Source organism: Dryobates pubescens, chromosome 18 (genome assembly GCF_014839835.1).
Source record: "Dryobates pubescens isolate bDryPub1 chromosome 18, bDryPub1.pri, whole genome shotgun sequence".
Classification (NCBI taxonomy): Eukaryota; Metazoa; Chordata; class Aves; order Piciformes; family Picidae; genus Dryobates; species Dryobates pubescens.
The window spans coordinates 5,499,047-5,750,462 of record NC_071629.1 but is presented as its reverse complement, the minus strand read 5'-3'; the positions used below and the strand labels follow the sequence as shown (position 1 = coordinate 5,750,462).

Sequence of the window (251,416 nt, the reverse complement as noted above, 5' to 3'; positions counted from 1 at the left end):
TTCCAACCCACCTGCCACGGGCAGGGACACCTCACACTAGATCAGGTTGCTCAGAGCCACATCCAGCCTGGCCCTCCAGGGATGGGGAGTCAGGCTCTTTTTGGTGATGCCCAGTGACAAGACAAGGGGCAATGGTGGAACCTGAGGCATAGAAAGTTCCAGGTAAGCATGAGGAAAGAAAATGTTCCCTGTGAGGGTGACAGAACCCTGGAACAGGCTGCCCAGGGGGCTTGTGCAGTCTCCCTCTCTGGAGATATTCAAGACCCACCTGGATGTGTTCCTGTGTGATCTGGTAGAGGTGATCCTGCTCTGGCAGTGGGGTTGGACTGGATGAGCTTTTGAGGTCCCTTAACAGCCCCTGGCACTCTGTGAAGTCCTGGATTAAGTAAGGAGGCTGAGGGAAACCACAACAGAGTGCTGGAGGGGCTATTCAGGCAATGCCAAACACACCATCCTGGAGAGATACACAGCCAAACCCAACTGCACTGTGCACCTGTCACCAACAGCATCTCTAAGGGACATGACAACATGGGTAACCAAAGTGAGTAGATATCAAGCCAAGCTACACATGCACACGAGACAGACATCAGCACAGAGACATTAACAGACAGCACAAACCAGTCTGCAGCCACAAAACCAAGGTGCTTGGCAGTGCAGGCATCTTCAATTATTGATAGTTGTGGGGCAGCAAAAGGCAGCAGGAGGGAAACCTCATGTCAGTTTAGCTTACCTTTTGAGTCCAACCAGAATCTCTGGTGAAGAAGTTGGTTCCATGCCTTCCCCTTCCTCGGTGGCCCAGTACCTTCTGTTTTCAGGAGCTAACAAACAGCTGAGCAACTCAGAATGCAAAAGCAATCAGGGAGGCAAAATCAGCTTTTGAAAGGGTGTGGGAGCCGTTCTGAGATGCTCAATTTGTTGTGCTTTGTATTCTGAGGAGAATGTAATAAATAAATGATACTGGGAAACCCCTGAAACCTCCCAAGGAACTCAAAAACATCTCACTTTTGGAAGACACAGAGGTACCTACTGCATGACTTTCTCTCACACTTCAGGCATTTTCTGGTTTACACAGTCTCAAGCTGTGCTAGAGGAGATTTAGGCTGGATGTTAGGAAGACAAAGTTCTTCCCAGCAAGAGAGACTGGCCATTGGGATGTGCTGCCCAGGGAGGTGGTGGAGTCACCATCACTGGAGGTGTTTAGGAAGAGCCTGGATGGGGTGCTTGGTGCCATGGTTTAGTTGATTAGATGGTGCTGGGTGATAGGTTGGACTTGATGATCCCAAAGGTCTTTTCCAACCTGGTTAATTCTAAATCTAAATCATCTAAATCTAAATCATCTAAATCTAATTCCAATTCTACCTCCCTTCAGGTAGTTGTAGAGAGCAAGAAGGTCTCCCCTGAGCCTCCTCTTCTCCAGGCTAAGCAACCCCAGCTCCCTCAGCCTCTCCTCATAATTGAAAGAGATCCGAGTTTAGGCTTGTGAAATCAGAATCAGCCATGCTGGCTACACAGAGAAGGTCACAAAATGCAGACTATCCCGAATACAATTGGCTGTGCTGAAAAAGGGCTGGTGGGAACTGTGCTCTGTGGAGATAAAAGTGACAGCCCCATCCTCTATTGTCTCAAAACACCGCCTGTGGCAGGGCAGAGCTGATAGCCCTCTTGCACAGAAGTGTTGTTAGCAGCCTTTGGAAACTTCCCCAGCTCCTTTCCATTTCTGAGTAAAGTATTTTCGGGAATAATGCTTTACCTAAGACCCTTGCATGTAAATTGTGCAGTGTGGAATGAACTCCCCCAAATCCCTCTTAGAAAGCACTACAGAGAGCACAGCAGGGAATGCAAAGTGAAGAAGGGCTTCAGGGAGCATGATGCAGCAGCTGCAAGACAGGCAGCAGCTGCAAGACAGGCAGCAGCTTAAAGCATGTCCACACACCTGCATTCAACTGCTCTTTGCCCTGTGCAAAGTGATGTGGCAATCTCTGAGGAGGAACCCACATGGCATTTGGAGTGGAGAGGCAGCTGGTGGAGACTTATGAGCCTAACTTCCAAACTGGTACTGGAGAAGCAGTTAAGGTGGTGAAGTTCCTACATAGAGAAACAAGGCATGGAGAACCTAAGGGCTTCCAAACCCCCAACACCTGCTCCAGAAAGCTGAGCTAAACGTTGACTGGGACTATCTGTGCTAAAAAGAGAATAAGAAGAGAGACAGAAAAAAGGCACTTTGCCTAGAGCTCTGCATTGATCCTTTTGGATCCAGCTGCTGAAAAAGAGTTTGGTGAAAGGGTTGTGAGCCAGGACAAGATCCCTTGTGATTAGAAGAAATCCTCTTTCTCCCCAAGAGCACACAAATCCCTGTTTTCCCAGGATACAGGGCTCACTCATCTGCATCTCCTCCTAACTGAAGAGGTGAGGCTGAGTTCCCATTCACATCAAGAGCAGGCATTCACTCCTGATGCAGGACCACTCACCTCAGTAGCTGGGCTGTGCCTACCTGTGAAAGCAAAGCCAGAGGAAACAGATCCCACCCAAAGGGCCAGACCTGCCCATCAGTTCCAACACATTAGCTGGGCAAGCAAGCTTGTGAGTAGAGCACAACGAGCCTCTTTTCAACAAGGAATAAAAGCAGAATTAGGGGCCCCAAGCCCATCCTGAGCAGAATCTAAGACCAGTTGCACAGTGCCATCCTGTTCCTTCTTTTGTTTAGATGGATGATGTCAGATAAATAACTGCACCTCCTCTGCTAGCATCAGAAGGCACAAAAATCTTCCATGGACAGATTCCACCCTGCCAAAAGCATTTAGAAAAGCAGTGGGATACTTTCTAAAAGCCAGTACCTGGGGTGAGAGAGAAGAATGGGTAGAGAACTGATACAAGCAGGCAGCTGATGAGCACTCCAACAGAATGAAGCTCCCTTTTCCATTGGCTCCTGCAGAGAGATTGAAACAAGTCCCCTGCATGAGAAATGAGGACTAGAGGGGAGAGAGGAAGTCTTTTCAGAGCAGAGAGCAGCAAAAGGTGAGGGGTGGGTGTCAAAAGAGTGTAAAGGAATAGGGGCCAAGGATGGAGGGGGAAAAGAAGAGGAAATAAAGAAAAGACCACCAAGAAAGAGGAGAAAATGAATAGAAATTGGTGGGTGGGGGAACCCAACCAAACAAAAAGCATGCAGGAGAGGAGGAGAAGGCAGACAGGTGGTTTTCAGGGGCTGTTTTGTTCTTCAAAAGCTGTCAACACATTTACAACGTGCTTTCCCTCCCCCTCCTTTATTTCCTGGGCTGTGCAGACAAAGGAGCAGGAAAGCAATCACATCGGAGCTGCAGAAGATTCACTTCAACGCAGAACAGCAGTGCCCTGAGAGAAAGGAAACTGCTTAGTGATCCGTGTACAACAAACCACGACGGGGATGTTGCAGGCTTAGGCTCTAGAGAGAAGGTTGGGAGGAAACCTGCAGAGAGCAGCCTCTCCCTGCAGAGATCACACTCAGGGACTTGGGAGGCAGCGCAGAGCCTGGAGGAGGGAGTCAAGCTGCACGGGGGGAAATAGAAATGCCCGCAAACACTGCATGTAGAAATGCACACAAGGAGCTTACCACTGAGTTCTTCAAAGGTAAAACCCAAATGATTGGAGGATTTGAGGCAGAGAATAAAACGTTCACAAGTATCTGCTGCAATTTGCACCTAAAGCCAGTGCCTGAGGCACAGGAGCTGAGCCACGGTCGGCTGACTCCGTGGCCCATCCCTCAGCCTGCAGCAGAGCATTCCCTTTGGTGGCACAGCTCTGGCAGGCACCAAAGCTTGCCCTGATGCGTGCTCACTCAATTGAGCTGCAAAATGGGATCCCACCTGAGCCTGCAGGTCTCTAAACACTGCCAAGGTGAAGAGAGCATTTAGAGTCTAGGTAAAGGGGTGGTTTAGCCTGGAGAAGAGGAGGCTCAGGGGAGACCTCATTGCTCTCTACAACTACCTGAAGGGAGGGTGCAGCCAGGTGGGGGTTGGTCTCTTCTCCCAGGCAACCAGCACCAGAACAAGAGGACACAGTCTCAAGCTGAAGCAGGGGAGGATGTTAGGAAGAAGTTCTTCCCAGCAAGAGAGATTGCCCATTGGAATGTGCTGCCCAGGGAGGTGGCAGAGTCACCATCCCTGGAGGTGCTCAAAAAAGGATTGGACGTGGCACTTGGAGCCATGGTTTAGTTAGTCAGGAGGTGTTGGCTGACAGGTTGGGCTTGATGATCTCTGAGGTCTTTGCCAGCCTTTTTAATTCCATGATTCTAAGGTACCTGCAGCTGTGTTTTTGAAGCCCAACTGTTTGCCTCTCTACATTCGTGCAAGACCGCACCGAGCCTGAGCATGGAAATGAGTTGCCAAAATAATGAAAGCCTTGGGAAAAAAAAGAGAAATTTACCTTCTGCTATGCAGACTTTTTACTCCTACAAGACAGGAAACTGAGAAGCAAGAGAAATTAAGCAGCATCCCAAGATAGGCACTTTACCAAACATTCGATGCCACCTCCTGCCAACTCTACCTACTTGGGAGTGACTCAGGCAGGTGTGACAATTAGACACAGATCTCAGGGACCCTGGGCTGCAAACCACGTCACCATATGCTAAGAAGGTTATAAAAGACCTTTGTAGTCAAAGCCAAAGTTTGGTGCAGGCAAACCATCCTCAGATCAAAACCCATCGCTTCTGTTGGAAAACAACCAACCCCACAGCAGAGGCACAGAGGGAAAGGCTTGAGTGCAACATAAATAACCTTTTCTGCAAGCAGTGTGTTTCTTGTGGCCAAGAAGGCCAAGGGCATCCTGGGGGGGGATTGGAAGGGATGTGGTTGAGAGAGGTTCTCCTCCCCCTCTGCTCTGCCCTGGTGAGGCCACATCTCAAACGTCTCCAGTTCGGGGCTCCTCGCTTCAAGATGGACCTCAGGGAACTGCTAGAAAGGGTCCAGCCCAGAGTCACAAAGATGCTTAAAGGAGCTGGGGTTGCTTAGCCTGGAGAAGAGGAGGCTCAGGGGAGACCTTCTTGCTCTCTACAACTACCTGAAGGGAGGTTGTAGCCAGGTGGGGGTTGGTCTCTTCTCCCAGGTAAGCAGCACCAGAACAAGAGGACACAGTCTCAAGCTGTGCAAGGGGAGGTTTAGGCTGGATGTTAGGAAGAAGTTCTTCCCAGCAAGAGAGATTGGCCATTGGGATGTGCTGCCCAGGGAGGTGGTGGAGTCACCATCCCTGGAGGTGCTCAAAAAAGGATTGGCTGGGGTGCTTGGTGCCATGGTTTAGTTGATTAGATGGTGTTGGGTGATAGGTTGGACTAGATCTCAAAGGTGTTCTCTAACCTGGTTAGTTCTATTACTGCTGAGGAGAGGCTGAGGGAGCTGGGGCTCTTCAGCTTGGAGCAGAGGAGCCTGAGGGGTGACCTCATTCATGTTTATTAAGACTTGAAGGGCAGTGTCAGGAGGATGGAGCCAGGCTCTGCTCAGGGATGTGCAAGGACAGGACAAGGGGCAGTGAGTGCAAGCTGGAGCAGAGGAGGCTGCAATTCAATATAAGGGAAAACTTTTTTCCTGTGAGGGTGACAGAGCCCTGGAGCAGGCTGCCCAGGGAGGCTGTGGAGCCTCCTTCACTGGAGGCATTCAAACCCCACCTGGATGCATTCTTGTGTGATCCTGATCTGGCAGGGAGCTTGGACTGGATGATCTCCAGAGGTCCCTTCCAGCTGCTAACATCCTGTGAAAGTACTTTGCTACTTTGTCCTTTCAAGGTACTCATCCTCCAGAGCAAGCTCCTTAGGAATGCCTGCTGTTCTTCACCCAGACTGGATGCATCCTCTAGCTGAAGAGCACATAAAGAGCTCCCTCCTCTACTCTCCCCAGAGTCACAGCATTATAAGTAAAAGCAGTTTGGTGTGCATTATTAATGACAAGGTATCAGAGCATCTAGCACCACAGCCAGGCAGGAGTTTCGCTGTGCTGAGAGGCTGCAGACGAGATGAACCCTCAGCCAGGTCACATCCCTCAGTTTCCCTTATTCTTCTCTCCTCTGTGCTAGGATTTGTACTAAGCCATTTTGTCACAGTAGCCAGGAGGCAACTGCATGGCCCTGAAGGGCTTACAGCTGAGTTGAACTAAAAGACAAAGGGAGTCAAGTGAGGAGATTCTGGGGGGAGCCTTAAAAAACTTAAAGGATACATAAAAAGAAAAAAAGGCAAAGAGAATTTGGTTGTGGCAGCAGTGAAGTGGTATTAGGAGTGCTCAGAAGCACACATATTGACAGTTGTTAGGGCTGCTGCACAAGCCTCAGAGGTTCAATTTGCTGAGTGGCTACAGCTGTACCACCTTCTAAATCCTTGGGTCCTGATTTATTCATGGCATTAGGAATGCAAAATGCAAGCAGAGGGAAGTAGGCCAACAAGAGAATAGAAAACAGGGACACAGAGGAACCAGTTTCTTCATTTCCAGCTGAAAACAGGTTGAAAATTATTAACTCTTTCAGAGCAAGCTCTCTCTTGGAAGGGCAACACAGCCTGGTGCATGAAAACACACAGATGAGCCTCTCCCCACAAAACAAAGTCATGAGTAACAGCAACAAAGCAAGCATGGCTTCAAAAACAACCCCAGCAAGAATTCAGCTTAGCTCTGGCCTGAGGCATTTCCATTTTCAGCTGCAGAATGCTCAGGCCAATGTGTCTGAGAGGGGAGGGGGTAATGGCTTTGGTTCCCTGGGCTGTGGACCAGCTGTTCAGCTGGTGGAACTCAGCACAGATCCATCAGGTACTAGTCCAGCTGTGCCTAGCTGGGATCCTGGGCCTGCACTTTGCACTCCTACCTAACAGCCACTCAGCTCTTTCTAAAGGGAAGGGGCTCCAGTTGTAGAAGCATCTCAACAGGCTACCAGACAAGCTGCAGCATGTGGTTCAGTTGCAGTGAGCACTTCCCTGACCTGCTGGTGGTGGAACAAAACCCCCACAGCAGAAGCGTGTGGAAGCCTCCTGAGAAGCGAGGCCAGACAGGAACTGAAGTCATCAACATTTGCTCCTGGGGAGACAGGACCCAAAGCAGCATTTCCAGAGATCAGCTGCTACTAAAAACTTGGATCTTGAGACAGCCTCCTCTAGGAAGGCAAAAAAAAAAGGTAAATAAAATCCAGAGCCAGGCTCCAGAGCTGCCACGAGTGACAAGTGACTCTCTTGCATCAAACTGGAGACTCATGGAATGGCTTAGGTTAGAAGGGACCTCAATTAACTAGTTCCAAACCCACCCTGCCAGGGGCAGGGACACTTCCCACTAGCCCAGGTTGCTCAAGGCCTCATTCAAACTGGTCTGTAACACCTCCAGGACCAGGAGCATTCATGACATCCCTGGGCAACCTGTTCCAGTATCTTGCTCCCCTCACTGGAGAGTTTCTTTCTATCTAATCTCCAGTCCAAATCTCCCCTCCTCAACCCATCCCCTCTCATCCTATCACTACAAGCCCTTGTAGAAAGCCCCTTCCCAGCTTTCATGTAGCCCCCTTCAGGTACTGGAAGGCTGCTCTAAGATATCCACAGTCTCAAGCTGTGCAAGGGGAGATTGAGGCTGGATGTTAGGAAGAAGTTCTTCCCAGCAAGAGAGATTGGCCATTGGAATATGCTGCCCTGGGAGGTGGTGGAGTCACCATCACTGGAGGTGTTTGGGAAGAGACTGGATGGGGTGCCTGGTGCCATGGTTTAGTTGATTAGATGGTGTTGGATGATAGATTGGACTCGATCTCCAAAGGTCTCTTCCAACCTGGTTAATTCTATTCTATCCCCAGAGCCTTCTTTTCTCCAGGCTGAAAAGCCCCAGCTCTCTGAGCCTGTCCTCATAGGGGAGGTGCTCCAGACCTCTGATCATCTTTGTGCCCTCCTCTGGATCAGCTCCAGCAGCTCCAAGTCCCTCTTATGCTGGGGGGGTGGGCACCAAAACTGGAAGCAGTGCTGCAGGTGGGGTCTCAGCACAACAGAGTAAAGCAGAGGGGCAGAATCCCCTCCCTGATCCTGCTGCTCACACTGCTTTTGATGCAGCCCAGCACGTTTGCTTGAAGCCCAGAAGGTAACCCTTTCCAGCTCATGGTGAGTTTTTCCCATCAACTGACACTGCTCTCAAGCCTCCCCTCACCCACCCTGGATTTGTGCTTGGGATTGCCCCAGCCCAGGACCCTGGTGCAAGCTGGAGCCTAGGAGGTTCCACATGAGCACAAGGAAAAGCTCTTTCCCTGGGAGGCTGACAGCTGGCTTACCTGGCTGTGTTTTATCCTGACTGTATCATTATTGGGCTTGTTCTGCTGCTGTTTTATAAATAAAGAGAAGTTTGTTTGTTGAACTTGGTGCCTGTGTCCCTCCTGCTGACCCCATCAACAGGCAATTCACCACCCTTCTATTCCAGTGGAACCTTTGTGTAGGCAGGTGTTTGGAGAAACAGAAACAATATCCAGCTGTGAAAGACAACTTCCCAAGGCAGAGAGAGAAGCTAAAAGCCATTTCAAGTGCCCAGGAACGCTAAGCAACATCACTGCTGTGTAAGGAGGGTTTTAAGCAGCCATCTTGACCAATAAAGTTGAAACTGGAGGAAATCTGCTGCCTTGTTGCTTTATTGCTGCACCTGCAAGGATCCAGCCTGTGCACTTGGATGACAAAGCTGTACAGGATCTGCTCAAAGACCTTTGCAACACAAGGGGTGAGAAGAGACCTGTGATGCTGCAGCAGCAGTCTGCCACAGCATGCTTCTGTTTTCTCAGCCAAACACCAACCTCATGGGAAAGCTGCTCCCAGGGACCAACCACCATGCAACATCCAGTGGATCCCAAAGGATTCTGCCATGAGCCTCTTAAAGGCATTTCCATACAGCACACAAACTAGAAGTCAGCAAGCAGCACTGACAGTAGCTGGAATAACCCAGCCAGATGAGAAAGGACAATCCTTCAGTCTCTCTGCAAACCTCTCTCTTCCAAAGTCTTTAGTGCAAGATGCACACACACACATAGATACACACAGACTAACCAGATCATCTATGTGAGACAAGCAGCATGGTACTCAACCCAGAGGCAGTCTGATTTGGAGAGGATGAAGAGACCAAACTTATCCTTGTTGGCTTTGGAGTCACTCTCAGGACTGATTCCTTCACTGGATCCATGTAAAGATTCATGATGCAAAACTCATTGTACTCTGAGCCACCTTTTGAGTGGTTCCAACCTCATCTCAGAGCAGTGAAATGAAGTCCACCCCAGCCCTGGAGCCCTAAAGTTCTGTTGCTCCCCATTTCTAACCCAGCATTAAAAGGGAAATGACAAGGGGAAGATAAATTTTTTAACCAGAGTTCCTTCAGAACAGCAGGTTGGAAACTTCTTCCAGAATTATTGATCTATGTGCATGGATAATATACAACACTTACAGAGCTAAAACACACACCCCCCCCTCCAACACACAGAAAGGAACAGCCCCCTCCCCACCCCCATTTACACTGAGCAATAGAAAATGGTGACCTGCTGGCTCCAAGTGCTCAGAGCATCAATAACCCATCAGCTGAGCACCAATTTCCCAGCTGCCTTAGGGGAGCAGTTATAAACAATGGCAGCACAAAGTCTCTTTTGGAAGCTCCATCAGGAAGCTGAAGTTCAGGAGGGTCAGTTTGGTCAGCCTGTTTAAAAGCCAATATATACACAGTGCAAGAGAACTTGGGGGGAGTCACAGTGCTCCAGTCCAGTAGGTACACAGCTCCCCTGAAAAACTCATTCAGTTGTTTCTCATTGCCCACTGGAATGAGCAAGAGCAAGCAGGTCAGGGATCAGCACCGCTTAGAGGTGAAGCAGCGCTGCCCAGTGCAGCCTTGAGAAGGAAAATGTTGTTGTTGGGGTGGTTCTTTTTGGCCCCTCAAAGCAGATACTCCAACAGAAAAGTGAGGATGAAAAGTGTGGGTGATACAAAATGTGAGCTCAGCAGCTTCAGACTAATTAAGCTCGGCAGGGCCAAGAGGGGGGATCAGTGTTAGTGAACCAAGCCAGCCCGAGCAGACCAGGTCTTCACTTCCCTAAAATAGGTATCAGTACAAAAATGCAGATGAGGCTAATTGCTCTGCTTCTGTCCTCTGAGTAAGGAAGAATGTGGCCCAGTTCATTAAACTCTGTCTTCTGATTCATGGTCCTCTGCTTTACCATGGGGGGCGCGGGACACACGATTGATGCTGCTCTCGATGAAGGCCTTCAGGCCCTCTAAGCCTTGTGCATAAAGAAATTCCAGATACCAGTTCCACCTCTTTCCCTATAAAAACAGAGAGGGTCAGATGTGCAGGACATTCTCCCAATCAAACTTTGTCACTTTCTACAGCCAGTCTGAGGAGGTCTTCAAATATCACCTTGCACAGCTTGCCAGTCTGCAGCCTAGGTATTAAATACCCACAGACACACAGGGCCACCTCCTGCTCCCAAATGTTTCACTTGTGTTCCACATTCTTAACTTGGGCATGACAAGCAGCACAGAAGGCCAATGGCATCCTAGGCTGGATGGACAGCAGATGGAGAGGTGATTCTGCCACTTGGCTCTGGTGAGACCTCACCTGGAGAGCTGAGTCCAGCTTTGGAGCCCTCAACACAGGATGGACATGGACCTGATGGAGGGGGTCTAGAGGAGAGCCAGAACAATGATCAGGGGGCTAGAACACCTCTGCTGTGAGGCCAGGCTGAGGGAGCTGGGGTTGTTCAGCCTGGAGAAGGCTCCAGGGAGACCTAATAGCAGCCTGCCAGTACCTGAAGGCAAAGGCCTGCAGTGCTAGGAGGGAAGGCAATGGTTTGTAATTAGAGAAGATTTAGGTTGGATGTTAGGAACAAGTTCTGCACCAGGAGGGTGGTGGAACACTGCAACAGATTGCCTAGGGAGGTGGTTGAGGCCCCATCCCTGGAGCTATTCAAGGTCAGGCACAACAAGGCTCTGAGCAGCCTGCTCTAGTGGAGGATGTCCTTAAACCAAGAAGTCTTACCTTAATTAAACTGAAGTTCAAGGTGGCTTCATCTGGGAAAGCCTTAAGCAGAGGGGAGAAAAAAAAAAAACAGAACAGACTCAAGTCAGATAAAAAAATGTGTCCAGAGCTGATGTGCCTCTGTTTGCTTCTAAATCAGGAACTGCAGCTGTGCAAAGAAACTTTTAATCATGCCTCAGAATGGACTTCCAGCAGGGGACTGTGTCTACAAGTGGTAATGTGGAAATCATCTTGCTCTGTTGCTCTCCAGTAATGCTGCAACAGAGATGCCTTTAACCATTGCCTCTCTACAGTGTAAAAGTTACCCCTTCAAAACATTGTCATTTCCAACAATGAGAAAGAGAGCAAGAGGAGAGAACCTCCTGACACTTAACATTACTGTGGTGCAAACCCCATCCCTGGAGGTTTTTAAGGCCAGGCTGGATGCAGCTCTGGGCAGCCTGATCTAGTGTGAGGTGTCCCTGCACAGGGCAGGAGGGGTTGGAACTGGATGCTCCTTGAGGTCCCTTCCAACCCTGTGCTTGCTGTTTGTGTTCTGAGCACGCTGCAGAGCAGTGCCCTCTGGTGCTCAGCACTCAAGGGTTTAAGAAGAGATGGCACTGCAGCTACAAAGACCTTTTTCCCCTGTTTTAAGACACATCTATCACAGCTGCTAAGCAAATTTGGGGGGGTGGGGGTTTTTTTTGTGTGCTGGCTTGTCTCAGGTGTTTTGTTTGACTGGTTGGGGAGGGAGGTGTTTGGGTTTGGTTTTTTTTACTTACAAAAGCTACAGAGAAGAAAAGATCTAGGCAAAAAGAGATGAAAACTTAATTCTGCTGCACCAGGAGAAGGGTCAAGGAAAAGAAGTTTCTCTGTAACAAAAATAAAGCAGCCTTCTCTGGCAAAAGACAAGACAGGGGTTTCAGAGACAAAGTACCCAGAGTCAGGCTGAGGGAGCTAGGGGTATTCAGCCTGGGGAAGAGAAGGCTTCATAAATGTATGAAGTGCTCCTAATCAGCATTCCTGGCTGAAACTTGAACCTTCATTCCAGAAGCCACACTTGCACATCCCTTCAGCCTGCCAGTGTTCCTCACACCAAAAGGGCCATCTTTATGGCACCCCTTGCCCTGCAAAAGCTGCTATCTCAGAGCAGCATGCAAACCTCAGAGCAGCAACAACTCAGGCAAGCTGCTCCCTCCACTATCCCACAGCTGCACTGAGCACCCAGAAGGGAAGACAGCCCCTAGCAGAACTCATGCAAGGCTGCACCTCACTGCTGCACTTGAAGCAGCTGCTTTTACTTCTTTGGTAAACTATTGTCCAAAACTTCTGCAAGAGCCAGAAAGTTCTGCTCACAGGGTCCACTGGGCACACCTGCACACAATTTAACTCCTCATTGCTTGTTTCTCTGGAGTTTAACATGTTAAGGTCAGTCCACATTTTGTGGGGCAGGGGGAACTGTTGGGAAGCTTTCACTACGTGACTTCTTTCATTGTTCAGCTATTTGAGTGATCATAAGCAGAGATTCCCACCTGAAAGGAACATTGATGCTTTTGGACCATGCAGACAAAGACTATTCCACAAGCAGAGAATCCCATACCAGCTTTTGAAAGCTCAGGTGCCTCTACAAGCCAGCCTACATATTGAGAGGGACACATCTGGTGCTGCCAAAGGCCCCAGTGTTGGCCTGCACCCTTACCTGCTGCAGGAACTGGACAGCATAGCCAATCATGGCTGGGTGGTAGACAATGTTGAAGCTGGTTTTGTAATCCTGCACTGCAGTTGCCTTCAGCAGTTCTTCATCCATACGAAGACCCTGAGGATGGGTATCCTTCTGGAACACATTGGATGTCCACAGACAACCTACCATAGCTATCACATACTGGTTGTACTCTCGGTATGTCTGGCTGCTGATCTTGAACTGCAGGCTTTTCTGAGGGACAAGAAAACAGAATCATTAAAACCATCCTCAAAGCAGCTGGGTGTGCTCCTTCCAGCCCTTCACAGAAGGCCACAAGAACCCCTGTTCCCTCCTTTCAACCCAACTCCTCACTAAGGTCTATTCCAGCACCTATCAGTGCTGGGCCCCATGCTCTTTAATGTCTTTATTGATGATCTAAATGAGGGGATTGAGTCCATCAGCAGTAAGTTTGCAGATGACAGCAAGCTGGGGGCAGAAGTTGATCTGTTAGAGGGTAGGAGAGCTCTGCAGAGGGACCTTGCCAGGCTGGGCAGATGGGCAGAGTCCAAGGGCATGAGATTGAACACATCCAAGTGCCAGGTTCTACACATTGGCCACAACAACCCCAGGCAGTGCTACAGGCTGGGCTCAGAGTGGCTGAGAGCAGACAGGCAGAGAGGGACCTGGGGATAGTAGTTGATAGTAGGCTGAACATGAGCCACAAGTGTGCCCAGGTGGCCAAGAAGGCCAATGGCATCCTGGCCTGTATCAGGAACAGTGTGGCCAGCAGGAGCAGGAAAGTCATTGTGCCCTGTGCTCAGCACTGGTTAGGCCACACCTTGAGTCCTGTGTCCAGTTCTGGGCCCCTCAGTTTAGGAAAGATGTTGAGGTGCTGGAAGGTGTCCAGAGAAGGACAACAAAGCTGGGGAGGGGTTTGGAGCACAGCCCTGTGAGGAGAGGCTGAGGGAGCTGGGGTTGCTTAGCCTGGAGAAGAGGAGGATCAATGGAGACTTTATTGCTCTCCACAACTACCTGAGGGGAGGTTGTAGCCAGGTAGGGGTTGGTCTCTTCTCCCAGGCAACCAGCACCAGGACAAGAGGACACAGTCTCAAGCTGCACCAGGGGAGGTTTAGGCTGGATGTTAGGAAGAAGTTCTTCCCAGAAAGAGAGATTGGCCATTAGGATGTGCTGCCCAGGGAGGTGGAGGAGTCACCATCCCTGGAAGTGTTTAGGAAGAGCCTGGATGGGGTGCTTGGTGCCATGGTTTAGTTGATTAGATGGTGTTGGGTGATAGGTTGGACTTGATGATCCCAAAGGTCTTTTCCAACCTGGTTAATTCTATTCTCTCAGACTTGCCCTCCCCAGTACCTTTTTACTCAGCTCATTTTTCTTTGCAGCCACCAAGTTGGTTCGGTATCTGAAAGTAAACCCAACAAGAGAGAAAGTTAAGGGGGCTGCAATCATTTTTTTTTCCCCCCTACCTACCAGAGCTGAAACAAAAAAACAGCTGGAGGAATTCATTAAGAAAGATTAGCTTCCTCCATGAGAGAGATGAAAATGCATCAGTGAAAAACAGGATGGAAAAGAATTCCAAGGGACTTTGTTAGTTGGCATAGACACATCCTCCTTTCCAGGAAAAGGAGGAGGGGACTCAACATTAACCCCTTGAATGTTTGTGACAACTGATTTGCCAGGCACAGTCACCTTCATGAAGGAAGCATGGACAGGCAGCCTTAAAAATCTCAGCAAAACATGCAGGGCATTTTTGAGGGAGGCTTTCATTCACTAAGCAGAGAAACAGAAGCCACTGGAAGTAATGCAACTTGACAGTTGTTCTACATAGTAAGCATTAGCTCCTCTTATTTCCCAGAGACCATCCTGTCACATTAATTACCCTGCAGACTCCTTAGACAGAAAGCCACATGGAGAGCCCTGTGCCAGCTGTCAGCAGTTGGCTACTCTTCCCCTCAAATGCAACCACTGGAACTAACAAGGCCAAGAACAGCAGCCATGATGGGGGATCCTGCAGAGAGCTGAACGCTGCTGTCTTTTGACCTGCAGGCACCACAAAATTCCCTCCTCCCACAGAGTCTGGAGGTGGCAGAAGTGCTTCCTACCCAGGACTCAGCAAGGAAAAGTCTTGTGGTCAGAGCATATAAAGGAGAACCTCTGCTGTGAGGACAGGCTGAGGGAGCTGGGGGTGTTCAGCCTGGAGAAGAGAAGGCTCCAGGCAGACCTAATAGCAGTCTTCCAGTAGCTGAAGGAGGCTACAAGAAGGCTGCAGAGGGACTGTTTCCAAAGGCCTGCAGTGATAGGACGAGGGGTAATGGTTTGAAATGAGAGAAGAGGAGATGCAAGCTGGATATCAGGAATGAGTTCTTTAACATGAAGGTGGTAGAACAGTGGAACAGGCTGTCCAGGGAGGCAGCTGAGGTCCCATCCTTGAAAATATTCAAGGTCAGGCTTGGCAGGGCTCTGGGCAACCTGACCTAGTGCAGGATATCCTTGGTGACTGCAGGGGAGTTGGACTAGATAAGCTTTGGAAGTCCCTTCCAAGCCAAACCATTTTATGCATCTCTAAGCTGGATAGATAACTACCATTCATTCCAGCTGGCTGACTTGAGTTCTCTCAAAACAATATGGGAACTCCTTCCTTCACATATCAAAGGTATGTAAAATAACACAGGACAGAGGGCAGCATCCTGCTATTTTGGGTGAGAGACTGAAAACAGAGTATGAGCTACAGCTACAGAATCCTGCACCGTGAGGAATGGACACAGCTGGAATGTTCACTCCTGCTCTGCATGGGAAGAGGAAGCAGACTTCAGGTTTTACAAAGTCATTTCCAGAAGGCTGAAAGAGAAGACAAGGAGTCCCTGCAGCCCACAGGGTTTGTAGTACCTGTACATCAGGTAGCAGAGCTGATTCAGGATGACAGGACTCATGCTGAGAAGTGCTGGGTAGAAAATTCCAGCAGGAGGCAATATCAACAAAGGCAGATTGTACCTCAGGTATATGTCACACACCTGCAGGAATGAAGCAAATCCTGGTGGATTATTACTGCTATTAGCAAACCCTGAAGCACCCAAGAGCAAAACAAAGCATGATACTGCATTTCAGTCAGCTCTATCAACTTCACCTAGGAGGGAAGACTGGGGTGAAGCAATTCCATTTGTTTCCTTTGCAGTATGAGGCACATTCGGCAGTTCATATCTCAGTGTCTGCCTATGAGGACAGACTGAGGGAGTTGGGGCTCTTCAGTCCAGAGAAGAGAAGGCTCCAAGAGACCTAATTGTGGCCTTCCAGTATCTGAAGGGAGCTACAAGAAAGCTGGGGAGGGACTTTTGAGGGTTTCAGGGAGTGATAGGACTGGGGGGAATGGAACAAAACTAGAAGTGAGTAGATTCAGATTGGATGTTAGGAAGTTCTTCCCCAGGAGGGTGGTGAGAGACTGGCACAGGTTGCCCAGGGAGGTGGTGGCAGCCTCACCCCTGGAAGTTTTTGCAGCCAGGCTGGATGTGGCTGTGAGCAACCTGCTGTGGTGTGAGGTGTCCCTGCCCATGGCAGGGGGGTTGGAACTGGCTGATCCTTGAGGTCCCTTCCAACCCTAACAATTCTATGGTGGCTGAGTCACCATCATTGGAGGTGTTCAGGAGGAGACTTGATGGGGTGCTTGGTGCCATGGTTTAATTGATTAGGTGGTTTGGATTGGTTGATAGGTTGGACGTGATGATCTTGAAGGTCTCTTCCAACCTGGATTATTCTATTCTATATACCACATGTCCCTGCTGACTGCAGGGGGGTTGGACTAGACCTTTGCAGGTCCCTTCCTACCCCAACCCTTCTATGATTCTAGGACTTAAGAGCATCTGCTCTCAAGCAGTGTGTTTAATTCTGCCTGTGGATGCAACAGCTGCCACCTGTGGGTGGAGCAACAGTTTGGAACATCCTTTAACCCCAGAGTTCTGCAAAATACAAAGAGAAAGGCAGTTGCGTGCTCCAGCTTCAAAATGCACAGAAAACAATCATGCAAAGAGCCTGAGAGTGGTGGGATTTTTGAAAGACAAAGTGAAGGGGATACCTACAGTCTCATAGAAGCTGAGGATGAAGTGCAGCAGGAAGGAGGATTTCCTTTCCAAGCGTAAAGCGGCTGTAGATATCCGCCCAACAAAGTTGATCAGCTCAGCCAACGCGTTCAGCAGCCCAGACAGGGTGGTATCCCTGCAGGAATGTCAGGGTGCAGAGTTAGCTGAGACAGCTCTTTGCAAACAGTAAAAAGGAGAAGTGATGAAATGAAGTGATTAAGAAAAACCTGATGTTTACCCATCTGCCCCATTGAGCATTCAGTGACATTTATTTCCTCGTCCACAGAGCCAGTAAAATATGGTTACCAACATCATTACAAACATCTCAGGTTGGACTTGATCTTTGAGGTCTTTTCCAACCTCATTGGTTCTATGATTCTATTTCTTTACCATGAGGGTGGTGGAACACTGCAGCAGGTTGCCCAGGGAGGTAGTTGAGGCCCCCATCCCCAGAGATATTCAAGGTGAGGCTCAACAGGGCTTTGGGCAACGTGCTCCAGGGGAGGATGTCCCTGCTGACTGCAGGGGGATTGGACTAGATGGAAGTCCTTTCCAACCCAAACCATTCCATGATTCTATGCTGAGGCAGCTGTCACTGTTACAAGAATTTTGACTTCTGGACATTGCTATTTTCAGTGTCAATAGAAACACTTTAAAGGCAAGAGAAAGAACAGGATTGATGAAGTAGCTTACAACGCAGGCAGACACGTAACAGCACTGTTAACTTTCCATTCAGTCTTTATGCTGGGTAACAGGGCTGGAACAGACATTTAAATCCCCTCATGAAGACTGCATTGCATTTCTTTCAGACACTTACAAAGAATGGACTTGAGATTCAGACTCTGAATCTGGACAAAACATGTGGCAATTTAACCAGTTCTGCAGCAGCTCTGTCAGGCTCTCAAGAACACCGCACTGCAAGGGGCAACAAGAGCACAGGGTGGTGGCAATTTACAGAAGTGAATAATACTAAGCAAGAACAAAAAGAAAGAGCCATGAGAATTGATACACACAGAAGATATCAAGAGTTTCTCCAGATGACAGAGTGCCTGTTCAATTGAACTGAAGGCAGGTGTGCAATAGTTTGTCCTGGAGAAGGCGAGTTTCAAACACTGAGTTGAAATGGCAGTACAACCAACCAGCTGGGGTCTGGTGTACCATCAGCTCTTTTTAATCCCACTGCTCCAGTTTAATCCCAGTCTAAAAAGAAAATCTCCTTTAAGGCACTCAAACTGCCCAAGTTTCACAAGCAGGTGTTTGACCCTTCCCCCAAGAGAAGCTCCCTACAGAAATCCCTCAGCTGTTAGACCTGACCGAAGTGCAGACAGCAACATCAACCAGAAGCAAATCTGCCACTGTACCCAAATTACCTTAAAATAGAGTGATGATGTGAAAAAGAGCTGTGCCAGGGGATCATAGAGCTGTGACTTCATTCCTGAAACAAGTGAAAAGCAGCATTGTGATACCTGTGCACAAACTCCATGCCTATCCAGCCCCACCCAAAGGATCTGCAGCACATACCAGAGAAGCTTCTCAGGGGGATCCAACTCACAAGTTTGAGGACTTGTGATTGGCAGCAGACACCATCCCAGAGAGGAAGGCTCTTATACAGGAACTCTTCACAGGAACTGAAACCCTCCTAACAAAGCAGAAAATGAACATTCAAAAACTCCTATGCCTGCAGCTTTTCATTCTCACTTCACCCTGGAGAAAGAAAGAGGCTTGGACCTTCTGCCTGCCATACATGTCACCAGGGTATTTAAATCATCATTCTCAGGTTCTCTTTTCTGCAGAGGACAAGGCCATCTCCAGAATACTGACTGGCTGTAAGAGTATGGATTTTTCTCCCTCCAGACACTGGCACTGCTCAGAGACACTACTGGAAACAGGCAAGCCCCAGAAGTGCTTTAAGGGAAGGCTTTATGAAACCCTTGTGTGCTTCCACAAAGCAGGCACTTACCTGCAAGAAACACTCTGTCTTGTAGATAGTTTCCAGGAAGATCTTGAACTCCTCTTCATTTTGGTGATTATCAGCCACACACCAGGTGCATTCTAAACAGGACAGAACACTGTGTCTGAAGATGGGCCCAGCAAGAACAAGTTCTCTTCCAGCAGTTGTTTTAACACTGTGTGACTGTCACTACAAATCTGAAGAGCAAAGTGCCACTCCTGAAAAGTGGAAAGCCTCAGGCATCCTTTACTTCCCTAACATGCAAATCCTAGATACCTACCTTCCTGAAGAGCCTGGCTCATCCAAAAGTGAAGCCTCAGGTAAACAGATTCATCTTTGACACAATTCATGTAGTGAAGCAATAAAGGGTTTGTTAGCACTGAAGCCATCTGGGAAGGGAACTGCAAGAGAAATGAGAAAGAGTTAAGTATTTACATCAGCAAATTGCCAGATAACCTCATTGCATGAGTTGCCCAATCCTTTTACCATCTCCAAGACTCATCCATCATCCTCAGATAGGGCTAGATGCTCTATCAGAACTAGGTAGCCCACACACTATTCACAGAAACACCCTTTGGTCTCTCAAAACAGGCAGTGAACAGAAACTCACCTCTAGACGGTGGATATTATGTAGAAGCTGGGGAAAAGTCTGCAGCTGCTCCACTGGAAAAGACTGACTTGTACTGTACAAATCAACATGGCTCCCCCTGTTCTCTTCTAAATTGTTTCTGCTTGTAGAGCTTGCAGGTACAATCAGCTGAGCATTCCACTTCTGTAGAAAGCCATAAATGAAGAGCAATGACTCTTGTTTCCAATGCAATCAAGTGCACTTGTTACCAGTGCTCCCATAAAGGCCTTGTTTGCCAAAAAAGGTCTCCAAGCTTTCAATACAATGGGAATGCTACGTTTCTACACAGCTACTCCACCCTTCCCAGGGCTGAAATAAAGCCTGACTCCCATGGTTTGTCAATATTCATCCTACAAACAGCTGCTTGGCACTGTCTGGGGCCTGCAACTTACCCTCTTTCGTGACTGAGGCTGCGCTGTGCCTAAAAGCAGTGGTTGGTGGACTGGAAAGTTTCTTTGCCTTACAGTGTTCATTGCTGCTTTCCAAGGGCCCTCTGAATTCTTGAAGAAATTCTGAAAACATAAATCAGACATCAGTGCAAGAGGCCAAACTCAGAGCAATGGACATTGAGATAGGTTCATTCTGATGTCACCACGGGGATGTTCGGGCAGCGCTCTGTGCTTGGCAGAGCACGAGGCTAGATTGTCATCATAGAATCAGTCAGGGTTGGAAGGGACCACAAGGATCATCCAGTTCCAACCCCCCCTGCCATGGGCAGGGACACCCCACACTAGATCAGGCTGGCCAGAGCCTCATCCAGCCTGGGCTTAAACACCTCCAGGGACAGGGCCCCAACCACCTCCCTGGACAACCCATTCCAGGGCTTCACCACTCTCATGGTGAAGAACTTTCTCCCCACCTCCAGCTTCATTCCATTCCCCCTAGTCCCCCCTGTCACAGCACAGAACTCTCACCACTCAGCAGATTCTTCACCTTTCAACTAGAGTTCAAGATCTGTAGAATCATGGAATGGTTTGGGTTGAAATGGACCTCCAAAGCTCATCTAAGTCCAGCCCCCCTGCAGTCAGCAGGGACATCCTCCACTAGAGCAGGTTGCTCGGAGCCTTGTCCAGCCTGACCTTGAATAGCTCCAGGGATGAGGCCTCAGCTACCTCCCTGGGCAACCTGTTCCAGTGTTCCGCCACCCTCATGGTGCAGAACTTGTTGCTAACATCCAATCTAAATCTGCTCTCCTCTAATTTCAAACCATTGCCTCTCATCCTATCACTGCAGGCCTTTGCCAACAGTCCCTCTGCAGCCTTCTCGTAGCCCCCTTCAGGTACTGGAAGGCTGCTGTTAGGTCTCCCCAGGGCCTCCTCCAGTCTGAACAACCCCACCTCAACAGCAAGAATCCACAGAGGAGGACTAAAGTAATCCACATAAGGACAAAGGCAGAGGTCATTCCATTCCAAATCATCACATTATGCTGAAGAGAGAACAGAACTCAAGGCAAAGAATCCTCATCTAAGCCTCATTTTAATTCACTGCAAACAAGAAATAGAATTCTTCACTGCTAAATTCTGCTATAGCTTAACTGGAAAGTCTGGTACAAGCTGCTAGAATGGGTCCAGTGGCAGGCACAAAGATTATCAGAGGTCTGGAGCACCTCCCCTATGGGGAGAGGCTGAGAAAGTTGAGGCTGTTCAGTCTGGAGACAAAAAGGCTCTGGGGAGACTTCCAGTACCTGAAGATGCTACAAGAAAACTAGGGAGGGACTTTTTACAAGGGTTAACAGTGATAGGGTGAGGGTTAATGTCTTTAAGCTCAAGGAGGGCAGACTGAGACTGGAGATTAGGAAGAAATTCTTGCCAGTGAGGGTGGTGAGACACTGGAACAGGTTGCCCAGGGAGGTTGTGGATGCCCCCTCCCTGGAGGTGTTCAAGGCCAGGCTGGATGAGGCCTTGAGCAACCTGGGCTAGCAGAAGGTGATCCAGCCCATGGCAGGGGGAAATTGGAGCTGGATGATCCTCAAGGTCCCTTCCAACCTAAACCATTCTGTGAATACTCTCATAAGTACTGGTTTCAAACAGATGAAGTCTAAATCCTTACCTTCGTCTTCCCAGGAAGGGTTATGGTCACCAGCTCAGGACAGAAGAGTTTGTAAAGGGATAGTAGAGCCTGTAGATGACACTGCATTCCCTGTCAAATAGCAGCAGCAGAAGAACAAATAGGTGGGGGTATGCTTTCAGATTAGAAGCTGATTCAGGTTTTCCAGAAGCTAAAACCCAGCCAGTGATTACTAAAAGCCTTCTCAAGTTACCTATCAGTAAATAACTTTAGAATAACAACTGGGGAAAAAAAAACCAAACCAGAAAATGTGTCAATGAAATACCATAGGAAGGGGATTGAAGAAGGAACTTTCTGTACTCATAACTGTAACAAAAAGTAAAGTAACAGTTTAAGCTATGAAAACCAAAATCTTCTGCTCTCTAAATGCTCCAAAAACATGAAAGCTACCAGTTTTTCCTGACACAAAACACCCAAAAGATCTTCTGCAATTGTATGTTTCTCAGAAGAGCCTGGATGAGGCACTTGGTGCCATGGTTTAGTTGATCAGATGGTGCTGGGTGATAGGTTGGACTTGATGATCTCAAACGTCTTTTCCAACCTGGTTAATTCTATTCTATTCTTCTATTCACTTTTGAGTCCACTGGAAAAAGATTAATACAGCATTCAAAATGGCAATAGGAACAGAGAAAGAAGCAGCTTTTGGTTCAGAGTTTTTAACCACACCTTGCCACAAAACATAGCACGGGGTCACAAAGCACTGATTAAATGCAGGGAATACACATTCAAGACAGACAAGGCAAAACTACAGTCTGCAATTCCAAGCCTAATCCTGTCCTGGAACACTAGCCACTCTTCCCCACCCTGCACAGGTCCCAGTCTCACCAGCTGCATTCATAACCACCATTCAAACCCTCCAAGGTCTGAAATCGACTCACCATTTTTGCTTGGAGTTCAAGCAGTCTCCTGACCCGAAAAGGCTTGACTGGAAACACAATTAAGAGCACAATGTGTTTAAAAAACCCCACTCTCAGACATCTGAGCAGAAAGGCAAGAGCACTTTCATGACAGACAGCCATGGCAAAGCAAGCAGAGCCACTCTTGCTTGTGGATCAGTTTCTAATTCACCAAGTCCCACAGCTCAAGCTAAACTATCACTCATGTTTCCTTGCCTTGAAAGCAGTATGTTCTACTCCCAGGCAACCTGTGACAGAACATGAGGACACAGTTTCAAGCTGTGCCAGGGGAGGTTTAGCCTGGATGTTAGGAAGAAATTCTTCCCAGCAAGAGAGATGGGCCCAGGAAGGTGGAGGAGTCACCATCACTGGAGGTGTTTAAGAGGAGACTGGATGAGACACTTAGTGCCATGGTTTAATTGATTAGATGGTGTTGGGTGATAGGTTGGACCTGAAGATCCCAAAGGTCTTTTCCAACCTGGTTAACTCTGTATCTGTATATTACCTAGCCAGTGCATTAGCTCCACTAGTAGAAAAGGCAATGCCAGCAAACAGAAGAAGAAACAAAATGGTCTGAATGGAATACAATTGGACTCACCATTTTCTTTCCTGGTCAGCAGATAGAGCAGGTGGCAGACATAAGGGCACTGCAAAGAAAAGGCAGCAATGAAGTACCCTGCCAGTGCAGGCTGCTAACCAGGGTGCACTAAAGCAACAAAGAGGCTTCACAAGCTAATAGTTTCTTCTGCTGTCTCAAGTCATCACTGTATGCCCAGTGGGGCAGAGGAAGCCTTCCTGCCCTTAGGAAGCAGCATGCTTTACACAAGAGACATGTCACTGTCACAGTGAGAAGTGTTATTGACCTGGCTAATACTGTAAACTTTCATTAGAATATTGCTAGAGGAACTGGGAGTTTTTCTGCTTATGCAAATATAGTTACAAGAAAACAAACAATCAGTGGCCTTTTTTCCCCCTTACTTGAACTATTTTCTCCTAGCAAGGCAGCTTTTTTCCACCCCTGCTTCAGGCAGGGCTGAAGGCTGCTTGGCCATCTCATTTAAACTATACCATTACCTAGAAAGGTTGGACCAGGTGATCCCTGAAGCCCCTTCCAACCTGGCTTTCTGTGATTATCTGCACTATGAGCAGTCTTATAGCAACCCCTCTTCTATGAGCTTGGATCCTGGGACATAGTCTACATACTTCAGGAGTCAACAGTGAAATTGAAACTACAGTTTCAAAAGGCAATAATTTATTTGAGCTTCTAACTACAGCTGAGGTGGTAAGGGTCTTAGCTTCACACTGACTCAGGTGCACTTCCCAACTGGCCCATCATGCCTGCAAATGCTCTTCTAAACACCGAGAAATTCAGTTTTATGAAAAGATTACATGTCCATTATGAGGAAAAGCTGAGGGAGCTGGGGCTCTTCAGCTTGGAGCAGAGGAGCCTGAGGGGTGACCTCTTTCATGTTTATTAAGACATGAAGGGCAGTGTTGGGAGGATGGAGCCAGGCTCTGCTCAGGGATGTGCAAGGACAGGACAAGGGGCAGTGGGTGCAAGCTGGAGCAGAGGAGGTTCCATGTCAACATAAGGGAAAGCTTTCTCCATGTGAGGGTGACAGAGCCCTGGAACAGGCTGCCCAGAAAGGTTGTGGAGGCTCCTTCTCTGGAGGCATTCAAACCCTACCTGTGTGACCTACTCCAGGTGATCCTGTTCTGGCAGGGGGGTTGGACTGGATGATCTTTGGAGGTGCCTTCCAACCCCTAACATTCTGGGATTCTGTAACCCCTTTAAAACTTTGCAAGAAATGTAACTCTAAGCTTCTGGAACTCTAAAAAGTCTTAGCTACAAAACATTATGAGCTGAAAGAATAATCACAGTTTCCCATCTAACATTATTGTCAAGCTCATCTTAATACTAACTGAATCCAAACACTTCAATATGCCACCACTTGGATTTCACAGTTGCCACCTAGCCAAGAATCTCCTGGTTGCTTGTTCTCAATTTAAGCTGCATTTCAAGACAATTAAGTAGAACAGCATTTGGAATTCCTCACCTTTAAATAAGTAATGCTCTAAAAGGCTTTTTTTTTTGGGTTTGCCCAAGGTATACAAGCCAGTTTCTCCCCAGGAGGGGAGACTTCACCTGCTAATGCCTGACATCAAAGGCAATCCCAGAGATTGCAGCAGCAGCAGCATTTGGAATTCAGACAGCAGACACTGCCACTCTGGGGGATGCAGAATAACAATTCTTGGAAACATCTTTAAACATCTAGGCCACAGCACTGAAACTAGGATCATCAAACAGTACCCCCTTGATTCTTAAGCTAAGTGATCCAGCCACCTTAGAATGCCAAAATAAAATGAAACAAACAATCCCAGCCACCAGGAAATGGTCTCTGTGGATTGTTAGTGAACATTTCAGTTTATTCAGCTCTTCTTACCATCTTCTCATCTTGCAGTAAGTGAAAGAAGACAGCATACAGGGCATGAAGTTGCTCCTTGGAATCAATGTAGTCAAACATTGTGATCAGCCATCTTATGAAGAGCAGCTGCAGAGGGGGGGAAAAAGACATATTGCAGGAAGTGATGGGCAACAGAAAGGCAGAACAGTCACTGGCCAGTCTGAGACAATCATACATGCCAGTCAAGGACAACCAGAAAGGTACAGATGGACACTACAGGGATAATTCAGCTGTGGAGAGCACCAGCTGCCATATCAGAATGGAAAAAGCTCAGTTTTGAACATGTGCTAACACTCAGATAGGATCTGAGGGCCCCTTGCTACAAGGCAGACATTGAGGTGATAGAATAGACCAGACCAGTGTGTCCAGAGAACAGAAATGAATATAGAATATAGAATTGACCAGGTCAGTAGTCATGAGGTGTTGGGTGACAATGTTGGGGATTGGTTTGAGCAAGAGGGGACATGGGTCCCAGGAACACCTGTGCAAACTAGGCCTTGAAGGATTTCCTGTTATTAATATAGCAATGGAGTAGGAGTTGTGGAAAAGTTCTGATTGCTTGGTATGCTGAAGTCAAGCTGCCCCTGAGAAGGGAGGCAAACAAGATAAGGAGTAGGCAAAGAGCTGGGAAAAAGAGCAATTAGGCTGAGTAGAGAAATTCCACAGAGTAGTGAAAACAATGATGTAACCTTTTAGAGAGAAACCAATAGCATGTGTTAAATTAGAATAGAATTAACCATGTATAAGATAAGACTATAAATAATGAAGTGTGGAACAATAAAGTTGGATGATTATTATCACTCATATTGAGTGCTGTCGTCCCTGTCTCCGTTCTCGTCATGACAGGTTGGACTTGATGATCTCTGAGGTCTTTTCCAACCTGGTTGATTCTATGATGTTGGTAATGAACAGCAATTTACAGACACATTGCTGAGGAAAGCATCCCTAAGGAATTCAGACACGAGAAGCGGGAACTGTGCAAACTTCCACTCACACTTCCAAAGCTGCCACTGCTTTCCCAGCAACAGGTCTGCCAAGCTTTCTCAATGGCAGCAGCTTATTTAAGAACCTTGGGCATGAAAACTGCAGGATTTTTTGGGTTCCTGAAAACCACCTCTCATCATTCCTGTGCAGCAGCAACAGCTGCTGTAAACATGCATTAAGTTACCTGGACGTTGCTTGAACATTTGCTGACACAGAGCAAAGACACAGCTGAAACCACAGCACCTTCTGGCACGACTGAGGCTGGAACCAGGCACTTCAGTAAACGAGCATTCACTGCATCAGCTGGAAAACAAACACTTCAGAAATAAGATGGTGCTTATGTAACAGGTCCCTTGAGGTGGTTCTGCAGTTTAAGTCAACATTCCCTCTAGACAAGGCTTTTCAGAGCTTCACTGCTTGAAGCAACATTGCACGGGAGTCTAGCATGAACTTATCTATACCACACAACAAAAAGATATCTGAAGTATTTCTTTCCAGCTTGAAAAAAAAAAATATGTGAGAGGTCCTGCACCTAAGCCAGGGCAATGCCAGATAACAATCCAGCCTGGGGGATGAGGAAATTGAGAGCAGCCCTGCAGAAAAGGACTTGAGGGGGCTGGTGGATAAGACGCTGGACATGAGCCAACAGGGTGTGCTTGCAGCCCACAAGGACAATGGCAGCCTAGGCTGCATCAAAACCAGTGTGGCCAGCAGATGGAGAGAGGTGGTTCTGCCACTTTGCTCTGCTCTGGTGAGACCTCACCTGCTGCACTGTGTCCAGCTCTGGAGCCCTCAACACAGGAAGGACGTGGACCTGATGGAACAGGTCCATGGGGAAGGCCACAAAAACGATCAGGGGCTGGAACACCTCTGCCAGGACAGGCTGAAGGAGCTGGGGTTGTTCAGCCTGAAGAAAAGAAGGCTCTGGGGAGACCTAACAGCAGCCTTCCAGTACTTGAAAGGGGCTACAAGAAGGCTGCAAAGGGACTGTTTGCAAAGGTCTGCAGTGATAGGATGAGAGGCAATGGTTTGAAATTAGAGGAGAGCAAATTTAGATTGGATGTTAGGAACAAGTTCTGCACCAGGAGGGTGGTGGAACACTGGAACAGGTTGCCCAGGGAGGTAGCTGAGGCCTCATCCCTGGAGCTATTCAAGGTCAGGCTGGACAAGGCTCTGAGCAACTGCTCAGATGCCACTGCTGACTGCAGAGGGGTTGGACTGGATGACCTTAGGAGGTTCCCTTCCAACCCAAACCATTCTGTGATTGTGTGGCTATAGAGTGGTGTTACTGAGACAGACTTTGGTCTCTTGGGAAGAGAACCAAAAGTAACAAAAAAATTCTTGTAATATTAAGCAACCAAATTCCTTCAGCAAAAGCATACAGGACTGTCAGCAACACACCAGCAGGTTACTGTCCTGAAGGTCAGATGGCAATCTTCAAGCAAGGCCACTAAACTACTTGCACAGTGGGGAAAGAATTCTGTGTACTCCTCTTGGCTTAGAGGGTTCGACTGGATGATCTTTGAGGTCTCTTCCCACTAGAAACATTCTGTGAAAGCTTAGGGAGAACTTACTAAAGAAGGGAAGGTCACAGAGGAACACAACCAGGTGGGCCTTGAAAGTCTTCAGAGGTGGAGATTCCCCCACCTCTCTGGGCAGCCTGCTCCAGTTCTCTGCCACCCTCAAAGTAAAGAGGTTACTTCCCATGCTTCGATGGAACTTCCTATATTCAAGTTTATGCCTGCTGCCTCTTATCCTGTCACTGGGGACCACTGAGACGAGTCTGGCCCCATCTTCCCTGACGTATTTGTAAGCAGTCATAACAATACAAGCTTACTAAAACTATGTCAGTTTCTTCAATTGTTTTGATCTTGAGGGAGGAAAAGAGGCCACCACAAACTGCTACAAGAAGGAAAAGATACAGTGGTGGCTAAGGACATGTTTTAAGCCTTTCAGAGAACTGCAGCTACAAAGGAAATAAGCTTTTCAACAAGTACTTGTAACAAGCCATAATAGTCTTCTGGCTCTAATTCCACCCCCCCAGCAAGAACTGAGATTAATTTTAGGATGAAGGCAGAAATTAGACTGAATTATGCCAGAAAAAGTAACTTTACCCTAAAGAATCTAACAACACAGTCACCATAAACTGCTTATCTCAAGCAGGTCTGATTAGAGGGGAAAGAGACATTCACAGAAGACACAAATGGCAGGGTGTAAGCATTTTACCCAGTTTGCCACTGAGGGCCACTTTTAGCAAGACATGAAATCCTTCAGGGGGTAACCCTCTTTGCAGAGCAATGGTTTCCACAGCAGCCAAGCTCTTCTGTAGAGCAGTGTTCTTTCTCAGTGAGACACGGTCTGGAACTAGGGGAAAAGAAAATATGCATTAAAAACAGCTTCTGAACTGAAAGTTAGCTCTTTTAAACTTATCTGCACTGCCCCTATATATTCCTTTCTGTTGGGTTTCTTTACATAGTAACAGATAGAGAAAGTGGGAATTGTGGTGGAGGCTCCCTGGCTGCAGATTGGCTCCAGGGGGGATGCAGCAAGGGGAGAGGGCAGATCCCCAGTACCTGAATGGGCTACAAGAGAGCTGGGGAGGGACTTCTGGCAAGGACTTGGAGTGCCAGCATGTGGGGCAATGGCTTTGAGCTGGGAAAGGGGAGAGACTAGAGATGAGAAAAAAAATCTTTAGACTGAGGGTGGGGAGACACTGGAACATGTTACCCAGGGACCCTGTGGATGATCCCTCCTTGGAGGTGTTCCAGGCCAGGTTGGATGAGGCCTTGAGCAACCTGGGCTGGTGGGACATATCCCTGCCCATGGCAGGGAGTTGGAACTGGATAATCTTTAAGGCCCCTTCCAACCCAACCCACTCTATGAAAACCTTCCAAGGAAATATCACAAAGCTCAGGTATTAAAGAAAGAAAACAGCAGGTAAAATTAGACTTTAAGACTTAACTTCTTATCTTTTCTATCCTAAGCAGCTAACCTTAAAACTGCTATTTACCTTTCTTAAAGTAGCTCAGAGCTTGCTCGAAGGAGCCTTGCTCACTGTCATTTTTTTGACCATCAGGAGACTGATGATTCTGGACACTTTTTTCACCATTAGTTGTCCTTCCTTTTCGCCATGCAGAGAGATCAGTTTGACTCTTACGAACTTGCAGAGGCTGCTTTGGGGTCTGAGAACTCCGTTCTTGCTGCATCTTTTCAGGCTCCCAGCTGAGGCTGGAAAATGTTACCTATCTGTCATGGGGGTTCCAATTCTTCATTCCAAAGAGGGAAGAAAACAGACCAATCTCCAACAGATAACGAACCTCAGAGGCAGTTCCTTGCAAGGAAAGAAAAAATGTATTTTCATGGCAAAGATTTTAGAGAGAGCCTGCATAACCTACAGAGTAATTTGTCATTGTTTCCACTTGGACACTGAGCTGCTGAGCACAGCTCTTGAGTGCAGCCATCCAGCCAATTCCTTACCCAGGCCTCTGGTCCATACTTTGGTTCAGTGACCAAGATGTCATGCAAGACAGTGTCAAACACTTTATACAAAGTCCAGGTAGATGACAGTTCTTCCTTTCTTCACACTTCGGAGCACTACAGCTTTCTGATTCCTTAGCAGCTGCTCTACCTGGTTTTGCTCTTTGTTTTGCAGGAGTTCTACGAGAACGGTTTGGAAGGGAAGACAACAGAACGGGCTGGAACAGCGGTTCCTACAACGAGCGAGCCCTCTGCTGCACAGCTCTTCGCTACTAGACATTTCCACAGGGAAACATGGCACGCACACCCCTTCCCCTCTGCCACAGCCGCTGCACCGCACAGCCGCTGCACCGCACAGCCGCTGCACCGCACAGCCGCTGCACCGCACAGCCGCTGCACCGCACAGCCGCTGCACCGCACAGCCGCTGCACCGCACAGCCGCTGCACCGCACAGCCGCTGCACCGCACAGCCGCTGCACCGCACAGCCGCTGCACCGCACAGCCGCTGCACCGCACAGCCGCTGCACCGCACAGCCGCTGCACCGCACAGCCGCTGCACCGCACAGCCGCTGCACCGCACAGCCGCTGCACCGCACAGCCGCTGCACCGCACAGCCGCTGCACCGCACAGCCGCTGCACCGCACAGCCGCTGCACCGCACAGCGGCTCCCCCCGGGCCGCCCAACGCGGGGAGAGGAGGCCCTCCCGGCCCGGCGCAGCCACACCGCCGCGCTCGGGCACTTAGGCTGCGGAGTCCCAAGAAGGGCAGCAAGGGCCCCGCGCCGCAGGGGGAGAGGCCGCCCCGGGAAGACCCAACACCGCAGACACCCTGCCGGCGCCGCTCCCCAACCGCCCGCAGTTCAAACCTGGGCGCCGCCGCCCCGGGAAGACCCAACACCGCAGACTCCCCGCCACCGCCGGCGCCGCAATTACCTCTGCCGGCGTCGCTCCCCAACCGCCCGCAGTTCAAACCTGGGCGCCGCCGCCCGCGCATGCGCAGCTCGCCGCGGGGCGGGGCCGCGCCTCCGCCCCCACGCGCGCAACGCCTGCCGCGCGTGCGCAGCCGCGGGGCGCGGGCAGCCGGGGCGCGGGCGGCCTCGCGTGCACGCAGAGGTCTCGGCCTGCGTGCGGGGGTGGGGCGGCGGCGGGGCGGGGCTTACCCCAGGGGGCTTGGAGTCGGTGGTAGGCGGTGAGCGGTTTCGACCCTCCGTTACCCCAGGGGCTGGCTGAGGGAGAGCGCAGCTGGGGTCACTTCTCGGACATTCCCCCACACACCCCCCTGCCACCTCAGCAGCGATCTAGCTCTGGAAGAGGCCGGCCGTGGCCATCCCTCAGGGGATGAATGAGGCTGACGGGAATGAAATGAGGGTCTTGGAGATAAAAGAGCAGGGAAATAAAAGATGGGAAGAGTAAATTAGCATCGTGCTCTATAGCAAAGGACTGGAATAGCTCTTGGCGCCTTATCGCCTGTGACAAGCGAAGAGGACTGGCAGCTTCCAAAAATAGCTTGCTAATGCTGAGAGGGGCAATGATGGAGGTCAACCCAATCTAGATACACAGAGAATTCGTCGTTACCGAGCTTCAAGAACAGTCCTGGCTTCCTCTGTGATGAAGAACACAGAGCAGCTACTGTGGATCAGGAATTCATACTTGAAAGTGTGGAAAAGGAGGGAACCGTTTTCAGAGTTCATTTCCAGCCTGAAAGTTTTGCAAGGCTAAAGCTTTGCCATGCAAAATATTTTCCACCCGTTATTTTGGGGATCTCTGGAGTTTTCCTCCCAGAAGACCGAACGCTCGTTTCCAAAGTGAGTGAGGTGCTGAGGGGCAGCTGGCCCAAAAGGTTGCAGCAATTCAGCTGTGGGCTCTTTGGGGGAAGGAATGCACACCCTGGACGACTTCCAGCTGGTGGCATTTTTGTTTGCTTTTGAATTAAAAAGTGATCAATAACTCAAGTTGGGGGCAGGGTAAATGGAGCATTTTGTCAGGGTTCAAAGCAAGTTCTATATCGTTTGGGATGCACTTGAGGTAGCCTGTAAAGATGGGAGATGGTCTTAACAACAGTGGCTGATTTTTGTTTTGGTGATAATTAGTTGGAGATAATTAGTTTGGCGATAATTAGCCTTTTGGGGGGGGGGCTCACAGGAGGATGACTGCAGCATGTATATATTCAGCAGAAAGCCATCTGTTTCAGCAGCAAACTTGACATAAGAAAAAGGATGCACTGCATGTGAACATCCATGATCAATTTTTACAGAGACAACATTGAGACTTTAGTGGAGTTTTCAGAGCTTTTCTCGCTGCCACGTTATCTGTCTCATGAAAATGGCCAAATGTCTCTTAAAAGCCTGTGCAGCAGTGTCCAGATGGCTTCCATCCTGCATTACCTTGCCTTTCTCTGAGTTTCCCCTGACAAGATTTTGCCCGTTTTAGGGTGCAGGTTTTGAGCACAGGAGGGGGAAAAAAAAAACCCCACCACATTTTCAGGTGTGCCTCTCAAAAAAACAAACAAAACCAAACAAACAAACAAAAAATCTGTTTCTGGTGAGACATTTTTCTCCAAATTTCAAAAAGTTTATTTTCATGAATAATTAAGAAAATAAGGAAGAAGTGAAAACAGACAAACATCAAGAGAAACAAACGCACGCAGAGGTAACACATGCTTCCTACGACACTCCCTAGGATTTCATGTACAACACACAGGGATTCAGGCTCTAGTGGCAGGACTTCTCCCCTGCCCCTGCTCACCAAAGCTGTATGTGGGATGAACAGTGAGGTACCTGGACGTGTTAAGACCCTCATTTATCAGCAATAACTGACAACTCTATAAAGTAGGTGTGGGAAAGGGAGATTCTTCTAGGTTCTTTCTCTTACAAGGAAACAGGGAGCAGAATGGTATTTGCCATTGAGTGTTTTTCCCTGGATAACCAGTCCAAAGAAAGGACTGGGCACAGAAGCAGCAAAGGCTATGGGATCCCTCTCAAACACAACAAATAGCACTTCAGTGCTCAGTAGGGTTCTTTCCACCCTCGACTATGGGAAAGGAAATGTGGATTTGTGGATGGGGCTGCACAGGCTGGCACAAGGACACTCTGGTTATGTTCTACCCAGCTGCTGTTGTCAACACCGCCACACCGGACGAGTGCATCCAGGCTAGGTTTCAACCGCCATGGGGCTCAGGGCTGATGTTCAGAGGTGAATCTCCCTCCTGCAGCAGTACCAAGTGAGCATGACTACCTGCCCAACTCTTTGCCCATGCTCTCAGGCTGGTTTTACAGCTCCTGCTGAGGCTAGCACTACTCCAGCCAGGCTGCCCACTGTACCTCCATGCTGTCCTGGTGAAAGCTAGCTTGTGTTTTTCTGAATTACAGGGCAGCAGCAAAAGCAAGACTACAGTGTAGACATACCATGTGTCTCACAGACCCCAAGAGCAACTTTATTTAGACCAAAAAAAAAAAAAAGAAAAGAAAAAAAGGTATAAATAAGTAAATAAACCCCAAATTTTCTGGGTGACTTTGGAGGGAGCTGCCTCGAGGGTCCGTATTTCGCACACGCACTCTACTAGGATACCTTCATCTTGCCTTTCTCAGAAGCTGCTTCGTGGATGAGTGGCTGCTCATCCCCATTCACCGAGAGGATCCTCTTCTCTGGCGGCTGCTCCTCAGGCTGGCGGGCGATCAGCAGGCGGCAGGTGAGCAGAATCCCAAAGACCAGGGCATGGGCGTAGCGCTTCAGCGGATCCCCCACTAGCTGGTGGAAAAAGAGCACAGCCAGCACAAGGAGGAGGAGGAGAAAGTTGGCCACGTCTTTGGGGCGACCGGGCACCAGTGTCATGACAATGCCACAGGCCACTTCTAGGGCACCAATGCTCTTGCGGAGGAGGATGGAGCTGACTCCCATCTTCTTTAGCATGGGGAGGGCCCGCACGTAGCTTTTGTATGCTCGTTTCTGAAAGCAAGCAGTGATAGTGCAGAACACCAGAATGTGAGAAAGTAAAGGCAAAGGTGACTTCCCATGTTGAAATATACTGATGTGCAATCAGACCTAATGATCTCCCAGGCAACCGGCACCAGAACAAGAGGGCACAGTCTCAAGCTGCGCCAGGGGAAGTTTAGGCTCGAGGTGAGGAGAAAGTTCTTCACTGAGAGAGTCGTTAGCTATTGGAATGTGCTGCCCAGGGAGGTGGTGGAGTCACCATCCCTGGAGGTGCTCAAGAGGGGACTGGACGTGGCACTTGGTGCCATGGTTTAGTCATGAGGTCTATGGTGACAGGTTGGACTTGGATGATCTCTGAGGTCTGTTCCAACCTTGGTGATTCTGTGATCACTTTGGTCATCAGATACACCTCTGACACAATATCCAATCTGCCTCCCTAAAGCATCTGTTGGAGGGATAGTGACACTGTCAGTGTGTAGTGTCCTTGCTGGAAAACAGTTCTGGAACCTAGCACCCATATTTAGAGTTAGGACCAGTCCAGGTGCACCTTTCCCTGAAATCTGACGTTACAATTGGTAACATTAGCAATGTAGAACCATGCTGGTACAAACAAGTACCTCTCTCCAAGAGCAGCTCATCCTTTATGATTAATTAACACACCCTGAAAAGTCAAGGCACAGCTAGACAGAAGTCACTTTCTACCTCAAAGCAGCTTACAGTATCCCAGTGTTTATGGGCAGTACTATCTTAGCGTGAGAGTACACACCAAAGCTGAGACTCACCGACTCCACCCTGTGCTTACACACTTCTTTCTTTCCTAGGATGAAACCAAGCTGACATTTGACATCCTTTGCTCCCTGGTTTGTGCTGGATTTAAAAAAACACTGTAAGTTGCAAGCCTCAACCTCCTTACATGGCCTCCACACTCTTTCAGAGAAGAATGGGTGTAAGGACAGAGGTGGTCAAGTTTTTGCATCTGAACATGAGGTACTTGTGGGTTTATTGGTTTTGTTTGTTTGTTTGTTTTCCAATCAAGAATTTAATGTAATATATTTTCATAAAGGTCCTAGTTATTGGAGACACTTGCACTTGAGCATACTGTCCCTGCAGATATTCTTGCTATTGTGTTCTCTGCCCCTCTCCACAGGGAGAGGGAAATTAAAGCGGAGTTTCAGCTCTCACAGGTACTGATCACATTGTAGATTGACTTCCATCCTGCACTACAGGCAAGCAGAACTTCCCCACTCCTCTCTAAATTTTGATCCTTCCTTCTAAGAAGAGCTGACACACCTCACATGTGGTTAAAAATATACAGCATTGTCATTTTTGCTACTAATTTGAAGATCTCATGACACATCAAGTGTATGCACTGTAAGGATGCCTTTTAAATCTTCATTGAAGAAAAACCTCTCCTCAGAGCAAAGGCTTTTTAAACAACTGGGGGGAATACAGCTTTTCAAAGAAATGTGCTATTAGCATGTCCTAAAGTACTCTGGTATTTTAATTATTTTAATAGAGAAACGAGTGTGTCTGGGTTTTGGTGAATGAAAAGCTGCACGTTTGGTGCTGTGGGGAGATAACAGAGGTTCTGTATTTGCTCAGGGCAAGAAGCCATGCTTATTGATTGGCAAGATCAGGTTTTCACTAACTGTCTCCATTACATGACAGGCCACCCTGGTATGCAGCACAGCAAAGAGCATGAAAGCCTAATGAGCCCTGAATGGGATACAATATGGGCTATTAAGAATGATGGGGGCTGTGTAATACCCAAGTAGCTCTGCTTTCTCTGTGTAAAAACAGAGATCGTTCCTTCCTGTAGGCTTGACTCTTGGGAAAGCAGAAAGGGGCAGAGAAGCAAAATATTTTACAGAGCAAGGATTTTGCAATGCTTCTAAAGTCTCAGTGCTTTTTTTCCCCCCCTGTCCCTTATGTAGCAGAATCTTAAGAGCTTTGTTTTCTGGACATTTTCTCTTAGTCTCTTGCTCTTGAGTTACTTAATGATTTTTCTCTGTGAGATTCCTGTGCTGGGCTGTAGACGAGGCACTGTGATTCAGATGTTATTTGAGATCTAAGGAAAAGCAGCTGAGCAGGTGGAGCAAAGGGATAGAGCAGAACGTGCTGGAAACTTCCAGCACTGGGGTTTTTAGGGGCACAAAAATGATACCAATGCTTTTCAGTCACTGCAATAAATGCAACGGGGACGGGAGGTGGGGCAGCGGGAGAACAAACACACACAGACAAGGAAGGAAAACCTGACAGCCGGTCCCTTGCCTGCCTGCACCTCGCAGCTGCCAAACCTCTGCTGCAGGGCTGGCCCCAGGCGGAGAGGAGAACGAACTAGCTCACCATCTGGGAAATGCACATACTTCTTCCATTAGGCAAGGGGAGGAGAGGTTCATTTCCCAGGCTGATGACAATAATAAGGTTACTTTTAACAGTATCTTCTTCTGCCAGCTAAGACTCGCAAAGCATTTAACGGTCATGAATTAATCCCTGCAGAAGCCTGGTGAGGTGGGGACAGCCAGTGTCATTATCCTTGCTTTAAAGCCCAGAATTTTGACTCGGATCATCTGGCTGCTGAGGCAGACATATCTGCTTTCCCTGCCTTCCGGCCGGGGATAGGCATGCTTCCAGGGATCAGCCGTACCTGCCTCCTATACGCCTGGCACTTCTTCAGCCCTTGCGTTTCAGAGACCGTTGTGTTTCAGAGACCCTTGCGTCCCCGAGACCCTTGCGTCCCCATCTTTTGCAGGCATCGGTCTACTCTCCCCCCGCCCCGGCCTCGTCTCCTTGCCTCCCCCTCCCCGTCCGTACCCACAAGAGGTTTCTCCGTGTATAGGCTCAGACGTAACCCAGGTTAGGGCTGCCAGGATATTCTCGGCACTATGTATTATTTGTGTCTCTGTGCCCATCAAATAAGGAGACAGATAAGCTTCTTCCCACTCCCGCCCACCGCTCCGGGCTCCGGAGCGGTGACCCTCCACGCATCCCACCGCAAAGGCTGCTCCTGCGGCAAGGTTGAGGGCAGGGAGCCCCAGCGCCTCTCCCTCCATGCTGGCGCCGCTGCACTCACCATCTCGTTGTAAGCATCTCTGCTCAGCCGCGGGGTCAGCTTGATGGTCCCCATAAAGACGAAGAAGAGCCCCAGGGCCACCGAGAGGGCGATGATGGTGATAGTCCTGGGAGATGCCATGGAGCCCGCCAGGAACCGCTCCTGGGAACTAGTCGTAGCGAGGCCTCGTCGCTCCGGCTGCCAGTCCGGGCGGGAGGTAGCCAGTCACCATTGAAGGAGATGAGGAATAAAGCTGCAGCGGCAGCGAGGATGACAGCGGGAGGGAGCTTCAGCCTCCTCCACTGAGCAACCTCCGGGTCCTAATGCCCGGCAGCCATGCAGCCGGAGCCAGGCAGCTCCAGCACCTCCTGAGCAATGATCGTTCCTACCACTCCTGCCATTAAGTAATCCTCTGTTGCCTTGCACGTTCCATAAATTACCCTCAGAAACCCCGAAACGGAGCCAGTTCTGGGGATGTGGGATGGCATTCAAATGCACAGCACAAATGCTCACTACTGGGAAACGAGGACACGTTAGCAGATGGCACAGGAGTAACCTGCCATGGAGGAAACGTGGCCAGAGATCTCTTGTACAGAGGCAGCTTTTAGTTTCAGATGCTCAAGACACAGTAAACAACACATTGCTTAATATATTTACCCTATAAAAGCAAAGAAAAGGAAAAAAAAAAGATGTCTTGCCCCTCTGGCTCTCCTGAAACCTCAAGCCAAAAAGGGACAGTGAGGCCACTGTGCCACCTTCCCCCACTGCAGATAAAACCTGTCCTGGTATATGCAGTTCTCCACAGACTCCACAGCAGAGAGGTTTCTTGATCCTTTATTACTTCCTGATAGGAAGTCATTCTCTCTCCCCCTCTAATCTGCAACAAATCTCTTCTTGACAAAAGCATAGCCTGGCTATAGAAGAAATCAGTTCAGATCTCACAGTGAGATCTGTGTGAGTGAGAATACAAACCAGAGCTGCTGGAAAACTGCATCCCAACCTATACACTGAAAAGAAGAGCCTGCAACAGTGTGCCAAAAAAATCTTACACTCGTGGGGTATTACAGGAGTGACACTTCCTGTGCCTGTCAGGAACCTCCCCATCACCTCTTTCTGGTGGCAGCAAGCCTCAAGTCTTAAACCCATCTCTTTCAAGCCCCCATGGCTTGAGAATTGGTGGCTATTGTTATCATCCCAAGCTCAGAGATCCTTGGAACTGCAGTTAAAAGTTTGAGAACTACAGGCAGTTCTCCCTGTTTCCTTCAGAGTTTATCAACCTTAATTCACTCAAACCAGATCCTCTCTTTCACAGGAGAGTTGAATTTAACAGCTTGATTGTAGAAATGTGTTCTGCTGCTGGTCTGGCCTAGATGACCAGGATAACCTAAAAGTTAACATCAAACCAAGTAAGTAAAAAATCAAAAGAAGTCCTCAAAAGAACATGCAATTCACACATCACAAGGGAGCTCCACTCACTCAGACCCACCACCAGGCTGTGGCAGCTCCATCTCTTTACAAGCTGGAGAGAGCTTCATCCAACATTAGGGTTCACAACTTGCCACTTGGGGAGCATGGCAGCACGGGTACAAAACACAACAACGTTTTGAGTTGGCTGTGGCAGGGCAACCTGATGAGGAAATCACTTGGTGCTGCTGACATTTTTCTCAGGACACTTCCTACTCAGGTATCAGCAAGCACCAGCAGGGAAGAGGAAGGCAAGGCTTCAAGTGCCACATCCAATCCCCTCTTGACTCCACCACCTCCCTGGGCAGCACATTCCAATGGCTAACAACGCTCTCTGTGAAGAACTTTCTCCTCACCTCCAGCCTAAACTTCCCCTGGCACAGCTTGAGGCTGTGTCCTCTTGTTCTGGTGCTGCTTGCCTGGGAGAAGAGACCAACCCCCACCTGGCTACAACCTCCTTCCACCTGAAGAGGTAGCTGTAGACAGCAAGAAGGTCTGCCCTGAGCCTCCTCTTCTCCAGGCTAAGCAACCCCAGCTCCCTCAGCCTCTCCTCACATGACTGTGCTCAAGGCCTCTCCCCAGCCTCATTGCCCTTCTCTGGACACATTCAAGAGTCTCAATATCCTTCTTAAACTGAGGGGCCCAGAACTGGACACAGCACTCAAGGTGTGGCCTAACCAGTGCAGAGTACAGGGGCAAAAAAATCCATGCCTTTCCTTGCAGAACAGTGCAGATGGGCACCATGAAGCAAGAACAAAAGCAAAATGATTTATTTTTGGACAACTTTAAAACAAAAATAAGTTAAAAGCCTAGCTACATCAACTCCAGCCTTCAGGACAGCAGGAGGTGGCTGCCCAAGCTCTCAGAGCTGGTACCCCTGCCTCGTTGTCAGCGGGTGAACAGCAACACCAGCTCACAATGAGCAGTATGAGGAAACATGTCAAAAGGTAGAGCCAGCCTGGGCACAAATGGCTCTCCTGACAGCTTCTTCCTTGGGTCAGGAGGGCAGCACAGCCTGTGGAAAGCAAAGAAGAGCATCTTTTAGACCAACAGCACAGAGGATGCCCTAAGGAGGTATGGCGACTGACATTCCTCAGAGTCTGCAGCTGGCACTGGCTGAGGTCTGGAACCATCAGTACTGAATCCCAAACCGGCTCTGAAAACTTGATGGCCAACCTGAAGAGTCAGTGACAGGTTTAAAGCCAGCCCAGAGGACAGACACTCACTACCCTTAGGAACCAATCCTCATTCTTCCACTGACTTCACTGGTTACCTGCAGATTTATCACCTGCAACAGGGCCTGCCACAGACTCTCAGCTATGTGATTAACCCTAAGCAGGTGTCCCATCCCCTTGGCTATTTTGTTGGCTAGGAGGAGCCAACCTTCCTGCAGGGAGCCCAGCAGACTCCATACCCACATCCAGATGTGCTGTTTTGTTGGGACAAGGATGCACAGTGCCATTGCAGCATGTTTGCATTATTTTCTATTCCTTACTGATGCACTAAAGCATCTATAGAATGGAATTAACCAGGCTGGAAAAGTCCTTTGAGATGATCCAGTCCAACCTATCACCCAACACCATGTAATCAACTAAACCATGGCACCAAGCACCCCATCCAGTCTCTTCCTAAACACCCCCTGGTGATGGTGACTCCACCACCTCCCTGGGCAGCACATTGCAATGGCCAACCTCTCTTTCTGGGAAGAACTTCTTCCTAACACCCACCCTAAATATCCCCTGGTGCAGCTTGAGACTGTGTCCTCTTGTTCTGGTGCTGGTTGTCTGGGAGAAGAGACCAACCCCCACCTGGCTACGACCTCCCTTCAGGTAGTTGTAGAGAGCAAGAAGGTCTCCCCTGAGCCTCCTCTTGTCCAGGCTAATCAACCCCAGCTCCCTCAGCCTCTCCTCATAGGGCTTGTGCTCCAAACCCCTCCCCAGCTGTGTTGCCCTTGTCTGGACACAATCTGGAACACAAACTCACAAAGAACACCTGAGTGCAGCTTGCAGGGAACCTCATGGTAATGTAGAAGGATAAACCTCTTCTGACCATGCACTGGCTAATCCCGGAGCACATCTGCAGAACTCACCCAGGGAAAACTCGGTCACAGGAAGAATCTCACTAAACTAAGGTCAGATATTTATGTCCTTGACTGGACAAAATAGGGTCTGTCACTAAGGCCAGTGGAAAGGAAGGCAGGAGGGTGCTTACTCAACAAAATTCCTCATGGCTTCACCCTCTGGCTTGCAGGAGATGTAGAGCAGCCTTCGGATGGACGTGCAGTTTCGAACGGCTCGCACAACCCTGTAATCTGTGAACACAGACACTGTGCTTCCCCACTGACCCACCGCCACTCTGAGCTTTCAAGAAGGAATGACTGCAGAGCAGCACAGAACCACACTCAACTGTCAAAAGAGTAGGGGGAAAGAAACCCAAACAAACAGCTTTTTGCTATGTCCTGTCTCAGATGCAGGCTGTTAGGAGGCCAGAGGTACGACTGACACTGCTAACAGCTTAGCTGGTTTGGAAGGGCAGAGTAGAGGGAGAAATCTGTGTCCCTGAGGCATGTGAAACCATCCACACACTTGTGAAACTGCATCTGGGCTTCAGGACCAGTTTGGGACTTCCCAGTAGACACTGGAGAGAGTCCAAGACAGAGGGCTGGGGCACTGCATGCATGAGAAGAGTGTGAGGGCTGGGGATATTCAGCTTGGCAAAGAGAAGGTGGGCAGGGATCCATTTGCTATCTTCAGGGGCCTCATGGGAGATGACAGAGAAGATAGAGCCAGAATCTCAGAAGGGCACAAGAGGAGGATGAGAGGCAACAGATCCACTGCAGCAAGGGGAAATGCTGGTTAAATGTTAGGGAAAACATTTTCAGGAGAGGGTATCCACCCTTGGACACCCTAAAACTTCATCTGAGCTTCATAGCCCTGTGCAACCTTTTACAACTCTGAGGTTGGCCTTGCTTTAGTTGGGAAATTGGACCACAGATCTCCAGAGGCCCCTTCACTCCTCAGCAATTCTGTGAGCCTATGAAATATGGAATAAAAAGAGTGGAGCCATCTGCTTTAGAGAGAAAGCACAACAAAGGCACTGAAAACAGCAGACTCCATGGGATTCTAGCTGCTGTCAGCAACAAGGTAAAAAAACAACTAGAGACTAAGCCAGCTGAGGGTTTGGAGCCAGTGTTAACAGGTCTAACAGAACTTGTTCAAAACTGTTTTCAAGATGCAAATAAATAGCAGATTGTCTCACGGAGCCCAGCCCGAGACGGGTTCACCACAGCAACAAGAGGTCGGCCGTCCTCCCACGATGGCAGCAGTCGTGGTAACACAACCTCTGCCTTGCCACTGTGAAACTCACAGTTGGAAATTCCTGTGAAGCAAAAGGCAGCCACATGAAGTGAGCAGAGTCAAGCCCCCCAGGCGTTAGGTGGGACACGAAGTGCCCCCTCTTGCCGGGTGGAGGTAGCTTGTTAGGACCCTGCCGCTCGCTCCTGATTTTCCAGCAGTTAGTTTGAAACCTTCTGCCACAGAGTCTGAACTCACCATTGAATGCTGCATTCCACCTGGCATCCTCTATTGCCTTCTCCATCACCTCAACACCAATAACCTTGGACACTTGGTGAGCCAAACAGAGACTAATTGTGCCTGGAAATGAGGGAAACAAAAACAACTCCATACGTCCACGCTGAAGAGAACTTTTGGCACACAAAGCACCAGCCCTGGGAGGCAGGCTCACAAAGCCACTGCTCACCAGTTCCACAGCAGATGTCAAGGAAGATGGTGTCCTCACCAGCCTGACTCAGCTCCCTGACTGCCTGGTACAGAACTTCTGCTCCACCTGTGTTTACTTGGAAAAAGGCATCTGGAGAGATGCGAAACTTGAGGCCAAGCACTTCCTCAAAGATGTGTGGTTCTCCATGAAGGAGCTGGAAGGGAGACTGCTCATGGGAGCAGCGTGTCATGGTGCTGGCAGAGCACACAAAAAAGACAGCTGTTAAAAGGCAGCAGAGAGAGTGAGGTTTTATTTCCCATCCCAATGTGTTCATGTGCAGGGAAGGACAGTTCTCTCCCCCACCTCCCCCAGATTTTATTTCACCTGAGTCTTTCAACAGGATCAAAGAATTTGGCTTCTTTGTGAAGGATCTGTAACTTGCACAGCCTAAAATTCATTAGAGGGATCAAAATGACTTTTCAGAAGGCAGCAGTCCTAGGATCTGTTCCCAAGTTTTGCTGCTAATGGGATTTACTGCCTCAGGAAGGTCACTGCAGGGCTTTTTTCTTTAGTTTCCCAGGGTCATAAGTCCCATGAGGTAAAGCCATAATGTATTTAAGTATTTCTGGTCTGGAAAATCAAAAGGTGTGGCCATCTTAAAACCATGTCTGCAAGAAGCATCCAAGCCTCTGTTTTCTCTTCAAGAACTCCCTGAACTGGCAGAATTTGATCAGAGATGGGGGAGAAAAAGAAGGTGGATTTGTTTCTAGTCTTCCCCTGTGTCAAGACAGAATACCTCTCTTGGAAATAAAGTGAAGTCAAGTCACAGACTGCTCCAGGTCCACAGGTGAAGAACTCCTTCAGCAACGCTTTATGAGTAGCCAGTTCCTCCTGTCAAGAGTGAGAAAGCAAAAAGCTGGGTGTTTGGCTGATCTGACTAGACACCCCTCCTCAGCAATACACCCAGCAGCAAGCTCAGGTCAGCCAGATGCTGATGTGCCTCTTGTCAGGGGCCCTGTCCTCCATGTACTCACCTGGCCCAGCTCCTGGGGGTGGAAGGTGACGATAGCCATGGTGTGGCCACGGCTGGTGGTGCGTACCACCAGCTCCCGCCAGTGTCCACCTTCGTGGAAGAGGAGACAGGGATCCAGGGGGGAGCCATGGATGAACTCCTCGTAGCACTGAGCAGAGGGGAAATGGCACAGTGAAGGCAACTGCCCTGGCCTTAGCATAACTCAGTGCACCCCAAACTGGTGGCCTTTCCATCAGTACCATCTTGATGGGGTGCTTGGTGCCATGGTTTAGTTGTTTAGGTGGGTTGGATTGGTTGATGGGTTGGACGTGATGACCTTGAAGGTCTCTTCCAACCTGGTTTATTCTATTCTATTCTATCTCTTTTTTTTCCCCTGCTTGATTTCAATACACTGAGTGAAAGCTCTTCCCAGCTTCAGGGAAGACATTTTACTCATTCCAGTTTGTGGTTCTTACATATTTTAACAGACTGGCAGGAATTCATTGCCCCTTGATTGACTTCACTCTTTGGGGCAGTTTAGAAGCTGCAACATTAACATACAAGTTTAATGTGTGTATATCTATACACATAGACAATGTATACATATATATTTATATATATAATGTGTATATATATACACACATACATAATGTATGTATCTAGATCTATACACACACATTAAATATACATTTATCCATCAAGCAGAGTTAGGCCTGAGACTGTTCAGAACACAAAAAGGGACTTTTTTAGTGTAACTACAATGTTCCCCCAACTAAAGAGTTATGGCAGCTTCTCTGTTCCACAGCCTAGACACAGACATGACTTGATTCATTTTACCTGGGCTACTTGCTTGTGTTTTTGGGGTATGTTCTCCATGTGGTTGGCTTTCACACAGACAATATTTCTAGCTAGAGAGAGACAGACAGGTCATTTAATTGTTTTGTTTCAGGGCATGTAAACCCCTGTAGCAGCTGACATGATAAACTGTGGAGATGCCTTTCTCCTGGATCTGGTCTCCCAGTGCCCCACTAAATCCTGTGATGACCTAGGTTCAGACAGTCTGCAGGACTCAACAGAATTCCCTCTGCTTGTGATCACTGTCAGTAACTTCCATGAAAAGATTTGAGCTCTGGCAGCTTTTTTGATGTCCTCTAGCAACTCCCAAAGGAGCCACTGCACTCTTCTTAAACTAAGGGAGCCAGAGCAGAGAAAGCTGGTTTTCTAACTGGAGAACAATGGTGTAGGCTTACTGTAGCAAAGCAGTTTGAGTTGCCTGGAAGACAGCATCCTCACCTCAGCTTAAATGCTTTAGCATTCTGCTGTCAGAGGTCAAATGCAGCCACAGAATTATTCCTTCAGTGAAAGAAGCAAGCAGTGACCACCCCAGCACCCCTTGCTATGGAGGTGGACAAGCAAAATCTGGTATCAATGGCAGGAATGAGGTCACCACTGAACAGCCTGCAAGGAGCACACATCTCACATCTTAGTCACACAAACCCAAACTGCCTCTTGCATCCCCAATGCTCCAAATGTGCCCGTGCAAAAGCCTGCAGATGTGCACACTCCACCATGCTCCCTGTGCTCAGCACAGGCACCAAAACCAGGGGAACAGGGTAATTAAGAATGGCAAAGCTAAATCCTGGAGGGGCTCCTACTGCAGCTATTGTCCTTTCTGCTGTGTTCAGCAAATTAGAAGCTGCTGTTTCTTAAGAAACTAAGGAACTGAGGTTTTCAAATTGCTGCCCCAGACTTGGTTGTGTTTCTATTGGCCTCTCCTGGGATTCAGGCTCCTATCTTGGATGTAGGTTGTCACAGCAAAGCCTGGCCCCAACCCAGCCCTGTTTTCTACTCAGCTCCTTGTCCTGTACAGACCTCTGCCAGTTCCCACATACAGCCCCACAGTTTTGGGGTTCCCATCCGGTCCTCGGTTCACAGAGAAAGTGGATTTGTTTCGGTAGCCATTGATGACAGGCTGAGGGAGAAAAGAAGGAAAAGTAGAGCCTTGGATTAAAAGAAAAGGAAACAGAGGAAAGCCAAAACCCAGCCTGGCAGCATGGGAAGACACATGTGGATATGCAAGACGCAGAAATGGAGCTTGTGTGCGAGTATCACTTCTTGGAAGAGGTGGCCACCTGTGACAGGTTTATTAGGGAAACCCCAGGCACAAAAAAGGGTTCCTTAATCCTGGGCTTGTTTCACTCTCTGGCAGACACTGCCTGCAAAGCAGACTCTAGCAAGGACTGCCACAAGCACATTCTCTGCAAGCAAGTAATCCTCACAATAAAGCATTCAGAGTTGAGTGGGGTGACTGTTAGTGGCTCAGCGTGAACAGCGTTCCCATGGGATACTCACTGAAGGGACTACAGGCTGGAGAGGACAGCAGAGTCCACCAGGTTTCTGCACATCTATGCCCAGCTCCTCAAGATGAGATGCCAGTGTCTTCAAAATCTTCCTCTGGTTTTCATACTTCACCTACAGAGAAGTCTTAAGCCAGAAACACTCTCACAGACCACATGATGATGGGCAGCTCCTCATCACCCACCTCCAAGGAGGAGGAAATACTGCATGTGGGATATTGCCCAGAGGAGCTCAGCCTTTCTCATCACCCCAGCTGCTTGGAGCAACAGGGAGAGAGAGAGAGAAACCTTGTGTTCATGGTCCCCAAGTGCTGACATGCACCACATGGTCCATTCCAAAGCCCCAGTGAACCAGCTGTCCCACACTGGACAGGAACATCATGTGAGTACCCATCCACTTGTGTTGGTGACCTCACACACCACCAGAGAACATCCCAGTTCTGTCCTCCACAGAGAACATCCCAGTTCTGTCCTCCACAGAGAACATCCCAGTTCTGTCCTCCACAATAACTTAAGATTTACAGCAGCAGTAAATGGAGCCTGGAAGAGTTTACAGCATTGAGCAGCAAAGTTGTTTGGGGCTGTTGCTCAAGGGGAATAGAAGGGAGGACAACAGTTGGGGCACCAGGACAAAGCCAAGGCCAGGTAAGCACACCTTACCTGCAGCTGCTCTTGATAGGGAAGTCTCCACAGTGGAGTCACCGCATTTGCTAACCTGGAAAGCACAACACCGCTCAGAGCTGCTCTCTGCCTGATACAGTGAAACATCCCCACCAGCTGCTTCATGGGCAAGACCCTTCTGGTATGGGCCCTGCACCAGAACTGGCTGTGAACATCCAAACTGCCTTTTTGTGGTACCATCCTGGTGCAGAACACTTGTGGCTGGAAAAGAGAGCTAGGAATCACAACGACCAGCTCTCCAGAGGACAGGCTGAGCCTTGGGTAGACAACTGACCAGCAATGCCTGCGTGTCCTGGGTAACCCAGCTATTCTTTCTGATCCCTCTTTCGAGGACAAGGCCAGGAATAGCAATTTCCCTGCAGAGAGACCCAGAGAGGCACTGACTCCAGGCTGGCAATGCCAGGGGAATGAGCGTTCACGTGTTACCAGGGTCAGAAGGGAAAAACCAAACCAAACAAAACCAATACAAAACCAAGTGCAGGCAGGGGGAAAAAAAGAGACAGGTCATGTTGTAGCTTCAGATGGGCTCTGTTGCTTTCTGAATCAGAGGCTATGGCCATTGGCCATTCCTTGTTGCTCCAAGGACAGCCCAAATCCTGTCTCCCCGGAGTTTACCTGAAAAGAGCAAGATGCTTCTCTCCTCACTCAATGCAACCCATCCTGCATCTTCTACCTCCTTGCATTTCCAGCCATTACTACATCTTTTTTTGCTGATGCTGCCCTAGATGAAATCCACCACAGTGAATGCAGAGTTTGTGTAGCGTGCAAGGAATTACAAGCTGCACGCACTCACTATCCCAACCATACAGCAGCAGTTTCGAGCTAAACCCTGGAACTTGCCACTACTTGCATCTGAGGCAGGGTGAGCAAAACCAAAATACATAAAAAGCTGATTAAAAAAAAAACCAAACAAACAGAGAGAGTAGGGGTGAGGAGGATATGGTCCAAACTACTGCAACTATTCATCAAGCATTGCCTCACTGAGCCCATGGAGAACCTCACCCCATGGCTGGTTAAGCTGCTGTTACTGCTTATTGGGATACCTGAAGCTGCTTCCAAAGCACCCAGCGTCAACTCCTTTCAGGCACGGAACTGCCCATCAAACGGAGTATTACTTTTTCCTCGCTACTGTGGCAACTGCTCTGCTCCTGGTCATTTCCTCTTCTCTTTTGCATTATTTCTATCCCCCGCCGGGGCTCCACGAAAGCCAGCTGGCTCTTCCTAACTGGGGAGAGCCTGCTTTGAGGTGAAACCCTCAACACACTGCTCTAACCGCTTCAGGCGCTTGCGGCTTTGGAAGATCGCTCATTTCCAAAGAGCCATACCTCTCCTCCCAGGAGGAACCTGGCGGGCTGCAGCCCTCCCTGGCTTTTCTCTTCTCCTTCCACTTTATTGCTGTCTTCTCCGTCAGCAGGCTGCGGTCCTGACCTGCCCGGCTGCTAAAGAGAACCCTCCAAGAGCGGAGGTGCCGGCGGGGCAGCCTCACCGCGCAGCACAGAGCCATGGCGAGCAGGAGAGGCGCTGCCACCCCTGCGAGCAGCGCGGCCAGCCCGCTCTCAGTTGCGCTTCGGGACACAGCTTGAGAAAGGCAGCGTACGGCTGGCCAGCTCCAGGAGCTAAACCACTTGGTTTAAAGTCCCCCGCGGCCGGCGTGACCCAGCGGGAACGCTTTCACTGTGCTCAGAGCTGCCGCACAGCGCCCGCAGCGCAGCCAGGGCCCCTGCCCTGAGCCGGCCGGAAAGCGGCAGGTTACCGCTAGCAGAAAGCAGCCTTTCCTCCCTCAGCCGCAGGTGACCGGCCCCCGGCAGCAGCGGCCGCGGCCGCCCTGCCTGCCCCGGGCCCTGCCGCTGCTCCCGGTCACCAGCTCTCGCGTGATGAGGAACTCGCTCCTCCCGCTCGCCGCCCATCGCCGCCTCGGCCTGTCGGGGTTCCGGTGGCTGGATGAGGAGGGCTGGGTTTCCGCCGCCCTGTGCAAGTGTTTACAGCTGAGAACTCGCTCCAGGCTAGGAGACTCCCTGGCAGGGAGCCAGGGCGAGCTCCCGCTTTTGTCCCACACCCGCAGTCTCTGGGTTAGCAGCTGTCCTACAGAAACTGTAATTAGGCTACCACCAGTGGTACCCTGGCAACCATTTGCAGGTCAGTGGTAACTCCTTTTGTCCTCCACAACAGCCACGACACAGTCTCATAGTGGTTGCGCGGACTTGGTTTTGGGAGGAGATAAAAAACCCAACGTTGTAACCTGTGAATTTTTTTGTGGTTTTGTGTTTTGTTTAATCCATCCTCGGGACACTCAGCCTGGTTCTGCCCTGAACTGGCCCACTGGCTTTGGGATTTCGTTTTTTCAAGCACGACAACTTCCAATGTGTACAATGAGTAGTTTACTACGACTCAGAGGAGTAGATGAACACATTCACTCATCAATTATTATTTGCTTGTTACAGAAATCGTTATTAAAAATAAATAAGGAAATAGAGGATATGCCAACAGAGACCATGGCTGAAGTAACCAGTCCAACCCCGGCCCTGCCGCCCCGCGGGAGCACGGCAAGGCTGCTCTGCGCCGACGCTCAGAGTCCCTGTCCGGCGGGGCTCAGCATCTCCTGCAGCACCAGATGCAGCAGATGGTTCTGTTCTGCGCTCAGCAGCGGCCAGAGCTCGGCCTGAAGTGCCTTCAGCGCCTCCGCGTCCTTCTCCTGGCACGCAAGCACCGCCGACTGCAGCAGGAGGAAAAGCTCGGCCGGTAGGTAGCTCGCCGCTGGCGGCAGCCCTCCACCGGTCCCGGGGCCACCGCCGAGCCCAGGCCCCGGGCTGCCCTCGGGCGCCTCCCAGCAGTACTGTTCTAGCGTCCGGGCATGCTCAGGCAGCAGTTTGGCGGGGGGCGGCTGCAGCAGGAGCAGCAGCAGCACCCGAGACACCTCGCAACGCGCCAGCACGTCCAGGCACGCACCACCGGGTACACCGCCAGCACCCAGTCCGGCCCCGGCCAGCGCCTGTGCCCGGGTCAGCGCCGCCAGCGCGCCGGCGTAGTCGCGGCCCAACAGCAAACAGGAGGCGCGTTCAGCCAAGCAGCGCAGGGCCTCCAGGGGAAGCCGCGCCGCCGTCAGCAGCTCGGCCGCCCGCTGCAGAGGCGCGGCAGCTCGGGCGGGCTGTCCCGTGTCGCGCAGCGCCGCCGCCAGCTCTAGGCACAGCCCAGCCGCCAGCGCCGGCTGTCCCCGCTCCAAGTGCAAGCGGGCGGCGAAGGCGCCGCAGCTCTGCGCCGCTGCCACATGTTCGCCGAAGCCGCCGCGCAGCCCCAGGCGTTGCCGCAGGTCCCGCTCCTGCCGCAGGAAGAGCCGCGCCGCCTCGGCCAGGGCGGCCGCCTCGGCGGGCCCGTGGAAGAGGCTCTGGGCGCAGCGCGCTACGGCTAGCTGGCACCAGGCCGCGTACGGCAGGCTCTCCTGGGCGCGCAGCTCCCGCGCCAGCGCCGCGAACTGCTCTGCCGCCTCCGCAACGTTCGGCTTCCGCAAGAACCGCCGCCGTAGCTTAGCTGACACCAGCCGGTACCGCGATAGAAAGTCTCCGTCCCCACCGAGGCCCTGCCCGGCGCCGCCCGCCGCGCCGGAGCCCGAGCCACCCGCCGCCGCCAGCATCGCGCACCGCCCGGAACTGATGCGCCCCGGCGCGCACTACGCCGCCTCGCGTGCCGCCGACAAATCGAGGCCCCGTCCCGGGTCACGCGGGCTACCGGGCGGGGAGCTGACGGGGAAGGGCGGAGCCATGGCGCGGGGTGCGCCGCTGGGTGGGCAGTAGCGGCGCGTCCGTGTCGGGGCCCAGGCTGCCCCCTGCCGGTCCCTCCGCTGGCCCCCGTGCAGCCGTGTGCCGTTCCCTTCCTGCTGGCGCGCTCCAGAGACACCGCTCGGTTCCCTGCAGGAAGGTTGTCCCCTCCGAGCCAACAGAAAGGCAGCCAAGGGGACTGGAGACCTGCTTAGGGCCAATCACACAGCGGAATCTCTGTCTGCAGCAGCCCCGGCTGCGGGTGATAAATCTGTCTGCAGGTAACCAGTGAAGTTAGTGCAAAACCGAGGATCGTTTGCTAAGGGCGTTGAGTGTCTGTCCTCTGGGGCAGCTTGTGAGAAAAGGAGCTTTAAACCTCTCACTGACTCTTCAGCTTGGCCATCACGTTTTCAGAGCTGCTTTGGGACTCAGTACTGATGGTTCCAGACCCCAGCCACTGTCAGCTGCAGAATCTGAGGAATGTCAGAAACAAAATCAAGGGAGGACACAGTTCCGAGTCTCTCCTTCCACGCTTGCCTCACTCTTCCCTGCTGGTGCTTGCTGATACCTAAGTAGGAAGTGGCCTGAGACAATGTCAGCAGCACCAACTGATTTCCTCATCAGGTTGCTCTACCACAGCCCCCTCAAAACTCTGGTGTGTTTCGTACGTGTGCTGCCAGGCTCCTAGTTGTGAACCCCAACGCTGAACGAATCTCCAGCTCTTGAACAGAAGGAACTGCTGCAACGTGGAGGTGCGTCCGAGCGAGCAGCTCCCTGCGCTCCGTGAGCCCGCGGTGAGCGCGGGCGCCGCCAGGGGCAGCCCGGGGCGGGTGGCGCCGGGCGCGGATTGGTCACGCCGTGACGCGGGGCATGTCGGGAAGGGCAGGGCCTGCCGAGGGGCGTCCTTTCCGGTTCTCGCGCGGCGGCGGCGCTACCACGCGGGGCGGCCATGGCGGACGGGGACGGTGCGTAGCGGCGGGAACCCCCGGGATGGCGCCTCGCCCCGCTGGGCGCGGTGTGCAGAGGCGGAAGAGGGTTCGGTGGGAGGCGTCCGCGCGGGACTCGAGACCCCTATGGTGCCACGTGGGGAAGGGTTGGGGGTGAACGTACCCCGGGGCCTGGCCCGCTCCCGGCGCGGTGGGGTCGGCAGAGCCTCGGCGGGACGCTTAGTGTGTCGCTTCCGCAGGTTCCAGTGTAAAGAAGCGGCGGAAGAAGGACAAGCGTGTGCTGCTTGATGAGGATGTAGCGGTGAGTACGGGGCCGCCCGCCCTGGCGGAAGACTTGCCTGGGGTGCCTGGGGGCTTCCTCAGCCCCATCTGCGGCGGCACGGGCCGTGGGGCTTGGAAGGAGGTCTGGGTGTAACGGAGCCCGCCTAGATGGGTTACCCGGACCCTCCCCAGAGGCAGCGTGGCCGCTCCGCGCCTGGAAGCCGCGCCCGCGTGGCGGGCAGCAGAGCCGCGTGGTGGCGGTGGGGGTGGGGGGGTAGCGCAAGGCAGCGCCGGCCGACAAGTTTCTTGTCTCTGATCGGGAGTATTTTAATCTGCTCTTTAGGAGATTCAGCACACCGAAGAATTTTTAATCAAGCCCGAGTCCCGGATCCCCCAGCTGGACACGTCTCAGTGGCCTTTGCTGCTGAAGGTAGAGCAACTTGGTGGCTTCTTCCTGTGCCTGTTTCTTCTTTTGTCTTCTCGATGCAGGGCAGTGGAGGTCCACAGCTCGCTCTTTGTGTCACCATTCTCCTAAGAGCTAGCACGTGTGACACTCAAAGCAAAAGCCAACCCTCTGCATGCAGAAATCATGTTACCAAGTTTGTTCATCAGTCTCGTTTGCATACCTGCTCCATAGATTTACCGTTTTCTATGAAGACTCCACCAGATTTCTTAAGCTTATTCCATTTCTTTCTAACAGCGGCTTGTGGCCTGTTTAGGCTTAAAAATTGTTTGTCCCGAGTTTCTGTGGCAGTGGATCTATCCTGCATTTTAAATGTTGGCATTCTCCTTCTTTGGCATCTCTTTCAGTGCAGGTCTTCTGCTTCTCTTTCTGGAAAATGTGATTTCATTGCTAGGTCACTTTCATTTTGGAGGAGACTCTCTTGCTTAAATGTACAAGTGACTTTGTAACTGGGCAGATGTACTGGGGCAAAGCAATCTTGAAACCAAGGTGAGCTCAACAACATATCTAATTTTTGCCTGGCTCTTGCAGAACTTCAACAAGTTGAACGTGTTGACGGCACACTACACACCTCTTCCTTCTGGTGCTAATCCCCTGAAGAGGGAGATTGCTGACTATGTTAGGTGAGTGTAATAAGGGCCAGAGAGGTTGATATTTACTGCACAGTGAATCTTCAAACTGGATTCCCTTTGTACCTTTCTGCTTGACTCAGGTGCTTTGCTACTAACTAGTAAAGGTCTAAAGAGAACCCCCTGATTATTTCCTGTAAAGTTGTCTTGTTTCTGGGATTGTGGCTGACTTGTGAAGGGCTATGCAAACACTTGAGGAGTTCTGTGGGGTCTTACAGGAAGGTTTTTTTGTCTTCTAGGCTTTGGGACTGTTCATAGTTTGTAGCATTTGGTTTAGTTTAATGATTAGCAGTCTGGGGAGAAGAGAAATCTTTGACCACGGAAGATATCACCTGCACACAGCAGCTTTTGAAGTGTGCTTGCCGAGAGCAGCTGCGAGGCTCATCTCTTAGCAGCACAGAGGCATTTCATTGCAGCCATGGCAAATGCTGTCGAAACTGTTGTGCTCTTGCTCTGTTAGCTCTGAAGCTTAGCCCCTGCTCTCCTGTCATCATGCACTGTAGGTCTGGCTTTATTAACCTCGACAAACCTTCCAATCCGTCTTCCCACGAGGTGGTGGCCTGGATCCGCCGTATCCTCCGAGTAGAGAAGACCGGACACAGTGGCACTCTGGACCCCAAGGTGACTGGGTGCCTCATTGTGTGCATCGAGAGGGCCACACGGCTGGTCAAGTCTCAGCAGAGTGCAGGTATGTTTGCTGCCTGGCACCACTGGTAGTCTGACTTGGGGAGATGGGGACTTGAGGACACAGTGGAGATTCCTAGGACTGCCCTCAGTACCTTGAGCTTAAAGGTTGCTTGCTCTTCTCATTCCAAGGCTGTGAGGGCATCTTTCGTGCTTTCAGAGGATTTTTAGGGTCTTTTCTAATTGCCTTTCAGTGTCAGTTAAAAGGCTTCTGACAGACTGCTTTCATTTCCTGACTGAGCTTACAGCCTCTACCAGTCCAGTGAAATAACACTTGGTGAAGAAATAAACATATTTTAGATCAATTCTGTTGGAAGAATAACCAACTCCATGATAAACTGTATGCACTTCCTAGGAGAGGTGGTTGTGCCAATGTCAGGGCTGTGTGGATGTGTGGCTGTGAGGCAGTGTGGACCTTGAAGTCAACAGTAAATGCAAGTGGCCAGTCCTGACTGCTCTTGTCGTTCTTTCAGGCAAAGAGTATGTGGGAATTGTTCGGCTGCACAATGCAATTGAAAGTGAGGCTCAGCTTGCCAGGGTAAGTCTGGGCACACTGAACCATGCTGGCACTTCCCATGCAGTGTTCAGCACTGGTAGGAGATGAGAGGGTAGGGGCAGACCCACGGTGTGCTCTGTGTGTGAGGTGATGATGAAGTTTATCCATTCTCTGAGTGCAGTGGTGCTGCCCTCCTGCAGCACCCAGATTCCTGTTCTAGGGTCTGGGTGCTGTGCAGCCTCCAGAGACTCCTCCAGTCTCCCAGTGTCCTACTGGGGGCTGCTGTGGTCTGTGGCTGGCTGCCTGCAGGAGTGAAGTGGTGCCATCAGGGTTGGAGACCCTCTTTTGAGGGGCTTCATCCTGACTGAGATGAGGGATGATGTCTGATCACATACTGCCACCTAATGAGAAAGCTCAGCTCTGCTCCCCGGCAGCTGGGCTGGCATTTTGACCACACACATTGCTGGGTGAGATTTGCTTTATTAAACATGACCTCACCAAATTCTGCTGGACCCTGTAGTTTCTTACTATGGAAGTGGTTGTAGTTGCTGGAGACCCCAGGGTGCTCTTGTGCTGGGGCACAGGTGTGAACTGTTACTTCTGCTTCTGCCCTCAGGCCATAGAAACTCTGACAGGCGCCCTGTTTCAGCGACCACCCCTCATTGCTGCTGTCAAAAGACAACTGAGAGTCAGAACTATCTATGAGAGCAAGCTGGTGGAGTATGATCCTGAGAGAAGATTAGGTAAAACAAGGTTTTCCTGCTTTCTTCCTTTTAAGCTGACAATTGATATTTATTTTGTCCCTGCTTTTTGTGACACGGGCTGCTTCCTGGTTTTGGCAGACATCTGAAGACCTGAGGCCTCACCACCACCAAGCAGTTACTGCTTCATGCATGACTTTGGTGTGCTGAGAAGCAGATCCCACCTATTTTTTTTGTACTCCTTCACTGAGGAGCCAAATGATGTCAACTGGATGGCATTAGCACTCAGTGCAAAGATGACCTTCATCTATCACCCTAGGCTGATGGCTCTGTGAAGGGTTGGACGCATAGCTTCTCTTGGAGGGAGCTTCTTTTCTAGATGGGTGTTTAAATACTCTCCTGTTGTGTGTTTCAGGTATCTTCTGGGTGAGCTGTGAAGCTGGCACATACATCAGAACCCTCTGTGTTCACCTGGGTTTACTGCTGGGCGTGGGCGGCCAGATGCAGGAGCTTCGCAGAGTGCGCTCGGGCGTCCTGGGAGAGATGGTAGAGTGCTAGCTTTAACTGTAGCCAGCAGCTCTGAAATTGTCACAGCTGCAGGAGTGCCTTGAAATGTGCTGCTTTTGGCAGTGTGAGGAGGAGGTGCAGGGGTGTGGAGTCTCGTGAATAGCCCCAAAAGTGTGGGAGCCCTTGCTGTGGGTGATGTGTAACCAAAGCGTTGAGTTCAGTTCAGGGTGCTCACCTTGTTCTGGTAATTAAGCTTTGGGACACTGAGTGACTGGGAAGTGCACCATGGTGGCTGAAAGGTTTGTTTTATGCCACCTCTGATTCTCAGCCTACAAACCATGCATATGCCAGAGATTGAGATATGATGTCTGCTTAGCAGTCTGTGACCACATGGTGTCAGGGCACACTGCAGGAAACCTGCTTGGTTGAAGTAAGCCTGGGATATGCAGTCTTGTGTGACCTTGAACACTTGTACAGTCTTAACTCTGGTCATAGCTGGATCCTGCTGCTGGCCCATACTCCAGAACTAATTTCTTCTCCTTGCAAAGCAGGAGTATTGAAGTGCAAGTACTTCCCCATGCCCCTGTGCTTAGATGTAAGCACTGGCTATCAGCTGTTTCTGAATTCCAGGCGTTGGGAGCGTCAAGAATTTATTCCATGTCCCAGGTGGAAAAGCTCTTTGATAGGACAAGGGGCAATGGTTTCAAACTAGAGAAGAGCTGATTTAGATTGGATGTTAGGAATGAGTTCTTTACCACTGAGGGTAGTGGAACACTGGAACAGCTTGCCCAGGGAGGTAATTGAAGTTCCATCCCTGGAGCTATTCAGGGTGAGGCTCAGCAGGGCCGTGGGCAACCTGATGTGGCTGAGGATGCCCCTGCTTACTGCAGAGAGTGTTGGAATAGATAACCTTCAGAGGTCCCTTCCAACCTAAACCATTCTGTGATGCCATGATCTAGGTTTCTGCTCACTAGTCTATGTCTGGAAGTCTCAGGGTTTCTTCACATTCCAAAGTTCAGGGTGGGCAGTCTGCAGCCTAGATCCAGTGCTGTGTGAGAGCAGGAAGGCTGAAGTTCGTGGTGGCACCTGGAGCCGTTGTTGGAGAGCATTCCTGCAGAGCTCTTTCCGGTTGCTTTCTTGATGCTTCCGAGTTGGGCACCTGCGCTTTTTGCTCCCTTTCAGCACTCTGTCTGCTGTTGGGCTTGAGCTGTTTCCACTGTGGGGCTGGTGTTGGAGTTCAGAGGGGCTGTGGTGTCTCTGCAGGACAACATGGTGACGATGCACGACGTGCTGGACGCGCAGTGGCAGTATGACAACAACAAGGACGACAGCTACCTGCGCAGAGTCATCCTGCCCCTGGAGAAGCTGCTGACCTCCCACAAGCGCCTGGTCATGAAGGACAGTGCGGTGAGTGCGCAGGGGCTGCAGCCAGGGGCTGCACACTGGCCCGACTTGCACTGGTAGTGTGGTAAATGGGGGGGCATCAGGATCTGCTTGCTCAGCACTGTCCTGATGCTGAGCTGTGTAGGAGCTCGTGTGGGCCACTGCCAGATCAGCAGCAAGATGCAAAAGCCAAGAACTGAGTGGTGGAGAAGCTGCTCTCCACACCTTAGGAGGATGCTGATGGTTGTAAGAGATCTCCACCCATGTGCTGTTTGCTCTGCTGGATGCTTTGCTTGCTTCTTCCAAAGCCCTCAAGTTTCATATAGTGGACAATAAGAAACAGATACTTAGGGATATTGCTGCTGGGACACCATCCCTGGAGGTGTTCAAGAGGGGATTGGATGTGGCACTTGAAGCCATGGTTTAGTTAGTCAGGAGGTGTTGGGTGACAGGTTGGACTTGATGATCTCTGAGGTCTTTTCCAACCTTATTGATTCTATGATTCTATGACAGTGATGGCAATGGGAAGCTAAAACAGTGCAGGCACCTCTCACCTTGCTTTTATTCTGTAACAGTTTATAAGCTCTCCTGTTCCTTACATTTCCAGGTTAATGCCATTTGCTATGGAGCCAAGATCATGCTGCCTGGTGTCCTGAGGTATGAAGATGGCATTGAGCTTAACCAGGAGATTGTTGTCATCACCACAAAAGGAGAAGCTATCTGCCTAGGTATGGGACTCCTTGTGCCCAGCTAACTGCAGAACTAACTGACTGCATTCCAGTGAATGAACCACAAATGAGTCCCCATGTGCAGAATGTTTGAAGGGTGCTTCCTCATGGGGACTGTAGGCTCACACACCTTGTCATGTTAAGGAGCAGTGGCTGCATGAGTCCTTGGCAAGGTGTGAAGAGCACCTCAGCCTGGTTTCAGCTGTGTGATGCTCAGGTGTGCTCTGTGTGTGAGGTGATGATGAAGTTTATCCATTCTCTGAGTGCAGTGGTGCTGCCCTCCTGCAGCACCCAGATTCCTGTTCTAGGGTCTGGGTGCTGTGCAGCCTCCAGAGACTCCTCCAGTCTCCCAGTGTCCTGCTGGGGGCTGCTGTGGTCTGTGGCTGGCTGCCTGCAGGAGTGAAGTGGTGCCATCAGGGTTGGAGACCCTTCTCTGGGGGGCCTCCATCCTGACTGAGATGAGGGATGATGTCTGATCACATACTGACACATCACACTGAGCAGAGCATTGTAAGAGAGCTTGATCCAACTACCAGCTTCTCTGAAGTGACTCAGAAGGCTGCTTTGTTCTCACCAGGCTCTGTAAAGAAGCTGTGTGGGTGACAGGTGCTGACACACTGTACAGATGGGTTGTCACAGTGCTCAGTGCTGCATGGCCTCATGCTCTGCCAGACCTATTGGTCTGAGAAGCCTTAGAAGTGTAACACAGGCAAGCTTTCTGTTGTTTGCACTGCCTGCACTCTGGTCATCTCAGGCATGTGGCAAGCAAACCATAGTTTACTGGTAGGATTAATCTCCTCTAGTTTGGCTCTTCAGTGTTTTAGGAGCTGATGAAAGAGCAGCAACTGCTCCCTTCTGTGGTGGTGTGGTTCCTTGTGCTGCTTGGAAGTGCTCCAGCAGCCGCTCACAGAGCTCTTCCCTATCTGGTGCTGCTGCTGCTGCTCTGGGGAATGGTTAGTCCTGCTGTGTTCACTGATCCAGCACTGGTCTGGTTTAAGCTGGAGAGTCCTGTGCTAGGCAGGCAGGGTTAATGACTGATGCACTTGCTGCCTTTGAGCAGGACAACTCTGAGGTTAGTCCAGAACTTGCCTCCAGTGAGGTTTTAGGGTGAAATGGCACTGGTGCGGGGAGTTGCTCATTTATGTGCTGACAGAGACAGAACAGGCTGAATGCAGCAGGTTCCTGCATCACTGTTGCAGTTCTGTTACAGTTACTGAACTCTGCTTCTTCCTGCAGCTGTTGCCTTGATGACCACAGCAGTCATTTCCACCTGTGACCATGGCATTGTGGCCAAGATCAAGAGAGTGATCATGGAGAGAGACACCTATCCCCGCAAGTGGGGGCTGGGTCCCAAGGTGAGTGGCTCCTCTGGTCTATACAGCACCAGCTCTCTCCTGGTAAAGAGCCAAATGATGTGAAGTGGATGGCATGAGCACTCTGTGCAAAGATGACCTTTATCTATCACCCTATACTGATGGCTCTAGAGGGGCTGGGCAAGAAGCTGCTTTTCCTTCTGGTGCTGCTGCAACAGTGCCAAAGTGCAGACTGTCTTATGAGACACTAAGTGGTGCCTGGAGGGCAGGAGCAGTGGGAACAGCTGTTGTTGGGTTCTTCTCCCATCTCAAGCATGGGGTGGTCATGGAAATCAGCAGGTCAGCAGTGCTGCCTTCACTGCAGTCAGGCTTGAAGCTCACTGCCAAGTTGCTGTGGCTTCTTCCATTCTTGTGGTTCAGCAGGAATGCAGAAAGCCATGGGGATGCATGCACATCGTTGGTTTGGCTTGTTCCTGGGTTACCTCCTCTTGGGCTGGGTGGCTGAAGCCCCAGGAAGGATTTCTCCTCTGTGGAGCTTCAGTCTGACTTGCACTTTGCTCTCAGGCCAGCCAGAAGAAGATGATGATCCAGAAGGGCCTGTTGGACAAGCATGGAAAGCCCAACGAGAACACACCAGATACCTGGAAGGAGGAGTATGTGGATTATAGGTGGGTACAAGGCATGTGGCTCCCAGGGAGTCCCCTGTGCAGTGAGGGCTGGGCTGAGTGCTGCCATCTGTGCTTGGAGCGTGTTGGGCCTGGCCCAAGGCTGTCAGCTGTTCTGGACTCAGGGGTGTGGTGGCACTCCAGGGACAGTGCTGGAGAGAGAGGCCCTGAGCAGATGGTTATCCCTTTCTAGCCTGTGCTTGTGGTTTTAGAGGGAGTCAATCTGCTAAATTAAAGAGGGGAGGCCTTGCTGCTACCCAGCCAGCTGGCCCTGGTGCAGGCTGCAGGTCTTCCCCACACCAACCTCCCCACCCAGTGCATGGCACTGGTTACAGAGGCCGTGAGAAGGGGACAGAGCTTTGTACTTGTAGAGAGCAGCAAGAGGCAGCAGCTGCCCTGCTCAGCCTGGGGATTTTTCTCTTGCAGGGATGCTTCCAAGAAAGAGGCAGCTGCCATTCCTCGAGCTGTTCCAGAGGTGGAGAGGACTCCAAAAGTGAGTACCAGCAGCACCCTCTGGAGGCAGGGCTGTGGGGGCCCTGGGGAAGAGTGGATACACACTGGGGACCTAGTGTCCCAGTGTGGTGTGGTTGTGTGGCCAAGAGCTAGCTCTAGGGTGACCTGTTTAGGGCCTTACCCTGAGTCTCTGGGACACTGCTTTGGGTGTTCTGTGGCACCATGAGCATAAGGTCTGACCTGTGGTGCACAAGCTGCAGCACCTAAGGAAGTGCTTTGTATGGAGCCACAGTGGAGAACCTCTCTGGAGTCTACAGAGAGTTGCAGAAATGTCCATGCAAGACTTGTATGTAAAAAGTCAGTGATCTGAGGCTCTAAGTCAGGCCTTGAGCATGCATTTGGAAGGGTGCAGCAGTGTTTCACACTCCAGGGCATTTTGGGTAGGGGATGCAGTTCCGGCAGGAGCTAATCCCGGGCGGCGTATGCTGGAGGGGAGCACTGGCAGTCAACAGCTCACCTTCCCACTCAGAGCACTGCTGACTGCAGAGCTTAAATCAGGCACAATAGTTGGCAGTGGGCTTGCAGAAAGTTTTGCCATCCCTTGAGGTGCATGGGCAGATGGGGTGGCTGACACTGTGTGTTCCCCTGACAGAGGAAGCGAGAGCCGGAGAGCGAGAGCGAGGAGGCCGTGAGCCCACCGTCCCCTGCCAGCCCACCACCAGAGGAGCTGAGCAAAAAGGAGAAGAAGAAAAAGAAGAAAGAGAAGAAGGCCAAAGAGGCAGCTGAGAGTGGAGGAGAGCAAATGGAAGTGGTATGTGATTGGGTGCTGCCATGGTATGGTTCCAGGCGTGGCAGAGAATAGAATAGAATTAACCAGCTTGGAAAAGACCTTTGAGATCATGGAGTCCAACCTATCACCCAACACCATCTGATCAACTAAACCATGGCACCAAGCACCCCATCCAGTCTGGAACACCTCCAGTGATGGTGACTCCACCACCTCCCTGGGCAGCACATTCCAATAGCCAATAACTTTTTGTGAAGAACTTCTTCCTAACATCCAGCCTAAACCTCCCCTGGCACAGCTTGAGACTGCTTACAGTCTAGAATACCTGTTGGGGACGTGCCTCAGCACCCTGCTGTGCATGTTCCCAGGGTGCCAGGCTCCCCACAGGCAAAAGCAAGGTGGCTCTGTGGGGACATTTGTGAACTGAGCTGGTTGAAGGTGGTGGGAGGTGGGGCAGGTGAGACTTGTGGGGGTGCATCTGCAGTGGGACAGCCATCTGTGCTTTGGGGCAGTTGGTAGGTACGTGTTCCTGGCAGGCCACCAGCCCTGTAAGTGCCCTGGTAGGAGGATGGTGCCTGGCATGGTGCTGGCATTCACTCAGTGTGCTTGAGTGCCTGTATGGCACGAGGGAGGCTTGTGGCCATGGAGAGCCTGCACTGCATCTGAAATGGGGCTGTTCTTCCTGAGATGAGCAGTGGGAGATTGTTCTTTTTTGACTCCTTGCAACCTTTTCACAGACCTGTGAGACCAGCACCAAGAAAAAGAAGAAGAAGAAGAAACAAAAGGAGGCAGAAGAGAGCTCAGAGTAAGCCACTGGACCTGCCCGCAGCAGATGGCCTCACTGGCCGAGAGGGAGGAGTCCTAGGCCTTGGGAAGAAGAGGACTGGCCGCACAGCAGAGGGGCCAGCAACTTCCAAGTCCCTTTCCTGCTGTGCATAGGAGTGAGCAGGAGTGTTTGGCCACGATACCCCTTGCCCCTCCTCATCCTGTTGTAAGGGTTGCCAGAGGAGCGGGGTGCCCGGCTGCCCCTGCGCTGTGTTGCTCCCTGAAGCCGAACGCTGTGATGCCAGGGGAAGTGCTGTCTTCAGGGAGGCTGCAGCTCCTGGCTCACTCTTGGTGTCTCTATTTTCACCCTGGAGGGAGGAATGAGTTTTTTTTCCCCCCACCCCTTGTGTCCTGCCTCTTTCTTCCTTTTCTTCCAAGATTGGAATTGCTACCTGACAGCTGCAGAATGTGTTGGTGTCTGAGGGCCTGGCTCTGGCATGGATTTTGATGAGGACACAGGAGTTACTTGAAGGCCCCTTCTTGGTTTTTATCTGGCCATATGTTGGCTTGAGGCTCAGCTAGATAAGATGAAATAGTCCCCCCCAGAGACTCCTTTTTTCATAAATGAATTAGAAGATTCAATTCCTCTCACTTCATAGCATGGGAACTGACTTGTTAGTGGCCAGAAGTGGTCAGCAGGCTTTTCTGAAGGGCTGTTGAGGCTGAAGTCCTTCTGAGGAAGAACTTGGCCAGAGGCAGCTCTAAGGGGCTCTGGGTGTGGGGGCTTGAACGGTTTCAGAAAGCCTTGTCCCAGTTTCCTTATCTGAGGTGGACTGCTGAGGGAGGGGGGTCTCTCCTCTGTCACAGGGCTAGTGCTGAGCCAGGGTTTAGCCCCTTTTTCACAGAGGATCCAGGCTGCTTTTTAATTGGCTTCATCCCTGTAGAGGTTGTCTTGGCCTTGTGCTTCTCTTACCCCTCTGACTTTCCTCCTCTTGAGTGCTACAGCTGCATGCAGGCAGTGGGGCCTGCAGCTGGTGACTGTCAAACCTGAGCAGGAAAAAAAACAAGAAGTCCCATTTTTTTATTCTTTTTAACATAAAAATAAAAAGCCTTATTTTTAAATGGGTGATTTTCTTGCTTATCCAGGTCCTGCAAGAGGTTGGTGAGTGAGCAGGCAGCTTAGCACCACGGGTGTGATGCAGCTGGGAAGCTAAAGAGCTGCCCCTTCCCCCCAGCCTTAGTGCTGCTCTGCTAGCTGCCCCTTCCCCCCAGCCTTAGTGCTGCTCTGCTAGCTGCCCCTTCCCCCCAGCCTTAGTGCTGCTCTCCCAGCTGCCCCTTCCCCCCAGCCTTAGTGCTGCTCTCCCAGCTGCCCCTTCCCCCCAGCCTTAGTGCTGCTCTCCCAGCTGCCCCTTCCCCCCAGCCTTAGTGCTGCTCTGCTAGCTGCCCCTTCCCCCCAGCCTTAGTGCTGCTCTGCTAGCTGCCCCTTCCCCCCAGCCTTAGTGCTGCTCTGCTAGCTGCCCCTTTCCCCCAGCCTTAGTGCTGCTCTCCCAGCTGCCCCTTCCCCCCAGCCGTAGTGCTGCTCTGCTAGCTGCCCCTTCCCCCCAGCCTTAGTGCTGCTCTGCTAGCTGCCCCTTCCCCCCAGCCTTAGTGCTGCTCTGCTAGCTGCCCCTTTCCCCCAGCCTTAGTGCTGCTCTCCCAGCTGCCCCTTTCCCCCAGCCTTAGTGCTGCTCTCCCAGCTGCCCCTTCCCCCCAGCCTTAGTGCTGCTCTGCTAGCTGCCCCTTCCCCCCAGCCTTAGTGCTGCTCTGCTAGCTGCCCCTTCCCCCCAGCCTTAGTGCTGCTCTCCCGGCTGCCCCTTCCCCCCAGCCTTAGTGCTGCTCTGCTAGCTGCCCCTTCCCCCCAGCCTTAGTGCTGCTCTGCTAGCTGCCCCTTCCCCCCAGCCTTAGTGCTGCTCTGCTAGCTGCCCCTTTCCCCCAGCCTTAGTGCTGCTCTCCCAGCTGCCCCTTCCCCCCAGCCTTAGTGCTGCTCTGCTAGCTGCCCCTTCCCCCCAGCCTTAGTGCTGCTCTGCTAGCTGCCCCTTCCCCCCAGCCTTAGTGCTGCTCTCCCAGCTGCCCCTTCCCCCCAGCCTTAGTGCTGCTCTGCTAGCTGCCCCTTTCCCCCAGCCTTAGTGTTGCTCTCCTGAGGAAGCTGCTGGTGCAGAGAGGAGGTCATGTTGACTGGAGCATCACTAGAGGGGCCTTGGTTACTGGTCAGAACTTCCCAGGTCCTTAAGGGCCACTCTCCAGTAAAGGCCACTGCAGCATGCCTGGAAGCTGGGCTCTCTCTTTACCCCCTTTGCCATCGTGAGCTGCTGGACAGCAGTGATGGTGGGCTCCAGGGACTGCTTGGTCCTGACCTGCCTACCCTTGGGTGTGTTAGGAGCCAGGGAGGTGGGAAGAGACTTGTTGCTGCCAGCAAGTGCTCATCCCAAGAAGCAACTCCACCTTTTACAGCAGTGTTTCAGCACACGTTTATTGCTGCTTATTGATTCCCTGCAGTGGATCAGAACAGAGGTCCCTATTGCACATCAACTGGTAGTATTTTTTGGCATCCTGAAAAAAAAAATTGCACAAGCCTTGACTTTCCTCTTTGCCTTAGCTGACTGCTGAACACACAAATGAGATTCTTTCACCTACATGATGGCTGTGGTTTGCCCAGGAGCCACGGCGACGCTTCCTGGACATGGTCGTGGCGTGGGGCTTGTGCATCAGGGGGCTCCTGAGCCCCTTGGAGTGGGTGGGCTTGATGTTTGCATACAGTGTGGGAGACACCCTAGACTCTGGAAAACATGCCTGGATGATCTTTATAGAGACACTGTTTCTACTGCATGCAACAGGTAAGTGGTGGCTGGATGGAGCTTGCCCCCTGGAGCGGCCCTGCTGGGGTTTGGCCTGCGGGGTTCCCTCAGCTGCTCCGAGTTTCTCCAGCCAGGCAGTAACAATCTAAGCTGCACGGTGAGAATGTCAACACAACTACAGCTGCACAGGGTGAATGAGAGCACTCCCAACACAGTGCTGCAGGGTGAGACTTGCCTGGGGGTGGCATGCTCCACGCCACCTTTGCCAAATCCAGGCTTGGCTTTTTCCGCTCTTCCCCACCGGGGAGGGGACGCTTGGATGGAGGAGCTCAGGGGTGGTCTGTGTGAAGCTTCCTGAGCACTGGGCTGCTTGAAGCCTCATGGACACCAGCCAGGCTTCTGAGGTGTTTGTGGCAAGGTGTGCTCCTGTGAGGGCAGGGGGCAGCTGCCCAGAAAGGCTCCCTGCTCTGCCACTTCCCTTGGGACTGGTGCAGGGGGCAGCCAGGTGCTACAGCAGGTCTGTGCTTTTCCTTGCCCGGTGAGGTGGGCAGCTGTGCTCTGAGCTAAGGGGGTGCCCTGGGCTCTGCTGTAGCCCCTAAATTACCACTGCATTACACCATGCCATGGGAAGTGGACATCCCCTGGGCAATCCCTGTCCTCTGTTCCCCTGGGAGAGGAGATCCAAAGACCCTGTCTGTGTGTGTGTGTCGACCAAGACCATGTCCATGGAGCAGCAGAGGAAGGGAGCTGTGCTGGGCTGCGTGTGGATCAGGGGAAGCTAAAGAGAAGGTTTCTCCCCGTGGCTGCAGGATGGTTGATGGGAAGCAGCCGGGGTCAGATGCCCTTTCAGTAGACCCAGGAGATGGGCACCCACTGTGGAGAGCTGCAGGCTTGCTCAAAGGCTTCCTGCAGCAGCTGGAGGCTTTCCTCTACCCCATTGTTGACCAGTGAGAGGTCAAAGTAGTGTGCGTAGCGGCTCCGGATGCTCTCCGACTCCTTCTGCAGCTGCTGCAGAGCCTCTGACTGTAAGAAATGGGAGAGAGAGCTGAGGAGACAAATCTCACAGTCCACCCCAAAAAGCAAACTCCCTCCCACTACCCAAAACAACTCAAATGGTTGCCAAGTATCAGAGCACAGAGCATCCCTGCAGCTTGCTGGGAGCTGCTGTGCAGTCCCCAGGGCTCTGCAGGACTTGGGGGCCAGTGCTGGGAGCATCAGGTTGCCTGGCATCAGGTTGCCTGCTAGGGTCAGGCCAGATGTGCTTGCTCTCAGTTTTACCTTTAAAATGCTTTGTGGCAGCTCCCTGGGAGGAGGTTTACCAGGCAGCAGGCTGCTTATGACTATGCCATGCAGTGTAGTCAGCTCAAGTCCTAAGGCTGCTTTTCAAGGTAGGATCCCTGCAGCATAATCCCTCCTCACTCTTAACCAGAACAGCACTGGCTGGCAGAGCTTTACACTCTGTTGGCTTTATCCCTCTATTGGTTTTGGCTAGGATGGAGTGACATTTCTTCACAGCTGCCTCTCCCCTCCTGCTGGTGTCTGCACATCTCCCCAGCTAGCAGGAACATCCCAGGAGCGTGCCCCTGTGGACAGCTCTGCCCTCAATGGCAAAGCCCAGACCAACTTCCACAGACTTCCCTAATGGACCTTGACATGCAGGTGGCTCCCTGCTTCTGTGCTCGTAGGGGGATGAGTTTGGGGTGCTGCACTTGTTGCAGCTCTGCTCTGTCCAGCAACTCTGGGAGAGGGAAGAGCAATAAGCAGTTTGCCTGAGTCATGGTAGCTCTGTTGGGTCCCATTTTGGCTCTGCTGTCTCCCTTCCTGTAAACCTGAGCTGTGGCAGCCTGCTGTGCATAGTGCAGGGCTGGCCCTGTCCCCTCTGGCAGGAGTTCTCTGTCTGGAGGCAGTGGTGAGAGGTGGGGCATGGAGGTGGGGGCAGCAGGTTGCCTAACTGCCCTCTCTGCCCTGGCACTTTCCCCCCTGCCCAGCCTGCTGTATCTGGCTTTGCAACACTGCTGGTTGTCATGCCCCTGAAGGCTGCATAAACCTCCCCCTCCTTGCAAGCTATCTGCAGCTTAAGCTTTACAAAGATTAATAGGCTGGGAGAGACGGCCTTGGCTGGCCATGAGTCCAGGAACTGCAGAGCTCTGTAGGTTTCCAGACTCTTGCAGTCTCCCTGCTCAGCTTGGCCCTCAGGGAAGCCGCTGCACGCTGCAGCGCGGCAAGGCAGGCAGCACCGCTGTGGCATGGCAGCACGTGGCTGGCAGCCTGATGGTGCTTGGCACTGCAGGAGTTAACTCCAGCAGCAGTGCTGCTTTCAGCCTCATCTTGGAGAGATGAGCAACTTAATGAGGCAAAGAATGAAAGGAGCTGCTGTTCCTGTGTCTCATTTCCATAGCTGATGGCAGCTTCTGCTGCAGCTGGAGACAGCCCTGGGTGCTGGGCTGTGCTCCCCCCTGCATGCCAGTGGCTGACGGTGCTGCTGGAGGGGTGTCAGGTTCAGGGAGTCTACAGCTGGGCTGCAGGAGTCACCAAGAAGGCTGGGGAGGGACTTCTCAGGATACCAGGTAGTGATAGGACTAGGGGGAATGGAATGAAGCTGGAGGTGGGGAGATTCAGGCTGGAGGTGAGGAAGTTCTTCACCAGGAGAGTGGTGAAGCCCTGGGATGGGTTGTCCAGGGAGGTGGTTGAGGCCCCATCCATGGAGGTGTTTAAGCCCAGGCTGGATGAGGCTCTGGCCAGCCTGATCTAGTGTGGGGTGTCCCTGCCCATGGCAGGGGGGTTGGAACTGGATGATCCTTGTGATCCCTTCCAACCCTGACTGATTCTATGATACCAATTCCTGTGTCTCAGGTCTGGGCTGAGGAAGTTGCCCTGCTCTTGTGGACCACAAAAATCCAAGCAGACATGAAGAAGCTGATGTGGAGCAAGGAGAGAGCCCTGAGGTGCTGCAGCAGGCTCCCTGCCCTGCTGCCATGAGCAGACAGGCCCAGCCTGAGCATCCTGCTACCCACCTGCTCTGCCTTGTCTGTTGGGGCAATGAAGACTATGAATGGGGAGAGCTCAGCTGTGCGGATGATCTTCAGGGTCTGTGGAGAGAGGAGTGGTTACCAGAGCAGGGCCAGGCCTCAGGGTGGGAGCAAGCACTGCCTGCTGGCTCCCCCCCACCCCATGCTGTCCCTGAGCCAGGCTGTGATGCTGCCCATGGTGCAGTGGTGGCTTCAAGGCTGAGGCCACCCCTAGGCTGAGGCCGTGGGGGGCTCCTGAGTCTGGGGGTGGCTGTGTGCTGTGGGAGCAGCTGGGTGAAGCTGGAGGAGGGGTCCCAGCATGGCTTCCTCTGCAGCTCAGGTGGGAGGATGTAAGGCTGTCCCCAGCCCTGCTCTGAGCTGGCTGCTGCATACAGCTGCCACTTTGCAGAGCAGCAGCCACATGCTTGCTGTTGGAGAGGGGAAAGGGTCTCTGTGCAGGGCCCCTGCTGGCCCTGCCCCTGAATCCCACAGCATCCTGGCCCTGCTGCTGTCACAGGCAGGTGGATGCAGTGATGGGGAACATCCTCACTGCACACCTATCTTGGGAATGCAAATCCTACCCCAGCACTCCCAGGCTTTTTGCTTTGGGAAGGGCAGGTGGGCAGTGCACTGGGGAAAGGCAGGGACGCTCAACCCCCTCTCCTGCCCACCCCCTCCCCTGCTCCCTACCTGGGGCTCAACGTCCAAAATAGCAACTTTGTCCTGCTGGTGGATCTTGTGAACTGTTTCAAACTTGGTTCCAAACATGTTTCCCTGGTAGCTGCCAAACTCCAGGAACTCGTTGGCCAGGATGTCCCGAGTCATCTCCTCGGTGGACACGAAGAAGTAATCCTTCCCATCCACCTCGTTCTTCTTCTGGGGGCGTGTGGTGTCTGGGGAGGGCAGGAGAGGGTGAGTTCTGGCCCCCAGGCCTGGGGAGTGCAGCAGGCAGCCTCTGCTCTGGCTGACCTGGGAGTCCTGCCTTCCCTTGCTGAGCGTGGGGCTAGGGTGTGGGGGACCCCTGTACCTCAAGGCCAGAATCTACTAATCCCCTGTCAACTCCTTCCTGCTTGGGACAAGCCTGAGGAGAGCCCCTGGGATGTGAAATGTGATGCAGGCAGCAGCAGCCCTGCAGGCATCTGTGCAGCCCATGGGACAGCAGGCAGGGAGGCCCTACAGTGCCCTGTGCCTTTGGCACGGGGGGCTTGGTGGTGCTGCAGGAACGTCTCCCTGCCTCCCACTTGCTGTCAGGAGATCCTGGCTCAAGGTGAGGGTGCCCTCCACCCTGGCTGGGCACTTACATGGAGGTGGGTACATGAACTTCTCTGGGTTGCTGCTGAGCAGAGCGTTCTTGATGTGGCTCCGACCCACGCCGCTGGCCCCTGCAGAGAGAGGGACGGACGCAGGAGATGCTGGGGCTCCTCTGCAGCAGTGCTCCTGAGGCCTCTTCTGAGCTTCTCTAGGGTGTCTTTCAGCCTTGGAAAAGGTGCTCTCTGCTCTGGGCACACCTTGAGCCCCAGCTGGAGATGGGACTGGTGCCCACTGGGCAGTGAGCAGAGCAGGAGCTCAGCAGCTGCAGGGTGGGAGTCCTTGCTCTGGTGCAGCTGCACAGGCCAGAGCTGCTTTTCACAACAATCATCCCTAAGGATACTTAGGAGCTGGAAACTCCTGGGTCAGCTCTGGCTCAGCATCACAGTGCACGTGCTGCACAATGCCTGGGTCAGCCTCCTTGGTGACTGCTCTAGGCAGAAGAAATGCTCCCCAGATCTTACCAGGCTTTAAAGGGCAGCACTGCCCCAGCCCCTGTCCAGCCCTGGCTCCCCTCCAGGACCCACCACACCCAGCCCCTGCACTGTAGAGGATGCCTGGAGCAGGACTTACCAATGAGCACCAGAGTCTTCCTCTTGAAGGCAGGCAGCCTCACCACCTCTTCATATGAAACCACATCCAGCTGGTCAAAAACTGAGGTGGAGACACAATGACACAGCAAATGGTCACAGCTGGCTCCTCTGCAGCAGCAGGACTGCTTGTCTGTGAAGCCAGGGCTTGGGAAAAGTGGAGGGAGCCGTTGGGACCGGCCTGGGAGCTCAGCCCTGTTTGGCTGCTCAAGGACAAGAGCAGCAGCCTCAGCAGCAAGCAGCATGTGAAGTGCAGAGGGGGTACTGGGGAGCTGGACCAGCAGCCACTGAAGGAGAGGCTGGGGTACTTAATTCTGCTCAGGGCAGAAGGACCTTGGAGCTGAGTGGGGAGGTGGCAGGAGGCTACAGGGAGCTTTATTTATCTTGCTGATTTATGACCTTGTTTGTTGCTGGTTGGAGCTGCAGGCTGAGCTAGGAGCCAGCATGTCCTCAGGCACCTGCTGGCCCAGGGCATGCCTAGCAGGGGGCATCTGCAGGGAGGGGCTGAGGGGCAGACTCCCTGCCCCACCACAGACAGGGGATGGCAATTGCTGAGCAGCAGCAAGGCCACTGCCTGCCCTGTGTTGAGCAGCCTGTGGGGTCTGAGGCTTTGGAGCTTGGGGCCAGGAGTGCCAGGGACTGTCACAACAGGAGAGCACACAGGAGCTTGGGGTCTGGCCCCTGTGTGAGCCAGCCCCAGTCTCGTGTGCTGCAGCTGCATGGGGCCACAGCTGTGGCCACCTCAGGGGCATGAGGACTTTGGAGAAGGGACTGAGAAAAGCTGAGGCCCCACTGGCAGCACAGCAGGGCTGTTCGGTCTGACCCCCGTGGAAGACAGAGCTGCCCCTGCCCAGAGGCAGAGTGAGGGCCAGCCTGGCGGTTTTGGCTGTGCCTTCAAGAAAGGATAGCTGCAGGGTTCTCTGACTGGGGAGGGACTGGGGAGGGAGCCCACTGCCCTGCTCCCACTCACTCGAGCTGTGCTTGGCCAGGTATTTGTCTTTGCACTTCTTCTTCTTGCCGAAGGGGCTGCAGCTGGGCGATTCGCTCCGGCTGGGCTGCGAGACGCTCGCCACGCGCCTGCGAGACAGGACACCGCCACGCTCCTGCTGCCACCCCGGCCCGGGGGGCAGCAGCATTCCTCCTCCAACATGCAAGCGCCAGAGGAGCAGGGTGGCTGCTGGGACAGCCACAGGCTGTCTCTGCAGCAGGTGAAGGAGAGATTCGCCTCCCTCTCCCCGCAGGGTTTTCCCCCAGCGCGGTCACAGCCGGTCCCCGAGCCCGGATCCAGCCCTGCTGGCCCCACGCAGGGACCTACCACTCCTGCAGCTCTGGGGAAGGAATGAGTCCTGCTGACTCGGAGCAGGAGCCCTCCACCCTGCCCTGCCACCAGTTGCTGTCGTCCTTGTTGATGATCTGGATGACGTCTCCGATCTGGAACTTCAGCCCCGCCTCCTTGCAGGGGATCAGGCTGTCTCTTTTGGGGTCGTAGTCAAACTGTGCTCTCATGAACATCTGCGGGAGGGAGAGCAGGCAGCCTCAGCACGGCCCCGCAAGCTGCCCGAGACGGCTTGTGGCCGGCTCCCAGCCCCGCAAAGCAAGGCTGGCAGCGACTGCTCGGCTGCCCCCAGGCACAGGGGCCCTGCTCCAGGAGGAAGCCGCTGGCCAGCCCCCAGGAGGCTGAGTGGGCAGAAGAGAGGTGCACAAATCCTCAGGGCAAGCTCTTGGGCAGGGAGCTGCAGTGGGGCACGCTCATGGCAGAGGGAGGGAGGAGGATGGTATCCTGGCACTGCTGGGAGCCTGCTGCTGCCCTGCAGGACCCACAGCTGGTGCTTGAACCCTGGCATGTAGCCCCCCCCCCGGGTGCTTGCACAGTGCTGAGGAGCAGAGCCAGCTGGAGGTGAGTCCTACCACCTGGACCAACAGAGAAGTGTTTTGGTTGGAAATGACCTGTAAGATTGAGTCCAACCATTCTCTAAGTCCCCCAAAGTCTGGTGCTAAAGCATGTCCCCTCAACACCAAGTCTCTGCCTCTTTTCAGCACCTCCAGGGATGGGGATTCAGCCATCCCCCTGGGGAACCAGTGTGAGAGACCCCTTTCAGTGAAGAAGTTCCTTCTAATATCCAACTTAAGCCTCCCTTGCTATAACTTGTGACCATTTCCTCTCATTTTATCACTTGCTACTACAGAAGAAGAGGCTGACATGCACCTGGCTACAGCCTCCCTTCAGTTCATTGTAGAGGGCTGTAAGGTCTCTCCTCAGCCTCCTTTTCTCCAGACTACACCACCCCAGGTCCCTCAGCCACTTCCCCCCTGCTCTCCACCCCTGCAGTGGGGTGCACCCTGCTATCCAGTGTCCTGGGGACCCCAGAGAGGGCCATGTCTCAGCTCTCAGCTGCTGTTCCTTGGCATCTCCCCAGCACTGGGCATTCCCCTGCATGGCTGTGGGGAGCCAAGGCTGTGGTGTCCTGTCCATCCCTGCCTGGCTCTGTCCTGGCCTCTTCAGCATCAGCTACACTCTTGCAACATTACAACATCTTTGCTGCAACTGCAAACAGAACTGCTGCTGCTTCCCACTGTGCCACGCTGCTGGGGAAGCCCTGGGGACCAAGGCAGCACCAGAAAGTGGCCTTTCCCTGTCCCTTCTGCTCACTCAGCTCTTTGGGCAGTAGTCTGCACTGTCTGTCCTACTGGGGCAGACCACTCTGGTCCCTCTGCCTGGCCTCAAGCCCTCTTTAATCCAGCAAGCACCTGGGTGCCCCTGAGGCTCTCACTGCTCCCAGGCACCTTTGCAAGCTGAGGACAGAAATGGCTTTGACACACTGAGCTTGTTTGCCAGGAAGGGTGTTCAGGAAGAACAGCCCAGCAGACAGCAACAGGATGGCTGAGATTCACCTCTGCCTGGGAGGAGGGCAGACCGTGTGTGTGCAGCCAGTGCTTCCTCCACTGCTGCTTGCTCAGTGCCTGGAGGAATGCTTTCTTCTCTGAAATGCTGCAGCAGCTGAGACCTGCCTCTGGCCAGTGCACCCAGCAAGATCAGGACTAGGGTGAGAGGAGAGTCAGGACAGGGAATGGAGGGCAGGGAGTGAGAGGCAGGGTTTAGGGAACAAAGCAGGGCTGTGGCTAAGCACAGACCTCATATTGCCCTTGTTCCCCTCCTAGGTTCTTTGTTGCTTTTCCTGTGGGCTCCTGCTGGGAGCTCCCAGTCACAGTGTGAAGTCCTGCAGGCTCTCTCAGAAGTCATGGGTGCTGCTGGGCCCCAAGCTGGCAGCATGCCTGGGACTGGCCAGCAGTTGTGCCACCAGCAAGAGACCTTTCTGGGATGATGCCCACGTCCTGTCCTCAGATGTGTTAATCAGGGCCTGGAACACCATCCTCCCTGAGCAGGACAGACCATGCTGTCCTTGTTCCACATGAAAGCCATTTCCCACAGCATGCCCTCCTTCAGCAGGGCTGCTTGAGGCCCAAGGCCAGCAGGACACAAACACCAATCCCTTTCACTGCCAGAAAAGCAGAACATGGGAGATCAAGCTGTGACATGAGATCTCTCACAATGGAAGACAAGAAGAGTGGAATTTCCTTTCAGGATGAGGGCTGATGCTTGCTTTGGAAACAGTCTCTGGCACAAGGAAGCTGGGCAGCAGCACAAACACACAAGGGACATGCAGCAAGCACTGCCTGGAGCTCTCTACACTCATAGCCAGACACAGGTCACCTTTGGGAAGCTCCTCCTGCACACCAGTTGGGAGTCAGCATCAGACAGTTCCAGGCATCACCCAAGGACTGCAAAGAGCCAGCTCCAAATGCAGGCTGTTTGCCTGCCAACTGCCAGCCCCCATCTCTGAGGCTGAAAGCCCAGATGCTGAGCAGGCTCCAGCATGACAAGCCCTGAAAGTCCAAAGGCTGTGATCTGCACCTGGGAGCGGACCGGAGATGACCTCGAGAACCCCGAGTGCTCAGTGCTGCTTCTCCTTAGGATCCTCCCAAGCAGGAGGATTCCTGAGCATTCCAGTCACAGCAGGGCAGCAGCTGTCACCCCCTGCTACAGCACATCATCCCCACCCTGGCAGTGGCAGCAGGCACAAGGAGCTGCCTTCCTCTCCCTCACCACTTCCTTCCTCTCACTCACCGCCCGCAAGCCTGCTGGTGGCATCCGGAGCCGGTCCCCTTCCTTCCAGCTCATGCACCTGGGCACCAGTGACAGCAGGGAGCAGCCACAGCCCTGGGCTGCACCTGGGCACCAGTGACAGCAGGGAGCAGCCACAGCCCAGGGCTGCACCTGGGCACCAGTGACAGCAGGGAGCAGCCACAGCCCAGGGCTGCACCTGGGCACCAGTGACAGCAGGGAGCAGCCACAGCCCAGGGCTGCACCTGGCCACCAGTGACAGCAGGGAGCAGCCACAGCCCAGGGCTGCACCTGGGCACCAGTGACAGCAGGGAGCAGCCACAGCCCAGGGCTGCACCTGGGCACCAGTGACAGCAGGGAGCAGCCACAGCCCAGGGCTGCACCTGGGCACCAGTGACAGCAGGGAGCAGCCACAGCCCCGGGCTGCACCTGGGCACCAGTGACAGCAGGGAGCAGCCACAGCCCAGGGCTGCACCTGGCCACCAGTGACAGCAGGGAGCAGCCACAGCCCCGGGCTGCACCTGGGCACCAGTGACAGCAGGGAGCAGCCACAGCCCCGGGCTGCACCTGGGCACCAGTGACAGCAGGGAGCAGCCACAGCCCAGGGCTGCACCTGGCCACCAGTGACAGCAGGGAGCAGCCACAGCCCAGGGCTGCACCTGGGCACCAGTGACAGCAAGGAGCAGCCACAGCCCAGGGCTGCACATGGAGCTGCTGCTCTCAGCCCCTAACAGGGACATGGCTCCAAGGGCCACGGCTCTGAAGGTGGCAGGAAGCTCCAGGCTGCTGCTTTCCTGTGCACAGATGTGGAAGCTGCATCCAGAGGGCCCCAGCCTGCTGCTCTGCAGCGAGGCAAGCACAGGGCAGGCTCCCTCAGCCCCCAGCAGCTCAGGCAAAGCAACCAGGCAGCTGTCCCCTTCTCCTTCCCTGCCTCAGCACAGCTCTCTCCCCAGCACTGGAGTCCTGTGGTTTGCTTTGCTCCCACCCAGCCCTCCCCAGCCAGGTCCTGTCCCCTGCAGGCCTGCAGCTGCACTTACCTGGAGAGCAGGGAGGCGACTTTGCTGGTTGGGAATGACTTTTATTGAGACCATCCCCTTGGTTTCTTTCTAGTGAACAAAGGAAGGGGAGAAAGAAATGTTGGAGGAGGTGGAGGCAGGACAGCAGCAACCTGTGCAAAGCTCCTGGGTGCTCCCAGCCATGCTGTGACGCCTGGGGACACCACAGCCTGGCCAGAAACAGCTCTGCTGGAGCTAAGAGCCATGGCTGCACAGCTTTGCAGTGCTTGTCCCATTCTCATGGGAGGACACCAACACCCCAACAAGGGGCTGGTTGCAGGCACTGCTAAGCCTCACCAGAATGAACATCTGTATCATCTCTGGCATGGCTGCCCCAGTGAGGAGCCTGGGAGGAGAGGGTGGCTCTGCCAGGTCCCTGCCATGCTGGCCTCTCACTCCTGCCCTCCTGGTGACAGCAGAGGCACCACACTCCTTTGCCTGCCACAGGCCAGATGCACTTTGGCCCCGTGTGCTTCCTGACACCTACATGGTCCCATGGGTACAACCACACTTGGAGCCCTGGAGAGGCCTCCTGGGCCAACTACCCTCCTAGGTCCCACTGTCTGGAGCAGAGACATGCTGCCACCAGGCAGAAGAGGATTATGGCCCTGCAGCAGGGCCAGGCATCCTACTTCAGCTGCTGGTGGGCATCCTCAGCCCCACCACCAGCTCCCTCTTGCCAGGTCCCACATGTTAGGCATAAATCAGGATGACCTCAGTGTGAACACAAGGCAGGTCTGAGGTCCTGTCCAAAGCTGTCTCTAGCAAGGAGCTGGCAGTGGCCTCAGCAGCAGAGAAATGGCAGCAAGATGACCTGCAGGAGCAGCTCAGCTTTGCAAGAGCTGGAGCTGCACCCCAGCCTTGGCAAGCTGAGGTGGTTTCCAAGCCCCCCACACATCAGCACCTCAGGAACTCGGCCAACAGCCTTCACTCTCGCTCTCAGGAGGTCAGAACCAAGCAGCAAACATGGACCACAAGGCTGCACACAGGGCCCATCCCTTGGCTGTGTTACAGCACCTCAGCACAGCCTCCCTGCCGCATCGCAGCTGCGTGCCGGCTCCGGGCTCCGGGAGGGGGTGAAGCCTCATGCAGCATGCACATCTGCAGGCCAAAGAGGTCCTTCCTGGGAAACACCCCTACCAAACAAAAATACCTACCAGCATCTTCTGCAGCTGGTCAACTGAGTGGTTGCTGACACTCTGCCCATTGATCTCTATGATTTCATCACCCACGTGAAGGGAGCCTGCCAGCGAGGGGAGAAACATCAAAGGCAGGACAGAGCCAAGCACTAAACCCAGACTACAGAGGCCCATTGGCCTCCCTACCCCCTGGGAGTGCCCCCAGGACACTGTGGGTTAACACTTGTGCAGCCACCTGTGTCACAGGGCACTAAATCACAGTACACACTTCACCAGTCTGAAGGTCATCAGGTTTCTTTCCACCATGCATCCTTCAGTGCTTTAGCCTGGTTCAGAGTCATTCACCCCAACTCCAAGCACCTCACCTGAAGCCACATGGCAGCCTCCTCACAGAGCCCTTGGCACAAGCATTCCTGACTTTGTGTGTTTCCAGCTCACACACCCAGCCAGACCACAGCCTCAGACAGACTGCTACAAATCAAGCTCCACTAGCATTGCTGGAATGCCTCCTGGGTCATTTTGGCAGGGGTAAGCTCATGCTTCCCACTTGGATCCAAGGCTGGAAAAGGGGCCTCTTCTTCTAAGCACAGAACATCTCATTTCCATGACCCCCTGGCAAGACTCAAACCCAGAAAGCAGCACCTAATTAATTATTTAGGCACTGTTTGGTCTCCAGGGCCAGTCCACAGCAAGCCTCTCCACCTGTGCACTTCAGGAGTGGGAAGAGCTTCCCACCTAGTCTCTGGGGTACGATCCATCTTGTTACAGTGACCTCATCACGAGCCAGAGACAGATGGAGAGCCCTTCCCCCAGTCCTTCCCTTCTCCCCAAAGCCTCCATGCAGGGAGGCCAGCCAGGTCCTGACATCTTCCTAGTGAAGGAATGGACACAGATATCCATATCCCATCCTGGGGAGCTGCCTCATCCCTGCAGTGGAAGCACCTGCAGATGTGCAGCCCACACACTGCCTCAGCGAGGGCCTGGTTACCTTGTCTGTGAATCATGCCCCCGTGGAAGATCCTGGCTACCATGCAGCTCTGCTTGTCGTTGAGCTTCAGCGTGATTCCCTGCAAGACAGGAAAAGCCATCACTGCCTGCTGGAGGGGAGAGCTCCTGAGCTCCCAGCAAAGTCCTCTCCAGACCCATGCCCGTGGTGGGTGGCCTGCTGCAGCTCCTCTTGGCACAAGCATCGCTACCCTCGGCCGGGGCTCGCCGGGGGCGCCCAGGCGGGAGGCAGCACCTCGTTCCCACGGCCAAAGCCTCCCGTGATCTTCTGCTTCCCCCAGGCCAGGCTGCTGGCCCAGCTCCACCTGCCCCTCCACCCCTGGGTGCTAGCAGGCTTTGGGCTCTCGCCAGCTCTCACCATGGGCTCCTCTGTGACCTTCTCAAACTGGATGAGGCGAACCTTCCGCAGCTCACGGCCGCTGCTGTGGGACGGGCTGCCCGGGGCCGCCGAGCCGTTGGTGTAAATGTCCTCGGTCATGGCATTCTGGGCCTGAGGGACAGCCTGCCAGGGCAAAACAAACACTGGCCTGCAGGGCCTCCACCTGAACAGGGCCTGGGATGCCAGCTCTGCACCGTGGGGCTGAGCTTCTGCACCAGGTCAGAAAGAGCTGGGGCTGCTCAGTCTGGAGAGGAGAAGGCTCCGAGGTGACCTCGTTGCGGCCTTCCAGTATCTGAAGGGGGCTACAAGAAGGCTGGGGAGGGACTGCTCAGGATCTCAGGTAGTGATAGGACTAGGGGGAATGGAATGGAGCTGGAGGTGGGGAGATTCAGGCTGGAGGTGAGGAGGAAGTTCTTCACCAGGAGAGTGGTGAAGCCCTGGAATGGGTTGTCCAGGGAGGTGGTTGAGGCCCCATCCCTGGAGGTGTTTAAGCGCAGGCTGGACGAGGCTCTGGCCAGCCTGATCTAGTGTGGGGTGTCCCTGCCCCTGGCAGGGATCCTTGTGGTCCCTTCCAACCCTGACTGATTCTATGGTTCTATGTTAGGGTGCCTGGGGTGCTGGTGGGGCACGGTGGGAGGCAAGAACCATGGGAGAGGAGAGTGTGAGCAAGGGAAGAAAAGGAGCTTCACCCTTGGAGATGTGGATGTGGAGCTGACCTGCTGTTTTCCAGCCTGGGAGTCACATGAGATAAGAAAGCTTTGGAGAAGCTTCAGGTAGCAGAAGGCCAAATTGTTTACAGCTCACCATCTGCAGCAGCAAGTCCCAAAGCACTACCTGTGTGCTGCAGCTGGCTCGGGGCAGAGCATGCAGCCCAGGACAGCTTCACCCAGGGAACAGAGCTGTGTGGGACTCAGCTGTGAGACCTGGGACCAGGGTCTGCTCTTGCTCAGTCTGAAAGTTCAACCTTTCCTCATCTACATCAGTGGGCAACTGACAGAGTGCAGTTCATGCTGGCCAGCACTGGAAAGACAAGCCAGGCAAAGCAAACCCTCCCAGCTACCCCACTAGATGCCAGGCTGCTGGCTTTGATGCCCAGGTTGCACCTGGCCTGGAGTGGAGTAAAGGCTGCCAAGGGGCCAGATCCAGCCAGGCCATGGGACAGTTTGTGTGGGTGCAACTGGGATGAAGAGCATTAGCTGCTGGGGGGCAGCTGTGGCACTAAACAGCAACAAACTTGGCTTTGGTAGGGATGTGCCAGAGCACTGCCAGGCCCAGACAGAGACCAAAAGCAGGGAGGGAGCCGAAGGCAGCAGAGCCAGCACCAGGCAGGTCAGTGGGAGAGGCACTGGCAGAGGGATGAAGCAGAGTGTGATGGACACAGTGCAGAGCCAGGGTGGGAGGGCTGCAGGGAACTGTGCACCCATGCTGCAGTGGCAGGCAAGATGAGTGGTTTATTTTTAAGCCAACTACTTGCAGAAGAGCCAATCAACCTCCTCCTCAGAGGAAAAAGGCAACTGCGTGGGCCCCAGCTGCCAACAGCTTAAATATGGAGGAGGCTGAATCTCAGCCTAGAGCAGCAACCAGACCAAGGACTCACAGGGTGGAAGGAAGAGCGACCTGCAGCCCCTCAGCCTGGCTTGCCAGTGCCAGCAGGGTACCATGCCACCTCTACCAGGCCATTCTTAGGGCACAGAGACAGAGCCAGCACTGTGGGTGCCTAGAGCTGGCCCTTGGCTCTCTGCCAGTGGTCCTGGCTCTGCTGAGCCAGCAAGTAGGAGAAGAAAGAGGAGGACCAGGAACTTCTTCAGCCCTGCCTGAGGCCAAAGTGCCCACGAGGCAGTCTGAGTCAGCAGAGATCACACTTATCTGGGTGGTGCCTTGGGAAAGTCCTTTCCCCTCAGCTCCAAACCTCAACCAGCCTCCAGGCCCTGACCTTTACTTTTTGCTGAGAGGTGGAGAAAACACCCAGCACTGGATGCTGACGCAGCACCAGTGTCACCCTGGTGACTCCCAGGGAGCAAGCCCTGCTACCAGAGACTCTGCTCTACCTGAGCATGGCCACCAGGCACTTGATGGCAGCTCTGAGCCCAGCAGGGTCCTTCATCAACTCCTCCTGCTCTAGACAGAGCCACTCTAGGATGCTGTGGGCTTTTGCTGACCACGCTGCAGCCAGGGGATAGCGATGGGAAAACGCCTGGCTCCTAAGGAGGACCAGAGCCATGAGCTGGCAGATTCCAGCCCTGGTGCTGGGCATCCAGAAGGCAGAGACAGGAGGCATGGATGACTCTCACACTCCATGCAAGTGAGCAGGCTGGCCAGATCACCTTCCCTGCACTCTCCTGGCAGCCACCACGCTCTCAGCTGCCTCACTCCATCCCAGCCTATGACTTCAAGAGCCTTTCAAGTCGTGCTGGCGGCAGGCCAGACCCTGCTACTTATGCACTGCTCTGCAGGGAACATCGGCAAGGGCTGCCAAGAGCTGGCTCCATGGTCACTAGCCACAGCTGGTTCTGCACAGCCCCAGGCTTGGCCATAGCTGAGGACAGCTTTGGGGCAGGCAAGGGGTGCAAATAGGGCTGCCCAGCATCCAGCAGCCCTGCAGGAGCCTTGCAGCTGGCTGCAAGGTGAGGGTACAAATCCTCACACACAAATCCTGCTCCAGGGGGCGATGCACAGAGAAACCATGAGCACCCCAGCTCCCTGCCTGCCTTTTCCTCCAGACTCCAGAGCTCTGCCCCATATCCCAGGGCAGAGGGGAAGGCACCAGCTTCCCAGGCAGTGTTTGCCAACAAGGAATTTGCTGAGTGTGGAGCAATCCTCAGAGAGGAGCCCAGGGCTTGGCATCCTGCGCCCCGGCAGGGCCACACTCATCTGCCAGGGTTGCTTCTGCTGCTGCTCTGGCCGAGGCAGGCTGCATGCCACTGGGCAAATCAAACATTAACTGGGCAGCTTGTTTGCAGGAGGCTGAGGCAGCACTTGAGGAAAGCAGCACTGTAGTGCTGTTAGGTGGTTTGGATCCTGGCTTCTCCTTGCTGCTCTGCCCAGTATCATGTGGCCTTAGGAGGGCAGAGCACACGGAGAAAGGGCAGAATGCTGCCAGCTTTGTACTGCTAAGCACAGCAGCTCAGATGCAGGAAGGAACCCTGGAGCTGGGATCCCCTGGGACTGGTGTCTGGGCTGGCAGGGAGATGTGCTCTGCTGCCCACAGTGAGCAACATAATTGCAGCTTCCTCCAGGACTCATCACCCATCACATTCTAATCACTGCAGGCGTGCCCAGGGAGGCTGGAGCATGCTGGTGCAGAGATGTCCTGGCTCAGCAGTGCATCCTCCTGCCCTCTAGCACTCCAACCTCACCTCCCCACTGCTCAGCAGATGCGTGGACATGGCCTTAGCACAGCCTAAAACAAACCCACAGCAGTGTGTAAAACAAAAGAACAAACACACACACATACACAAAAAGACCTCCCCCCCAAGCCCCCTAAAACCACACACACACAAAAAACACCCCAAAAAACCCCACTCAAGCAAACAAATAAAAAAGCCCTTCCCCCAAAAAATGGAAAGGAAAAGGAAAATAAAAAGAAAAGGGGGGGGGAAAAAGAGCTTGAGAGCTGCTCAAGCAGCCTGGAGAAGAGCTAAGTAAGCATTTAGAAGTAATTCATCCTGGCAAGACCCCTTCTGGCAGCATGATCCAGGCTTAGACCAAAAAAAGCAACATTTAGAAATCAAATAGGATTACACTGCTGACACTGTGGAAAGGCCTGGCAACACCAACAGGTCGTAGTGGGAAGGGGGAGAGAGGAACAGGAGGCAGGCGAGCTGTGGTGGAGGCCAGGAGGCGCCGCCAGCTCCGCGTGCCCTCACACTGGCTCCAGAGCACGGAGCGCTGGAACGGAGAAGGGTTAGATTTGCCGAGGGAACACAAACCAGTTTTGCTGAGGCATGATCTTCCCACCAGGAAAGGCTGATGCAGCCTTCCAGACGTGTTTGTGAAACTGGTCACCTCCAAGGGGGAGTCAGTAAAACCACAGCACTTACAGGAGAAATCCTGAGGAGCCACCCAGCCTCTCCATCCCCACCTTCCAGAACAAGCCCTGCAGAAACAGCTTTCCCCCTGGAGCTGTTGCAGACTGGAACGTGGCAAAACGCACTGGAGATGAAAAAGTTGGAACCAGCCTTCCCCACTTCAGTTTTGGTCAAGCCCAGCAGTTTTCCTTGGCATTCAACCACGAGTTTTGCCACGGTCATTTCAGGATGTGGCCCCTGAGGACTGTGGCCTCAGTCTGCTCTGCAGCTGGTAATGGTTGGCTGCTGGGAACCACTGCCCACAGGGAAGTGCAGTGTCCCCTACACATCCTAGGGCTCACCTCTCTCCACAGGCACCCTCATTTCTCCACTGGACTCCCAAAGGTCACACTTGCTGCCCATTTTACAGCTGGGGAGCTGAATCACAGCTGATAAAGAGACATGCCCAAGGTCGCTCTGCCAGCCAGGTGCACAGCTGGAAAGACAGCCCACACCTCTCTGGGAAATCTGTGTTTGCCAGTCAGGAGATAAGCAAAAGATATGCAGGTATGTGATGGGGCTCAAGGCAAGGGAGCAAGAGGCTTCCTCCACTTTGGCTTGTTTTTTAGCAATGGCCTCCCCTTGGTGAGGGTTTGCATGCCCTGCTGTCACAGGAGGAAGGCAGGGCGACACTTCCCAGCACATGGATCTGCCAGAGGAAACGAGGAAGAGAAACTTCCCAGCCACCCTGTTTGACTCCAGCCAAGGAGTAGCCAGCTGGGCCCAGCACCCTCCCAAGAGGTGCTGCTAGCTGATGTCCCACTGTGACTGACAGGCCCAGGACACATAACCCCAGCTGGGTGCCTGCCCTACAGAGCTCCTCTTAAAAAGGCCAGGGCAGAACCCATCTCACCAACTCTCTCCTCATCCCTGCTGGAATACATACACCATAATGCCAGGGAGCTCCTTCACTTCCCATGTCCTATTGCCATTGGCAATTTATCCCTGTTCTGCCAGAGTCCAGGCAGCCTCTCTGCCTGCATCCTGAAGGCAAAGGGATGGGAGAGCTCCTCTCTGCAGCTGCCTGTGCTATAGAAGCTTTTTTTACTGTTTTTTTAAAGGACTCTACCAGGGCTGAGCCATAAAAACAGCATGAAGCACTGGTGTGGGATACATCTGACAAGCCTCTTGTGGGTGCTGGAGTGTCCAACAACATCAGCCAAGGGCAGCGCTTCTAGGAAAGTTCCTCCCTGCTCTCAGAAGCAAGCTCCCCATAACTGCAAGGAAATCTCAGCCCAGACATGTTATGCCATGGCTCTGCCAGGGACTCCTGCTCAAAGCTGAAAACCTCTGCTGGGAGAAAAGCACCAGCTGCTCAGCACTGGGAACTCTTGACCTTCTCCCAGCTGCACCCAAGCTACCCCAAATGACACTGTCTGGGGAAGGAGCCCTCCCAGCAGGACAGGCTGGCACAGCTTACTTTCCTTCGCTTGGAGATGAGGCGCATGTGCCCCCTCCAGCCCACTCCCTGCCGTGCGGTAGGTGTGAAGAGGGCTGGTCGCATCCTCCTCCTCTGGGGCTGTGACCCACCGCCCCTCCAGCCCATGCTGTGAACCTGGAGGTTGCTCAGCAGCTGAATCAGCTCATGTGACAGGCAGTTCCAGTTCAGACCAGCTATAACTTTGCAGCAAAACAAGCACAAGCTCCCCTACGGCAGGGCGCTGCAGCTTCCTCCCGTGCACCCAGCTCCTTCTTCCCTGCCCGGCCATGCTGTGCCAGCCACGATCGCTGACCATTCGCCCCGGGCGCCCCCCGTTCCCCAGCGTGGAGCCCCGCTCCTGTGGTGTTGCGGACCAGCGGTGCCACACACAGGGCACGCACCTGGATGCCCACCCTCTGCCCTCCGCGGGGTCCCTGCCTTAGCGGCACTGCTCCCCACTGCGCCTGCGGGGGGGCCGGGATGGAGGAGGACCCTCGGCACCCTGTGCGGGCCCGAGCTGGGCCCGCGGGCAAGGGGGGCACAAGGGATGTACAATGGAGGAAGGCACCGCGGGGGACTATGCCCCTCGGCAGGGAAGGGGACCGGGGTGGGGGGCCGGGGAGCGCTCTCGCTGGGGGGTGCCGGGCCCGCCGCGGGGGCGCACCGGGGCTGGAGGCCGGCGCTGCCCTCCAGCCGCCGCTCACCTCGGGCTTGGCCCGGTTCTGCAGTAGGTGCTCCAGGTAGAGGTCGGAGAGCGCCGTCCGCATGCTGCCGGCGCTGGCGCTGCGCCCCGACTTGAGGGTCATGCTGCCGCCGCGCCGCCGCTGCCGCTGCCGCTCCGCCGCCGCCGCCAGCAGCTGCAGCCGGTTGCGCTGGCTCCAGCAGAGCGGCCCGGTCCCGCCTGCACCGCACGGCCCCGGCTCCAGCAGCGCCGCGGGGCCCGACCGCTCCGCCCGAGTGGCAGCGGGGAGAGGCCTGCAGGCGGGCGGGCGGCGCGGCGCCGGGCGGAGCCAGGCGGCCGGGGGAGGGCCGGGGCCGACCCTGCGGGCGGCGCCGCCGCTGCCCGCGTGGTGCTGAGCGGGCGGCGTCCGGGAAGGGGCGCGGGGCAGGGTCCCAGCAGCCGCAGGGAGCAGGCAAGGCGGCCCCGCACCGCCGGCACATCGGCACCGCCGGCTGCCCCCCACGGCTGCCCGCCCGGGGTCTTTCCAACAGTATCCTCCCCGTCATGGCTCTGCTGCGAACAGTCCTGGCCCGTGCCAGCCCCCGGACGTGCCCAAGCACCGACAGACCTCTCCACGACAAGGTGCTGCCAGCTTGTCTGCCCGGGCAGACCTGTGCACGACAAGGTGCTGCCAGCTTGTCTGCCCGGGCAGACCTGTCCACGACAAGGTGCTGCCACATTTGTCTGCTTGTGGGACCCTCGTGGGAGGCACTGGCCATGCCCCTTGCACCCACTCATGTAGCTGCCAAAACCATGGTAGGACAGTGCACCCGAGAAAGGCTTGGTGCCCTCACAGCCTGAGCAGAACCTGGCAATGACAAGGGGAGCATCTCCCCAACGCAGCGTTGATACACAGCTGCTTTCACCCGCTGATGGGCATTCCCAGTTCACACTGGTGTGCAGTGCAGGGTGTGCTATGTTCTGGGGTGAGGAGATCCAGGGGTTTCTCTGTGCTGTGGCAGGGATGGCTCTGCTCTCCTTGGACTGCCCTGGGTCGTCCACCTCTTCGTGTGCCTGTGACTCACAAGGCTGGGGTGGGATGGCAGCTCTCTGCATGGTGGGAAGGGCCCTTATCAAACTCATTGTTCTCTCCCTGCAAGCCTTACTGCCGCCAGAGCCCAGGTGAAGTTTGAGCTTTGTTCGAGGATGGGAAATTAATTCTGATGGAATCTTCAAGATAATCACTGGGAAAGGGATATGAGCCAGAGCTTGTGCTCCCAGGAGGTCTTTGTGGGACAGGCAGTAGTCAGGACTGCTTGGCTCTGAGTCTTTGCTGGTGGCAGAACTGACTCAGATTTCACACACCTGATGCTGCCAGGATGAATCCCTCTGGTCCCAGAAGCTGTTTGAATCTTGTAGCAAAACTCTTAATGGGCAGAGCACTAGAAACTCTTCTTTTGCTGGGATCTGAGTGGTTTTCTTGAGGCAGAGTCAGGCCTTCTTCCCTGTGCTGATGTGTAGCATCTGCCCCCTTTCACTCCACTCACAGACTCATATGCCACTTCCCTTGCTCTAGAGCTAACATAAGGAACTTCAGCCCCAGGACAAAGCCTCTGTGCAAACTGGTTTTACTTGTGTGCAGAGCAACTGGAGAAGTGAGTCTGGAGGGCACAGAGGTGATGAGAGGGTCAGCTGAAGCAGCAAAAAGAGCATTGTTGGCTGGGGTTGCTGCCTGCCTTGTCTACTGCAGTCTGAAGCCATCAGGGGTGTGTGTACATCTCCTTCTTGTCCTTTATTTTGACCAGCAGGTCTCAACTCAGCCATGCTGGTCTCTCCCCTTTGTTGCTGGATTCCTTACTCCTGGGGATCACGAGCACTTGTGCTGTATGGAAAGTGTTGTTAAGATCTGGCAGCTCTGTTCTTCTTGTGTGCCTGGGATGTTCCTCTGCACTGCTAGTCCAGAGACTGCAACCAGCTGTCATAGATTCATAGAATGGTTTAGATTGGAAGGGACCTTAAAAATCACCTAATTCCAACCCCTTCCACTAGATCAGGTTGCTCAAGGCCTTGGTTGCCCTTGTTCAGCATTGGCCACTGTGCTCAGGAGAGATGTAGTTGCTTTGGAGCTGAGGAAGGTTGCCTTGAGAAGGGCCCAAGGTGGCAGGTTTTGTCCTCCCAGGCTGAAGGCTACCCTGCCTCAGGCAGGGGTGGTCCTCTGTGAGTGGCTTATGGCTCCAATCTCTCTCTTCAGGCCAGTCTCTCTTCACATCTGTGCCTGGTCATTGTCAGGATGCAATTAGGCCAAAGGGTGATTGCATCTCCTGCTTGGGGCTCTGATGTGATCACTGCCAGTGCCACAGCAAAGGCTCCTTCTACAGCAATATGGAGCCTGACAGCTGCATGAGGCTCTTTCAGCCCTGCTTCATTTGAGATACCAGCTTCTGATCTCTGCCAGGTGTGTGTCCCTGGACAGGTCATGCCACCAGGCTGAGCTGCATTATGTCCCTGCTTCCTCTGGACACAGGCCATGCAGGGGACTGTCTGTGTGTACCCAGCCATCCCACCTGAGGGTGGGCAGGAGCTGGGTGACTCAAGAACAACTGTTGCTCACACAACCACTCTGTCTCTTGGCAGGGCCCTGGGATCCCCACTATGGCCATCCCCTGGTGCTGCTGGCGAGCTTTCCTCAGAGCTGTCCCCAGCTGCACCTTTCACAGGTGTGAGCAGAAGCTAACTGAGTCCAGGGGGATGCCATGGGAATTCACAAGGCAGTTGCTGGCTGTTACTGGCGCCTACCAGGGCCATGTTGGAGAGATGCTCCCTGGCAGGCATGACCCTGCTCCAGATCCACAACTCTAGGCCTTTAGAGGTGGCCATTGTTCCACAAGGCCCTCACTCCATGAGAGGCATGAGACAGTTGTCACCCTGGTTGTTGCCATTCCTGGAAGAATAATAATCTGCCACTGAGTAGGGAAGGTGTCAGGGGCAGGGAGAGCCACATGTGGCAGGATGGCTCCAGCCCATGATTCATCTTTCTGGGGTTTATGGCAAGGCAGCAGCTCATTCAGTGGTCAGTGTCCCACCAGGACCTCTGGGAGCCAAAGGCACCTCCTCCAGTGAGTGAGCCAGGAGGGCAGCCATGGAAAGCAGGATGATGGTGCCCAGCCATGGCAGCAGGAACATCATGGGAAGGAGATGAAGGGAAGGGGAGGGTCAAAGACCAGAGCTGATTCAGGCTGAGCAAGTGCTGCCTCCCCCAAGCCACAGTTCACCAGATTGTGAAATCGATGCTGGGGCCTGGAGCAGGGCTTCCTCTCTAGCCCTTATCTTTGCTGCTTCCTCCTCCTTCAGGACTGTGCCCGGGCAGTGGGAGCTTGTGCAAAATAAAACCGAGAAGCCCTAGGGCTAATTAATTACTAGCTGCTGGTAATGCTGACTGAGCCCTTGGGGCCTCCAAGGCTGTGGCAGAGGAGAAAGTGCAGAGAGATACTGGAAAATTACTGTTTAATTCTTCAGCATTACACTGGAAAATTACTGTTTAATTCTTCAGCATTACGTCTGACTATGGCGTCTGGTGGATGAGGGGCAGGAAGAGGCTGATAACGAGCCAGCCCCTGTGACAGCTCTCCCTTCCCCTCCCTAGCAGCAGGAGCAGCCAGGGCCGTGGAGGACTGGCTCCAGCCCCGGTGAGAGTTCAGTGTGTGGTTGGATGTGGGGCCTCGGGAGGGCTCTGCCCGCGGCTGGCCCCACAGCCGTCAGTACTCCTGCTGAGTGTCGCAGCCAAGCAGCTCCACCCGCAGGGCGATGTGGTTGTGCCACTGCCGGGGATGTATCCTCACGTAGCGGGCAAAGAGGGGGGGCTCCAGGGTGTTCATCACCGTGCCAGTGTGGTCTTGGTTTGCCTTGAAAACCTGGAGAGGAGAGGAAAATCAGGGGTGTGCTCTCCTCTGCTGGTACAGGGAGCCCATTGACTTGAGGACAGCAGCAGCTCAGAGGGAAAAGGGAGGAAAGAGCACAGCCTGGCCAGCTCACTGCTCTTTAAGCAATCCTGTGAGCAGGTTTGCTGCCAAGGGCTGTGCTTGCTGGCCGTGGGGTGGCCATGGGCTGCCTCTGCCTACCTTCTCCTTGCCATCCTGCAGGACCAGGTTCCAGTGCACACCATCCTGGCTGCTGGAGACTGCAAACTCCTTCACAAACATGTGGGTGAAGACAGCTTTGGCTCCCTGGGTTATGATTGCAGTCACTTTCTTGGTTACTTCAAAGTCCACCTGCAACCACTCGTTGAGGCTGTTGCTCTGGGGAAGGACAGACTGCCTTCAGCCCTTCAGCAGCCATGAGGAGGACACCTTCGCTGCCGCTGAAGGGCACAGTGCATGTGGCTGCACACACTCCCCATACAGCCCTGGCTAGAAGAGGCTGCAATCACCCAGCCTGCCTGCTGGGATCCCACCCACGCCCTAGCTGCCTGCCTGAGGATCTCCTTGCACGGGGTACCTTTGGCCTCCACGCGTTGGTCCTCCCCTGCAGATTGAGGCGGCCGTGGGAGGGCGACCAGCTGGAGAATACGTTGGTGCTGTAGGAGGACGCTGAGATGCGCTCGTCAGGGATCCCTCTGTTCTCCATTCCTAAGGGCATGGAGCAGCCTGGAAGAGAGGAGTGATGCTTGTCAGACAGGGAAAGCACCCATCATGGAGATGCTTTCTGGCTGCTCACTGCTCCAGCCACCCTCCATGTGCTTTCCTTGGTCACAGCTTCTCCTGTGCTTTGTCATCGTCCCTACACTGCTCAGGGGCCCTAGGTGCAGCACAGGGGAGTGCCAAACTGCACCTGCCACTAGTCTCACCTTCTTGTCTCCCTGGGGGTTTTATCTAGGAGGAATGAGAAGAATTTGTGCCTCTACCAGGACATGAGGAGAACCTGTGTCCATGGGAAGGACAAGAATACCTTCAGGAAGTCACTCTGCACATGGTGTGATCAGGTGCACATGTGCACAGCTGCCTCACAGCTGGCTTTCAGGCTTGTGGCATGGGGCATTAGCACAATCTCTGCTGCTTGCAGCTGCTGGAGAGTCCACTCTGCTGGGGTGCAAGACTAAAGAAAGGATCCCAAAGCACCATTGCCCCAGGCCAGAGCAATCTCACTTTGGAGTAGCAAAAAAACAGAGCAAAAGCCAGTAGTATCTCTGCTTGTTCCCTGCACCCCTAGACTGAGGCAGTAGCTCCCCAGCTATCAGCTTGGCTACTGCTGGAGGTTTCTGGTGATGGGAGCTGGTGCCATGGTCTCCTTCTGGTATTGCTATCTCTAAACCCACCACAAGCCCCATGAGGAGAGGCTGAGGGAGCTGGGGTTGTTTAGCCTGGAGAAGAGGAGGCTCAGGGGAGACCTCATTGCTCTCTACAACTACCTGAAAGGAGGTTGTAGCCAGGTGGGGGCTGGTCTCTTCTCCCAGGCTACCAGAACAAGAGGACACAGTCTCAAAGCTGTGCCAGGGGAAGTTTAGGCTGGAGGTGAGGAGAAAGTTCTTCACAGAAAGAGTGATTGGCCATTGGAATGTGCTGCCCAGGGAGGTGGTGGAGTCACCATCCCTGGAGTGTTCAAAAAAGGACTGGATGTGGCCCTTGGTGCCGTGGTTTAGCAGTCATGAGGTGTTGGGTGACAGCTTGGACTTGATCATCTCTGAAGTCTTTTCCAACCTCACTGACTCTATGATTTTCCAGTTGTGTCCCTCCAACATCTCAATGCCATCCCCAGCCTCCTCCTCCTTCCCCCTGCACCATGGCTTGGGGAAGTCCTGAAACACGTGGAGCTGCTGCTCAGCACCCCGCGGGGTCAGGCCCTGGCGGGGGCGCTGGCGGCAGGACGTACTGTTGAGGTCGCAGCCCAGGAGCTCCATGCGCAGCGTGCTGCGGATGCTGTAGTGCGTGGGGTGGATGCGGATGTAGCGGGCTATGATCGGGGGCTTGAAGCGATTGTCTCTCACCCCGGTTGCATCCACGTTCCCAAAGAACAGCTGCAGGGAAAGGGAGGGGAAAAAAAGGGGTGGTTGTACCAGTGGCAAAAAACAACACCACAAGAGAGAGAGAGGTCAAGGGTTAGTGGGGAGAAGAACTTCTCTGTCTGGCACTTCTGCATCTTATCACCATCCTTGCAAAGACAACAGCAGCCCAGGGAAATGATTTGAGCTGTGAGGGACTTTTTAGGGTGCTGGGTAGTGATGGGGCCCAGGGAGGTGGTGGAGTCACCATCACTGGAGGTGTTTAGGAAGAGACTGGATGGGGTGCTTGGTGCCATGGTTTAGTTGATGAGATGGTGTTGGATGATGGGTTGGACTGGATGATCTCAATGGTCTCTTCCAACCTGGTCTATTCTATTCTATTCTATTCTATTCTATTCTATTCTATTCTATTCTATTCTATTCTATTCTACTCTACTCTACTCTACTCTACTCTACTCTATTCTATTCTGAATGGAACAAAACCAGAAATGGGTTGGATGGTAGGCAGAAGTTCTTCACCATAAGGGTGGTAAGACACTGGAACAGGTTGCTCAGGGAGGTGGTGGAAGCCTCATCCCTGGAGGTTTTTGCAGCCAGGCTGGATGTGGCTCTGAGCAACCTGCTGTGGTGTGAGGTGTCCCTGCCCATGGCAGGGGGGTTGGAGCTGCATGATCCTTGAGGTCCCTTCCAACCCTAACAGTTCTATGATTCAGAGCACAGAAGTGTGATGGGGCAAACTCAGGGTGAACCACTGAGAAACAGGAGGAGGAGAAACCCTGGGGGTTATTATAAATGTGCAAACAAGTGTGGGGTTTATTTTTACAGAACAGAAGGAAGAAAAAGAAGGAGGAAAAAAGTCAGTCCTGGGACTTTTGAACCTGGCCACGACTCATGTACATGGTGGAGGCTTTTCTGGATACTTTTTTTCTCTGTTGGAATGATCAGCTTATGCATATGATCTTGAAGGTATCTTCCAACCTGCTCTATTCTATTCTATTCTATTCTATTCTATTCTATTCTATTCTGGCTGTGGGTTCTTCTAATGAGTAGAGACCTCCCAGATCATCTGCATCTGTGCAATGCTTTTGGAAAGCCAGATTAGCTTTTGGGGTCAAAAAAACAAAGGTATGCAGGCAGAACCTTACAGCTAGCTCAAAGTAACATGTACCATAACATCGAGCAGGGGATGTCACAGCCACCTGGGACTGTGGAAGGAAATAGCTCAGTCAATTTAACATGAAACAGATGGACACAGACAGCAAGTCCCTCGCAGATCTGTGACAGCAAGTCCCTCGCAGATCTGTGAGCTGTGATTCAGTCATCCTGGCAGTGAATGCTCACTGCTCCTGTCCTAATCAAATATCTCAGGGGCCGAGGAGATTTCTGCCTTCTGTACAGCGCTCCCTAGAGTCACAGAATGGTCCTGGTTGGAAGGGACCTCCAAAGGTCAGCTAGTCCAACCCTCTCTGCAGTCAGCAGGGGCATCCTCAACTAGACCAGGTTGCCCAGAGCCCTGTCAAACCTCACTTTGAGTGTCTCCAGAGACGGGGTCTCAACAGCCTGTTGCGGTGTTCCACCACCCCCATGGTGCAGAACTCGTTCCTAACATCCCATCTAAATCTACTCTTCTCTAGTTCCAAACCATTGCTCCTCATCTTATCACTGCAGGCCTCACCCTCAGGAGGCCCCATGCTGGGAGGACACTCTCCTCAAGATCCTGTTCACCTTACCATCTGGGTGCTGGTGGCATTCCCCTTGTATTTCCTCCACCTGTGCCCATCAAGGCTGTAGAAGACAACAAACTGGGAGACGTAAAGGCTGGAGAACTTTTGTCTGGCCCCTTGGGTTTTTATGCCATGAATAATCATGAGGTGCAGTAGGTCCACCTGAGAAGAGAAGTCAGGGATTCATTTCTGATGCAAGCCCAAGCCACGTTCAGGCAGTGCACTGTAAACCTGTGGAACTCACTTCCTCATAACATGGCTGAGCACAGGTTGTGAAACAAGTTAAGGACACAGTGAGCCAACAGCTGGCAGGGGGCAGAGAAGAGCTGGTTGGAGAGCTTGGCTTGGTCTTTGTGGGATTTTGGCACAGTCTGATGCTGCTGCCAGGCTACCAGGTGATTGCTGCACCGAGGATGGATGCAGGGATCAGGCCAGCAACAGCCATGGTCAGACCAACTGCCGTAGGGTCTCACAGCTCCCCTCCCAGAGGGGAAGCAGGGGAAATAAGTGGGATGTAGCAGGGAGACGCTGGCCATCTGTGTGGGCCATCCATGTGGGTCCTTAAGCACACTGCTTCAGCCATGAGCATGCACTTGCAGTACCCCCAGCTGTACCTTCCGGCACAGGGCCACTCTCACCTGGATCCAGGAGTTGCTCTGGTCGGTGCTCCAAGCATTGATGGAGCCAGCGTTATCCAGCCTGGCCAGGGAAGGAGCCCATTGCCCTGTCAGCAGAGCACACAGATGTGAGGGTGCTGCTGGCTCCAGGAGCTGCCCAGCCCACAGTGGTGAGAAGCCTATCTGCAGGATGGGGCCTGAGGATCACCCTGGGGTTTAGTAGCCCATACAGGGTGGGAGAGCACTGACACAATGGGAGGGATGAGTGAGATGCTGACATGGGCACGGATGGATGGATGGAGGAAGGACTGCCAGGGACATGGTGAAGCAGAGCCTTGGGCAGGCAAGCATGTGAGTTGTGTTGGCTGAGGCTGCCCCAGCTTCATCTGCCCTCCTTGCAGCAGCAGCCCCTACTCACCATACTTCCCCGATGCTGTGATCTGAGAGTCTGCAATGTGACCTGAGGCCAGGCCGAGGGCATTTTGGCAACCTGCAACCAGACAGGGAGAAGGGGGACAAAAAACAGGGAGAGCTGGTTACTTAACAAGGCTTTTGAAGGAGTAGCAACCCCCAGGCTCAGGGAGGTTGTCTCAAGCCTCTAGGAACCCTCAGGTTTCTTTGTCTCACACAAAGAGGAGGGTTTCAGATGTTTCCACATCCACCCCTGAATTTCAGTGGTGCTGGAATTTCTTGCTGCTGACCCAGATGCCAGCAGCAGAGTTTCCAGCATCAACCAAGAGCAGCCTCTTGCCAGACTCATGCCCTGACCTCTCATTCCCATGTCTTGATCTCCCAGCAATGTTGACAAGTGTCTCTTCTTTATACCCATGCCTTACTCCTGGGCCTTTTTGTTGCTAGGCAGCATCTTTTACAAACAAGTATCACATAGCTAAGGGGAAGCCTGCTTAACACTCCTGTCTCCCTGCATCTCCCTTTTGGCCTGCTGAGCCCAGGGCTGTTTGTCTCTTAAAACAGCTGTTACTATTAGCCACTTGTCACATCTTGGTGTCTCCCCTGCATGGCAAATGCTTCTAGGGGTAATGTGAGTTTCATAGAATCATAGAATCAATAAGCTTGGAGGAGACCTCAAAGATCATCAAGTCCAACCTGTCACCCAGCACCTCATGACTACTAAACCGTGGCACCAAGGGCCACATCCAATCCCCTCTTGAACACCTCCAGGGTTGGTCACTCCACCACCTCCCTGGGCAGCACATTCCAAGGGCTAACAACTCTCTCTGGGAAGAACTTTCTCCTCGCATCCAGCCTAAACTTCCCCTGGCACAGCTTGAGACTGTGTCCCCTTGTTCTGGTGCTGGCTGCCTGGGAGAAGAGACCAACCTCCTCCTGGCTACAACCTCCCTTCAGGTAGTTGTAGAGAGCAATGAGGTCTCCTCTGAGCCTCCTCTTCTCCAGGCTAAACAATCCCAGCTCCCTCAGCCTCTCCTCACAGGGCTGTGCTCCAGACCTCTCCCCAGCCTCATTGCCCTTCTCTGGACATGTTCAAGAGTCTCAATGTCCTTCTTAAATTGAGGGGCCCAGTTTGTAATCTTAAGCAGATTTTTAACTTAAAGAAGGATTTTCTGGATGACATTTGATACTCATTTATGAAGAGGCAAGATATGATCACTGTGAGACAAAAATACTACTCTCTCAAACCATTCTTCCCTAGCACTTTAATTAAGGGGAGGCAGAAATGTATGGAGTCAGAGGTTTCCTGTGGATTTTGCAGTTGCTCTTAGGGCTCTTTCTATCAGAGCAACCTGTAGTCAGGTTGTTAGCTGCCTCCTGCCATCACTCAGTTTACCTCTTGACATGTGGTTAGGCAGCTGGGCACTGTGGTACAGGCAGGCAACAGCCTGTGCGTGCAGTGCTGGGGGAAATGCAGTTTGCAGGAGGTCCAAGGAGGAAGAGTTCTGAAAGCAACTTTCACCCCAACCGTGTCTCCTGACCCTGTGCTCTCTGCCAGGCTGTGTAGGGTGACAAGGGCTGAAGTAGTAACTTTCTTTCAGCCTGAAAGCCTGGGAGACCCCATAAGGGGAAACACTGAGACCCCTGGAGGAGGAAGCTGAAAACCATGCTGGCTGTGGCCATGGCAGCAGGTGGGAGAAGGTGCAAAGAGGATGACTCACTGGGGTTGTACACGAGGAAGAGAGCACTCATCCCAGCTTGCTGGTGCTCCCCCACTTTGCACTCCACCCTCCAGATCCCAGCGTGCGAGGGCCACATCTCCACCGTCCCAGAGACACCTGGCCAAGAATGGAAAGCAGAGCAGAGAGGAGTTAAGGCTGTAATGGGATACCACAGCGCCAAGCACTGTGCAAACAGAGCCAGACTCTTCCAGATACATTTCCTCTCACTGCTATCCCCTCACAGGCTTGGCTCCTCCAAACAGTCATGGACATGAGGCCACAGCAGCAGTGCTTGTGCCGCATCTCACCTGGGTAAAGGTTGTAGACTCCCATGCGGTACTCCTGGCTGGTCCTCATGCTGAACAGCTGCCCATGAAAGTGGATGGAGTGGATATCCTCAGTGCTGCCCATGTTCAGGAGGTGCCATCTCACCCGTTGCTGCTCAGCCATCACCAGCCCGGGCAGTGTGTCACTCGTGTAGCCATTGATGGCTGGGGGAAGGCAGCAGTCAGGAGCAGCTCAAGGCTCCAGAGTTTTCCCAGCCCAATGGGGGGAGAAGGAGAAAGAAGGGGGGAGAAGGGGGGAGAAGGAGAAAGAAGGGGGGAGAAGGAGCAAGAAGGGGGGGAGAAGGAGCAAGAAGCGGGGGAGAAGGAGCAAGAAGGGGGGAGAAGGAGCAAGAAGGGGGGAGAAGGAGCAAGAAGGGGGGGAGAAGGAGCAAGAAGGGGGGGAGAAGGAGCAAGAAGGGGGGTAGAAGGAGCAAGAAGGGGGGAGAAGGAGCAAGAAGGGGGGAGAAGGAGCAAGAAGGGGGGAGAAGGAGCAAGAAGGGGGGTAGAAGGAGAAAGAAGGGGGAGCTCACCATGGAAGGAGTGTTTTCTCTTAAAGTCGGGGCTGTCCTGCTGGATGAGGCAGGGTGGGCGGCAGTTCCTCTCCATGTTCTCCTGGAAGTACCAGCTCTTGGTCTCATCAAAGATGGTGAAGAGCAGGGAGAACTCCTGCACAGCCAGCTGCCGCCGGAAAACCAGGCTCAGCACCCCGCGGCGGCAGAGGATCAGCGGCCCAATGAGGCCCGAGTGCAGGTCCTTCTCCTGCCAGGGAGTCAGGAAGGAAGGTTTAGCCTCGGAGGAGAAGGCAGCAGTGATGCCCATAAGCAGCTGGTGGCCTTGTCTGCATCCCCGGCCCGGCTCCTGCTCGCGCACAGGGCATGGCACACGCCCGGCGGGAGGGACAGGCTGGGCTCACTGGGGGACCCTGGCTCTGCCCCGAGCTAAGGCAGGCTGTGCAGCGAGTGCTGCCACGAGCCTCCAAGAGAAGCGGTGCCTGTCTGGCAAGCTGCCCTACAGTCCCTGTCCCACCAGCACTGCAGCCCCAGGGCCAAATTCAGGCAGATTTGGCAGAGGGGTAGGGAAGTGCAGAACGCTGGTGCCTTACAGGTGTCATCAGCTGGTACAGCTGAGGAAAGGGGGGGAAAACCCAGCTAAGGAAAGGGAAGGGAAAGCACCAGCCCGCATCCGTCACTCCAGCAGACACCTGAGAACCTACACAGCTACAGGCGGCTTTCAGCACAGCATACCAGGACAAGCCTTGACCTCAAAGCTGGGACCCAGCCGTGCTGCTTGTCTCTCCTTCCTGGGATGCACTTGGAGCAGGCTTCCACCTACCAGGTCCACGTTGGAGAAGTAAGCCCAGGCCTTGCAGTCGAACTCCTGCGTGGTGGGCACCATCTGGGGCAGGACTTTCCAGGAGTACTTCCGGAGCTCGCCGGGCCACACCACCTCCCCGCCCTGCGTGGCATCTTGCGTCTCCTCATAGGCTTGCAGCGTGGAGTGGAAGGAGAAGGGACGTGAGGCCAGGTTCTTGAATGTGACCTGCACCAGAAGGAAGGCAAAGCAAAGACACTGTGGGAAAAGCTTGGTGCAGTGCCAAGAGTGCCATGGACCCTGGGATCGGGTCCAGACAGCTGATGGGAAGGAGGCAGATATGTTCCCAGTGCCCACACCTCCAGCTGGGCCCCATGCAGTGGCCAACCCCTGCTGAAGCACAAGCTGTGGCTGTGCAGTGTGATCTCCAGTGGAAAGCAGGATGAGTCCCTCTCAATGGGAGCAAGGTCAGCTGTACTACTGTCTCTGGAGCCCAAAGGTACTGAATCCATCCTGGTGGAGATTTCAGTGAAAGCAGGGCAACTTCTCCAGGCATACAAACCCTGAGCCTAGTGAATAGCCTTTCACCTCTTCCTTTTAGGTGGCTGCTGAAGGACCTCTGGTGGTGAGGGAAGCCCAAGCCTCCCCTCATACAGAGACCCATAGAAGCTTTACTGGACTCTGCTTAGCTCACTCCCTTTTTATAATCCCCTCATCCAAAAGGCTCTCCATGGAGATCAGAGGATGCTTTGGCTGTGCAATTGAAGGGGTTGGGTCTGTCTCAGGCACAAGGCTTTGCATATAAACGTTCTGAGGTTCCTCCTGCCCTCTGAATGGTGACTCTGCCTCCTGGTGCCATCCACATAGCACAGAGGGTGCCACCAGGGAAACTCCTGCCCCCAAGCCCTGGAGCTGAACCCGTGGAGCCCACCTCAGCACTCCCTCTGGCTGAGCACCGCCAGCAATGGAGGAGATGTCAGGTTTTATAGGAAACAGGAACTTGCAATTCACCATGATGACATCTTCAACTTCTGCCCTGATGTAGGGCCCGAGGATGCCCAAGTGCTCATCCAGCTCTCCCCGCAGCAGAGGCTGTGTGAAGGAGTCATCCATGTACTCCCGGAACACCACCTTGCGGTACTGCTGGAAAGCCTTCCTCCGGCCTCTCCAGGGGTCCCTGCTGGGGTGAGGGCAGTTAGCAACTCAGCTGATACTCTCCCACAGGGAGGACAGCTATGGCAGGGCTGCTGCAGGGCAGGGGTGATGCAGAGCCCAGAGCATCCTTGATCCACTCGCAAGGAAGCTCAATGCTGCTGGAGTTACCACGCTCCCCAGGTGGAGGGGAGGCACTGGGAGCCTGGCTGGATCATACAGTCAGACACCTGTGATCCTGCCTGCCAGAACAGGCCAGCTGCACACCTCAGTGCTGGAGGAATACATGAGGAACAGTCCTACTTACATGGCTTTCAGGAAGTGCTGTGGTCTCTGGTTCCCATAATCCCACATCACCTCCACCGCTGCAATGAAGTATTGCCGGACCTCCCCCTGGAAGGAGCGAGGGTCGTGCTCCTCCTCTCCATAGATATCAAAATCCTCCATGGTCTGCTCTGGCTCACCATACTCATCGTAGTCTGACTTGTCAGCCTTTGGCCCTGAGGGTCTGGAATGGGTCTTGTTCAGAGCTGGTCTCTCCCTAGGTCCTGGGGCATGGCTCCTCTTCCCAGCTGTGCTGTTGCTTTTCTCATCCTTTTTGTGTTCTCCTAGACTCTGCCCTTCCCTTTTCCCAGTTTCTTTGAGGACATGTCCCTCACTGAGTGTCTGCCATCCATCTGGGCTTTGGGGAATGCTGTGGTTGTGAGCAGGGCTGTTTGGAGTTGGGGAATAACTCTCTTTGGAGGCTGCTTTCAGAGGGGTTTCTCCTGGGCTTTGCCCAGACGTGCTCTCAGGTCTGTAGTCCTCTGTGGCATTGACCTTGAGCTGCTGAGACTGAGGTCTGAACTGACCCAGCTGCTCCACAGAATTTGTCTCCTCCTCCATCTGTCTTCTCTCCTGATCTTGCTCACTCCCAGGAGCTCCCCAGACAGCACCTCTGCCTGGATGCAGCTCAGCCAAAGGTGGGCTCTGCAAGCCCCCAGTGTGTTTCTCTGTCCCCAGGGAGACTTGGTTCCAGTTCGAGGTGAGGTCAGCAGCCACAGCAGCAGCCAGCATCTCTGAGCTGCTTGCTGCCATCCCTGCCTTGCTCCCTAGTGCTCCCTGCAGGGCCCCCTCACTGCTACCCCCTACACCCCCACCCAGGTGCAGTCTTCCCTCAACCATGTTTGATTTTCCTTCCGGGTTTTGCTGGGCCACCATCACCTCAGGCAAAGAGTCATTTGATTTGAGGGACCTCTTTTTGAGGTGAATGCTGCAGAAAGGGCAATGAGGTCCACAGGTCTTTGGGACTTCCCTATTCATTGCTGTCTCAGGGGTCTGGGTGGACAGCTCCTGCTCTGCTCTGTTACCCTCAGAGGGGGGCTCTCTGCTGCCAGGCCCTCTGGTGCTGGGAAGACCCAAACTGTGCCTCAAGCCTGTGCTCTGCAGTGACCTGGCTTGTCGAGGCCTCCAGCTGGAGCTTCCCATGCTTGGGGCTGTATCTCTGTCTCTCAAAGGCTGTTCAGGGCTGTTGAAGAGAGCATTTGGCAACTGCCTTTCACCATAGGCCACAACATTGGTTTCAGGAAAGGCAAGACTGTCCATTGCTGGCAATTCCTTAGTGGCTGTAGCCTCCTGAAGCACTGCCTCCAAGACTAATTCGTCCCTCTCCTCTGTCACTACATAGTTGGAAGGCTCAAGTTCATTGGTGTGTGCAAAGGTGGTTTCTAGAAGGCTTGTGCCCTTGGCAAGCTCACTGTCCTCTTGTTCTGTGCCCAGTTTGTCAGGCAAGGAGTTACTCACATCTGTGGGGACTTGTTCTTGCACAGGTTTGCTGGGTCCCATATCTGAGAGAGAAAGGTTTTTCCCTTCAAAAGATTCATCAAAGCCTTGGGAAGCCACTTTGTGAGGTCTCTTCCTCAGCCTAGCATCTAGCTCCTTTGATGAGTAATTGCTTCCTCTGGTGTGACTGGGAGAGGTTCTGTTGTCTTCTTCCTCATCTGGAGGTGCAGGGTGGTCCAGTGCAGAGGAAGAGTTATGATCAGCACTTAAAGCTGGTTCTGTATTAATTGTCTCCTTTGACTCATATAGGCCTAAGGATATTTTATCAGTGCCTCTTAGCAGCTTATCCTTGGCACCCTGAGAAGATATGTCTTGAAGTGCCAGATTGTGCTCCAGGTCCATCTGATGAGATGAGCTCCTGTTCTCTTGAAGAGGAGCCCTGCTAGCAGCGGAAGCAAGTGAGTCCCACAAGCTTGTTGTAGGAGCAGTCCTCTTTTGAGGCTCTGTTTCCAGGATGTCTAATGTATGACCATGCTGGACCATAGTCCTCCTTACTGGCTCCTGCACCTCTGGGATTTTTGTCACCTTTGCTGCCAAAACATCTTCTGGAGCTGGTGAGGCTCGGTGCACCCATTGCTGACCTGCTTCTGAGCTCACAGTAGGATGGACCCTTCCACTGACACTCTCCAAGTGCTCCCCAGGTGGGAGAGCACCAAACCCTTCCTCCTGGCTGCTGCTTTTCAACAGCTCTTCTTCATCCTCCAGGAAGGATTCATAGGACACTGGCTCATAGTTTGTCTCTGGCAGAGAAGACCTGGAAATATCAGGTGGATGTGGGATTGTTCCTTGAAGTGTTGCTGTGCCATTGGAGGTGGGATCCAAATTCCTACTGCTGCTCAGGAGGGCCCCATGGCTGAGCTCTGTCAAGCAGAGTTTTGGGTTCTCTGTCTCATTTCTGGAAGAGGTCCCATTGTTCAGTTGCTCATTCACACATGGCCTCTGCCATCTCTTTCTCTTAGAGAAGCTCCTTGGTTGGAAGTCAAAGGTGTCCTCATCAATATAATCTTCCTCATCAGGGTACTGCTCCTGCTGGCACTGCAAGACTGTGAACTTGGCTTGCATCCCTCGGTCTCTGAAATCAGGATTCAGGCACCCCAGTGTCCAGATGCCTGTTTCAAGAGATGACAAGAGGACACCATCAGCCCATCACAGTGGGAAATCAGAGGACCTGCCATCCCTATGCTGCTCTCTTGCTTAGTGCAATCCATCTTTTCTGGCAGCCTCTGGTTCATCATAGTGTTTTCTTGTTTTCCCACTCCCTGGAGTACCTCACAGCAGGGCTCACAACACCAGACCCAGTCTTGACAAACACCATCAGCAGGGCCAGCGTTCCCTGCCAGAGCTTAGAGAGCTACATACACCTGTGAGGCCCCAGGGATGGCTTGGTGAGAACATTTAATACACTGAGGACCCACAGAGCCTCCAGGATTATCGCCAGCAGTAATCAGCAGTACTCACTGGTGCTGTCAAACACACCTCCCTCCCACACTGTCACATCTCTCCCACTCAAGGAGAAAGACATGAAAAGGCTGCCTCTTGCTCACATCCCTGGCCAATGTGTTTGCTCCCTGCAGGGATTGCCTCTTTAGCACCTAAGAGTGGGTGGGGAGGTGTGTGACCAGGCTGTGACTCTGGAGAGAGCTGTCACCTGCTGCTGGCCAAGCTGCCTCAGAGGAGCAGGCACAACTCAGAGCTCCAACAGATGCAATGGTTGGCTGGGTTTTAAGAAAGCTTCCTGGGACATCTAGAAACCCTGTCAGCTTTGCTCAGGGTGCAGCACTCATGGCCAGCAGAGCAGTGCTTGCAATGACATGGGGGATCCTGTGTTTCCCCTGAGGGAGGAAATGGTTAACAGCACTGCTTCTGCAAGTGCTGTGGACAAAACGCTGAACAGGGGGAAACGAGACTGAACTCTGGAGCAAATCCTTCCTAAAACTCCTCCGTGGCTCCAATTTCTGTCCTTGTAAAGGTGTGGAGATAAACGGGAGGCTGCCATCAGTGCCTGGACCTGCAGCAGGGGCAGCACTGCCAGCGCCTGAACCTGCAGCACGGACAGCTCCTCTTGGCTTCGGAGCATTGAGCCAAGGCTGGAGATGCAATGTCCGTGGGGCTTACACTCTTGCAGCCCTCTTACTGCCCTGGCAGCCTGTGTGACCTTTATGCACTCCATTACTGAAGTAAAGTGCAGTAATGGAATTTCTTTGATTTAAGCTCTGGAAGGATTTCCTCCCTGCCTCTCTCTTATGCTGTTCCAGCTGTGCCTCCCTTTGCTCTCAGGGGTCCCAGAGCCCTAGCTGGGGGTGGCCCTGCTCTCTGCCCATGGTTTATAGAGCAGCCTGTGCCACAAACCTGGCTTCTCCAGACTCATGAAGACCGTTTCTCCAGAGAAGGGGAAAAGGGTGAGCACGTCCTCAAAGACCATGTCGTGCTTGAATGTGTTCCCAGAGAAGAAGATGGAGAGGAAATCTGTTTGGGCCCCAACACTCAGGACATACCAGTACACAACATCATGCAGGCAGAGGTTTGATTGGAGGGTGCCAAACACAAAGCCATTAATAGCTGGAAGAGAGCAGGGGCGGAATGTTTCGTTAGCATCTGATTCCACCACCGCTGTGGAGTTGCTGCCTGTTGCCTGGGGCAGGGATTAGCCTGTGTCTGCTGGGGCTTTGCAGGAAGCCCCTTGGCTGAGCACTCACTGTGCATCACGTTGGAGGCATAAAACTGGGGGTCCTGGGTATCCACGTGGGCTGCATCAGTGCAGAACCTCCTGATGTTCTCCTCCAGGTACCAGCTGCGGTTCTCATCGAAGACTGAGAACAGCAGCAACCCTGTCCTGTCTGACATTATCTGCAAGGTGGAGAGAGAAGCAGCTTGCTGGAGCACTGGAACAGGCTGCCCAGGGAGGTTGTGGAGTCTCCTCCTCTGGAGGCATTCAAAACCTGCCTGGGTGTGTTCCTGTACAGACTACCCTTAGGTGATGCTGCTTTGGCAGGGGTTTGGACCTGATGATCTCTGGAGGTCCCCTCCAACCTCTAATGTTCTGTGATTCTGTGCTTCTGTCTGCTCAGAGTGCCCACAGGACCTAGTGCAGCTGCCAGGCCCCAGCCTGGGTGCATGGGGAACAGTTCAGTGCTGCTTCACAGGAGTTAGGGGCCAGGTTTGGAGAGAAGGGAGGATGGGGAACACAGGGGTGTCGGGACAGATGGCAGGGTTGACAAGAGCAGACGAGTTTGGCTTGACCGAAATATTTCACCTGCCACACTTATCCCAGCCTGGCAGCTGAGGCAACAAAGGAAGGACCCACCTGATTTCCCCTTTGATCCATGGACTTCCTAAAGCAGATCAGGAGAGGCCCGATCAGGCCTGAGGCTGTGTCTCGGACTGGGTCGACAGAGCTGTAGTAGAAGCGGGTGAGGCAGCGAGGATCTGCCTGCGTTGGCCCGTCCTCAGCAGTGATCTTCCAGCTGTAGGTGAATGACTGCCCAGGGGGGATAGGAATGTCCTTCACATTCTTATCTGGCAACACACAGCCCAAGGGCAGATCAGTTAGGTTGAGGCTGCTCCTGCAAGGGGTGGATCCCACGTTTTAAAATCTCAGGAAGGAGGTTTCCTGCTCACACAAACGGCGTGGAAAACGACCCAAAGCCATGCCCACACCAGGATGGCACACTGGCTGCTGGCATGGAAAGCTGATCTGGGCAAAAGGAGCCCCAGGGAGCAAGGGAGGATGGAGAGGCATATGCTTAATTCTGATAGCCCTTGAAACTCCTGCAAGCTGGAAAATTTGGCCCATGTCAGCTGTGTCTGGGTGCTGGGCAGCCTAGAGGAGTTTGCAGCGGAAAGCACAGAGCTGGACAGGGCTCAAGTGGGTGAAAAACAAAGCAAGGAAAGGGAGAGTTTCGAGACAATGCAGCTAGACAATGAGAAAAGCAAGGAGGAGATCCAGAAGGAAAACTCAAATGCTAATAAATCCTCTGAGCAGTTAGCAGGGTCTTGCACTGACATAGCCTTAGGGAAAGGCTTTTCTCTGCTCCAAGTGCCCAGCTGAGCCGATGTGAAAAGCAGTCTGCAAGGCTCATGTGTCAGACAGGGCAGGGCTCTTTTTAGTTACAGTCCCCTAAAGAGCATCATCTCCATGGCTCAAAGACCACAGCTTGCCTGCTTTTCACAGGCTTGAATTAACAAAGCTGGTGAGCCACTTCTGGCTGGGAGCTGTTGACAGAGGGGCAGGGACAGGACTCCCAGCTCCTCTGTTTGGCCTGGCTCCTCTAGCTCTGCCAGCCCATGGGCCACTTGGCCCTTCTGACTGTGCTGAAGGAGAACCTCCAGCACAAAGCTGACCTAGTCCCCTGAACTTCTTGGCAGCTGTCATCCTGATTTTGCCAAGCTCTGCTGCAGCAGCAGAAGTTTTACTCTAACCTGCAATCGCTGCTGTCACTGTGATGCACCCAGAAGGGCAGAGAGGAGGAGACATGGGGCACAGTTTTGCCCTGGTGGGATGTGGCTTTGCACACGTCATGATCTTGGGAACAAGCTGGCAGGAGGTGAAAGCAGTTCTGGGAAAGGCACCTGGTAACTCAACAAGCCCAGAGCTGGGAGGGAGGGAGTCTGAAATGGACCCCCTGCTTTAAAGCAGGGCAGGGGAGACCCCGGGGAATGAGCACCATAAGCAAACACAGGCAGGATCACCAGAGTGGTTCCTGCCTCATCAGAAAGTGGAGGCCTCCAGGATGGACCAAACACAGCCCCAGCTCCCTAGTTGACAGTTCCCTGTCTTCTAGCCATCACCCAAGCCATCCTTAAAGACAAGATTACATAGCACCAAGGGGGACATGAATCATCATCATCGTTTCTGGGTCTGCAGGGCTAAGGAACTCAGGTGGATGGGTTGGACAACCAGCCTTACCATGGGCTGCAGGAATCTCTCCTGGCCCAGAAGAAAGGCAGTAGTCCAAACAAGTGGTGTCCCAAACTCTCATGGCCTGCCTTACCTTGAGAGGCCTTCATGGCATGGTACGGACTGACGCTGGTGAGGCCGTGCGGGTAGATGTTGTAGGGTCGGCTTGCCAGGTTCCTGAACACGATCTGAAATGAGGACATCCAACAGCAAGGTTTGATGCTTCCTGAACGTCTTGAGCCCTTGAGGCTGAAGGCACACTGCCTTCAGTGTGCTCAGGGAAGGAGATGCTGGGCAGTGGCACTCTGGGATTGGCTACCTGGCAGTGCCCGGCAGGGAGGAACCCAGGCACAGCTGGGACCGCAAGGCAGGAGTCAGAACAGAAGAAATGATTGTGTCCTTCTCTGCTAGCCTATGCTGTCCACCTTTCCAGGAGATGCTCATTTTAGGGAGGCCATGAAAATGAGACTTATTAAAGGGAAAGCTGTCTTTAGTCTCACTTTGCATATGGACAGAAGAGGTCTGTCAGTCCAGGAGGCTTCACAGGACCAAGGCACTAGGTGTGCACGGCAGGTAACAGCTTTAAAGTGCTTCCCACCTCACTGCATGAAGCCCTTCATTTATTTCTCTAAAAAGCTCTGTTGGGGCTTTGCCAGAGACATTGCCTTCAGCTCCATGCCCACAACTGCACAGGGATGCCCAGGCAGGGAGCAGAAATGTGAAGCCCCTGGAAACCATCCCATTCCTCCTAGCAAACAAGTCCAGCGGTCAGCAGAGGCACTTGGGGAGACACAAACAGCAGTTCCCAACACTGCGTGGGAAGAGCACACGGATGGGGAAGAGTGGAGGATGAGAGGACATTCCTGCCTCAGAGGAAGGTGCTGATGCCATGTGTCATGGATCAATTCACATGATTCCTAGGGTGTCTGCAATCAAGGACACAGGGCCATATGCTGTACATCCCCACTGATCTCACCAAGACTATTTCAGCAGCATCTGCCTCTCTGATGACCTTCGGACACCACCAAACGTGGCAGAGTGCCTCCAGAACTTATGCCAGATCTTAACCACAAGCCAAGAACTGTCAGGAGGAAGAGCAGCAAGCTTTGAAGTTCCCCTTTCCAGGCCCATTCTGTGGAAAGCAATCCCTCTGACTCACCTTAAACTGATCTCCAACCTCCCCCTTAATGACGGGCCCCAGGATTCCCTTGTCCGTCTGGTCTGACATCTTGCGCTCCTTGAAGCTTGCGTCCTTGTACTCCACGAACATCACTTTCTTGTACTTTGAACCCACCCTCTGAGGGCCAGCTTCCAGCAACAGCCTCGTCAGGTTTCTGCAGGAAAGGCAGAGAAAGACCAAATGATTCTGCCAGAACCAGAGCAAGAGCTTCCATCCATCCTCTAGGGATGGGGAACTGCTTGAAAGAGTCCAGCGCAGGGCCGCAAAGATGCTGAGGGCAGTGGAACATCTCCCTGCTGAGGACAGGGGGAGGGAGATGAAGGCTCTTGAGCTTGGAGGGGGAAGACTGAGAGGTGACTTCATTCATGTTTGTAAAGATGTGCAGGGCAGTGTCAGGAGCGTGGAGCCAGGCTCTGCTCAGTGTTGTCCAATGATAGGACAAGGGGCAGTGAGTGCAAGCTGGAGCAGAGGAGGCTGCAATTCAACATGAGGAAAAACTTTTTCCCTGTGAGGGTGACAGAGCCCTGGAGCAGGCTGCCCAGGGAGGCTGTGGAGTCTCCTTCACTGGAGGCATTCAAAAGCCTCCTGGATGAGTTCCTGTGTGAGCTAATTTAGGTGACCCTGCTCTGGCAGGGAAGTTGGACTGGATGATCTTTTGAGGTCCCTCTCACAGAATTTCAGGGGCTGGAAGGGATCTTGAAAGATCATCCTGTCCAACCCCCCTGACAGAGCAGGATCACCTACACCAGATCACACAGGAACACATCCAGGCAGGTCTGGAATATCTCCAGAGAAGCAGACTCCACAGCCTCCCTGGGCAGCCTGCTCCAGGGCTCTGTCACCCTCACAGGGGGAAAAAAAATCATCATATTTGTGTGAAACCTCCTGTGCCTCAGCTTCCACCATTGCCCCTTGCCCTTGTCCATGCAGAGCCTGGCTCCATCCTTTTGGGACTCACCCTTTGCATACTTATAAACATTGATGAGGTCACCTCTCACTCTCCTCTTCTCTAAGCTAAAGAGCCCTCGGCTCCCTCAGTCTCTCCTCATACAGAAGGTGCTGTGGCCTACACAGATGACCAGGAGCTACCAGTGCACAGAGGGGACATTGATCCCTGCAATCACAGTATGCATCCTGGGGAGTAAAGCTTCAAGTGATTCAGTGCTTCTTTAATGCAGAAGCCTTCAACTAGGTTGCACAGCAGCTGCCTTGGGCTGACACTGGGCCTTGTCTTACAGGGAAGTGGTGACTGTGAGAGCTGAGAGCACAGCAAGCTGTCCTGAGTCAGGGACACCTCCAGTATGTGAATATAAGGCAACAGAGCAAACTGCCTTTCCTTGATCATCACAGCTCCTTCCCAGGAGCAAGGCCAGCCCTGAGCTGGAGATGACATTTCCTTTGCCTCACCCTCTGAAGGGATGCAGGCTGGGATTTCTGCCCTGCCTGCCTTGCTGCAGCAGCTGCTGGCCGGGATCTCCATCTGTTCACACAGCCTGCACCAGCAGGGGGCCTGGTGACAAGTGTCACCACCATGGCATAGGTATGCCTGCTAAGATATCACATTTGCATCACCTCTCCCTCCAAGATGCAGGTCAGCAGCAGGGGCTAATCACCTCTGACACCTAGGTCCTCCCAGACATGGCAAGAACACCCACACTCTGGGGCTGTGGGCACATGCCCTCACTGTGCAGAGCCTCCTGGTAGAAGGATGAGAAGGTTTTACCAAGCCTTGCTACCTGCTAAGAAGGAGCTGACCCCAGAGTCCTGGTCAACAGGGACACAAATGCCTTTGGCAACATGGAGCAAAGCCAGGTCCTGCCTTACCCATGGCCTCCCCAGGACCATTTCTGTCCACAGTGTTAGCATTAAGAAGGAAGATCAAAACTATCTAAGTGGGGCAGAAGGGAAATAAATTGCTAGGGAAAAGCTGGCTGGTCTGCCTCAAGAAGCAGCCTCAGAACACAGAAATAACCAAGCTGGAAAAGACTTTCAAGATCATCAAGCCCAACCTATCACCCAACACCATCTAATCAATTAAACCACGGCACCAAGCACCCCATCCAGCCTCCTCTTGAACACCTCCAGTGATGGTGACTCCACCACCTCCCTGGGCAGCACATTCCAATGGCCAATCACTCTTTTTGTGAAGAACTTCTCCCTAACATCCAGCCTAAAGCTCCCCTGGTGCATGGACACACATGCCCACTCTCACCTGTCCAGAGATGGTGGCTTCACAGGGGCATAGTCCCAGTCCACCTCCTCAGCTGCGATGTAGTATGTCCAGGTCACAGGATTCTCCTTGGCAAAAGAGCGCACTTGGATCACATGAAAATCTTCCTCATACTCCTCAGGGTAATCCACCTCCTCTGGCTCATCTGACACCATCCCCATCTTCACCAGGCGCTCCTCCATACACTCCTCCACCTTCACCATGGCCTCCATGCCAGCTGGGATTGGACAAGCCGGGCAGAAAGGATCACATTGATCAGCCAGCACAGGCACACGGTCCCCCAGCCTCTGCTTGGGAGATGTCCTCTCCACTGCTGTCCCCATCAAATGGGCCATCCTGGTTACACATGGATGGAGCACTGTGGAGCAGGAGGGGTCTTGGAGCTGCAGCACTACGCAGAACTCTGAGCCCAGACCATCCCCCTAACTTCTGTTCCCCCAAGCTCCATCAGGTTACCTTGCTGGTGAGACAGTAACTGGCAGAACATCCGAAACCAGCCAGCCGTTCCTGGCGTGGTCTGGGCTGTGAGATAGGTGGCAGGGGAAATCTCCAGGCTGCTGAGCCGGTGGCTTCTCACCAGGAATGTGTGGCCTTCAAAGAAGATGGAGTGGACTTCTGGCCCAGTGCCCAGCCCAATCACGTGCCAGCGGACCTGCTTCTTGAGGCACAGCGTGAGACCTGGCAGGAGGGAAGGAAAGCGCTTAGGAGTCAGCACTGCGTCCACCCCTTCTGCCCACGCTTGGTGCCATTGACTCAGAGCCTGACAAGTGCTGGGTAGAGCTCCCACAAGGTGTTGGCTTCAAGCAGAAGAAGTTGCATGTGAAGGTGGATTGTCTAAGCAAAACATGAGCCTCCAGAGATAAGACTAGGTTCACAGACTGGGAGATGTTGGCAAGGGCTTTGGGAAGCTTGCTGGTGGGAGCTCAGAGCAGGATGCAGTGGCAAGAGAGGAAGGTGTGCTCCATGACTCTATGCAAAGGTGAAGTGGGCACTGAAAAGGGAGAATGTTTTGTCTGTTCACAGCATTGGCAAGCCTGATACTAAAACATTGCATCCTGGGGCAGGGCTCCATCCTCAGCAGTAGTTGAAATGCCCCCAAAAAGGGCAGAGAGAGGTCACCAGGATTATTTCAAGGCTGGAGAAAATTTCTTCCTTGGAGATCCTCAAGTGTGCTTAGGAAATGGGAGAGGACTTGACTGCATTGTCAAAATATTTCTCCTGGGGAGAAAGGAACCTGCACTGAAGGGCTCTGTAATCTAGCAGGGAAGTGAATAACAAGGACAAGTTCCTGGAAGCTGAAGACAAACAATGTCAAGCACTTGGTTTTGGCACTGAGTGTGATAGGTGATGATGGAGCAGATCCCAAGAGCCATGGGGAGACAGGGTGGAGGCTTTGTCCTGAGGCCCTCAGCTTTCCATTGCCACCCCTCCATCAGATACCTCTCAGGCCAGACAGGGGATTGCTGGGTGGAGGTGAATACCTTTTTGAGGAGAAATCCACTGTGAAGACACAGCAGCTGACCAAGAGGTCTAGTCAGCTCTTAAACTCCATGGCTCCAGCAGGACAGGGAAGTCAGGGAGCTTTCTTTTGCCATTGGTGACTGGCCAGACCAAGGTGGGCTGCCTCAGAGCATGGTTCATTGAGGCCTCTGATGGCGACAACTCTCCTGACAGTGTTTCCCGGTTTGCCTTGGAGAGTTGTGACTCTCAGGCAGTTCTGAACCTTCTTTCAGAAGAATACAAGAAAATGCCAACTTTTTTGTGCTTCACTGAGACCAGAAATGGCCTCATCTTTTGCTTTTCTGGGGAAAAAAAAGGATGCTGAGGGAGACCTTATCACTCTCAACTGCCTGAAAGGAGGGTGTAATGAGGTGGATTTCAGCCTCTTCTCACAAGCAGCAAGAGATAGGATGAAAGGAAATGGCCTCAAGTTGCAGCAGGGAAGATTTAAGTTAGATATGAGGAAAAATATTTTCACTGAAAGAGTTTTCAACCACTGGAACAGGCTGCCCAGGAAAGTGGTTGAGTCACTATCCCTGGAGGAATTTACTAGATGTGACCCTTAGGGACATAGCTATGTGATGGACTCAGCAGTGTTAGGTTTATGATTGGATTTGATGGTCTTAAAAGCCTTTCCTAACCTAAACCATTCCATCATCCCATTCCCCAAATCCTACAGAGGTGTGTTGTCAGAGCCAGAGCTGAATTTTCCCCTCAACACTCCCTCCAGCCTCATTTACAGGGCTACAAGAGATGGAACTCCCTGCTGCCAGCACTGCTCCTGGAGCCCAAGGAGGAGGTGGTCAGCTGCACTTGGTAACACAGCCAGCCAGAAACAGGTCCTGCCCCACTGTAAATGGGCAAGGCAGATCAAGGAGTTGGGTTTGTGATAGTTCCTCTGAGGTGAGCACAGCTTGACAGATCCATCACCTGGAAACTTCTCTTGATGTTTGTTCTCACATCCTTTCACAACCTGCCTTGAGTTTCCAGACCTGGCTACACCTTGCACCTCCCCTGACCTCTGCCTGTGTTCCCAGCACACCAGCACTCACCAGGCAGTGAGCCATTGATGTAGCCATTGATGGTGTGCAGCTCTGTTCTGTTGTGAGGCAGGGGCTGAGGAGCTGCTGAAGAGCCAGGCTCAGAGTACCAGCTTTTCCCTGTGCAGAAAGGAGGAGGCAGTCAGCTTTCACTTGAGAGCATTTCAAAGCAAAAGGAAATGTTCCAACTCGAGGGGAAACAGAATGGAAGCAAACCCCAGGGAGCTCAGATGTGTGGTGGCTGTTGGAAATCCACAGCCACAGCTTTGCATGAATGTGGTGGTGACCATTGCTTGTGCCAGGACATTACTCCCCTGAAGCCTGTGTGGTGGGAACAAGGCCTGAGCATGGGATGGGAGAGCTGGCAGGGGCAGGTAGAAGCTCCCTGCACCCAGGGAACAGGAGTGGCAGTGCTGCACGAGGAGCACAGTGGCTGGGGAAGCTGTACAAGGCTCAGACTGCTGGGAGGCAGTGTGGGAGCTGAGCAGCTGCACTCACACCATGGCCAAAGCATGCACCCCGGGCCAGGCTGAATTCAGGGTCTGACACCAGTCAACAGGTTAGTTACCTTCATCAAACACTGCGAAGAGCATCACAAACTCTTGCCGCCTGTCCTCATTCCCATCACTCCCCAGAGTCCCTGCAAGATGCCATGGGATGGATCTCTTTAAAGGTTAGCAAGCACCATGCCCATCTCCCCAGCAAATCCCCTTTGTGCCCTCCAAGAGCTGGAAGATCAGGGCCAGGCTGTGGGTTGTTTTTGTCACAGCCCCGTTTCCAGCATTGTCATCCCCAAAAGCCCAGAGCTGAGAGGCAGCTGCCCCTACAAGGCAACACAAGGTCAGTTTGTGCTGCCTTCCCCCTGCAGGCTCTCAGGACCCATTTAGTCACCTGGATGAGCCTATTGTATTTAGCTCCCTCATCAGCACAATCGTCTAGACATTGCTCAGTGGAGGAACTGCTCATGGTGAATCACTGGAGCCTGCAGACAGTGGCCTGGAAGGAGGTGACTCCTACCCATTCCTCTTCAGTGACTACAGAAGGACAACTACATCCAGGAGATGGGTGAGCCAGGCATGACCAATCTCACCCCAGGTACACTTCTCAGTGCCTGTTAAGTCAGGATTCCACCACCTCCATGTCTACTGAAGGAAGGAGGGCAGGCACAGGTACTGTGGAGCAGGCAGTGCTCCTGATGTCCTGCCTCTTCCCTTTCTGATACAAACCTCCCTCGAGTTCTTCTGATAAAACCCTGTTTGACAATCACCCTGTCTGGCACTGAGCAATCACAGCTTGGTGAAGCTCTGAAGGACAAACATGATTTATGTGCCCATTCACCTTACTATGGATAGATAAGGTTCAGATACAAGGGAGATTTCATCTGTGGTCTTTAGTCCTGCAGAGGCAAGAAGCACTCATTCCCTTCCAGCAGGGAAATCCATTTGGCTCCTGCACTGGGAAAAGGCTCTTCAAGGAAAGTGTCAAACCACAGGAGTGCTGTTGGTGACCACAGCTTGCTGCTGTCCACTGCCTCTGTAAGGTGTCTGATTTTCCTGCTTTGTAGGTCACAACTGTCTGTGACCTGTGCCCATCCTGTGCCCTCCTTACCAGGTCGGCACACAAGCAGGGCTCCGATCAAACCAGAGTTGATGTCCTTCACGCTGTCTGTGTTGGAGGAGTAGGAGTGGGTCAGGCATGGTGAGTCACCATCTGTTGGGCCTTGGTTTTGCTGGATTTCCCAGATGTATGTGTGTGTCTTCCCTGGATCCACTCTGTCACCCTCCTTCTCTGGCTGGCTGGTCTCATCCTCATAGCCTGCACCTAAAGGCAAAGGAAGGCACCGCAGCTGAGGAAATGCCTCTTCCCCCACCCCAGAGCACAGCCTTTCTCCACCCCAGCCTCCATAACACTTATGGATGACCTCCATAACTAATATGGACTTGCTCTGGGCTGTTGGCTCAGCTCAGGCCATTTCTGAGCTGGGCATGGCTTTGTTATTCCCTCAGGCCAAGCCACCTCTGTGATCATCTGTCCTCAGAGAGGGACACGAACAGCAAGGCCAGGGAGGGACGTGCTCCATCCTGGCAGGCAGCAGAGCAAGGGGTGCTGCACAAGGCTCTGCAACATCTGACTCACCTTCTGATGCCTTCCAGTAGGACACCCCAACAGCATGGAGGTTGTATGGGCGAGAGGCCAGGTTTTTAAACGTGATGACCACCTTGTCATAGACCTCTGCTCGGATGGTGGGGCCCAGGAGACCTGGATGGGGAAACAGAGACAGGCATCTCACAGCTGAGCTGGCTCATCTCCAGCTGAATTTCCAGCTCTGTGTTCTGTGGGGCAGATGGAACCTAGCTTCTGCCCTCCCACAGAGACCTGAGCTGGGAGGTGCTCCAGTGCCTCCCTTTTCATGCCAGTGCTGCCTCCCCGTGAGCAGCTCAGATTGCCACTTTTTGGGGTTAGAACCATCACTGCCCTCCTGCCAGAGTGGTTCCATCCAGCATCAAACAAGGGTCTGTGAAGTCTGCAGACACTTCTCTTGGGTGCATCTCCCAAGGAAAATGCCACAGCTGCTCCAGCACCAGCAAGGCTCCCTGCATCCCCAGCAGCTCTGCCATAGTGGGACCCTACCCAGGTGCTTCACTATCCCTGACTGAGGAGCTGCCAGCACCCAGCCCAGGATGAATCTGGCCACTGACAAGGAGAGCTGAGGGTTCATCTTACCCATCCATGCTGGCTTGGGCTTGGGCTGTGTGAAGGAGCCATCAGGGTACTCCACAAACACGGCCTTCCTGTACCGGGGGGCCACACCAGGCACGGGGGGCTGTGAGCCTGGGTGCCTCCATGTGCTGCAGAAGGAACACATAAACAGAAGGAAAAGCTTTTTCACTGTGAGGCTGGCAGAGCCCTGGGACAGGCTGCCCAGAGGGGCTGCAGAGTCTCTGTCTCTGGAGACATTCAAATTCCACCTGGTTGAGTTCCTGTGTGATCTGCTCTAGGTGACCCTGCTCTGGCAGGGGGGTTGGACTGGATGAGCTTTCGAGGTCCCTTCCAACCCCTAACTTGATTCTGTGAAAAACCAAAGCTGATTGTGCAGCCCCCATCCCCTCCCCACCAGCTTGCAAGTGCTGTGCCAGCCCCAGGGATCACCCACCCTGTTGTGGCCTTTGGGTTTCCTGACAACCCCCAGGTAACTGCTTTGCTTCGCTCATAGATGACAGCATAACAGTGATTAATGTCACCACTTTAGCCATGATGGAAGAAGCTAGAATAGAATAGAATAGAATAGAATAGAATAGAATTAACCAGGTTGGAAAAGACCTTTGGGATCATCAAGTCCAACCTATCACCCAGCACCATCTAATCAACTAAACCATGGCACCAAGCACCCCATCCAGGCTCTTCCTAAACACCTCCAGTGATGGTGACTCCACCACCTCCCTGGGCAGCACATTCCAATGGCCAATCTCTCTTGCTGGGAAGAACTTCTTCCTAACATCCAGCCTAAACCTCCCCTGGTGCAGCTTGAGACTGTGTCCTCTTGTTCTGGTGCTGGTTGCCTGGGAGAAGAGACCAACCCCCACCTGGCTACAACCTCCCTTCAGGTAGTTGTAGAGAGCAATAGGGTCTGCTCTGAGCCTCCTCTTCTCCAGGCTAAGCAACCACAGCTCCCTCAGCCTCTCCTCAGAGGGCTGTGCTCCAGACCCCTCCCCAGCTTTGTTGCCCTGATGCAGGAGCAGAAGTCACAGTGCTGTGCCCTGCTGCAGTCAGCAGCTGGTTTATCAGGATGACAAAACCATGAATTTCTCCAGAGGTTTCAGAGGCTGACTTACCAGTCCCAGGACTGAGACCACTTCCAGTAACCATACAGCACTGCTTCCAGCCTTGTTTTGGAGCAAAAGCCAGGTGGGTATTTTCTTCCTTCTGAAGAAGTGGGGAGGATTGCTGTCCCTCTCTGACTAAACCTTAATTCAAGGTTCCTTTTGTGACTTTTCCTCAGAAGGAAGAGGAAGGAGCCAGAGTGACTCAAATTTAGGAAAGAGTGATGGACATTCATCCCCTTGCTGCTGGCTGGGAGCCACCTGCACCTGGACTGTGCTGTGGGTAGAGAGGGGTTCACCCTCTCCGGGACAGAGCAGGACAGGCAGCTATGAAAACCCCATGTGTGCCTTTCCCTCCACATCTATAAACCCACATTCAGGCTGGCAGGAAGCCTCCAGCAGACACAGCCCCAGTGAGCAGGGCCACTGCATTCAGATGATTTTGCTCATGAGTTGTTAACCATTCCTGGCTCAATGGCAGAAGGCCTGGGCCATGCTTTGCTCTCCAGGGTGACCCCATGCTGGGTAATAGCACTGCTGCAGGGTCACTGGGCTCACCACTGTTGGGAAGCTGCACCTTAACCTCTAATTGTCAGCACCCCCCAGCTTTCAAAAAAACATCCCTGAGATAGGAGGGTCTGGCCCTGCTAGTTCTGCAGTAAACAAAGCAGAGCTCCTCTGGAGCCGGGGGGGGTTTGCTGGCATGCAGAGAGGCATGGCTGGGAGAAGACTTAGTGACACTGGGGCTCAGCACTTGCTTCCAGCTGGCATGGAAGAGCCTGACAGCCTTTGCAGGGGCTGAGGAGGCAGAGTTTGGCACAGGGACATCTAATTCAAGTGCTTCTGGCCTCTGCACTTGGGGTCCCTGTGAACTTCCTACCCCAAGCTGAAGCCGAGGCAGGGAGATAAGATCCTGGCGCCTTCAATCAGCATTGTTAGCTGCACTATCGTCTCATCTCTCAAGCAGGGAGGCAGCCAAGGTAAACACCCTGTGCTGCTGGAGCTCTCTCACACAGGCTGCAGCTATGTGGCCACCAGCTCCAAGCTGGAGCCGAGATCCCTACGGCCATAGCAGGACTTGCTTGTCCTGACTCCCACACCGTGAGCAGGGCTGTGTTTGGGAGGTAGAGAGACTGAAATCATGGGGAAGGTGTCAGCAGCTCTGCCTGGTGTGCCATAGCCCCTTAATTTGGCAAAGCTTTCCACACACGTGCCAGAGAGACCACTGGATACAAACAGAGGGGTTGGAGGTCCTGCCTGGAGGTGCACCCTTGGGGGCTGCCATTAAGATGCTGGTATCACAAGGTTAGAAGAGGTGGAGCTGAAGACACCCCACACACAGCCCAGAGGCACCCCAGTTCTGGCAACAGCTGTGCTCCTGCCACACTCTCCTGGCTTGCTCCTGCACGCCACTTATCCCCAGCCCAGCTGTTTTCCTGTGCCCTCCCCGCAGGAGGGGAAGCAAGCCAAGGCTGCAGGGCCAGGAAAGTGGCACAATTATCCAGCTGGCAGCAGCCAGGCTGAGCAAGGGTGCCCAGGCACGCTCTGCCTTTCTAGGATGAAGCATGCCACAAGGTCCCTCTGAGAAATCAATTTCCCCATGTTAAGGAAGAACAAGGGCCCTCAGAATGCCTGCTGATGCCATGCCCATCCCCAGAGCACAGCCTGGGCCCTGAGTCACTCCCAGGTCAGAAATGTGGTTCAAGTGTGTCAGCAAAGCCAATGCTGGAATGGAAAGCCACAGCCTTGAATTACCAGCGTGAGTGACTCTGCCTTCACCACAGCTGAACGGAGCAGAGTGCAACCTCAGTAAAAGTGCGTGGGGGCAGGGGGCATTAGTAACATTGGGGGGTGCTGGATGCAGTTTTCTTACTGAGGTAACCAAAGGGTGGAAAACTGGGCAGTAGCTGTGATACAGCAACCACAGCAGTATTTGGGCTGACCTGGTTCATCACCAGAGCCTGGCTGCCAGGGCCTGACCACAGCTCTTTGCCGCTCAAGCCAGCGTGGGGCTGAGATGGAGATGTGGGCTGACGTTGCCCCAGCACAGAGCCTGGGGAAGGGCAGGTGAAATCAAGGCAGGGGGTGTAGCTGTCCAGCTGTGCTCCCCATGCTGAGCTCGGAGGAGCCCAGCCACTGCCATGTGTGTCCAAGCCAGCTGAGCCTCCAGACACCATCCTGATACCTGAGCAATGGATCTGCCACTTTTCCTTCCAACTCCCAAGTACTTTGACAAAACCCCCATGCCCTCCCCTCTTTTGCACTGTGTGCAAGCACCTTTCTTTGCCCAAACACTGAACGTTGTTGTAATGCCTTGAATGAAAAATTCCAGCCCCAGCAACCTAACATACACAAAGATGCAAATAATTAAAGCTGGATTTTACCTGGGGCAGGCAGTGGAGAGCCTTTGCTGCTCTGAGTTATGTCAGGGGAGCACAGCCAACCTCCTTCTGCAGTCCCCAGGCAGAGAGGCACAGGACCCTTGCATTTCCCCAAAGCTTCCAGGATGAAGAGCAGAAGAAAAAGCAGAAGATGGAGAACCAGCTCTTGGCACTGGGCACAGCCCTTAGAGCATCCCAGGCAAACCACATTAAGACAAAGCAGCGCAGAGCAGTGGAGCAGAGGAGGTCAGCATCTCCCTCTGCAGATTTATTCCACCTGTGCTTTACCCAGGGCTGCCCTTAATGAGTCCTCACTGCACTGAAACTTCCATTACCAGCTGTACCAGCAGCTCGGTGCACCCTCTCTGTCAGGCTGTGCCCAGGCACCCAAGCTCGCAGTGCTGCGATGCCAGGGTGGGAGAGCACCCACAGCAGGACGCTAGAATTGCAAGAGAAAGAGCTTTACCCTGCAGGTGCCTGCAGCACGGGGAGCAGGTCGCTGTGCATGTAGTCCCAGGTGGTTTCCACTGCACCAATGTAGTATCTTCTGACTTTGCTGATGCTCTCCTCAACCAGGCAGAAGAGCAGCAGGCTGTGCAAGACTCCCGGTAGCATCATGCCTGCCAGCTTGGAGCCACGCTGGCTTCAGGAGGAGAAGTGAAAAGGAAGGAATGAGAAAGGAAAGAGGAGGGAAAAAAAGCCTTTATCTTCTCATCCAGCTGTTGTAATCCACAGGAGATGATGATTTAAAGGCAGTATCCACAGGCTCCCTCAGAGTGCTGGAGAATCCCTCAAAAACATCAGGAGAGGAATTGCTCGAGCAGACTAATGCAAACAATGGACTCTCCCTCTCTTCCTCTGGGGTGGCAGTGACAAGAGGAGAGGAAAAAACAAAAGGAAAGGGAGGGCAAGCACAGTAGTGAGCTCTCCTGCAGGACTCAGCTGGCTCTGTGTTCTGGCCCCTGTCCGGGAGTGAGGTGGGGAAAGGGAGGGTTGCAGAGGAAGGGGAATTTAGGTGCGGTCTCTGCCTGGTCCCACCTTCCCTCTCACTGCAGAAGGGAAGGAGGAGAGTGAGCTGCAGGCCAGCACCCTGCTGCTGCTCAGACTACAGCAGCTTCTATTTTCCCAGCAGGTCAGCCTGCCCTTGTACCTGGGGCTGAAGCCCACCAAGGAGCCAGTAGCTGCCTTCTGTGCCTGCTAGCACTGTGCAGCATGTGGAAATGGTGATTTAGTGGAAAATTTGCCTCCAGGATGCAGATGGATTATTGCTCCAAAGCAGGAGCCCCGACTGCTAGGAGCCTGCAGAGCGCTTTCCATCTGCAGGAACAGGGCTGGAAGTGGGCAAATAGCCAGGGATGCCCCCAGGCATCTACATAGGTGAGGCAGATCCCTGTTCCCTGGGTGCCTACACCCCAAGCTGTGATGGTTTAGCCATACAACATTGCTTTGAGCCACATGGGAGGAAGGGGGTTGGAGTGATCTCTGGGGAGTCCCCTTCCCACCAGCTGCTCCTCACTCTTCTGCTCCCAGGGTCCTGCAGACCAGCTCAGAGAAGGGGCAGTGAAACATTTTTACATAGTTCTCCCATTTTAAACTCAGAGATTTTCAATGATCTGTTTTGAAAAGCCCAGGAAGTCCTGCTCCCCTCTGCCCCAACGGCACACCGGTGCTCACACGTGCGTGCCAGCAAGCGCCTGGCCCGCGGCTCAAGGGGGCAGGAAGATGAGGAGGAATGCTTTAGAATCATAGAATTGTCAGGGTTGGAAGGGACCTCAAGGCTCAGCCAGTTCCAACCCCCCTGCCATGGGCAGGGACACCTCACACTACAGCAGGTTGCTCACAGCTGCATCCAGCCTGGCCTTCAAAACCTCCAGGCATGAGGCTGCCACCACCTCCCTGGGCAACCTGTGCCAGGCTCTCACCACCCTCATGGGGAACAACTTCTTCCTAACATCCAATCTGAATCTACCCATTTCTATTTTTCTTCCATCCCCCCCTGTCCTATCCCTCCCTGACACCCTCAAAAGTCCCTCCCCAGCTTTCTTGTAGCCCCCTTCAGATACTGCAAGGCTAATTAGGTCTCCTTGGAGGCTTCTCTCCTTCTCTCCTCCAGACTGAACAGCTGCAACTCCCTCAGCCTGTCCTCACAGCAGAGCAGCTCCAGCCCTCTGCTCATCCTCGTGGCCCTTCTCTGGACACCTTCCAGCACCTCCAGATCCTTCCTGTAAGAGGGGCATCTGCTGGGCAAGCAAGATGGGGAAATGTCCTATCAATGCTGCTGTAGGGCAGGAAGAGTGCAGGGGGGGTGGTGACCCCTGGGGTGACAGTCCCAGTGTGTGCAGAGCCATCTGTGTGACAGCTCTTGGTGCCTGGGCAACAGAGGCAGATGGTGGGGGCAGTGGAGAGAGAGGTGTTTGGGGGTTCCAGACATGAATCCTTAGTGTGGGGCAGATGGGACTGGTAGAGGATGGGGCAGAAAATAGGAGCTGAGCCCCCTGGGTAGGAGCAATCCCAGAGAACGCAGGAACCCAATGTCTCACTGCCCTGTGCAGCCCAGCACAGCCTGGCAATGTCCTTGTGAGCATCCCAGCCCCGTGGGCTCACTGTGCAGGAGCACCCCATGTCTGTGGGGTTGGTGATGGCTCTCTGTTGCCCTCACTCAGAATGGAGCTGGTTCTCACCACCTCTCTGGGGATACCCCCCTCTTTTCCCAACCCTCCCCAGGCCAGAGGGGGAAAACCATCCTGTGCAGCTGTAGCTGGCCATGGCTCCCACAACAGCAGCAAGGAGCACCCAGTGGAACTCCCCAGTAGCCTCTGTAAACCCCCAGCCCACTGAGGGGCTTCCCACTCCTTCCTGCACTCCCTGAGGAGCTGGCAGGAGCCAGGGTAGAAAGTGCTGCCCTCACATCACCAGCCTGCTCCCAGAGAGGCAATAAGCTGCTGAGAAACATTTCCTCCACGTGCTTGTGGCTGGGTCTACGTGCTGCTTGGGGCTTCAAGTTTGAAACCCTTGGAATAAATTGAAGGAGAGGGCCCAGATCCTGGCTCTCCCTGCACACAGCAGGTAACATTTTGCAGGCATGCAGGAGCCAGTGCAGAGCGAAGGCACCCACAGGGAGCCCAGCTCCCTCCTGGCACAGCCTGCTAAGGTGGAGCCCACATGCCCCAGCAAGAGCACGCGTGGCCCCAGCAAGTGGGGAGGCTCTGGCACTCCTGAGGGATCTGCAGACCCATGTGTGTGCCACTGCAAGGCATCAGCACTGCCCATGCCTGGCTGGGCCAGGATGGGCTGGGCAGCAGCAGACAGTCGCACCTTTGAGACAGCTGCTGAGACACATTGACATTCCAGTCCTGCCTGGAGCGAGGCACAGCGTGAGCACCTCTAGCCAGGGAGGCAGTGCCAGCACCCTGCCCTCCTGTGCAGGTGTGAAGGGGAAACCAGGACAGGCTCCTGACACTGAGAGTCTCAGGGAAACCTGCTTGGCCAGGGTCAAGGACCCAGGTGCATGCAGAAAGTGCTGGTTGTTCCCCCAAAGTGTGCATTCCTCAGCTCAATATGTGTCTGTGGCTGCTAGAAATGACTCAGAGCAAAGTGAGCCATGTCTAATCTCTCCTGGGACTTTTTTGTGTGTGTATGTGAGAGAGCAAGTGACTCATAGCAGCTTCTCAGGAAAGCACAGTATCTCAGAAGCAGCAGCCACCCACGGTGCACTCTCCCTTCCCAGCACTCATATGGGCAGAGGGCACCAAGTCAATGGCTGTGCCACATGGCACTGTCAGTTTGGCAAAAAGACCAGGCATGGCTCCTGTCACCAGCACTTCTGAGCTGGAGCACCTCCTGCTGCTACCCATATCACACCTGGACCCTGTCTCCCCTGGGTGGCATGGAAGTGGAGGAGGCTGGGGCAGACCTGTCCTGCAATGAAAAGTCCCTAGGGTATCTGGGGGGACATGGGCTGTTGCCCCCACCTCTAGAGACAGAGTGACATAAAGGGCAGGAGCTTGAGTTTGCTTCATTTCCAGAAACTGAGAAAAGAGAAGGAAGGATGGTGGCAGAGAGAGAAACCCTGCTGAAAAACTCTTTGAAAAGGCTGAGCTGTGAATTTCCTTTCTGCAAGCTACAGCGTGCCCCAGTCGGCTGCGGAGAGGGGGCTGTCCCTGCTGGGCTGAGTGACACCAACGCGAATGTCCCGGCCGGAGGAAGGGGAATTCAGACCTTGCTTCTTGCCCTACCAAAAGCAGCAACGTAGTGGCAGCCTGGGCAGAGCACTGCGTGGCCAGGGCCACGAGGTTGGCAGTGTCGGGGCCACACCACACTGAGCCACCAGAGTAGCAGCTTGGGAGCCCCAGGACCCAGCAGCCCTTCAGGTCCCCACGCATCAGCAGCACTTTTCCTGTCAACAGACTTTGGCATCTGGTGGAGATGTCCAGGTATGGTGCCTCACTGAGCCGCCCAGAAGGGCACTGGGGGAGGGAGGGAGAGTGTGCAAATGTGTGGCACATGGTTTGCTAGGGCACACGGTTTTGCTGACTGGGTTATTGCCCAGTACTGCTCACCTTGCCCATGCATGGCTGCTGGAAGTTCATGTTGGGCTGGTGAGCTGTGGCTCAGCTCGGCTGTGCAGCTTGGGAAGTGGTGGTGGTGCTGGGAGGGAGGGGAAGCCTTCAGGGTGGGGAATGGCATTTTGTGCATGTGTCTCCTGAGCTGAACAGAGATGATTTCCAGGAAGGCACATTGTAGAGAGCCCCAGTGGCTGCAGGGTGCTGAGATGCTAGTGCTGGGCTCTGTCACTTTGCCTGCTGGCCTCTGTGCCACCCTCTGTACCAAGCTGGGTTTGATCCCATAGCACAGAAGCAGCCAGCCCAGCAGCACTTCCAGCCCCCTATCAGCCCAGCTCCTTCCCTGCTGCAGGAGAAAGATGAGTGCATGCCCCAGGACACAGTGCACATGCATTGGGAAAGAGTGTGCCATGCTGCAGATACTCAGTCCAGTGGGTGCCCCTGGGATCACACAGAGGACCTCCCAGCTGGCAGAGGGGAAGAGGTACAAGAGGAACTCTGGATAGACCCAGAGCACAGGGGCAGCCCATTGCTCAGGTCAGGGAGATAAAACCAGGGACACAAGCTGTACCCTGATGGGAGGCCACCATATACATCCAGAAGACTACAGTGTCCCATAGCACCAGTGTTCAGATGAGATTTCCAAGGTCAAACACTGCTGCCAGCCACCCACTTGCCTCCAGGCTTTTCTCCCCCCTGCCATTCCCTCCCCAGCCACCACATCCTCATTTCCCAGGGGAAGCTGCTCTGCCCCCTGCCAGCCCTGTCTAGAGCCAAGGTGAAGACTCTGGAGAGAAATGGTGCCCTTGGCTGCTCAGTAGTCAGTGTAGGATCTGTCTGACAGTCTCACTAACAGCTACATCTGATTACTGGGTCACCTAGGGTGGCCACACTGCACCCACGGGAGCTGCCCTCTGATCTGCTGGGGATGGGATGACCAGGGAGGGCTCTCTGGGAGTGTGGGGAGGGCAAAGAGAGGCCCTGATCCTGAGCAATGCCATGTGGCTTTGGCTGCCAGAGAGTAAATATACCCTTATGGAGTGCAGTCTCCTTCTCTGGGTTATTATGAGAGCAAAAGCCAAAGGGGCAACACAGGGGCCCAAGGGCTGGACACCCGACTGGACACCCAGCTTCTCTCCTCCTGCCTGCCCGTGGCACCCACCCCTCCAGCTCTGCCTTGCCTGGCCTTCAGCACCTCGGACGGTGGAATCTCAGGGCCCGAACTTGCTGTGGGGAGCAGCCGGCCCGGGGTGACCGTGTGGCAGCCATCACGCCTCGGTCCCCGGGGAAGGGCTGTCCCGCCGCTTCGGTTCGAGCGCGCTCCGGCCAGTTCCCTCTAATCAGGGCGGCGCAGGAAACACGCGCGGTGCTGCCGTGGCTCCCGACACGTCCCCACCGGCCCGTGACGGGGAAGGAGACACCAGGCTGTCTGCTAGTGGGATGTCCCAGCTGCCGCAGACGAGTGATGCTGCTCGTTCCCAGAATCTTGTGTTCCCCGACCCGACCCACGCTGCCTGCACTGCTGCTCCCACTCATGCGCTGGTTTCCGTTAACCCCACAGGAGGGTCAAGCCTGCTCCTCCTTCACCTACAGTCTCCCCAGGAGGATAGCTATTTTTTCCTGTCGTGTCTCAGGTTTTGCACCTTTGCTGTCCACCCCTTCCTAGGCGGTCACCTCCCCAAGTGCGAAGGAGGTGGCTTGTGTTCTGCAGGAGTTCAAGCGAGCAACGACTCAGAAATCGGAGCCGTGCTTGTCAGAGGGGCAGCAACATGTTCCCGCCTGCCTGGGCCGCCCAGAGGGGCTGAGGAGCAGGGGGAGCCGCATCAGGGCAGAGCTGCCTGCGCTCAACGCAGCTCGGCAGACCCCCGGTGCTGCTTCAAACACGCCTGAGCCCCCGGCTCCTCACACATCTGCCCCGTTCCACGGTGCGACCCAGCACCAGCAGTTCAGGCGCTGAGCGGCCCTGCGAGCTCAGCCTTTTGCCACCGCTTCTGCAGGGTGACAGCTCGCACCGCCAGAGCCCCCGCGGCAGAGGGAGCAAACCCGCCTGGGCTTCACGGAGCTTTCACAGGGCAGCCTGGGAGCGCCCTGGTGCTGCGCGCCCACCCTGCACCGGAGCTGCTGCTGCCACGGCCCCGGCACAGCCGCGCACGGCAGCCCCGCGCCCGGCCATTGCGGAGCGCGGGACACCCCGCGTGCGCGCCGCGCCCGTGCGCGCCCCCGCCGCCGCGCGCTGCCTCTGCCCGTGACGCGCCGGGGCCGGGGCGCTTGGGTGCATGCGCGGCGGCGTCACGTGCCCGCGGCGTCCCGGGGGTGGCGGCGAGCGGAGCCCAGCGGCACCATGGCGGTGCCGGGCGGAGGTGGGCCGGGCTCGCACGGCGTGGCGGCGGGGTCTCGGGCTCCCCGAGCGTGGCGCCCCCGGCCCAGAGCGGGGGCCGTGCCCTACGCGGCGCCTTCTCCATTGACGGCGCGCGGCGGCCGGTACCGGGCCTGGCGCCGCCTGACGGCCCGAACCGCCCGGAGAGCGCTCCGAGGGGCAGCTCCTGGAGCACCCCTTCCGCCCGCACCTCTTCCTCAGGGGCATGACCTGCGGGAGCGCTGAGGGGGGGTGAGGGGCCCCGGAGATGGCGCCCGAGGGGCCCTGGGGAGGGGTCTGAGGCACTTGGGGAAGGGCGTGGCGCCTGGGGGTCCCCAAAAGCCCAGGGGGAGTGCCAGGCCCCCCTGGGCTGTCTGACTGGGCGGGGGTCCCGCGTCCCCGGGGAGGCGCTGGGCCACCGGCAGGGGGGCTGTTGGGACGGCGGTGCTGGCCCTGAGCCTCTCCAGCTGCCTGCAGGTGCGAAGGAGGACTCGTTCAACGTGCTGGACCTGGCAGAGTACACCAAGAACCGGCCCTGGTGGCGCAAGATCTTCGCCCCCAGCTCAGGGTCGAGCGCTGAGAAATACAACGTGGCCACGCAGCTGGTGATCGGAGGGGTCACGGGATGGTAAGATGTGCTGGGCTCCCGCTGCTGCCCATGTGGGCACTAGCCAGGCTTTTGGGAGCATGCTGGCAGGTGCAGGGTGGTCATCTGGCAGTCTTGCAGAGAAGGCAGGTTGTCCAGCTCGCTCAGCCCACTGTGCCCTGGCATGCTCTGCTGGACTGTGGGATGTCTTAAAAGCTGTCTCTAACGTGGAGCTAAAGAACTGAGACTTGTCTGCTAGGGAAGGCAGTGGCATCAGGCACTTATTTTTTGATCTGAGAGAATTCTCTTTAACTTCTGGCCTAAAGTAATGGCATTGGATTTAGAACAAGCAAATATGAGGCTCTTGGAACAAGGACACGTTCTTGGAGATGGATGTGCTTCAGCATCTGCACAAGGCTTAGTGCACCTTGGGCATGGTTGTAGCACTTGCTACAAGCACTTGTGGCTCTGCTTGCAACTTCATTGCCATAGTAGTGCTGCTTGAGCTGAAAACTTAGTGTAAGTACTCTGCTTCTTGCCGTGCCTGACTTCTTCATCAGGCATGAGGGGAACCATTCACAGTTGTATGACAGACCTTCATTGTCTGATAAAAATACCAGCTGGCCATCTCCCTGTTGTGTTTTCACCAAGTGGCTGCATTCAGAAATGGGCACAAGCAGGGTGCTGTGTTGGTAAGGAAACTGTAGTCAAAGTCTGAGCAGTGGCATGGTGCTTGGTGTGACTGCAGTGGTGTCTTCCACCTTGAGTTTGGAGACCAGCACAGCTTTAGGCCACTGCTGTCTACTAGTTTCAGCATTTTTCTCTTCTGAGAAATGGGGGAAAAAGTAAGCAGTTGTTTGGCCAACAGAGATCTTGCCTTGTGGCTTGCTTCCCATGCCCCACCACTAAGCAGCAGCAGATGTGCTGCCTAATTTCCCTGCAGAGATGATGCTGCCAAGTCAAAAAAAAAACCAAAGGAAAAAGGAAAAAAAACCCCAACCAGCTCAAATCACTTGTTGATGTTGGTGAAATCACGTGTTTGTGATTACTCTTCTGGGAGGAGGTTGCTGTTGAAGAGATAAGGATCAGAATCAAAACTGAAACAGGCTGAAACGTGACAGTGAGAAGCAAAAAGCTAGGAAGCATCACCTCTGGCTGGACACAAATCCCTTCTGGCTGGTTGCGTGGAGGTTTCTCCTGCCCTTTTCAGGCTGTCTCTGAGGCTTGGGTGGTTGCTGCCCCAGGTGGCCTTGCCTGTGGGAAGCCTGCTGAGGAGGCTGTGTTTGATTGCTCCTTCTCCTGACTGGATCCTGGTTGATTTGTAGGTGCACCGGATTCATCTTCCAGAAAGTCGGGAAGCTGGCAGCAACAGCAGTGGGAGGTGGCTTTTTCCTGCTTCAGGTGTGTATGAGCAGTGGGCAGGCTTTCCAAGAGCTGCACTGCTGGGGACGAGGGGCTGTCTGCTGATTGTTATGTGTTGAGACATGTGGGACCAGTTCCCTGCTCTGCCAGGAGCTCTGGGAGGCCGTGGATGCCCAGGGTGTGTGTTCCCTAAGGCACACAGATGCGGCAGCAGAAGAGCAGGTTCAGTGTGTGAAAACCGAAGGATTGCCAAGGGGTCCTACAGGCTTGGGGTCTGCTGGCAAAGGCCAGGCCAAAGGCCTAGGGGTGCTCTTACTGCAGGGGCACCTGAGTGCAGGAGGCAGCCTTCAGGTGCAGCAAACCATGGTGCTGCTGCAGGAACCTCTGGTCAGAACTGGCTACTGTCTTTAGTCCTATGCCTGTGGAGATGGTGTGCCTGCAGGAGCAGCCCTGGATGTCAAGAGGGGTTTGTCTAGGCCTGTGATATGCTGTCTGTCAACCTGGCTGCTTGAGGAGTCAGGCCAGCGCAGAAGCATCGAGGAAGAGGAGGGAAACGGAGATCTCTTTCTGTCCTCAACCACTTCTGAGAACCTTGGCATTGAGAGGAGCTGCTTGGATGTGGACATTTAGCTCATACATCCTGCAGGAGGCAGAACAGCTCTCAGGTCATGCTCAGCAGTCTCGTTTGTTTGCCTCTCAGGCACTGTCCCGTGTGTGCCTCGTTCTCCACTCTCCTCTGGCTCTGCTTGTTTTGCTAAAAGCCAAAAGCTCGCTCTGAGCAGGGAGAGTTTCACTGCTGAATCATCCTGACCAGATAAAATATTTAGAGAGGAACAGGCTATTAATAGCTGTGTCCACCCACAGCAGCAGGAGAGCTGCAGAGAGTCCCAGCAATATGCGTGGCAGTTGTGAGGGGAAGGCAGTGCCAGCTTTGCATGAGAGAATAGAGGCCAAAAGAGGCTAAGCTGCAACGAGTGCCCTGCTGCCAGGGGATTACTGTGTGGAGCAGATGTTGCAGCAGAGTTAATACAGCTACAGGGGTGGGCCTTTATCTGTCTTTTATGCCCACTGGAGCAGTGTGTGGGAAGTGGCTGTGCTCAGGAAGGGTGGGTGGGCAAGGCTATCTGTTTGGGCATGGTCATGCAGGACGTGACTTGAGGAGTTTTCTTGCCACCCCTCCAAACTCTAGATTGCAAACCACACAGGGTACATCAAAGTGGACTGGAAGCTCGTGGAGCGGGACGTGAACAAAGCCAAGCAGCAGCTGAAGTTCCACAGCAGTGGCAACAAAATGTCTCCAGAAGTGAAAAGCAGAGTGGATGAGGTGAGACAGCTCTGCCAGGGCTGGGGCATGTGCCTAGCTGGAGGGACAGCAGAAAGTGGGATTGACTCGTGGGCTCTTAATGGGTCTTCCATTGTCCAAATGCAAGGAGGAAGTGCTTCTGTGACAGCAGAACTGAAGAGGTGGCAGAGGCTGTGGATACTGTCTAGCTAGACTTCAGTAAAGCCTTTGACACAGCTTCCCACAGCATTCTGCAGAGCCTGGCTGTTCATAGCTTGGACAGGAGTGCTTTTTGCTGGGTGTTAAAACTGGCTGGATGGGCAGGCCCAAAATGTGGTGGTGAATGGAGTTAAATCTGGTTGGTGGCTGTCCATGCAGCAGGGACAATAGGGAGAAGACATCAGGTAGGATGCTTTCCCAGACCTGAGCAGTGGCCTCTGCAAGCATCACTCACCTTGGAGAGCAGCCTGAAGGATGTCTTCATACAGGGAGTAGATGAGTGACCTGCTCTTGTTGAACTCTGTTGGCTTTTCTCTCCCCTCTTTAGGTGATCATATTTCTGAAGAAGAATGTTATCCTGACTGGAGGATTTGCTGGAGGATTCATGCTTGGAATGGCATCCTAGAAACTGCACTCAACTTTCATGCCCAGCCTCCCCTGCCCTCCTCCTCCTCTACTGCTGTTCTCTCTCACTTAGAAGTAAAAGGATGTCTCTGACAGGCTCAGTCCCTTCTGCTCACAGGTTCCAGCCCTTTTTTCTTTACAGTGCTGTTTCTGATTTTCAGCATTTTCCTCTGTCTGAGCTGGTAGAGTGCTGGGATCCCATCTGGAAGCTTATTACTCCCAGTGTATTGTTGTGATTCTTTTCCCCACCAAGTATGAGGAGTTGCAGCCTCATAAATGTGTGGTGGCAGAGAAATCTCTTGAATGTGTTCTTCCCAGGTGCTCAAGGCTCTTCAATGGACATTTGTCTGCCACTCTCTGGTGTAAAACAGCTGTCAGCTGCTCACTGCTGTTTAGCTTGCACTTTTTCTACCCCTGTGCTTCCCTCTTCACAGAGATGCTATGTGCAATCCAAAATGTGCTTGGCTGTCCTAGGATGGATGCAGAAGTGTCAGGGGACAGTCTGAGTTGTGTCCAGAGCAGGTGGATAAAGAGCAAGTTCGTGCTACATGTGGTGCTGGGGGTTCTCCTGCCCTCCCCCTGCCATTGCACTGCACATAGATGGCTGTTTGGCTTCTCCTCTGCTATTATTTATACTCCTTACTGGAACTGCAGCACTGCTGATGGAAACTGAGCACCATGAGTGACACTTCAGGCCCTTTCATCATGTGTTCTGAAAGTCACCCAAGCTTCCTGCACTGTACAGCGCCTTTCTTGCTTGCCAGCTGACTGCCCAGCTCTTTGAGTGTGCTGAGGTGCTCTTTTGGTGGGCAGCCTTCCAGCATGCTTGGCCTGTTTGTGCCAGGCTAGCTGGCACAAGCTCTTCCACTTACTATAAACCACCCTGGGCCTCAGACTGGTGTTTCTAGGCTTACTGTGACCTTCTCTGGCCAGTTTGGTGTTGGTGATGTTTTAGAGCTGTAGCTGTATGGGACAGGATTGTAACCAGGAGACCCCTCTTTAGGGTATATTGTACTGGTCCAGGCTCTCTGTTGCCAGCTCTGCTGGAATGGTGGTGGGAGAGGATGTGAAACCTGGAGTGCTGTCCTTGACCCTCCTGCAGGGGATGAGGCAGCCCAGATGCAGACCTCAGCTGGCTTTGGGCAGTGCAGCTGTGTGCAGAGCAGAACTTTGACCCCACCAGAGCAAATGATAAACAAACAAATCCCTTGGAGGTGTTGTGCTCTGGCTGTGCTGTGCTGGCATTCCAGCTTCCCAGAGAGTGGGCACTTGCATGATGATGTCCTCCAGAAGGTACATGCAGGAGCTTTCCCATGAATGTTTTGTTGTGCTGGTTGGTTGGTTTGGGTTTCATTTCTCACTGCAGTGGGAAACATGCTGGGGAATGATGCTGCACAGGGGTGATGGGGATGCAGCACCTGGCTCAGGGCTGCACCCCGTCTCCGGTGCCGTGTAATGCTTTCTCCTCTGCTGCTTGGGCTGCACTGCTACAAACAGGAAACTTCCCCCAAGAGCTGCAGGAAGAGCTGGGGCTGGGGCTTATTACACCGGAGGCTGAGTTGTTACTTTGCTTCAGTTCTGCTGGCTGAAGTGTCAGTGTAGCAACACTTTGACTTAGCTGAGGTTTTCCCACCTTTAGGCTGCAGGCGATCGTGAGACAGAAGTTGGTGTCTTTGCTCCTGTCCTGCTGCACATGGCCAAGGAGAGCAAAGGAGCAGCTGAGCTCATGGTCCTTTTAATGATCTTCCTAAAAGCCACCCAGCACTGCAGGAGTGGTGTGTTGCAGCAAATAGGTCTAAAGTAAAGGAGTGTTTGGGAGTGGAGTGACGGACGGCGGTGGTGGGTTTGTTCTTTCTGTGGGCTTTGAACCCTGCAGGGCTGAATGTGCATGAATTGATGCCTTTGTGTTGCAGGGCATTTCATGTTCCTGTAGGAAAACAGCATTGCTGCCCCTCTGCCTGGTGTGCTGTGTAACACAACTTCTTCTGAGATGCACTAATCCCTACAAAGCCTTCTCCAACGCCAAAGCTCAAAGAGAGTCATTAACAGGCCCTAGGGATGCTTTTCAGGCTCAGATAAATCACTTTTTCTGCTCAGCCCCGGGGAAATGTGTGCTGGGTTCTGTTCCACGGGGTCCCAGCTTGCTGCTGTGGAGAGGAATGGCCCAGAGAGGGAGCTAAGACACCTCAGTTGCTGCTGGAAAGGGAAACAAATGACAAGATCATGGTGAGTTCGATGGGTCTGCAGGCAGGGAAGGGACAAGGACATCAGGATCTGGCAAATCTTTCTGCTGTGGCAGTGTGTCAGGCTCATGGCTGGCACCATTTGATGCCGTGGGCCCACACTGGAAGCTTTGATGCTGAATCCACCTCTGTGGGGATGCATTTTCATTGTTGCAGGTGCCAAGATGAGATGTTGCCCCCCAGCCCTCCCCTCCCCTCCCCTCCCCTGCTCCTTTTGGTCTTGTTTCAACAACTTCTGGCATCTGTTACAGTATGAGAAGGTGTAAATCACACGAGGCTTTTCAGGTGTTTTTATATCTTGTGTGTAAAATGCTTGTTGAAGTGGTATTTTATTAAACAAATTTGCTCTAATAGCTTCTGTGTGAAGTCTGATCTTGGGAAGCAGCCTGGGTTTGTGTTTGACTCATGGGATCTACCAGCCTGCCCTCTTCTCTGCAGGTAACCGTGAGCTACCTTAATAAATCCTTTCTCCCTGATGATCCTGGTGCCAATCACCCACCTTCCCAATAGGTGGGATGCTTCTAGGGCAGGAGATTCTGCTGCCATCCTGGCTTCAGAGCCTCCCTGCTGACCAAGTTTGCTCCACCCAAGTAGAAATAGGCATGGAGAGAAGGCTTTTCTCTTTAGTGGGTGCAAGAGAAACCTAAATACTACTTTTTTTATCACCTCTTAGAGACTTTCCACTGTTCCTGCTCAGGGCCAAAGGGAAAGATGAGCTGCTTGTCAAACTACTTGAGTTGCTTCATGAGTGTTTTGTCTTAAGAGCTGGGGTTGTTTAGCCTGGAGGAGGCTCAGGGGGGACCTTACTGCTGTCTGCAACTGCCTGAAGGGAGGTTGTAGCCAGCTGGGGGTTGGTTTCTTCTCCCAGGCAACCAGCACCAGAACAAGAGGACACAGTCTCAAGCTGTGCCAGGGGAAGTTTAGGCTGGAGGTGAGGAGAAAGTTCTTCCCAGAGAGAGTTGTTGGCCATTGGAATGTGCTGCCCAGGGAGGTGGTGGAGTCACCATCCCTGGAGGTGTTCAAAAGATTGGATGTGGCACTTAAAGCCATGGTTTAGCTGTGAGGTATTAGGTGATAGGTTGGACTTGATGATGTCTGAGGTCTTTTCCAAGCTGGTTGATTCTGTGAAGAGGTTTTTGTGGAGAGAAGGGGAAAGCTAGTCCTGAATTATTCTGGGCCTGGTTATAAAAATCTCAAGCAGCTTCTATTTCAAGCTGGTATCAGATGTGTCTCTGGACTGTGACTAGCAGCCAAGCTGCCTGCCTTGCAGCTATGCTGTGTTCTCAATAAACAACCCGAGCCAGCCTGCAGTTTGTTCCAGTCATTTATTTTTGTATCATGGCATTTCAGAGCAATGAATACAGAGGCTTTGCTCCTCTAGGTTGTAATATGCTCAACTATTGTACCTAGACTACAGTGGTCTGTATTTCATAAGTGAGTTGTACTTGATCACAGCACAGAAGTCCTTTACGGCTAGATCTAACACCAGAGTTAGGGGCCTCGTGGGTTCAAAGTCCGGTAGGTAGGTGCCTAGGCCCTGGCATGGACTTGGCACCCACTGAGGTGCCTGGACTCCTGCTACAGGGGACAGAGAGACTTAGGCAGCTCTAAAGGGTGATGCAGGAACCTGTCTACCAAGCTCTTCTTACAGGTCACTGGAAATTCTGCTGCGAAGGCGAGACCTTCTGCAAAGCCATCTCTCCCTGGGGTCCAGACACAGATGGGTTGTGAGTGAGTCTGTGTTGAAAGCAAGTGTCTGCAACTGCTTGTTCTGTAAGCAGCACCTAAATCAGCTCTTGGATCTAGCCCAGGGCTTTTTGGCCAGGCCTCTGGGTACCAGTGGGGTTGAACCACGCTGGGTGTGTAACTATATTGCTTCAGAGGTGTTCAATTGCAGGTACATTTATAAATTTTATCATCAACAGTCAAATCTTTCAAATGAATATTGCTTCTTCTTAAAAAAAAAAAATAAAACAACATGAAGTCAGTCCCTATTCCTGTAGCAATCCCTGAAATAATGTTTCTGTTAACATCTTTGTCATGCAAATAGCAGCGTGTAGGCAATTCAAAACCCAAAAGCCTGTCCAGAGGGAAAGTGAGGCACTTAGGCACAGTGACGGGCAGCCACTCAGGACCTAGGCAAGACCTAGGAACAATCACTAGACCTGATTCCCATGCTTGAGCTTGAACCACTGGACAGGCAGATGTCTGGGCCTACTGCATGGATGGCAGCAATACCTTTGCTGTGTCAAGATGGGCTTTGTTTCATGGGTCATGCTTAAACTCACTCACTCACTCACTCTTCTGAGCTCGTTCCCTGTACCTTTCACTCCAGAAACCAGAGTAACTTGGTTCCAGTTCTCTGCTTTGAGAGCAAGGATGGATTAAGAGTAAGGTAAGCATTCTAAAAACATCAAGTTGACTTCTCACAGACACAGGTGCAATGCAGAGACAATGCAGATGATGTTTTGGTACAGAAAGCCGAGTCTGTTAAGCAGGGCACCTGTTGGTACCGCGTTACTTTTTGGTGTGCCAGACGGTGTGTTCACGGAGCACTCTGGCTCTGCTGGAAGTCTAAAGAAGGCTTAACAAAACACACACGAGCCGTGCAGGTGAGTCCGTGCTCCGGCCCCTGCTGGAGCTGCATTGTGTTACTGAGGTGGTGCAGGGATTCCTTCTGAGGTCACCTTAGACTTTTCTCTCTCCCTTTCTTCTTTCTCAAACCCCGAACAGCAGACGGATCTGCCCTTGGGGTACCGGGCGCAGCACTTCCGCATCTCCTGAAGCACAGTTTCACACTTGTACTCCAGGTAGTTGTTCGCTGGAAAATAAGAAGGAGACACTGAGTCTGCAGAGAGGAGCAGCTTTTGTCCCCAGAGGGCACACAGCTAGCCTAGCCCTTCAGCTGCTGGGCAGCCTGTTGCTCTGAAAAGCAAGAACTGCTTACAGGCGTTCTCTGCTCTACTGAACCTCCTCTTTAGTTCCAGCTATCTAAAGCCATGCAAAGGCATCCTTCCTCTTGTGGATGGGAGCCTCTTCAGTCCCTCAGTGTTGTAGCTATCACATCTTACTACAGTAAGGATGAGGTTTCCCTTGTTGCCACTGCCCTTCAATCCTTACTTTCTTTAGCTTGTGTGTTTTTAACCTGGCTCTTGTCATCCAGGGTCTTAAATCCAGCTGCTAATTCACTGTAAGTGTAAAGCTAAGAGCATCCAAAGAGGATGTGATATAAGCAGGGACCTGCAGACCCTTCAGCACCCTGGCATTTGTAAAAGGAAGGGGTGAGAAGCACGGCTGCCAGCCCCCTACCGGTGGCCCATTGGGGCCAGGCTGTAGCTTTGCAGCGTGACTGAAGCAGGCAGCACTTCGCCGGACACCGGCAGCCGACTCCAGCTGCACAGAGCCAGTGACATGACTGCTGTCCACACAAAGGTCCCAGCTCCAGCTCAGGAGGTCCCTTAGCCACACAGCTGCTGCTTGACCTCCTCGTACTCCTCTTCCTAAGCTTTTCCCTTTGGATGCTGCTGAGACACGGGGCTGAACGAGCTCCTAGTCTAACCTGGGATGGCCAAGCACAGCTACACCCTGCTCTGCACTTTCTCCAGTTTGCCTTTGTCTCAGGCTCAGAGCTTGCACTGCACCAGCAGGTTCAGGCACCGCAGGACACAGCTGGTTTCTCCAGCTTCCTTTCTGCCCTAGCGCTTTGCTGGCTGCCACTGCCAGCTGAGGAGGCAAAGCCCACAGTGCTTTGCAGGGCTGGCCAACAGGCTCTCCGAGAGAAGCCCTGTGGGTACGAGAGCAGACCGAGTCTGTGGCTTGAATTAATAACCACCTGCCTGTCTGCACAGGCTACCTGCTCTGCCTTGGATGAAGCCCTACACAGCTGCACTCACCTCCACCCGCCCCAGGCCCTGCACAGATTCAAAAAGACTGAAAGAAGCAACAGTAACCCAGCGTGAGACAAACACAGCCAGCGCTGGAGAGCCCGGAAAGCAGCGCTGAGTGCCTTCCAGTTAATGAGCAAGCCAGCTGGCTCTGATGGCTGGGCTATATATTCCCTCCCTGGGCTGGTGGGTGACCTGTAACACAAGCACAGAGATCACCCTCGAGAAAAAGGTTATGGTGATGTCACTGATTCATGCAAGCTGGCAACCTAGAAAGCACGGCAGGCCCCTGGACAGGAAAGTGCATCTGTCTGTGCCGTAACCTACTGCTGCTGAGTGCTCCAGGGCTCTCCTAACTGCTCCTCTGCCTGAGAGGCTTGTTTCTAAACCCACACCTACACAGAGGCACGCTCTGCTATCTGTCAGGGACTAATTCTTGAGAAGCACAAGGGTTAATTAGACAAAGGATGGCAAAACACTACAGAGATTCCCAGTGGGCATTCAGTCTCACAGAGGAAGCAGGCAAGACCTTTTGAAACAAGGACTCACTCCAAGAACAGCCTTTGAAAAGCCAGCAACTCCTAAAGTCCTGCTTCCACCCTCTGTACTGTGCACAGTTCTACCACATTCATCTTTACAGGGAAATATTTGCTTTGCTGTCTACAGCTGTGCAGCTCAGACAGCTCCAGAGCACTCCAAAACGACAGCTAGAGAAGTGGACAGCAGAATGTGCATGCAGCAGAGTCAGAGCTTCCTTGCCAGCACTTTAGCATCCAGACCAAATCTGTGCACAAACCTCTGCAGGTGAAATGCTTGGGACAGCATCCATGGGTATCATCAAATGGACACAGTCACAGATGGAAACAAAAGAGGGGGAGCAGGAGCTCTTTAAGTGGAGTTACTGTGGGGAAAGCAGCCCTTCATGGGAGGATGCTCCAACCATGAAGACAGCAGAAGGCATGACCTGGACAAATGTTGGGGTAGAGGGAGTTGTTTGAGCTCTTTGTGCTGAACACAGCTTCCAAAGAACAATCCTGGGAAAGGCAAACATCTACCAATAACTCACTACTAATTTTCCCTACTTTCCCCCAGATTTTTTTGTCACTCCTATGCTTCTCCCCAGTCGCTGGGGTGGTTGTGTTACCTGCACAGACTGCAATCACTGTTTGCTGCAGCCTGCAAAGCCATCTTTCCATGTCTCTGTCAGGAACCCTTCCTCCCTCCCTGCTGTATTGTAGCTAACCTGCTTATAGTCTGCAGATAAATTAAAGGCACAAATGAGCTGCTGTGGAACTGGCCTGGCTGCTTTTAGCTGTAGCATCACCAGCCTCCTGCCTTGCTGGGCCTGGGTTAACACCATGATGCTCAAAGCATGCTGGCTAAGGGCTCTACCAGGTGAGTTAGGAAGAACTCTTTCCCATATGGCTGGGCTGCCTTGGCACACACAAAGGTTTTCTCTTACTCACTCCACAAGGCAAAGCCTTTTCCAGGAAGCAACCGACGCTTTTGGTTTTAAATATTATCCTCTGCAAGTGACAAGCCTGACCTCCTCAGCTCAGGCTCCCCAAACACATAATCACACCATCTCTCCTGCCCCTACGACTGTTTAGCTGAGCTAATACAAAACAGCTGGCAGAGGTCTCCAGAGGGAAGCCACCTCACACCCTGAGGCCAGATCACATATGCCTAATCCACTCCTGACAGACAGCTGTCTGCTCTGCTCTTAAAATACCCCTGGAGCTAGAAGCTCTGCTTTTTCATACAACCCACCCACTACCTCCCTACCCTCTCTGTAAGGGAGCTTATTATAATGTCTAGCTCTGCCTGCCTAAAGCTGAGTCTGAAGACTACACGTGGAATCTCACCACCAGCATGGAGAACACACGAAATAAGCACAACACTTCTATTCCAAACACTCTGATTTGTGCCAATGGTGTCTTGTTAATCAAGCACAAAGGGTTTCTATCAGACATCATGTTTGCTCTGCAAGCAGGTAATGCTGGCCTGCCTGCCTGCCAGCTTTCCTTCCTTCTCAAGGTGAAAAGAGAAAAGGGTTAAAAGAATTCACTTCCACCAAAAAGCAAGACACCAGAAAGACAAAATGACACTTGATACCTTGCAAGCATTTCTGTATTTCACAGGCTTGTTTCTGGCAAGGATCCTTCTGGGGCATGTTCAGAGAACTAAAATGATAGGAAAATGTTAATGTAGGAAGAATGTACTTTTCAGGGGATGGGGTGGGGCAAAAACATTATCTTAAAGTCAAGGCTTTAAAGACCTCCAAATTTCCACCACCCCCCCTGCCACGGGCAGTTCAGAAAACATCTGTTTCTGCTTACAGATGGCTGCCAACATACACAAGAACTCTCTATGCCTGGCTGAAGGGTGATAAAGTGGACAATGAATAAAGTTTTATGTCACTGGACTTGAAGGCCTTTTTCTTTGGACAAAATGTTTCCTTTTTCACTTGGGTGCAGCAAGATCCCAGCAATAAGAATTCAAATGAACATGGCTGACTGATTTTTCACAGTTGTGTGCCTGTAGACCTTGTACTGAAACATTCATAGCTTCACAGAATAGCAGTAGTTGTGTTAAGAGCCTTCTTCTCTGAGAGCTCTACACAACAAGGATTTGGTGGTAAACCACATAACTGCAGCTGGAGGAGGCATTTCAAAAGCACCTAAACGAAACAACTGAGTTGTGAATGTTCCTCAAAGAAGACAAGGAGGGCTTTGTTTCCCCCCCTTTGTTCCAGGAGGAATTCTCTTGGAAATCCCCTCCCTCAAAGAAATCTAGACTGGAGGACAGCTCCAGCTTGTTCAAATGTCTGGAAAGCAGGATTTCAGACACTCAGTTTGACTTTCTGCCACTGAGACACCTGTCACTGTGACCTGCCATGAGAGGGGAGCGGAAGCTGCTGGCGCTCGTAGTTGCATGGGAGACCTCTGCAGGAAAGCAGCACTGCCACCCAAAGCAGCAGTGAGAGACTTCAGCTCACCCTGAGACACAGGTCAGCTCCTGCCCCAGTCCAGAGCTAGGGAGGTGCTGCCTTTCACACTTCTCATCATTCACCAGCCCACAGCACCGCTCAGTACGGCTAGGGCACTATTTCTGGCATCCTGGCCAAACTCCACTCGGGGCAACCACATTCTGCCTACCTAGAACTCCCTCGGATATTTCACTTGGACAGAATACTCCTCTTCACTGCCTGTCCTAAACTCTTGTGTGATGGTGCTGTGTGTTGTTTAACTGCTTCCACCCCAGAGGTGGCTGCATTTCAGTGGAGAGAGAATTGTACAAAACATACAACGACATCTTCCTAGAGCCACCGCTCCTGAAAGACAAAAAGTCAGGTTAAAGCGTGACTGGGAACAAACAGAGCACAGAACAGAGCAGGGGCAGCGTCTGCACATACCAGATTAATCACCAGGCACAAGTTTAAGCAGCAGTTCTTCCACACCACCAAGCTGTAAGCAACAAGGAAAAGTTCAATACGTCTACAGTAAGTGTGGCTGAGCTAATGGACTTCAACAATTATAACAGTCCTTTGGCGTCCCTCAGGGATCTCAAATGACTTCACAAATAGGCATGACTATGGCCTGTTGTCGCCACCATCCTTACCATGAGATGGTGCTCTATCTCCCAAACGCGAGAGTTACTATCCCTGTACTGCTCACCCTGGGACAGCTGCCACATGTGAGGCAGCCGGGATGGGGGCAGCTGGCTGGGCCGCAGCGCCTCACCCAGGGGAACCTGAACTCTTTGGATCCGAGCCCTCAGCATACCTTCCTCCTGGTGGGGGGAAAGCGACAAAAAGAGCAGGCAGTTACTGGCAGTGCAGGAGAGGCACCTGCAAGAGCAAAGCCACAATCACCGGGAAGCTGAAAGGACACTTGCCTCTTCCGCAGCCACAAGCCACGTTTTGCGGTGCTCATCACAGTACACACCCACACGCCGCACCCACAGCCGCACGGGAGGAGTGCCAGCGTGCCCTCCTGCTGCCATTCCCTCAGGCACTTCTGGATGCTCCCCTTAGGTGGATGGCATCAGCCCTCGGGGTACACACACGGCCTCTTTAGCTCGGAGTACATCCACTCCCGGAGGAAGCGCTCAGACCTGAAAGGCACCGCTGGGTGACGTCTGACTTACTGTGGGAGATGCTAAGTGCTGAAAGGTTCCCTACAGGCCAGCTTGGGGAGCTAAGGTGGTGCCTAAGTGGCCAGGAGTTTCGTGACACAGGTTGCACGCTTGGACACAGGTGCTGTACGGTGTTTGTAAGGCATTCTCGGGCAAAAGGTGCTATTGGTACGAAGCTAAACCCTGGGACTATTGGCTTTGCTCATTCTACTAACAGTCCTAGTAACAGTCTGTGCAAAACAGGGGGGGGGGGTGTCAAAAACAACCCAAAAATAAGAGTAAGGAAAAAAAGTGGTTTACAGAGGAGCTCTGTGGCTAGTGATGGTCTAAATCCCAAAAAGCAAAACTTGTGGTAAGAGGTGGAATGAGCTGAACAAGAGCGAAGATCAGTCTGGAGACAAAGCATGAAACTCCATCGGCAGGACTCTCCTATCTGGAACTTGCAGAGCTGTCATTGTGAAGGGTCCTTCGTCTCATCTCTCAAGGGGATGGCAGCATTGTCCATTCATGTCCCAGCTTCTGGGGAACAGCTCTTGTGACCTTGCGTGGTTCAGCTTTTAGGTGCTTACAGAGAGCCACCGATACCAGCAGGGGCAAAGGAATTTTGGGCACTGAGGTGGTTCTTCCTACTGGGATTTTGTTTTGTTCAGCAGCAAGTTTAGCTGTGTACCAGTTAGATCAAGCTGGAGTCATTGGCAAATGAAGGCCAGAGGAAATGGTTTTTCTCTTTGAACCCTAGAGGAGGTAATCAAAATGGTACAGACAGTCTTCATCCTTTATCTAGGTTTAAAGCAGGACAGAATTAAGCTGCAACACACGTAACATCCTCCTGCCCTGAAGCAGATGCAATATTCCTATCCCAGTGAAACACAGTGGTCTTCTGAAAACTTGGAAAGGTATAAGGCATGTTTCAGACAGGAGCAAGAAAATCTGGGTACAAAATAAAGTAGGGAAGGTCAGGGAGAGAAAGAGAATTGTTATACATTGGGGTACAGATACAACAGGAAATACACTTCCACGCTGTTCCACATCTCACATCAGTGCTTCTCTACCTTTTCTGAATCAAAGGCCCGCGGAGCTGCTTTGGAAACAAAACACCAACCAGCCTGAACAGCACTGTCACAGCATTTTCATTTCTGACAGGAAAAAAACCCCAACCTGAGTGGTTTGGATTTATTATTTCTTTTAATCCCATCCTGTTTGCTTCCCTGCTCAGTGTGCGGGAACGTGTGTGCGTTACGGAAAGCACCACTGCTCTGGAGACCGTTCTGGGATGTGGCACAGCCGTTCCAAAGCAATGCCCCTGCAGCTGGATCACTGGCATTTAGAGGAATGTGACAAGCCTCACGAGGCCTTCAGCAGCAAGATACGAGGGTTAAAGGGACACTTCTGCAAGTTAATTTCACTCTGCTTTTACCCTAAGTCACTTCACAAGTTTAAGCCCAAGCGCAGAAACCACTTTGCCCAGCAGTGAAATGCAGCAATCGCCACTGCTCCTGTTCAGTCAGCTGAATGTAATCACCCAGGTTGGAATCTGGCCAGGATGCTCTCCTACTCTGCAGGTCCATCATGACCAAAATTGCTCAGAAACTTGCTTTTATTCCATTCAAAGCTGAAATGTCTTTAGGTCAGCATCCCCAGAACCAGGAGACTCAGGACTGACTTCAGTATTGAAAAAGCTATCGCTCAGTAAGAGAACACTGCTTCCTACAGTAGGCAAGCTCTCCTGGAAGGTCTCCTATCCAAATACTAACCTGCTCCAGTCTTGCTGAACATGTATGTTTGTGTGTATTGTGCTTGACCATGGCAGTAATGACAGCCACAGGACTGAAAGGACAAGGTCTCACGCGGAGGACCCTGCGCACAAGGGCCAGCGCTGAGCAGGTTCTCACCCTTTGCCCTAGTAACTTGTTCCAGGCTCCTCTGAACTTCATAGCTCTGAAGTTCAATAGTTGCCAAAGTTCAAAGGCCTAGTCTGGCCTCCCTTTCCAGCAGTCTCTAAGACTGTTATCAAGCTGCCCCATTAGCACCACAAACAAAATCCTGAGGTCAGGCAAAACCATCAATTGAGTTTGCAGTACGCCAGGTCTCTCTTTAGCACTCAAACATAAGGAAGAAACAGAAGATCTGAAAAGCCTGTGCACCTGAAACTTTACAGAAGGAAATGAAACATACACAGTTCCTCCACTCTTTTTTTCCCCCCTTTTTTGCAGACTTCATCAGAAAGCAATAAAAAAAGCCTGAAGGAAGATGTGGGTGCAAGGAGAAGTAAACTCACTTCTATTTAAAACAAGTTGTAAACCCTGTTTCTTGTATTGCTTGCCTCATAACCTGGTCCTTAAGCCACATCTAACACCAAGCCAATCAGCAGATTTATCTGCAGGATTGCAGTGTCATCCTTTGACACAGATTTTAATGTTCCCATTAACATAATTGCAGAAGTTGAGCTGGTTCAAGGTATTGATCTGGAGAGATTTAAAGCTCAGTCCCCGCAGACAGGGAACTGTCCATCTCAGGCCTTAGAAGTTTAATGCTGTACTGGGACCTGGGTGGATTTCTGAGCCATACAATATATGAATAAATGTGAGAATGGCCAGAAGGAGGAGTGCATCTTGTGGTAAAGACAATTTATTTGCTTTTCAATTGGGTACATTAAAATGTTTTACAAAAACAGTCAAGGAAATTGCTCCTGCTTGGACCAGCCCTAGAGCCAGAGCTCTGCACGCTGAACAAACTCCACCCTCTATTGCCTTCTATTTTAAAAGGGGACTAGGTCAGACTGTTAGAAGAGTTCATCTGCCTTTTAGGAGCCAAAGGAAAAAAGCAATGCTACAACTCAGTGAATTCAGCACAGGGTTGTGCTAACGCTGCCACACAGCTTCTGGATCAAAGCTGCCAGTTTGGCTTTCTGGTGCAGACTAGGGAGCTGCCTGCACACACACCTCTGTGCACGCAGCCTGCAGGAGCTAAAGGGCACTGAGCTTTCCCGAAAAGCCCTGCCTGCATCTTGCAACAAGTCAGGGATCAGATGAGCTGTCTGCTGACGTAAGAGCATGTTGACTCACTCTAAAGCTTCTTCTTGGGGGTTTGTACTCTACTCTGCCTGGAGCACTCGACCCCAGCGAGCACCTCAGTGACTCCACTCTCCACTCTGCCCGACCTACTGAGGGGTAGCAGATGCTCACCGACCAGCCGGGGTTGTCCAGCAGTTTGGGGAGAGAAGGTCTAGCTTTGGTAGGATCTAAAGAAACAGAAAGACAAAAAGCGATGGACAGAGTGTGGGAGGAGCCCCGAAGAAGGAAGGGGAGGACGAGGAAAGGGTGGTGGGAGCCGGGCCTCGTGAAGAGCCGGCGGAGGAGCGGCTGTGGGGGGCGGGACGGACCAGGCGGGCAGGGAGAACAGGTTGGGGAGGGGGTGTGCAACCAGTGCGGACGGCGGGCCGACTGTCGCGGGGAGGAGGCGGGAAGGGCCGGCGAGGCCCGGCCGCCGCGGCGAAAAGAGGGCGCAGCACGTCTCCATAGCAACTACCTCCCACCCGGGACGGGCCTGCGGGGCTCGGCGGCCGGCCCTCGGCGTGAGACGGCACCAGGAGGCGCGGGAGGCGCCCAGCCGGGCCCCTCGGGCCGCCCACCCGCGACCTACCTGCAGCCACGCGCCAGGTGACAGCCAACACCGCGTGCACCGAGCAAAACCTTCCCCCGCCCTCCCCTCTGACCCCGCAGCCTCACACCCCGGCTGCTCGCAGGCCCCAGCGGCCGGTGCGCAGCGGAGCCGAGCCCCGCCCCGAGCCGGGTCGAGCCGAGCCGCCCCGCCCCGTTCCCCTCCGCTCCGCCGCCCGCCCCGTCCTGCCCCGCCCCGCCGCGGGCAGCGGCTGCAGCGCGGAACCCCGGGGCCGCCGTTCGCGTGGGAGACACGGCGCTTCCGCCGCGCCGCACCGCCCGCCTCTCCGGAAGCCAGGCCGCACCTCCGCTGCGCCGATTGGCTGGCAGGACCGGCGAGCCTCGCTGGGATTGGCCCAGCTGCCGAGTGCGGGCGGAGGGGGTGGGGCTGCTGGCAGAAGTGGGGGAAGACGGGCGGGCGGTGACGAGATGGCGGTGCAGGCCGTTCACCTGGAGGCCGACGCGTTCCTGGTGTGTCTCAACCATGCGCTGAGCACCGAGAAGGAGGAGGTCATGGGGCTTTGCATTGGCGAGGTACCGGCGTCTAGCGGGGCTTGTGGTTTGCGGGCTGGTACCTTCCGAGCAGGGCTCGGTCACCGCGGCGGGGAGCGTTGCACAGGCCTATGTAGGACGGTTCCCCGGCAGCGCTGTGCTGCTGGGCCTCGGGCCTTCCCTCGCCGCTCCTTGCTAGCGTCCACGCGTAATTGCGGTTGCCGTGAAAGTCAAAGCTTAGAGTCAGGAAAAGTTCCCATCTGCGCGCCTGGCTGTACTCCGATGTGTGCCTTTTTCCTTACTGAAGGTACGGGAGCCAGCCTTTGCCTCGGGGAGTGGTTATTTCTTTACAAGAGGAGTGATCTCTTTTTCCTTCTATGTCGTTAGGTTGACACCAGTCGAATCGTGCACATCCACTCTGTCATCATCCTGCGCCGCTCGGATAAGAGAAAAGACCGTGTGGAAATCTCCCCAGAGCAGCTTTCAGCTGCTTCTACTGAGGCAGAGATATCCTTTAGAAGAGACAGCAGCAGCCTGGCCAGCAAAGTGGTTTCCATCAGACCTCTTTTTGTCTGCTTTCCTTTAGGCTTGTACTAGTCAGCTTGAAATTGTCTGCTGTTTCTCTCCTAGCCTGGAGTGCTGTGCTGGCAGTTGGTGCTCCCTGGGGTCCTTGCTGGTTCCAGTACTTGCAGAGGAATTGTGTTATAACTGTGGTTTCTATTTTCTGTGTATTTGGTCACAAGTAAAACTAAAGTGTGTTTTGGGGAGCAGTTCAGGGAGACTTAGTAGAAGTTGAAAGGTTGAGAAGTCTCTTTCTGAGTGTGGTGCACTGGAGAGCCTTTTCACTACACAGGTAAAAGGATGCTGTTTTGGACAGCCTGCTGCTGTGTCACTTTACTGCCACAGGCAAATTAAATCCAACTTGCTTCTGCAGCAGTGGCATGCTGCCCGTGCTGCACGGGAAGGTTCGGTCAGCCACGTGCCTTGTCACCCCTCTGAAGGGACCTGGGATTCTGCTGACTGATGAGAAGCTCTTGCTGCTGTTCCTCATGGGGAAAACTTCTTCCATTTGCTCTCCTGGTCTCAAAAAGCACCTTGACTCACACACAGGTTGGCTGAAATGACGGGACGTCCCATGAGAGTCGTGGGCTGGTATCACTCTCATCCCCATATTACTGTCTGGCCATCTCATGTCGGTAAGAGCACTCTTGGTTTAGGTCCTAAATGCAAGCTCACAGCTGGATAATTGCTTTGCTACATTTACTGGCTTCTCAGAGCTGCACATCCCAACTAGCACACTTTGGTTTCTCACATAGAATCATAGACTGGTTTGGGTTGGAAGGGACTTCCAAAGGTCATCCAGTCCAACCCCTCTGCAGTCAGCAGGGAAATCCTCCACTAGAGCAGGTCGCTCAGAGCCTTGTCCAGCCTAACCTTGAATATCTCCAGGGATGGGGTCTCAACTGCCTCCCTGGGCAACCTGTTCCACTGGTCCAGCACCCTTATGGTGCAGAGCTTTTTCCTAACATCCAATCTAAATCTGCTCTTCTCTCATTTCAGACCATTGCTCATTGTCTTATCCCTACAAGCCTTTGTAAACAGTCCCTTTCCAGCCTTCTTGTAGGTCCCCTTCAGGTAGTAGGTGGGCTTCAGGAACTTTTGCCAGTACCCTTGTTCCTGTCCTGTGCTCCAGGTGCTCAAACTGCATGTGACTCTTAGCTCACTGATCTGCTAATGCTGTGCTTCCAGAAAGAACAAACAAACAAAACAAAACCAACAGCAGCAACCAAAAAGGTGTGGGAGTCACAGACCTGCTGTGATGATTTTTGCCATCATCAGGGTTAATGCAAAAATGGAAATGTTTCTGAAGGCATGTGAATACAGAATAGAATACAGAATTAACCAGGTTGGAAAAGACCTTCAAGATCATCAAGTCCAACCTATCACCCAACACCATCTGATCAACTAAACCATGGCACCAAGCACCCCATCCAGGCTCTTCTTAAACACCTCCAGTGATGGTGACTCCACCACCTCCCTGGGCAGCACATTCCAATGGCCAATCTCTCTTTCTGGGAAGAACTTCTTCCTAACATCCAGCCTAAACCTCCCCTGGCACAGCTTGAGACTGTGTCTTCTTGTTCTGGTGCTGGTTGCCTGGGAAAAGAGACAACCCCCACCTGGCTACAACCTCCCTTCAGGTAGTTGTAGAGAGTATGAAGGTTTCCTCTGAGCCTCCTCTTCTCCAGGCTAAGCAACCCCAGCTCCCTCAGCCTCTCCTCACAGGGCTGTGCTCCAGACCCCTCCCCAGCTTTGTTGCCCTTCTCTGGACACCTTCCAGCAGCTCCAACAATACCTGTTGGGGATTATGGCTGCTTTTCCACTGTGAGGACTGCAGAGCCCTGGAACGGGCTGCCCAAACTGTTTGTGGAGTATCCATCTCTGGAGACATTCAAAACCTGCCTGGCTGTGTCCCTGTGTGGCCTGTGCTTGGTGATCCTGTTCTGGCAGGGAGTTTGGACTGGATGATCTTCAGAGGTCCCTTCCAACCCCTAACATTCTGTGATGCTGTGTGACTTTCTCTACTCCTTCAGGTGACCACTGTGGTTCTCATTCTCTTGTTCCTTTGTCTCCAGATGTCCGCACACAAGCTATGTATCAGATGATGGACCAAGGCTTTGTAGGGCTTATATTTTCCTGCTTCATTGAGGACAAAAACACAAAGGTAGGCAACTTAAACATGGCACTGAAATGTCAAAATGCTCATGTGAAATGTCAGCCCCTGTGCCAAGCTGAAATCATTGCATGCAGCCTGCAAGAAGGGCTGAGCTCTTGCTGGGAGCACAGTCAAAGCAGGACTGGAATGGTGGAGTTTGGATTGTAAGGCCAATGACAGAACAATGAGTTATTGATTGCTCTGTGCTGATCCACAGCCTGGCTCTCCAGCCAGCAGAGCTGAGCTGGTACTGGGGTCCTGGGGCTGCATCAGGTGGCCACAGTATGTGTGTGCACTGCGGTGTGCAGCCTGGAGAAGAGAAGGCTTCAGGGAGACCTATCAGCAGCCTTCCCCAGTACCTGAAGGGGGCCTGCAAGCAGGCTGAAGAGGGACTGTTTGCAAAGACCTGCAGTGATAGGACTAAGGGGCAATGGTTTGAAACTAGAGGAAAGTAGATTTAGATTGGACCTTAGGAGCAAGTTCTTTACCATAAGGGTGGTGGAACACTGGAGGAGGTTGCCCAGGAAGGTGGTTGAGGCTCCATCCCTGGAAATAGTTAAAGTCAGGCTCTACAAAATTCTGAGCAACCTGTTCTAGTGGAGGATGTCCCTGCTGACTGCAGGGGGGTTGGACTGGATGACCTTTGGAGGTCCCTTCCAACCCAAACCACTCTATGATTCTATGGATGTGTGAGTTGCCCTTCAGCTCTGGAGTCCAGGGGATGCAGCTTATTGCACCTGTGTGCCTGTGGCATGAGATGAGCTGTCAGTGGTGTGTCTCCTCTAGGTTTTCCAGGTGTCTGGCTTAAGATTATTTGTTTCATAATGAGCCTGTGAGTATCTGCTTGTAAACAGTTCCAACATACCCATCAAAGCAAATTCTCTGTACCTTTGCAACCTCTTAGGCAGCTATTCAAAAGCAGATTCTGCTTCCTAAAGGAATATGTGGCTCTAGACTTCTTTGCTCTTGGAATCTGACTTCTGCTGTCTCTCTTAGACAGGCAGGATTCTCTACACCTGTTTCCAATCCATTCAGGCCCAGAAGAGCTCAGAGTGAGTACAGCAGGATGATGTCCAGCATCAATCTGTGTTTCATCATGTCTGGGTTGTCTTAAATTAAAAATCAGTAATTAATGAGTGGCTTGTAGACTGGTCAGGAGAAGCAAATACTGTGTAGAGATGCCTGAATGAGGTCTGCATGAGGTCTGCTTGCTCTTCCTAATGCAGGCTGCTTGAAGATTGAGACTAATTTAGTCAAGACAATTCAGTAGCTAAAGACTTGGTGTAGGACACTGCAGTCTGGGTGTGAATTTGTGCTGTAGTCTATTGTGTAAAAGGCCAACCTTGCTGCTTTCAGCTCTAGGGGTCAAGCATTCAAGCTTGCATGGAGTTCCCCCTACATACTGTCAGTGTTAGCCATCCACTTGCCAGCATTTTATCATTAAAATGTAAGACAGGTTTGTGGCTATAAAAGGCTTCCACTTGCATATCAGCTCAGGCTTGTGTTCCCAGAAGTGCATTCTGCAGCAGCTTTGTAGAAGTCCTCTTTGGTTTTTTTCCTCTGCTGCTTTGAAGTTAACTCTCTTTGATGCCTTTTTAGATATGAAAGGATTGAAATTCCTATCCATGTTGTCCCCCATGAAACCATTGGGAAAGTGTGTCTGGAATCAGCTGTAGAGCTGCCCAAGATCCTTTGTCAAGAAGAGCAAGATGCCTACAGGAGAATTCACAGGTAACAAGAGTGAGGCTGCACCCCTCTCCCAGCCTGTCTGTGCTAACATGTTTTACTGCTTTGCTGTGCTTAAAGTACCATAACCTCAGCAAGGGTGTAGAAGATAAGAAGCATTAGCAGCTTGTGTTCCTTTGTAGGAGAACTGATTGAATACCTTCATATGAGGAAGTAAAAGTTCTCTTAGCCCCACACACAAGAGCTGAGTGTAACTTCTGCTGCCACAAAAAAAAAGGCTAGAGTGTGTGTGAGCTGATGGTGACACTGCAGTGGTCTGCCTGTGTGTGAGCTAAATGGTGACACTGCAGTGGTCTGCCTGTGTGTGAGCTGATGGTGACACTGCAGTGGTCTGCCTGTGTGTGAGCTAAATGGTGACACTGCAGTGGTCTGCCTGTGTGTGAGCTGATGGTGACACTGCAGTGGTCTGCCTGTGTGTGAGCTGATGGTGACACTGCAGTGGTCTGCCTGTGTGTGAGCTAATGGTGACACTGCAGTGGTCTGCCTGTGTGTGAGCTAAATGGTGACACTGCAGTGGTCTGCCTGTGTGTGAGCTGATGGTGACACTGCAGTGGTCTGCCTGTGTGTGAGCTAAATGGTGACACTGCAGTGGTCTGCCTGTGTGTGAGCTAAATGGTGACACTGCAGTGGTCTGCCTGTGTGTGAGCTAATGGTGACACTGCAGTGGTCTGCCTGTGTGTGAGCTGATGGTGACACTGCAGTGGTCTGCCTGTGTGTGAGCTGATGGTGACACTGCAGTGGTCTGCCTGTGTGTGAGCTGATGGTGACACTGCAGTGGTCTGCCTGTGTGTGAGCTGATGGTGACACTGCAGTGGTCTGCCTGTGTGTGAGCTGATGGTGACACTGCAGTGGTCTGCCTGTGTGTGAGCTAAATGGTGACACTGCAGTGGTCTGCCTGTGTGTGAGCTGATGGTGACACTGCAGTGGTCTGCCTGTGTGTGAGCTGATGGTGACACTGCAGTGGTCTGCCTGTGTGTGAGCTGATGGTGACACTGCAGTGGTCTGCCTGTGTGTGAGCTGATGGTGACACTGCAGTGGTCTGCCTGTGTGTGAGCTGATGGTGACACTGCAGTGGTCTGCCTGTGTGTGAGCTGATGGTGACACTGCAGTGGTCTGCCTGTGTGTGACAGTAATTAGTATTTAACCCCAGTAAGAGTGCTGAGAAGTCTGAAAACCAAGGTAAGCAGTCAGCTCCTTGGGGGGGTTGTTGGTTTTCTTTTTTCACTTCTGGTGCCCAACACTGATGTCTGTGCTGTAAGCTCTTTCTTGTCCTTGTCAGTGTCCAGGGCTTCAACAAGTGAAGAGGTTTAGATGTAAGTGCAGTGTCAGTGACTTGTACATAGCTGGTTCTGCAGCCTGGGCTTGCCTGCTCCACTGCTCTCTTGTCACTGACCTGTGTTCTGTTCATTTTGTTAGCCTCACCCATCTGGACTCTGTAACCAAGATTCACAATGGCTCAGGTAAGGATTCTCTTTGTTTTGCTAGTAGAGTCTTGAGCAGGGATTGGTTTGGCTCCAACTTCAGGCAGCAGGAAACCATTTCTCATCAAAGACACTTGCAAAATAACTACAAAAACACCAGCTTTGGGCTTTTTCTTTGCCAATCACACTGTGCAGCCCAGGGAATTCCCTGAGACCACTGTCTTGTTGCATAAAGCAATTACAATAGACTCTGGGTTGGTTGTGTTTTGGGGGGTGGGTTTGCTGTTAGGACAGCAAGGGGATTTTGGATGTGGTTGAGTCTTACAGCAGTGTCTGGCTGGTCTGTACACCTGTCTGCATCTCCTGGCATGTTAAGTGCATGTGACATCTTTGCTTTTGCCAGTGAGATACGAAGAATCTTAATCCTGCTTCTGTGCCAGGACAAATAACCTCCTTGTCCATTTTCACCTGGCAACAAATGAGGCATTCTTTGCTTCTGAAATTAAGAGATTGATTGGCATCAGAGAGGACTGGTGTGCAGATTTCCAGACTTGTATTGTAGGTTGGTCATCCTTCCCCTGGATGTCTAAAGCTCAGGTTCAAACAGCTTGTCTCCCTGTTCAGCAAGCTACTGCTCCTGCCTTTCCCGTGGGGAATATCTGGTTGCTTTGTCCAGGATGTTGGAGGGTTTTCCTGGCTGTCTCTAATGCTCTTGGCCTTGGGGGTTTTGTAGCACACTGAGTCTTTTGCACATTTGCATGGGCATGACACATTTCTGCTTCTTGCAGTGTTCACGAAGAACCTCTGCAGCCAGATGTCTGCCATCAGTGGGCCGCTGCTTCAGTGGCTGGAGGACAGATTAGAGCAGAACAAACAGCGAGTGCAGGAGCTGCAGCAGGAGAAAGAGCAGCTGCTGGAGGAACTGGCTGCTTTAGAGTGAAGGAGGAAATGCAGACCTTGCAGAAAACAGGCATGGAAAAAAGATACAACTCTACAAGACCTACTCCTGGCTGAAGGGTGGCCCAACGTTGCCTTACGGTGAAGATATGGCTGTGCCTCTTCTCTTGCCCCATGCAGCAAAGAGCAATTCTACAGGATCAGGGCTTTATCTGCCCCAGCTTGAGGGAAGCAGTGGTGTCTTTCCAGGTGCTGCATGATGCAGTGCCACTCTAGCTCAGTGATGGGGTTGGGTAGCACACAAACAGACTTTAGTTGTGGGGGACACGCACCTAGGGAACAAGGTGGTTTGTCCTCCCCTGTATTTTGACAGAAGTCTTAACTGCTTTCTATGTATTCCAGGAGCCTAGAACAGAAGGGTTAGAGGAAAAAAAGTGTTTCCTTGCAGTCATAGTTGATGCTGCCAGCTTCTGCCTTTTAGTAGATTCAGTTGACCATGACTTAGATCTAGTAATGTTCTGGATTACTGGTTGTCCACACGGGCAGGTAGGACGTGGTGGGAGGGAAGCTTGGGAGGAGACCTGGCAGAACTTTGGACATAGGATCTGTGTGCAGCACACTTGAAACCAAATAAAGTATTCCAAAGCCAGAGCTGTTTGGAGTAGGAATGAAATGGATGCTACAGAATGCCAGTGGCTGCACTTTTTGGACACAGTCTGTATTCTTTTGTTTCATGGAACTGTTGCATGCCCAGCACTGAGATTCCCTACAAAAAGGACTTTCTGCTCAGTGGGAGCAGTGTAAAGGTTAAGATGCTGGGAAGTGAGAGATAGGCAAGCCTGTCCTTCCTACATGAACTGCATTGCATTGGCTCTAATCTCATTAGATTGAAATGGATCTTAGTTCTTAGCTTGTTCTTGCTGTTGCATAGCAGGGTATCCACCATCATGTACATGCTCATTTGCATTCTGCTGTGTGAAGTCATAACATCACTGAGGTTGGAAAAGGCCTTTAAGAGCAAGCTCAAATGTTAATCCAGCACTGGCAAGTCTGTCCCTGGGAACAGAGAGACCAACAGCACAGTTCAAACTCCTGTTTTGGTTCTTATCGAAGTCCTGGGACACTCAAGTAGATGAAAATGAGCTGCCTGCATGACTGCAATGGAGGCTGTGATATTCTGGACAACTCATTAGCTTGGCTTGCTTTGGGAGCATGAAGGTAACCTAGCTGGGGGAGGGATGCACACTCCCTTTCCAGTGAATAGCAAATACTAATTAGCAACTGTAAACTGCTGCCAGACCTTGGGAGCCCCTGAGCTAGCTTGCTTTTGTCAGACTTCACTTCCCAGTCTTTCTGCATTGATAACAGCAAAACCTCAAACACCAGAACTTCTTTGAAGTAAAATGCTCTCAACTTTTGTTTTTCTCCCTTAAAATTGCTGGTAAGAGTATTTCATTAGTTTCCAAACTGTCAGTGTCTTTGTTCTGATTTTGTTTTCTAGTTCATGTGTTCCTTACCTTGATCTTTGGGGGCAGGGTGTGCCTCACTGCCCCTCAGGCTGGATAAGAGCTCCTTGGAGATTGCCTAGCAGCCCTGGGCCTCATGGCCATCCACTGCTCTGTCCAAGGGCATTCTGCTACACATGTCCTATGTGAAGCCAAAACAAGCCCCCCTGCAATTGTCTCACTTGCTTTGTTTTGCTTCTCAGGTTCCTAACTGGGATCTGTGGACTGCCACCCTCTCTAGGGAGGCCAGAGGCCATTCCCACTGTATGTTACAGAACAACACACAGGTTTTGAGCATAACCACCTCTTCTCCACTCCTCAAGCAACAAGTTTTGCCCTTTCAAACTCCTAATACTTGATGGGTTCCCATCCCAATGTTGCCATATGTGGTCTGAGCTCCAGCAGAAAGCTGAGGTTCAGTGTTTGCTCTGGGATGCAGACTGCAAGAAAGGCAGAGGAACAACAGTTAAAGCATGACTGGATGCCTGATGTTTGGATTATAATGCCAAAACAATGAGTTATTGATTACTCTGTACTGAGCCACAGCCTGGCTCTTCAGCCAAGCTGGGCTGGTACTGGGGTTTTGGGACCACATCAGGTGGCCACAGTATGCGTGTGCACACAGTATGTGTGTGCACTGCACTGTGTGAGTTACCCTTCTTCAGTTCAGTGCAGGAGGTAAGAGCTTATTGCACATCTGTGCCTCTGGTTTCTTCAGGCTGAACTGACTGACCAGGGCAATCCCTGGCCTCATGCCTCCCAGGGCACCATAACCCCACCCACACCCTGCTCAGTAAATGTTCCCTGGCTGCCAGCCTCATCTGTCTCTCTTCAGCAGGGATCAGGCAGATCCTTGTTCTGCAGAGCAGGATGAGCCACAGCTTGACACAGGGGCAAACAAAGGAGAAGGAGCCACATCCCTCCAGGAAACCCAGATGGCAGTGGAGTGTTAGTTGTTTGGGGTTTTTTTCACAGTAAGAGAATGGCAAAATCCTCCTCTCACAGCTTGGCCAAACAGAAGCTGACAAACTCCTAGAATCAGAATCCTGGAATGGTTTGAGTTGGAAGGGACCTCCAAAGGTCATCACGTCCAAAAGCCCAAGAGGAAGCTCTGCTGTATAAAGCACACCAGTCTCATTCACATCCCTCAGGAAGAGGCTTGAACCCAAATTGGCCTTCCCTCTCCAAGAATAACCAGAAAACAGCGACAGGAGGCTGCAAAGTGGTTTTGCTGTTGGGATTGGTTTGAAGAGGAGAGCAAGGCCAGCGAGACTCCAACAGAGCAAACCCTTCCTCCAAAGAAAAAGGTGAGGAGGTAGCATCAAGTCCTTGGAAAAAGCACAGTTCATAGCTTGTGCCTTTTTAGCCACAACCCTTCCAGGCAAAGGTTCAGATGCAACCAGGACAGCTCTGGCCCTCGAGGAGGCACCACAGCCTGGCAGAGCCAATTCAGGCTCTGTAAATGTGAGGCACTGCTTGAAACAAAAGAATAAAGCTGCTTTTGGTGCTGTTGCAGCCTTCCTGGCACCCCAGACCAAAGGGTTAATTAAATCTCCCATGGCTTGGAGCTTGTGTCAGCACACAGAGTGGGACTGATGTCATCAATGTACTGCAGGTGTTCCCCATTCACTCCCACCTATGCTTTGGCCACCATGAGAACTAGGAGAACACACGGAGGATTTTGGAGGCACAGAGGCTAAACTAAACATGAAAGCCTCATGTTTGCTGGGGATATAAAATGCCAGCCAAGGGAATGTGAGAACCAGGAGCAGCATTCTGAGCCGGCACTTGTCCTGGGGGAGCAATACAACTCGACAGCATCGATTTTGTAACTGGCATAGCGGCTAAAGCAAAAGTGGCAGACCCCGACTGGCTGGGGCTGTGAAATGGCTGCCAAGGGAATGTGAAGACCAGCAACAGCCTTCAGAGGTGCCCCGACTGTGGAGCTGCAGAACCCGAAGCGAACGCGCGGTGGCAGCAGCCGGCTCCAGGCAAAGCGCGGCCACGCCGCACACACATTGCGGGGCTCTGCAAGGGGCTCAGCTGCTCCTGAGCATCACCGCTGGGGATCCTCGGGCCCGGGCTGCACCTGCGATCACCGCTCTGCAATCCAGCACACGCAGCAGGCTTCCTGTGCGGGGCTTGGCACTTACAGACCAGACACCGATGCCATTTGCCACCCCCACCCGTCAGCAGACCTGGCACACGGAAAACAGGCACGGCGGTGGGTCCTCGACTACTGACCCTAGAGCCCTGGAGGGTGCAGCCTCGCTCCGCACCGCAGCTCTGCGCTCCTCGCCGCGCCCGCCCCCGAGCGCGGTGCTGCCCGCGGGACGCTGCCGCTCCCAGGGAGCCCTCGCTGCAGCCCCCGCGCCCGGTGCCGCCACTGCTCCCCGCGGGAGGCTCCCGGCGCCGTTCCGCACACCGGCAGTCTCGGCAGCGTTTCGGTAACCAGGCGCGACCCGAAGTGGGGCTGGGGACAGATCTGGACAAGGGCAGTGTGCAAGGTGGCTTCTCAGGAGTTTTGCAAGTTCGTTTCTGTCACAGCGCTCAAAGGCAGCAGCAGAACTCAAGTGGCTACGGTAGAACCGTGAGCACCATGAGCTCAGAACTGTCTTGAACGTGTAGAAGACTGAAAGAGTCTAATTTAAGAGACTATGACCATCCTGGTGAAAATCACAAGCAGCTGTAAAGAGCAGCTGGATGAGCAGAGATTAGTGCAGGAAGATTCAAAGCCTGAACAATGCAGGGAGCAGTAAACTAAATACAGGATGAAAAGAAGTAAAAATCATTTCTTTTATCTTGGAAGGGCTGTCGTGGTGCAAAAGAGGATTAGGGCAGTTGTTAATGCTTTGTGTGTGTTTGAAGACAGTACTCAGAGCTCAGGGACAGATATTCTCTGAGTCCAGGTATGCCTAAGGAGTAGGTTATTCCTCAGAAGCGTTGTCATTACTATGCAGCAGGTTACCTCCTTGGCTGGCAGTGCTGTCTTTGCTAAAGCTCATTAGAATAGCTATTTCTTTGCCTATATTTATCTCCACAAAGTTTCTACAAAGGTGTTACAGAACTGTGGCTAATTGCATCCTGCAAAAATGAGACAGATGGCTGCTCCTCAGCAGCACAAGCAAATAACAGATGTGGAAATACTCTGCAGGGAGAAGGCGTGACAGGAATCAAACATTTATTAAAAAGGACTGTACAGACAAATCAAACAGGTAGCACACTTACTCCCACTGAGCACAAGGAGTGAAATACTGAAAACACAGAAGCCAGTGGAAACACCAGATACTGCTAAGACACCCCAAAGGAAAACCTAGGTTGGAGGAAGCAGAAAACTGCAAAACAAAGGAGAGCACTTCTGTTCATTTAAAGTGCTAGTGAAGGCTTCACTTCTCCCAACAGTCTGCTGCTTGGAGCAACACATCAAGGGCTGCTTTGAAATTAGATCCTCGTAACTTGAAGCCACTGCTGAGGTCAGCCAGGCAGCCTCCTGTTTGGAAAGCCGAAGTTGCGTTCAGGAAGTGCAAGTATTCAAGTTTGACTTAGGTTTTCTCTGCAGTCAGTGGGGTCCTTGGCACTACAGTCTGAACAAGTGATCTACCCCAGCTTGTGTACAAAGATTTCCCGAGCAAAGCCTTTAGCTGCAGCCAAGTGCTCACATCCTTTCAGCATGAGCTTAAGGTAGGGAGGCAGGAGGAGAGGCTTGTGGGGTTTTTTTGCCATTTGGTTGCAGAACAGGACTGTCTGTTGAGGCAAGTGAGGAACCAGGAAGAGACCCTGGAAACCATCTACAACAGGAAAACCCAGTGATTGTGTTGTTGCTTGAATCCCCTTTGAAAATGGGACAACAGAACCAGGCTCCAACCTGACTTGTAAGCTTTGACAAGGTCTCTTTGTAACTATTAAGATAATTTAAAGTCATTTGACTTTAAGCCAAGTGAAGAAGAATCCTCAAAGAGCCTTAGGGACAAAGGAAGAGGCTACTGTTGCTTGACAGAGCAAAAAATGTAGTAGACTTGTGGTAAGAACTGTACTTCAGACAGCTTCCTCCTCTGACTGAAAAGCAAGAAATCAATATTTTATAATTATCCCCCTGGTCTCTTGAGAAAGCAGCCTGGGAGGAAAAAAACTCTGGGGCTGTCATCAGAAGAGCTTCTCAGTTTAACTTCCTTCATTTGTGAGACAAAAGAAGAACACTGGTTCCCTCTAAAAGATTCTGCTCCTCTGCCTCCACCCCCAGGATTCCTTAGTATGTAATACAGGTGGTGTGCCCTTGAAAAGGAAGCACAAACCATCTCAAGATGGGAGGGACCCCTAAGGATTATCAAGTTCAACTCCCTGCTCCTTGTAGCACTACCTTAAACTAAACCATATGACTTAAGAGTGTTGTCCAGACACTCCTGGAACTTCGATAGGCTTGGTGCTGTGATCACTTCTCTGGGGAGCCTGTTGCAATAACCAACCACCCATTCAGGGAAGAACCAGCATCATTCCATTTCCTCATGTCTGGTCCCCTAATGCAGCATCTCATCATGTCTGGTGGCTGGCTACTAGAGAGAGGAGATCAGCAGCTTCCCCCTCCGATGTCCCCCTTCAGGAAGTTGTAGATTGTGATGAGGTCTCCCCTCAGCCTTCTCTTCTGCAAGCTGAACAAACCAAGTGACCTCAGCCACTCCTCTTAACTCTTGCCCTCCTCTGGACACAATCCAATAGTTTGTTGTCCTTACAGAGAATCATATCATTGTTTGGGTTGGGAAGAGCCTCCAAGATCATTGAGTCCAGCCACTGACCTGACATCACCATGGCCTTTAAGCCACATCCTGAAGTGCCACATCTACATATTTTTGTTAACACCTCCATGGACAGTGACTCCACCACTTCTCTGGGCAGCCAGTTCCAGGTGTCCAAAACATTGAGGTGGGGCTGCAACAGTGCAGAGTGGGGCAATCATCCTCCTCAACCAGCTCCAGGCACCCCAGGACACAGCTGGCCCTTTTGGCTGCCAGGGCACACTGCTGACTCGTTGTCAGACTCATTCTCAGCAGCAGCACACACTATTCACAGGGCAGAACTTCATGAAGGATGTGGAAACAGCCCTGTCAATGCTCATCCATCATCAATACAAACACAGCATGTCATATCTGCATTCTCTTTGTTAAAAAACCCAAAGCTTGGTAAACACAAGGGCACAAGAAACTAGTTTAAAAAAGTAGAACTACAAACCTGCCATACTAAGTTAGTAATCAGTGCATCCCTCAGTTTAGAGCTCTAAAGATCTTCCAAGAAAGAAAAGAGCCTGGCAAAGTAACAGCGAAGTGAGAGCAACCACGACTACCCCTACCTATTTCTGATCTGTTAAGTTTCTCCCAATCTCTCCTGTTCATACAACTCCCTGGCAGAGCATTTGCCCTCTCTCCATTGCCACTGCTTCTTAAATGAATGTCATCAAAGCATGCTGCTCTCTCTGGGGGCATCTGTATGCAGCTCTTTAGCTCGGCGTACATTGCACCGAGCAGGGCACCCAGCACGTGGCCGCTCTGACACGGAAAAGGAGACTCCATTACTTGTGTTGGGGAATGTGCAGAGCAATGAGCTAGCACTCTGCTGCCCTTTGGAGCATGGATATCCCCCCTTATTGCTATCTCACTGAGACTGCATGCCAGTAACTCAGCTACCAGAATCCACCCTTCACAGATTTTCGGGAGCACGCGGTGCACAGTCTGCCTCTGCTGTTTAACAGGTGTCTGGCTATGAAAATGGGACAAAATCAACTGAACTTGGCATGAATTACAGGACTGTGTTCAATGAAATACTCCTGTACATTATGGTGGAGTTGGGAAATCGATGGCAATGTATGTGATCTGGCCAGCAAACTTGGTTCACGTGGATTTGGACAGCCCTCAGCGCTTGGCAGAGGTCTGACAGAGACTTGGAGCTTCCCTGCTCTTCCCATTTAACAAGGAAAAGCTCTCAATATAACCACTTCAGCATAATGATAGAGGAAAACCTGGGCTGAAGGGAGGAGAATGTAAACAGGCAGTCCCTGCCTCCTGAAATCAGTGAAAAGAATACTTTAATACTAGAGATCAATGTAGACAACAAAGGCAGTGACAAAAGTTGGATTAGAAATAAGCTTTAAGCCTTGATTCTGTAGCTGTGCCACTGCCATTGTCCCCACTGGAGGAACTGGCTGCTACATTAGGTGAAACAAAGGGTACACAGAGTGGTCTGGAGGATCCTTTGGTCAGGGTTCTTTTGGCACACCATAAGAGCAAGAAAAAAAAAACCCACCTGGGCTGCAATAAAGCTTCCTTGAAAATGACCTATTAAAAGATACAAAAATAGGAAGTTTTGACAATGATACCAAGGCTAGGCAGGGGTGAAATACAAAATCTTTAACTGGCACTGTTGCTGGTGCATGTCACTGAACTTCCCTGTGCTCCAGTAGAGGATGTGTCTGCCAAGGGAGACTTTTGGCTGTAAAAGCCAGGGACAGAAGTCGTGCAGAATGCCTGATGCTGCATAGAGAGTGGGATATTTCATGCATGTGTCCTAGAGAGCCACACAGCTGGCCACAGAACCAAGGAGGACCACTAAAACAGTTCATTTGAGCCTCGTAGTTAAGTCAGCCAGTCTCCTGACAGCCCAAAAGGGTATCACATTAAGAAGCTGAAGTGACATCGGCTCTAGAAATTCACACACAGCCAGCAACGTGATTCCCCTCCCAACTTTTAGGTCAAGTTTGAGGGAATGGCACAACCAAACTCCAGCAAATGAAAACTCAGGTGAGTCCCTAACACACTGATTTCCTGTACAACCACTTTCCTTTTTTTTTAGAATAGAACAGAACTGAACAGAATAGAATAGAACAGAGTAGAGTAGAATAGACCAGGTTGGAAGAGACCTTCAAGATCATCGTAACACGAACATCTCCTGTATAAAAAAGAGCTCTACTGGACACCCAAACCTATGCAGTCATACTATTTGGAAAACAAATTGTCCTTTAGTGAAACAGTCAGTCTGCTATTTCAGCACTTCAGATAGTCTGCTGTTAACAGCAGCATGCTGAATAACCACTTAGCAACACCTGCTTTTAAGGAGAGCACGTAAGAACGTTTGTGGTGAGCACGTTTGGCCAAGAGGAACAGCCTGGCATTCAGGATGCTTGCATAAGAATTCTACTTTGTTTAGGAGTCCAAAAGATGGAATGATTGAAATGTTAAAACTGTAGCACCAGTAAGACTTTCCTAAAACTAAATCCTAAGGACTGGAAGGAAATTAAGACAGAACAGGGACATTGTGCTTACACCGCATTAAATAGAAAACAACGGGGTCTGCCATACTTGGAGTCTGCACTTCAGTAAAGCCTGGCCACGTTTGCAGCTCTTCTGGAAGAGTTACTGGAAGAGGTGATGTGTTTGCTTGCCAGTCTTCTGGGGTCTCATTCGTCCTGTTTCCTCTTGGGCTTTTTGGGATTCCGGGAGCGGCTCTTTGCTTTGCAGAGCGGACAGATGGGCGCGTTCCGGTGGATTTGTTGGTGACACGATAAGCAGGCCTGAAAAGTGACATTGCAGCCTCGTTACAGACACTGACACGGGGGGGGCTGAGCATCACCTTCCAAGCCACAGTACAGGGAAAAAAAAATTCACTTAGGCTTCCTGCCTTCAAAGTGCTAAGTGTGCTAAAATCCAGGTCGCTGGATTTTCACTTGCCTGAGCCAACCGAACACGACAGCATCTCCCTGACCTGGAACTACAGTTCAGCAGGCACACGGTTCAGGCATGTATCAATCACTTTAGCATTCAATTCTGTGTTGTGTGAAAGAGTTGCACATGTTTGAAAGATGTTGAGGTGGGCAGTAGCTCGCTGAGTTACAGAAGCTACAGTGAAGACCAGCTGTGATCTCACAGAATTCAAGGCAGGAGTGGGTGAGTAGATGGATTCCACCTATTTAGCACAAGACACAGAACTCTGCTCTTTTTGCTACACACTAAGCCCTTTGACTTCCATTTGACTGAAACATATTACTTTCACAAAGGGTTTCAATGGCCTAACTAACTCCAGATAGTAACTACATCAGTTTGCCTCCTTAGTGACTTTGGAATTCAGCTGGGATGAATACCCCTGTGGAATTACTTAGCTCTTTTTACTGGCTACAGAAGGATAGGATAGGATAGGATAGGATAGGATAGGATAGGATAGGATAGGATAGGATAGGATAGGATAGGATAGGATAGGATAGGATAGGATAGGATAGGATAGGATAGGATAGGATAGGAGTGCAGGGTAGGGTAGGATAGGATAGGATAGGGTAGGGTAGGATAGGATAGGATAGGATAGGATAGGATAGGATAGAATTAACCAGGCTGGAAAAGACCTTCAAGATCATCAAGTCCAACCTATCAAGTCCAACACCATCTCATCAACTAAACCATGGCACCAAGTGCCTCATCCAGCCTCCAGTAAAACTGTCACCCAAGTGCCTGTGGTTAGGTTAAATTAATCCCTATCTTAGCCTTGACTTTAAGATCCCAAGAAGTGCAGAGTCAATCACCTTTCCTGGTAATTGCTCTCCCTCATAAGATATGTGCATTGCTTTTAATATGAATCCCTTTGGGATCAACTCCCAGCTATTAGTTTTCCTTTTGCCCAGAGTGTTCTTTATTCTTACACTCCTTTCTCCCTCCTGAAACACAAAAGGAGTGGGAATTGCCTACATCTCTGCTGCTGGAGACAATCTTAAGTCATAAAGGAGATGAATAATACAGGGCCTTGTCCTCACCCTCAGCCCACCGGGGGTGCTTTGGACTTGAATCACCGCAGGAAAATCACGATCAGGACACATCATTTTTTACTTTTCACAAACACTGATCAAGTTTATAAACATAAAAACATTCCAATGACAAAAGAGAAAAAAAAGGAAACCCAGCATGTGCCATCTGCTGACCTTCATTGGAGGTGGCTGTTGCCTGAAAGTCGCTGTCTGCCTGGTATCTTGTTTCCTTGCCACCTGCAGCTGTTGGGCAGCTGCTGCAGCTGCAGCCAGAGACTCTGGGATGGGAGGCTCCTGTGGTTCTGTCTGCCATTCTGCCTTCTGCTTTTCAAAGTAGCTAGACACAAGGAAAACAAATTAAAAATAAAACCACTTGCTGGAATATTCTATCAGTGTGTAAAGGATATTTTGTGCTGAGATGGAACCGATCCCATTTCCCTATCACGCAGCTCCACTACAGCCAAATTGCCAACACTCAGACACCACTTGGAGTGGCTCATAAATAGAACTGGTATTTTTCTCTGCATTTGTGCACTTCAGCCAAATTCCAGATTGTTACCTTCTAAGGTATCTTGATGTACAAGTGGATATACATCCAACAGGACAGAAATTAGACACCATATATATTTACTTTTCAACAGCTTTAAGTGCACCCCTGTCAAACTTCGCTTTGGTGTTTTATTCTGTCTCTGTCAAACTTAGTTTGTGTATTTTCTTCTGCCAAACTGAGTAACTTCTGTGTGCAATAGATTAGTGCATTCTTTGTACTTTCAAGATGCTTTACATAGAATCACAGAATCAGTCAGGGCTGGAAAGGACCACAAGGATCATCTAGTTCCAACCCCCCTGCCATGGGCAGGGACACCTCACACTAGATCAGGCTGACCAGAGCCTCATCCAGCTTGGGCTTAAACACCTCCAGGGATGGGGCCTCAACCACCTCCCTGGACAACCCATTCCAGGGCTTCACCACTCTCACATGGAAAACAGCACTTCTGAAGTGATGTTTAAAACTGCTCTGTTAAACAGAGGGCACTTCTTTGGATGGCAGCTAATTCTGTCACCCTCTCCCACCCAGGTTATACCTAAAATTGATGCTGTAATTTATTATCCACATCTGGAGTAAACTTACTCATTGGCAGCTATGGGTATATGGCTGAATGCCACTGCCATGTGCTTGCAGCAAAAGGTAAAATTCTGACTAGCAGCAGCACACACCAACTGAAGATTATTTGGCTTGTATCCCTTTCTTGCATTGACTCCTACCTCTGCTGGCTAAACAAGCAAAGAATCAAAAACATTTTTAAGGGAGGGGGAAGCTGCTAGAAAAAGCAGCATAAACACTTCTATTTTTACAAGAAAGAGAACCAATCACCCTTGAACTTTTGCATGTCCCATGTAGAGCTTTCAGGCTTGGAATAATCTAAAATTAACTTCCCACAGATTCAGACTAAGAGGTACCAAACACACATGCCTCCACATCCCTCTTTTGATAGCTTCACCTGTTCATGCTTACTTCTCAAGTCCTTTTCCCACCTACCAAGAAAAGCAAAATGACAAAGAATAGCCACTGAAACTGAGAGAAGAAGGTATAAAGCCAGATCATGTTTGCTTTGGGGACTTACTCAAGTGACAGTTTCTCTTCCTCCTCACACAGATCTGGCAGCCTCTGCAACCCCAGAGTCATCCGCAGCGCATCTACGTGCTCCTTCAGGGGTTTGTACTCCTCGTGCAGGCGACGAGTAGACTCCAAGAGCTTGTTGAGGTCATTCTCAGACTGTTTGATAGTATTCTCCATCTGAAACAGGATGGGTAAGCTTTTAAAGCAGGCTTCCTTTCATAGTGTTCTGATTGAGCAAGAGATTGTTTCAGAAAAAAAGAGATTTTTCACACTCAGTTTGGAAGAGATTGAAGACAACGCAACAGCAAAACAAAGAGTTAAAGGTAGTGGAAGGATGAAAACTGAGCAAGGAAGAAGCAACTGAGAGTTGACACAGGAGATGCTTTTTTGTTTAGAAAAGGTGCACTTGACCTGTATAACAGAATCACAGAATGTTAAGGGCTGGAAGAGACCTGGAAAGATCATCTAGTCCAACTCCCCTGCCAGAGCAACTTCAGAACAACTGAAAAAACCCAACAGGTTGACAGGTTACAGATAAATCAGCAAGTTAGGAAGCTCTCTGGAAAGCTCTCAAGGGACATTAAAAAATAAAGTAGACTAAACTGATTTTCTGTGTTTCTAAGATACCTGAACACCAAAGGTTAGAAGTTAGCAAACAAGCTAAGGAAAGGGTCCTGCCTCTCTGTCTGCAGTAAATGGGAAAAGCAGCAGAGAAAAAGACAATGCGACAGGAACAAGAAGGGAGGATGAAACAGAAACAGAGGTTATGCAGCTGGGTAGGGGAACAGATATTTCAAGTGATAAATACATGCAATCTGCACTTCTAGTACATAGTATTTCCTTGCTTACAGTGTGGGAGCTTTTTTTCTCCTGGTACACAGCACAGTGACCTTAAGAGCTAGAAACCACAGTACAGTCATTCATGTGCCATAGCATGATGTAAAACTTCCAGGTTTCAGAATATATGCCACATATATTTTGGGGGAATTAGCCCCCAAATTTGGGAGGTCTCACCATAATTGGCTAATCTTCCTTGTTTAGAAGTTGTTTCTATCTGATTTGTATTAATTCCCTTCAGGCTGATACTTGATGTTTGGTGGTTCCACTCAGTGATGAAGGTCAGCTCTTACTAAGAACTTCACAGAGACAAACACAAATTTCTTCCCCAAACCCCTCCAATCAAATGTCCTACCCAGCTGCCAAAGTTTCTCTGCTTCCAGGTGCTAAATGAGAAAAGACTAAGAGGAAGGAGAGTTCTCTTTCAGACTGCCAGGGCAACGTTCCTGTGGAACCTGTAGCTATGATGGGCTTGGTTATCTATTGTCTTGCTTACTATGCCAACATTTCAGAATATCCTGCCCAAAACAGACAGGGAAAAGGCAATTATCCTGAGATAAACTTTGTAGCATCCTAGGCCAGGGCTGTAAAGCTCAGGTTATTGAACCAGTGATAGCTCACCGCTGTGCACAATCCCACAACCTGTGGAATGAATTGTACACAACTGAGTCTGAGGCTGGCTGCTGCTGGACAATGGCCTACCACATTAATGTCAGCGTGGATCAGTCGCAGCTCCTCCACGTGGGCCATCTTCTCCTGCAGCAGCAGGTCCATTTCCTGTTTGTATTCTTTCAGGTGCCTCTCCTCAGACTCCAGGGCTTCAAATTCTGCTTTCAGTCTTGCCTTTATTTTTTCCATCTGCAAAGTCTTATTCCTGGATCCCAGTGATAAATTAGAAGTGTAGAAAGACAACAGTAAGTCACTGCACCGTGGTTTTGCAAGGTGTCACTTTATATGTGGATAGATGGAAGAAGTTAATAGCACTAAGAGACAAGGGTGAGACTAAATTTATCTGAGAAAGGATGAAGAATGATGAGAGAAATGAATTCTGATCCCAGCTCCTTTGCTGATCTTTGTAGTGCTGTGAGAATTCTTAGACTGAATTATGAAATTAACAGAGCAATGCTGCATGTATCAGCACAGTAAAAACTCAAATGGCACCAGCCATCAACATCCCACTTGGAAGTAACTCTGCAGTCTCTTGGTTCCTTGGTGTCTAGTACCTGTCATGCATATGCATGATTCTGCCCAATTCCTGCATTTTGCTGTTTTCATTTGTGCCAATCCATAATTCCATAGCAAAAATGTTCTTATCTCTCCCTTCAATTCTAACCATCAGAGAGTGCTGAGATTCAATCATCAGTTTTAAGCTGTTGTGATTCAACACTTGTCCAGGCTGTTGAACAAGAACAAAGTGTTCTGTTAATGAAGAGGTCTCAGTTATCTTTCCTGTAGGACATGGTAACCAGTATGTCAGCAATTAAATGTTTCTGACAAGAAGCTGCCATGTCACATTTCAGGCACGTAATGCATGTTTCACTTGTGTGAAACAAACAAGAATGTAGCTTTCCTTTTCAATCACCTAATGCCCTGTACAAACAGATCCATGCTGGTTTCCACGTGCACTACTGAATAAAACAGTAAACAGCAGCCTAGATTACTGAAACTCAGAATGTTTGCCCCAGTTTCCTCCCTGTTTCCTCTCTTGCATTTATGGTATGTGTTCACCTAACTGAAATAGATCAGTTTCCTCACTCTTATAATCACTGGCTGCCACCATGCTCTGCCAAACTGAGTTGCAGGGAATTGTTTCAGCCCCAATGATCAGCTTTTGTCATTAGGGTAGAAAAGCGCACAGAAATTAGAACTCTCCCTGTTAGCATCAGGCAATATCCAGATTGCTTTAAACCAGAAACCATGGATTCCTACTCCATGTAGCCAGCTCAGGCTTTCTGCTGGAAATCAATGCCCGAAGCCAAGGCTATGGAAAGGCATGTCCCCGAGGTGGGCACACACCGTACCCTGCCTCGCTGGCTGTGAGCCCCCCTCGATGCCTGTAGCGAAGGATGCTGCACACAACCCCCAGGTGTTCGCAGAGCAGGCAGCAGCAGCAGCGAGACAGCTGCTGGAGGGGGACAGCAGCAAAGGCCTCGGGCCAGGGTGTCTCCATCCATCATCCCTCTAACACCCTGAACCCCCGGCCTCCGCCCCGGTTCAGGGTGGTGGCCAGAGAGAACCAGGAGGGAGGCACGGAAGGAAGGATAGAAAGATGAGAGGGAATGAGGGAAGGAAGAAAGGAGGTAGGTAAGGAAGGAGGCAGAGAGGGAAGGAATGAGGGAGAGCTCGGCGGGGCTCCCTCGGGGGCCAGCGAGCAGGCAGGGCAAAGAAGCCGGCTAAACACTGGCTGTTCTCCTCTCGACACCCGCACAAATGCCACCCCACTCCCCGCAGGCCACAGCTCCAGCGTACAGCCGACCCTGACCCGCCGGCAAACCTGTGCCCCACGCCGGCCTCGGCCCACCCTGCCCACCCGCGCGCTGTTCGGACCCCTATCGGGGGCACGTCGGTGTCATGCTCTGCTTTCCGTACCGTCCCCTTCCTGTCCCAGCCCGTCAAGGCTCCCGCCGGGCAGTGCGTGGGGCAAACCCCTCGACTGATGACAACTGAGAGGGCTTTAAAATAGCCACCCGCGGCCCGCCAGCGCTGCCCCGGCTGCGCGGGGCTGCTGCGTCCTGCCCACCCCGCGCTCTCCCTTCTCGTGTTATAGCTCCGGGCTAACGCTCGGGAAATGCGAGACCATTGCCAGCGGCGACTCCCAGCAGAGGATGCTCCTTCCCTACCTAGAAAAATGCATTTTCGTCTCTTATCATCAAGCCCAGCGCGGGTTTTCTTTCCCTCCCTAGCACAATAGCTACTTTCAGATGGATGCAACTCCTCCGCTCCCCCGAGGAAAAAGCTGTTTCGTGTAACTGATGCGGCACAAAACATACCTGATCTCCTTGATGCTCTCGAGTTTGCACATAATTTCCTGCTCATCTGCCATGCTTTTCACTCCCGATTTAAATCCCCCGTGCAATGTACAAAATACCAGGGGGGAAAAAAAGGAAAAAACATACAATAGACACAATGTAGTCACCCCCTCCTAGCATACCGTCTCCGAGCCTGTGCGGTAAAGGCTCTGGTGGGAGCTATGGGACTTGGAGTCCTGCTTCCCGACGCTGCCTGGGCAGACAGGCGGCAGAAAGACTACAGCACCCACAAGGCAGAGCAGAGCGCTCCTGCCATTCTTCCGGCAACTACATTTTAAATCAATTTGTCACACCTCATTATGCCAAAGGTTGTTAGGAGTGCGAGGAGAGCGGAAGGCTCCCTCTTGAGATGCTTTGCATTTTCTGACATTATGCTCTAAAGAGGCTCTTGTAGGAGCTCAGGATGCTGACTGCAAAACTTTGACACGAAGGTTTGCTGTAGCCATGATGTTTTCTACTGCTCTGAGTGGTGTGACTCCCTGGAGTTCAAAGATCTGTTTTGTTCTTCAGGGTTTGGTTTTGTTTATTATTATGCTTTAATTTCTGCTACTATCCACAGCACTTGCAAGTAGGGGAAGGCAAACCAGAATGGCAATAAAAATGCTGGGTTGAGGAAAAGTCACCATTTGTCTTTCTCTGGACATTCTAGCCAAGAATATCAGAGCACTTCACAGAGGCTAATGAATAGATTCTAAGTTCTTCCTTGGCCAAGTAATTACTTTTCTCTGGCTTCCATTAAAAACTGAGCACTGTGTTGTAAATAAGATAACAGTTGTATCTCAACACTTTGGAAGGTCTCTCCCAGGATCAGGGATCCATGGTGTAAATTTAGGATCCTTCACCTGCATGCCCAAGCACTTACCCTGGGGCTTCCCAGCTCTGATGGCCATGCTGGGCTGAAAGGTCAGCACACTAGAACAAGGTGTGGGCAGTCAGTAGGCAACTCAGATCCTGCAAACATCAATTTCTGTGTGCTATAAATGCAGAGGTAGGAAGTACCATAGTCTTAGCAACTATAGGGGATACTCACCAGTCAGTAGTGTGAATCTGATGAGAACAGGGCAGTTATTCTGGAACTTGCTACACAAAATGTTACATGGAAGGCACTGGAAGCACTTAACCTCTACTCAGCACAGACCACACTTAAGGGTGTCTCATCTGGGGCTCTGAAAAGGAAGTGAAAAATAGAAATGGACAGAATGCATAGGAGGGCAATGAAAATGCTAAGATCTGACAGCTGAATGCAAGACAGCGTGGCCATATTTACATGGCATGGCTTGAGTTAGGGCTTATGTTCACAGAAATTAATGTCTTGAGATGAAACTCTCTGGAGGTGCAGTTTGGCCCTTTTTTTAGCTTTCACTGATCAGTGGAAAAGACTGAAATCAGGTCAGCCATAAAAACCCTTCAGCACTCAAGGATGACATCAGAACCAGGGCACTGCAGCTCTCTGCTCATTTTCCCCTGAAAAGAATAGCTTTAGTCATCTTTCAAATGCCTTTAATGCCTAGTGAAGTAAATGGAAATTTGGAATCAGTGCAGACTTCAGTAGCAGACCCCCATTTATCTCAAAAGCTCAGTGTTTAAATGGCACAAATTACTAGTTTTCATTAAGCAGAGCTAAGCAGGTTGCTTTATTTCCCCCTTTGGTTTATCTGTGCTCACTGATATGCTCTTTACTGTCCTCTTGTTCTCTACAGCAGTCTGTTTCCTCTAAGTGCTTTTACTACTGTTCTAGTTACCTTGTGCTGCTTTGGAGCAGGGACCTCTTTTTTTGTACACACTTGTAAAGTAATGTAGATTTGCATAAAGTTATGAAGCCAGCATCAATCTTGGTTAACTGAACTGCCATAATCTATGTGAAGTAGCTGTTTCTGAGCTAAAAAGTGACTTTGGAAATTCTTCAAGTAACACAGTCCCCAGCATTTTGCATGGAAGATTTGTGCAGTATAATGGGCTCGAGGTGTCAGGAATCACTCTGATTTTCTACCCAAGTTTTGTTGGTTTTATGGGTTTTTTGGTTGTTGTTAGTTAGTTTAGGTTTTGATGTGGGGTTTTGGTTTTGTTTGTGTGGGGGTTTTTGTTTTTCCCCAAGAAAGCTGCAAACTGAAGCTGTGGTCAGGCTAGGATGAGGGTACTGGAGTTGGAAGAAGTATAAAGCCAGAAAACAGGCATCAGAGCTAAGCTGCTGTGACTGAGGGTTTGCCCTCAGCCTGAGGCAGGGAAGTTCTAATAGCTGGAGTAAACAGCCCCAAAATGAGATTTCTACACAGCCACAGTTAGGAAAAATAGCTGAATGGATTTTTGTACATCCTGCCTTTCACTTATTATCTTAACCCTAATAAAGGCAAATCCATCAGTGGCTTTTGAGTAGCCACTGAAGGAGCTGGGTTGATTCAGGATGTGAAGCAAGCCACATTCTCTCAAGGATTAACAGCTTGATCATTTTTTTACATGCCATTAATAAGCTGGTATTTGCCATCTGAGAAAATGTTGGGTGTTATTTGTTGTGGGGGGTTTAAATATAGTTTATTTTATGAGAGTAGAAGTGTCAGCTCTGAGGCCATGTGAGTTGCAGGTACTTGGTATCTCTGAACACTGAGATATCCCTGTCACGAATTTTATCATGCTAGTGCCTACAGTCTTAAGCTATAGAGCAGGATTCCTTCACAGTTAGCACTGCAGAAATCCAAGGACAAAAGCTGGTGGCTCCTGGTCCAAATAATTTACCTAAGTATCAGGCAAGAAAGAAGAGAGAATGAAGAGAAAGAGACCAGACATCATGAGAGTCAGCAGATGAGGCTCATCTAATGCTTCAGCAAGTGACAGTAGGGATCAAACATTCCCCCTCAGACAAAAGATTGTTAGTATTGAGAATCTGTTTATCACTAATTGTACTCAATAGTTAAAAAGGGTTAAAAACTCAGATGGCTTACACAAAGTATCTACTTTTTGTGGTGGATTTATCTGCATTACACAAATGAGTGTTTGCAAATGCAGTCTTGCTGGCATTGCAGATGTATTTCTTGAACAGATAATGAGTAAGCAGCAGTTGTGAATGGGGAGCTCTTTTAGTTATTTTCTGCATTATTTAAGGGCTTTTCCCTATGATGTCATGTTCTTCAATTAAAGAAAGAAGATGAAGGAAAATGGTGACAGGCACCAGCAGCACCTTCATCGTCTCATAGCTTTTGTAATGATAACAGGACATACAAACTCTGATCGTGGTCTTATTTGAGTCCATTTCAAGGTCTTGCTGCCTTAACAATTGAAGAGGGTAGGACTGAGCCCTAAGTGAGCTGCGTGCTCAAAGGGGGCAGGCTTCTCTGGTGCATGATTTCAATAAATGAACTAATTGATTTGAGGGGGTAGGAGACAATTTAGCTAGAGTGGGCCAGGGAATCTTGTTGCTAAGACACTGAGGGAGTGAGAGCAGGCAAGGTGAGGATATGAGAGGAAGAGAAGGAAAGCCTCTTCTAACAAGAGTGATGAGAATCCCAGTCAACATTTGCAATGCTTACCCTATTTCCATTCCTGATTTTACAGGCTAAACTAAAAGGTCCAGGGCAGAAAATGAACATGCAGATGTTCAGTTTGCTACTTTACTCTGCTCTGAATGACAAAAAAAGGAACCCACAAAGCGTTATTAAAATATTTACAAGCTCTCAGACAGGAAGTGAACTTACCCACAAGCATTAGCAATTATTTTTATCTCCTTGCTTATATATATAAAAAAGGACAGTAAAATACTACATCTGCCTATTCTGAAGTACTTCAAAGTGGCCACAACGTATGATACTCATGGTGTACTTTATGGATTTAGGAATACCTTAAGTAAGGTAGTAGAAATCAGGCATGCTTTTAATGTTATAGAGACAATAGTTGTTGAGCAATTCCTAACACCTTTCTTCTTTACCTCTGGAAGAGAATCTTCTAGTCCACCTCCTGCATTGCTAAAATTCAAATCACTTATCCACCTGGGCTGTTAACAGAGGGAATGGAGGGCCTCTCTTCACAAGGAGGTACCTGGAGAAGACAAGGAGCAATGGGTATACCTCGCATCAGAAGAGCCTTCCTCTCAATGTAAGAAGACATTCCCTTACAGTGAGAAGAGTCACTCATGTCAACAACCTCCCCAGGCAGGTGATAAGTCTCCATCACTGGATGTTTTTAAGGTGCAATTGGGCAGGGTGCTGGATGATGGCACCTAGGCTCCCTTTCCCAGGAAAGGCTGGACCAGACCATCTTCCAAGATCCCTTCCAATGTGGCCTACTCTGTGATTCAAATACTTCACCCATTGCTTTTGTGTGGCAAGATTAAGCTGTTAGCTCTAAGTTTCAGCTAACTTTTCCTACAAGAGTAGGCCCCTTCCAACTGAAGACTCCTATTCTTATTATATTCTTTGCCTGTACTATTCTAATGTTATTCTAGTCCAGTCTATTCACCCCGTGGACTATTTGCATTTCTTTTCTGTAAGACTGCCCATTAGTTTAAGTACTTGAGGATATTCACCTTGGCCCATTATAAAGGTGTGCCCAGATATATCTGAGCTGGGCCATGTCCTTTATCCCATCTTCCTGTCCCATACCTGCCGGTTCAGAAACACGCAGTACTGTCCCCAGCGCTGCCTGCCATCCGCCTGCCCCACCGCCCCCGGTCCTCCCCAGGTAGGGTTTGGTGTCCACGGGGGGACAAAGCAAAGGGAGACCGCCTGCCTTGTCTCATTGTCGCCTGGCCCCGAGCGCCCACCGGGCCCGTTCCCGCACCGTCAGACACCGGCCTCGGCCCAGAGGACCCCCGGTGCCCGCTCCGGAAGGGGTCAGGGGCGCCGCTCCCGAGCGCGCGAAGCCGCGGCCGGCCCCGCACGTGCGCACGCTCGCGCCCTCGGGAACGCGCCCGCTCCGCCCCCCTGCACCCCTCCGCGCCAAGAGGGTGGCGCGCGCCGCCGCGTGCAGGCTGCGCGTGAGCTGCCCTCGGGAGCGCGCGGGGAGCCGCTAGCAGCTGGGGCGCCTGCAGCAGCGGGGGCCGGGCGCGGTTGCTAGGCGACGGCGCCCGGGCGGCGGCGTTGGCCCGGCTAAGGCGCAGGCAGGGATGAGGTGGAGGCAGCGGCCCCCGGGCCCCCGCCGGCGCTGAGCGCCCCCCTTCTCCTCCCGCACCTTCCCCATCCCGTTCCGCCCTGGCTTTGCTCCTCCACCATCCCCCTCTTCTCCTCCTCTCCCCTCGCTCCGGCCTGCCCTTCCCCCTCCATGAGGCGGGAGCGGCTGGAGTGGGGCCCGTGCCGCGGCCGCGCCGAGCCCCGCCGACCATCGCTTCTCCGCTGCCAGAGCCCGCAGGGAGCCGCGGGCGGCATCTGCAGCGACTACAGCGGGTGAGGCCCCAGCTGGGGGAAAGGGGGTGGTGAGGGAGGGCGAGGGGTGGCCCGGGGTGGGGGCGTCAGCGTAGCGCCCTGGGGGAGCCCCCTCCTCCCCGTCTCCCCTCCCCTCCTCTCTGTCAGGCGGCGGCGGGGCCTGCGCGCTGGGAGGGGCCGGTAGGACGCCCCCTGCCGCCCCGCCGGGCGCTCTCCAGGCCTGGCAGCAGCCGAGGCGCGGCCTGCTGCCGCCCCCCGGCCTGCCTCCGTGGTGGGGGGCCGCCGCCTCTCCCGGCACCCCCGGGGTGTCCCCGCCGCCCTGCGCGCACGGGGAGGGGCGGCGGCTCGGTCCGGTGTCTGCTTCCACCCGGCTTGGCCGCTGTCCTTGGCGTGCCGCGGCCCGCCCCGCATCAGGTGCTGCCTGGGCAGGGGGGCGCGGGGCTTTCTCGGCGACCCGGCGTCGTTGTTCTTGCAGCTGCCGGCAGGAGCCTGCTTTGGGGGCAGGAGGCTCCTGTGGCAGGGCGGTTGAAATGGCCTAGGCAGTTGGGTACGGAGTCGGGAAATTCGCCTGGTTTCACTTGGGAATTGTAAGTGCCAAGGAGGGATTGGGAAGGCTGCTTCGGCACGCTGTTTAAGAAGGTGTGTCGCATCTGAAGATGCGCAGGGTAGCAAGAAACTCGCATGCTTTTGTTAAAAAGCAAGGTGGCGAGATAAGGACATCACTTTTGTAGTGGGTACCTGATGATCACCACTAGCATCCTTCCATTTTGCGTTGTAGAGCAAATGCGAATAAGGATCCGGTGGCTCACTGCAGTGTACATGAGGTTCGAGGTACTGATCCGTTCATTCAAAAATGCTGTGTTTCTTAGCTCTCTGCTTTTCTGATTGTCATTTAGTCCTTTGGAGATGATATTTCACAAAAACTCTGTATATCCTCCACAAGTTAGCAAACAGGACCATTGAATCGAAAGCTATGTTGTGTCTTCTTAAGTTGGGAGAAGTGGATCTAAATGAATTTGTTTTATTGGGATACATGTGATACTTTTAAAAGTCTTTCAGTGGCTGGCATGTGTCTGTCATAAATGGGAAGTGGGAATGGAATAATAAAACACTGATTATTTATGGACTTCCATTGTACATACCAGTAGTTCTGAGTGCCTGGGAGTGTGCAGAATTCCAGATCTCTTTTGCATGGTTCTGTTTATTGGAATGGCTGTGCCTGTCAAGCAGTCACTTTTATATAGGGGGTATCCTTTATTGATGAGATGTGTCTGTTGCTTAGCTGATGTTATAAATGGGTTATGGTATGTAGAACGGGAAGGTGTATTTCAGGAGCGTAGCTAATGCCACTTTTAAAATTATCTTTGCTTCTTGCTGGAGAAATGGGTTAGTGGGAATGTCAAGGTCATCCTCAAATTGAGAACAGTTTAACTTCATTGGAATATGCCTTTTCTTTTTCACTGTCACGTACTTGCCGTCCGTGCTTCACTGTCCATGTATCAGTCCTGTGGCTGTTGGCATTTTCTGGACCTCTGATCCGTTTGTCTTCTGAACTGATCCAATGCTTAGTGAATTTCAACAGAGCAAGCTGCATATCTTCCCCAGTCACTCTCATTTGAATGGCCTCTTTAAGATGTATTTTAAACAAAGACAATTCAAACAGTTCAGGTAGAGTGGAAACAAAAGGTGTTAAGAGGGTGAATGGATACGAATGATGCTTTATATGCAGATGAACTAACTAGTAAGAAAGTAAATTCTGTCAGCTGCTTTGAATGAGGTAAGTTCTGGTTTTATGCTCTTTGATCTTTCTGGATGTCTTTTCCAATGCAAATTATTCCATTGTAGCCAGCTATAGGTTTTGGCTTTCCTAGCCCCTTCGAGGTTGCAATTGATATGCCTTTTTGTTAAACACTTATGGTTCCACAATAGATTTGTGGATAACAGAAATAATCCAAATTACTTCTGTCATTGGCACTCTGTTACTGTTTATATCAAGAGCAGAAGCATGGGAGCTTTTAGGAATTAGGCAGGCAGCAGCTAAGCTCATCTGGAAGGAAGAATACTATGGCCACCTTTACAGGTCTAGGCTTTCAGATACCATAATACATGGTATTGTGTTTGCTATATCTTAGATTTAGGAGGTATATTTGGAAGTGCAGAGCTAAGCAGTATAGCATCCAGTATAGCATCCCCTGAGATGCAGTTTTATTGTTCTGAGGTGAACAATTTATTCATCAGATTGGCCAGAATAAGAAAAACTCTTCATTATCTTGCAGTTTTGGTTGACATATGTATGTTCTGTCTGTATTTAAAACAAGTAGTTCAGCTAAGTGACTTTGAGTTTTAAAGGTAGCTATTGTATTTCATCTTCTTACATGAGTTATTTTTGACATTGCTTCCTGGCAGAGCAGGTTGAATCACGATGTCAAACTAAAACCTGGGCTGTATGTTGTTTGTTGTGGGCCTCTTGTGGAATGGCATTGGGATATCGTGGTGCAATGTAACTGAAGGCTTTTACAAATGCTAGCATAGGCCAAGGAGCTTGTTGGTTTCATTGTGGGAAAGGAGCTCTTCTATGTCAACTGTCAGTCTGTCTAGACAATCTCCTCATCAAGATTAATATCTCTGCTGATCATCTGAGTCAACTTCTGTTTCCGTTGCCTGGCTCGGAGTGCTGCGCTAGGGACAGAGTATTAACCTGGGGCTAAAGCCACGAGTTTAGACTCCAATTACTTTTGGTAAGGACATCTACAAGAAATTTAACATGCATGTTCCTTTAAGGAGTGCACAGACACCTCAGCCTAATCACATAAAGTCAACATTAATTCTGAGAATTCTAAACTAACCCCTCCTCCCCCCATTTTTTTTTAACCCACTAATTTCATATCCTTTGTCAAGTCACTCTCTTTTCTGATATCTGGGTTGTCCTTATTTGAAAACCAAACAAAAAAAAACCAACCAAAATAACCCTCCACACCAAATAAACCTCCTCTCTCACATACAGATCTTGCTTTAGACAGGGAGAGATGAAATTGCTGGAGCAGGGGGATTTGCTGTTTTCATCTTGGAAAGCAAAGCAGTAGGCTTTTTCTCTTGTCTTCTTGAAGATGACTTCCCAGCTTCTTCACCTTGGAAATGAGCAATGTTGTCATGATAAGAATAAAAGAATGGATGATCTTTGAGGTCTCTTCCAACCTTGGTGATACTGTGATTAGGAACTGGTTTGAACTGGACTCCAGGAAGTCATCCAGTCCAACGCCTTGCTCAAAGCAGACCCATTTAGCAATGGACTGACTTAGGTTTTGTGAAAGCAAGATAAGAGGTCTGAAAATCTGAAGTCATAAGATGCCTTGGAGTGCCTCTTGCTGCTTTCCTTGCTTACTGAGCAAGGTGTCTCCCTGCTCCTGGCATATTTTTTTTCAGCAGCTTCTAAAGTGGTTGGTTGAGCTTATCAGAAAGCCTGTGGCCTAGCAGCTGGGTGCCTCCAGCCTCTTGTGGGATGGCACAGCATGTGAGCATCCACCCAGGGTATTGAGACCTTTAGAAGCAGAATTACCTGTTGGGTTTCAGGTTTTTCAAATATTGCTTGGAGATTTTTAGTTACAGAAATGTTTGATTTGGGTTTGATTTAGTGTTTTAAATATCCAGTTACAAGATTAGAATTAGTGTAAGACAAGATGCATCACATCCTTGATGTGTCTTTGACTTAGCTGCAATTACAGTTTGTTATTTCTTTTTCCCTTCCCAGACCATTAATGAGTCATTTAGCTCTACAGAGTAGATAATACCAGTGTGTTGCTTTGGTTTCAGACCTGAATACATGATCTCATTTTGCAAGGTACTGCTTACACTTGGTCTTTTAAGGGATTATGCTCCTGCTCCTGCTCTACCTAATGTCGCTTGGAGTGTAAATGCTTTGCTTTGGCAGGGACCAACAGCCTTCCTGAGTAGCAGCAATGCTAACACTAAGTGCTTATGAATATTAGAAAGGGAAAAGTAGTGGAAAGAGGTACTGTGTTATTGTTGGAGCACCTTTTTTCTGAGTCTGTATTTACTGTCTACTTTTTCTGTCTTAGGAAGTATGGTTGAATACCTAATGCAGCAGAAATACTTCATTTCCTTCCCTTCAGAGGTCTAGCCTCTGCTTTACACTTGTCTTGTGCCCTTCCTTCTATGTCAAGAAATCAGTTAACTCCATGCCTGAGTCTTAAGAAACAGCTAAAATGCCACATACCTATTTAGAATCCAAACTGTATCATCCATCCTGCCACTTTGAATTCATGAGTGTGAACAAATGAATAAAGTTTGAGGTAAGATGCTTAAATTCTACGCTCCCTCTGCATTTCTCTTCAGTTCACACTTGATTTGTAGTTGACTCCTTCATGAGCAATTTCAAGTCCTCTGTGTGACATGCTAGACACAGCTTGCTTTTATGTATAGTCTAAATACTGGTATCAGTGATCATGCAAAGCATTTACTGGAATTAATACAAAGCACCTCAGTCACTGAGGTACCAGAAGTTGTTGCAGAAGAGCAACAACTGTGTGACTTCAGCTTCTGCAGGATTTGTGAAGGAAGAACTCCTGTTTCTCTTTTCTAAATTGGTCTGTGAAATGCATCAAGTGATGCAGTGGGAGATTGAGAATTTCTGTGTATATATAGGGGCATATCTGTCTATCTATGTTTGTGTATGTGGTGGGGGTTTTTTTCCATCACATCATCTGTGTAGACACAACACATACAGGAACAAAAAGGCAGAGATCAGCAAGGTAAAGCTTAGTGGTATTTCTAAAGCCATTGCTAATTCTATGTGTTGTTGTGTATGGATTCCTCAAACTCAGACCTCTCTGCACAGCTGAACCTCTTCTACCATTACAAGTGTTCCCTCAGAATTTGCTAAGAAGAATATCCCCTTCAAGGTTGGGTGGTGATGATGATTACATTCATCTTCACTGGTGAGTCAACGCTGAAAATCATCTCTGCTCCTTGCCTCTGTAACAGAAGTGTGCTACATCACATTCCTTATTGTTCTGCTCCAGAGGTGGATGAGAGACAGATGCAGAAACAGAAGTGGCAATTTTGCTTTGCTTTTAAAATGCTACCACCAGGATTGAATTAGAAAGGAGGAAGCCTCTAAATAAAAGTTCCTACTAACATTACCAGCAGGCTATTTGCAATTGCAGTTTCAATATTAATTTTGAGGGCAAGATGTTCACTACTGGTGTTACTTGCTAGTGCTTTACTTTAAACTTAGTATGTATCAGTGTTTTATCTCAGAGAAGTCAGTATGAGTAGAAAAAGCAACATATTGTTGCTTGTTGTTGTTCTGAGTTTGGCTTGATGAAAGACTATACAATATTGGCCTTTAGACTGGTATGAATTTAAGGTTCCTCTCTCCTTCACAATGACGGTGTTGAAACTTCCCATTAATGTGTTGAGACTGACATTGCAGTGAAGTAAGAAAAATCCATTAAATTGAATTAAAATGCTGTCATTTCTGTGGCTCTAATTAGCAAGGGACTAAAAATCCCTGATTTGCCATTTTAAGGCTTTTGTTAAAAGTTGTTTGACTTAGTGCTTGCTTTGGGAATACTGATTGTGCCTGTCTCTACATGTATAAATGAGCTGCAGAACATTGGGTTGGACCCTGTCTGCAAGAAGAGGGAAGTAAGTTGCTTGAGTTTATTACATAAAAAATGAACATTTGTTCATTTTAAGTATCTTAAAATAAGAGCATGCCTTTTAAGTTAGGAAGAAGGGATTGGCCATTGGAGTGTGCTGCCCAGGGAGGCGGTGGGGTCCCTGTCCCTGGAGGTGTTTGGCAGAGGCTTGGATGTGGCACTTGAAGCCATGGTTTAGTTAGTCATGAAGTCTTGAGTGACAGGTTGGACTTGATGATCTCTGAGGTCTTTTCCAACCTTACTGATTTTATGATTCTAAGATTCCTTGCTCCTCAGCAAGCAGAATACTCTAAGCGATGTTATTGCCAGATATTTACATCAAAAGCTAGATCTGTCTACAACTCCCTGAAGGGTGGTTGTAGCCAGGAGGAGGTTGGTGTCTTCCCCCAGGCAACTAGCACCAGAACGAGAGGACACAGTCTCAAGCTGCACCAGGGGAAGTTTAGGCTGGAGGTGAGGGGAAGTTCTTCCCAGAGAGAGTTGTTAGCCGTTGGAATGTGCTGCCCAGGGAGGTGGTGGAGTCACCATCCCTGGAGGTGTTCAAGAGGGGATTGGACATGGCACTTGGTGCCACGGTTTAGTAGTCATGAGGTGTTGGGTGACAGGTTGGACTTGATGATCTTTGAGGTCTCTTCCAACATTATTGATTCGATGATTCTGTGATACTTTTATCTCAATTAAAGCCTGTTATACTCGCCTTCCTTCACTGGGTGACTTGGAACTACTTTGACTTTTTGATTAAAGCTGTGTCAGAACACATCTGCCAGTGATTTGATGCTTATATGAGTGCTGTTAAACCTCTTAGAATAGCCTCACTGAAACTCTGTAAAATACAGTTTAACAAAGAATAAAAAGGCAGAATTCTTTGTTCCAGGTGCTGCTAGACAAATTCAGAGTGCTTGTTGACATTACTGAGAGGTGCACTCGAAGCTGTGACTACAGATGATGAATATTGCATTTTTGCAAAAGCATAGCAGTTTGGAGTCCCTTTAATTCAGAATTTGCCAGCTTAGAAAAGGAAGTTTTTGTGCAAAGCTTATTTTATCCTCTGTTCCTACGGTTTTGCAACACTTGACACAGCGAAAGAAAAATTAAGTAAGCTAAGCTGCCGCATTTGTTGCGTGCTGAAAATAACTCGCTCTAAGGTTCAAATAATCAGTTTGTGGATAGGATAGGATAGACTAGCATAGACTAGGATAGGATAGACTAGCATAGACTAGGATAGGATAGGATAGACTAGCATAGACTAGGATAGGATAGGATAGACTAGCATAGACTAGGGTAGGATAGGATAGACTAGCATAGAATAGGGTAGGATAGAATAGGATAGAATAAACCAGGTTGGAAGAGACCTTCAAGATCATCGTGTCCAACCTATCATCCAACACCACCTAATCAACTAAACCATGCAACCAAGCACCCTATCAAGTTTCCTCCTGAACACCTCCAATGACGGTGACTCCACCACCTCCCCAGGCAGCCCATTGCAATGGGCAATCACTCTCTCTGTGTAGAACTTTTTCCTAACCTCCAGCCTAAACTTCTCCTGGCACAGTTTGAGACTGTGTCCTCTTGTTCTGGTGTTGGTTGCCTGGGAGAAGAGACCAACCCCCACCTGTCTACAACCTCCCTTCAGGTAGTTGTAGAAAGCAATAAGGTCACCCCTGAGTCTCCTCTTCTCCAGGCTAAGCAACCCCAGCTCCCTCAGCCTCTCCTCATAGGGCCTGTGTTCCAAACCCCTCACCAACTTTGTTGCCCTTCTCTGGACACCTTCCAGCAACTCAACATCCTTCCTAAACTGGGGGGCCCAAAACTGGACACAGGACTCAAGGTGTGGCCTAACCAGTGCTGAGCACAGGGGCAGAAAGTGTTAGTGAAAGTGAAAGTGGTTTAATTCCTGTTGAACCACAGGGTTTGTATTGTTATGGCATGCGTGTGTAAACTGTAATGTATTCCTGTTCTCTCTCTTTAAAATGATGATAAATGTGGAAGCCTTGCGGTTCAAGGTGTAGAAAGGCGCAGCCCAAACACGACAAATCACCAAGCCTTTTCCTTTGTGTTGAGGACAAAAGATAATTGCACCTAATGTCATGCAGCACAACTCTTCCCTTTTTAAATATTTTTATAATCTGTTCCAAAATACCCAGATGTTAATTTTAGGATATTTTCTGCTTTCCTTTAGTTGTGAATCTGCCCCAGCAGATGTGTACCACCTAAGTGTATAATTACAATGGGGAAAAAAAGCTACCGTTTTTATTTGTGACTCATAGGCTTTGTCAGCTTCAAGTGCTTCTTTCTCGGGAGAGAAAATAGTTCACTACCTCAGAAAATATTCAAAGCGGCAAGTGGTAATGTGTAGTATCTGTGCTGCTCCCTGAAATAAGAAAGCAGCAATAAAGCTGTCTTGCGTGCCGTGAAAACACCGATGTTCTGCTGTGTCACTCTCTTAATGAGCGCTGTGGAGATGCGGTTTGCAAGGTAAAGAACGGGCTAATCCAAACGCCAGAGCCATCAGCGCACCTCGAGCTGTTCTCTCTTTGTGACCCCCGGCGATAGCTACTGCCTGACAGATCGTGTTTTGTCACATTCCTGAAGACTTGTGCAATGCATTTCGGATTGTTTTGTTGCGTTGGGGGTTTATTGTAATGCCTGTCAATTGGCAATTAGTCGTGTGTTAGGGAAGTTTGTAAAGAGCACGATTATGTGCTTACTCTGAGAAGGTGTCTGTAGAGTAACCACTAGTCTGTGCTGCAGCACACCGCAGCGTTGGAGATTCTCTGGTGTGTTTAGGTTGTGTCTCTGAACATGAAGTCTTCTTTGGAGACTTCTTTTTGCCTCTGCTCATATTGTTTCCATGGTTTTAGACTCTTAATCTGCTGGAACGAGTCCAGAGAAGGGCAGCGAAGATGGTGAGGGGTTTGGAACACAAGCCCTAGGAGGAGAGACTCAGGGAGCTGGGGTTGCTTAGCCTGGAGGAGACTCAGGGGTGACCTTATTACTCTCTACAACTACTTGAAGGGAGGTGGTAGACAGGCAGATGTTGGTCTCTTCTCCCAGGCAGCCAGTACCAGAGCAAGAGGACACAGCCTCAGGCTGCGCTGGGGAGGTTTAGGCTGGATGTTAGGAAGAAGTTCTATACAGAGAGAGTGATTGCCCGTTGGAATGGGCTGCCTGGGGAGGTGGTGGAGGCGCCATCATTGAAGGTATTCAGGAGGAGACTTGATGGGGTGCTTGGTTGCATGGTTTAGTTGTTTAGGTGGTGTTGGATTGGTTGATGAGTTGGACGCGATGATCTTGAAGGTCTCTTCCAACCTGGTTTATTCTATGTATTCTATGATCAGTATGTGTGTAACCAGGAAGGTGTCAGCTTTTGTGATGGTAAGCTTACACCCTCTCTACACTGTAATCATGAGACACAGGTGTAGTAGGTATGTAGTGTACCAGTCCTACCTGCCCTAATTGTGAAGATGCTGGAATGCGTTTCATTCATTCATGTGATGTAGAATAAGTAACCTGGGATCATAGTTCGTGTTGAAGTCCATGTTGCTACGATTTGGTTGCTTTTATTGCCTGAGCCAGTTCCATGACAATCAGTTTGGTTATATGTCTCTGTGTATTCCAGTCAGCTGATGATGATGTAGAAATGGCCACAGCACTCAAAGACTTGGCTGTTGTTTAGAAGAGCATTCTTCCAGAAAGATGCCTCTTGTTGTAATACCTGTCTTCCAGGTAAGACTCCATACAGAGGAGCATGCTGATGATAAGTTAGTGGAGAGTAAAGAGAGCTGCTGAGACAATAAAATTGATGCAGAAGCCATGGAGGGAATATTTTCATTTTCTTAAAAAGATGCCAGTTTTTTTCTATTCTTGTGAAGAGGTTTATTCAACATCTGAAGAAACACATAAGGATACATTTGCAATGCTTATTCTTCACTGTACACATGGAACTCCCTTGGGTGCTGGGATTCAGATTTTAGTTTTGGTTTCATAGAGTGTTATTAAGAAAATGGAGTCACTTATTAACTGCATGTATCTCAAAACCAGGCAAGGGAAACCAAGCAATCCCCTCTCTCTTTAGAATAAATGCTGTGGAATCATTGTCATATGTGTTTATTATTCAGATGAGAAAGACATTTCAGAAGGTAATTGGCTTGGGGTGTTTTGGTTTGTTTTTCTTTTGCATTTTAGTATCTGCAGTGAGAGAAAACAAAACTGCTTAAAAATTGATGGAAGGAGTTCATCCAATATTGTCCATGTAAAGTTTGTTCCTTTTAGAAGATGTGTGCATTGTATAATTGCTCTTTTGAAGGGCATGGCTCAGAGCACATTGAGATGGTGGAAAGATTGTGTGATAGTTGTTCAGTCCAGTCTTCCACTCTGTTTTCCTCAGTTCTTTTGGTCTTGAGCAGAGTGTTTCTTGCATCAGCTCTTTACTATTCATTGTCATTTGAATAGTCATTTCCAAGTGGGCTTTGTAAATAGTACAGGCCTTTATTCCTGAGCAGGCATTTTCCTTCTGATTGAATACCAACAAAATTAAACAGATGCTTTCCAGTTTGGTCCTTTTGGAACGAAATATAGATAAGGTTGCCTCTTTCCTCTGAATCACATTATCAATTCTACTAGTCAGTCGTGACTGTGCTGGAAGAGGTGTTTAGTAAGAAAACTTGGTTGCTTAGCAATGAATGTCGTGAGAATTAAATGTTAAAGCTGCAGTGTGTGTATTCCTGAGTTATAATATCTTCAAGCCAGAAACTGCTAACAGCTTTCTGTTCTCTCCTGAAGTGTGTGTGTGTTCGTATTCTGTTGTCTTTGGAGGGAATGTAACTCATCCCAAGCAAAACAGGAAAATTCCAGGGAGGCAGCCTCCTTGTTTATGATCTGTGAGATGAGCTTTTCTATTTTTGTGAAACTTTTGAGGTATACTGACTCATTTCTCCAGCTTGCAGCTATCAGCAAAATCAAGTGTTAGTCAAATTATTTATGTGGTGGTGGGTTTTTAAATGTTTGCTCTGGTTTTGCTTGTAAATGGGGGGGTTTAAAATGTAGTCCATTCAGGAGTATGCTAACTCCTTAACACATGGTTTGGTAGTCATGAGGTCTTGGGTGACAGGTTGGGCTTGATGGTCTTTGAGGTCTTTTCCACCCTTATTGATTCTGTGATCTGTACTGCCTTTAAAAACTGCGCAGAATAAGCAGTAAGGAAACCCAAAAAATGGAAAACCATCTGCAAGGTTGGTTCTGTAAACTGATTATTAGGTAGTTTGTGTGTGTATGCATGTAAGGGCAAAGTGAGAATGAGGACAATAGGATAACAGAGAATTCTCAAAGGATCACCTATGGCTTCCATAAAAAGAGCTCAACTAAGATCCCCATGGGCAAAGGCTGCCTGAAAGCTGTCATTTTATTCTGCTTAGATAAGATACAGCTCTTCCCTGGGCCTTTCATGTATTTGAGGTGCTTAACTGGAACTCAGAAATAAACTGAGACTAAATACAGTTTCAGTCATCGAGTGGTACAGAGCAGGGACCTCAGCCTTCTAACAACAGGGCATCTCAGCCATTTCAGAGTTGTATTGATTGAGTATCGATCACTGCCATTGCCAAAGGCAGTAACCCACAGGCTTGTTAGATCGAACCACTGACCGACTGAAAAGAGATCTGTAGGGATCCTGGGCTTCAGGACAGGATTGCAGATTTATTAAACCAAAACAAACACCACCACCACTTGCAATGTGAGGATAAGCAGTAGCCAGTTTCTGTAGCTGTACCTTTACTCACCGTGAGAAGCTGCCTTGCTCAGGCACAGGGATCCGGATCATAGTACATCGACATTGCTAACTATGGGGCTGGAGATAGTTCCAACAGTGTACAGAACAGACTCTTTAGGGCTGTGAAGAAATGAGGGAAAGCCCATAGCACTGTTTTTTTGCAGCTAAAGGATGATAGTACAAGTCTGATGTCTAATCTAGAGGGTATCAAGAAGGTTGCTGTGTTAAAGTAGTGGTAGCTGCTGCTGTTCTCTCTTGCTCAGTTCTTCATTCTGTTATATTTGCTGATTTAGGAGAAACACAACACTCCTCCTTCCCTAGGTGCCCTCTCTCAGTGGTGACTGGGGAGACAACCTTTTGTATATTTTTGGTGGTTTGGTTTCTTGCATGCTGGGTCAGGAGCACCAAAGCAATGAGATGACCCTCACTGTCTGAGAATAACCTTATGCATTTGGGAACCAATCCTGCAATGTTCTCAATCTGTGGTTGCAGTGGAACAGTTAAGTTGTACAGATGGAGCAAATAGCTAAGGGTGGAGAGGCTTTGGTGCAAGCTGACTTGTTTTCTAGGAGCTCTCTGTGCAAAAGTACAGGGTCACAGAGATGGTCTCTGGAGATTGTCTGCCTCATTTTCTGTCAGCGTGGCAGCTGATGCTAAACCTGATTATCTGTTTGACAAAAATTGCCTCTCCAGGAGTTTTCTTTGTGTGCTGGGTGTGTAAAGAACGTGGAGGACACACTCCTTACTTGCCCAGAAGTTATGATGCCTACATATTGTGGGGGTTTTGTGGACAACCTGTGGACAGCCCTGGCAAAAATGCCTATAGTTGGTACAGAGAGGAGCTTTTGACTTCTAGTGCTTTCCTCAAAAGATCCCAGATGGCCATGAAGAGATTTTTGTAAAGCACTGACTTGGTTTTTAAGTAGTTTGAGGCTAATAGAGATTTATTTCTTTCTGAGCAGATTCTTGGTGCCCATCTCAACTATTTGAAAGGTAACGGTAATCACTACGTCACAGACCAGATACTTTCCACTGCTATGCAAGAGAGGGATGAGACAGCTAAAATTTCCCTACTTAGTGGCTTTCAACCAAAGCCTGACATGAATGAAAAAAAAAAAAAAAGGCAAAAAAACTCCCAAGATGAGTCATAAAAGTGGGTGTTTCCACAGAGTGAGCTTTCACAACAGATTCACCAATCTATCAGTAGCAACCAAAGAGTAGTAAACCACAGCAGAGGGCTGGCAGAGAGCAGTCCTAGAGAGACAGTGCTCCTTTCTAACACGGGCTGTGCCTGAGCTGCTTTCTTCATTACTGCTACAGAAGTGAGTATGCCAGCAGCAGTGACAGAAATTGTGCTTAGAATTAAATGTCTTTGGTCATATTTAAACTATTTTTTTTTAGTTCAGGATTACTTAGAAGGTCTTTTCCAACCTGGTTAATTCTATTTCTCTCCTATCCTATCCTTCTCTCCTATCCTATCCTTCTCTCCTATCCTATCCTTCTCTCCTATCCTATCCTTCTCTCCTATCCTATCCTATCCTTCTCTCCTATCCTATCCTATCCTTCTCTCCTATCCTATCCTTCTCTCCTATCCTATCCTTCTCTCCTATCCTATCCTTCTCTCCTGTCCTTCTCTCCTCTCCTGTCCTCCTCTCCTCTCCTGTCCTCCTCTCCTCTCCTCTCCTGTCCTCCTCTCCTCTCCTGTCCTCCTCTCCTCTCCTGTCCTCCTCTCCTCTCCTGTCCTCCTCTCCTCTCCTGTCCTCCTCTCCTCTCCTGTCCTCCTCCCCTCTCCTCTCCTCCTCCCCTCCCCTCTCCTTCTATCCTCCCCTCCCCTCTCCTTCTATCCTCCCCTCCCCTCTCCTTCTATCCTCCCCTCCCCTCTCCTTCTATCCTCCCCTCCCCTCTCCTTCTATCCTCCCCTCCCCTCTCCTTCTATCCTCCCCTCCCCTCTCCTTCTATCCTCCCCTCCCCTCTCCTTCTATCCTCCCCTCCCCTCTCCTTCTATCCTCCCCTCCCCTCTCCTTCTATCCTCCCCTCCCCTCTCCTTCTATCCTCCCCTCCCCTCTCCTTCTATCCTCCCCTCCCCTCTCCTTCTATCCTCCCCTCCCCTCTCCTTCTATCCTCCCCTCCCCTCTCCTTCTATCCTCCCCTCCCCTCTCCTTCTATCCTCCCCTCCCCTCTCCTTCTATCCTCCCCTCCCCTCTCCTTCTATCCTATCCTAGATCTGACTATGACCAAACTGTCTTCCTGTTAAAATGAGATCTTATGTTCAGGGAAGGACAGATTACTTTCATGGTAAATAGCTACATCATGATAAACAACAGAAAATTAGAGATGTAGAATTAGGAAAGTGCAAGAAAATGTTGAAGTCAGCTTATGCACCCATAAAATATATTCATTTTCTGCTGAGAAAAGGGGGAAAAAACTAAGAGCAAAACTTGGATGGTTGTAATTTGCAAACCCAAAAAAGCTAAAAAGAATTAAATATCTAAATTCTATGATTCCTGTCAAAAATAAGTCATAGTATCTGGGTGAGTCCAGTTAGTTTAGTTTCCAGTTGGGGAAGAACATACTTTGCTTACAGTTAAAATCAATATTTAGTTATTTTTTTATAAGACCTCTAAAACTGGGCTTGAGTGGCTTGCTTCTGGAAAAGAACTCTTTTGAAGTCAAATCAAGTGAAATCTGAAAACTTAACCTCCTTTCTCTTCATCATACTTTTCAAGGCTGTTTCCAGTCTCAAGAACCTTTGGCTGATCCATTCTTTAGAGCTTTCCACCGGCAGAGGGGGCAGGAATATTTACTAGAGGTGAAAAACCAGGCATGCTATGATTGACAAAAGCCAAGAACGTTCTTGTGACCTTTGGGGGGGAAAAAGAAGGGAGATCTTTATACCTGGCCCAACACCATCAGGCTGTTCTTTGTCTAGTGCCAAAGCAGTAGGGTTGTACATCTGAAAAAGTGAGTCTTGTTGCAGGTTGCTGTTCCTCAGTTGCAGTATTCTGTGAGCTGAGGATGCAGTGTGTGTTGATAACCTGGGGTTTAAAATCTATGATCACCTTTTAAAATCCTTTGTTTCAGTTTTGGCAAGGTACAAGGTTATGTATGAGACCTAATTAAAAGCCATTCCATCCTAAAATGATTAATACCATCTACATTGGCGAGCACTTGGCTTGTCAATATACTGCTGTAAGTGCTGTGTGAGAGAACATCCCCTCCAATGAAAACAGCATTGTAATAACAAGGCTATGACAGTATTTAATATTATGCAATCCAAAAGTATCCCTCTAAAGAGCAGCAGCTATCTGAGTCTTGCCTAATCTGAGTCTGACCTCAGCCTAACTAATCAACAGCAGAGTTTCTGTTAAAATGCAAGGAAACTGTGTTTGTATTCCACATTGCATAAAGGACTTAGAATATGGTTCTTCTTTCTTAGAACTTGTGTTGGTTGACAAAGCTTGGGCCTTAAGGGTTGCTGGTGGTGTTTTAAGGCACAGTTTAGAAGGATTGATTTCCAAATGGAACTAGGCTTTTGAGCAGCCCTCTCTGCAGTGTGTGTTTGTGTTGGCATGCATGTGCATCCCAGCAAGGGCATGAGCAAGTGAGAGAATGACATCTGACACTGTTTGGAGGCAGCCAGCACCAAACAAGAGGACACAGTTTCAAGCTGTGCCAGGGGAAGTTTAGGCTGGAGGTGAGGAGAGAGTTCCCTCCTCACCTCACAGAGAGAGTTGTTAGCCATTGGAATGTGCTGCCCAGGGAGGTGGTGGAGTCGCTGTTCAAAAAGGGGTTGGACGTGGCACTTGGTGCCATGGTTTAGTAGTCATGAGTGGTGGGTGACAGGTTGGACTTGATGATCTCTGAGGTCTCTTCCAACCTTACTGATTCTATAATTCCATGATTTTGGGACCGTTAATGGTTATCAATCAGGCTAGACACCTTTGCTGTGTGCTTTTCATGCTTTAGAACCATCAAATTGTAGCAGAAAATCGTAGATTCATAGAATGGCTTGGATTGGAAGGGACCTGCAAAGCTCATCCAGTCCAACCCCCCTGCTGTCAGCAGGGACATCCTCCACTGGAGCAGGTTGCTCAGAGCCTTGTCAAGCCTGACCTTGAAGAGCTCCAGAGGTGGGGCCTAAACTACTTCCCTGGGCAACCTGTTGCAGTGTTCCAGCAAGATCATGGTGCGGATCTTGTTCCTAACATCCAATCTCCTCTCATTTCAAACCGTTGCTCCTTGTCCTGTCAGTGCAGACCTTTGCAAACAGTCCCTCTGCAGCCTTCTTGTAGTCTTTTCAGGTACTGGCAGGTCACTATTAGGTCTCCATGGAGCCTTCTTTTCTGCAGGCTGAATAACCCCAGCTCCTAGCAGAGGTGTTACAGCCTTGTCATCATTTTTAAGGCCCTTCTCTGGACCAGCTCCATCAGGTTCATGTCCTTCCTGTGTTGAGTGCTCCAGAGCTGGATGCAGTCCTGCAGGTGAGGTCTTGGCCGGAGCGAGCAGAATAAAGTGGCAGAATCACCTCTCTTGATCTGCTGGCCACACTGTGGCTGCTCATTTCATCAAAAGAAATTTTACCTCAGACTGTGCTTGACTCAAGAACCAGGACTATATTTTAGAATATTTTTTGTAATTCTAAACCTTTTTTTTTCCCCCTCACTATAGATTTAATAATGGGAGTAAATTCCCTCTTAGCCTCTCTAAAGACGTCACAAGCGATTTGAGCAGAATGTGGAAGATCTTTATGCCCAAAGGGAACAAAGCACACAAATCAATGTTCAATCTAAGACATTTACCTTAAAATGTGTGAGCACACATATTCTTAAAATATGTACCTGTAGTAGGTAGGTACTTTGCAGTGTCACTGAAAGTGTGGGTTGATGTGCATTGTGTTCCAGCTTGTATCTGCCCTCTCTACCGGTACGTAAAATTGCCACAGCCAAGTGAGCTACATAAGCAGAGATCATAAATCAAGAGTGCAGTCTTGCAGAATGTTAGTTTTGGCCAGTTTAAGGTAATCACTGTGCAAATGTTTCACAGATTCATAATCTCTGTTTCACTTTGGGACAATTTCATGGGGTTGTTGGTGTTGGGCCAATAGGGGCCTGTCTTGGAGATCCTTTGACATTTTTTATCACCCTCTTAGACCTGTTGTTCTCTGAAACAGTCCCACAGGGAACAGAAAGCCACCATTTCATGTAAGGAAGTAGTCAGGGAAGAAGGCTTTCTGGGATGAGTGGTCTCTCAGGGGCTATGCTTTTCAGCATCTTGCTACCGAAAAATGAAAGGGAAGTGAAAACTTGGAATGAGTAAACTCTGACTGATGTGCATGCTGGTGGCTCTTTCATTTTCCTTTTGTGGCTTCTGCTTTGTCAAGTGTCTGTACTATTTTGCAGGGTGTGTGGGGGAAATAGTGCAGGGTAGGTTTTTGATTTTAAAGATACTTTTAGTAAGGTTTTGGGGCTTATATTGAATTGAATTGAATTAATCAGGTTGGAAAAGACCTTCAAGATCATCAAGTCCAACCTATCACCCAACACCATCTGATCAACTAAACCATGGCACCAAGTGCCTCATCCAGGCTCTTCTTAAACACCTCCAGTGATGGTGACTCCACCACCTCCCTGGGCAGCACATCCCAATGGCCAATCTCTCTTTCTGGGAAGAATTTCTTCCTAACATGTTGTTTATTTTACATCACTGAATTAATATATTCATGGAAGTCAGCATCTCCATTACTATTCTCTTGATTTCAGTATCAACTTCACTCTGTAGAGCAGTTTAAAAGAAGAAAAATCAAATAAATAATAGAATGAGCAATGTCAGAGATGCTCTTCTTCTAGCTGCACTAGACACAACTTTCTCCCCCAGACAGCTTCCAACACTTATTTTTAGTCCCTAGACTTGGCATTGCTGTCCATCAAAAGAGATGCCCCGCTGTACATTGAGGGAGTGTTTCTCCTGTTATTTGTTGGTTTGGTAGACCACAGTAATTGAAGAAGAGCCACCCTGGTCTCTTGGGGGAGATGGGAATCCTGTGTTGAAAAAGCTTTTAAGCACAAGTGTATTTGATATTGTCCTCTATATAAATAATTCATGGACTTGGTAGAGTGCTTACGCTCTTTTGAGGAAATTTGTCTCTTCTTTTAATGATTACTCATAGCCTGAAGGAGTGGAAGAGACGTGAGAGGAGATGAAAAAGGAGCCTGGAAGAGATCTAGGTTTATTATTAGGTACACTAGTGACCAACCCCTCAAAAGCATGAGTTTTATTTCTGATTTTGTTTTTTTTTGGGGGGGTGGTTTTGTAACTCTTCTTTGGATGCATGAGTTGCTTATTAGGAAGGGACAGCTTTGACCAACCTCTGTTCCAGTGCCAAAGTCGTGCCTGTGTTGTATCACAAAACAGGAATCATGGGAAAGAGCTTTTCATGCATCCAGGGCTTGTATCTGCAGCATTTGTCAGAGCACAAAGGCAACTGCTATGGGTGTACATTTCAAAGCGGTATTGGAAAACTGGTGTCAGTGCTAGGTGCTTCTTGTGTCATTGCTGTTTAAACCCAGGATCGTGCTTGTGCCTCTTTGGACCACATTTTTGCTGGCAGAAGTCTCTGCAGTGGGTGTAGCTTTAACACTGTGCTCTTTCAGAGGTTTAGCACCTTTTCTTCCAGTCTTCTTTTTGTCTGTGAAAGAGGTGACTTTAAGAAAAACAAGATTTATCAAAAATGAGAAAGTGGATTTGAAATAACTGGATGGCTTCTTCCAGTCTGTTACCTCATTTGTTACTCCTTACCCTGGATCCTGCATTACAGTATCACAGTATCACTAAGGTTGGAAGAGACCTCAAAGATCATCGAGTCCAACCTGTCACCACAGACCTCGTGACAAGACCATGGCACCAAGTGCCACATCCAATCCCCTGTTGAACACCTCCAGTGATGGTGACTCCACCACCTCCCTGGGCAGCACATTCCAATGATGAATGACTCTCTCCATGAAGAACTTTCTCCTCACCTCCAGCCTAATCCTCCCCTGGCGCAGCCTGAGACTGTGTCCCTTTGTTCTGGTGATGGTTGCTAGAGAGAAGAGACCAACCCCTTCCTGGCTACAACCACCTTTCAGGTAGTTGTAGAGAGCAATGAGGTCACCCCTGAGCCCTGAGGTCTTTTCCAGCCTTATTGATTCTATGCTGCATAGAACTTTTGTGCATCTTGTCATTGACCTTTCCATGCAGCAGCCAGCTGGCAGCCAGCTTAACTGGTCAGTTCTGATAGTAAACCCTGACTGGTTTACTATCCAAACTGCCTATTACTTACTACTACCTGAAATGGTTCGTGTTCAATTTCAGCAGTCTGAAACCACACAGAGCCCTTCCTCTTGCAGGCAGGCTGTTCCTGCAGCAGAAGGCTGTAAAGACAGGTTTCTAGTCAAAGAGTGCTGGCTCAGCCTTTTCTGGTTTATTATCTTTAAGCATTAGTGAGCTACTTCATTAATTCTGTCTGAGTTTATTGTGTGAGAAGTGTAATCTTTATTTTACACACAGAGCAACTAGGGGAGGGACCGAGAGTTTTAATTCCTGATGAGAGAGACAACATAATTACATGCTTTATTATGATCCCTCTTTTTTTAACCCAGAAATGTGAACGACTGGGGACCTCTGCTGACTTGTAAACAAAATCATTGCAGTTGAATAGTTCATAGAATTTGTCAAAAGCTAATGGTTTGCTTTATTTTTCTGTGGCTTTTTGATTGTTTGTTTGGTTTGTTGTTTGTTTTTTGTTTTAAAGGAACTTCATGTTGGTGTTGTTTATGCCAGAACATAGTAAGCAAGACAAATTAACTCCCACCTCGTGGAAACTTCTGCTTGGCTAACACGATGCAAGTGAGTGTGAATTCCAGGTGGCTTTGGAAATGAAAGAGAAGTGAGCTCTCTGGCTGGAAGCTGAACGTGATGACGGCCTGGTCTATGGTAGGAAAGCTGAAAATGGAGAAGAGGCGCTCCAGAGAAGACAGAAACGTGGAACAAGATGCTGGGGAATGCAGTGCTGAATCTGAGGAATGGACGAGCTCAGAAAGTGAGCCTGAGCAGCCCTACTTCAGAAGCAGCTGTAGCAATACTCAGTGGAGAGACAAGGAGGTTTCCACTAAACCACATCGGCCACTCTGTCGGTCTCCTTGTTTGGATCGCCCAAGCTTTTCGCAGAGCAGTATCACACAAGACTTGAAGCTAGACGAATGCAAACCAAATTTGGACAAGGAATACCAAGCTAAAATGGATTTTGCTTTAAAGCTTGGGTATGCAGGAGATCAGATCCAGGCTGTACTGAATAAATTGGGAGCAGATGCACTCATCAATGATGTTCTGGCAGAGCTTGTGAGACTTGGCAACAAAAGTGAATCGGAGGGACAAAGCAGTGCCAGCAGTACCACTAGCACTCTGGTGCCAAGAGGCCCTTGCCCAAAGGAAATAGCAAGCCCTGAACTGTCACTTGAAGATGAAGTTGTGGATAACAGTGATAACTTGAGGCCAATTGTCATTGATGGAAGCAACGTGGCTATGAGGTAGGTCTCCCTGTCACACCATTTGAAAAGAATAAGTCACTGAAATACACAGGAGAAAACCCAGGCTTGGTGGCAAAGTCATTTTAAGTCATGTAGTATATCTACACTGATAATACACCTTTTTTATGGCCTCTTTAGCCCAGGCTTTAATTATGCTGTTAATCCTTCAGATCTAATCTCTATTCCAGTTTCCCTCTCCCCCTTTTCCTACCTGTGTAGTCTATTGTGTTCTCTGTCTATCTGCTTATTTATTATTCAGGCCTTCCTGAACTGTTTCCTGAGAGGGTTTAAAACCTGACCCTTTAGTTTTCTTTCTTTGGTAAATCAAGATAGGTTCACTTGTTAACACTAATTAAGATTCTTAGTAAAGATTCTCCTTAGTTTCTATCAAACCTTTGAAGAATTAGCATTTTTCTTGCAGGACCATCTTAAGCTATTGTAAAAATGATTCCCTTTTACCTTGGTGCTGTTTTAGACCCCTGTGTGTTTCACAGAACACAGTTTTGATGGGAGCAGGGCTTAAACCATTTTGAGAGCATTACTCTGTCCTTTAAAAAGCCCTCATAAAAAATGCAGAATATTTAGTATTAGAGAAATGGTGGTGGTGGTTTTTCTCTCAGTCAGGATGTTTAAAAGCACCTATCACCCATTCCAGCCAGCATCACTCATTCTTTTTTGTGTTATTGATCACTTTTATAGTGCTATTTAAAGCAGGATCCCTAGCTGATCCTGCTTTTGGCAGGGGAGTTGGACTCAGTGATCTCTGGAGGTCCCTTCCAACCTCTCTAACATTCTGTCACTCTGTAAGCTCAGTTTATTGGGGAAAGTGATATTCTTTTCATTAGCTAATCTAATAAAATGAAGAAGTGGGAAAAATCCACATTTATTTGCTTTCAAGACAGTGGAATCTCACCATTTCTAGAGCTGCTGTAATCTTGTGGCTGAGTAGGGCTGGACCACTTTTTTCTTCCAATTTCATAAGCTGGTCTAATTAAAAGAATCAAAAGGTATACTCAGAAATACATTCCTTTATACTGGGCCTTGTGTAGAAACTCACTGAGGTACTTGTGCTTTCAGTCTCATTTCAAGATGAGGTCTGAGATGCTATGATGGGCTGGTGTTTTAGATAGAGAAGATTAGTGATTTATTTAATAACTTCACAGTCCTGGAATTTAGCTTAGTCATAGGTACTACAAACAAAGACTGCTAGTTACTAAATAAATCATGGAAGGTCATTCAGCACAATCCTCACCTTCAGAGAGGTAACAGAAGGCAGCACTAGCAGAATAAAAATCTAACACCACCCCCCCCCCCCCCCAAAAACCCACCACCACAATAACAGAAAACTAAACCCAAATGTAACTTTTGTCCTTGCTGTTTCCAAACCTTTTGCATGTTCTTCAGCCATGGGAACAAAGAAGGCTTTTCCTGTCGGGGAATTCAGCTAGCTGTTGACTGGTTTCTGGAAAAAGGCCACAAAGACATCACTGTGTTTGTGCCTGCGTGGAGAAAAGAACAGTCTCGACCTGATGCACCAATTACAGGTAAGAGGTCAAAGAAAATCTTTGGCCTTTTGGCTTTAAAAACATAAAAGTATTCCATTCATACACAACCATGTTGTCTCAAGAGGAGTGTGGCCAGCAGGTCAAGAGAGGTGATTCTTCCACTTTATTCTGCTCTTGTGAGACCCCCACCTCTAAGAGTGTGTCCAGTTCTGGTGTCCCCGTCATAAGAAGGACACAGAGCTCTTGGAGTGAGTCCAGAGGCCCCCTTGATGATCCAAGGGATGGAGCACCTCTGCTATGAGAATAGACTGAGGGAGCTTGGGGCTGTTTAGCCTAGAGAAGAGGAGACTCCAGGGGGACCTTAGAGCTGCCTTCCAATACCTGAAGGGATCCTACAGGAAGGTTGGAGAGGGACTTTTCATAAGGGTGTCAAGCAATAGGACAAGAGGAAATGGTTTGAAGCTGAGGGAGAGTAGGTTTAAACTGGATCTTGGGAAGAAGTTCTTCAGTACAAGGGTGGTGAGACTCTGGAACAGGCTGCCCAGGGAGGTTTTGGATGCCTCCTCCCTGGGGGTGTTCAAGGCCAGGTTGGATGAGGCCTTTGAGCAGCCAAATTTAGTGGAGAGGTGTCCCTGCCAGTGGCAGGGAGATTGGAGTAGATGACCTCTAAGATTCCTTCCAACCTAAGCCATTTTGTGATTCTCATGGGTGCTACAGACTGGGCTGTGGTTGTTATGTCCATTTGGAAACACAGCAGTTTCAGTGGTGAGGAAACATGCATTCAGCTGTCTGCACCTGGAAACAGTACTGGGGTTTTGTGACTCAGCTGGATCATTTCAATGCTTTGGAGAAGCAGCAGGCATATTTTCCTGTTAGCAAATATTGTTAAGCATACAGGAACTGACTGTTGGTTGCAGGGCAAGTATAAAGCACGGAATATCAGGCCAGGGACTCATTTAAGTAGGCTCACCATCAACACAGAAGGGGCAATATGTGTTTTGACCCATAGTACTTGCATTTTACTCCAGGCTAACAACAAGACTATTGTAAAACATAGTTCTTGGTGTGTTCAGGAAGACTGAGCAAAGACACATGGCTGCTTGTAAAGGAGTAGAGTGGTCATGAGGCTGCAATACTGAACCAGCACTTTGAAATAAAATGCCAGCCTGCATCTAGGTGCTTTTCAGTGATAAATGGGAGCTGTAGAGGAATGTAATTACAAACACGCTGCCAGCGAGAAGCTTCGCGTTTCAAAGGCCACACCTCCTCTTTTACAGCTGCTTTGAAAAGCTGCTCAACTCAACCTCTTTTGCAGACCAAGAAATCCTGCGGAAATTGGAGAAAGAAAAGATTCTTGTGTTCACCCCATCTCGAAGGGTTCAGGGAAGGAGAGTGGTTTGCTACGACGACCGATTCATAGTGAAACTGGCGTTCGACTCGGACGGCATCATCGTGTCCAACGACAACTACCGGGACCTGCAGAACGAGAAACCCGAGTGGAAGAAGTTCATCGAGGAGAGGCTGCTGATGTACTCTTTTGTGAATGACAAGTATGGGTTTGGTTGTTTCTTTTTTGTTCAGAGCCTAAGGAATTTGCTGATTCAGAGTCCTCGGTGAAAACTGAAAGTCGCTCTCCTGTTCCTTTCTCCTTAGATTTATGCCTCCTGATGACCCTTTAGGACGCCATGGTCCGAGCCTTGAGAATTTCTTAAGGAAAAGGCCAGTTATTCCTGAACATAAGAAACAACCGTGTCCTTATGGTAAGTGCCCAAGTCAGGTGGATGTGTCACATTCAGTGGCAGATGAAAGGAGCAATTAACTGATGACTTGTCATTAGCGGGGAGGGAAAAAAGAAAGAAGTCGTTTTTCATGCAGTGACAGAACAAGGGGCAGTGGTTTGAAATTAGAGAAGAGGAGATTTAGATTGGATGTTAGGAACAAGTTCTGCACCATGAGGCGGGGTGGAACACTGCAACAGGTTGTCCAGGGAGGTAGTTGAAGCCTCGTCCTTGGATATATTCAAGGTCAGGCTGGACAAGGCTCTGAATAGAATAGAATGGAATGGATTAGAATGGAATTAGGATAGGATAGAATAGGATAGAATAGAATAGAATAAGATAGAATTAACCAGGTTGGAAAAGATCTTTGAGATCAACCAGTCCAACCTATCATCCCACACTATCTAATCAGCTAAACCATGGCACCAACCTGCTCTAGTGGAGGATGTCCTTGCTGACTGCAGGGGGGTTGGACTAGATGAGCTTTGGGGGTCCCTTCCAACCCAGACCATTCTAGGATTCACGTTGCCATCCAAGCATTATAAATAGCCATTTTCATACCCTTCATACACATGTTGATAAAAGCTATATAGCAGAAAAAGCAGGATTGCCAGGTGTGCCTTGTGGGCAACACAGCTTTTCGCTGTTTTCTTCTGCTTTGTGTCGAGGGAAGGGGATTCATGACTACACCAACCATGTTAGAGCTGTTTGGTTTTATATAGCATTGTGTATCTTGTCAGCGTTGAAGTCATGAGCCAGTAGGAAGAAAACTGATGTATCTAGCTCTTGATGCACTGATATCCATGGATACAGGTAGCAGAATCTGTGACTGCCTGTATATACGATAGATATATTTAGATGTATATAATAGATAAAGATAGCTAGAAATAATTTGAGAAGTGGTGAAAAATACAAAGTTCAAAAGCTAGCAGCTGGTGTGTTTGATGAGCTTTTGGTTTGTTTAACCTTAAACCCACTTTTCTTCCAGGTAAAAAGTGCACCTATGGGCACAAATGTAAATATTACCACCCCGAACGGGCAAACCAGCCTCAAAGGTCAGTAGCGGATGAGCTTCGAATAAGTGCCAAATTATCTGCTGTGAAAACTATGAGTGAGGGAGCCTTGGCCAAATGTGGCACAGGGCCATCCAGCTCCAAAGGAGAAATCAGTTCTGAAGTGAAACGCATTGCCCCAAAACGCCAGTCAGATCCAAGCATTAGATCAGTAGCTGTGGAGCCTGAGGAAAAGTTGTCAGTAGCCCGGAAGTCCGAGGCCAGCTCTGTCCCGTCGCTGGTTTCTGCACTAAGTGTACCAACGCTCCCTCCACCAAAAAGCCATGCAGCTGGTGCATTAAATACGCGTTCTGCAAGCAGCCCGGTGCCAGGTTCCTCACAGTTCATGCATCAGAAATCCTCACTGGAACATATGTCCAGTGTGCAATATCCTCCTATACTAGTCACCAATAGCCATGGCACCTCAGTTAGCTATACTGACCAGTATCCCAAATACGAGTCCTTGGGGGACCATGGCTATTACTCCTTACTCAGTGATTTCTCCAACTTGAGCATAAGTAGTATCCGTAACACAGATTATTACGGGGCTGATATGGACCAGGGGATGTATTCTAGAAACTCAAGCCCCTGTCCTGACAGTTGCTTAAGCCATACGAGTAATGATTCTTATTCCTCTTACAATGACTTGTATCTGGGTGTAGCAGATGCCAGTCCAGAAGACAATGTGAAGATCCACAGACTGCCATCGCAAAATCGTCTTCAGCCTTTTTCCCATGGTTACCATGAAGCCTTAAATAGAGTTCAGAGTTACGGAACTGAAGAGCCTAAGCAATCCCTTCGCAAACAGTCAGTGTCCCACTTAGGGCTACACGCCCAGCATCCAGTTGTTGGAGCACGGTCCAGTTGTCCAGGAGAATACCCTGTGCCTCAAAACGTTCACCCATCAACTGCCCAGCCAAGCCGTGCCTTGGTCATGACGAGGATGGACAGCATCTCTGACTCACGGCTTTACGAGAGCAACCCCACGAGGCAGAGGAGACCACCTCTCTGTCGAGAGCAGCATGCTAGTTGGGACCCATTGCCATGTGCATCAGACTCCTACACTTACCACTCGTACCCATTGAGTAACAACCTCATGCAGCCGTGCTACGAGCCTGTCATGGTGAGAAGCATGCCTGAGAAGATGGAGCAGCTCTGGAGGAATCCCTGGATTGGGATATGCGGTGAGCCGCGGGAACCTCACGTCATCCCAGAACATCAGTATCAAACGTACAAGAACCTCTGCAATATTTTCCCTCCAAGCATTGTCCTTTCTGTGATGGAAAAGAATCCCCACATGACAGATGCACAACAGCTGGCAGCTATGATTGTTGCCAAATTGAGAACAGGGCGTTAAAGCATTGCAGCCTCCTCTGGGTAAGAGGCAGCTACGGCGTGTAGGACCCGCAGGACAACTCAAATGAAGGAGGAAGGGGGCCAATCCCTTGTAAATATTTTCTACCAAGTATCAAATCCTGTACACAGTAGCAATCATATATCTGCTGAGGCACTATCTTAAGAGTTGATTGTATTGTAAATTTCCAGATTTTCAACCTAGGGATTTTTAATGGTATTTTATAGGAAATGCATACCTTGCTGCATGGATAGCTCATTAAGAACTACGACGTCACATTCGGTGTTACTGAACAACTGTTAAGCAATTAGGTTGCATGTCTTAGTGTACACTTTTCAATTTGCTTACAAATACCTATTTGGCCTTTAAGGGATATGCTCTATACACACCCAGATGACTTGTAGGGCTTCAGCTTTGTCTTTCGACACTGCCTACCGGCATTGTGAAATAGGGACGAAAAAGTCAACCTGACAAAAATTCAAGTGCTCAAATTTGTCAAAAGGGGGAAAAAAAAAAAACCAACAACCCCCACCCTCAAAAAAAAAAACCCAAACCCCTGATTTCAGCTTTCAAGTGTCACTATTGTTGCTGGTACTTGAATTTCAAATCTGTTCCCCAGGAGGTTGAGTATCTATTGTCCAATACCTTGGCTCGGTCCAACAGAAGCCAAATACCTGATTAAATTGGGACCAAAACCTTGAGGGGTGTTGAAGGCGTGAGCGCCATTCAGTAAACTCAAAAGAAGTTCAACTGTAGCTTCTCTCTTCAGAACTGCCTCTCAGCTGTGCAGTGAGCCAGCTGCTAGCCCAGGTGTCTGGACAGGCTGAAAGGAAATTGGCAGTTTTATGTAAATGGGATTCCTCAACCCTGGATTTCAACGTGGAAGTTGATCGGCAACTCCAGCCCTTCCGCCGGGGGCAAGGCTGACGCCCGAGCCGGCCCAGCCTTCCCGACGGCTGTAGAAGCTCCACTCGAGAAGGGGCTGCTTCTTGGAAGAGAGTTGCTACAGTTGGGGGTTGTGGCAAAGCTGGCCTGGTTTTTCTGCTCTTCAGATCCACGCAGAGGTGTGCATTTGCCTCACGAAGGCTTCTAGAGTTCCCGTTTCAACGGGTGAGCTCCTTTTGTGTGGCATCGTTTGCGCAACCTGGTACCTTGCTCAGGGTGGGAACCTTTGTAGCTAAATGTCTCCAACAGAGGCGTTTCTTGGTTTTTTTAAGCTGCACTGACTGGACGCCCTTTTTTGACTCCATTGTATATTTCAGCATTTCCAACCACCACTAACTCGACAGGGCTCGAGCTAGGACTTGTTGACTTCTACTGTAGTTTTTTTCATGAAAGTTGAGAAGGCCTGGTTTCTGGCCTTTTGTTTCTTCATGAGAAGGTGTGACACTGCCTAAATGTTTCTTACTGTGAAACACACGGAACGTGAGGCTGCAGTCAGGGTTGTTTCTGGTGTTTTGATAACGGCTTGCATGCTGCTTTCTAGTTCTCTTTGTCTGTCCGAGGAACAGAGCTTACATCATTTCCTCCACTTGTGTTACTGTAACGGTTGGGTTGACTCAAAATATCTCGTGGGCTCTTTTATCATGTGGCAAAAGAGGTTCCTGGCATATTGGGGAAAAAAAAAAGAAAAGGGGGGGGGGGGGGAAAGAAAAAGAACCACCACCAAAGCACAATTAGGAGAGATTTGATGCCCGTATCATTCCACACAGCATCGCTGTTCTTGTGGTGGTGCAGGGGGCATCCGTAATGACCATTAACTGACACCACGTGGCATTATGTATTCAAAACGAGCTAACTTACCGAGGTGATTCTGTTTCTACCTTTGACATTTAAAGAGGGATGAGTTGGTCATCATCCCTGTTAACTAGGGGTGGGGAGTGGGGGGAAGGATTAGTAGTCAGCCATTTATACCAGCTGGGGAAACCAAACTCAATTCCTGCCCGGTTTTCAAAAGCATTTCTCACCGACCAGCATTTTTTTTTCTATCTTTTACTTTGCAATCAATTCTTCTCTTCTCTTGCATGGTATAAGCAGCTGAGAGCAATGCCTCAAATAACCAGAAATGACCTTTTGTTTGTTGATACAAATTGTATCTCTTTTTTCTTGATTGTATAAAAACTGTGTATAAAAGAAAACTACTAATACTAATAATCTCTAGATTAACTTCAGTATTAACATGGTTTTTTTTTTTTCACCACAACATTTGTGACACCATGTGTCACAGGGAAGTAGTAGCCCATGAGTAATTATGGACCTTTTTGGTTTTTGGTTTTGGTTTTGGTTGTTTTTTTGCTTTCAAATGGGCACTTGTAGTTTACAAGACAAACAAGGACAACTTTTCAGAACAGGTTTATTAACGTGCACAGATGCTGTGTGTACACCTCAAGCATTACTACATGGTTATCCTTAGTCTTATTTATTAAAGCAGACACATTCTTGCACTAGACTTTTATGTAAAAGATGTTGCTGTTGACTCATCTGCATGTGTTGAACAGTGTAACAAAATAGGATTGCTAGAGGCCCTGCTTCGTTCTCAACGGATTCCTTTATCGATTATTTAGGGACTAAATGAAGTTTGTTGTGCACTCAACGTTTTCCATCCTGCATGGAATTAAATATTTGTATGTAGAAAAAAAAATGTTTGTTCCCTTTTTCTCCAGTTCTAGAGAGAAGCTGGCTGTAAGGAGGGTTAGTAAGGCGTTTCTTGATGTTGTCTGAGGTGGAAAACTGAGCAGACGTTTCTGTCCGGAGCGTTGGGTGGTTCGTGGAGATACTCATTTCTGTAGGCTTTGTCTAGTCATTTTATTTTGCTGTCTTAACTGATAGAATGATTCCTCTTTAAGCAATGAGAATGCTCTGCCAATACAAACCCAGCATCCTGGTTCCCTAAGGCACTTTGGAGGCAAAATGTCTTCTTTTTTAGACCCTCTCAGCATCCCATCGTGTGCGGAGTTACAGCCTCCGTGGGCAGAGTAGCCTCGCGGAAATGATTTGCCAGTTATGTGCTTGCTTAGCTCTCCTAAGAGGTAACCCTGCTTTTGTATGTGATGTAGTCTTTCCTGATCAGCTCCTTTCAGTGATTAACTCAGTCACCCACATCTGTTTTTCAGGTATGTTTACAAGCCAGTTCCAAACACTGACCCATTCAATTCACCTTCAGCTCATAAGCTTAGATTTCTTCTGACACGGAAGAGTTGCTTTTACTACCACCTGCTCACAACTGTCTATAGTGTAAATAGAAGACTTTGTATAAATGCTCTTTTTGAGAGCATGGTATTTAAATGTTTTTAAAACTGTAAGAGAACAGTTCTAGAAACTCTATTTTAATAAAAATCCATGACTTCAACAATTCTAGATGAGGGAAAGAGTTACAAAATAAAAGAGTGGGAAGGTGAAATCCTGGCCTACTGCAACCTGCAGGAGTTTAAGCAGTAGACTTGAATGCTTTACTGGAGCCAGAGCGTTCTCTGAGAGCTGTGCTTCACTGAGCTTTCATCTTTAGCTATGATTTGTCACTTTACGGTGTAGAACCTTCCCTTCATGACTCAAATGCTTTCTGGGCTGTCAGTTTTAAGTTATTTAAACTGTTTAGGGTTGTTTTTGTTTTCCTTTTTGGGTAAGAACGACAGAGCCAGTAATATATTGAATTGTACATACCGCCGATTTCACTCCTGTCGAGTCCTCTCGTTGTATTGAGCTGCAGTAGTTGGCTTTATTCATTTGTAGAATGAAACATTTTAACTGTTTAATGGTTGTAAAATTTTATAAATCTCTTTGGGTTTTTTTGGTTGACCCAAATATAATGTAAGTCTTAATGACAAACCCGAGTGCAAATGGGTGTGACACCAGTCCGTGGTATTGGTGAAGCTCTGTGGTAGTCGAGCGTGCGCTGCTCTAGCTGCTGCTGCATGTGACTCATTCACTAGCCCGAGTCTGTCCTGCCTCTGTGGAAATGCTTGAACTCTACACTTCAAAACAGAAGGTGTGGGTAAGGGTTGCTTAGAACAAGCAGAAGGCTCCACATTTAACAAAGGAAAAACAACCACCCCAAGTCACCTGTCTAGGCGAGCTCCCCCGACACGCTTCTAAGGCCTGTGGGCCTCACATTGTACATGACGATGTCAGAGCACGCAGAGAAGCTGGCCAAAGAGTCCGGTGGTGACGCACACCGTGCACCACACCACCAACGGGAGCCTTTCAAGGGACATGTTTTGACTCTAGTGATTTGTAAGGCTCCATGCTAAAGAGAAGGAACTGTTGAGTTCTGTGAGACTTTGCTCCACGGAGTGAGATTTTACTTGAGCTTGGCTTGCCAAAAGTTTACCTGAAGCATTTAGTGCTAGAGGACACCTCACAGTCAGATCATTTAGATCTGGCCCTTATTTCTGTGGTGAGCTTTAATAATCCTCTTGGCTTGTCTGTGTGACAGAGCCCTGCTTACTTCTTGCAATATTTCAGCTGGAAAAGAACAAGTGCACCCTGACAGTACTCTCATGCCAGTGTTTGGTTAGCCTCTGACCAGCCATCACACAGCATCTCTGCTTTTGGTCTGCGGTATTTAAAGTGTAAATGGAGAGAAGAATTTAAAAGAAATGCAGGCTCTTGCCTGTTTTCCCCCTCTCTGCTCTGTGTTTAAAGGTTTGCACAATTATTTAATAATATGAAACATGTTATACTTTATATATATATATATATATATATTAAAAAGAAGTTGCTTATTTAATAAAACTGAGAGCCATTGGATTGTTTTGTTTCCAGCTTTTTATTTTGTAACTTGTCTGTAGGCAAGAGCTCCATAAATGCTGCTTTGTCCCAGATCTCTCTTGTGGTCTGTCCAAATCATTACTTGGTAACTTGAGGCTGATTTCCTGAAACCCCTCAGGTTCTGAAAGCATGCATGATGCTCAGTCTGGGCTTACATCTGGGAAGGAACAGGGAAACGGTTTGACTCTTCCTTTAAAAAGCTGAGGGGAGAGTACTATTGAGGTCCTCTGCACTGCACACATTTTCTTTTGCTACTCCAACCCTTCATCGTTTGCCCCCTGCGGTGGGGAAGGGGATAGGATGCCTTTCATTGCCTTTGCTTTGACTCCAACGGCTTTAACTTGTTGGGGGGGAGGAGGAGGAGTAAAGCTAAGGAAAGGAAAGTGAAATACAAAGAGCATCTCTGTTGGGATCTGCCTGAACGTCTCACCGTTAACCACCACCTGGCCAGGGACCAGGTGAGTCAGAAGACTGCACCAAACCAATCCAATGCCTGTATGACAGAGTTGCTTTTCCCTGATTTCAAGTCCTTGTGTTTAGTTTACAGCTTAAGCACTCCCCAGAACAACTACACAGCCAGTTCCACAGGATGCTCTCACTGCTGCACTTCTCTACCCAAAACTGCAACTTCTGTGTAGAGCCAAGTCCCTCTTAGAATGGCTGCCTTTGGGAATGAGAAAACAGAGTAGGAGCTTCTTCCTGGCTCTTTAAGTCTTTATCCTAGCAAGGTTCCACTACTCTTCCCAATTACTTAACAGAGAAAAGGAAAAAGCAGGAAAAGCCAAAAGGGGCAACAAGCCACAACAGCAGGGGGCCCAGGCCTTACCTTACTCAGCAATTCCTTTGCATCATTTACTCCTTATAGTCCCTGCTTCTGTCTCCAGTCCTTCCCAAAGCTTCCCTTTGACATTTTTTTCAGACAGTAAAACAAACCTCTGTGGAGAGATTAACTTACAGCGAAGGAGTCATGCCCAAGGCAAAGTGACAATCGAGTCATTTAGGAACACATCAGCGCTGCTTTTCTGTCCCCACGCACAACAATGCAAAGTCCTTAGCGCTGTTGAGAACCGATTTGACCAAGCCAACTTTTTCCAGCACGACCCTTTCCTTTTTGAACTGTTTGCTGTGTTTGCACTGCCAGACCTCAGCAGCGCCAAATGCAGTAACTGGGGGCATGCTTTTGAAGCCATAAACATCCAGCATTAGCTGTGCATTATTTATTGTGGATTACTCACACCAACGCTGTCGCTCCCCAGGGAATTGGCAAAGCAGCTACAAAACTCTTCCTCCTCTGAATTAATCATAGAATGGTTTGGCTTGGAAGTGCCCTCCAAAGGTCATCCAGTCCAACGCCCCTGCAGTCAGCAGGAACATCCTCCACTAGAGCAGGTTGCTCAGAGCCTTGTCCAGCCTGACTTTGAATAGCTCCAGGGATGAGGCCTCAACTACCTTCCTGGGCAACCTGTTCCAGAGTTCCACCACCCTCATGGTGCAGAACTTCTTCCTAACATCCAACCCCAATCTCATCTCATTTCAAACCATTGCCTTTCATCCTGTCACTGCAGGCCTTTGCAAACAGCCCCTCTGCAGCCTTCATGTAGCCCCCTTCAGGAACTGGCAGGCTGCTGTTAGGTCTCCCCAGAGCCTTCTCTTCTGCAGGCCAAGCAACCCCAGCTCCCTCAGCCTGTCCTAGTACCAGAGGTGTTCCAGCCCCCCCATCATTTTTGTGGCCCTTCTCTGGACCTGCTCCATCAGGTCCGTGTCCTTCCTGCCTTGAGGGCTCCAGGGCTGGGTGCAGTGCTGCAGGTGAGGTCTCACCAGAGCAACGTGGCAGAATCACCTCCCTCAGCCTGCTGGCCAGGCCTCTTCTGATGCAGCCTAGGATGCCATTGGCCTCCTGTGCTGCAAGTGCACAGCTGGCTCATTTCCAGCTTCTCATCCACCAGCACCACCCCTGAGTCCTTTTCTGCAGGGCTGCTCTCAATCTCATCACCCCCAGCCTGGATTGATATCCAGGGCTGCCCTGGCCTAGATTGGGAAAAATCAGGCAAACTCACACAGCACAATATTAAGGGCACAGAAAGAGGAAGGGCTCAGCAGCCTGGCTAACCAGGACCAGAGAGACCAGAGGGCACTTTCCAGAATAGCTGAGTGACAGAGGAAAACCAAGGTCCAGACAGAAGGTTTGCCTTCAATGAGCTCTATTTATTAACCAGGGGACAAACTATGGAACACCCTGGGATTCCATAGCGCTCCATGTTTGGCAAACACCAGCTGGAGCTAAAAGTTGATGGGAGTGGTTAAACAGGACAATGGTCACTACACCTGGACCTTTCAAACACACCACCTTTATAAAATACCTATTTTACATGGTTAAAAAAAAAACCATCCATGAAAAATGAGTAAATCTTCATAGAAAAAGAGTATCTTGGGAGTGGCTCCCTCCCCATCACCTCTGCTTCCAGACCACTCGTCCCAGGCAAAGCCAACAGGGCACTCTGCTGCCTCAGAAGAGCTGAAGGCCACTTTTTATTTTATGGAAGTCATTCTGGGTCCACAACAATCCTCCTGCCACGGGAACACTCAGTTCTGCAGAGCTGTGAGAGAGAGGGAGAGAAACAAAGCAGATAAGCCTGAGCTGATTCAGCTCGCCCGCACCGAGGGAACTCCGGGAGCGCTTCTAAAGCCGAATGAGTTTTGTTTCCAAATCACAACGTCACTTCTCATTTTCAGCTGCTGCAAAGCCCTTTGCCAAGGGGCCACAGAAAGCAGTGCACTGACAGGGGGGCTTTAAAGGAAGCTGGTTGGTGACACCCACAGCATGCTAAGCAGGGTCTGGTTTTAGAAGGTGGCTCGCTCAGCCAGGCGTAAAAACCCTTCCCAGGGCAAAAGCTGCCTGGTTAGGGCAGAGTCCCAGGAGATCCCCCAAGCAGGGGGCCACTGGCACGACTTGCTGACACAGCAGGGGAGGACAAGCAGGTTTGAGGCACTGCCAAACACAAAGAGCAGCTGGAGAACATACAGAACCCTTCCTCTCCCCAGAGTCTCTCTCTGTGAGGAATGTAAATGGTGCAGGCCAGGCAAGGGTTCCTCAGTTTCATTTGTGTTACAAGAGTGCTGAAGGTGAAAGCTCAGTTCTGTCAGTAAAACCAACCTTTGCAAGACCCACCTCAAACATGGTATCTGACACTGAGAAGAGAAAAAGGGACAACCACAGAATGGTTTGGGTTGGAAGAGATCTCCAGTCCAACCCCCCTGCAGCCAGTAGGGACATCCTCCCCTGGAGCAGGTTGCTCAGAGCCTTGTCAAGCCTAACCTTGAATAGCTCCAGGGATGAGGCCTCAACTACCTCCCTGGGCAACCTGTTGCAGTGTACCAGCACCCTCATGGTGCAGAGCTGGTTCCTAACATCCAACCTAAATCTCTCATTTCAAACCCTTGCCCCTCCTCCCATCACTGCAGGCCTCTGGAAACAGACCCTCTGCAGCCTTCTTGCAGTCCCCTTTAGGTTCTGGAAGGTTGCTCATGGTGTCTCATGCATGTTTTTCACCTTCCCTGTCCCTTAAGCCCCAAGGACATGGGCATATGCTCATGCACTCCCAGCCACAACCCAGCTTCCTCCAGGACAAAAGCACAACCCCTGCCTCCTCACTCTCTAAACCCTTCAGCACACATTAAGCACTCCTCTCACCTACCTGCTTCTCAGGACAACAGACCCCAGTCACCCATGGCCACCAAACGATCAATCCCATTTTTGAACTGTCACTGTGATCCCTACAGCAACTGCAAGTCAGCAACAGCACCCTCAGAGAACTCTGCAAATGGTCACAAGTGTCCAAGTTTGCCCCTGGTGTCAGGTAAGACTGACACTGGCAGCAAACAAAAAGCTCAGGTCCTTACCACAACCCCCAAAACCTCTGCCTGAGGCTGGCAGCAGCTATTGAAAGCTTCAGTGGTTGCCACAGCAATGCTAAACACAAACTCTGTCAGGACACATGGACCACAAAGCTCACCAAAGAACACAACCTTTTAGGGCCAGGGAGGAAGGAACTGCAGGGTTTTTCCAAGGCATCACAGGAACTTATGTCTCATGTCAAACCAAACCAAACCAAACCTCTGAAGAGAGAAAACAATTGCTGCAAACAAGGCTGAGGTGTTTGGAAAGCTTTATTTGTGCAGCAGCTTCAAGCTATACACCCAGAGCTCAGTGCCTCTGCCAGATGTTCAGTACTGCAGTGATTGGTTATATAGCAGAGGCTGCTGCTCAGGGCTCCTCAGAGACAGATCCTTTCTCCTCTAAGGTCAAAACACCTCTCAGATCCTCCCTGTTCAGAGGAAACTCTGCCAGAGGCCTTGCAAACAAAGCCAGCACAGAATCATCACAGCTCTCACACCCCCTGTAACAACCCAGAGCTCTTCCCCTGGCTGTTGGAAGCTGTCCTGAACTCAGCCTGCTGGTGGGGTAATTTTTCCTCCCCTGCTCCTCATCATCCATGACTTCACAGACCTGCTGTCATTCCCAGGACAGGGGCTCAGGGGACAGACAGTGACATCATTCCTTGCCTTTACTGGATGAAGGTTGCCAAGAGCAAGCTCATCACAGCCCCTTTTCAGGAGGGATGAAGCCAGAGCATTGCCAAGCAAAATCATGGTCCTGGATCCCTTGGGATTGAAGGCAGAAAGCTCCTTTTCCATAACCAGTGCTACCTTGTCCTCCAGACACTTGCCTGCCACCAGAGTTTTTCCCCCAACAAGACAGCTGCAAAGACAGCTAATTATGTGAGAGTGGAGTACAGCCTCAGAATTCACTGGGGCTGGGTGGATTCAGCTCTTGTGGAACTGTTTTGCTTCTCTTCCACCCTGCTTGCTGTGGCAAGAGCATGCCTGTCTGTGGGGAAAACCTGCTGGAATCAAATGCATTCATGGCATCCATTCATTAGCTGTCCTCAGCTGAATGTCCTTTCCTTGGTTTCAACCAAATAGTTGTGGATGCTACTGGAAGCCACAAGGCAAAGAGTCTTGGGCAGCTGGGTATCAGAAAGTATCTATGCTAAGAAACAAGCAAAACCTGTCCCAGCACTGGAATGTGTGCAGATAACCAAGTTGAGCTGCACACACACAGGCTGGGCTGGGGTGGCCACTTCCCCTCTTCATCCCAACCCACTCTGCAAGAGAAAGTCATTTCCACTTCACCCTCCGGCTGCCTCCACACTCCCCTGATATCTTCTTGGATTCTAGCTGTCTCTTGTCACTTCCTAACAAATCCAGGAACTTCTCTCTCCCCTCAGGAAGGGGAAAAGCCTTCTCCAAAGGAAAAAAAAAATCCCAAGCTTAGCACTAACTGCTGCCAGAAGAGAGAAGAGAAAGCTCCAGGGAGACCTAAGAGCAGCCTTCCAGTACCTGCAGCAAATTCTGATGGAAGCAGGTTTCCAGACAACTTCCCAGTTCCTAGAAGCAACTAATTAACAACCTCCATGGCCATGCCACCTTGCTGAAATGATTGCACCTTCAAAAAGGCATCATGCAGCACTCTGCACGAGACTGTTCTGGAGGCAGCATGACAAGAAGTGGAGAGAGCAGAAATGGAGTAGGACCTTTGCTGTTTTCAGTTTCCAGGATGCTGCTTTCCCAGCACACTTGTGCTCTGCTTGGCTCAGCTGCTACCACCTTCCTCCCAAGCAGTGGCTGAACTCAGGGCTAACCCAGATGATGCCTTATGCACCTGCTCTGTGAATGGGTCTGGTCTTCTCTGCAGTAAGAGCTCAAGAAGTGGAAGTGATTCTGTGCTACACAGAACCCCGTGCAGGTCTGCAATGCAGCAGTTAGTGGGGACTCATTTTGCTTCGGTAACATCATCATGTGGCACTGCACTGCAGCAGCAACCAGCTCTGAGGTGACTGCCTCAGGAATTCAGCCACATCCTGCATGTCCTTCCCCCTCTTATCTCCATGGCATGTGATAAGAACAGAGTATTGTAGGTAAAAAGTGAGCAATAGCCTCAACCTCACTTGCAAGATGCTTATCACAGAATGGGTTGGGTTGGAAGGGACCTCTGAAGGTCATCTACTTCAAGCCCCCTGCACTCAGCACTAGAGCTTGATGACAGGAAAAGATGAAGGAGACAAATGCAGAGGTAGGTGTTGAGTCTGCTCTGTCAGCTTTGAAGGATGGCTGACTGCTAGAGCTTTGTGAAGTAGCTTCCTGTGAGCCTGGTGAATTGTCCCAGCAATACAGGCAGCAACGCTGCTGTCTGACTGCAGCCATCAGGAGCACAAACACAGTCAGACCAAGGCAGTACAAGCAAGCAGGAGGAGTTTCTTGTTCTGGTAGGGGAGGGTGAGAAGAGTTTGTCTGATGCTGGGTTAACCAGAGGGCACAGACCTTACTGGGGAAGATTACTGCTGTCCCTGTTTCAAGCATGCAGTAAAGAGACAAATCTGCATTCCCTGGTGTGAAGCTCTCAGCATATTCACCAGCCCAGTTATGTGCAGCCAATTCCTTCCTCAGGTGTTGCACAAGTCATCTGCAATCTACCACTTCCTGAGGCTACTTTCTCTCCTCCTCTTCAGAGGCTTTCCCAGCAATGCACTCCAGTGTGATTCAGCAAAGCACAGTGCTTTAGAATGACTCCTCCTTGCCATACAAGATTAGCTAGTCTAGGAAAACTGATGCTGGGGGAGGCTGAAGGACTTCCAAGGCTTCTAGTTGTGAATGCTTTCATTGCAAGGCCACAGCTCTTCCTATTCAAGTTATTCATTCCAGTGTCTCACCAGGCAGATTCTGCACCAGCTCCCAGTAGTTTGTTTTATAACTCCTGCACTGCCAGGCTAGCAGTGCTGAGGGATCAGCAGATTGTGTCTTACTGCCAGCATCAGACAACACTGAGAGCTGTCAGCAGCCTGGAGAGCAAAGTGTCACACCAGCACTGCAAAGGTCTGGGGCTGGGGAGGGGTTTGGAGCACAGCCCTGTGAGGAGAGGCTGAGGGAGCTGGGGTTGCTTAGCCTGGAGAAGAGGAGGCTCAGGGGAGACCTTATTGCTCTCTACAACTACCTGAAGGGAGGTTGTAGCCAGGTGGGGATTGGTCTCTTCTCCCAGGCAACCAGCACCACAACAAGAGGACACAGTCTCAAGCTGTGCCAGGGGAGGTTTAGACTGGAGGTAAGGAGAAAGTTCTTCCCAGAGAGAGTTGTTAGCTGTTGGAATGTGCTGCCCAGGGAGGTGGTGGAGTCCCCATCCCTGGAGGTGTTCAAGAGGGGATTGGATGTGGCACTTGGTGCCATGGTTTAGTCATGAGGTATTGGGTGACAGGTTGGACTTGGTGATCCTTGAGGTCTTTTCCAACCTTATTGATTCTGTGATTTAGTCAAACAGACACAAAAGGAAATCTAGCCCTTAATTCTTCCCAGCATGCAGTACAAGGCACATGGCTCAGTGGCAAGATCCTGCCCATGCCCTTACTCACTTTGCATTGGGAGACTTCCACTCCTCTCTCACTGGCTGATCAAGCAAGGACATCATGGAGTAGTTATCCAGCAGGAGGCCGTCGGGGTCATCCGTTTGACCTGGCAGCTTCCCAAGGGGAAAGTCTTTCCATCGTACATCCTCTGGGTAAGAACAGCACATGAACAAGTCTGAGACCCCCAGAGAGACTTTCAAAACCCAAGATCCCCCCCTGAAGCCCACAAACACCATCTCCTGCAACTCAGCCAGTCAGCAAAAATGAGCAGTCTCAGGTAGTCAGCCCAGCTCAGCCTGAAGCCCAGCTCAGCCTGAAGCCCAGCTCTAACGCAGTTCTGTTCCCAGCTTTACTCTCTCTTCCAAAAGAAGTCACTGAGGTATGAGAGACAACAGGGACACACCTGAAGGCAGGTAGCATCCTGTAACTGACACAGTGCAGCTCTTCAAAACCTCTGTGAGACAAGCCATGGCCAGCAGATGGAGAGAGGTGATTCTGCCACTTTGCTCTGCTCTGGTGAGACCTCACCTGCAGCACTGCATCCAGCTCTGAAGCCCTCAACACAGGAAGGACATGGACCTGATGGAGCAGGTCCAGAGGAGGGCCATGAAAATGATCAGAGGGTTGGAACACCTCTGCTGCAAGCACAGACTGAGGGAGCTGGGCTTGTTCAGCCAGGAGAAGAGAAGTCTCCAGGGAGACCTAACAGCAGCCTGCCAGTACCTGAAAAGACTACAAGAAGGCTGCAGAGGGACTGTTTGCAAAGGCCTGCAGGGAAAGGACAAGGAGCAATGGCTTGAAATAAGAGAAGATTGGAAGTTAGGAACAAGTTCTGCACCATGAGGGGGGTGGAACACTGCCACAGGTTGTCCAGGGAGGTAGTTGAGGCCCTGGAGCTCTTCAAGGTCAGGCTGGACAAGGCTCTGAGCAACCTGCTCCAGTGGAGGATGTCCCTGCTGAGTGCAGGGGGTTGGACTGGATGAGCTTTGCAGGTCCCTTCCAATCCAAGTCTATGATTTTAAGCAGTTTGGAAAAGGCTGACCTATAAATAAATAAATAACTGGATGAAGCAGTAACAGCTGCTCCTGGAAAAAGTACTCCCAAGGTTTGAAGAGTTTAAGAGAGATGCCTCCTGGACTTAAACAGAAGACTGGAACCCTCAGTCTTCAGTGATTTGGCATTTAGATGATCCTGAAGCACACTTTCATTCCAGCCAGGGCTAGAGGGTTGATCTGCCTCTGCATTTCAATCAACACTTGCCAGTGACAGAGACTAAGTCTTACAAAGGCATTGTTTACCTGCACTGATCTGCCAGGGAGACCCATGCAGTGCTGCTCTTTTCTCAGCAATGGCCACCATGTTGCCAGAATGGGCAAGTCCCTCCAAAGGATTTGCTTCAGTCACCATCTCTTCCTCCTCTTCCTCCACCTCTTCTACGCCATCATCTCTCTCCAGCACATCTTCTTGTTGCTCTACAGTCTGCCCTGGAGTTTTAACCTGATTGTCCTGCCTGGCCCTCCACTGCAAGCTCTCTATAGTGTAAATTGGCTGTTCACTGCCATCTGAAGAGGTGCCTGGACTGGACACAGGGCCAACTCCTTCTGTGTAAACCGAAGTGAGGTAGAGAAGTTTCTTCTGTGAAGAACGTGACAGGGGAGGTGTCATGACGGTGAGGATCCTAGGAAGGAAAAGGGCAATGCAGAAGTCTTAAAAGCAAACAATACTCCAGGTGAAGCTCTAAGCCATCTGAGCAGCCTTTTGTGCTTCCCTCAGGCCAGCTTGCCCATGTATCTCCTGGTTACTCCCTGATGGGTGGAAGTTGGAACACTCCCTCTCCCTGATTAGAATTAAGGATGTGGGAGACTCTCAGTGAACTCCTGACTTGCTGCTGGCATGTGGGAAAAGTTATCACCTCTTTAAGCAGGCACATCTCTGCTATCAGGTTACTTCTGAGCAGCCTGCTGCTTTATCATAGAATCAAACAGGTTGGAAGAGCCCTCCAAGATCATCCAGTCTAACCTATCACCCAGCACTGTCCAATCAACCAGACCATGGCACGAAGTGCCTCATTCAGTCTCTTCCTAAACACCTCCAGTGATGGTGACTCCACCACCTCCCTGGGCAGCACATTCTAAAGCCTGTGAAGAACTTCTTCCTAACATCCAGCCTGAACATCCCCTGGCACAGCTTGAGACTGTGTCCTCTTGTTCTGGTGCTGGTTGCCTGGGAGTACAGACCCCCACCTGGCTACAACCTCCCTTCAGGCAGTTGTAGAGAGCAAGAAGATCTCCCCTGAGCCTCCTCTTCTCCAGGCTAAGCAACCCCAGCTCCCTCAGCCTCTCCTCACAGGGTTTGTGCTCCAGGCCCTGGGGGAGGTTTAGGCTGGAGGTTAGGAAGAAGTTCTTCCCAGAAAGAGAGATTGGCCATGGGAATGTGCTGCCCAGGGAGGTGGTGGAGTCACCATCCCTGGAGGTGTTTAGGAAGAGCCTGGATGGGGTGCTTGGTGCCTTGGTTTAGTTGATTAGATGGTGTTGGGTGATAGGTTGGACTCAATGATCTCAAAGGTCTTTTCCAACCTGGTCAATTCAATTCAACTCAATTCAATTCAATTCAATGCAATGCAATGCAATGCAATGCAATTCAATGCAATTCAATACGACTCAGTATGTCACAAGGGAACTGGCCAAAGCTGCTACAAGACCACTGTTTGCTGCCCCTTACCTAGGTCACACAATGAAACTTACATCTGCAGAAGGTGTGGAGTTGCCCAGCAGGGAGCTTCCAAGCAGCTCTCAGTCAGTCTGAGCCACTGCAGAGGAACTCTGTGCAGAAACAGCTCCTTCCCCGTCAGCTGCTTGTTGCATTGTTGTTTCTTCTTCCCTTCAATGAACATAATAAAACCAGTCAAACACCCCCCAAAAAAATCAAACTGTGCCCTTCATCACTTTGCATTTTCACTGGAACACTCATCCCAAAAGAGCTGGCAATCCAACCCCCGCACAGGACCAGCTCCACTGACCAAATACATCAAGGCTGTCCCAAGGGACTTGTCAATGCACTGAGAGACAGCTTAACTCCACAAGGTGTGACCACAGGGAGGTGCAGACATCCCCAGGATGCTTCTGTGCACACCACTGCAGACAAGAAAGGCACAGGATGTGTCTGCACAGTATTGTCCCAAATAAATGCAGTACTCTGCTCCTGGGACTGGAGATCATTCATGAGGAGGCTTCACAGCTGGCAGCTCCTGCCATCAGGGATGACTGAAAGCATCAACCCATGGCTGCCACAGATACTGGCAAAATCTTAGTGCAGACTGACCCAGACTGGGAGAGAACAGAAGAAGAGGCAGAATTAACCAGCTGGAAACCTCCTCAGGGATATGCTCTACTGCAGTGAAACAGCCTTGTTAACAGAAGTCCTGTGACAGGCTTTGAATAAATAAAGCTCTTCTGTGCACCTCTCTCTGGAGGGCAAGATCCAGCCTGTCAACTTAAGCAGTTCCAAGGAGTCAGCAACAGAACTAAAAGTGTTGCTTATTACTCTTGAGCAAGTTTGGAAGGCACAAAAAATCCTGTGCTAAAGGCAGACTTCAGGGAGGAAGGCACTGGGCACAAGGAGCTCATCACAGGTTGCATGGGACATCTTTAACTGTTACCTGCTGTTATTTCCTACAGGCACTAGTTATCTGGTAAGAACAGCACTTAAGGACCTGATCCTTCAGGGGGTTTCCTGTCTTAAGTAGGCTACAGCAAAGCTGCCAAAACCAATCCCAATTTGCTGCTGAGAAATGCATGACACAGCCAGCAGGCTGGAAAGTGTAGGAAATGCAACAACAAAGGCTTCACATTCACATGGCCAAACATTCCACATTCACACCTCTGCTAGGAGGACAGGCTGAGGGTGCTGGGGTTGTTCAGCCTGGGGAGAGAAGGCTCCAGGGAGACCTAATAGCAGCCTGCCAGTACCTGAAAAGACTACAAGAAGGCTGCAGAGGGACTGTTTGCAAAGGCCTGCAGTGAGAGGACAAGGAGCAATGGTTTGAATTTGGAGAAGATTTAGGCTGGATGTTAGGAACAAGTTCTGCACCATGAGGAGGGTGGAACACTGCAACAGCTTGTCCAGGGAGGTAGCTGAGGCCAGGCTGGACAAGGCTCTGAGCAACCTGCTCTAGTGGAGGATGCCCCTGCTGACTGCAGGGGGTGGACTGGATGATCTTTGAGGTCTCTTCCAACCTTGGTGATACTGTGGTACCTCAGGAGGTCCCTTCCAACCCAAACCATTCTAGGGTTCTACAACTGTTAATAATGAGGTGATTTGTACTTCCCACCTAAGGGTCACACCGCTCTCCCAGCTTCCCCAGTAGTACAGAAGAGCCACTTTTCACCCAGAGAGGCTCCAGACACACTCACCAGCATTTACTTTGGCAATGGCAGCCAGCATCTCAGCAATCCAGTTGATCAGGAACTGCGGCCGGAGCTCTGAGAAGTCAGAACATTCCTTCAACTCCAGGAACATCTTCTCCAGCAGGATCTGGGTAAAGCTCCGGGAAAGGAGGCCTGAGAGCAAAGGCTGCCAGAAGTAGTAAAAAGCCTCAGGAATTCTGAAGTGCCACATGTCTTTATTTGCTGCAAGGAGAAGAGAGAAAGAGAAGCTGAACGTCACTGCCCTGCGTTGTTTGGTGAACCAGAGAGCTGCTGGCCTTTGGAATGTGCTGCCCAGGGAGGTGGTGGAGTCCCCATCCCTGGAGGTGTTCAGAAAGGGAATGGATGTGGCACTTGGTGCCATGGTTTAGTATCACAGTATCAGTCAGGGTTGGAAGGGACCACAAGGATCATCTAGTTCCCACCCCCCTACCATGGGCAGGGACACCCCACACTAGATCAGGCTGGCCAGAGCCTCATCCAGCCTGGGCTTAAACACCTCCATGGATGGGGCCTCAACCACCTCCCTGGACAACCCATTCCAGGGTTTCACCACTCTCATGGTAAAGAACTTCCTCCTCACCCCCAGCCTGAATCTCCCCACCTCCAGCTTCATTCCATTCCCCCTAGTCCTATCACTGCCTGGTATCCTGAGAAGTCCCTCCCCAGCCTTCTTGTAGCCCCCTTCAGATACTGGAAAGTAGCCATGAGGTGTTGGGTGACAGGTTGGACTTGATGATCCTTCAGGTCTTTTCCAACCTTATTGATTCCATGAGAAGTGTGACACTTGCTACAAACTAAAGGATTTTAGCTTGCATTTTAGCCTGCAGTGATAGGCCAAGGGGCAATGGTCTGAAATGAGGTAAGAGGAGATTGAGATTGGATGTTAGGAACAAGTTCTGCACCAGGAGGGTGGTGGAACACTGTAACAGGTTGCCCAGGGAGGTGGTTGAGGCCCCATCCCTGGAGATATTCAAGGTGAGGCTGGACAAGGCTCTGAGCAACCTGCTCTAGTGGAGGATGTCCCTGCTGGGTGCAGGGGGGTTGGACTGGATGACCTTTGGAGGTCCCTTCCAACCCAAACCATTCTGTGATTTTATTCTGAGGTCACTGCTTTTAGGTTGTTTTCTGGGCTCCTCCCTGACCCTGGAACTATTATTCTTCCTATGTTTGGGAAGTAAAACAAGCAGCCAACTGATAATTAACACTCAATGAAAGCAAAAAATACAAGGCCTGATCTAATCATGTAGTAAACCACAGGAAAAATCTACTGGGGTTGCTGATCTCTTTCCAGTTTCATCTCATTTCACATGTGATGAAAAGCTGCTCTGTCCAGAAACACATTGCAGGAGAAGAAACACCAAGCAGAACAACGTAGAATCAAAAAGCTCCTAAGATTTTACTGCTCTGATACAATCAGAGACATCTCAGGCTCTTTCCTGGAAAGTCCTCTGCTTGGTGTTTCCAAGAAGCCCCAGGGAAGCAGACAAATCAGGAATTCTCTTTGTCTCTGGAGGCCTCTTGCAGATTAATCCATGCAACTCCACACACACAGATAGCAGCATGGAACTAAGATGCAGCTGGTGAATAAAAAAACCCCCAAGCATTTAGATTTGCTTCTGACCTTCAGTGTAGGAAAGGAACTAGAGGGAGTTCATTAAATCAGTTAACTATTGCAGGTAAGGGCAGGAGATGGAAGCTTTGAAAGACATTTTGGCCAGGCAGCATTTGGTGCTGGAGAGTTGTCATGGCCAGAGATTTCTGCATAAAGCCATTGCTAAGCATGGCCATAAAGAGGTCTGCAAAAGAGGTCAAGCAGTGTTTAAGACCCTAGATCTATCAAAAATGTGCAGAGAATGACAGATTTCAATATAAGGAGAGAAAAATAACCAAACCCCAAACCCACAGACTTGGCCACAACACTTAGCTATGCCCTTTTCACTCCAGTGCTGCCCAAAGCACTAACCTTCATGCTTGATATTTAGCACCTCCAGACACTCCATCTTTGGGATGAGAAAGCCATCATAGAGAAGAACCTCAGCCACTGTCTCCCTAGAGCAATCAGAGAGTTTGATTAATGCCACTTCCCCCTTCAAGCATCAAAACTCTGCTTGCACCAGTGCTGAAACAGGTTTGAGAGCCAAAGGGCTGGAATGCTAAGGAGGTGATGCAGCTTGATGCAAGACACTCAAGTCCTGTGCCAGATTTGGGCTGGACACATCCCACTAGACTTGAAGGGAATATGCAGCTGTGCCAAGGGGGAGCAGAATGAGAACCTTGGAGGAAATATTGCAACTTGAGGAGGCAAATATCTTAGTATTTCAAAAGCACAGGAAGAGATTTGCAGAGTGATCCAGGTCTTCTACCAGCAGGCTGATCAAGGTTTGAGGACCTCTGACCCACAGATCTAAGTTAGATTTCACAGGAAAAGCCAATCCTGTTGGTTCTGCCTTGCTGGCAAAGCACATCTTAAAGTGCAGCTCACACAGCTGCTCAGCAAGTAAGTTGCAGTAGGGTCACAACTTCTCTTCCCTACAGCTACTTGTTGGATGTCTCCTGCTGTTACAGCTCCCATGTGAACTTCAGAGGCAAATGGTCCAGCACAAGGACCACTTCATCTCCTACTAGGCTGCTTCATGCAAATGGGACAGTGAGGGGACCCACACAGGTAGGCTGAACTGACACCTGAAAGTAAAACACAGCAAAGTAAACTTCCCACAACTAACCCAATATCAAGCTAGGAGAATAGAATAGAATAGAATTAACCAGGTTGGAAAAGGCCTTTGAGATCATCAGGTCCAACCTATCACCCAACACCATCTCATCAACTAAACCATGGCACCAAGTGCCTCATCCAAGGCTCTTCCAAAACACCTCCAGGGATGGTGACTCCACCATCTCCCTGGGCAGCACATCCCAATGGCCAATTGAGATTCTCTTGAGTTCAGGCTTCTATCCAGGAGCTTCTCTATGTGTGCAGAGATAGAGCACTACAATAAATACTTCACAGAATAAAAAAAGTCAATCTAGGTGGCCATTTTCAAACACTGAATTGCCTCCACAGAAACAACTCTCAGACTCCCTGGATTTGGAATGGTAGCACCCACATCATACAGATGTGTTTTGGTATAGAATAGAGGAGATGATTTGTCTTCTCCAACAGAGGTGACCTCAAACCCCACAGATTATTAGATCCAGCACAGCATTTCTACAAACCCAAAGAGCAGCTGAAGAGCTGAGTGTGCAGGAACAGCACACACAAACACCACACCACTCTGCCATAAGCAGATTAAAGTGGTGGGAGATCAGGGGCCAAGTGGCAGGATGTAATTTGTTTCTAAAGGCAAAATCCAGTTTCAATCCTCTGCTCTGGAATCTGTTCCAGCACAATCTCAAAGGCCTCTTCCCACCTGGTTAATTCTATTCCATTCAATTCCCATTATTCCTGTGCAGTGACTGATCAACACCAACTCTTAAAGACATCTCCATGCAGATGGAAGCTTCAGCAGAGAGCTGTTTAAGCAGAACACCACCTGACTAAGAAAGGTCCACTGGGTCAGTCTGCTGCAGCAGAGGATCCTTTGCAGGGAGTTCACTTTGCTTTAGGTCTAAAGGAACCTGCTGGCCTCTGCACAATCCACACTGCAGGGTTTGTTGACAGGGGAGATGAAAGCCTTCATTCAGAGTTACATAGGCAGCCTACATTTAAAAGGCACTTGTATAGGTCACTTGAGGTACTCCAGGGAATGCATGAACTTTGTTATCCCTGACTCCATCATCCAAGTGTCTGAGCCTAATGAAGTCACAGAATGCATTTCATGGCAGCCTCCCTCCCTCCCATTTTTCCTGAGAGAGTAATAAATTGGACAAAAAACCTCTCTGTTAAATGAAAGCAAGAAGTTGAGTCCTTAAATTATGCCCAGAAGGCAACTGGGCCCTGGCCTGCATCAAAAGTAGTGTGAACAGCAGAGTGAAGGAGGAGATTCTGCCCCTCTGCTCTGCTCTTGTCAAACCCTGCCTGCAGTACTGTGGCCAGTTCTGGTGCCCTCAGCATAAAAGAGAAATGGAGCTGCTTGAGCAGGTCCAGAGGAGGCCATGAAGATGATCAGAGGTCTGGAGAACCTCCCCTGTAGGAAGAGGCTGAGAGAGTTGGGGCTGTTCAGCTTGGACAAAAGAAGGCACTGGGGAGACCTTAGAGCAGCCTTCCAGTACCTGAAGGGGGCTACAAGAAAGCTGGGAAGGGATTTTTTCCAAGGGCTTACAGTGATAGGATGAGGAGCAATGGCTTTGAGCTTGAGGAGGGCAGATTTAGACTGCAGATTAGGAAGAAATTCCTTCCAGTGAGGGTGGTGAGACACTGCAACAGGTTGCCCAGGGAGGATGCCCCCTCCATGGAGGTGTTCAAGGCCAGGCTGGATGAAGCCTTGAGCAACCTGGGCTAGTGGCAGGTGATCCAGCAGCCCATGGCAGGGGGGTTGGAACTAGATCTTGGTGATCAAACCCAAACCATTCTGCAAATCTATGAATGTGACTGAGCAAAACATAAGGACAGAAGCCTACACACTGCAGTAGCACTGAAGCATCTTAACTGCTCATCCCCAATAACAGCTTTTCAGCAGGGAAGATGCTCAGAGAGGCACTTTTGGACTAACAGAAGGTGTTTAACGGAACACAACAACTGTGCAGATTCCTCCCAAGCTAGAGGTGGTGCTGGGGGTGGAATGGTTACTTTACAAGTCTTCTCTACACCTGCCACACCAGAGTTTCCTCTTGGAAACAGCAATGCAAAAAAAGGCTGCCACATTCTGGTGACAGCACCCTACAGCACTGCACTGAAGCAGCTTCAAGCCACACTTGAAATCAAACTCCTTGAACTGTTTCAGAGGTGCCAGGCTGATTGCAGGAAAGCAAACTCCTGGTTACTTGCCCAGCAACCAGTAACTCCTGGTTACTTGCCCACTACAAAGCAGGCCTGCAGAGGCTCCCCCCAGTATGCTGCTCTCAGTATTTGCTTAGGGGCACCCTTTTGAACCATGAGGAAAACCACCCAGAAAGCACAGAAGAGGCCAAGTATTGCCCTGCAGTTTTGAAGCATCCTAAGGGTTACTGTGAAATCAGTCTCCACAAAAGTGTTGGGAGGGCTTCTGAAAACACTAAAGATGCTGACATGCCTTGGGGCCAGCACAGCTAAGTCAGGAACAACACCTTGGAGGCTGTAGACACAGGAAACATTATTCAATGTGGATGAACAACTCAGCCCTCAGAGATGTTCAGGATATCAACCAATTGCTTGCTCCACGACCAGCAAAAAGGCAGTGCAGCAGGTCTGCAGGCCCAGCTCTGCACTGTACCTCTCACCCCAGTTCTTTATCAGAGCTGTACCTGTTCTCTTGCATCAGGTCTTTGATCTGAGCCAAAATCCAGTCTACTTCTGAAGAGGAATCAGACCACGCTTCTCGAGACTTCGAAAGAGCCTGAGCAGCCTGCATAGCCTGAGGGAAGGAAAACTCCAAACATTAGCAGCAAACATGCTCCAGTGGTGAAGAGAAAGGCACTGCTACAGAAATGCCACAGCCACTTCATCAATGGCACTTCAAAAACACTCACAGAAGTTCCCCTTCCTGGGGGGATGTTAAGAATTAACCTAAGTCACGTCACACACGGAAAAGGCCTGGAGGAAAAAGGCAGCAGCACCGAGGTGTCACAGACCTCCTCCTGGTTCTAAACCTTCCCCTCCCTGGCTTCAGCACAAAGCAGGACAGACTCATTCTGAATTATGAACTCCACATGAGGGGTGGGGATGTGGGTGCCCCCTCAGGATAAGGTTTTGCCAGCCACGTAGGTCAAAATGTCGAATCAACACAGCCGTCCAGGCAAGCTGCAGCCAGCTGAGAGCATCTGATGAGGAGGAGCAATACACAAAACAGGCCAGCAGGTTGCACCAAGAGTGGAAGAGAGGCTTTTGGAGGTTAGCACTCCTCTAAATCCAGTGGGTTTTTTGGTTTGATATATACCTTACCAGAGTCTGTCCAGCAAAGCAAGGCACACCTTCTGTTATGCTCAGAAACTACCCAAGTGGCATGAAGGGGAGAAAAAAATGGGATCCCTGTACTCAGCACTGGTTAGGCCACACCTTGAGTGCTGGGTCCAGTTCTGGGCCCCTCAATTTAAGAAGGGCACTGAGACACTTGAATGTATCCAGAGAAGGGCAATGAGGCTGGGGAGAGACATCGAGCACAGCCCTGTGAGGAGAGGCTGAGGGAGCTGGGGTTGCTTAGCCTGAAGAGGAGGTTCAGGGGAGACCTTCTGGCTCTCTACAACTACCCGGAGGGAGGCTGTAGCCAGGTGGGGATTGGTCTCTTGTCCCAGGCAACCAGCACCACAAGAAGAGGAAACAGTCTCAAGCTGCACCAGGGGAGGTTTAGACTGGAGGTGAGGAGAAAGCTCTTCTCAGCCATTGGAATGTGCTGCCCAGGGAGGTGGTGGAGTCACCATCCCTGGAGGTGTTCAAGAGGGGACTGGACTTGGCACTTGGTGCCATGGTTTAGTAGTCAGGAGGTGTTGGCTGACAGGTTGGACTTGGCAATCTTTGAGGTCTTTTCCAACCTTATTGATTCTCTGATTCCTGCAGTTGTATGAAACAAAATCCTGGCAACTTAGTCCCACTAGCACTCAGGCATTTGGCCAAAAGCAGCAGTCCTTCAGATGGGGCAAGGATGGCAAGACTTCTGGCCCCAAGCAGGAAATGAGGAGACTCAAAAGGGGCAGGATCAGACTGTGCTTACCCGCAACTGCTCATTCTTGTAGGACATCAGCACATCTCTGACTTTTTCTAGAAATAGACAGAAATAAATCATTTCATCAGGGAATGTGTCAACTACAGAGGGAGATTATAGGGTTTTTTTAATCTGGACAAGCTGCTTGCTTCTGCTGAAGGTAGACTCAAGGAAGCTTCTCAAACAAAGTGATAAATTCTGGGATTCTGTGGATCCACCGTGGCCCAAAGAGCAACCCCCAAAACCCGTGCTGAAGGATGGTCAGGGCTAGAAGATGACACTTTCCAACAGCTTTCTCTAGCTTGGGACACAGCTAATCATAGAATCATAGAATTGTTAGGGTTGGAAGGGACCTCAAGGATCAGCCAGCTCCAACCCCCCTGCCATGGGCAGGGACACCTCACACTACAGCAGGTTGCTCACAGCCACATCCAGCCTGGCTGCAAACACCTCCAGGCAGGAGGCTTCCACCACCTCCCTGGGCAACCTGTGCCAGGCTCTCACCACCCTCATGGGGAAGAACTTCTTCCTAACATCCAATCTGAATCTACCCATTTCTATTTTTTTTCCATCCCCCCCAGTCCTATCCCTCCCTGACACCCTCAAAAGTCCCTCCCCAGCTTTCTTGTAGCCCCCTTCAGATACTGGAAGGCCACAATTAGGTCTCCTTGTATCTGCCATTGTTCTAGGGACACTTACCATGGAACTCCTTGTGTTTCTCACAGCCCTCATGCTGTGGGTTTGGCATCTCCCATGCATCACTGTCCAACTCTGCATTTGCTTCCATCCCTTCCTGCTCCTCTTCATCCTCATCCTCACTTTCTTCACACAAGTTATTCCCCAGCTGACGGCTCCAATACGTCTTCCGTAGCCAGTCCAGCACAACATCACAACCTAAGGCAGAGCAGAAAACATTCTCTTCTCAGAGAGGTTTTCTTTGGTCTTGGAAAAAAAAATCCAATAGGGAGCACACTGCTGTCTTGCACTGTGACAAGACATGCTGTTGAACCTCCAGACCCCATACAACTCCATTAATGAGAATGTGAACAAGTGTTCAAGAAACACAACCCAAAAACCCCCATCCACAACCCCATACGACAGGCCTCACTCACTGGCTTTTTGGCACCCATGAAGAAAGACTGGACATCTCTACAGCACTGCAGCTTGCTCAAGTTAGAGTAGGATAGAATAGAATAGAATAGAATAGAATAGAATAGAATAGAATAGAATAGAATAGACCAGACCAGACCAGACCAGACCAGACCAGACCAGGTTGGAAAAGACCTTGAGATCATCGAGTCCAACCTATCACCCAACACCATCTAATCAACTAGACCATGGCACCAAGCACCCCAGCCAGTCTCTTCCTAAACACCTCCAGGGATGGCGACTCCACCACCTCCCTGGGCAGCACATCCCAATGGCCAATCTCTCTTTCTGGGAAGAACTTCTTCCTAACCTCCAGCCTAAACTTCCCCTGACACAGCTTGAGACTGTGTCCTCTTGTTCTGGTTGCCAACCCCCACCTGGCTGCAACCTCCCTTCAGGTAGTTGTAGAGAACAATAAGGTCTGCCCTGAGCCTCCTCTTCTGCAGGCTAAGCAACCCCAGCTCCCTCAGCCTCTCCTCACAGGGCTGTGCTCCAAACCCCTCCCCAGCTTTGTTGCCCTTCTCTGGACACCTTCCAGCAACTCAACATCTTTCCTGAACTGAGGAGCCCAGAACTGGACACAGGACTCAAGGTGTGGCCTAACCAGTGCTGAGTACAGGGCACAATGACTTCCCTGCTCCTGCTGGCCACACTATTCCTGATCCAGGCCAGGATGCCACTGGCCTTTTTGGCCACCTGGGCACACTGCTGGCTCACATTCAGCTGCTGTCAACCAGTACCCCCTGGTCCCTCTCTGCCTGGCTGCTCTCCAGCCACTCTGACCCTAGTTTAAGCAGAAACTAAGTGTCAGCAGTGTTCTGATGAGAAAAATCAGTCAGCTCTCTAGTATCAGCATGGTCAACATAGTATCTGTAACAACTGCCCTGCTTTTCCTTTTTTCTACAGAGACTTCACTAAACATCCATGAGATCACTGTTGCATTGCTGTTTCACCACCTACTTCAATTTCAGGAGCCTGCTGAAGGTTATTTAACTGGCTCCTCAGTGCCTAGTCTGGAATTCCTTCAAACACCATGAGCTGGTCATTCATTCAGCCTTGCAGCACCTATTGCATTTCTCTCTAAATGAGGTTTCCCAGACTCTCAGGTTTCTCTAAACCAGGAAAAGCATTACCTCCTTCCCTGAGATGAACTCCCTGTGCTGTAAAGCAGCAAGAAGGACAAACTGTCATACATTTCCCTGTATTTTTTCAGGGGAAAGAGAAAGCCCCTGAACGCCTGCCCTGTGATGCACCAAGCCTGGAACCACTGGACACAGTCCGGCTACCTCCAGTGGGCATCAGCCAAGCTTCCTGGTGTCTCACACCACAATTCTCCCTGCCAGGACAAGTCCACTTGCCCACCCTGCAGTGCCCCAAAGCTGAGGGTGGCTCCCCTCAGAGCCTGTGGCACAGGCACTGCCACCCCAAACGCCCGCTGGCAGCACTCACCCTTACGGCACAGAGCCAGCGGCGGCAGCTTCCCATGGGTCAGCTCGTGACGGAGATCCACCACCCAGATGGGGATGTCCACCTGGAAGAACAGCCACAGCCATTACCCCACAGCTCCCATCACACCACGACTGTCTGCAGCCCCACAAGGCTGCAGAGAGCCTCTACCCGGGCAGGAACGGCCTGCTCCAGGTCCCTCCTGCACTGCCCTCCCCCTGCTTCCCACTTCCACTCCGTTCACCCAGAGCTGTTGCCAGACAATGCAGATGCCCTCTGGATACACAGAATTGATCACCTCTTTGGCTAACTGGCGCAGAGGAATGCTGACCATTTTCTGTTTCCTCTCTGTGATCAAGTTGACAAACCTGCATGCAGATTACAGAAAGGATAAACACCAATCAGGAGCTGCAGAGCAACTTGAAAGCTCCGAGACAAATCCCCCACAAGTGTGCTCCCAGAGATGCCAAGTGGAATCGAGACAGCTCCACGCTGCTGCCCACCGACATCTTTCTCTCTGAGCACACAAAGCCCTACCTTACAAGAGCCAGCCCATAAGAGAGGATGAGCTCATGAGACTTCAGCTTGCCAGAGGAATCTAGGACCTTGCAACGAATCAGTTCAGTGGTGCAATCCACTGCCAGAGGCATTTTGGGACCATACCTGCAGGGGAAGGAAAAACAGGTGATCAGTCTCACAAGAATCCACTCCCCATGAGAAAAACAACAACCAACCAACCGAAGTTGCTTTTTGTGCTCTGTGATACCAAACAGCCTGAGAAACTATGCAAAAAGAGAGCAGCAAAGGCTCTTTCCAGAAGGCTTTCATTTGGGACAGAATGATTACATGGCTACTCCTAATCATACATTAGAAGGGTACTTACTGATGTGCTAAGGACATATGGAATATATAGAATAGAATAGAATAGAATAGAATAGAATAGAATAGAATAGAATAGAATAGAACAGAACTGAACTAGACTAGACTAGGTTGGAAGAGACCTTTGAGATCATCGTGTCCAACCTATCATCCAAAAGCCTTGTAAGATGCCGTGGCCTTGTGTATGGATACAGCAGGGGCAACACAAACAGGAAAAGGCAATTTGGGCACCCTGGGTATGCTCACGGCAGCGCTCTGCCTTGAGAAAGCAGCCTGGGGAGCTGGGAGCACGCAGGGCTTCTGCCCGCCCTGGTGCCAGCCTGTTTCGGGCATGCACTGCAGACCCGAAGCCCGCTGCAGAAAGGGACCCTGCAAGAGGCAGCTGCTCGCCCGGCAGCACCGGCGATCCGCACCGGGGAGCTGCGGCCAGGTCCCGGGCGCCCTGCGGGCCCAAGGCAGTGAACAGCCGGAGCGCAGTGAACAGAGGCGGCAGCCAGAGAGGAGTCCCTGCCCGCGGCGTGCGGCACGTACCGGCTCTTCCAGGCCGAGACGCGGTCCAGCGCTTCCTGCTGCAGGCGGCTGTCCCCGCAGTACAGCCCCACCATCACCTGGTCCCACTCCGCCCTGCCCCGCCACGCCACCACAGTCCGCAGCGGCCTGGGCCGCTTGCGGGCCGGGGACGACCCCCGTCGCCCGCGGCGCCAGGCCGGCCCGGTGCGCCCGGCCCCGCCGCGCCCCGCCGCGCTGCCCCTCGCCACGCCGCCGCCGTCCGCCATGCCGCGACACCCCCCCGCCGCGTCTTCCGCTGCCCGCCCCGGGGCGGAGCGTGAACCGGCCGCTTCCGGGGCGTGCTGCGGGGCGGCTTCGGGGGCGCTGGGCGCTTCTCGGGGCGTTTGGGGCTGGCCCGAGGGGTTCTCAGTGTTCGGGGGCTTCCTGCAATGGATGGCGGCCGAGGGGCGCCCGGGCTGTGCTGAGGCCGGTGCAGGACGTGCCCTGCTTCGTGCAGTCGCGGGGAGCCGCGGGACGGAGAGATGCGCCTGGGGTCGGGAGAGCGGGGTGAGGATGGGCGGTCAGAGGACTCCAGGACATGGTGCTGGACTTGTTGGGATGTGGAGCACAGCTCCGCGGCAGGAGGCGGAGGCCATTGCATAAGGGAGGGCATGGGGCTGTACCTCCGTGGTCGTGGTGAGGCCGACACCGTGGAGAAGATGGGGCTGCCGTGGTCTCCCCTGTGCTAACACACACGGATGGGCTCAGCACCCCTGACCTGCCAGGCTCGACTGTATGTATCCGCACCTGCAGAAGACTTAACTGCTCTACCTTCCAGATGCAGCGTTTTACAGAGTTTTGCAATGGGCTGAATCAATAAAGGATCCAGGCTGTAAATCACCTTGGGTTTCTCTTTTCACTGCCTGTGTAGTCCCACGAATACACTTGTGTTAGAGGTCAGAGGGGCTGTAGAACTGAAATGTGGGATGAGAGAGCACTGGAGGTGGAAGTCCATAGGAGGTGGCAGTCTGTAGAAGCTGCTTACACTGATTGTGCTAGCAGGAAAGCTAAGCCCGTTGTTTCTGCTGCCATCTCCAGCACCTAAAGGGTAGCTTGCTCTTTCCTCAAGGATTTGGGATACATTAAAGTGTTTGTTTATTTGGGTTTTTTGTTTGCTTGTTTCTTTGGGGGTTTGGTTTTGGTTTCGGTTTGTTCGGGTTTTTGTTGGCTTTATTTTGGTTGGGGGTTTGGTTTTGTTTTGTTCAATATTCCAAAGCGAGGTTTCACTCACAAAACTTAACCATCCTCACTGGCTTTTTTGTGTGAGTGTTCTGTGAAGAAATGCTTGACACTGGAAAGCTAAAGCTCCTCTTGTGTTCTATCTAGCACAAACACAGTTAACAAAGCCCCCCCTTCATTTACACTTGCACAAGTGTGCCTGAATGCACCGTGGAGACCTTGTGCATCTGAATAGGAGTGAGCAGGAAAAACTTCTGAAACGTCTACCTTGTACAAAATACCTCACAAGATAGCAGAAAAGCAATGCTGAACGAGTTCTGTTACAGCACCACCCTTGCAAAATGCCCCTGGGTTCATTCCAGCTTCAATCCCCTCCCACTGCCACCCCCACGAAGCCCGTCTTGTTCCTTAGTGTTTTTATTAACTCTAGGCCACATTGAAACGAGTTTCCTTACTCAAAAGAAGTGCAAGGCTTGAGGGAACAGATCTGACGTTGGTTGCCAAACTCCTGCAGTGCCTCATGCAGGGAAAGTGAATTCTCAGAAGATACAAGGCAGGGAGAAAGCTTGGAAGAGGGCCCTGTTCTCTGGAAATGGAGTTGCACTTTTCATCTGCTTAAAAAATGTTCTGAAAGGACAAGCTGTTTACTGCAATCAAAGGGCCTCATTCAGAGCATAGGAACACCATGAGTCATTTTGCTTGCCAGATTATTTCTGGGCTCCAGAAATCAGCTGCAGTGCAAAGGTTGCAAAAGCCAAGTAGTGCAGTGCTGTGGAACAGATAGGATCCATCAGACTTGAGCAGATCACCTGCTGCCAGAACCTCAGAAATGAAATTGAAAGGAGTGTTGTTCATTCTTTACTCTGTGGAGAGAGAGAGGAAGAGGCAAAGAGTTTGGTGTCTGTTACAGAGAGGGAAGGGAGCAAGGACTGAATGAGCACAGATTTCACAAGCTTCATGTGCTTTCAGGGGAGTTACATTTGTGCTGTGGCTCTGCTCGTGATGTCTGCCTATGAGGCTGCACAGTGTAGAACTGGAAGGCAATGGGTAAAGAATATCCCACACAAGGCTGGTAGCAATTTGCCATTCCAGTTCCTGCAGCCTTGTAGTAGTGTTGGCTGAGAAAAGAGGCCAGGGTTGTCTGTGGTGTCCCTGTAGTACGTGGGGAATTCGAATGGTTGGGGTGAGTGAGGTTACTGGCACCTGCAGGTGGAGTGCCAATGAAGAACAAAGAACCGCACCACTCTCTAGGCAAAAGGCCTAAATGTAGAATAGAGGATAGGATAGGATAGGATAGGATAGGATAGGATAGGATAGGATAGGATAGGATAGAATAGCATAGCATAGCATAGCATAGCATAGCATAGCATAGCATAGCATAGCATAGAATAGAATAGAATAGAATTAACCAGGTTGGAAAAGACCTTTGAGATCATTGAGTCCAACCTATCACCCAACACCATCTAATCAACTAAACCAGGGCACCAAGCACCCCATCCAGTCTCTTCCTAAACACCTCCAGGGATGGTGACTGTCTTTTAAAAGAACAGAGATCTCAGTGTGCCAGGGTAGTGGGTTAAAATGTAGAATCCAGCAGGTGAACTGTCATAATGCTTCCTCTCAAGAGACAAGAACCTGCTTTTCACTTATGTAACTGAAAAGGAAGCCCCTTAGAGCCTTCCTGAACAATCTTTTCCTTGCTGGGAAGAAGGAAATTTCTTTTCCTACTTTCTTTGCAGAGGGTTTGAAGTAAGCAGAGGATATACCTAGAAACAGCCTTGGAATGTCATCTGAAAGGAAAGTGCACATGCAGCACGCATTTCTTGGCTGGGATTAATAGCTTATGTGCCAGCTTTCCTCCTGGAGTGATCAATGGCAAAGCATGCATTTAAAATCAGTGGGGACAAAAGATTAGGAGGTGAAGAAAAAGTCCTTTAAACCAAAAAGAAAAGAGAGATTGTGACAAGAAGAGGGGATGTCAGGTGGTTTGTTTGCTCACTCCTGTTGTTTTCTCAGTTATTTTTTTAACTCAAATAAGGCACAGCCAGGAAAGAACCAATAGTCTGCCCACCTTTTCTTTATGGTGGCTTGATAGTTTAATCTGCAATGGGTCCTAAGACATTTGAGCTCCACATATTTCCCAAACACCACGGCCCTCTGAGATTGTTGGTAGAGCAGTGGGTGGCCTGGCACTGGCTGCTTGCTTGTTTGAATGTTGTTCCCTGAAGTGGGGAGAGCGACTGCTGATAGGGCAGAGGGCAAGGGAGAGGGGCCTCTGCTTCTTTCCAGTGCTATTGGCTGGTTTTGTTTTCTGGCATCTATGAGACTCAAGCTTTGGAGAGCAGCCATCCAACATCCTGTTTTCACTGAATCTGTCTCTGCTCTTCCCAGCCTCTTCTCCTTTCTTCTGCTTGCAGAGTCGCTGCAATAGCACCAAGGTAAGAATATGAAATGACACTTCTTGGCTCATTTCTCACGTGGGGATTGTTATGCTTGAGCAAGTGGTATCTGGTATTCTAAGCAGATAAAGGCAAGCTTAGCTAGGATCTCAAAAACCCACTGTACCTCTGGAGAGAGCTAGGTATCGCAGGCCAATAATGCAACTCCAGATTTGCTGAGTGCTGAATTAATCTCACCTGCTTAGAATCACACTGCGTGGATTCCTGTGCAGCAAGCACTAAGCAATGCCTGCACACTTTTAGTCCTTAGGCTCAGCCCTGTTCTGGTTGAAGTCTGTGGAAGTTTAAGGATGAAGCTGCATCAAGACTCACGTGTGTTGGGCTTGGCAAGGACAGCAGATGTCATTCTCTTGTGGCAGTGAGTGTGACCAAGATGCAGCTTCCAGCTTTTTCTGATGGAGTTCTTTACGGCAGGCTGTCTCCCCTGGTGCAGGGCTTGTTTCGCTGCTGGTCCTGGATGGAAAGGTTTGTTGCTGAGGTCACCCTGTGGCTCTCATGCTCAGCACTTTTTGCAAAAAAGGGGGGAAGGACACCTGGAATTTCTGTGTGCATGGTCCCAGCACATTGAGCAGCCATCGCTGGGCAAGAAAGTCCAAGCAGGAAAGATAGACAGGTTTGTTCTGCTACGAGAGAAGGGCCAGTACTAGAAATGCAGGGCATAATGGGGATCTGAGCAACCTGATCTGGTCAGGGATGGCCCTGCTTGCTGGATGGATGGTTGGGCTGGATGACCTTTAAAGGTCCCTTCCAACTCAGTGTGTTCTATGTTTCTGTAAGAGAAAGTTGGATGGAAACTTGTAGGAATGAGGAGGGGACATGGAAAGATATAGACCAGAACCAGTCAGGGGTGGATACCTATGGGTGAAAAAGAGCCCTGTTTACTTTCTCAAGAACATCCTGTCCCTGTCCTGCTCCTGAGGATGCAGAGATCCTTGGTGTCCCTCCACGCTTAGAATAACGTTCATAAAGCAGGCCTCGAGTTTCTCCCAGATGTGTTGGACTGTGAAGACCAAAACAGAGAATGTATTACAGAAACCAAGTAACTGAACATGCTTTCCAGTGCAAGAGGCCTTGGCAGCAGGTTCTGGTGCTCTTCTGAGATGTCAGCCAGCCCTGATGGAGGAGGCATTATGTTCTGCATTTCTGTCTAGTCCAGCAATCCTGCATATAGATTCCAGGTAAGGAGCAGCTTCCTGCTGAGGGAAAGGTTATCTGGCTCAGAAGGACTCTGTGCAGGGAAGACTCAAGGGGAAAAAGCATAACTCAGACAACCTAAATATTCCCACCAGGCAGCAAGGTCTTGTGAAACTTGTTCTGCCAGGCTCAGGACAGGAGATGATGTTTAAAGACTTGTTTGGAGAATAAGCTCTTGAAGGCTGTTTTCCCTTTTTGACACATGGAGGTCTCTGCAAGAAACTGCTTATGGAGAAAGAAACTGCAGGTAGAGATGAAAGAACTAGATGAGGGGAGTGATAGTGGAAGGAATGTTTTGAGAATGAGAACTTTACCTGAACTGTGTTTGTTGCAATGATTGTCTGGGGTGTGTGAACAACTATGGTGAAACAGGTTCTGAACTGTGTGCTCTGTCCCCAGGAGGAGAAGCTGAGAGGGAGAGCAAAGCAAACCAGATGCCTGTTATTTTGTTTGATGCAATGATTTGAAATTAGAGAAAAGTAGATTTAGATTGGATGTTAGGAACAACTTCTGCACCATGAGGGGGGTGGAACACTGCAACAGGTTGCCCAGGGAGGTGGTGGGGGCCCCATCCTTAGAGACATTCCAAAGGCAGGCTTGATGGCACTCTGAGCAACCTGATCTAGCTAAAGATGCTTGCTGCAGGGGTGTTGGACTAGATGACATTTAAAGGTCCCTTCCAACCCAATGCTTTCTGTGATTTTATGATCTCCTGAAAAGTGCTCAGACAACATGGCCATGGAGCAGAGTCCAGAAACAGCCACTGAACATGATGGGGAGTGGCAAAAATGCATTCCTCCCTATAGGAGATGCAAGGCTCAGGTACAACAAGTGCTCTAAAAACGCTGGAAGGAGATACCCTGAAACCCTGTCTGCTCCAAAACTTGCTTTACTTTTAAAGGTCTGTGTTCTTCTCTCTTTGTCTGAAGATAAACAAGAGCCTATGAGGACTTGCACTTCCCTGCTCCCTCACAGATGGAATGCTCCAAGGAAAAAATCATCCTGAATATTGGGGGAGTCAGATATGAGACCTACAGCAGCACCCTCCAGACCTTCCCAGGGACCAAGCTGTGCAGCCTAACAGATCCCCGGGCCCCAAGCATCTATGACTATGATCCCACCACCAGAGAGTTCTTTTTTGATAGGAGTGCTGAGATCTTCAGCTGTGTGCTGAACTATTATAGGACCAAACATTTCCACTGCCCCATTGACACCTGTAGATCAGTCCTGGAAGAAGAGCTGGCTTTCTGGGAAATAGGAGAGGCACAGCTAGCGCCCTGCTGCTGGCTGAAGCTGAATAACAAAGTGGTGCAGACAGAGGAGCTTAACATCTGGGATGAAAACGAACAGAATGATGACCAGTGCCTCATAGTCCAGACAGAAAGAAGGGACTTCAGCTGGCGAACCAGGTGGCAGCCAAAGATTTGGTCTATGTTTGAGAAGCCCTTTTCCTCGCTCAGTGCTAAGGTAATCCTGTAGGTGGAGATGGACACAGCCTGTGTCCTCTGGGATTACTGGAATGGGTCCATGAGAAGTGATTATGGGTTCATAGCTTTGATAAGTATGCTCTGAGTCCTGGGTTAAAAGCTAAAAGACGATTCTCTCTGCTCATTAGCAACTGCTTCCTTCTGCTCTCCTGTTCCTACCCCTCTTCTCTGTACAAAATGCACCCCCCATGCCTCTTTAAAATGTCAGGCATGTAGAGCAACAAAACTCAGAGGCTGCAGAAGAGGTTTTCTGTGCTGCTGCTATTTCTAGAGCAAACATTAAGTGCTGAAGAGCCCCTCAGTGTGGGTCTGTTGCATTACTCCAGCTATGGGACATCTCCCCTTCCTCACAACCTCCGCTGCAGGAGTGCAGGTGATGGGTTTTTTTTTACCTTCCATTCTGACCCTCTCTATTATTTTTCAAAAGCACTCCATGTGAGCAAAATGATGGTTAGTCTGGGAGTGTACTGTGCCTGTGAAGGAGATCTTGGGGTTGTGGAGGGGCACTGAGGTTGGGTGGTATGTGCTGGTCAAACTAATCACATATGTGCCCCTTCCTCCCTCTGCAGTGTTTGGCTTTTGTTTCTCTGCTCTTCATCGTTGGAATTGTCATCATATTCTGTGAGGAGACCAAGGCACAATTTGAGTTCTTCACTGCTAACTTCACCTCTGTTGGCTATTCTGAGGTGTCCCACAATGACCACGAACCCTATTACCACCAGGCTGCCTACTTGCTTCATCTGGAGCTTGTCTGCGTCCTCTGGTTCACCTTTGAGTTCTCTGTGCGATTTTGCTGTTGCCCAGACAAGAAGTCATTCTTCCAAAATCCCCTAAATGTGGTTGACTTCCTCTCCCTCTTCCCAGTTTATGTTGAGCTTTTTGTGGCTGGGCAGATTCAGAGAATGCCAAGCCTGGGGCTTTGGCTGGGCTTTGTTCGCATTATCTATCTCCTCAAGCTCCTGAAGATATCCAAGCTGATAGAGACACCACTGATCCTCAAGGTCCTGTGCTACACCCTCAAGTCTATCCTCAGAGAGATTTGCATCCTGCTGATGATTCTGGCCTTTGAAACGCTCTTCTTTGGCTCTCTCTTTTTCTATGGGGAGTTGCTAGGTAGCCACCCCTCCTACACAGGGGAGCTGCACTTGACTGACATTCTCGTTTGCTTCTGGTGGGCTTTGATCACACTCACCACAGTGGGCTATGGAGATATTATCCCTCTCACCACGTTTGGCCAAGTGACAGCAGCCTTAGCTGCAATATTTGGCATGTTAACTATCATCATCCCAATACCCATCTTCCTGGTGAAGTTTAAAAGCTACTATGACATTGCTATCTTCAAACAGAAGCTGGAAAGAAACAAGAAACGTTAGCACTGCAGAACCTCTGTCCCCCTTTGCCTTCAGCAATAAACCTTCAGCCTGGTTTATTCCCTTTGATGGGAAGGGGGTGCAAATAGTTCTCACTGCAGTTTGCTTGCTGCCTTAGCACATTTCAAACCATTGGTGGGGTGAGGCCTCAGGCAGTGCTTGATACACAGCTGATCAGACCTGTTGAAATCCACGGGTCTTTCCCACATTGTGCTTCATCCCATGCTCTTTTTACATGCCACAGTTCCCTCTCTCATCCAGCTGTTCAGAGACATGCTGTGGTGCTGCATTTCAACCTCAATGGGCAGCTCATAGTCCAGCTCCATGACAGGGGGCCACAGCATATTCCCTCAGCTGCCATGCGACCCATGGTGCCAGCTCTGCCCTCCTCTGCCTGACAGCCCACAGCCTCATTTTGCATGCTGGGAAAGAAGATTTGTGCAACATCCTGCTCTGACAGCCAGGAGGGAGTATGGCTGTGGGGTTTTGTTTAACATTGCTCTGTTTCCTCATTTGACATCAACAAACTCACAGCCAGATGTAAAGGTGGCAGCAGGCTGACCCAGCTGACTGTGCTCCTGAGAGCCAGCTCTGCCTTGTGGGCTCCCAGGAACTGCTGCAGCTTTTGGGTAGCAGCAAGGGAGTCATCCAGCAGCAAATCCTTTTGGGCCCTGCAACCTTTCACAGGATCACAGGATGTTAGGGGTTGGAAGGGATCTCCAAAGGTCCTAGAGTCCAACCCCCCTGCCGGAGCAGGACCATGGAATCCAGCACAGGAACACATCCAGATGGGTCTTGAAAGTCTCCAGAGAAGGAAACTCCACAACCCCTCTGGAGAACCTGTTCCAGTGCTCTGTGACCCTCACAGCGAAGAAGTTCCTCCTCATGTTGAGGTGGAACCTCCTGTGCTGGAGTTTATATCCTTTGAGCCCAGTATGATCAGAGTTTCTCTGGATGCTTCCTGTGGATCAACACATTTCAGCAGTAACAAAAAAATCACTGTGCTCTAGCCAAACTATCTATGTGACATGGGTTTTTTTGCTGTTCAGAAGGAAGAACATGATCTACACTACTCAGTAGCATTTTAACATCCTTTAGGCATAAACTAGGAATATTTCTCTTTTAACTGGGTAGTCTGAAGTGTTACCTACCTTTAATTTTGACATAACAGACACTGTTGAGGTACAGAATGATGTGCTAGGATGGTTTTGTTTAGTAAGTAGAAATTCCTGCAGACAACAACACTTGTGTAGTTCAGTTTCATGAAGGCTGTGTTTTAATTGCCACTTTGAGTAAGTTCTTTCTGTCGCTGTGACTTCTCTGTTCAGGATAAGATCTTAAGGATGCTTTGTCTTCTTCTGAAACACCAGGTAATTTCCCTGTGTTCCAGTGCAATTACAGTTAATTAGGTTTTGTCTGAAGGGAAAGAAGGAACACTAAAGACATCTCAAGCACAAAGCACATGAGGAGTTGGAGAGACCCTGGCAGTAGAAGGAAGGTTTAGGGTGCTCTCCACCCACCTATGCTGTATGTATCACAGTATCACAGTATCACAAAGGTTGGAAGAGACCCCAAGGATCATCGAGTCCAACCTGTCTCCACAGACCTCATGACTAGACCATGGCACCAAGTCCCACATCCAATCTCCTCTTAAACACCTCCAGGGACTGTAGAGATGGGGGAGACAGCAAGGCAAAACCATGCATGCTGGTGCACAGGAATTGTTCTTCATTAGATCAAAGTGGTTCTGGGCTTTCTGTGGATACAAATAATCTTCCTGCAAATTCATATTAATTACAACAAGCTCCTGGTCTGAGCTAGACCAGAACCAATTCTCTTCAGTGATTTGACTTCTCAGCTCAGTCTCTCCTCAGTGACAGCACTTTCTCCTTCAGAGCATGTTCTCACACAGTGTCTGCTGCCAGCAGCGATAATGTGGATGATTAGAGACACTGTCAAGGGCTGGGGTGCAGAAAGGCTCTTGCTTACTCTTGCTTCTGTGCAGACCAAGGTCACTGCTAAACTTTGTGCCCCAAGTTGTGGTGCAGTCAGCAAAAGGTGGTACCTGTGAGGAGAAGCAGACAGGGCAGGTGACACTGAACTGACCAACAATGGATTCCATCCCACGGACATCATATTCAGTGTAAAGCTGAGGGATCATGAGGGTCAAGCCTCTTCTTCATGGGCCAGTCACCAAGAAGGATTTTGTTCTGCCTTTGATTCTGATCTGTGTGTTTGTGAATCCAGCTCCTGAATCTGGTTCTTCTTTGTCACTGAGCCCAGTTTGGGACTTCCCCAGTGCCTGCCCACAGCATCAGTAATGACTGTGACCAGTTGCCATCAGGGTGTCAGAACTGTGACTGGTTTGTATCCATTTTATTGCTATTATTTTCATTAAAGCTGTTTTAGTTTTCTTTTCCAAGCCATTGGCCTCTCTCCCTTATTCCTTTTCTTTCCCTTCTTAGGAACAGAGAGGGGTTAACAGAGTGTCTGTCACTTGTCTAGTGGCCAGCCCAGCTCTAACACCTGCTTGCTGCTGGTGGCAGGGATAATTGGTTAGATTAGTAGTTGTTGTTCAGTTAGAGAGCAACACATGGAAAATAATGATCTATGAAGTGTTGCTAAGCTTTAGTTGGATTTCAGTGCCTGGCTCTTGATCTTTGTAATGTAGATGTAGCCTCCTGGGGAAAGAGACTCATTTTCTGAGAGACAAAGTGCTGTATATATATATATGTATGAGGAAAACAATCACTAAAAGATACACTTAGCCTAGAGAAGAGTGCAGTGAATGGTATAATTCAGTCCAGAGAATAATCATCCAGCCAGGTTTCAAAGTGCCAAAGACAGGAACACATTATCTTGGCTACAAACCCACTCCTTCTCTGCTGACTCTTCTGCCCCCTTCCACCACCAGCTCAGGTGACAGGCTGAGCAGTGCAGGTGCTCCTGGCACAGAGTGGCCCCAGATTCCTCTCATGAGGGAGCCCTGGCAGCCCCCTGGCACCTCACCACCCACCCCCAGTATGTGTGTGCAGCCCATACCCAGAGCAGCAGGCCATGCCATGGCCATGATCTGACTCACCTGGACAGAGACAGGAAGATCTCATGCTCCCAGATGAAGGCTAGCATGAGGTTGAAACAATCCCTAATGCACAAGCTCACCTGCCACACACTCAGTGCAATAAGCCTGGCCTTTGGTGATGAGTCCCAGAGGTAGAAACCACGGAGGAGATGCTTTCCAGCACAGGCTGTTCATGTTGCCTGGCTGTTGTGCCCTCCCTTTTCTCCCAGTTGGGCCATGGACATACGACCCCTGCTGAGGACATGGCAGGCTTGTCCTGAAAAAAAAGGGGAGAGGATAAAGGCTTTGACAGCAGAATGTAGAAGAGCCTGTAGCAGATTTCAGTATTGAGGAGGCTGGGGAGTCACAACAGAGACCAAGAGAAACTGGAGGCACCTTACAGCAGTGCCTGCTCCCACCCAAACCTTCAGCTTCCCAGTCCAGAGCACTGGACATTGTGAGCCTCTGCTCTGCTATTAACTACCCAAATGGGATTCAGGCAAAAGCCTTCCAAGGAAGTCAGAGTGAACTTCGTGAGGTTTCCCATCCCAGGCAGGGTCTCAGCAGCCAGTGATGTGCTCTTATTTTGAATCAGAATAAAAAGCCCAAAGGTGGATATCTCTTAAGAATCAGATCGTCAGGATGCAATGGGGGACAGCAGCTCCTGAAGGGGCAAGGAACCAGGCTCAAAACCACAACTGCCTGAGCAGGGTCCTTGGTTAGCTACACAGTACCAAGTGAGGTGAGATAACCAGGGCAGAATCATGGAATCATAATCTCACGTTGGAAGAGACCCATGAGGATCACTGTGTCCAACTCCCTGCTTCTTGCAGAGCTATCTAAATCACATGGCACTGAGCACTCTGCCTTCTTCCATGAAAACAGCAGTAAAAAGCAAAACAGCTTAGGCTTTCCCAGCAGAAAATTCCCTTCTGCATGCTGATCAGTGCTGCTAGCTTGCGCTGACCTCTGAATCAACGTGAAACAGACACAGCTCCGCTCCTTTCATGTTCCCAGTGCTCCCCGGTGTGGAAAGATGAGGAGTTGCTCGTCACTAGGAAACACCAACGCAGCTTCACACAGCGCCGAAGCGATGTGGCAGTTGGGCCGGTTCTTGGCAGCACAGCTTTGCCAAAGCAAACACAAGTCCCTTCTCATCTCAAAACCATGCCTCTTTCTCTTCTGTGGAGCCTCTTAGCTGCAGAAGTCCCAGGCAAGAGGAGCACCGTGAGGAGCTGTGCTTTACCAAGTGATGAAAGAAAAGCATTGCTGCCTGCTGGTGCTATCCCCTGGAAGAGCATTTTGTGGGACAGTTCTCTGATGACTCCAGAGCAGCCCAATAAAGGTAGTTATTGAGGCTTAGCCACACTTATGACCTGCTCCTTTCCTCTTTCACTTAAAAATAAAGTGTTTAAGACAAATTGCCTTATGATGGGTTGAGGACAAAGCTGTTTCCGATGCCCTCCATGATAAATAAGTTCATAGTCATGAGGTCTCTGCTAGACCCCCACACCCTTTGGCACTCCTGTGTGAGCTTGGTTTCCAAGCTACCTTTCTAAAGAGTAGAATAAGTGTGCCTTTGGCTGGTCCCTATCCCAGCCAAGGACTTTTGGATTAGCATTGTGCACTCAGCAGGAGTGGAGCCTAAACTTCCCCTGGTGCAGCTTGAGACTGTGTCCTCTTGTTCTGTGCTTCATTATGGATAGGGTCAGACCCCATCCACTGCTCCTCTCATCCCACACAAAGGCTGTTACAGAGACAGATGTTGTCTGCAGAAGGGCTAGGATGTCAGACTCGCTGTGCCCACGAATGGATGAGAAGTGGCACTGATGCAGCTCAGGACACTTTCAGAGAAACAAGTCATGCTCTCAGCTACCCTGAATGCTGCCAGCATCATGACTGGTGAGAACTTCTTGTGCAAGTGAAGGCAGCAGCTTTCCTGGGCCTCCAGGCTATGGAAAATTCAGGGTCTGGTGAAGCACACTCCCACAGTCCTTGAGCTTGTGCATACAGGGCGTCTGTATGGCCTGGCTGTGGGCAGAGTGACTCAGCAGCACAGGGAAACTCAGCTGCAGAGGGTGAAGTCACAGCCTGGTGAAGCCCCAGGCTCTGACTCACAGAGAGCAAATGAATTTGACATATCTGGGAAGTGAAAGAATGTTCCCAAATCTGGATGTTTCTCAAGATTCAAGAGCAAGCACCCTCCGGAGATACATTGGCTCTAAGGCCATTGTGCTGTTGAACTTTTGCTGACTGGAGGGCAAGTAGATATTCCAGATATTGCTGTGTTTCTGTGCAGCTGGAGCACTGCTCCCCTGGACATAGAATCAATGTTGTTGTACTTCTCTGAGAAGGTTTTTATTCAGACCCCACCACGCTGGCAAAGAAGTGATGGCAAATCCTTGGTGCCTGAATGATCACGGAATCATAGAATCACAGAATCAACCAGGTTGGAAAAGACCTCAGAGATCATCAAGCCCAACCTATTACCCAATACCTAACACCTCATGACAACTAAATCATGGCTTCAAGTGCCACATCTAATCCATGTTTTAACACCACCAGGGGTGGTGACTGCACCACCTCCCCGAGCAGCACATTCCAATGGCCAGTTACTCTTTCTGTGAAGAACTTTCTCCTCACCTTGAGCCTGAACTTCCCCTGGTGCAGCCTGAGACTGTTGTGCCACTTGTTGCCTGGGAGAAGATGATGGGAATGTGTGTATGTGTTTGTGGAGGCCTGTCCACTTGCCATGGCTGATCAGCTTGTGCAGGTGATGCTATCATTGCACAGGTGATGGTACTACCACCTGTTGAACACACATTCTTTCAGCCTAAAGGTTGTGTCTGGAGGAAATAGCTGCTTGCAATAAGGCTAAATCCTTCCTGCTTAATGCTCTCAGTAGCCTACCTTCAGCCCATTGCTCTGCAGAGGAAAACTGGTGAGGAGTGACTCTGTCTCCTAATTGCCTACCAAAGGCTTTAACTGCAGCCACCCTCCCTCCTGGCTGCCAGACTGCAGAAGTCATTCTCTGGTGAGTCCAAATTTGTCACCATTTAAGAAGAAGGCTTGAATGGTGTACTGAGGTTGTCTTTCATCTACTGCTTTCTTGGGTATCTTTGAAGCAAATCCCCATCTTACCTTTCATTTAGGAGCAAAATATCAAGAGAATATCCTAACCTCACCCCAACCTTGCACCAAGCTGACTCTCTGTGCCCTCTGTGTTACCAGTGGTAAGAATCATTCCCATATCTGCTCCTATGGTTCTTGGCAGCCAGTTTTATAGGTCAGACTGCAGTTCCAGGCTGCTGCTTGCTGTTTGTTACAGAGCTTGTGGTGAAGTGCACAATTCTCTCCTGTCACATTGCTGCCTTGGAGGTATGTTTAATAGTAATAATTAGAGTGCACAGGACTCTTCATCTTTAAAGTGATTCCTAAAGGGGGACTAATGAGGCTACACAACTTACCAGTGAGTAAACTCTCACAGCTTGTCTTTGGGATTACTGTATGTTATACACTAGGGACCTGTTGACCTATAAAGAGTCCACTTCTGTGGTCTCTGTGATACTCTGTGCCAGATTGCATAAAATAATGATGATAATAACAACAACAACAACCACATCTTTAAAGTGAATCTTCTTTTCAGTTGCATTGGATACCTTGGCTTGTGACATCTTTGTTTACTGAAAACTGCTCTAATATTTGGCACCTTTCTCATGTCAGACTCCACACTGCTGTAAATGACCTGTCTCCTCATACAGCCTCCTTCAGCTCCAGCAGTCCTGATACCTGCTCTAGGGTTAGCCACCCCTAGCTACTCTGTAGCATCCCCCACCTCCAAGCATCTTGTGTGGACTCTGCTAGCCCAGTGCAGTAGCAATGAGCTGGAAGGACAAAGCCATGGTGTTTCCTGCAGGGAAACATGAACTGCCCCAATGCCCAGCAGTGCTCCTGTTTTTCCTCACTGGAATCCCTTGTCTTCTGCATACTTCTTTACCTACTCATCCTTCTTCCCTCCATATCAGCAAGCTGGAAAGGATAGAGTATCTAACATCCATGCTCTTCATCCCCGGACCAAGCAGTCCCTGAAATCCAGCTCAAACCCAGCACCTTCACTCACCTCCAGCTGAAACCTGATGTTGGTCTCAAATTGTGCCACAGTCTCTGGGATAAAGTTCACTTGCATCCTTCTTCTGACCTTAAAAGTGTGGCCTCCTCCTCCTCCTCCGAGTCCATCAGCCTATGCTGTCCGTTTTCTCCTGTGCCTGTGTGGCACAGTTTCCTCAGCCACGGGGAAGTTCAGAAGCAGAACTCTGCCAGGGAGGTCTTTACTGTGACTCATCTGTGCCAGGGAAGGGAGAGTTTCTTTTTCATTGCTGCAGCTTGGTGAGGTGCATCCTCCAGCGCCTCAGCAGCCCAAATTTCGTGTGTGTGCCTGGGCTGTTGTGTGGGGAGCCAGGGGGGAATTGTGCTCTGCGTTGGTGCAAGAGGAACCATCCTTTCAAACCATGCCTTTCTGCCTCCCTCGCCCACTTCCCTTTTTCCTCCCTCAGCGCTGTCACCTTGTAGTATTTTAATCGGAGGAAGCAGATCCATCAAGGAAGTCAATGGCAGGGGCGAGGTGGGCGGGGGAGAAGAGGGGGAGGGGGAGGGGGAGGGGAATGCTCGGAGAGGAAGAGGAGGAAAATCACATCACAGCCCAGTCTGCCAGTGTAAACACTTGATGATTTCCTGTTATTGTAGCCTAAAATGTACCATGACATCATTTGCGGGCCTCCCAGAATCACCCAGAAGGAGGAAAAGGCAGCATTCCCAGCCCGCCCCCAGAGAGAATCCAGGGGATTCAGACCCTATAAGGCAGTGAAGCTCTGCAAGCAGCAAAGACAGGGTTTCGAAAGCTTGCTTGTTCTTGGCACCGTGGAGCTTTCACAAACAGGAAAAACTGCTTTTACTTTTCCTAAAGGGGAACCGTTTATGCCTCATGAAATATTGATGCCTTGAACCATGGTTACTTGGGAGGCAGAGCTGAAACACAAGGCTCGGGACAGGCAGAGGGGAGCTCCTCACCCAAATCATGCCAGCTCATCTTTTGTAGGCATCCCCCTTTTTTTATAGCACCCACTTAGCTTCCAGACCACCCCACAGAAAAGGTGGTTAAGTCAGAAGCTGTGGTTTCTATAAAACACTTCCCAACGTGGAATTAACTTGATCCTTTTGAAAGGTGAAGCTCACCCTGAAGAGAGTTCATCTTTTGGAGGCACCCACTTTTTTTATAGCACTCACTTTGTTTCCAGACCACAGAATCACCAAGGTTGGAAGAGACCTCAAAGATCACCCACTTTTTTACAGCACCCACTTAGCTTCCAGACCACCCCACAGAAAAGGTGGTTAAGTCAGAAGCTGTGGTTTCTATAAAACACTTCCCAACGTGGAATTAACTTGATACTTTTGAAAGGTGAAGCTCATCCTCAATATAGCAGAGACTGTCAGTTTTTCCTCCTTTCCTGGGCACTGAATCAATAGAGACCTTCACACAGAAAGTGGAGAGCCAAGCTCTTCCGAACCAGGCTTGAGGAACTCTCCTGGAATTTGACCCAACAGGTCAGATCTGTGTCTCAGTTACAGTTAATCCTGAATCACTGCTCTCAAGCCTGCACTGCTGTAAGGAATCAGCTTCACAGAGATGGATGCTCATAACTCTTCTGGAGGAGGATAATAACCAGACTGATTTGACACCACACCCTTCAGCTACAGCCTCTTTCAGAGAGACCACTGTGGGATATCTGCAACATTTGTTTGTTTGGTTTTCCTCTTTCTTAAGTGAGGTAACACACTTCATAAATACACTGCTGTGTTTGTAATCATTTGGGCTCAAACCCTGCCTTCCACACCTGCCAACTGCCTGGCAAACAGCAGCAATTAGAGTGCAACTTTTTGTCCTTCACAGAATCACCAAGGTTGGAAGAGACCTCAAAGATCATCAAGTCCAACCTGTCACCCAAGACCTCATGACTAAACCATGGCACCAAGTGCCACGTCCAATCCCCTCTTGAACACCTCCAGGGACAGTGACTCCACCACCTCCCTGGGCAGCACATTCAAATGGCAAATGACTCTCTCAGAGAAGAACTTTATCCTCACCTCCAGCCTCAACTTCCCCTGGCACAGCTTGAGACTGTCCTTGAAACAGGAGAAATTAGTGTTCTTCATGTTACATGCAAAGAAACTGAGTCACTGAGATTAAATGAGCCACTACCTTCCAGAACAGAATGCATTCTTTTAATGTGGGCTTAAAGCAATCCTACCCCTCCAAGTAGCTTCAGACAACTGGATTTGAGTTACCATAAGGTAGACTTGAAATGTCTGAAGAAATCCATCCCAGATAAGAATGATCCAAGCAGGTCTAGTAGATAAAGGATGAAAAAAAAAGACATAGAATGGTCTTGCAATTTGCTGGACAAAAAAAAGAATGAGGTTGGTTTAAGTTTTGCTATTTTTCTCTCACTTGGATTTACTGGAACACAAAAGTGGGTTGTTCCCCAGGAGCTATTTTAGGATAGGAGAACCAAGCCATTCAATTTTTCACCCTGCCCAGCTCTTTCCACCGCTATATATACAAGATGACTATCACTTGTTAAGTAGTTTGCTCTTCTTTTCCAATGCTGCAGGGTGCAGCACTGGGAGCTGGAGTGAGCTGAAATTAACACACAACTACGTCAGGACTCTTGTGTCCGGTGAAATCAAGGGCTGGGTTCTGATGACAGCATCAGGAACCTGCACATCTATGCCCAGCCCTGCTGCGAGCAAAGCACAGGAGAGCAAAATGCTCAGGCAGCCCCCTGAGAGCTGGGGCATATTGAGGCCTTAAATTAACTTCTGTTATTCTGTATCTGCTCAGAGTGCTGAGGTTATCAGGTGGGCTTGGCAACAGAAGGCAGGAGTCCCTTCTGAGCACTGAATTTACCAAATCTCATGTGCAGTTATTCTGTCCCTGGGATTTTTGCTGAGGCAGCTGAAAACACAGGACCTGCTAGATGAGAGGGGTGCCAGCAGCAGGGCTGAGCGCCTGCCAACGGATGGATGATTGAAGTTCTGTCTGTGAGGGTAGTTGTGGAGTTCTGTGTGGTGTGAATGTTCACCTAAGATGCTGTCTTGCATACTTGTGGGATGTTGGTCCTTGCTCATGCAGGAGGAAGTTTGGATCATGTGTTAAGTCTTGTTTCATTCCCATGGCACAGGAACCACTTGCCCACACCAGACTGCTCTTCACTTTATGCTTAGGCACTGCAGGCTGCTTTGGTTCTCTGCAGGGCTGGTTAGTGTCACATCATTTTATGACACAGCTAGCTGCTGATGCTAAATATTTCCCCTTATGGTTTTCTACTCTGATAAGACATCACCTGGAGTACTGCATCCAGCCCTGGAGCCCTCAGCACAGGAAGGACATGGACCTGATGGAGCAGGTCCTGAGGAGGCCATGAAAATGATCAGGGGGCTGGAACACCTCTGCTGTGAGGACAGGCTGAGGGAGCTGGGGTTCTTCAGCCTGCAGAAGAGAAGGCTCCAGGGACACCTAATAGCAGCCTTGCAGGACCTGAAGGGGGCTACAAGAAGGCTGCAGAGGGACTGTTTGCAAAGGCCTGCAGTGATAGGATGAGAGGCAATGGCTTGAAATTAGAGAATAGATTTAGACTGGATGTTAGGAATAAGTTCTGCACCATGAGGGTGCTGGAACGCTACAACAGGTTGCCCAGGGAGGTAGTTGAGGCCACATCCCTGGAGCCATTCAAGGTCAGGCTCATAAGGCTCTGAGCAATCCAGTGTAGGGGAGGATCTCCCTGTTCACTGCAGGGGGATTGAACTAGATGACCTTTGGAGGTCCTTTCCAGCCCTGATTCTATTATTCTATGTAGTGCCTTGTTCCCTGGTATGAAAAAGCTGAAAATGGCACAGTACTGTGATTGGGACACAGTGTGATTGGCATTTATGAGAATACTTCATCCCTTGTGACACATGTGAAGTGGTGTAGAGAGATTAGTAAAGATGACAAAGTAGAAATGGTAGCAGTTTAGGTTATGATGATGAGTTTGGGACAGCAACAAAGTGTGCTCGATTCCCAGTGACTGGTACAGGATTATCCCTGCTTATAGCCAGGGTGAATCACCCTGGAAAGTTTGACTCCATTTATTGTGGAAAGCTAGGCAAAAACAAAGTGGAAGAGAGTCTGGAAGAGCAGTCTTTCATCAGGGCAGTAAATCCAGGTTTAAGGCTCCAAGTATCAGACCAGAGACACATCAGCCTGGTGACACAAGGAGCCTGCTCAGAAGGGGCACTTTCCTCTGGTTCACTTTCATTTCAAAAGCATTGCTGCACTTGTGTGTCCCAGGAAGATGCATTAAACATCACCTGGCCATGCCCCTATAGATATATGCCAGATATGCTGAAGTGTGCTAGCATTAAAGCAGGAAGTCAGCAAAACTCCAAATGACCTAGGCAATCAGGCAGAAATGTCCTTGCCTGCTCCAGATGAAAAGTTTACTGATAGTGATTGTGAGCTCTGTGGATCCAGCGTTAGGGCTCACAGAAACACAGCCTGTGCTCTGTGGATCCAGTGTTAGGGCTCACAGAAACACAGCCTGTGCTCTGTGGATCCAGTGTTAGGGCTCACAGAAACACAGCCTGTGCTCTGTGGATCCAGTGTTAGGGCTCACAGAAACACAGCCTGTGCTCTGTGGATCCAGTGTTAGGGCTCACAGAAACACAGCCTGTGCTCTGTGGATCCAGTGTTAGGGCTCACAGAAACACAGCCTGTGCTCTGTGGATCCAGCGTTAGGGCTCACAGAAAGACAGCCTGTGCTCTGTGGATCCAGCATTAGGGCTCACAGAAACACAGCCTGTGCTCTGTGGATCCAGTGTTAGGGCTCACAGAAACACAGCCTGTGCTCTGTGGATCCAGTGTTAGGGCTCACAGAAACACAGCCTGTGCTCTGTGGATCCAGTGTTAGGGCTCACAGAAACACAGCCTGTGCTCTGTGGATCCAGTGTTAGGGCTCACAGAAACACAGCCTGTGCTCTGTGGATCCAGTGTTAGGGCTCACAGAAACACAGCCTGTGCTCTGTGGATCCAGCGTTAGGGCTCACAGAAAGACAGCCTGTGCTCTGTGGATCCAGCATTAGGGCTCACAGAAACACAGCCTGTGCTCTGTGGATCCAGCATTAGGGCTCACAGAAACACAGCCTGTGCTCTGTGGATCCAGTGTTAGGGCTCACAGAAACACAGCCTGTGCTCTGTGGATCCAGTGTTAGGGCTCACAGAAACACAGACTATGCTCTGTGGATCCAGTGTTAGGGCTCACAGAAACACAGCCTGTGCTCTGTGGATCCAGCATTAGGGCTCACAGAAACACAGCCTGTGCTCTGTGGATCCAGCGTTAGGGCTCACAGAAACACAGCCTGTGCTCTGTGGATCCAGTGTTAGGGCTCACAGAAACACAGCCTGTGCTCTGTGGATCCAGCATTAGGGCTCACAGAAACACAGCCTGTGCTCTGTGGATCCAGTGTTAGGGCTCACAGAAACACAGCCTGTGCTCTGTGGATCCAGCATTAGGGCTCACAGAAACACAGCCTGTGCTCTGTGGATCCAGCGTTAGGGCTCACAAAAACACAGCCTGTGCTCTGTGGCCTGTGTGTCAAGCAATGTGTGCATGTATGATGCTCTGCAGCCCACCAGTGGCCTGCAGAATGGCTATTAGGTATTGCTAGATGATATTTAGAGGCCCCTCACGAACTTTCTTTCTCTGTGACTCTGCAAGAGCAAACAAGAAAGCTGCTTCCTGCAGTTTTGGCTAGAAAGAAGGTGATTTGCTTCCATGATACACAGCTCTTCCATGCATCGAAGCAGGGAGATTTATAACTCTCCTCTGGGAACACCAGCAACCCTCTGGTTTTCTTTCCTCCACTGTGCACCCACTTGTACCACTGGCAGCTCCCACTGCAGAGCAATCTGTGGCGAACACAACCATGTAGGTGAATGCCAGCACGCAGAGGAAAATCTAAGGGGCTGTTGTTTTTGCTCTCCTTGCTATTGATCTTTCCAAGGAAAAAGGAAAAAGGGTTCTTGTAGAGTTCAGCTGTGCAGTGTTAGCCTTGCTGGTGCAAATCCCCTGAGGAAACAGGAAGGATGGGTGTGATCTGAGGGAAACCCTATAATTACAGCTGCGTTAGGGGTTTGCTGTGGCCAAAGGCAAATAAGGCTTAGGGAAGTTTCTTAGCAGTTCATGTATCAGTTAAAGCAGAAGGTGAACATCTGTTAGAGTGGAGGAGGATAAACCCTAATAAGTGTCTGGTATTCATTATTCAGGTCCTAAAGAACACAATGGGGGGAAAAAATCCCATTAAGAGGTTAGAGAGATGAAGACAAATTGCTCACTTTTCTGCTGTTGTTATCTGAAATCACCCCCTTAAAACACTCACCTGAGAGGCTCCCATGACCAGATCAGAATCTCAGCTTCAGAGCTGCAAAAAATGCAGCTTGTACTCTTCATAGTCAAGGTCAAGGAGCCAGCTAGCAAGTGACACAATGGTTAAAAAAGCCAAACATCATGATTTATGAGATCCCTAATGGTTTACTGGAGACTGGCTTGTTTCAGAGCACTGAACACAGCCAATAGTGTGCACCAATCCTTCAGGGAGGATAACTAGTACAGCATAAAGCTTCAAACTAAATCTCCTTCCCAAAGCAGTGGGAGTTTAATCAGATTCAGAGACATGGAGCCAAAGTTTCTCTTACTGTAAGTCTGAAGGTGCATCAGGAGAGAATCTGGGGTCTGTTGGGTTAAAGTGAAGCGGTGTCACCAGCTTTCATGATTTAACCTTGAGCTCTTAATAGCCTCAGCACTTTTTTTTTATGAACCTGAGCTCTTCTGTGGGGATCTCATATGAGTTTATAAAAGTAAATTCAACAACAGCAGCAGCAGCAGCAACAGCAACAACAACAATAACAACAACACTAGTGATGATGATGCAGCCTTTTTCATTAAGCATGACAACACTGATTTGGATGCAGCTAGGAAACAAAGCTCAAACTCCTTCTCACAAGCTCAATATGTTGCAGTTCAGCCCTGAGGCTGCAAGAAGGTAATCTCCTACCTTGGATTCAGTGAGGATTTCTGACCTCTCCTGTGCTCTTGAGGAGTTATCCTTTTTACCTCAATGATTGTTTTTAGCTGCACACCAGCCTTCCACTGAGAGGGACTTTGGTGTCTTGATGGTTGTGTTGTTTCTAAAAGAGAATTATCCGGAGAGCTTTTGTGTTTTCAAAGCACTGTGCAAACATCAGTAAGTTAATCCCCCCTGTCCCCAGGATTGCTGAGGGTGGAGGTTTCTGGTGGGGAAGAGGGAAGGGTCCCGGGCTTGAGGATCTGCTCAAAATACATGTTGGGGCTTGAAAAACTAGTTTTGACACTGGAGAGAATTCCCCCAGGTTGAGTGAGAGGAAAAGCTGAAAGATGACAAAAAGTTGTGGCTGTGTTTTAGAAGTGGAAGTCTGTGTTCCCTATGAAGACAGAGACATTCTCCTGAAACAGCAGAGGCATAACTGGGACTGAGTGCCTGCTTCTCTGTGTCTGTTGCTGAAGGGGACACAGTAGTATATTATAGCCAAAGAACCATAGAATGGTTTGGGTTGGAAGGGACCTCCAAAGGTCATCTAGACCAACCCTTCTGCAGTCAGCAGGGGCATCCTCCACTAGACCAGGATGTGCAGAGCATTGTCAAGCCTGACCTTGAAAATCTCCAAGGCTGGGGACCTTAACTATCTCCCTGGGCAACCTGTTGCAGTGTTCCACCACCCTCATGGCAAAGAACTTGTTCCTGACATCCTATTAGGTATATCTATATACCTACCTAAATTACTACCTACCTACCTACCTACCCACCTAGCTATCTGTTACTTATCCACCCACCTATCCATTCCTTTTATATATACATAACCTACCCCTTCTGCTACTACAAATATCCTCAATACCTTAATTCTCTGCATTTGCAGAAGCAGAGATGCCATGTGTTTAGTAAAAGTCTAGGAAAAATGAATGATGGCACCTGTCAAGCCTGTGGCTAACCAGGCAGGGCTGTGTGGGGTGTGTGCTGCGTGCTGCATCATCGAGTTTTGCTGTGGGCAAGAGAAGATACAGAGTGTGTGTGGGAGTTAGGGTTGCCCATGAGTGCACGGCTCTCACACTCACACAACCCTGACTGCAGATCACACCCTGCAGGGTTAACAGGGTGGGAAGGAATTCCCTTCACTTGTGAGTGAATCAGCTGGGTGGGAGAAGTAGCATGAACACTCCCAGATTAGACTCCTGCTCTCGGCATCTCCTGCACAATAACGTTATGGGTGGGTTTCTTTCGTCTCCTTCACGCTCTAGCTCAGAAACTGCTGCAACACTTCCCTAGACATCATCATCATGGGTCAGGGTTTGGTCTTGACCTAGGAAAAAACTGCCATCTGAGCAGGAACCAAGAGTCATGTCGTCAGTATATAATGTTCCTGCATTGGAATAAAAGCTGCTGGCAACTCCCTGTATATTTTTAATGTTTCCAAAAATAGGCCTAAGTCTCAGGCAAAATGAATGGAGCCAAGACTTAGATGGAAAGAACTGGTAAAGTTTGTCTGAAACAGTTAGTGCTGAGATCATCTTCCACATTATCCACCACTACCTGGAAACACAGGCCAGTTTTCTCTTCCCTCTTTATGGCTGGCTGAGCCCTGTGCTCCAGTGCACTGATTCACTTGACCAAGTTTCAGTATGGTGGGGAGAATGGGCTTAATGTGAGTGGAAGACTGAGAGCTTGATCCCTGCTCTGATTCTGCTCTGTAGGAGCTGGACTGCCTGGAACACTGAGCCAGTCTTGGAGCCCTCGAGAAGAAGAGGGAAGTTAGCTTACAAGCAGCTGCTCTGTGTGTGAGGGAGAGAAGGCTTTCTAATCACAATGACAGGCAGGAGAGGTCAGGGAGAGATGAGTGCAAGGAGTGGCTAACCTCTGGGGAGGCACACACTTCTGTTCCAGGACGAATTTGATGTCACTCAGTGAATCCTGAGTTCATGGCTGAGCCTGTGGCATTTTGCAAAGGAAGGAAGGAGCGATTAGGAGCCAGCTTCAGAAACACCATTTGGTGCTCTGTACACTCATGGGCTAGCCTGGGTTCCCAGGATGGCTCAGATGGCCTGAGGCTGAAGGTGTTATCCTGGCTGCATTTGAGACTGTCTTCCTTGGGGGTTACTGTCACCACAGAGGTGCCAGGAAACCTGCATGCCTCCTTGCTCACTAGCTCAGTTCTGATCCAAGTGAAAATCCGTGCTGCTAAACCAGAGACATAAGCATGCCTATAGCAAGCAGTGTGATCATTAGCAGTGTGACAAGTAGCAGATCTGGAAAACAACAAAGCTGCTGCTGAATACATAACATCCACACTGTATTTGTTTCAGAGGGAGGGAATTCAGCTCACAAGGTATGGGACTGCAGCATGGTGGGAAGCCAAATGCAGTGAATAGGAAATTCACTCAAACCCAAACCCCTGATCTGAACTAAAAACTACCATAGATGCACGAGGAGATGATAATCTCCAGGAGTGCTAGAGGTGGTGATGATGGGGATGTGGGAAAACATCTTAACCCAGCTTGAACACCACACTGGCCTGCAGCAGAATGTGCTACAGCCCAAACCACCAACCACACCAGTGGCAGGGCTGCTTGGGGGCTAGCACACAGCCCATTCACTAGCTGCACTCCCAAACACATAACTGCTGTTTATGGCAGATGATTCCTGGAGGAGTAACTCTATTCCCCCTCTCACAGCGGCCCTGCTGTGCTGTTGATGGTTGCAAAGGAGAGAGAAGCTTAGGCTGGGAATATTGAAGTGATGAAACTTTTGCCTCCCTGTGCGTGTGGGCAGGAGGGGAGCAGCGTTCTGCAGACACGAAACAGGGTCACCGAGCAGGCTGTGCTTGCAAGAGCCTACGTACTGCTGCCCCAGGGCACTAAATGCTCTGGACCTAAAGAAAAAGGGGGCAGGGAGATCTGCCCGGGAGTTGCAGGGCTGTTTTTCACGGGGTTTAACAAAGACCCAGACTTCAAACTCCAGTTTTCAGCGGAAAGCCGGTGGTGAGATGGCAACAACTTAATGGTCTGTAGAAACTGTTGCTCTGGCTGCAGACAGCTCCTCCTCTGCCACTCGCTGGCTGGTTCTTTCAGCCACACATGCAGGCTCACGCAGCTCAGGGGCTGTGTCCTGCTGCCCTTGCTGACACAAGCAGGCAGGAGCAGTGTCATGATCTGTTACTCCTCTCTTCGATTTAATTTTGAATCTTGCAAATAAGCAAGGAGGTTTTTAAGCCACCAGGCTGCACCACACACTTTTGAGGGTGATCAAGATGCAGAAGTGGATGTGCTGTAATACTGAGTGGTCCCTCCCTGAGGAGGGGACATGGAGAGAGAGGTGCTGGGTCAGTGGGTCAGTCTCAGCCCTGATAGATTTTGTTGATTCTATTGGAGATACAAGGTAAGCATTTTGCAAGGTCTCCTTCCTCCCTGATTGCAGAGCTCCTCCTCTGTCACCCCGTGGATGGAACACGAAGCGCTCTGCCAGTCTCCGCAGTTTCGCATGAGCTAAAACTTTGTGGGTGATGTAAAAACCACCACGCTCTGCCCAACGTGTCACAGCACCACTGGCCTGCCTTCACTATCTCCTCTCATCATCAGATTCTAGCTCTGCAGCTAGAAACTCCTGCTGTGGTAACGCTGTGGGTGTTAGAGATCCGCATGCCTTTGGGAGGAGTTTCATTTTAAACACCCAAACCCTATTGACCTGAAAATCCCTCTCAGAGCTGGCTCCTCCCTGGCTGCTGTTCAGTAACGCTCAGTTTGGTCGTTCTGTGGCCCTTTTCACCATCTCAGGCTGACTCTGCATACTTGTTGAAGCCTTCAGAAAACCCCAGACTATGTAAATCTATTCCTGATAGACTCCTGTCCAGTGGTTACCTGTATCAGAGCCACCTGGAGCCTGGTACTCAGCCCTGGAGGTTGGACTGGGCACTCACATTCTCCGACAGGCATGGAAGGGAACGCCTGGTGGCCTTCATTACAATCTGCAGCTTCCCAGTCTCTGAGTCAGAAAGGCAGTGGCCCTTACATGGTCATCACACTCATCACCATCATCTTGGCTCCACATTAGCCATCTGAGAAGCAGGCAAAGCAGGAGAGAGGGAGGGAGAGAGGAGAAAACTTACAGAAAGAGTGCCTCTTTGGAGTACTGAGACTGTGAAGAGCTTTCATGCAGACTCCAAGTTACCTCCCTTTGTGCAGCAAAGCCTATTAGTTTGGTGTGTAAGCTCTTGCTGGTCTGTGCTCTGCTGAATAAAAGATTTGCTAGATTTTATGCCCACAAAGCTTTGGATTGTCCTGTTAAGAAAGTAAGGTGGATGAGGAACGGACTGACAGGTTTTGTTGGATTCTGAAGCTTTTCACACTGTTTACAGTGAGGCTTTGCTGGTCTAGATAGCTCTGGCATGTGTCCCACAGGCTTTGTGGATTGCCTCAGGGGGTTAAAATGCAGTGGGTTGTATAGGTTTCAGTTGACCATGACTACTGTAAAGGCTCAGTGGCCTTTGAGAAATGCTTATGGGTAAGTGTGTTTCCTTTTGGATGCACATCACACCATCAAGCCTGTCAGAATAAATACCATCAGAACTACTTTTCAGATTAGATCTCTTTTTTCCCCCCTGAACCTGAGAGCCCTAGCTTGATTCTTCCCATCACCCACAGGAATAATTTCTCTGAGCTGGAACAGAGCAGCAGGACCTACCCCATCTCCTTGCTCTGAGGAAAAGGTGCCAGGATCCGTCTCCAAAGCTCACATTGTTCCACTTCTGCATAGACTTCAGAGCATTTTTACATCAGTACCTTTCACCTGAACTGGCAAAATACATCCTCTTTCGTTGTTTTGCCCTTGTTAGTTATGTCATCTGTTATTTGGGCTGTAAATATTTGGAATGAGGTCCCAGAATACCCACTAGATTTCCCTGTGTTCTCCCCAAAGCTGCAAGCTGTACAAGGTGCAGAGAGCCAACAAGAGGAACATTTGTTCCTACTGGAACACAGAAAGAGCAATTGAAGAAGAGACAACTCTAGGAGATGGGTGGTTCTTCTCATCTGGCCACTGCATGCCCTGCACACCCTTTGTCTCTTTGAAAGTGTCCTCTTGCACAAACACAGCACACAGACATGCAGGGTGAGGTGGGTGGTGTGGGCCATACGGGGAGCCACTGGCCCCAGTTCTGCTTTCTCCCTTGCTCCTCGCAGGACCCTCATGGGCGGTGGAGGACTTACACGATAGAAGGAACTAGGAACTTGGGCTTTACAGAGTATCTGCAGTCTCAAATTCTTGGGAGTTCCAGGTACTTCCAACCTATTTCTGTTCTGGACAGCTCAGGGGCTGCGACCATACATTGTTTACATACATACATACATGTTTACATACATACATACCTAATTAACCAGGTTGGAAAAGACCTTTAAGATCATCAAGTCCAACCTATCATCAAACACCATCTAATCAACTAAACTATGGCACTAAGTGTCTCATCCAGTCTCTTTTGAAACACTTCCAGTGATGGTGCTCTCTTCCTTGAGGTGGCAGAAAGGGGGCAGATAAATGGGGGTCACACATTCAATAGTCCCATCAGCTTCTGCCTTGTCCCAGCCACTGAGTGGGAACAGAATTATTTGAGAGGTATTAAATTTTTCCAATTCTTTTCAATGATTTTAAACCCTCTCTCCCTAGATGTGATATGCTCTCCCTTTCCTTTGTCCCTCTCATCCTCCCAGCTTGAGAATCACTACAGAAGATTACCCTGATGCTCAGGGTGTAGAGGTCTTGAAGAAGCATGGCTGTGTGGAAAGAGTGATTGTGTTTGTTTGGGAGAGAAGATGATTTTTACCTCTAAACGTGACCAAACACTAAAATGATTCTAAGATCATAGAATCATAGAATGGCCTAGGTTGGAAGGCACCTCAGAGATCATCTACTCTAACCTCCCTGCCATGGGCAGGGACACCTTCCAACTATCCTCAGCTGCTCAAGGCTTCATCCAACCAGTCCAAGATAATCTTTAACAAAGTGATTCAGGGACTTCTCAGGATATCAGGTAATCATAGGACTAGGGGGAATGGAATGAAGCTGGAGGTGGGGAGATTCAGGCTGGAGGTGAGGAGGAAGTTCTTCCCCATGAGAGTGGTGAAGCCCTGGAATGGGTTGTCCAGGGAGGTGGTTGGGGCGCCCTCCCTGGGGGTGTTTAAGCCCGGGCTGGATGAGGCTCTGGCCAGCCTGATCTAGTGTGAGGAGTCCCTGCCCATGGCAGGGGGGTTGGAACTACATGATCCTTGTGGTCCCTTCCAACCCTGACTGATACTATGATACCATGACAATGTCTGAGCAGAAGGAAACTGTGAGAGCAGGAGAAAGAAGCTCAACTGCTATTCAAAGAAGAGCTCATAAAGAGACTGGCTGATTTTAGAGGCTAATTCAGGGCTACCATGTGATCAAGGTGCAGTTCTCCTACGGTGGTGATAATTTGCTGCCCCACTTTGCTTATGAGACTCCAACTGAATTTCTTTCAGCCCCCTGAAAATACACCTTCTAGTACAGAACACCTTCCTTGAGGGTTTTTTTTTTTTGGCTTGGGTTTGGTTTTGTTTCTTTTTACACTGCAGTAAGCTGGGTGGAATAAGACTAATAAGTCTTCTGTCAAAACTATGCAAAGTGCAGCTCAATTCACCCAGCATTAGTCCAGAAGGAAAAGAAAGCTGGCTCCTTGTTTAAATGTTCATGCTAAATAATTCTGGTATTCCAGAACAAATAATTTACATGCCTTTTCTACTTAAAAGAAGGTACTACAAAAGGTTTGATGTAAATGAAACCAAGACAATAAATCCCCAGTGAAATGCCAGACCTCCTCCCAGGAGAGTGCTTAATGTCATTAGGCCATGTCCTGGTCTAATCTAATTCTGAAGTACTGTAATATTATTTGGGCTCTGAGCAGCCTGGAAGTAGCCTTTTTTCTTGAGGCCCTGGGTAATGTTACCCCTCTCTACAGCCTCCTGCAGGGAGGATCTTCAGTCAGCAGACACTTTTACCCCTTGGAATCTCATCCTGCAGTCAGGGAGGAGAGATAACCCCTGCTGGTGTCTCTCCAGGAATCCACTGGTGTGCTTGCTCTCACACATGGCCAGGCAGGGAGGGCTCAGCAAACGGCTGCTGGATAGGTCCAGGCCATCCCTCCTCAGTAGAGGTCTGTGGGGGAGGCGAGATGCTGGTGCAGCACCTCCACAGCAGGAATTTCTCATGACACTGTGGCTGGAGCACCAGATGGTTCAGATGTTCCTGATGTCTTGCGCTCTCTCTCAGCAGGGAAGGGGAAGAGGAAAAGAAGAAGCAGGAGAGGAAATAAATCCTAGAAACTCATGTGCTTGTCACAGGGAACCCTCGTCTTGGAGAGTGGCATGAATGGCATTTTGCTTAGCTGTTGCTGTGAGTAATTGAGAAGGAGGACACGAGAAGTGGCTGGGGTGAGAAAAAAGAGTCTGTCACACTGTAGAATTCCTTTTGCTGTCTCACGCCTTCAGATTGTTTGCAGACTGTTTGACATGTGGTTTATGACTCTCTGTGCACATGGCCAATGCCTGGCACACTGTGAGTGGGGAATGCAGTTGCTTTGGATCTGGTGTTTCACTGGAATGGGGCTCCTCTTGCGTCAGGGCTCCTGTCCTCAGCACTATGAAGAAAATCTTAGTTCTCTGGAGGCTGAACTCCGGTTCCTTAAGTTTTGCAAGGAAATAGCCAGACTTTGATCATCTGAAGTTCTATCATCTTTGTGGAGAAGAAGGATTAAACCCTTCAGTTACCCCAGTCTTAGGCAGAAATGTTGGAACAGAAGTTCCAGTAGAAGCAGAGTCAGGCTCTACCCACCACAGATGATGTTGTTAGGATGGTAATGAGTAAGTTTTCACAGAGCCAGCTGAATTCAGTGAGAAGGTTCACACCTAACCATCTTGGATCCGGACCTGGCGCTTTGAGTGCCATCTCTATTTGCTAAGATCTCAAGAAAATGCCTTTATTACTCTGGATCTCCTCTGTCAGTATCAATTTCTGTAGGAAACAAGAGGAACCCCCTTGTGGAGCAGTCTTCTTTGGCCCAGCCTACAAAAGCCTCAGTCTAAAACCGTGTCAGAAAAGGAAGAAAACTTGGTACAACAGCCTCTTAGGGCTCCTGTGACTGTATAGAAAAGCTACTCCAGCTGACATCAATCCAATGATACTGATGATTTTGCCTGTGCAGACACAGCACAGAGATTCCAGTTTAGGAGCAACCTGCAAGTGATGCAAACAAAGCTTATGGACCCCATTTCCATCTCCTGCCAGGTGGGAACAGGAATAGTTTTATTACTCTCTGGAGTGTTACTCCTGCTTTGCTGTGGGGTGAGGCAAGGCCTTGTCTCTCACAAACTTAATTTTTCTTTCTTTTTTTTTTTATAGGGTGAGAACTCTTCTGGATTTTCTCTTTCTCACATAACTCTGGTTGGTGAGGAAACAACACATTGAAAAGCAAATCAACACATTTTTACAGGCCTCTGGTTTTAAAGTTATTTGTGCCATGTTACATATGGATTTACAACAGCATTATTCCTTGGGGGGGGAAAAAAAAAGATTTCAGATTCTGAGGGTTTCATTATGGTTATTTACAAGGCACTCTGAGGTCTTCTGAATGAACTGCAGTTTCAAGGATATAAAAAGTGTTATTATGAATCTGATGTCAATTCCCAACATACTTCAGTTTAATATTAATCCCAGCAGAACCCTGTAATCACATTAAACAGTCTACTCAGCAGGAGTCGGTGCTGAACTGCCTAGTGGAGCTCTCTTCCTGCTTTTAATCTGAATTTGTGTGTTCTCATGTTAGCACAATCTTCATTTAGTCAATATGCTGGGGGGGTGGGGGGGGGAAAGGAGGTACAGCTCATTGCATGGTCTTCCCATCAATCAAGACAAATTAAAGACTGAAGATGTTCAGTGGATTTGACAAGAAGGCACAAATTCAAGACAAAATAAGAAGGCAGGCGTCTACTTTCCTTAACACCCAAGATGTTAACTTGTTGAGGACATTTAATTCCCTTCTTCTGAACATAAGTTAGCAAATTAAAAGCATAATTGCTTATTTATTTTTTCTCTGGGAAAAATAAACCAGGCTTGGACCACTGTTGAACAGGTATGTTCCAAGTTGCAAACAAGATGAGATGACTTCTTTAACCCCCCACAAAACCGTTGGACCTCGATTCCCTCCTTCAGCAGGTCCACAACACAGATGGCATGGGAAGGTTTGCCAAGTTGTCTGCAGCTGCTCCTCCAACAGTTTTCACCCGTGAGTTTGCTCGCTCATTTACACCAGTTCATTAGGGTGGTGGCCTCTGAGAAAGCTGAGGGCTGGAGATGGTTTGCCTTCCGTAGCCCCCTCCCTGTGCTTTTGAAGCCCCTGGAGCCAGATGTGCCCCTTTCAGTTAAACAGCTGTGAAAACCTGGTCCATGGCAGCAACGTGCTGGCTGCGCCAAGGAGGCAGCTGGCCGGGCACCACCCCTGAGCTGCACCACGGGTACGAACCACTCTGCATGAGACAAAAGGATCCATCGTGCTCGGCGCTGTGGCCTTCCTTTGAACAGTGCCACCGC

At 50.6% G+C, this 251,416-nt stretch overlaps 15 protein-coding genes and 5 non-coding genes across 28 annotated transcripts; 10 read left to right on the top strand and 10 right to left on the bottom strand.

The window, feature by feature from the left end:
* Positions 1-10,117: 10,117 nt before the first annotated feature.
* On the bottom strand, positions 10,118-28,918 carry CENPI (centromere protein I). The gene is made up of 20 exons (XM_009907350.2): positions 28,723-28,918; positions 27,939-28,076; positions 25,897-26,015; positions 24,708-24,815; positions 22,862-22,910; positions 22,246-22,292; positions 21,350-21,439; positions 19,693-19,812; positions 19,283-19,444; positions 18,953-19,073; positions 18,682-18,773; positions 18,243-18,360; positions 18,092-18,156; positions 17,539-17,636; positions 16,722-16,857; positions 15,538-15,662; positions 14,005-14,053; positions 12,655-12,888; positions 10,977-11,018; positions 10,118-10,261 (listed from the first exon to the last, which is right to left on the bottom strand). The coding sequence occupies exons 1-20, from the start codon at positions 28,916-28,918 to the stop codon at positions 10,118-10,120; spliced, it is 2,253 nt and encodes a 750-aa protein (XP_009905652.1).
* Positions 28,919-31,736: 2,818 nt separating this feature from the next.
* On the bottom strand, positions 31,737-36,647 carry TMEM35A (transmembrane protein 35A). Its single transcript, XM_009907323.2, has 2 exons — positions 36,195-36,647; positions 31,737-33,133 (listed from the first exon to the last, which is right to left on the bottom strand). The coding sequence occupies exons 1-2, from the start codon at positions 36,312-36,314 to the stop codon at positions 32,747-32,749; spliced, it is 507 nt and encodes a 168-aa protein (XP_009905625.1). The 5' UTR covers positions 36,315-36,647; the 3' UTR covers positions 31,737-32,746.
* Positions 36,648-38,421: 1,774 nt separating this feature from the next.
* Positions 38,422-47,219, bottom strand: TRMT2B (tRNA methyltransferase 2 homolog B). Its single transcript, XM_009907351.2, has 12 exons — positions 46,733-47,219; positions 45,387-45,441; positions 44,722-44,841; positions 44,242-44,341; positions 43,207-43,277; positions 42,392-42,538; positions 42,154-42,248; positions 41,397-41,611; positions 41,189-41,290; positions 40,896-41,015; positions 39,849-39,948; positions 38,422-38,652 (listed from the first exon to the last, which is right to left on the bottom strand). The coding sequence occupies exons 1-12, from the start codon at positions 46,909-46,911 to the stop codon at positions 38,526-38,528; spliced, it is 1,431 nt and encodes a 476-aa protein (XP_009905653.2). The 5' UTR covers positions 46,912-47,219; the 3' UTR covers positions 38,422-38,525.
* A 627-nt stretch (positions 47,220-47,846) lies between these two features.
* Positions 47,847-49,138, bottom strand: F8A1 (coagulation factor VIII associated 1). The gene has a single exon (XM_054169412.1). The coding sequence runs from the start codon at positions 49,033-49,035 to the stop codon at positions 47,974-47,976; it is 1,062 nt and encodes a 353-aa protein (XP_054025387.1). The 5' UTR covers positions 49,036-49,138; the 3' UTR covers positions 47,847-47,973.
* Positions 49,055-60,145, top strand: DKC1 (dyskerin pseudouridine synthase 1). The gene is made up of 16 exons (XM_054169794.1): positions 49,055-49,191; positions 49,890-50,235; positions 50,330-50,407; positions 50,711-50,797; positions 51,362-51,453; positions 51,963-52,147; positions 52,617-52,681; positions 53,256-53,382; positions 53,756-53,886; positions 55,111-55,254; positions 55,838-55,958; positions 57,195-57,313; positions 57,836-57,939; positions 58,363-58,429; positions 59,042-59,200; positions 59,914-60,145. The coding sequence occupies exons 1-16, from the start codon at positions 49,055-49,057 to the stop codon at positions 59,983-59,985; spliced, it is 2,034 nt and encodes a 677-aa protein (XP_054025769.1). The 3' UTR covers positions 59,986-60,145.
* Positions 52,782-53,030, top strand: LOC128898121 (small nucleolar RNA SNORD17). The gene has a single exon (XR_008462715.1). It is a non-coding gene; the product is annotated as a small nucleolar RNA SNORD17 (small nucleolar RNA).
* Positions 53,594-53,669, top strand: LOC128898124 (small nucleolar RNA SNORD83). The gene has a single exon (XR_008462718.1). It is a non-coding gene; the product is annotated as a small nucleolar RNA SNORD83 (small nucleolar RNA).
* Positions 54,049-54,184, top strand: LOC128898127 (small nucleolar RNA SNORA36 family). Its single transcript, XR_008462721.1, has one exon. It is a non-coding gene; the product is annotated as a small nucleolar RNA SNORA36 family (small nucleolar RNA).
* LOC128898122 (small nucleolar RNA SNORD17) lies at positions 56,189-56,438 on the top strand. Its single transcript, XR_008462716.1, has one exon. It is a non-coding gene; the product is annotated as a small nucleolar RNA SNORD17 (small nucleolar RNA).
* Positions 57,363-57,438, top strand: LOC128898120 (small nucleolar RNA SNORD83). The gene has a single exon (XR_008462714.1). It is a non-coding gene; the product is annotated as a small nucleolar RNA SNORD83 (small nucleolar RNA).
* Positions 60,146-62,856: 2,711 nt separating the features above from the next.
* Positions 62,857-81,857, bottom strand: MPP1 (MAGUK p55 scaffold protein 1). Its single transcript, XM_054169684.1, has 12 exons — positions 81,574-81,857; positions 75,362-75,505; positions 74,987-75,065; positions 74,017-74,102; positions 72,842-72,910; positions 68,997-69,193; positions 68,652-68,758; positions 67,665-67,745; positions 67,085-67,165; positions 66,474-66,676; positions 65,790-65,864; positions 62,857-63,798 (listed from the first exon to the last, which is right to left on the bottom strand). Exons 1-12 carry the CDS (start codon positions 81,673-81,675, stop codon positions 63,622-63,624), a joined length of 1,401 nt encoding a protein of 466 aa, XP_054025659.1. The 5' UTR covers positions 81,676-81,857; the 3' UTR covers positions 62,857-63,621.
* A 3,171-nt stretch (positions 81,858-85,028) lies between these two features.
* F8 (coagulation factor VIII) lies at positions 85,029-114,604 on the bottom strand. The gene is made up of 26 exons (XM_054169612.1): positions 114,124-114,604; positions 110,180-110,304; positions 109,592-109,714; positions 109,064-109,276; positions 108,024-108,095; positions 107,468-107,575; positions 105,372-105,593; positions 104,898-105,132; positions 102,665-102,839; positions 101,595-101,693; positions 99,913-100,119; positions 99,305-99,455; positions 98,958-99,167; positions 95,095-97,717; positions 94,647-94,815; positions 93,657-93,863; positions 92,855-93,083; positions 92,307-92,489; positions 91,999-92,115; positions 90,285-90,356; positions 89,888-89,973; positions 89,256-89,411; positions 87,396-87,540; positions 86,025-86,173; positions 85,649-85,825; positions 85,029-85,441 (listed from the first exon to the last, which is right to left on the bottom strand). The coding sequence occupies exons 1-26, from the start codon at positions 114,273-114,275 to the stop codon at positions 85,286-85,288; spliced, it is 6,561 nt and encodes a 2,186-aa protein (XP_054025587.1). The 5' UTR covers positions 114,276-114,604; the 3' UTR covers positions 85,029-85,285.
* Positions 114,605-120,487: 5,883 nt separating this feature from the next.
* FUNDC2 (FUN14 domain containing 2) lies at positions 120,488-127,051 on the top strand. The gene is made up of 5 exons (XM_009907325.2): positions 120,488-120,579; positions 121,053-121,203; positions 122,487-122,562; positions 123,713-123,847; positions 124,353-127,051. The coding sequence occupies exons 1-5, from the start codon at positions 120,561-120,563 to the stop codon at positions 124,428-124,430; spliced, it is 459 nt and encodes a 152-aa protein (XP_009905627.1). The 5' UTR covers positions 120,488-120,560; the 3' UTR covers positions 124,431-127,051.
* Positions 127,052-127,554: 503 nt separating this feature from the next.
* Positions 127,555-138,389, bottom strand: CMC4 (C-X9-C motif containing 4). Of its 3 annotated transcripts, XM_054169694.1 has the most exons (4): positions 138,336-138,389; positions 137,879-137,934; positions 132,672-132,739; positions 127,555-129,493 (listed from the first exon to the last, which is right to left on the bottom strand). In XM_054169694.1, exons 3-4 carry the CDS (start codon positions 132,727-132,729, stop codon positions 129,324-129,326), a joined length of 228 nt encoding a protein of 75 aa, XP_054025669.1. In that variant the 5' UTR covers positions 132,730-132,739; positions 137,879-137,934; positions 138,336-138,389; the 3' UTR covers positions 127,555-129,323. The 3 variants fall into 3 exon arrangements, with proteins under 3 accessions (XP_054025669.1, XP_054025668.1, XP_009905630.1); XM_054169693.1 differs by lacking the exons at positions 137,879-137,934; positions 138,336-138,389 and adding an exon at positions 137,759-137,874; XM_009907328.2 differs by lacking the exons at positions 137,879-137,934; positions 138,336-138,389 and adding an exon at positions 133,715-133,830.
* On the bottom strand, positions 133,777-134,940 carry MTCP1 (mature T cell proliferation 1). The gene is made up of 4 exons (XM_009907327.2): positions 134,454-134,940; positions 134,178-134,348; positions 133,972-134,023; positions 133,777-133,890 (listed from the first exon to the last, which is right to left on the bottom strand). The coding sequence occupies exons 1-3, from the start codon at positions 134,559-134,561 to the stop codon at positions 133,976-133,978; spliced, it is 327 nt and encodes a 108-aa protein (XP_009905629.1). The 5' UTR covers positions 134,562-134,940; the 3' UTR covers positions 133,777-133,890; positions 133,972-133,975.
* Positions 137,871-146,523, top strand: BRCC3 (BRCA1/BRCA2-containing complex subunit 3). 2 transcript variants are annotated; one of them, XM_054169691.1, is made up of 8 exons: positions 138,754-138,886; positions 139,232-139,351; positions 139,953-140,040; positions 141,481-141,569; positions 142,557-142,612; positions 143,160-143,291; positions 144,723-144,766; positions 145,516-146,523. In XM_054169691.1, exons 1-8 carry the CDS (start codon positions 138,782-138,784, stop codon positions 145,665-145,667), a joined length of 786 nt encoding a protein of 261 aa, XP_054025666.1. In that variant the 5' UTR covers positions 138,754-138,781; the 3' UTR covers positions 145,668-146,523. The 2 variants fall into 2 exon arrangements, with proteins under 2 accessions (XP_054025665.1, XP_054025666.1); XM_054169690.1 differs by lacking the exons at positions 138,754-138,886; positions 139,953-140,040; positions 141,481-141,569; ... (2 more) ...; positions 144,723-144,766; positions 145,516-146,523 and adding an exon at positions 137,871-138,352 and having other exon boundaries at positions 139,232-139,443.
* A 7,441-nt stretch (positions 146,524-153,964) lies between these two features.
* Positions 153,965-162,442, bottom strand: ZC4H2 (zinc finger C4H2-type containing). Of its 2 annotated transcripts, none has more exons than XM_054169637.1 (5): positions 162,420-162,442; positions 159,063-159,234; positions 157,528-157,700; positions 156,077-156,239; positions 153,965-154,684 (listed from the first exon to the last, which is right to left on the bottom strand). In XM_054169637.1, the coding sequence occupies exons 2-5, from the start codon at positions 159,216-159,218 to the stop codon at positions 154,571-154,573; spliced, it is 606 nt and encodes a 201-aa protein (XP_054025612.1). In that variant the 5' UTR covers positions 159,219-159,234; positions 162,420-162,442; the 3' UTR covers positions 153,965-154,570. The 2 variants fall into 2 exon arrangements, with proteins under 2 accessions (XP_054025612.1, XP_009905631.1); XM_009907329.2 differs by lacking the exon at positions 162,420-162,442 and adding an exon at positions 161,351-161,675.
* Positions 162,443-166,313: 3,871 nt separating this feature from the next.
* ZC3H12B (zinc finger CCCH-type containing 12B) lies at positions 166,314-192,950 on the top strand. Of its 2 annotated transcripts, none has more exons than XM_054169686.1 (6): positions 166,314-166,758; positions 185,978-186,752; positions 188,157-188,296; positions 189,573-189,807; positions 189,911-190,017; positions 191,024-192,950. In XM_054169686.1, exons 2-6 carry the CDS (start codon positions 186,142-186,144, stop codon positions 192,442-192,444), a joined length of 2,514 nt encoding a protein of 837 aa, XP_054025661.1. In that variant the 5' UTR covers positions 166,314-166,758; positions 185,978-186,141; the 3' UTR covers positions 192,445-192,950. The 2 variants fall into 2 exon arrangements, with proteins under 2 accessions (XP_054025661.1, XP_054025662.1); XM_054169687.1 differs by lacking the exon at positions 166,314-166,758 and adding an exon at positions 166,961-167,151.
* A 6,745-nt stretch (positions 192,951-199,695) lies between these two features.
* Positions 199,696-220,058, bottom strand: LAS1L (LAS1 like ribosome biogenesis factor). The gene is made up of 13 exons (XM_054169751.1): positions 219,871-220,058; positions 218,998-219,123; positions 218,759-218,828; positions 218,464-218,545; positions 216,565-216,759; positions 215,875-215,921; positions 214,472-214,581; positions 211,056-211,141; positions 209,078-209,293; positions 207,410-207,545; positions 205,964-206,343; positions 204,672-204,813; positions 199,696-199,805 (listed from the first exon to the last, which is right to left on the bottom strand). Exons 1-13 carry the CDS (start codon positions 219,942-219,944, stop codon positions 199,715-199,717), a joined length of 1,755 nt encoding a protein of 584 aa, XP_054025726.1. The 5' UTR covers positions 219,945-220,058; the 3' UTR covers positions 199,696-199,714.
* Positions 220,059-223,399: 3,341 nt separating this feature from the next.
* LOC104306393 (potassium voltage-gated channel subfamily C member 3-like) lies at positions 223,400-228,104 on the top strand. Of its 4 annotated transcripts, none has more exons than XM_054169748.1 (4): positions 223,408-223,505; positions 224,587-224,704; positions 225,650-226,187; positions 226,777-228,104. In XM_054169748.1, the coding sequence occupies exons 3-4, from the start codon at positions 225,696-225,698 to the stop codon at positions 227,578-227,580; spliced, it is 1,296 nt and encodes a 431-aa protein (XP_054025723.1). In that variant the 5' UTR covers positions 223,408-223,505; positions 224,587-224,704; positions 225,650-225,695; the 3' UTR covers positions 227,581-228,104. The 4 variants fall into 4 exon arrangements, with proteins under 4 accessions (XP_054025724.1, XP_054025723.1, XP_054025725.1 ...); XM_054169750.1 differs by lacking the exon at positions 224,587-224,704 and adding an exon at positions 225,441-225,542 and having other exon boundaries at positions 223,416-223,505; XM_054169749.1 differs by lacking the exon at positions 224,587-224,704 and having other exon boundaries at positions 223,400-223,505.
* The last annotated feature ends 23,312 nt before the right edge of the window (positions 228,105-251,416 follow it).

Bases quoted from the DNA above. Each gene is read 5' to 3' on its own strand.
- CENPI (XM_009907350.2), bottom strand. From the start codon at position 28,918: ATGCAGCAAGAACGGAGTTCTCAGACCCCAAAGCAGCCTCTGCAAGTT. The intron at 26,016-27,938 runs GTAAAATGCTTA...TTTGTTTTCCAG, and splicing joins GGCCCTCAGTGGCAAACTGG to CTGATGCAGTGAATGCTCGT. The intron at 21,440-22,245 runs GTGAGTCGATTT...GCTATTTGACAG, and splicing joins TTGAACTCCAAGCAAAAATG to GGAATGCAGTGTCATCTACA.
- TMEM35A (XM_009907323.2), bottom strand. From the start codon at position 36,314: ATGGCATCTCCCAGGACTATCACCATCATCGCCCTCTCGGTGGCCCTG. The intron at 33,134-36,194 runs GTGAGTGCAGCG...GCTTGCTTTCAG, and splicing joins GAGATGCTTACAACGAGATG to AAACGAGCATACAAAAGCTA.
- TRMT2B (XM_009907351.2), bottom strand. From the start codon at position 46,911: ATGGCTCTGTGCTGCGCGGTGAGGCTGCCCCGCCGGCACCTCCGCTCT. The intron at 45,442-46,732 runs GTATGGCTCTTT...TGTGCTTTCCAG, and splicing joins GGTTCCTCCTGGGAGGAGAG to GTTAGCAAATGCGGTGACTC. The intron at 38,653-39,848 runs GTAAGCACCCTC...TGCTTTCCACAG, and splicing joins GCCATGAGGAATTTTGTTGA to GCTGTGCTGCCCTCCTGACC.
- F8A1 (XM_054169412.1), bottom strand. From the start codon at position 49,035: ATGCTGGCGGCGGCGGGTGGCTCGGGCTCCGGCGCGGCGGGCGGCGCC.
- DKC1 (XM_054169794.1), top strand. From the start codon at position 49,055: ATGCGCCCCGGCGCGCACTACGCCGCCTCGCGTGCCGCCGACAAATCG. The intron at 55,255-55,837 runs GTGAGTGCGCAG...TTACATTTCCAG, and splicing joins TGGTCATGAAGGACAGTGCG to GTTAATGCCATTTGCTATGG. The intron at 59,201-59,913 runs GTATGTGATTGG...ACCTTTTCACAG, and splicing joins GAGGAGAGCAAATGGAAGTG to ACCTGTGAGACCAGCACCAA.
- MPP1 (XM_054169684.1), bottom strand. From the start codon at position 81,675: ATGACCCTCAAGTCGGGGCGCAGCGCCAGCGCCGGCAGCATGCGGACG. The intron at 69,194-72,841 runs GTAAGTGCAGCT...TCCCTCCCGCAG, and splicing joins GTCGCCTCCCTGCTCTCCAG to ATGTTCATGAGAGCACAGTT. The intron at 68,759-68,996 runs GTAGGTCCCTGC...CCTGTCTCGCAG, and splicing joins TCCCCAGAGCTGCAGGAGTG to GCGCGTGGCGAGCGTCTCGC.
- F8 (XM_054169612.1), bottom strand. From the start codon at position 114,275: ATGATGCTACCGGGAGTCTTGCACAGCCTGCTGCTCTTCTGCCTGGTT. The intron at 109,277-109,591 runs GTGAGTCAGATG...CTTTGCCTTTAG, and splicing joins CTACTGGAAGGCATCAGAAG to GTGCAGGCTATGAGGATGAG. The intron at 92,116-92,306 runs GTGAGATGCGGC...ATTCTTGGCCAG, and splicing joins AGTCTACAACCTTTACCCAG to GTGTCTCTGGGACGGTGGAG.
- FUNDC2 (XM_009907325.2), top strand. The intron at 122,563-123,712 runs GTGTGTATGAGC...TCCAAACTCTAG, and splicing joins GTGGCTTTTTCCTGCTTCAG to ATTGCAAACCACACAGGGTA. The intron at 123,848-124,352 runs GTGAGACAGCTC...TCCCCTCTTTAG, and splicing joins TGAAAAGCAGAGTGGATGAG to GTGATCATATTTCTGAAGAA.
- CMC4 (XM_054169694.1), bottom strand. From the start codon at position 132,729: ATGCCCCAGAAGGATCCTTGCCAGAAACAAGCCTGTGAAATACAGAAA. The intron at 129,494-132,671 runs GTATCAAGTGTC...CTTATTTTCCAG, and splicing joins AATACAGAAATGCTTGCAAG to CGAACAACTACCTGGAGTAC.
- MTCP1 (XM_009907327.2), bottom strand. From the start codon at position 134,561: ATGGCAGCAGGAGGGCACGCTGGCACTCCTCCCGTGCGGCTGTGGGTG. The intron at 134,349-134,453 runs GCAAGTGTCCTT...TCCCCCCACCAG, and splicing joins GGCTTGTGGCTGCGGAAGAG to GAGGAAGGTATGCTGAGGGC. The intron at 134,024-134,177 runs GTAAGGATGGTG...TGTTGCTTACAG, and splicing joins AGATAGAGCACCATCTCATG to CTTGGTGGTGTGGAAGAACT.
- BRCC3 (XM_054169691.1), top strand. From the start codon at position 138,782: ATGGCGGTGCAGGCCGTTCACCTGGAGGCCGACGCGTTCCTGGTGTGT. The intron at 138,887-139,231 runs GTACCGGCGTCT...CTATGTCGTTAG, and splicing joins TGGGGCTTTGCATTGGCGAG to GTTGACACCAGTCGAATCGT. The intron at 140,041-141,480 runs GTAAGAGCACTC...CTTTGTCTCCAG, and splicing joins TGTCTGGCCATCTCATGTCG to ATGTCCGCACACAAGCTATG.
- ZC4H2 (XM_009907329.2), bottom strand. From the start codon at position 161,403: ATGGCAGATGAGCAGGAAATTATGTGCAAACTCGAGAGCATCAAGGAG. The intron at 159,235-161,350 runs GTATGTTTTGTG...ACTGGGATCCAG, and splicing joins GAGAGCATCAAGGAGATCAG to GAATAAGACTTTGCAGATGG. The intron at 157,701-159,062 runs GTAGGCCATTGT...ATCCTGTTTCAG, and splicing joins TCCACGCTGACATTAATGTG to ATGGAGAATACTATCAAACA.
- ZC3H12B (XM_054169686.1), top strand. From the start codon at position 186,142: ATGACGGCCTGGTCTATGGTAGGAAAGCTGAAAATGGAGAAGAGGCGC. The intron at 186,753-188,156 runs GTAGGTCTCCCT...CATGTTCTTCAG, and splicing joins GGAAGCAACGTGGCTATGAG to CCATGGGAACAAAGAAGGCT. The intron at 188,297-189,572 runs GTAAGAGGTCAA...CCTCTTTTGCAG, and splicing joins ACCTGATGCACCAATTACAG to ACCAAGAAATCCTGCGGAAA.
- LAS1L (XM_054169751.1), bottom strand. From the start codon at position 219,944: ATGGTGGGGCTGTACTGCGGGGACAGCCGCCTGCAGCAGGAAGCGCTG. The intron at 215,922-216,564 runs GTAAGTGTCCCT...GTCTATTTCTAG, and splicing joins GAAACACAAGGAGTTCCATG to AAAAAGTCAGAGATGTGCTG. The intron at 206,344-207,409 runs GTAAGTTTCATT...TTTCCTTCCTAG, and splicing joins ACTCCACACCTTCTGCAGAT to GATCCTCACCGTCATGACAC.
- LOC104306393 (XM_054169749.1), top strand. From the start codon at position 225,696: ATGGAATGCTCCAAGGAAAAAATCATCCTGAATATTGGGGGAGTCAGA. The intron at 226,188-226,776 runs GTAATCCTGTAG...CTCCCTCTGCAG, and splicing joins TTTCCTCGCTCAGTGCTAAG to TGTTTGGCTTTTGTTTCTCT.